Source organism: Myxocyprinus asiaticus, chromosome 15 (genome assembly GCF_019703515.2).
Source record: "Myxocyprinus asiaticus isolate MX2 ecotype Aquarium Trade chromosome 15, UBuf_Myxa_2, whole genome shotgun sequence".
NCBI classification, from domain to species: Eukaryota; Metazoa; Chordata; class Actinopteri; order Cypriniformes; family Catostomidae; genus Myxocyprinus; species Myxocyprinus asiaticus.
The window spans coordinates 33,312,864-33,601,221 of record NC_059358.1 but is presented as its reverse complement, the minus strand read 5'-3'; the positions used below and the strand labels follow the sequence as shown (position 1 = coordinate 33,601,221).

The following is a 288,358-nucleotide window of genomic DNA, read 5'->3' as shown; positions in this document are numbered from 1 at the left end:
TTGTGGAGCAAATAGCACTACATGAAAATTAGCTTGCTACTTGTAATAACTGTGCAGCTTTGTACCTTGAAATTGACTCGAAGTTCACAGGGAGGAGGTGAATTGTGTGGACCACTTTGCTCCATGCTTCCACACACCCCTTTCAACTCATAAACAAATGTCCCATATCTAAAGCATTCCCATAATTGTTATGCTAACCCTGGAGAAGGGAACCAAGCCATTAGCATTTGAAGGAGCTAAATATTAGCCAAGAGGGGCTTCTCTCTTTACAAAGGCACCATGAAGGAAATGTAACTCTCCTTCAAGAATCCAACCATCTGTGCCATCCTTGCTTTCCTTAAATGGAGGAGAATATTTCACCATAACTTAGAAAAAAAGGTTGGTCTGTTTTCATTTTTCAGTTTTGTATTTAATAAGCTAACATCTTCTTTTATGTTCCATGGATGAAAGTAAGCCGTACATGAGGGTATCAGATTCAGATTTTTCTTTTCTTTGGTGAACTATCCCTTTAACGTGTTATTCTTTAAAATATCTTGTTCAGTGTAATCCTACCAAGTATTTCTCAGATGTCAAACAGGCTAATTACACAAAAGGGATATGGAGAGCTGCCAATAAAATATATATATATATATATATGTGGAGCATTGCCACCAATTTTCAATTCAATTTCAACATTTGTTGAAGGTTTAGAATTAACTCTAATAAAATTTAATGGTGGTCTGAAAGTTATTTTGATGAAAAACAAAGGCAACTTGGCAACCAACAAAACAGCAAATATTGATTTAGGACATGGCCGTTTCTCAGCCCAAGGACAGGAGCAATCTCCGAACGACGAGAATAATTTGGATAAATGAAGGGATTAAAGAGAAAATCAGATGAAGGAGTGGGGATGAGGGTGAAAAGATGAGTTAATAAGGAGGGATCAGGCATTGGCCTCTCACACTCATTACAACCCTCACTACTAATCCTGCACCATTCCCACAAGTGCGCTGTATTGTTCTCTTAAAAACACATTCCTTCACATACTCAGAGAAACGGAGAGGGTGTCTAAATGTGTACATGTGTGTTTGTGTTTGGCAGGCTAAAAATGAGCTGAGGACATTTGAAGGGGACAATTCATGAGGGGAAAAGTTTGACTGAAGCTATGACTGGAATTTCTGAAAACAATGATATTCAACTAGCCATTTTCTTACACTTTTTTTGCTCTGTCCTGCTCTAAAGGGGTGATGTTCATATAGACATAATCTTCTCCCCCTCCCTCGATCCCTCTCTTAGAATTAGCCCAGCATTCCATTCTGCACGGCAGTGGTGTTAGGATCGCGATCAGAGCTGGGAAGAGGCTGACAGCAGCATTCGAAAGAAAAAAACAGCAGATGGTGGCCTTTTGTGAGGGCCCTGCTCTTTTAGGACACAGGACGCACAGCGGCAATATGAGAAAGGGCTCTCTTTAACTAATGCCCATTTTCGCTCTCTGTAACCAGTGTGAAGGTGTGAACCTTTGCTAGCAGATGGTAAGATCACTGAGAGCTATTAATTCTTTGAGAGGGTAACATGCTCTCTTAGGAGACTGGTACCTCTAAAGACCCTGTGGAATAGCCAACCCGATCTCATGAAAATTCATACATAATTTATGAGTTGGCTATTTCGTATGGTCTCACACGATGTTGTTCGCATAAACCCGTACGACTTCATCACGTGCAAATTCCCGGATGTGTAATGCGGAAGTAAGCACGAGTTCCGAGCACGAGGCGTTTAGGACATACTTATTAATATTACGCCCTTACCCAAACCCCTTATCTAAACTTAACCAGTCAGTAGAATGTGTAAACATGACAGGAAGCTGTTGAAATCGTAGGAATTCAAATGAGTGCAGACGCACGATATCATACGAATTAGCCGAATTTAGAAAAGTCGTACGAATCCTGACGATTTCGCTGTGAGAGTGTGTTGGGAATACCTTTGCAGAAAAAAATTGTGTGTTTCAGAGAGAAAGGGATTACATGGAATGGAAAGGAGAGTTTGTTTGTTGAGAAATAAAAACTGCTTTAAATTACAGTTAAAGACAAAAAAGTCTAACTGTGCCCAGTGATTGTCAGCTGGTTTTGCCTGAGGACCCAGATTTTACATTGGCGACCCAACGCAGTATCAAAATTGTTTATCATACAAAAGTAAACAAAAATGTTCTTAAAATCAAACATTGAAATATATTATTATTGAAGGCCCAACAATATTCTAAAATTATTAACATGACATTGGTGATTTACTTATTTGAATATTTGATTCCTAAATGTATCTTGAATTTCAAAGGTTTCATGCTCTCGGCAGTCAATAATTGCATGAAACACATTGTGGTTGACGTGTATTCTCGTTGCAAGTTAGGTCATATTTTCTTTAATTTTGCATAGTTTTGATAATACAGTAGTTTCCAAGGATGTCACACAACCTGCCCATGTTGGCATACGCCGAGTTTAGCAAGCTTCTACCATGTGACATCAAGTTTGTGCCATAATACCTTAGAGTTTGAATGATTACATGGCCAATCTGGTCTCATAACAAGACGTAAAAATAGTACGAGACGGCGAAGTCACAAAAAATCATACTTGTTGGCTCGTACAAAAACATTTATTCCCTAAAAGAAAAAAATAAACAAATCAACTAGCAATGGTATTACGATTTTTCCTAAGTTTAACCCCAAACCGAAAACCATGATTTTTTGTTAGGGAAATAACTTCTGTGTACCACAAAAGAAAAAAAAACATCAGGTTTGGAATGAGACGACAGAAGCGTATTAATGGTTATTGACACACGTCCTTCATTTGTATTTCATTGATATTTCCTTTTTCTTAAAATAAAGTGTTGAAAGGGAGGCTAGCTAAAATGTTATGCCAGTATTGTGTTCATTTAAAACTTTTTTGTTGATTGGTTGGTATCAAAAGGGATTAAAGGTGTACCTTTTCATATAAGCCAAGTTGTTCAATATTTTAGATATCATACAGTATGATCTCATATACGTTTTTACAAGTTGTTATGAGACTGTGTTGGCATGCTCTTTCATGTCAATAACAAAACATATTGGTTTTCACCTCCCTTTTTAAAGTTGATAAGCCTATTTATTTTGTTATACTATATGGTCAGTTACATTTTATTATTCACATTTAGTATTTATTTATTTTTTCCTACAGTCCAGAACCCAACAGGACAGACCTGTGACTCACTTTTGGGATGCAACCCACCAGTTTAGAGCCACTGATCTGAAGGACCAGTCTCCCATACACTTTTTTCTACATTAAAATTTCAGAACATTTCAGAACTTTTCAAGAACTTTTTCAATGGTCTATCTCAACATTGACAGTGCAGAGTACTGTAGGCCTGAACTAAGCCTGATCTTCATATCTCATCTTACAATATTCTCACTTATACATAAAAGGCCAAGAAGATTTTCTCATGTACTCTGCAGTTTCCTGAAAAGTGCAAAGAGGTTAATCAATATTAGGAACAGGGACTGACCAATTCCTGATAACAGCCATGGGAACAGCCAGTGAATGTGGAAGTAAGCATTTACTTACACAAAAGACTAATATGTGTTCAGCACCATAAAACTAAAACAGATGGAAAATTTACCAGAGCAAAAACATCAAGCTGTGAACATAATTTATCATGAGCTGGAGGGAAAGAGGACTGCACAAAATAAACAAATGGGTCTTGATATGCTGCTGTTCTCCGCTTGTCTTCTGGAAAGAGAGACAACTTGAATGTATAGGTAAATAACCTAGATGGGCAGTAGTTTTAGAGAGTTAAAGGGACAGTTCACCCCAAAATGAAAACTCTGTGATCTCACCTTCATGTTGTTACAAACCCTTATGACTTTCTGTGGAACACAACAGTGGATGTAGCTAAGGCAGAATGATAGACTGAAGGCCGTTTTATAATTCTGCATCGAACCTACGCCACACGCTACGCATAGCTACGGCATTCATGGCCAAATATTTAACCATGCGTTGCGTCAACACAGACCACAACAACTGTGATTGGTCTGCTTTGTAATCAGAGACCATCCCCCAGGATGATAAAAAAATATCTGAGGTAGCATTGCATTTTCACGAAGATTATTTTAAGATATATGCATCGTATCACATTGTATTTGGGCTAATTTTAATCAGGAGCATCAGCTGTTTTTTTCTCTGTTTATGTTTCATGAAGTTACAAGCAAAAATGTGACATATCTGTTTCTAAACTCTGTTCATTTTTTCGAAGGCTTTTACTTGAAATTTATTTGGTTTGTGAGTGAAACAATATTTGTTGGATTCTACTCAAGACCTTTCTGATATGTATGATGTTTTGACCATATGTTTGACAGGATGGTGTACAGTAAATAATCATATTATAATGTAACACTTCTAATTTGTCATCAAATTAAAAAGCACCTGTTCCAAGTTGGTTATATTGTCTTTCTGCGTTGTAACGTCTGCGTTTTCAGCTTTACAACGACACCCATTTTGTGTTGGTTAAAGGAATAGTTCACATAAATATGAAAATTAATTTCTTTTCATTTGCCCACTCTCATGCCATCCCAGATGTGTTTGACTTTCTTTCATCTGCTTGAACACAAACAATGATTTTTCAGAAAAAATAATATCTCAGCTCTGTTGGTCCATACAATGTAAGTGAATGGTGGCCATAACTCTGAAGCTCCAAAAAGCACAAAAGGCAGCATAAAAGTAATCCATACATGGACTCCAGTGGTTAAATCCATGTCTTCAGAAAAAATATGATAGGTGTGGGAGAGAAACAGATCAATATTAAAGTCCTTTTTTACTACAAATATCCACTTTCACTTTCACATTCTTCTTTTGTATTAGGCAATTCAAATTATTCTTACATATCCCCATCTACAGGGCAGGCAGAAACATTTATAGTAAAAAAGGTTTAAATATTGGTATGTCTTTTACCCACATCTATCATATCGTTTCTGACGATACAGATTTAACCACTGGAGTCTTATGAATCACTTTCATGTTGCATTTATGTGCTTTTTGGAGCTTCAAAGTTCTGGTCACCATTCACTGGCATTGAATGGACCAACAGAGCTGAGATATTCTTCTAAAAATCTTTGTATTTAGCAGAAGAAAGTCTGGGATGGCATGAGGAGAAAATGATGAAAGAATTTTCACTTTTGTGTGAACAATTTCTCTAAGAGAGTAGTTATTAATTAATTTGATGATTTAGTTTTTTAGCATGGAGCGTCAAAAGTATGCCAAAATATTTATTTATAATAATTTAAGTGACTCAAGAGCAAGTACACAGTACATGCCTGATTTATTTTCTCAATGCAAGCAGACAACATGTGTATTAAATAATATGACCCTGAATCTCAACATGTTGACTTTCTCACATACTTTAAATGATTTTTAATGCTCCAATAATTTAATAAATACTTCTGAATCCATGAATTGCTATTGCTATTGCTTTTGTTTTGTTTTGTTTTGTTTTGTTTTGTTTTTTTTGTTTGTTTGTTTGTTTGTTTGTTTGTTTGTTTGTTTGTTTGTTTTTTAATGAAATGTACTGGACAATTATTTCAATTATTTGGCCACTAGGTAGAGCCTACGATGTAGGTTCAATGCTGAAGTATAAAACTGACCTTGAACCTGTAATGGGCTTGCATTATGTGCCATTACTGTAAAGGCATGGCAGGAAACCTAAACTGTAAAAGTGGGTGGAGGGCATGTGAGAGTGTTACAATAACTGATTGCACAGGTCTCTCTGTAAATACAGTAGCACCTGTGTAAAAGAGATCTGGTGTCTGGCAAAAGAGTAAGAGAGAGCAGACCCACTAAATAAACTCTATCACCAATGATGACAGTCAAAAAAACACATCAACCACATATCACAATGACAACAGTTTGCATCACTAATCAAACTGAACTGAAGCACATACAAAATTCACAAGATAAACTGTGCGCTAAAGCATATATTGAACATTATGAGAGTTAGTTTAGTCTGGCTATTGAGTTTAGCAGTAACACAACAGCAAGGTACTATGGCACACTATGATCCACTGATCATACAGACTATAAGCAATTAACATTGTTATGCCTGCATCCTCCCAGACATCTGGAATAGGGAAGTTAAAGCAAAACGGTTTACAGAAGTGAACGCAGCATTAACATGTCAAAGCACTGAGATAAAATAATAATAAAAATAATAATAATAATAATAATAAAACAAGTCATATGCCCTCTGCATGAGATATTTGTGAAGACATTAATAGCATGGTCATTGTACGGTTTTATCTCTCTGTGGCCACAATAGGCTTTTTTTTTTTTTCATTTAATTTAAATGCAATTCTGTTTCATTACTGTTTTCAGATAAATACTGTGTATTCCTGTAAAATTATCTTTTACACTGTACATATCAAGTTTTGATCCTTGTATTGCATTGCTGATCTTTCACAAAAAGCAGTAAATCAATATGCATACGTACAAAAATTGTTCTAGCTCATTGAAATAAAGAAGCTGCCAACATGACGTATTCATTACAAGAGGTTGGTTTTCCCCGTAATAAAATTGACATTCATCCATTCTTTAAGGGCACAGTTTACAAAGAAGCTGTTAATCTTTGTTAAGGATGAAAAGAAACATTTGATAAGTTTTGTAACAGTGCATGCAAACATCAGACGTTACAGTGTATCCTGCTGCCAGAGGGCCGAAATAAAGAAAGAGAGAGACGTGGAGGAATTCTGAGAAAGGTTACCATCAAAGATTCATACACTCATCTCTTTTGAAGAGCTGTCTTTGAAAGAGATAGTGAGATAGTGTGTTCTGTTCATCTCAGTGGACACAACCCCCCCAGGGACACGATCAGGAGCCATAACTAGCAATACACAAAACATGAATGTGTATCTTGAATAAATGTGTTTCTAGACTAAAAAAAGCCAATCAAAAGATATGTAAAATGAGTCATATTACAGTGAGGAGGTACAAACGGCAGTACAAACAGCTTGTTGAATAAAACTGATCCATTCAAACCCTCTCATAATTGAGTTAGGTGTGTGATATGGTAAACATTCCTCTAGTGGCCTTGCACGGTGCCTTTTAAATAAAGTGTTAGCAACTAAAGCAAGTTCTTCTGACTAAACAAGAATGCAATGCTGTGGATTTTTGTTGTGATGTGCTAATTGCTGGGCTTTATGCATCGTAAGAGGTTTTGTTTTCAAAGGAGGATGCCAGCGCTACGTTTTGAGGAACCCTTTTCAGAATATGATGGATAGCACTATTTGCAAAGTCTTTGCACCTGCTAAGCTGGAAAGTGTTTGGCCAACCCACCTGCAGAAGGCAAGGAGAATTTTTCATGACAAAGAGTCATGATTAGCGAATACATATCAGACACACACACACACACACACACACACACAAATTCTACCCAGGCAGAACTGTACATGATGCCATGTATCAAAGTGCTTGGGAAGAGGAGAGGAAAGCAAAGCGGATTTTAACTTGTTGCGCCAGAGGGGAGCTGAAAGCCAGGCATTTCATCGCCTTGGCAACTTGCCACGGATGAAAGGCTATTCGAAGGTGGATGAATAAGTGGCATCACGGGACTGGCGCCAGTCCGTCTGAGAATCTACTGTGAGGATAGAAAAGATCTGGACCATGGGAACATGCTCTGCTCTATAGCAAAGGTGGTACATTAAAATGAATGAAATGGGTCAGGCTAAATTGCGACTCGTTAAGGCGAGTTTTTGCACTCATATGTCACACTGGTAATTTCTCAAGTAATTTCATAGGCTACTCAATAATCTATTCTGGAGAATGTTTGAAATAAAAGCATCTACAGAAGCATGACTTTTAAACAGAGCTGTTTAATACAGCTTATCAGTCAGTACATTCTTTAAGTGAGACTTTGAGTAGTTTTTGCATGGTGATACATTTGAATAACATGCATTAATAAGATATAAACAAACAATGCTTAGATCAGTGCTTCATGTTCAGTTACAAATAGCCTATTGGGGAAACCGGGCTAGTTGTCACATAGGAAAGTTGTCACACTGTGTTTTGAGTTAAAGGTCCAATTACTCAGATGGTTATTTTTTCTAACAGTAGTATTATATACTGGTTCAACACTGTTTTAAAATAATTCGATTTTTATTTTCTTTCTTTGTGATTTATGTGGCCAAAACTAAAATTCCAGGCCAACCGTACAAAGATAATAAAAAAAAAAAAAAAATTATAAACATACAAATTTAATATAAGGATAAATAGATTAAACAAAATTGAGTTTAAAAAGATATGTCTTCAAATGCTTTTTAAAAATGTAAATGATTGGTGCTTGTCTAATTTTAATTTGTAAAGCATTCCAGATTTTTGGCACATAATGGCTAAAAGCAGCTTCACTAGAATAAGATTTAATTCTTAAGATTTACATTACAGTATGTAAAAAAAAAAAAAAAAAAAAAAAAAATCTGCATTGGAAGACCTCAAACTGCGAGTTGGAACATAATTTGATAAACAGTCAGAAATGTATGATGGTGCTAAAGCATTAAGTGCTTTAAAAACCATTAAAAGAACCTTAAAATCAATCCTGTATTTAATGGTTAACCAATGCAAATCAGCTAAAACTGGTGTAATGTGGTTTCTCCTCCTGGATCTAGTAAGCACTCTGGCTGCAGCATTCTGCACCAGTTGCAGTCTGTCTGTTCAGCTCTAAGGTAAGCCAGTATAAAGTGCATTACAATAATCGATGCGAGAAAAAATAAAAGCATGAATACATTTTTTCGCATCATCAAGTGAAACAAAGGGTTGAATTTGTACAATATTTCTAAGATGATAAAAACAGGTCTTAGTAACATCATTTATATGAGATTTATAATTCAGATCACAATCTAGAATGACACCAATGTTCTTCACCTCTTTATTTGACTGCAAGGCCAGAGTACCTAGTGCAGTTTCAATTCTTTCCCTCTCATGTTTTGAGCCAACAATAAGTATCTCAGTTTTATGCTCATTTAAATGCAAAAAGTTTGTGTTAATCCATAGTAGGATGATGGGCAAACATTCAGACAATCTCTTTAATGCTTGTGTGTCATTTGGCTCTACAGAGATATATATATAATTGAGTGTCATCGGCATAAAATGGTAGTTTACCTCATGTTCATGAATTATGTTACCCAACGGCAGCATATACAATGAAAATAAATGTGGTCCAAGAACTGACCCTTGTGGAACACCATGTAGTATGTCATGTTTCGTAGAGATACAGTCACCTAATTTAAAAAAATTATAAATGCCTTCCAGTAATGTATGATCTGATCCAATTTAAGACAGTGCCTAAGAGGCCAATGAGGTTCTGTGATCTACAGTGTCGAAGGCTGCACTTTGGCTGATGCATTCCTCTTATCAGTATTCAATCTAAAATCATTCACCACTTTTAACAATGCCGTTTCAGTGCAATGACTGTTTCTGAAACCCAACTGATACTTCTCATGCAAATTGTGTTCATCTACAAATTTAATGAGCTGTTTAAAAATGTTTTTTTCTAAAATCTTACTTAAAAACTGTAAATATAATATATACTGTATATATATATATATATATATATATATATATATATATATATATATATATATATGCTTTTTATTGTTTAACTAATTGCATTTGACCAAAAGTGACATAAAGGGCATGTGTGGAGTTGAAAGGCAGATGTGGGGCATGTTGTCACAAAAGGCCAACATTTGCTATATTAACTCTATCTTGTTTTCTTGTGCAATAATCATGGTATTTTTTTTTTTATTTTTTTTTTTGGTTTGTTTTTTTTTTGCATTAGCAGCAGCAGCAAAGACTTTGATGTCTAAGGCTATACAGAAATTGATTTGTAGAAAATAAACATACATTAAGAAATATTTACTGGAGTAAATAGTGTGACTAATAGTGACTACTCTCTCACATATGAAAATGTAGACTAAATACAAACGTTTAGATATTAAAACTTTTGAATGTACAGTAATTAATGACCTGTTATTTAACAGTGAAATAATATTTGTTAATGCAAATCATTTTTAAAAAGTATTATCTTTGTATATCTGATTTGGAAACTCACACACATAAAAACAGAGACGTTTCAGCCCTTTATTTTTGCTCGAGACCCTCCGCAGTTACACGGGAGCTCGTGACTGACCGGTGGTGTTTCGCGCAGGACTGTCAATGCTCGGGCGGGTGGCGCCTCCCCTTTTCCTCTATATAGGACCAGCCTCAACTCGTCCGCTGTTTTACACTGTGCGTTTAGAGTCAGAGAGGAGATGTGCTCTGGATAGAACTGCGCTCCTTTTCCTCGTACACTCAACTGCATTTTGCGCATCGAAACATCGCATTTTAAAACGAACCTTCTTGTTGCATCTCTTGCGCGTTTGTTTTGTTTCCACATTTAGCTGTGCGTATTTATTTATTTATTTAAAAGATGAAGGCCAGCGCACCGGTTCGCCCTCACAAGGTTTCTTCAAGCTGCAGTGAGCTCTCCTTGCGTTATTTGTCGGAGCGCAGCCGATGCAAAATGGAAGAGGAGGATCTTTTCTGCCTGCAGTACGACATGAACGACTGCTACAGCCGACTCAAGCGCCTGGTGCCCACTATTCCGCAGGATAAGAAAGTCAGTAAAGTGGAGATCCTTCAACATGTCATTGACTACATCCTAGACCTGCAGCTGGCGTTGGAGACGCACCCGACTCTTCTGAAACAAACGAGCCCACCCGCCTCCACACGGACCCCTCTCACACAAATCAACACAGAGCAGGTGAGCAGGACCTGAAAGATTCAGTTCATGGCCATTAAAAGGACTGTAGTTATCTTGGCTGTGCACAGCAGCCTCATTACGCATGGATTTCAATGAACTGCTGTTGATGCACCAGACCAAACGAGATGCAGTGTAGACTGCTGGCGGCCTGTTTCCTTGTTCTTTCCTAAAATGTTGAACCATTTTATTTCTTCTCAAAGTCCAGTTTAGCTAATATTTCGGATATTTTATAGATAATTATATAGAAATAGCCAACATAGGTATTAGGCTACATTTAATCTTATACTGTATGTGAGCATATGTATAGCAAATACATTCATATATATGGATATATGCATTTATATTTCTTGTATATTATCTTAATGCATGATCATTCTTATTTTGTAGTAGCTGGCACCATTGGCATATATTGATGGTTATTGTAGCCCGTACTGTATGTGACCTCTCCTGATCCACATCCGCAGTAAGAATGAATGCACCTTTTTACTTTGCTTTCAGAGGACGACGGGTGTCAATAAGCAGGAAGACTCAATTTTGTGTCGCTGAGATGTTGCACACTGGTGAGTACAACAAATATCATATATAAATATATTCATAAACGGACTCTTTCCACTCTGTAACCTGCAATTGTTACCTTAAGGGGCTATTTCTACTTGATCTAAGCCTTAAAATGATGTAGTCAGGTTGATTAAGGGGTCTGATGAAAATAACTTCTATATATTGTTCTCACATGTTAGGCTTTTTGTAAAGAAGAGCAATTATTATATTCTTCATTATGATACAGTTATTTCCCATCACAGCCGTACAGCATCCCGCATGATTTTAGTCTGAAAGCATGACAAAACAAATAGAAATAAACTAAATTATCAGCCCTTTTAAACAAACAACAACTTTAATTTCCATTTTATGATTTAGTCTTTAAAATATTCTCAGATTTTTTTGCAATTCCACTCTAAATTAAATAATTGTACTGACACTTTCTTTTGTCACAATAATGCAGTGGTGGCTTGTGCATCTTAAACACACCAAGCAGACTTGTTTTAATGACATACTAATCACAGCAGCCTGCATTAAGACTATTAAAAAAGCTTGAACATAACACAAGGGAACACAGCAGTGGGGAAAGCAACACTAAAACAGTTACATAGTTTCAGTCATTCCCAACTAAAGAACAGGGCTGGACTGTCTGGATAATTAGGTAACAGGCTTCTAATAGAGCTGGCAGTATACATACATGCAGCTGCAATGGCTATTATTAATAGAGTCGTGACAGTAAAAACCGCATAGATTGAAGTTATTACCATAATATTCCTGTTAGTATGAATGCTGTCTTCTTGTGCTTTCCCCTCTGGCTGGACTGTAACTCTGGCTTCTGAACACTGGCAACCGCTCGGACCCAGCTGTACATTGCGCAATAACAGTCCAGTGTATAGCAAATATTCTTACTAATCGGGGTTAGGCAGTAGCTCCAGGGTGAAGTGTCCAGGCTGGTTGGCTTGCAGCTGTGATAGAGCTTGTGTGTGAAGGCCCGCGTAGCACTGCACTTGTTGTTCGACCTGGTTTGTTTTGGGTTGTTGATCAAGCATGCTCTCTGTTTTGTTGGCGGCGCCAGTCAGTCTGGAGCAGACAGTTCACACACCCCTTCTATTCATTCCTCTCTCACAGGTGTGCACTGAACCCATCCAAAGCCAAGCCCAACTTCACCAGGGAATCCAACACACATCAGGCCCAATCACAAGGGAGGGGACTGCAAAGCAGCACTGAAACTAATAGCTACTAAATCGTAATATGTAAACAATTTAATGTCAGCTGTCAAACATGTGGTGAAGCCAGCCAAGATTTCTCCCGTGCCCATTTTGTTCTCTCTCAATGGAGGAAATGCTGAATTCGGACAGAGAATTCAAATCCCCCCTATTGGCTCTCTTGCCCCTTTTCTTGCCTCTCCACAGGGAGTTTGATTTGAACGCTATTTAAAGGCATCCCAGGAAAAACTTGCATCTAATTTAACTAAAAAAATAAGACTGTAAAGCTTTATGAATAAAGTTTTAACATGTAAACATGGAACATCTATTGTTTCAAATAGGTGATTTGTGTTGAACAGGGATTTCCCTGCAATTACGCTGTTTAATATTGTAAAAAAAAAACAAAAAAAAAAACAATAAGTGTTGAGGAATAATACTGTACATATGAAGGAGGATGTTCTATAAATGTATGTGCAAGAGAATATCTATATGTTCAACAAGCTGATTGTAATTATTCTAAAATATTTTTTATGGAAAGGTGTTTTGTTCTGTAAATATTGTGTTTTCACATAAGTGTAGTGAATGATTACATGATGTTCTGCTAATAAAGGTCTCACATTATAAACCAATTTATTTAGTGCTCAGTTTTCTGTCCATTAAATTAGTGCCACATGCAGAATATTGTGTGTGCACTGTTGCTTAACAATTACTTTTCTGTTATTGTTCTAAACATACTGTAGTCTCGCACCACTTCTTTGTTAAAGGTGTGGAATATCACGCTGTTATCCATTGAATAAATTATCTGAAATGAATAAATGAGTGCATTCTTCACTGAACAATCGTTCAAGGACGAGAGAGAGGAAAGTGTTTGTTTGTGCAGAACCTCTGCATCATCCAAACAAATGACAGTCCTGTCCTGAATGCATTAGACTGCTTTAAAGCTTTCCTCCAGTCAATATCAGTCAAACGTATGACAGAAAGAACAGTTTCAATATTTTCGAAATTCACCATGTGTTCTCAAAATCCTTCTTCAGAAGTTGATGCTGATTTTGTTTTTGAATGTTCAATGTAAGGGGGAAGATTGAAGGGGAAGTTCATAACATAATATGCTTAGTTACGCTGTGCTATTAATAAATGCTTCGGAATATTATATTTCCATTAGATAAACATCTCAAATCTTTGTGTGATCTTGGAGACTATTTGATTTTCAAATCAAAATTTTCATGTGCATTTGTGGACTTTTCCCCTACAGCAATCCAGAATTCACAACCTTGAGAGATTTCAATAGATCTAACATATAATTGCAAAGATGTTGATATTTTTGGATTCAGGAGGGTACAAAAGGGCTACAGTCCCCCCGGGGTAAAAGGCACTTTTGATTTGATCTTCTCCCAAAACACTAAACAGCAACAAAATGTACCACAGCACTTTCCAAAACACTTGTTTTTCACTGTGCACTGTGAAATATTCATGATCCATGAGGTCATCACGGGCAAATGTCTAAAGGTTGATTTTGAGGTATTTGACCTCATAATTAATTATTTTTAATATGTTGCTTATTTATGTACAGTAGCTTATGAGAATGCCTGAAATTATAGTAATTCTAATATTATTATAAATAATAATAATATTAAAAAATATTTATTTTGAATAAAAATACTTATTTGTTATTTTCAGTTTTGTTCAAGGTGATTCAATTTGAAATATTTATCTTAACCCATCATTTTATCTGTTTGCTTTGAAGGTAAAGTGACCTTCAGTTCTGTTAGAATTGACACTCACATCAAACTAGTATCACTATGATATGCTGTTCTGTGATAACTGTTATGTCTGATATTACTGCTCATATAGGCTACTGTATTTGTTACTGTTTTTGGCAACTAAAGTGAATAAAACCATCTTCATTTAAATACAATACCGCTTCATAATGTTAACTTGAATATTCCAAAATTGGTAAACAATTTTGAAACTGAACTAGCTTTGATACCAGAATTTTCTTCGTTGATAATTGTTTACCTGTCTGTGTATTCCCTTTGCGGTCTCTTCTCTGCTTGTGCCCCCTAATGGACTGAAAACAATAAGACAATTGAACCAAATATGCAGATTCTGCAGATTATTCTATATTTTATTATCTCTAGTAACATTGTTTGAATAGGAAAAAACAAGTGCAATAAATGAAAACACAAAGCCTTTTTGCACAGTTAGCAACTCTTCTGTCTCTCCCCCATTTCTTTCAAGGTTAAAAACTAGGAAGCCAGGACAGTAGATTTCTGTGTGATACTGTAGATGCCACCTGCAGATTTGCAGTGTCTTCCAGCAATGCTATGAGGGCATAATGTCATGCTCTCAGATTCTCACGTTTAGAGCTTCTCAACTATTTTCAGCCTCACTCAAATGCGAAATTCCGAATGGGCAGGGACATATTCTGAAGAAAACACGTCATCCACAGCCACCGTGCTTATTAACTTACTAACGTGCTTACTTACTAAGAGTCCCTCATCCCCAACAGTACAAAATGCACATTTGTGTTTTTACTACAGACAAAGACAACATGTCATCTACTGCTTATGTCAGTGGCGAATTCTCAGGGCCAGCAAAGCCTTCTCTGCTGCCTAACATGCCAAATAAATACATATTGTTCATCCTTTCATTCTCATTCACCTTTTTGCCTATGTATTTTTAATTGCTTTCCACTCTTAATTAATCTACAAACAAATAGAGATAAACTAAAAGTTTATCCAGTCAGAATTTATTCCTTGATGCTTACAAGCGAAGCGTGATAGATTCATCAGCCAATCAGATTGATTTATTTGTTCTTGGTGGGTGTGAGCTTTAGGATATGTCCCGGTCGAGGCCTTCCAGCTGGCCTTGAGTGACGCAATCTACATTGAGAAAGAGATCCTTATGTATTTAAAAACCTGAGACGTTCTGCATGACAGTGTGATTGCTTAATTTATTAAACAAGAAAAGAGGACTGATTTTCACTTCAAGCAAATTGGTAAGTGCTTTTTGCATTGTTATAGCAACATGTGGAGTTTTCTAAGTGTAAATTAGGCTGCTTGAGCATTCAGTGTCGGATCAAGTTTTGAAAAGTAGCGCTGCGTTCCATTCAACTCGGAAAGTCGGATTTTACAACTTCCTACTAGGAAAAGTGCAATGGAATGCATCTTGAAGTCAGAATTATAACTTGTAGGCTCGTGCAGAAATTCTCAACTCCGATTTTGTCACACAAACATGTCCACACTCAGGGAGCTATACAAAGTAAGTGATAAACATTCACTTTATTAAGTAATATCGATAAATGAGTTCGTTTCCACATTACATGATATTAAAGATTGTTTAACAAACGCCTGCAGAAACAGGTGTATAAAACAATATAATCTCTTTTGATAATCGTACACCTGAAGCTCAAATGCTAGCGCTGCAGCATTGTTTATCAGTTGGGTTGCTAGGAGACATCTCTAATGAGAGTCAAACCCCTGCTTAGCTAACGGGAGGGTTGCAGTTCCGAATATCAGGGAATGGAATGCATTTATGTTCGGAGATATCAAGTAGGAATATCCCACATCCAACTTGAATGGAACGCAGCATAACCGTGTACCCTGACGAAACAAATTTATTACAAGCAACATTTAAATCGGAAATATTATAAGATGTCTGTTTGGGAGATGTTCATTTCACAAAACAGTCATGCTGCAGTTAAAATTAAGCTTGCTTGAGCATTAAATGTGACTAAAGTTCTGGCTTTTGTGCGTGGACGTGTTTTTAAAATGTAAATTGGTATTATTAGTTAGCTGCGGCATAATGTATGATGCCCAAAGGCAGAGGGTGTCTTATTCATTGTGAAACTGTGTTTTCTAAATGGCATGAATCACACTGAAGGCCTAGACTGTAAATGCATGGCCTGCCACTGGCTTATGTCATTCAGGTGTAGAACAAACATACACAATAGAAACAGCCACACCTCCTCCAGTTGTCAGTCATGTGATGGTGATTGATCAGCTACTGGATTTAACTGGACCCTTGTTTTGGGGGGTATTTACTGAATCTTGAGTTCATTTAATTGCAACTGGAATTCAATAAGCAAGAATGCTCCTGTAAACATCCTTAAATATACATTTACTTGAGAAGCAAAATAACAGACGGTATTAAGTCAAGACTTTCCTCAAGAAAAATAAAATAAACTTTAGGTGAAAGTTTAGTTTTTTTGTACCCCATTTGCCCCTCATTCTTACCCCAAACTTTTTTTTTTTCTACTAAGCATAAACCTACACCTACTGGAACATTTCTCTGAAAGTCAGAAAGACTTAATATCTTACAGAATTGTGCATTTCAACCAGGGCTTGCAATCGATTATAATTTTTTATCAAGTTAATTACTTGGCATGCCAATTAATTAATCAAATTAATTACATGTATCAGTATTTGCTGAAAAAGGCCTCTAAATTTTGTGGTAAAGTGTTGATTTGACAATAAAAAATTGGTTTTAAAATATATATTAAATATCAATATATTGGTATTTTTATTCCCATATAATTTAATATAAGCCTATCACTGGTCTACAGTCCACAGCAATCCATTTTGCAACTGAATTTTCAATCTTGCGCTTTTGGTGAGTCTCAATGTAGTTGCGTCGCACTTGCATCATATTGATTTTTAGCATGACGCGCCAAAACACTGCATTTTTAGGATGTTCTGTCAAGTGAAATGTAGTTTAAAAAAAAAAAAAAAAAAATGCATCTCGAGATCCCTGCACTCTGCTCTATCCAGCTGTTTTTGAACAGCGGTCAGTTGGTTGCCTGTACAGTTGTGTATTGCCTGTACAGCCAGAGTTGTGCTGACTGCCCTCTGCTTACTGCGAGTCACAAAAACATGAAGGTGGTAGGCTCTTTCAAGCTTGAATTGTTCCAAGGGTAGAAAAAAATTCCCTAATGTGGAATCTACGTATGGTCAGAGTGCATATTTAATTGTGTATTTTTTATTAATTGCACTGAAACACGTTAAATTGACAACCTTAGTTCCCCTTCTGTCACTCACTCGACGTTGTGTCGATGTAGTGACACTAGGTGTCACTCTTGAGAGCTCCGAACACCTCAGATTTTTGAGAAAAGGCCAATGAGAATTGGCGAGTGGAATTTGCATGCCACTCCCCTGGACATACGGGTATAAAATGAGCTGGCTTGCAACCACTCATTCAGATTTTTTCTTCAGAGCTGAGCGGTTGTACTATCAGCGAGCTGAATACTACTGCTGTTCCATTCACCTCTTAAGAAGCGTATGCTGTTGGATATACGGTGCATTTCCAGAGGCTTTCTCTCCTTCTGCACAACGAGTGCAGATTTCGCCTCTGGGCGCTTCGACAGTGCTAAAAGAGTGTATCTTCCTGCTAAAGAGTATATTTTCTCTATTAGAGCAAACACATTGACGTTGAACGTCTTTTTAAAGACGCATCTTTATAAAGATGACTTTCCGTCTTTGTGTGATTCCTGGATGCGGTCGCTATCTCTCCGCTTCCGACGGCCTCGGGCGCTGCCTTACATGTCTGGGCAGCGATCACACTGAGGCAGCATTCGTGGATAGTTCATGTTCTCATTGCGAGAATATGACCATGGCAACATTGCGGTCACGGCTTTCCTTCTTCCGGGGGAAGCCACTCTAGCCGACCCCCGTGCCTCACCTTTTACCTCCGGGTACGAGGCCGGCCCGGCTGGTGCTGGAGGCATTTTGGGGGCTTCAATGGGTGCGGCTCCGTCGGGTAAATCCCCGCGGACCTCCCATTCCCCAGCACGCCCCCTGCGAGTTCCGAGAGGAGACCAGCTCACCCCAGGGTCAGCTTAGTGTCCCTTTCGGAGCTCCAGAGCGGGATGAGTGCTCAATCGCTGCATCAGAGAGCATACTGGCGATGTCAGATGCCGAGGACTCGACTGGGCTGCCACCTTCGGGTCGGCCCGCCCAGTCTGAGGCTGATGGCGAGATGACCGCCATGCTTGCCCGGGCTGCCGCGTGTGTCGGGTTGGAGTGGAACCTTCCACCCTCCCCTGAACCCTCACGGCTAGATGACTGGTCCCTGGTCCCGTTCTTCCCAGTAGAGCACGACAAGCTGACAAGGTCATGGAGGGAACCTTTTTCTGCCCGAAACTGACCTCCCAGCTCGTCCGCTCTCACTACCCTCGATGGCGGGGTGGCCCACGGGTATACGGAGGTCCCTCAGATGGATAAGGCGGTTGCGGTGCACCTGTGCCCGCAAAGCGCAGCCACCTGGCGGGATCGCCCGGCACTCCCTTCCAAGGCCTGTAGGACAACATCGTCTTTGATGGACAAAGCCTACAGCATTCAGGCCACCTCTGCCCTGCATGCTATGGCCCTCCTGCAATACACCAGGCCAAGGCACTAAAGGAACTGCACGTGGGTAGTCCTGATCCCGATGTGATGCAGGAGCTGCTCTCGGCGACCGACCTCGCCCTCCAGGCGATGAAGGTCACAGCGCGAGCACTCGGGCAGGCGATGTCCACCCTCGTGGTCCAGGAACGCCACCTGTGGCTGAATCTGATCAAGATGAGGGACGCGGACACAGTTCGCTTTCTCAACGCGCCCATCTCCCAGATCAGCCTATTCGGCGACACCGTCGAGGACTTCGCCCAGCAGTTCTCAGCGGTGAGGAAGTAGACGGAGGCTATACAACACATCTTGCCCCGGTGTGGCTCAAGATCCCATATCCCGTCTGCTCGCCAAGGGCGTCCCCCTGCGGCGGCGAAAGCCCAGGCGGCTCCGCCTCAGCCCGAGTCCAGTTCTCGGCCTAAGCATAGAGCCCCCCGCAGGAAGCTGAACCTGCAAGCACTGCCCCAGGAGGAGGCAGACCCAGCCCTGTCATTGCTATGTCCGGTGCGTACTTTGCACATCTACTTGGATCGCACACAGAGCTTTAGACGCTATTAAAAAAATGACATTTTTTGGGGCATTAGAGAAAGCTACGTGCAGACCGGTGCACCTGCTACTACACACGTAGCAGACTGGCGCGGCCTGCTCCCATACTAGATACGTCTCTTTCCCCCCCTACGGATGTGGGGATCTATACGACGTTTTTTGGGGTGTTGGGGGAGGCTACATGCAGACCGGTGCACCTGCTACTATGCACACAGCAGCTTGCTTGCACCTGCACCAGCAGTCCACGTAACACGGTTCAGCTAGTTGTGGCGTTTCGTACAGGGACCCTTAGTGTCACTACATCGACACAACATCGAGTGAGTGACAGAAGGGGAATGTCTCGGATACTGTCATAACCTCCGTTCCCTGATGGAGGGAACGAGACATTGTGTCCCCCCTGCCACAATGCTGTACTACCCGCTGAAATGGCCGGGACCCTGTCTCGGCTCCTCAGCACAAAACCTGAATGAGTGGTTGTGAGAACCCCGAACACCTCAGATTTTTGAGAAAAGGCCAATGAGAATTGCCGAGTGGAATTTGCATGCCACTCGGCAATTCTCATTGGCCTTTTCTCAAAAATCTGAGGTGTTCGGGGCTCTCAAGAGCAACCCCTAGTGTCACTACATCGACACAACGTCTCGTTCCCTCCATCAGGGAATGGAGGTTACGACAGTAACCGAGACATTTCAACTAAATGTCCTGGAGAATTAGACAAAATACTCATTAAGAAAAGGATGAATTTTTTTCATTGTAGCTCAACTGACTCATAAGATCATGGGTTTGATTCCCAGGAACAACATATAGGCTTCTTATAAAATGTACTGTATACCTTGAATGCATTACAAGTTGCTTAGGATATAATGTCTACCATATGCATACAAATGTAAAATTAATTATGAGAAAAGAATCACAAGAATACTCACAGCTACATCCACCCTACTTATTTCTTTTCCAGTTAAACAATAAACATAATTGATTTGATTGTCATAGACATGGATGCTACTCTCCATATTAATTTTCCATAAATAAGTCAGGCAGTACTGTAGAGTTTGTCTGCATTATACTCTTTGTTTGAGATTGAATACCCTGCTGCTTGTCTCTGGTGGCGCCTTGTCTGGCTGTAAGCAGCAGAGAGGGCGACTGTGGGAAATAATCACATCCTGCTTGATAAGAATAGGCCTCCGTGTAGCATTGGTCAAACTCAGCAGAGCAGCAGTCAAACAAGGATCAGTGGTCTGGAAATATTTTCGGCCAACACAGTTATCAAAACAAGCAGATTTGACTGCTGCTGTAAAGTCAGGATTGTTTGAACAGGTGTGAGACAGTATGACAGGGACAGCGTGTGCGTGCGGTTGAGTAAAAGTGTGCATCTGTTCTGTATTCAGTAATAATACCGATCAGTCTCATTGCCTTTCTGGTTCAAACAGCTCTTAAAGCTGAAGTGTAATTTTTTCTTTATTAAAATACTTTCTCTTATCCCAGCTTAAAATACAGAGACAATTATAAGTAAGCCATTCGTAGGTTTATATTTGTAGGTTTATTTCCTTTTTCCACAGAAAGCGTAAGCGCTGTGGCTCTGTGGCACTGCACTGCTCTATAAGTGTGTCCTGGTTCAACCAATGGCATTATCTTTTTGACCGGAAACAATTATTGTTTTTGCAGTTCTGTTTGTTGATGCTAGTTGTTCAGATATGACATGCTTCAGCTTTAATTTGGATTGTTTGAGCTATAGTAAAATAAGATCAATATTTTAAAGCTTTTTTATTCAATTATAAATAAACTGTTATATGCAGGCACCGATGACTCTCATTTAGGGGATCAAAAGGTAAAATCTGAACAGTTGTGTTGTGCCATAAATATGCAAAGCAGCCATTTAAACAGTTAGCACCCCCTTTGCATTAAAACTAACTCATAAGGCTAAAGACACAATCCAGTTCTATACAGTCTGTCTCTCAACCAACATTCAGTCTTCATTTTATGGTCATCAAGAGCTTCATTCCCCTTCCTCCTGCCTCCTTAACCTCCCGCAGAGAAATGGACTGGGCGAGATGGAACGAGTGAGAGACCAGAACACATTGGGTCCTGAACAGCACCTGATTACAGGGTAATAGCCTCACAGTGATTGAACATCTCAGGCTTCTGGCTAATTGGTGCTATTTAAAGTAGCTATTAGCACACAATGGCAGTCACTCACTCATAAACAAAGACAAGATCTGGCCTCTAAAAACATGATGGAAAGATTTAGATGGAAAGATTTAGATTTTTATGCTGATTTACCGATCAAGAATAATAGGCAATCATAGGGACTTCAGTCAAAGGGGCTTCATTAAACATTTACTATACTACATAATTTTATTATTAGCCTTTTATTATTATCATTATTATTAAGGAACAATATTTGTCCACCGGATTTGTTTTACCATCATGAGGGCATATTTGTTAAACATTTATATAAAAAAACAGCGGATCATCCATTTATTTGAAATGCTGAGAAATTATGATTGTTAACTATTAAATCAAATCAACATCAAATACAAATGTAGCTTTAAATAATGTCGATTTAAATAGCATATCACATACAGTAAACACTCTGCTAGAATACATTTTAAATAATTGTCCGGTCCTTGTTTTAGATTATAGGCTACACCTCCACTGTAAAAAGATGTAACATGCAATTGTTACCTTATATATTTTATTAAATATATTACATTTTAGACATCTGAGGAATTCATTTCAGGGGTATTTTTCCGCTCTCATTTTAAATCTGGATATTGTTTTGTCACTTTGGTAGCATTTTTGTCCCGAGCCATTTCTGGCCCTGCTATACTAAATTTTTATTTATATATTTACAGTTTATGAAGTTTAAATGAATTGTAAAGAATGAAGTTTATTTTAAAATAAAGAAATATTAGAGGTTCAATGGGGCTAAAAGCACCCCTTAAGGAAATTTAGCTTTTTTCTGGTCACAAAATTAATCAAGGTCAATTTTTTTTATTGATTATTATTATTATTATTATTATTATTATTATTATTGATGGAGAAACATAATTTGTGTGAAAAGAAATAATAATGGAAGGTTTTTTCAGTTAAAATTCAGTTTTAGGTGGTGAGGCAGCCTTTTACCCCACACTTGGGGTAAAAGGCCCCTAGGGGGTTTAAAGTAATTTCGTGTAGATACAGGGGCAATAGTTATAGGGCACAATTTGACAACTAATGCAAATAATTTTGAGACAGCATGATGCTTTTTTGAGTGACAATTTAAGATGATGTTTACTCAAAATAACTACTTCAGGAAAAAGTCAACCATTTCCTGTTAATTTCAAACACATTTGGCATTTTATTATTTTCTGAAGTATTCCATAAACAAACTAATCTCTATTATGACTGGATGAGTCAATGTGAGCCCACTTTGAACATTTTTCATAACAAATTTTATGAAGATTCGCCCCACTTAAGAAAAACAGTGTGTTTAATAGGGGTCTTTAGCCCCTGCAACAGGGGGGCTTTTTACCCCAAAAACTATCCTTACACTTACTGGACAGTTATTGACATTTTTTGATTTAATGACCTTAAACAAAACTGAAAATGATAAATAAGTATTTCATCACAAAAGAAGTGTATTAATTTCAGAGATTTTCACTAGCTATATAAATTTGCAACATTTAAAAAAGTAATAAAAATAAGATCAAATTGCCTCCAAATCAAACTTTAGACTTTAATCGCAAAGATCACATGGAACAGGAAAATTTTGCAGTGTATAGTGACATACAGGTGTTTAGGAAAGAGCTGTCGTAGTTTTGGGAGAAAATAAAATCAATGGAGCCTTTTACCCTGCGGAGCCTTTACAATTCCTACCCTGTACCCTAACAATTCATGTTAACAAGAGCAAACCTTGCATTGATTTTTAGTAATAATCTACATACAATCTTCATGGACATTACAAAGGCTTACTATTCATTGCTTAATTTTTTCCATTAGAGTAGAAATGAGTTTCTGGACTGGGATATGAGTCAGTGTGTATAAGTATATAAACAGTCTGTGAGGTTGAGAGATGTGTTGTGTTCTGTAATGCTTTGTTTGAGGGGTGGTGCACAAGAGCCTCTTGACTCATTCATTGCAAATATGAGTTTTATAAATAATACAAATTGCTTCAGTAAAGATATACTGTAGACATTCAATATATGCAGTTATGCAGAAGCATATGGAAGCACCATGATTTTCTGTGTGTAAAATGGGTCTATGCTGTTTTCCGCCTCCAAAACACTTCATTCACTCCAAATGAATGTTTCTTATTTTGCCTCGCAGTAGAATAATCATACAGGAGGGAAAAGAAAATGAAAAGAGAAAATAGTAGGACAAATGATTAGGAGAAAGAGTGAGGAGTGTTATATAAAAGGGAATTGTAATGAAAGAAAGAGAAAAAGCCCTGGTAGATTTATTGCCAACTTTCAGGTCTTGAGAGATGGAGAATGAATTACAGAAATGAGCCTTGCATCCATGCCAAGACTTTGCCTCTCATTCCAATGACTCCTCCCACCATTCACCCTTCTATCCCCGGAGAACGAGTGATTAGAGAGGAGGGATCGGGATCGGGATCACAGGCTGTCGGAAAGGGATGCCAGCCGTGCAAGAAGAACACGGCCCTGAGGTGGAATGATCACACGGGCAATATGTCACAGCAAATGCCGGTGCAGGGTGCCAAGGCCACATCCACAGGTTTCCTGGCACACACACTTGGCACCATGATCATATGCTGGCTGGTTATGCTTGATGTCGAAGGGCAGAACCACTTGTGGTGGTTTGAGGATTGTTCGACGCTATTCCACATATAGTCTTGTGTTGTTATATGCATAAGGGTCTAAACATCATAAACCACTAGTGAAAATGCTCTAGTTTGCATTTTTCTATTTTTTGCATTTTGTTCTGCAAAACAATTTGAGTGAAAGAGTTGAATTTCAGGATTTGTTTCATGTGTATTTGGTCTGTGAAGCAAGAAAATCTGACCTTTTGTACAGAGTTAACATAGCCAATGTCACAAATTTGTTTACTGCTGAATCTTTAATATTTATTATTTATTTTTACTGTATGCCACAACGCTGCTTTGTGTTACATTTTTCAAAATCCTAAAATTTGTGGACACAGATTTTTTAACCCCACTGCACCAGCATATTTTACTGTATGTGTGGTTGCATATTTGAACAGAAAGTCATACATATATTCTGTATTATATACTTATATGTATTCTGCTCTTTTCTAATATAATAATACCTCCTGGTGGAAATAGCTCATTTCAGGCTAAGCTAATGTGTAACTGAAATTATGTTAAGAAAAGTGTACTCAGTGTGAATGTGGAACTGGCCCGAGGGGATTCGTGTCAGAGAAACGGCATGCGGCGGCCCAGAATGATAAATTAAACCTTCTGTTCATGAATCAAATGTAATAAGTTAGAAGAAGTATTCTGTCCAATAACAGTGTTCTTCAATTCTTCACATCCTCAAATGAAACAATATCAGCAAGCAAGGCTCAAATTTCTTTTTTCGTTATTAAAGTATAGTCCAACATATGCTTTTATCGGATGGATCTTGTCTCTGTGAGGAAACAAAACTTCTAAATATGATTACTTGATTTATTTGTAATTTAAAAATTCAAGTAAAAACAAAAATGAAAAGTCATTAATGATACTGACCCCTTCTTTGTTTTATCTTTCCATATTTCAGTGATAGCTATGGTATGGATAGCAATGACTGCATTGATCTATAACATTATTCATTTGTGCCATTCTATGAATTGCCTGGGCTGCTTGATTTGGCACCTAATTCACATGTTAATTTGTTCCAGTTGAGAGGTCACTTTAAAAAGTTTTTTTTTTCTCAGGATTATTGGCCAGATGGGCAGCCCATAACAACATGGTTGTTTGTGTATTTGGGATTCCTGTGATAGCAGTGGCAAAAATAACAACATTCCTCACTGTGGTAACAGAGGTTGTCATGGACGGAGATTTCGGTGAGGTTCTTTTTTCCCATCTGCATTGTTCAAATCAGCGGGTGTCATTTTGACAAACTATTGAGGAAAAAGAAAAAATTCTAAACAACAACAATTATAACAAAAATTGTTAGAAAAAAGTTCTAAGAATCAAGTTTTGCAACTGTAGATTGCACAAACACAACAGGAATGCTAATATAAAATTTTATTTGTGACAGTGAACCAGACATTTATCATATTCAGTGGAGTTTTTTTTTTCTTAAGTTGAACATCTGAAGTAAATGATTTCTCTCTGCACCCCACCATTTTTGTAAACTTGAAAAATTCTCTCTTTCAGTATTGCAAATTCAGTCATTTCAGACTGAATTCATTAGCACATTTACAAGTTAGTAAAATAATTATATACATATACTACTGCATATAAATAATAAAGTAACAGTTAGGCTCCTATTACATTTTGCTACTTAATTTAGATAGACACATTCTGAATTATGTAAATTTGTACTGGACTTGGTAATATTTGTGGGAGAATAGCAATCATGCAATCATGCCATTTTTATATTAAACCTGAATGCAAACACTTGACTTCATGCCTCCACTGTTATTAATTTACCATCCTCTCACAAACAAGAACAAATTCCAAACAGAAGGGAGCCATTTTTATCCATATTTACAGTTTAATCATCTTTGCTAAAAATGTAATTATGAATTTCTGTATAATACACACAACACCCTAATATTTCCAGTTTAAGAAATGATATGCATAAGAGACGGATGGCAAAACATCTGAAACAGAACCAAAAACTGAAGGAAAAAAATAGTCTGGTCACACTTTACAATGAGGTTCTATTTGTTAACATTATTTAATGCTATCTATAAAGAGCATTATAAATAGCATAATGCTTTCTATAAAAAGCATGTGGCTCATGTTACTTCTTATTTTATTGCATTAAATAATGTGAACTTATACACCTTTTAATATTAAACATACATTAATATCTGTAGATATTAACATTAACCAAAATTAATAAATGCTGTAAAAGTATTGTTTATGGTTATTTCATGTGTTAGCTAATGTTAAAGGAATACTTCGAGTTCAATACAAGTTCAGCTCAACAGACTACATTTGTGGCATAAGTACCACAAAAATTAATTTTGACTCGTCCCTCCTTTTCTTTAAAAAAAAGAAGCAAAAATCTGGGTTACAGTGAAGCACTTACAATGGAAGTGAATGAGGCCAATCTGAAAACGTTAAAATACTTTGTTACCAGTACGACTTAACACAGCAAACCCTAAAATGACTATAAAAACAACAATTTAAACAACTTTACAGCTCAAATAATACACAGTAAAAAAAAAAAAAAAAATGTAAGTGCTTTTATAAAATTATAAGTTTCACATTTTTGCCTTTAAACCCTTGAAAAATTAGCTCCATTTACTTCCATTGTAAGTGCCTCACTGTAACCTGGATTTGTATTTTTTATAAATTTTTTTAAAGAAAAGGAGGGACGAGTCGACATTATATTTAGTGGTAATCAACATTATACCACAAATGCTGTTGACTGAGCTTAACTTGTATTGAACCCGGAATATTCCTTTAACAAATGAAACCTTTTTCGAAAGTATTTCGAAAAAACTCATGTGCAATCAATCTAATAACTACAAAACAGTCTATTTCTCTCTATTTACAAGGCATACAGGTGCCAATCAACCGAATTTGTAATATTACTACCCTGCAAATAAAGTGATCATTTTGTTGCTCAAAGGGCAAACAGACAGAGTGCAGGATAGCTCTGTGTATCCCATAATCCTTTGTTTATTAGAGCAGGAAAGGATGTATTAGAGGTGCCAGCTGTGCTGCTCTCAGCGCCGGGTGGCGTGGCTTGGCTTGGTAGGGTGGCATGGTGACAGTCTCGACTGCACGCCAGTGTTATCAGAGCCCATATCTGCAGGCTGGCGGACACTGGAAATCTCCAAGGCTCCTATCACCCTCCTTATTATCTGCATTGGAGTGAGGCTAAATGGGCTGCCATAGAAGTCATCACCTTTCTCTTTCTCTATATGTCTGTCTGTCTCTCTCATTCACTTCCTCCATTTCTCTCTCTCCCTCCATCCTTAGCTCATTAGCGTTGAGGAAATGAAAGATCCCTAAAGCTGGAGGCAGCTGTAATGAAAAATGAGGCCCACTCAGTCACCAATCTCTCATTGAGCAGATTAATATGCTCATACAGTTGTGAAGAAAATGCAAAGCTTAAGATTCTCACAGAAGCTCTGTTTCCTAATTTGCCTGTATAGTATATTCTAGTTTCCTAAAAACTGAATTGTTGACCAAAAGATTCTATAATTGTTTATAACAGCTTTTAGTTATGTTCTAATAACAAGATTTTCTCAGAGTAGGTCCCTTTAAAATAAAACCATTTAATGCCATACATACACTGCCAAAAAAAAAGTACTGTGAAGGTACATAATTGAACTTAGGGTACAGTTATGTACCCAAAACGAGTTATAAACATTCTTCATAAACAAATTTTAAATGAGTTGGATGTTTTTTTGTTTCAACAATCATGCCACGGTCCAAATCACAGAGATCAAATTTTTTCACCATTCTGATGGTTGATGTGAACATTAACTGAAGCTCCTGACCCATATCTGCATGATTTTATGCACTGCGCTGCTGCCACACGATTGGCTGATTAGATAATCGCATGGATGATTGTTGGTGCCAGACAGGCTGGTTTGAGTATTTCTGTAACTGCTGATCTCCTGGGATTTTCACGCACAACAGTCTCTAGAATTTATCCAAAATGGTGCCAAAAACAAAAAACATCCAGTGAGGGGCAGTTCTGCAGATGGAAACGCCTCGTTGATGAGAGAGGTCAACAGAGAATGGCCAGACCGGTTCAAACTGACAAAGTCTATAGTAACTCAGATAACTGCTCTGTACAATTGTGGTGAGAACAATATCATCTCAGAATTCTATTCTGAAATGCGGGATGGCCCTGTTTTGGCGGCACAAGGGGGACCTACACAATATTAGGCAGGTGGTTTTAATGTTGTGGCTGATTGGTGTATGTAATTTTCTATGAATTGCCTTTCCTAAATAGCACACTATACATTGTTGTTCTCATTTCTGCATATAATTTTAATGTTTAATAAAATATATTTCTTCCCCATGACTGTAAATAAAAATAATTAAGTGTCTTTCATTGAACTCGTATGGCCATATCATGCGTTTCATCTCTTAAATATTGGATATATGTAGTACAATACAAACATTAATGTGTGGTCTATGTAACACTTAAATATGTAAATAAGAGTGTTGCTTATCTTCCTCAAAGCAAGTGATTTCTCAGTTATAATGTTTAATCAAATAACAGTATCAAAGTGAAAATAGCATGTCATGATTCCTGCTCTGCAGGTGAACATCTCTGAGTGATCACAGGCAAAGTCCAGGCAACCTAAAACCATGAGATTCATCCATGCAATAACCAATGCCGGAACACAACTGATGCTAAATGTTCCTCCGCAAGCTATTTGCTATTTTAGATTCAACCACAAATGTCGCTAGAGAGCCCAAATATCTGTAGTGCAGCTTCCCCTCCACCAACAAAAAAACAAAAAAACATTCTGAATGATGTCTGTATATTACTGTAAGCAGATTAGGCTGATTTATGAAACTGCAGAAGCTTAATACTTTAGAAGAAACCATAACTGCAATGTTTGAGGAATATCAGTGCAGCACTGTAATCATCATGTTTACAGAAAGAGTGTCACTCTTTGGTGTTTTTGCAAATGTACAAAACAGCACTGTCCATTCATATGAGTGGAAAGAGCCGGTGCTTTATCATTCGCAAGTTTGAAGTGTTGACAGAAAATCAGACCGCGTTCAATTGTCAGCCAAGCTCTTCAGTGTCCGGCGCCAAGTCCAGACATACAGAGACACTGCTGGACCAGGCTTGTTCGACATAACACAGCTGTGCGTCTGAAAAGCTGACAGCTGTGTGTGTGTGTTTGTGTGTGTGTGTGTGTGGGCAGGTTTAAGTGGTTTACGAGGACTTTTTTTAGGTTACAAACTGGTAATTACAAGGGTATTATGCTATAAATTATGTTTTTTTTGAAAATGTAAAAATGCAGAAAGTTTTTTGTGAGGGTTAGATTTAGGGGTAGGTGTAGGGTTAGGGGATAGAATCTATAGTTTGTACAGTATAAAAATCATTATGTCTATGGAGAGTCCTCATAATGATAGCTGCACCAACATGTGTGTGTGTGTGTAAACCGAAAACACTGATTATCCTTCATCAAACAGGGAACATAATTTGTCAAGAGACATTTTTTGCCATGGTGTTTTTCTCAATTTAAAATTCAGCTTTATTTTTCCCTCATCTCCAGTTTATGCACCCTTCCCTCCCGATATTTGTAAAATCACATATTTTATAAGAAGGTAAATGCTTTCTGCTTGTATTATCTGACCAAATAAGAAGATACTGTAATGAATAATCTGAGTTGTAGCTCTAAATGTCTAGTTTATGCCTATGGAAACACGTGCAGTATGGACCAACTAAGCAAGATCAGAATAACTGGCCAAACTGCATACCTGCATTCTGCCAGTTTTTAATGGACCCAAGAGTTGTCATGGATTCCTCTGGGCCTACACCCAGCAACCACATTTGGATCACTAATGCAGCTGTGGCATATTAGCAAGGTGCCATCAATGCAAATGTATGCTGAATCAACTTAAAGCCCCTATGCCACAGTACCCTGTGCTTTAGAACCCAAAAGAAAAAAAAGAAAAATAAATCTATAATCCTGATTTTTAAACCTCATATACTTTCTCTGTTTAAGACAAACAAATGCTTTCTAAAACCCTTTGTTAAAGGGATAGTTCATAAAAATGAAAATATTTTATTTATTTACTCACACTGATTGTGTTCCAACCCCGTATGACTTTCTTTCTTCTGTGGAACACAATAGGAGATAATGTGCAAAATATTAGCCTCAGTAACCATTCAGTTTCATTGTATGGAAAAAAGTTGCAATGAAAGTGAAATGTGGCTGGCTAAAATTCTGTCTAACATCTCCTTTTGTGTTCCACAGAAGCAAGAGACTCATAACAGTTTGGAGTATTTTTTGGTGAACTATCCCTTTAATGTTTTCTTTTTCTTCATTTAGGGAGTGGCTGTTCGTACACTTCCATGTTTGCCTGCTCTCCACGCTCACAGCCAGTCATGCATGCAAGCGTAAGCACAACATTCTGACTTATTTATTTATTTCACAGTGCAGATATTTATTAATTTGTTTTCATTTGCACTCTGGTTAGATTAAGTCTAATACAGCCCGCTCAGTAAGGCACTGCTCTATTTGCCCCATGTTAATCTCATCAGCTATTCAGGCCCATCCCTAATATGCTTAGACAGCTGAGATACATGTATTATTCATAAGTCTGGAATTTTTTCATATAGCCGTGGTGCCGCTCCCCAGGATGAGGTAGCGTTATGGCAATATCCAATGTTCATCCATATTCTGGAAATAATGAGATGGCTTGTATGGTTTATGAAATGTGATCCATCATAATTACCAAAACATCAAATCTTCCTCCATTACATGTATTATTCAATTTTGCTGATGTTTAAATTTCATCTTGTAGAATGTCAGGTATAGTGAATGATACTGCTTGAACGGTGTCGCTTTTGACACAGCAATACTGTGCCTGAATTTTTTTGGCTATTTAGCTTTGCATCATCTGTCTAAATTAGCACTTATGGAGAGTGCTAAACATGTAAACATGAACTGGCTGACAGCCAAAAAAGAAATCCTACAAACTAGACTGCTTTTGCAATGGTCTAATAATAGCCCACAGTATTAGACAATTGAGTTAGTTCGTGCCAATTCAACCGAAGGTTTCAAAAATGTTTTTTTATGTTTTTTATTTTATTTTATTTTTTTCTGGGGGAAAAATACATAAATGACAATGGAAACCAAATATGAAATGCCTTGGATCAATATTCACTGAGTAATCAATTATTTTACTTTTGAAATGTATTCCACTACAGATTACAGAGTACATGCTGTAAAATGTAATCTGTAATGTATTCTGGTAGATTACTCAAGGTCAGTAATGTATTCTAAATACTTTGGATTACTTCTTCAGCACTGGTAGATTTTTTCACTTGTTTTGACTATAAAAACTCTGTCAGTACAGTAAGACAAAATACACATGTTAAAAATACATTCTCTGAAAAACCTAAATATCTTATGCAGTGTTGTTTCTAAAACAAAATAAATCTAATTGATCTTGTTTTAAGGATTTGTAGATATTTTTACAGGAAAACAATACAAAAATTATTATCAAGAATATGATTTTTGCCCTAATATCAAATGTCTCACTAGAGAAAAAGAAATTATGATCCAACGTGAATTTTCTTGATAAAAAATATCATCGTGTCTGGTAACGTGCATGTAAAATGGCTTGAAATAGCATTTTATCTTAGTGTAAAGCTAACAATTTACACAAGGTTTATTTCTATTTCTTCTGCTCTAAACTTACTTCAAACTTACTTCTCTGTCTGCTTGTATGAATGTAACACATCATAAGAAAGTGTTTCACTGCTGTTCAAATGCACTTTGGATCGCATCATTTATATGTATAAATGTTTTCCATCTGAAAGGACTAAATATTAAATGAAACAAATGACAATAAAATGCAAAGTAATCTCTTCAGTAATCAAAATACCTTTTGAATGTAACTGTATTCTAATTACCGATTATTTAAATTGTAACTGTAGTGGAATACAGTTACTTATATTTTGTATTTTAAATACGTATTCCTGTTACATGTATTCTGTTACTCCCCAACCCTACATACATGTGACCCACAATTGGTTTTTAACCACTGAACATGTGTAAAATTTTACAATTTACATATGGAGCCAAACTGAAATCCCCATATCTCTGGGATTTATCCATATAGTGTCTTAAATATGAAGAAAATTTTATAAACATATCTTTTACATTTCTGGAGTTATTGGCATTCCATCTTTGGAAAAATAACACAAAAAGTTTTTTTTTTTACCTGAAGTCTTGTTCCAAATGATAGAGGAAAATGGTCATTTCCATGTAACATTTCATGTACAGTACACTGCGCTGGTACATATGTAAAGTAAATTGTTCTGGCTATGTAAGCTTAATTTCATGCATTGTTGCATTCCTTTATGTGTCAGTCCCCAATTCATAATGCAACGCAAGTTGCAACTTAGCACAACTGCAGTGTAGACATTAGTGTAAACTGTTTTCTTCTATGGCCATTTTTCTCTTTTAGGTGATCAACTGTCATGGCGGAGTTTAAAAAAAGTATCTTTCTGAGCAAAATCATTTTAAAGTCAGCATGTTTATAGCTATCTACCTAAATAAAAACACATGCTGTTTAATGGTTACAACAACAAAGCAAGTGCATACATTTAATATGTTCAACGGGACTGCACTCGAGCAATGCTTAGCTCAAGCACTGTGTGCGTCTTTGTGTATGCAAGAACGTTTCTGGCCTAAAGCAGCTCTGCTTCTGGAAAATCTCAGTGCAACACTGGGCAATGTGAACCCGAAAGTATGATCAGTGTTGTAATCAAGACCAGCTCATCCGAGGCCAAGACCAGAGTAGGTCGAGTTCGAGTCAAGACTGAGACCAGTAGTGGCAGAGTCTGAGACAAGACTGTTTATGAATGTATTGCTTAAACAACTAGTGACTCTAGGATCATATATCAAATATACCTCATTTATTATTTGGATAAGCTTATGTTGTTTAAACAATATTACCAGTCGAGAATAAAAATGCCACATCCTAGGTTAAGTAAACACAATTGTATTACAATAATGATATATCAGTGTTAACAATGTCAGTGACAAACAAACTCAAATTAAAGATGCAAAGTGCCTATGTGGCTTTGCATGGCAATACAAACTACCAGTTCTGTATACTATTATATTCCATTCCATTATTGTATTCCAAGTCAAGTCCAAATTTCTGTTATGCAAAATACAGTATTACTGTACTATAACTAAAATGGGCCTAAAAACCAGTGACGGGCCATGCATTAAAAGTCTAGGCCTTCAGTGTTATACATGCCATTAAGAAAACACAGTTTCACAATGAAAAGACACCCTCTGCATTTGGTCATCATACATTATGTCGCAGCTAACTAATAATACCAATTGACATTTTAAAAACACATCCACGCAGGAAAGCCAGAACTTGAAACGACACTTAATGCTCAAGCAAGCCTAATTTTAACTGCAGCATGACTGTTTTGTGAAATGACCGTCTCCCAAACAGACATTCAAAAATCATAATTTTTCATATGAATCTACCAAGGAGGCTATAATACCTGGAAAAATCTATCTAATAATATTTGCGATTTAAATGTTGCTTGCAATAAATTTCATTTCATCAGGGTACATAGTTATGCTGCGTTCCATTCAAGTTGGATGTGGGATATTCCTACTTGATATCTCCGAACATAAATGCATTACATTCCCTGATATTCGGAAGATGACTTTAAGGAAACAAAACTGCAATGCTCACGTTAGCTTAGCAGGGGTTTGACTCTCATTAGAGATGTCTCCTAGCAACCCAACTGATAAACAATGCTGCAGCGCTAGCATTTGTGCTTCAGGTGTACGATTATCAAAAGAGATTATATTGTTTTATACACCTGTTTCTGCAGGCGTTTGTTAAAGAAGCTTTAAAATCATGTAATGTGGAAACGAACTCATTTATTGATATTACTTAATAAAGTGAATGTTTATCACTTACTTTGTATATCTCCCTGAGTGTCGACATGTTTGTGTGACATCATGCCCCTGCATCTCGGCGAAATCGGAGTTGAGAATATCTAAATATCCACGAGCCTACAAGTTGTAATTCTGACTTCAAGATTAATTCCATTGCACTTTTCCTAGTAGGAAGTTGTAAAATCCGACTTTCCGAGTTGAATGGAACGCAGCACTACTTTTCAAAACTTGATCCGACACTGAATGCTCAAGCAGCCTAATTTACACTTAGAAAACTCCTGATGTTGCTATAACAATGCAAAAAGCACTTACCAATTTGCTTGAAGTGAAAATCAGTCCTCCTTTCCTGTTTAATAAATTAAGCAATCACACCGTCATGCAGAACGTCTCAGGTTTTTAAATCCATAAGGATCTCTTTCTCAATGGTGATAGTGGCAGTAATGACAACCGACTCGTCAGCAAGATCTCGCGCTCTTCGCTTTCAAATTACGTCACTTAAAGTGTGATTGCGCCACTCAAGGCCAGCTGGAAGGCCTCGACCGGGACATATCCTAAAGCTCACACCCACCAAGAACAAATAAATCAATCTGATTGGCTGATGAATCTGACAGTCTGACTTTATTTGCCCATTAATTTGCACTGTTGAGGGATTCTGAAAAATTCTGAAGGCCTGACGGGGTGGAGCTCAGACTCATGCGCTGCTTTGGGCATGCGATTTGTGAACGCTTCGATTTGTCACGCTTCGCTTGTAAGCATAAAGGAATCAATTCTGACTGGATAAACTTTTCGTTTTTCTCTATTTGTTTGTAGATTAATTAAGAGTGGAAAGTGATTAAAAATACATAGGCAAAAAGGTGATTGAGAATGAAAGGATGAAAAATATGTATTTATTTGGCATGTTAGGCAGCAGAGAAGGCTTTGCTGGCCCTGAGAATTCGCCACTGCTAAAAACTTAACAATAATGTATTTAATATATGACAATATTTACACAGAAGTGAATCTAGACCTTTACATACAATTTGTTTACATGTTCCATTCATTGTAAGTCAAGTAAGCATTCCTGCTTACCTCTGCCTGCATGATTTCATCTCGGGGTATGGAATTGCAGGACTGGAAGGAGGACCCAAGCGTAGGAATGTAAAAATATAATTTTTAATTAAGCAAAAGTTAAAAACCAGAACAGAAAGCTCTTACTGGGGTGAAAAAAGTAACAAAACAGAGAAACATAAATTGAACCGGGAAAAACAACAAGGACTGATAGAAGGAAGAAAACTGGACTGGTAACAGAACATAAACTCTGACACAGCCATGTGCTCATACACAACACAAACACACACAGACAAAAACAGACAAAGACCTGAGGGCAGACAGGGCCGGATCATGACAGAAACAATTTTTTTTTTGTTTTTTTGCACAAACAACACCAAACTATTCAATTCTGATGATTTTTACAGTTTCTTCAGTATGTGTAGCATTCATGTAACCAATGGCTTAAGCATTTCTAAAAGACTTGGTGGTTGTTCAGACCAATGCAGTGCAACGAATAGAGTAGAACAGAACACAAGTGTCTCAAGACATGTTTATAACAGTTGATGTTCTTTTTAACTTGACAAAAGTACGTAAATAAATTGTGGCACTCCAAAAATAGAGTGATCAAAGACATCCATTTAACACGTTTACATAGAAAAGCAACTGAAAAACAGCATGGATTGATGCAACAATGTGTTTGTTGTGAACTGCCCCTTATTGACATGACACAGCACCAGTGGAAGTTTCTCAAAGTTACCTCTCAAAAAAGTAGTCTTTTGTTTCAAATGACTGTAGGTAAATATCCACTTCATCCAACAAATAATTTGTTCTCCTTTTCTGAAATATCCAGATGCTGTTTTACTGAGTGAGATAATGCTGAAAATTATTGAGTAAGACAGCAGTCTGAATGAATCAGACTGAATAGTGAATTGATTCAGACCTTTTGCTAACCCGTTTGGCTAATTCACTGGAAAAAAAACGACTCAATAGAATGATTTATTCGTGAATTGGGCATCACTAGGGGTGCTTCTCAATCGGAAGACTGCAGCCTAGTTAGGCTGTGTCCTTCCTAGACCAGTCTGAGGCTGTATAGGATAGGCTACTTTTAGCATTCAGTGCTAGAATGAAACAGTCTAGTAAGTGCGCATGGCTACGTCATAAAGGTTTCCGCCTCCGCGGTCACGCCGCAAAAACTTTGAAGAGAGAACAAGCGGCATTGAAGATGACAGATGTGGAAATTGAGCTGATCCTCTACAAGTTCTTTGTAGATATGGAGGAAGAAACCAGGACAGTGCACAGTCATGTAATAGCACGCAGAAGGACTCATTTTCTGCTACTTTTTAAATAAATTGGGACATGAGCAAGGGATTGTGGGTGATTGAAGGCCGCAAAGGATGCACTTGATGTATCCTCCAAAGTATGGCAAAGGAAGGCTGCAAAACAAGGCTGCCTTCCAAGGGTCTTCACAGTTAAGATGGCCTTTGACAGTGCTTGATGATATGGCAGCCGAGATATCCAGCCTACCTAGGCAGCAGCCTTCCAATTAAAAAGCACCGTAGTTCTACGTAGCCGACTGAAATACGGGACAGACGTCATAATCGCTGATATTGCCATTCAGAGAAATATTTGTCAGGCACGTCAAAGCTTTTACGGTATTTTATTTTTTATTTTTTAAAGGACTCGACAGGACTCGGGAATAAGTCTGAGTCCATACTTGTTCGAGTCCGAGTCAAGGCCAAGTCCAAATGCTCAAGAGTCCATGAAAAGACCAAGGTCTCGAGTACTAAAGACTCGAGTACTAAAACACTGAGTATGATGGAGTTCTTTATTATTGTTATTTATTTATTTATTGTAGGTAGAATTTTTGTTGGTTTCTGTGGATTTTTGTTCTGTAGGTTACAGGGTTCTATGTTCTGTAGTGCAGTATTTTTAAGGCTAATGCTCTTTGATTTGCTGAAGTTGTCAGGTTTCATCATCTGAATGGATTTTTGGGAGGAGGAAGCCTGGCAGTCAGAGATGAATCTCCACGGATGAGTGGAATGCATTCATCTCAGGCAGTGCACTAATTGTTTGATTATACAGGGCTTCTCTTTAATGAAGCTCCTCTCTGGCATTTGGGAACATGGAGCGCCATCGAATTACCCACGCGACACTCATGCTGGGAAAGTTGATCACTCATTAGAAGTGACTGAGAGGTAAACAAGCTGAGAGAACAGTAGCACATGCACACATACACACACACACACACACATACACACACACGCGTGCACGTACGCATGCACACGCGCAGACATACTGTTTATTACTGAGACTCCCTGATCAAATCTGAATTCAACACCCAAAACACCCAGAGATTATAATTCAGAATTCACTTGTCTAAGAGTATAATCAGAAAAGATGCTGATATGCAAGCCATAGAGATTTGCTTCTCTTCGAATCCACTTCCCAGACGAGCAGACATATCTGACCATTTATATTACTGTCAATGAAATATTACAGTTTTTCTCGATTGCTTAGACACTCTTATCAATTCCATGAGCCAAATACCCAAAACCATAACGTTTTCCAAAAGAAAGACTAATTTCTCAAAACTATAAACATTATTCTTTTGTTCCTGTGAATTTATGATAAGAGGTTTGAAGAAAAAAAAAGTTTAACAGATTTGCAACTTAATCTTAAACTTAAACCTTTTTTTTCTTCAAACCTCTTATCATAAATTCAGCATTTTACACCATGTGAGCATGTAGAAAGCAATAGCATTCAGAAACCCTCACAATGCCATCACAACCTTAACTCAATTATCACTTAATTCTCACCAGGTGAACAACACTAGCAAGCAAAATTGTCCACACACAAATTAGAATGTTGTCCCAAGATGTATAAAAAGGGTAGTATATTGTATACTGAGTATACTGGCTTCTAGAGCTTGAAAGATGTGGAAACTATGAACTGTGGATGTACAGTATGGAAAAGAGCTGTTTGAAGATTCTTCAAAAATTTTCCATTTGTTTTCCACAGAAAAAATAACAGCATTCGGTTTTGGAACAACATATAGGTGAGGTAATGATTGATCACTTCATCCAATCTATTCCAGGAACCCCAGTATGCATCGTCATCCCAAGAGACACTAGTCATTGGCCACAGCCTAGACTCTATAAACTACAGAAAAATTTGCAGCGTTCCTGAATAGCAGCACAAAATGCGCTAAACCGATGCATATTGGAGGTTCTTTGTTCGGCTTCCTCCCTTAGCTGACAACACCTTGTGAGATCTGTCAGAGCCCTCGTTGGCCCCTGAGTTCATCTCACTCAGGAACTGAGGTTCTAACTGAAAGCTATTGATGGGGAATTGGTGTGGTGGTGGCGTAGTGTGCTAAAGCACATAACTGATAATCAAAAGGTTGCTGGTTTGATCCCCATAGCCATTATGTCCTTGAGCGAGGCACTTAACTCCAGGTTGCTCCAGGGGTATTGTCCCTGTAATAAGTACACTGCAAGTTGCTTTGGATAAAAGTGTCTGCCAAATGCATAAATGGAATTGGCCCCTGTCATGGGGATTTGCCCCACTGGTCATCATCCCAGGAGAAAGACCCAGCTTCTTCTAAGGTGTAGGTGTATGGTTCCCTCCTTTCCCTGCTTTTCAAGGAGCCGCCACTAGAAGAGTGTCTCTTCAGTAGGACAGAAAGCCTGGGAACACAGGCACTTTATCCAAAAACACCAGCATCCATCTTAAGTATATTACAGTTTTTCTGAATTGCTAAAACACATTTCTTTAAACCTTCACCCATTTTCTCACAACTTTAAACACAAAACCAAATCTTCAAACTACATTCACAAAACCCCTGGCTCTTCTGGCAAAACCAAACAATCGCCTCAAAACCATTTCATCTGTGCTCAAACTCAAACAATGTTTTCAGATCATACACACAGCAAGTCAGTATATAAAAACTACAGAGCATTCATTAGACACTACATCAGAAAATGGAGAACACAGCATCCAGGGCATGTAGTTACAGTAAAAAGTTTATTGTATACAGTAAGCGCATTTAGCAATTACTGTAAAAAAAAAAAAAAAAAGTATAGTAATCACAACTTACATTAGTACAGTGAATATATTGTATACTGTAAGTACTGCAAGTACAGTTTTTCCCAATAGTTTACACACTAAAATTGGAACTTGAAACTCAATCACCAAAACCTGAAACTCATGTACCAAATCCCTAAACCAATTCCTGCTTTACACTCAGTTTTCAATTCTCACACTTTTTGCAAAACACTACTCACAGTTCTCTACATTAGGCGCAACATTAAAAATTAAAATCTCTTTAGTCCCTTTGGAAAACAACGCCAATCACAATGCCATGCTCTATACACCAACTGGCAACATCCACTCCTCAAAGGTGTAAACATTAGTTGCTGAATTGTTCACTTAGAAATCAGAGCTTTAGCACTATAAAATGCCACAGATGAGCTCTCCTCTTCTGGAGGAAAATGGAAGTCAATGGTGAAGCAAGAGCTAGAGGTGAAGGAGTGAGAGGAAGAGGAGGAAGAGGAGGACGAGGAAGGACAAGGAAGGACAGTTGTCTCAGATGAGATCAGGGCCACATTGGTTGACCATATGCATGGATTGAGTATGAGGGAGGCTGGGCAGAGAGTTCAGCCCAACCTGAGCTGCTACACGGTTGCATCTATCATCCGTACATTCAGAAATGAGAACCGGTAAGTTACCTACCATCTACACTATGCTCTATGTATGTATACTGTAGTATACTGCAGTCCGACATATCAGTAGGACTATGTTACTCAGTGATTGTTGGCCAATGTTCCAGTAATGTAATTTCATATGGAAAGAAAAGAGAATATTTTAGCTTACTGTAACCAATCATATTTGTGGATCTTTTGCTGAACTGAAAGACGGCCAGGCCATGGTGGAAGACACCGGCTGTTCACACCAGAACAGGAGACCACTATTGTGAACATGGTGGTGGCAAACAAAACCATTAGACTATGAGAAATCCAGAACCACATAACTGCAGACAACACAATATTACGAGGCCAGCCCGGCTGGTGCTGGAGGCGAACTTAGTGTCCCTTTCGGAGCTTCAGAGCGGGATGAGTGCTCAATCGCTGCATCGGAGAGTGTACTGGCGATATCAGACACCAAGGACTTGACTGGGCTGCCACCTTTGGATTGGCCCACCCAGTCTGAGGCTGACGACCAGATGACCGCCATGCTTGCCTGGGCCGCCGCGTGTGACAGGTTGGAGTGGAACCTTCAACCCTCCCCTGAGCCCCCCGAAACCGACCTCCCAGCTCGTCCGCTCTCACTACCCTTGATGGCGGGGTGGCCCACGGGTATACGGAGGTCCCTCAGGTGGATAAGGCGGTTGTGGTGCACCTGTGCCCGCATAGCGCAGCCACCTGGTGGGATCGCCCGGCACACCCATCCAAAGGCCTGTAGGATGAAGTCGTCTCTGATGGCCAAAGCCTACAGCACTGCTGGTCAGGCCGCCTCTGCCCTGCATGCCATGGCCCTCTTGCAAGTACACCAGGCTAAGGCACTAAAGGAACTGCACGTGGGTAGTCCTGATCCTGATGTGATGCAGTAGCTGCGCTCGGCGAACAACCTCGCCCTCCGGGCGACGAAGGTCACGGCTTTCTCGCTTTCTCAACGCCCCCATCTCCCAGATTGGCCTATTCGGCGACACCGTCGAGGACTTCACCCAGCAGTTCTTGGCAGTGAGGAAGCAGACGGAGGCTATACAACACATCTTGCCCCGGCGCGGCACAAGATCCCGTATCCCGTTAGATCGCCGAGGGTGCCCCCCTGCGGCGGCAAAAGCTCCGCCTCAGCCCGAGCCCAGTTCTCGGCCCCAGCTAAGAGCCCCCTGCAGGAAAGTGACGCCCTCCTCCTCATGGGCCGGCATGAGGACCCGGAAGGCTCCTAAGCGCCCCTGAGATGGACCCCAATGCCGGGTACATGGAGCAAGGTAAGTGCTTCGAGGGACCACTCAGCGCAGCCACAAGTTCGAGACAAAGCGAGGCTCCTAGACATGGCATCCCCTGCTCCCTCCCGCCGCGAGGCCACACCCGTTACGTTAAACGTGATTGTCCCCTTAGTGCCCCTCGCCCGGGGCTTGGACGTGTGGCTAGTGCTTTCCAACCTGTCACAGTTGTTGGCCGGGAAAATCCGACTCGGCTACGTGATTCAGTTCACCAGGCGCCTGCCCCGGTTCAGCGGCATCCTCTTCACTTCGGTGAAGGGAGAGAATGCCGCCACCTTGCATGCAGAGATTGTTGACCCTTCTGAGCAAGGGCGTTGCTGTGCACACACAGGGACCTCGTGCTCAGGCACCTCAGCCGGCTAGGGCTTCGGGTCAACTGAGAGCATCTCTTTTCTTGGCATGGAGTTAGACTCAGTCTCGATGATAGCACACCTCACGAGCGAGCGTGCGTGGTCGTTGCTGAATTGCCTGAAGTCATTCAAGCAGAGAACAGCGGTTCCACTGAAACACTTTCAGAGGTTCCTGGGGCATATGGCATCCTCAGCACAGGTCACGCCACTAGGGTTGATGCATATGAGACCACTTCAGCACTGGCTTCAGACTTGAGTCCCGAGATGGGCATGGTGCCACGGCACACATCACGTGGCCATCATGCCGATCTGCCACCACTTGTTCAGCCCTTGGACAGACCTTGCATTTCTATGGGCAGGAGTTCCCCTTAGCAAGTGTCCAGGCATGTTGTCATTACTACAGATGCCTCCAAGCGAGGCTGGGGCACCATGTGCAATGGGCATGCAGCTGCTGACTCCTGGACAGGACCGCGACTGTGTTGGCACATCAACTGCCTCGAGTTGCTGGCAGTAATGCTCACCCTGTGGAGGCTTTTGCTGTTTTTGCATTCCCTCCAGTGAGCCTACTTGCACAGATCCTGTGCAAGGTCAGGGAGGACGAGGAGCAGGTCACCCTCATGCCCCCGTATTGGCCCACCCAGACTTGATTCTCAGACCTCACGCTCCTCGCGATAGCCCCTCCCTGGCGAATTCCCCTGAGGAAGGACCTTCTTTCTCCGGGATGGGGCACCATCTGGCACTCACGCCCAGACCTCTGGAACCTCCACGTCTGGCCCTTGGACGGGACGCGGAAGACCTAAGTGGCCTACCACCAGCAGTGGTAGACACGATCACTCAGGCAAGAGCTCCCTCCACGAGGCAGCTTTATACCCTGAAGTGGCGTCGGTTCACGAATTGGTGTTCTTCCCGAGCTGAAGACCCTCAGAGATGTGCAGTCAGGTCAGTGCTTTCCTTCCTGCAGGAGAGGCTGGAGGAATAGCTGTCCTGCTCCACCTTGAAGGTGTATGTGGCCGCCATAGCGGCACACCACGATACAGTGGACGGTAAGTCCTTAGGGAAGCACAACCTGATCATCAGGTTCCTGAGAGGTGCCTGGAGGCTGAATCCTCCTAGGCCATGCCTGTTCCCCTTATAGGATCTCTCCGTGGTCCTCCTGGGCCTTCGCAGAGCCCTCTTTTAGCCTCTAGAGTCAGTCGAGTTGAAAGCCCTCTCCTTGAAGATGGCCCTCCTGATTGCGCTCACCTCCATCATGAGGGTCGGGGACCTGCAAGCGTTCTCTGTCAGCGATACCTGCCTGGAGTTCAGTCCAGGTGACTCTCACGTAATCCTGAGACCCCGGCCGGGCTATGTGCCCAAGGTTCCCACAACCCCCTTCAGGAATCAGGTGGTGAACCTGCAAGCGCTGCCTGAGGAAGAGGTAGACCCAACCCTGTCGTTGCTGTGTCCAGTGCATACTTTGCACATCTACTTGGATCACATGCAGAGCTTTAGACACTCTGAGCAGCACTTTGTCTGCTTTGGCGGACAGCAGAAAGGGAACCCTGTCTCCAAACAGAGGCTTGCCCACTGGATTGTAGATGCCATTGCTATGGCATACCAGGCCCAGGCCGTGCCCGCCACTCCGGGAATACGAGCACACTACACAAGGAGTCTGGCATCCTCATGGACACTGGCCCATGGCACCTCTCTAGCAGACATCTGCAGGGCAGCGGGCTGGGCGACACCCAATACCTTCGCGAGATTTTACAATCTCCGGTTTGAGCTGGTTTCGTCCCGTGTTCTGTCAGGTACGAACAGGTAAGTTCAGGAATACGGATAGCTGGCCGGGTGTATCACTTGTGTATAGCGCCTTTCCCTTCCAAAGAGGCAAATATGTGCGCTTCTTCTCCCATGCGAGTTCACAAACCCGTGAACCCTGGATGTCCTTCCTCCCTAGCCCTGTAGCCCTCTGGCTGTGAATTCAGCGGATAAATTCGCAGCCGGAACAGTACGCTTTGGGTTGGCCCGCCCAGTCTGAGGCTGACGGTGAGATGACCGCCATGCTTGCCTGGGCCGCCGCGTGTGTCGGGTTGGAGTGGAAACTTCCACCCTCCCCTGAGCCCTCGCGGCTAGAGGATTGGTTCCTGGGTTTGGGACGCCGCTCACAGCCACACCCCCCGGTCCCTTTCTTCCCGGAAGTGCACAACAAGCTGACGAGGTCATGGAGGGCACCTTTTTCTGCCAGTGTGCTAATATGCCCTTACTGAGGTAGGTGCTCCACAGGTGCCGGTTACTCCGGTAACCCCCTGTGATGTATTTTCCGCAGTACGGTCTCCCTGTCGGCAGACCTGCGTCTCCCTTTGACAGAGCCCTCTCTGTTCCGGTCGCCGTGTTTGTAGAGCTCCTCCCCTTTCAGGCAGGACCTACCACCGCGCCTCTTCCATGTGCGGCTCTGAGCCCACATGACTTGCTTGCCACATGTTACCTCCCCTCTGGGCAAGATGTGCTCTCCGCAGGGTCTTTTCCCCCTGAAAGAATAGAATAGGAAAAGAACACCTTCCCCGGTGCATATATTGAGCGTTAAAATGGCCCCAGCCGAATAAATGAATACTCTGTGGAGAGAAAACATAGGCCTGACTCCCATACACGACTGGCGCGGCCTGCTCCCATACTAGATACGTCTCTTTCCCCCCCTACGGATGTGGGGATCTATACAGCATTTTTTGGGGTGTTAGGGGAGGCTACATGCAGACCGGTGCACCTGCTACTACGCACACAGCAGCTTGCTTGCACCTGCACCAGCAGTCCACGTAACATGGTTCAGCTAGTTGTGGCGTTTCGCATAGGGACCCCTAGTGTCACTACATCGACACAATGTCGAGTGAGTGACAGAAGGGGAATGTCTCGGTTACTGTCATAATCTCCGTTCCCTGATGGAGGGAACGAGACGTTGTGTCCCCCTTGCCACAATGCTGTACTAGCCGCTGAAATGGCCGTGACCCTGTCTCGGCTCCTCAGCACAAAACCTGAATGAGTGGTTGCGAGCCAGCTCCTTTTATACCCATATGTCCGGGGGAGTGGCATGCAAATTCCACTCGCCAATTCTCATTGGCCTTTTCTCAAAGATCTGAGGTGTTTGGGGCTCCCAAGGGTGACCCCTAGTGTCACTACATCGATACAATGTCTCGTTCCCTCCATCAGGAACGGAGGTTACGACAGTAACTGAGACGTTTTGTGTTTAGAGTTTTGGGACAATGGGCCAAAGATTCAGCAAACGTGTGTAAACAATTGGGAAAAACCATAATACAGCATTGAATGTCTGTATATTCAGCACTTGTATACTGTAAAAATACAGTAGTCCAACTGCAAAACCCCAAAGAACACTCTAAATGACATTACAGTACACTCACTCAAATGTGTGCAACTGCAAAATCAAAGTCAATGGGAGATTCATTCTGCTCAGCATCATGTTTTCACATCATTAGAAACAAGTGTGAACAATTTTGAGTTGTTGTGTGTAAACGATGACAACTGTGTTGCAGTTGGATTTAACTTTTGCTGCCTGTGTTTGCCCTTTTGCAACAAGTGCTCACAGTGCGAAATGTGTTTTAGTGAGAGAAAATGTGTTTAGAGTTTTGCCAAAAGAGTGATTGATTTGACAAATGGGTTTAGGCCACTGAGAATTTGGTTCAGAGAATGGGGTTTAGTGTTTTAGCAATTCAGAAAAACTGTAAAGCCCACTATAGCACCCCTTGTGGCAATGCTAACAATACAATGAGTACTTGCATTGTGTTTTGAATTGTGCTCTAACAGATTTCATAACACAATGTGTGAAATCAAGCTTGCATAGCTAGTGATGTTTGCAGTCTCATAGTTGCATAGAATATGTTTTGTGTAGAGAAAGAAAGACATTAATATAAATAAACTAATGGAGAAGAACAAGAAAATACTGACAAATACTGTTTATCCATAGGCTGCTAAAGTGTTCTGAGTTGTTTTTTTTGTTGTTTGTTTTTTTTTTTTTTTGTGCATTTCAATGCATTTGCCAAGGTGCTCTGGGTGGATGCTTATTGGTCCATGTCGAAAAAGCCCACTGCCTATAGTCTCTATCATATTCTGGTTCTTAAATACTGTATGTCTTGGGTTCCTCATTCAGTGTAATTCTATGGAATTTTTGGCCCTATTTTATTGTCCACCAGTGAAAATCAGCAAGCGCCTCTAATAACAGTGTGCGGAATGTAGAGCATATACTATTATGCACATATGGCAGCCCTAGGTCTAATTAGTGAATTCTTTTGTAAAACACACCATGATATCCTGGAGCATCTACTGTCATGTGGCTTACGAACCCACCTTCCCAACTGTGTAGCACAGTGTTCTATCATAGCTATTGAACATAGTCACATTGGTGATGACAGTTCAGGGTCATAATTAATCATAGTGGGCAGACATATGGCTGTAGTTTTGCTCTCCCACATTTCATTCTTGTGAAGAAAGAAGAGTGAATTTATTAGTGGTGCTTGTGCTAAGGCAAGCATCTCTATTATAATTACTATTTAAATTTGGCACGTAGCTCGTCCAGTACTATTTGTGCTACTGACATGAATGATACCTCTAATCAAGCGGCATGTTGTAAAGAAGTGTGCTAATAGTGTTCTAAGTGATTTGATTTATGATTTTTGTCTGGAGGATGTCTAAACAGGTAATAAAACCCCATAGACCCTATTTACACCTGATATTAGGATCTGTTTTGGGTGATCCAACCACAAGTGGTCAGCGTTAAATACCGGTGTAAATGGGGTGCAAAACATTTTGTGATCACATCATAAAAAAATCACATACTGTATGGAGGTAGTCAAAAAATGCAAGTGATCGCATTGCTTTTGTGCTTAGATTAAATTTCAACTGCATCTGGGTGAAACAGCGCGCTAATTTTATTTATTTTTGTCAAGAAATCAGAGACCTTCCCCTCGAAATCTGAATATAAGTGGTCACAGGAGATGCATGTAAGTGACCAGTTGAAAACAGTGGTGTGTCTTGCCTGACCACATGTGATCGGATCACTGAGATATCTAAAAAACAGGTGTAAATGGGATCATAGACTTACATTTAAGGAGAGGCCAAAGCCATATCTGGGTACCAAAACATCACAGAGACTTAGGGGTTTGCTTTTTTGACTTGTCCAGTAAGCAACCACCAAAAACATTCTAGAAACCACCTAAATACCTTAGCAAATTCATAACAACATGCTAAAAACCACTCTGAAACACTCTAGGAACCAATGAGCAATTCCCTAGCATTGTGGTGGTGAGTTTTGCATGGACAAGCACCACTAATATTTTCTTCAGAAAGAGTAAAATCTAGTTTTCTTTATTGTGATTTGACATTAAACTTAGGGCAGGGCAAGACTATCGGTAAACTATGAAACTGTGTCCTTTTTGGAGGTTTTTGGATGGCTTAGGTCACTATGAACTGTCATTGTATGGCAGACTTAAGGATAGTCTTAAGGCGCCAACATACTTCTAGCAAAATCAAAGAAAGAAAGGGTGTGACATACCTTTTACTGCCATTGGTCCACTCCATCGGTGGGTGCTCCACGTACTTTTACACCAATATCTTTTTCCAGTTAATTTTGAGTCAAGATCAGTCAACATGAACACACTGGAGTGCAGAGTTGCCACCCTTTTATACACCCATCTTTGCATTAGCATCCATGTCTTATCAATGTCCAAATTGTTTCTTTAAAAATAAATAAATATATAAAATCATTTTCATGATCGTGGATTCTTTTCACAAAAGTTGTCATGATATACAATAGCAGGTGGTAACAGGTGCATATTATGAACGGATATAGCATGTTAGCATAAGCATATACGGCATGAATACAGAATGTAAACATGACAAATTACACATTATCTTCTGCATACATATTACTTTAAATCATCATTGAGTGGTTAAAACAGCTCCTTTTACTTATCCCATGTGAATTATGTTCATAGAATGAGGTATGCAGTCATTGATAACATATTTTACATTGGTTTAACATGTAGTCTGTTGTCAGGACAGCATGCTTTCATTTAAATGCTCCTCTTAACATCGGGCCCAGCAGCGTGGGCGGTATACCGCAACAGTATACTGTTGCTGTATCTAGCTCTGAGAGAAGTCTATCGGGGCCTTAAAGGTCTAGTAAAATTATCTCATCATTTACTCACCCTCATGCCACCCCAGGTGTGTATGACTTTCTTACTTCAGCAGAACACAAACGACGATTTTTAAAATAATATTTCTGCTCTGTTGGTTCTCACAATGCAAGTGAATGGTGACCAGAACTTTGCAGATCCAAAGTAGATGTAAAGGCAGCATAAAAGTAATCCATAAAATTCCAGTGGTTAAATCCATATCTTCTGAAGCGATATAATAGGTGTGGGTGAGAAAAAGATGTAAATCCTTTTTTACTGAAAATCTACAATTCCACTATGTGGAATGTGGAAGTGACTTTCACATTCAGCCACCTACTGGCCAGGTCTGGTCAAAGGTGGAGATTGATAGTAAAATAGGACTTAAATATTGATCTGTTTCTCACCCACACCTATCATATTACTACTGAACAAGGATTGACATTAACTTTTTGGCTTACCGGCCACTGTGGCTAGTGGAATTACAAAGTGACTAGCCACTCAGTATTTTTACTAGCCAAAATTTCCCACGCCACAAAAAGTAATATAACGGGAAACTTTAACTGCATGCATTAATTTCGACATTTTATTTGAACAAGAATAAAATGAGTTCATTAGGAAATGGTTTAAGTAATTTCCAAAAATCTGAACGGAAACATGACCAGTTAGAACAGAGGTAGAATAAATCAGGAGGAAAACTTTGTCAACTATTTGTCCATTGAAATCCAGATTTTAATCCCTTTAAACATTCTTACTTGCCTTCATGAACATTTACCATTGTTCTTCCATTTTTTAACAGTGGCATTTGTAATAATAACGCCATACCATTACTGTGGTTAGGCTAATGTAGATAGTCTTTCTAAAAAATAAACTAGTATTTGCCATGAAAAAAAATAATAGCCTAAACACATTTAGAAACCCTTAACTACAACTTTCACAGTTAGTAATTCCATGCAGTACATTAACCTCAGTCACCATTCACTTTCATTGAACCCTTTCCCATTAATGAAAATATATAAATATATAGAACTATGTACTGTACTGTATATATACACACAAAGTCCTACAGGTTTGGATCAAGATAAAGGTGAGTGAATGATAACAGAATAATAAATAATAATAATAATAAAAACTAGAGAAGTGAAATTCATCAGGACAAACTTTAGGCTGGCTTGAAAAAGCCTAGTCTGGAAGTTTATTGAAAGATAAAATGCTTAGCTAGGCATTGCTAACATGTTTTAGCATGTTGCTAGCATGTTTTAACATGTTGCTTTGCTAGGCTAGACTTTTGCATTTGGTTTCTAGGCAGTGACCAGTGTGATACTAACAAGGCTCCTTGCAAGCCTGAGTCAAATGACCCAACCCGGAAGTCTTTACGATGTTCTGGTGCAGAGATATGTTTTTGCTACTCAGTTGCTAGAGTAACCCTATCTTGTTGCTAGGCAGTTACCAGGGTGATACTCAAAAGGTTCTTTGCTACCCTGAGTCAAATGACCCAACCTGGAAGTCTCTGTGATGTTCTGGTGATGAGATATGTGTTTTGCTACTCAGTTGCTAGGGTGACCCCATCTGGTTGCTAGGAAGTTGCTAGGGTGATACTACCAAGGCTCCTTGATAGCCTGAGTCAAATGACCAAACCCAGAAGTCTCCACGATGTTCTGGTGCAGAGATATGTGTTTTGCAACTTGGTTGCTAGGGTGAGCTCATTATGTTTCTAGGCAGTTACCAAGGTAATACTCAAAAAGCTCCTTGCTAACCTGAGTGAAATAAACTAAACCGGAAGTCTCTACGATGTTCTGGTGCAGAAATATGTGATTTGTTACTTGGTTGCTAGGGTAACCCCATCGAATTGCTAGGCAGTTACCAAGGTGATACTCAAAAGGCTCCTTGCTACCCTGAGTCAAATGAACGAAACTGGAAGTCTCTATGATGTTCTGGTGCAGAGATATGTTTTGTTACTTGGTTGCTACGGTAACCCCATCTTGTCGCTAGGTAGTTACCAAAGTGATACTCAAAAGGCTCCTTGCTACCCTGAGTCAAATGAATGAAACTGGATGTCTCTATGATGTTCTGGTGGAGAGATATGTGATTTGTTACTTGGTTGCTAGGGTAACCCCATCTGGTTGCTAGGTAGGTACCAAAGTAATACTGAAAAGGCTCCTTGCTACCCTGAGTCAAATGAACGAAACCGGAAGTCTGTATGATGTTCTGGTGGAGAGATATTTGATTTGTTACTTGGTTGCTAGGGTAACCCCATCTGGTTGCTAGGCAGTTACCAAGGTGATACTCAAAAGGCTCTTTGCTACCCTGAGTCAAATGACCCAACCCGGAAGTCTCTATGATGTTCTACTGCAGATATATGTGATTTGTTACTTGGCTGCTAAGGTGCATTAATTGGTTGCTAGGGTTTGGCTAAGAATTTCCAGCATGATATTTAAAGGCTACTCTTTCAAGCCAACCTAATTATAGATTCGCCCTAATCGATTTAATGTGCATCTTTACCAGTTAGTGTTACTGCAGTATAAACATTTTAGTTTGGATGATGATGTTTAGGCAGTTTTAACCATGTAATCAATGTTTATGCATGTCACACTGTTGTCTCTTTACCGTGCTGTTTATAATATCAAGGCTGTCAAGCAGTTTGAGAGGTTCGACTTCCTCCATATAGCACTTTAACTAGAACGTTCTCAGTAGAATTCTAAAGTATTGTGGTCTCCACCGGCCGGCGCAATATCGAGTGAAGCCCGACTGAATCACGCAAGTTTCGGTCTGTGCTGCTGAGCCAGAGCTCTGGTGATCTTATCTCAGGAGCACGCTGATGTGCGCTGCGGCGGTCCACGCGAAAGCACGCTTCATTTGGCCCATACAGATGCATGTGTCAGATATAAGAAGCATGCTTAAAAATAGCTGAACTCAAGATGAATACAATTACATTTCTCCTTTTGTGTTCTATGAAAAAAAATAACACCATATGGGTTTGGAACAACATGAGAGTAAATTATGACAGAATTTTCATTTTTGGGTGAGCAATTCCTTTAACAAAGACTTAAATCCCCTCACTGGCTCGTGTGACCAGCTGTCTTTGTGAAAATAAACAGCGAGGATTCTTTAGTTAATGTCCTTACCCTGCCTCATCTCTCTCTCTCTCTCTCTCTCCTTTCATCCATCTGTGTTTGGTCCAGTTGTAGTGCCCTGGGTCTGCAGGGTGTCATCACACAGTTAATGCTCATTTTGGACCTCCTGGTGTCTGGATTAGCCCAGTGTATACGTCCCATTGGTGTCAGGTGTGAGGTCATTATACCTCCACACATGAATGGGACAGGTGTCTGAGAGGTTGTACACACTGCAGTTAGGTAGCAATAATGAGCCCTATTTGCCCTTTACCAAAGCTTCCTTTATGTGTGTGTGTGTGTGTGTGTGTGTGTGTGTGTGTGTGTGTGTGTGTGTGTGCGCGAGACTGTATGATGTGAGCCCATGTAGAGAACTCCAGCTGGGCCCCACAATCACACATGCACACACACCAGCATGGAGAGAGCACACAGACACCTGACAGATGCATGCTGGGAGCTTCATTACCCCTCAAACAAAAAACATGAGACAATTATAGGAGCAAGGATGCATTCAGTTCAGGAGAACAGTCCTGATGGTGGTAAAAGATGTGCGGCTAAAGAAGGAATTATGCAAATAAACTGAGCAAGGGAAATATTGCAAGTGCTATTAGCTTTCTTTCTTTTTTTTTTTTTTTTTGCTCCTGATGAAGATACATAATATTGCGAGTTAAGGCTGTTTATCAGGGTTTGGTTTGTCCTAATGGCGAGAGTTAAAGGGATGGTTCACCCAAAAATTAAAATTCTGTCATCATTTACTCACCCTAATGTAAACAAAAGTTGGCCTCTGTCACAAAATGTTAGCCTCAGTCCCCATTCATTGTCAACTTATAGACAAAAGTATGCAATGAAAATGAATGGTGACTGACGCTAACATATTGCCTAAAATCTGCTTTTGTGAAAGAAAGTAATGGATTTGGAAGAACATAAGGTGCTGATAGAGTTTAAATTTTTGGGTGAACCACCCCATTAATATGTCCTAGTTCTCAATCACCTACAAAACATAGTCATTTATTTAATACCTTTCAAAATAAATTGAAGTGTGGCCTAGATGTCATCATCAGGTTTAATGTGTCCCACATTTTAGACATGAAATATGAACAAAACAGGATACCAGCAGGGGCGTAGGAGCGATCTGAAAAGTGGGGAAGACACATTCTAAATCTCATCAGCCTCTCTTCACAGTACGACAATAAACAATACGAATATATACAATAGCTTTTTTCAAAGTAAAGGTTATGTGAGTCAGGTGACGCTATGCAAGTGTTGGCTGCTTAGAGGTGAGCTCCACTTCACTTTGCTACAATTATCCTTTTAATTAATATTAACTGGTGAGAACTGAAATAGTTTCGATTAGTGCCTGACCGATATATTGGTCGGCCGATATTAGCCTTTCACCGATATATCAGTATCGGCGTATATTTTACCGATATGCACCGATATGAAACTTTTTTCAGAACATATAATGCAGAAAACATTGCTTTAGAATTGGTGTCATTACGTAGTTTGTCCAGCAGAGCGCACTCCAACTGACGGTGGCTCTGCAGACAGGGCAGAGTTCAGCGGTGTCATCAAGGTAAGTTGTTAAATAGTTTGTGAAATACATACTGGAAACTTAATAAACAATGACCCCATCATTTTCCCTTTTCAATATAACTAATATAACGTTAACCTTGTCCCTGACAACCATGTCACTCATGTTTATCACATCTGTTTGCTATGTTAGCCAGCTATAGTTTGTCAGTGCAGTCAGTAAAGTAGCAGATTGAAAGGTAAACAGAGCATCTTTTTGCAGCTCAGCAGACAACGGTGCAGTGGTGGATTGTGTCTGTTGAGTGTTGATTTCACGCTATGTTATTACCTAGTTGGCGAGACACAATGCTGGAAAGTAAAATAAACAACATCTGTTTTTTACTCTCCATGACAACGAGCTTATAGCTAACTAGCTAATCATGTAGCTACTTTCATTGTTGTCAGCTGAGTGGAAGCTAATGAGTAAACATGTATTCCCCAAACTCTTTTGTTTAGGATTCACAGTTTTGTACCCCCTTCAACCGAACAATTTCAGTCATGTCATTTATAAAATGTAATATTTAAAATTCTGGTTTTCCATCGTTGAAAGTTTCCGCTGAACTTGCATTGCAGAATAAGGTGTAACACCGCTGCTTATCTGTTTATCTTGACTCGGCAGTATTAATATAGTCAGCATTTCACTGATACTAAACAGTAATACTGATGTTTATTTAGCTATTTATTTTTATTTGTTCTTTATTTAAATGGTCAGCATTTGACTGATACTAAACAGTAATGCTGATGTTTATTTAGCTATTTATTTTATTTTTATTTATTCTTTATTTTAATGGTCAGTATTTGACTGATACTAAACAGTAATACTGATGTTTATTTAGCTATTTATTTTATTTTTATTTATTCTTTATTTTAATGGTCAGCATTTGACTGATACTAAACAGTACTGATGTTTATTTAACTATTTGTTTTATTTTTATTATTCTTTATTTTAATGGTCAGCATTTGACTGATACTAACATACAGTACTGATGTTTATTTAGCTATTTATTTTATTTGAATTTATTCTTTATTTTAATGGTCAGCAATTGACATACTAAACAGTACTGATGTTTATTTAGCTATTTATTGTATTTTTATTTATTCTTTATTTTAATTGTCAGCAATTGACTTATACTAAACATACAGAACTGATGTTTATAAAGCTATTTATTGTATTTTTATTTATTCTTTATTTTCTCATTTCTAGAATTTGTTGACTATGTATGATAATAATGTCAAATATTCTTTGATAAAAATATTTGTTTAAGAAAGCAGCCTTCTGAGTACATTTGCATAGTCATATCGGTGCAAAATCAGTGAAAAATGATTTTCATTCCAGCTCAAAAATTTAATATATCGGCCACCATATCGGTAATCAGTGAATTTTCCCTCTCTAAAATCGGTATCGGTATCAGTCTCAAAAATCCCATATCGGTCAGGCTCTAGTTTTGATTGTTAACTGTGCTGAGAGGGCAGGATGTCGGAAAATGTTAAATCGTCAGCCTGTGGGGACATTAAAAAGCATTTACGTTCGCACACATCTGACACCTCGCAGGATCAAGATGGCAGGGGTCCAGTTGATAATGACATCGTGCCTCATGATGTAGGTAAAGATATTGCGAACATTTATGCAGCACTAACGAAAATCTTGACCGACATTGAGGGCCTCACAGAGATACGTCAAGCGACCACTTATGTGGAGGCGAAAATTTCAACCCTGATTACAAGAATAGACGATGTTGAAAAGCGAGTCAAGTTTCTGGAGTCAGCCGGGAAAGAGTAACAGGCTAATTCACCTGCCACCAAGGCTGATATGGACCAGGTGTGGGAAAAATAGAAGATATGGAAAATCGGAGCAGACATAATAATGTTTGTTTTGTTGGAATCCACTAGGGAAAAGAAGGTCAATATATGGTCAAGTTTTTGAAGGGGCTCATACCGAATTTGATCAACACAGTGGGCCACCGGCTCAAGATAGAGCATGTACACAGAGCTCTTGGTCAACTTCCAAAAACAGGCGACAGACCCCGATCCATCCTGGCAAGATTCTTGCGGTTGGCAGACAGAGATTTTGTTCTACAAGCACGAGGTATATTTGTGCTGGGAGGACTGCAACATTATGGTTTTTCCGGACTTTGCCAAAGCTACACAAGCAAAGCGGGATAGTTTAAAAAAGTATAAGAGATTTCTGCATGAACAGAAGGTGAGCTTCAATTTGCTTTACCCTGCTAAGCTGAGAATTGACACCAAGGATGGATGCAAGACTTTTACATGCCCATGACAAGCTATGGCTATCAATAAATCAATGGTCTGAGTGGGTAAATTTGCCTGCACTTAATCAGTAATATAGACTACACATCGTACATTTTGCTGATGCAGTCTGAGAGGGTTTGTTATTATGTTGGCTGCCCACTGACTCTTTTCTCTCTTTCTCCATTTATTGACTTATTGTTGAGTTCATTTATTCATTTTGTAGGTTTGATGTTCTTATTTATTGGGGCCTATTTTATTGAATACATTTATGTGCAATTTAATGGCACGGTTTATGTAAAAATAAATAAACAACAGCAAAAAAAAAAAAAAAAAACACCGGACTTCAGCAATCTGGTAGCAATAGTGTTGCGGAAAACCTCGTGAACATGCATGGACCGTTGGATTTCCGGGGGATGAACGCCAGTTGGGACTGCTGTGCATGGGGTTGAAGCCCATCTTTTTTCTGTTCTGTGTGTTAATAAGGATTTTATGGTTACATCAATATTAAATAGTGGTCTATGTAATTTGGACTTGGGTACACAATTTTTCTTTACATGTCAACATGTCACACTTTAATATTCTGTAGGTAATATGTTTCTCTCCATGTGAAATTTTAATGGGTTGGAGCACCCTATAAAAAGAAGGTTGTATCTTTTCTTAAGCATAAAAAAAATTATTTAGTGTTCCTTCAACAAATGTGCCTTTCTTCACAGGAAGCTGAAAAACTTGGTAGGGCATGGGGTGGACATGTGTTTTGCAGTGCTGGTTTGAGTAAGATCAGGGGAGTCATCACACTGATAAGTAAGCCTTTACAATTTAATTGTCTCAAACAGATTAAAGATAATTTAGGAAGAGTCATTATTGTTTTGGCTGAAATACAGGGGCAAAATTGACTAAAATGTATGCACCCAACATTGATTATCAGAACTTTTTTATAGATCTTGAGGGAAAGTTACAAGCAGCTGGGATCCTCCATGATATGGTTTTGGGTGGAGAATTCAATCTTTTAATCGATCCGATCCTTCATCATATTGATGCAAAAGTGTGTAGACCCTTTAGAGCAGGGGTATTTCATTAAAGTTCCAAGAGGTCCGATCTCTCCATTTCCTTCCCAGCAAAGGTCCAGATAATAATAAATTAATCAGTGTCAGTAGTCAGTATGGCTATGAAACATATATATGTATATATGTTATATATGGGGGGGGGGGTCATCAGTCGAGGGCAATTGGAAATGAATATTAAAAGATAAGATCAACAGTTCACTTTTAAGCTGAATGACAACAGTCTAGTTTTTTGTATCTGAATATATTTCTTACATTCAGAATACGTACCTATGTATGGGACATAGGAGGCCTTTTGGTAGATCAAAAAACTGTATGGAGGTTCAGGGGTGTCCCCTGAAAGAAAATTGTAGGTCTCGGTCTCGTCACAGAATCGACCACATTTTTACTCGGTCTTGTCTCGGTCTCAGACAAAGAGGACTCTGGATTTTATTTCAAGACCGGTCAAGACCACAGCTGCAGGGATATCATTAAACTGCCAGTGCATTGTCTGATTTATTTGTTAATATCATTACTGTGATTGGATGTAAAACTTCCTGCTTCAAATGTAAGCAATAACTTGACACATTTCTAATTTTACATTTTTGTTACTGTTAACGGCTGTCACCCCTCCCCGCCCCCCTTCACACGGACTCCAAGAAAGTGAATGCGGGAGACAGGAGAAGAAACTGTGGCTATCTGAGAGATGTCAGCAAAATCTTCTGTAATACAATTTGGCTACCTAAACCAGTGTTTCCCAACCACTGTGCCCACTAGTGTGCCATGAAAGATTGTCAGAAGTGCCATGGAAAATTATCAAATTCCTCAAAATAAACACTTGTAGTAAAAAAATTCAGTCAGTGAACTGAATGAATGAATAGAATACAACAGGTGTATTGTTTTACTCAAAGACTAAAAGCTGTTTATTTGCGCACAACATAGAGTTACAGATGTTTTTAACAGATATGGCTTACTTGTCGCATTTCTCTCATGAAACATAAAAAGAATATGAGAAACTGTTACATACGATTACTAAAAGCAAATTCTCCTGTTTTGAACAAGTCCAAAAACACTTTGACCGAGCGTGTTTGACATCTGAACCGGTGAATGGAGGCCGGGCAGCTGCTGCCTGGTCATAGTGCCTGCCGGATCCAACCTCTGTCAGTGCGACTTATGTGTTGTTTCTCTCACTCTATCAACCACGCAATTTTGACCCGGTGCGACTTATAGTCAGGTGCAAATTTATTTCTGTACAGTAAATAAATAAAATAAAATAAATTATTTGCTGTGCTGTTGCAAGGATTAATTTGCAAGAACAAATCTACAAATTGGAAAAGACACAAATTTGTTGGTTTTTCATTATCCAATTAGCGCTCTTGGAATCTGTGACGTCATTATACAGCTTACCTATGTTACTTGCGTTTTTTTGCATAGCCGAATTTCAAACACGAGTTCACGCTACTAAGACAGACAGAAAACATGGACAAGTTCTTGAAAAGGAAAACTATTAACGATGAGTATGTGGGATAGTGGTGTGCCATGGGATTTTTTAATCGTAAAAAGTGTTCCGTGGCAGAAAAAAGGTTGGGAAACACTGACCTGAACCACAAAGAGTTCATCTGCAAAAAAGCATCCAAAAGAAAACACACAGCAGTATGTAAATTCTGCAATACAATGCTTACCGAGATGGCTGGACCACGTCAAACATTTATCGGCACTTAGAAATAAAGCGTAAAGAAAGATAAGCTAAGTGTAAGTGATGCTAGCAAAGCTAGCTAGCTAACGTTAGCAATCTGCCTCTTGCTGCATTCCATTCAACTTGGAAAGTTACTATATTGTTTAGAAAATACAGAGAAAAGTGAATACTTATGTACTGAATAATTGTTTGATATATTCTGTACTTAATGATGGTTTCAAGGGGATGAGTCATCCAGAAAAACTGATGCAATGCTTGTACAAACATTTTATTGTTTTAGGTGGACAGTAAAACTTGGAAAAGGAGTGTTGAATAAAGATGGTTAAGTTGATTTCAGTTCCTTAGTGTTTGTTTGTATTTGTTTGCTCATAGAAACATTCACACACATACAATTCACCTCTACATTGCCTTTTGATTATTTTATCAAGACATTTCTCATGGTACACCGATACACACACACACACATATATGGCAATAAAGAGGTGAACTGTTTTCTATGGGTGTTTTTATGGGAATGTGGATCTTTCAGATCAATTTGAGGAGTGCCTATGGTTTGCATGTTCCATATTTTATTGTAAGTGTGTCATGCAGTGTGGGACTTGCACTGATCTGGTCTTGGTTTTGACTCGGTCATGCCCTGCCTTGGTCTTGATCTTGACTTGGTCTCAACCCCTCAAAGTCTTGGTCTTGTCTCTGTCTCAATACACTCTGGTCTTGGTCTTGACTTGGTCTCAGTATAGGTGGTCTTGACTACAACACTGGCTGTAGGTATAAATAGGCTGACTATGAAATAATGGAAACGTTCTCAACAGCAGAGAACTCTACTAGGACAACTAATAATTTCAACGTATTTGGTTGTCTTTATATGCCATTCATGCCAGAGATGATGACATCTTTGAATAATTTTAACAAAATTAGAACAATTTTTTTTATTATTATGTTTATTATGTTTGTTTATTATGAAAGCCTCATAACATGCTGATTAATGAAGGGGGGGGGTAGTCATATATCAGACAGATGAAGATAGTTTCACTTTGCTTCATTCTTGTCTTCTGCAATGTGTTTAGGCGAAAGATGCTAGTATCCATCTATATTGCTGCTCATTGTGTCTCTGCTACTGTTGTTAAAGTAACCAATCCGGCAACTCTACTTATCAGGGTTTATGTGGCACCTTATGTCTATAGCAGGGAGAGAGAGACAACGTGTGCGGAACGTGGAGCGGGGATGAAGCGTGTTCTGCGGTAGAGAAAAATATTAATTAGTGTGGTGTGTTCAGCTCCGTAGTTTTGACACGTTGCTCACTTAAACCGTAGAAACCGTAAGATGGGGCAACCGTTGTCATGATGCCTTGCAGTCCAGATGAAAGCAAAGGTCTGCTAATTGGTGACCGCTGTTTAGAGCAACGTTGACACTACAGAGGATGTGTAAAATTCTTGGTCTTACAGACATTTGGAGACTTCTGAATCCATCTGGGAGGGACTACACCTTTTTTACATCTGTTCATAAGATTTACTCTAGAATAGATTTTTTTATATATATATAGCCAAGTCACTTTTTCCATTTGCCACTGATTGCTCAATTGGGAACATTTTAGTTTCAGATCATGCTTTGGTGTGTTTAGAGATGTTGCTGCATATAGAGAAAAGAAAATAATATAGATGGCGCTTTAATACATCCCTTCTAAAGGACCAGCATTTCAACAAATGTTAAAGACAGAAGTTAATGTAGAAACCAATTGGTCCTCAGTGTCCTCTGTGGGCATGGCATGGGAGGCACTTAAGATAGTACTTAGGGAGTGGATCATACAATATGCCTCATTCATTAAAAAGATCAAAGATCAAAAGATCAAATACTTCAGTGAAGTATTCTGGAGGCAATATATTTACCTCTGCCACGGATATTAATACAGCCTTTATAGAATTCTATTTTGATCTTTATAGTTCCACATCTTTGTGTACCAATAAGGATATTAGCTACTTTGTAGAGCCATTAGAACTTCCTAAATTGATGAATGATCAAAAATACTTTCTTGACTCGGATATTACTTTGGAGGAGCTTGTTGAGGTAATTAAATCCTTGCCAACATGTAAGGCACCAGGGTCAGATGGTTTTGCCACAGAATGGCTCCACTTACACTATATTGCCAAAAGTATTTGCTCATCTGCCTTTAGACGCATATGAACTTAAGTGACATCCCATTCTTAATCCATAGGGTTTAATATGACGTCGGCCCACCCTTTGCGGCTATAACAGCTTCAACTCTTCTGGGAAGGCTTTCCACAAGGTTTAGGAGTGTGTTTATGGGAATTTTTGACCATTCTTCCAGAAGCGCATTTGTGAGGTCAGACACTGATGTTGGACGAGAAGGCCTGGCTTGCAATCTTCGCTCTAATTCATCCCAAAGGTGCTCTGTCGGGTTGAGGTCAGGACTCTGTGCAGGCCAGTCAAGTTCTTCCACACCAAACTCGCTCATCCATGTCTTTATGGACCTTGCTTTGTGCACTGGTGTGCATTCATGTTGGAACAGGAAGGGGCCATCCCCAAACTGTTCCCACAAAGTTGGGAGCACGGAATTGTCCAAAATCTCTTGGTATGCTGAAGCATTCAGAGTTCCTTTCACTGGAACTAAGGGGCCAAGCCCAGCTCCTGAAAAACAACCCCACACCATAATCCCCCCTCCACCAAACTTCACAGTTGGCACAATGCCTTCAGACAAGTACCGTTCTCCTGGCAACCGCCAAACCCAGACTCGTCCATCAGATTGCCAGATGGAGAAGCGTGATTCATCACTCTAGAGAACGCATCTCCACTGCTCTAGAGTCCAGTGGCGGCGTGCTTTACACCACTGCATCCAACGCTTTGCATTGCACTTGGTGATGTATGGCTTGGATGCAGCTGCTCGGCCATGGAAACCCATTCCATGAAGCTCTCTGCGCACTGTTCTTGAGCTAATCTGAAGGCCACATGAACTTTGGAGGTCTGTAGCGATTGACTCTACAGAAAGTTGGCGACCTCTGCGCACTATGCGCCTCAGCATCCGCTGACCCCGCTCTGTCATTTTACGTGGCCTACCACTTCGTGGCTGAGTTGCTGTCATTCCCAATCGCTTCCACTTTGTTATAATACCACTGACAGTTGACTGTAGAATATTTAGTAGCGAGGAAATTTCACGACTGGACTTGTTGCACAGGTGGCATCCTATCACAGTACCACGCTGGAATTCACTGAGCTCCTGAGAGCGGCCCATTCTTTCACAAATGTTTGTAGAAGCAGTCTGCATGCCTAGGTGCTTCATTTTATACACCTGTGGCCATGGAAATGATTGGAACACCTGAATTCAATTATTTGGATGGGTGAGCGAATACTTTTGGCAATATAGTGTATGTCAGAAGTTTACACAGAGTCATTAAAGAAGGTGAACTACCGCCAGCCATGGCAAAAGCCCTGATCAGTCTCATTCTTAAAAAAGATAAAGACACAAATGAATGTAAAAGTTATCGTCCAATTTCCCTGATCCAGTTAGATTTAAAAATATTATCAAAATTCTGGCTAATCGATTAAGCAGAGTAATTACATCTCATATACAGTACATATAGATCAAGTGAGGTTTATTCGTGGTCGTAGTTCTTCTGATTATATTAGACGTTTTATAAATATTATGTGGTCAGTAGCGAATGATCAGACCCGATTGCTGCCATCTTACTTAACACTGAGAAGGTGTTTGATAGGGTTGAATGGGACTATCTTTTTAAGATTTTGGAAATGTACGGGAACACTTTTATTGGGTGGATTAAGTTACTCTAGAAACATCCGTCAGCGGCAGTGTAAACTAATGGATTAATTTCAGATTATTTTTGTCTTGTTAGGGGAACCCGGCAAGGCTGTCCTCTCTCCCCTTTGCTGTTATGTCTTGCCCTGGAAACATTAGCAGCTGCAATAAGAAAAGAGGATGATTTTCCTGGTATTGTAGCAGAAGATGTGGTGCATAAACTTTTACTCTACACAGATGATATATTATTATTTGTCTCCGACCATAAAAGATCTATGACTAGCCTCTAAAGAAATATTAATTCTTTCTATAAATTTTCAGGATACAGGGTGACTTGTTCTAAATTGAAAGCTCTTGCTCTGACAGCATATTGCCCTACTACAGCTTTCCAACCTGGCACTTTTCAATGGCCCAAGCAAGGCATTAGGTATTTAGGCATTTTATTTCCAGCAAATTTAAGAGATATAGTTAGACCTAATTTTGACCCATTAATGTAAAGGTTCTTGTGTGATGACACTTCCTGTTTCTGTTGCTGATGGCATGCCGCACAAGTGTTTGTAGCTTGCTAGCCTACTTAGCATTGCTTATTCATATACGTTCATCATTTTATCCTTCGCCAATGACACATTGAAAATGACACATTGGGATTAGCATTTATTGATATTCTCAACTCTCTTGGAGTCAGACAAAATGTGACAGGACCAACTCATTGCCATAATCATACGCTAGATTTAATTCTGTCATATGGATGTTGATACTATAGAAATTCTACCGCAGAGCAATGACATCTCAGATCATTACCTCGTCTCTTGTTTGTTGCGATCAGCTAATGTCACTCAATATGCACCACACTATTGTTCAGGTAGAACAATTCTTTCAACAACTAAAGATAGCTTCACTAATAATCTTCCAGAAATGTCTCACATACTCAGTAAGCCAAAAAGTCTAGAAGAACTTGATGAAATAACAGAAAATGTAAATACAGTCTTTTCTAGTACTCTTGATAGTGTCGCCCCCCTTCGATAAAAGAAAATTAAAGAAAAAATCCTCACACCGTGGTACAATGATCACACTCATGCTCTCGGGAGAGCAGCTCGGAAAATGGAGTGCAAGTGGAAGAATTCAAAATAACAAGTATTTTGCGGTGCATGGAAGGATAGTGTCTGTAGCTACAGACAGGCACTAAAAGCTGCCAGGTCAGCATATTTTAGCAAACTCATAGAAAATAACCACAACAATCCTAGGTGTTTATTCAGTACTGTGGCTAAATTGGTTAGGAATAAAGCCTCGACTGAACCAGATATTCCATCGCAGCACAATAGTAATGACTTCATGAATTTCTTTACTGATAAAATTGAAATAATCAGAAATAAAATTGGAACTATGCGATCAACTGTCACAGCACCTCAGAAAACAGTGTCTCATAATTTTGCTCATGAGCAACTTCAATCCTTCACTGGCATAGGTCATGAAGATCTACAAAAACTAATCAAAAAATCAAAAGCCACAACATATATGTTAGATCAAATACCAACTAAGCTCTTAAAAGAGGGATTCCCAGTAATCTCAGAACCTCTTCTTAATATTATTAACTCCTCGCAGTGTTCAGGATGCAGACAAACTCACTCAGTTTAAGTCTAGACTAAAGACTCATCTATTTAGCCAGGCATACACCTAATTGCACCAACTCACAATTAGGCTGCTTTAGTTAGGTCTGCCAGAACCAGAAATATCCATCATGATCTATAACTCTGCATAAAACTGAATGGCATCTATGCTAATATTATTCTATTTGTTTCCATGTCTCACCAGAGCCTGCCAGATCCAGCTCCATTCCTGCTTGCTGTCGGACTCCACTGCTACATGTCGCTGAGAGATGATGACAAACTACAGCCGGTGCTAGCCAGACATCACTTCAATTTTTTTACTTCAGAGGATGAACTGATGCCAATTCCAAATGTAAGACATCGGATACTTCATATGCCATTGCCTGAACCTTGGACTTAGAATGAACCCCACCGAACCTCACCGAAATGACCTCAAACCTCATCATTTATCTCTGCTTGCATCGCCTTTGTCTATCCAGGAAAGACTTCAAAGACATTAGTCATTAATCTTAAAGTTCATTAAAAAAAATATTTTATTTTTAAAATATTAAAATATTTATATTAAAATACATAAAACACTGGACCTTAGCACTTACTTAATTTACAAATTTAAAACCATGACTTGCACTGCACACAAATAACTAATATTGGCATTATATTCATGTTGTTTAGCCAGAGAGGAGCTGGTCCCCACAGTGAGCCTGGTTATTCCCAAGGTTATTTTTTCTCCATTAACCAACATCTTATGGAGTTTTGTGTTCCTTGCCACAGTTGCCTTCAGCTTGCTTACAGGGGTTCTAAATACAATTATTATTTAATTATTTAATTTCTATACACATTTTACAATCATATTTAATCAAACTACACAATGATCACAGTAAGACATTTTAGTATTTTCTTTAATGCATGATTTCCTGTAAAGCAGCTTTGAAACGATGTGTGTTGTGAAAAGCGCTATACAAATAAAAATGACTTGACTTGATGTGGCTTCACTACATTTGTCTATGGCTGGGAATTATATCCCCAAATTCAATTATTTACTACAGTCTCTCCCTCTAGAAGTCCTTCTTTCTTATTTTAAAGAATTTGATAGAATATCTAAGTCTTTTATTTGACTGGCCAATTATTATTGGAATGGTAAATGACCTAGGTTACATTTCAGTAAGTTACGTAGACCAATAAAGGAGGTTTAGGCCTTGATTCAAAATTCTGTTTTATTACTATGCTGTTAATCTTAGACACCTGACCCATTGGTCCCTTCCACCAGAGAGAGCCCCTCCCTGGTACAACACTGAACAAGTGGTCTTTGCCCCAATTTCACCATTGCAAAGTCTTTCTGTTAAATTGCCTAGAGAAGTGAAAATGCATCCTGTTGTTTCACACTTACACTCAGTATGGACAAAGGTTTCCTGTATGTTCAGTTTTGATACTTACCTAAATGTTTCCTCAAGTACACTGGCAGCCAAAAGTCTGGAATAATGTACAGATGTTGCTGTTTCGGAAGGAAATTGGTACTTTAATTCACCAAAGTGGCTTTCAACTGATCACAAAGTACAATCAGGACATTACTGATATAAAAAAACAGCACCATCACTATTGGAAAAAGGTCAATATTAGGTCAAAAATGGCAAAAAAGAAACAGCTTTCTCTAGAAACTCGTCAGTCAATCATTATTTTGAGGAATGAAGGCTATACAATGCTTGAAATTGCCGAAAAACTGAAGATTTCATACAAAGGTGTACACTACAGCTGGCTCTAACAAGGACAGAAAGAGATGTGGAAGTCCAGATGTACAACTAAACAAGAGGATAAGTACATCAGAGTCTCTAGTTTGAGAAATAGATGCCTCACATGTCCTCAGCTGACAGCTTCATTGAATTCTACCTGCTCAACTCCAGTTTCATGTACAACAGTAAAGAGAAGACTTATGGGAATTTCCAAAGAAAAAGCCACTTTTGAAACAGAAAACAAAAAGAAAAGGTTAGAGTGCGCAAAGAAACAGACATTGGACAACAGATAATTGGAAAAGAGTGTTATGGATCTTAACCCCATTGAGCTTTTGTGGGATCAGCTAGACTGTAAGGTGCATGAGAAGTGCCTGACAAGACAGCCACATCTATGGCAAATGCTACAGGAAGTGTGAGGTGAAATGTCACCTGAGTATCTGGACAAACTGACAGCTAGAATGCCAAAGATCTGCAAAGCTGCCATTGCTGCATGTGGAGGATTTTTTGATGAGAATTCTGAAGTAGTTTAAGAAGTTCTGAATTTAAAAAAAAAAAAACTGTAATAGTAATTTTTCATGTAATTAATGTCCTGACTACATTGTGATCAGTTGAATACCACTTTGGTGAATAAAAGTACCGATTTCTTTCCAAAAGAGCAAAATCTGTACATTATTCCAAACTTTTGGCCACCAGTGTATGTTTTTTTTTTTTCAGGGATTTACAGTTGTGCCATTTACTTTTTACTATTTTTGGTAGTAGTACACAGCCCCCTAAAGCTGCAGACACTCTTTGAATGGTGCTCACAACCTTTGGAAAGGATCATGAAGCATCAGTGTATTACTCCTTTGTTGATTCAGAGTCTGGGTGATGATGTTGCGGTCTCAGTGAATCCACCCATTTGTTCTATTTGTGTTGACGTTCTCTCCCTCATGTGTTTCAGGTGCCGCCGGCACTCGGAATCAGTGTTTCCATGGGAACCCTGATTGTTTCCATGGGAATGCTGATCATGACGTCAACTGTCTCTTGTTTGTTTCCTGCTTACTTAAACCCCACTCTGTTTTGTGTTCATTGCTAGATTGTTGTTGTGTGTGTTGTTTAACTCACTTCGCTCTCTCTGCCTTAGCCGGTCCTGTTACGTGTATTCTGTGTTGGTTGCCAGTCTTCGCCTTAGTGCCCAGACTGCAGTTACCATCCTGTCTGCCTTTCGCTCACCTTGACGCTTCACATGAGGATTACTCACTGGTTTTCCCTCTACACTGCCAAGACGCACACACGCCTACGAACACACTCTCCATCTCCACACTGCAGTCGGTGCCGTGTTCCTCTCTGCCCATCAGCCCTGTTTGAGTCTTCCTTGCCCATCAGCCTCATTTGAGTTTGCTGTAATAAATTCTGTTGACCGTGCCTCTGCACCTGGATCTCTAGTCTCATTTGTGACAGATGGGGCCTTAACAGCTCTTAAGAGGTTATGGGAAGGAGATTTGAACTTGGTATTGGAGGAAATAATTTTTTTAAAAAAATGTAAAACTATGTCTAGGGATGCAAGTGTATGCCTTATTCAGTTTAAGATTTTGCATAATTTCTACTGGACTCCCTCTAGATTGTTTAGGCTTGATTTAAAAGACACACCTACCTGCTGGCAATGTCAATTGAAGGATGGAGACATAGCCCATGCTCTGTGGTTCTGCACTAAGATTCAAGAATACTGGGTAAGAGTCCAAAATTGTATCTGTGAGGTTTTAGATACTCAAATGTCATTCTGCCCTTGTATATTGGGTGATGGAGCGGTTACTGAAGTAGGTGACAAATATACAAAAAGCTGGGTCCAAACTAGTGTAACGATTGGCAGACAGATAATTCTTAGAGGATGGAAGTCAATTGGCACAATCTCATTTCAAGAATGGTTCACCAAATTCAGCAGGGTGGCGGCATTTGAAAAGATGTCATATAAACAACTTGGCAGATTAGATGCATATGGTAAGAAATAGGACAAATATTGTATCTTTCTGGAAGGCTCTCGGTGAGGACCATGTGGAGAGAAACTTTTTTTTCCCTTTATGTTTATATGTGTATACTCAGGTTTGGAACAAGGGAATGCTTTTGGGGGGTTGGGGACTGGGAGGGGGATAGGAAATTAATGGGGGTTAAAGGGGGATAATGGTTGACTCTGTGCATGTATACTTTGCTTTGTTCTGCATTGTGTTTGAGAATCAACCAATAAAAATGTTTAATTTTATGAATATATACAATTACAATATGTGATATCATTTGAAAGAAAACAAATCAACTAAAACTGAAATAAGAAACAATTGAATGACTGTGTCAAACATTTTAAACATTAGTCCAGTCAGCCAGAACCAAATATGATCTGGCCTGAACAATTTCAGAAGTGTGTGTCATCTCTCTGTCTACACTTGTGACTTGGTCACTGAATTGTATTTTATTTTTTCTAAAATATTTATGCCACAAACATCACCATTACCAGTAATCTAAATGCAATATAATGGCCAAACAAAAAACTTGGAAAACTCTAAGAACAATATTATTGTTTAGATGTATACTATGACATAAGATTATTGTTGTGACACACATTAAAGAAATCCTGTATGTCTGTCCTCTTTCAGTTTTTTGGCTGGTTGAATGCATATTGTCAACAGCTCAGTGTCTGTCACACCAATAATGGCTGGCAGGCTGTTGGGCTCATTATTATTAATCATGTTGTCCGTACTGATTTGCTGAATCATACCACAGACAGTGACATGTGAGCGCTAGCCAATGGGATTACCCTTTTTGAGTTAGTTCCATCCACTGTCGAAACAACCAGCTTGCAGAGGCTTCTGCTGGGCCTTTAAAGGTGCTGTAAGCGATTTTAGCGTTCTGAAGCTTTCACGTGACTGAAATTTAGTTATATCTAAAAGTGACAGGGACATGTCCCTGTATTATTTATGTATAATCCATTTAAAAGATTAATTCATATGTATGTCTGTTTGCGTATCTGTGACAGCTAAGGGGTGTGTGTCCATGTAAACAAGAAGGAAATATTTAGAATTTATTGAGTGGAAATAGTATATATTATGCACACAAATAGTAGTGTGATTTCATTTCAATTACGTAATCAGTAAAGTAACCTGATTCAGAAACAGTTTCAGAGAAGTATTTGGTAATTGCATTTTTTGAGTAACTTATCCAACACTGGGTAAGCATCACTTTTGCAACTGCTTATACTTAGGCTTTCAGATGTGAACAAGTAATAAACACTGGCATGGGACTTGTCCAATGCCATTTGTGCTATGGATATGAATGATACCTCAAATTGTGTGGCTTGTTGAGGAGAGGTATGCTGTTACTTTGTGATCAGACTTATGATTTTCACATAACAGATGGAAAACGGGCAAAAAAACAAAAAAACATAGTCTTACATTGACAGCGTGTTCAAACGCTGAAGCCAGCCATATCTAGGCATCAGCAAACATCCATAAAGCTAGCAACTACCCATGATACCCTAGCAACCACCTAGCATTACCCTTGCAACCACCCAGAACACCTTTGCAACAGCATAGCAGCATAGCTAAAAAAAAAAAAAGAAAAAAAAAGAAAACTCATAATACCTTAGCACCATGGCAATCATCCCCCAAAAAACTGACTACAAAGAATCCTATATTGGGTATCCAGGTTGATTTAAAAAAAAAAAAATGGAATACAGAGGAAAAAAAAGATAACCGTTACACCTTTATAAATACTTAACACATTGCCATAGTCTTAAGGACTTGTGACAAGTGACACCTGGCACAAGACACCAACCTTGGCAAAACACTTCTTTCTGTCCTTATCGGCACAATGAATCATTGCTTCTAACGTGATCTGCATGATGTCCAGCTGTAGCATTGTATCTAACTTTGCGTATAACAGAGATGTATTTATGTGTTTTCCCGATTAGGTGAATTCATTTCCTAGGACCACTTCCCATGAAGTGATCTGAAATTCTTTAGCTCAGAATGAGAGAGTACTCCTGCATGCATTGGTTTGTTAGTCTGAGTATGAGCTATTGTCACTGTTATAAACACTTCTTAGAATGCCACTCCGCCAGAGTGCACAGAGCCTCACAGACTGTTTGTGTGTGTGTGTGTGTGTGTGTGTGTGTGTGTGTGTGTGTGTGTGTTTATTTTCACATCTCTCAACAGTCTCACCACCCTCCTCCGCTCTGCCTCTAATGCAACACAACATTAGCATAGTGTTTGATGTCGAGTTAGAAGACGTTTAGGCACTCCGTGTTTAACAACTGTGTCAAGTGTTTGCACCGTCTACATGCTTCAACAATGACATCAAACAATACACAGACACCGCAATGCTCCCTGCACAGGAGCTGAAAGCTTTGTCTCCTACATCTACGCCCTTTGAGGAAGAAATGGCATCGGAGCACGATGAATAATAAAGGACGAATCTCTTCGCCAACAGGGACCTCCATTACAGGGCAAAAAGAAGTTGGCACACTTGGAGTGGTCCACTGCAGGGAGATGCATTCATCAGATTCTAGCTTCCCCATTTTATTTGTGTATCTGCTCTTTCCCTCCTCAGTCAGATAAAGAGAGACATCCGGCGGACAGGCCAAGTCTGATGAATATAGAAGTTAAGGAGGTGGGAGGGAGATTAGAGGTCTGAAGAGAGAGAGAGAGAGAGAGAGAGAGAGAGAGAGAGAGAGAGAGAGAGAGCGCTTCCTGGAAGAGGAAAGATAAGAGGAAAAAGGTGAACAGGAACACTTGTCACTGCAGATGCTAGCCTTGATTTCGCAAAGAGAGAGGGAAGACAGTGCGAGTGAGGCTGGACATAATGCAGTGGCCAAATGTCTATGGTAAAGGTCCACTGTTTTTCAAAGAACATTGTGACAGTACACTTTTCAAAGAACTGGAGTAACATGTTCATAAAGCCAGCTAACCAACGTCAGTTCTTCTGTCAGACATTTATAATAGCACCTATAGATGTCATTTATGGTGGGTAATTTTTGCATTTTGTCTCCACCACTCTATGAAAGCCTTTGTTTTTTCTTTCTTTCTTTTCTTTATTTATTTTTTGGGGCAAAAATAAATAAAATAGCTTTCGGTAGGGATGGATCTAATATAGAGTAATTGTCGAGCAGGTGTTAGTGTTTGTTATAATGAGTGGCAATGCCAGTGCTTCTTAAGTTTTAAATGTTTTGCTGCATGCTGGCTGCTGTTGTCGGTATTGAGCAGACGCAATGTTGTTTTTAGCACAGTATAGCAAGCACTTCACTGTGTAAAAATTACTTTTTTGTGTGTAGAAACTAGTAATTCAATCTGTTATTAAAATTGTCATAATTTTGTATATTCTGTTTTTAATTGTAATTTTATTAATTAATTTTTGACATAACAGTTTTGACTTGGAAATAAGCAAATGCTCTACCAAAACTAATCTCCAGAACAATACATCACATAAACTATTTATTAAAGCAGCAAACTGTCCCCAAAACTGCCCCCCAGGGGAGTAAGTGCCCCCTCACATTTATGAGTGTGAAAAATTATTTTATTCCAAAACAAATTAAAATATATAATTCATAATCAATTATTGCATGATTATTGAAGGATAAAAGTGTTTGTCTAAAATACCGTGGCAGAAATCATTCAATCACATTGTGCAATGGAGTCAAACCTCCCACAGATAGGTTTGAACAAAAAATAAATTCTGTAAACTACCCACCCTCATGTGACTCGAAACTCATAAGACTTAAATTTTCCGTGAAAAAAAAAAAAAAAAAGACTTATTATCAAAATGTCAAAGTTGATCTTTTCCATTTAACGAAAATGTAACATAATCACCGGTTGTCAAGTTCAGTTGCAATTGTGTTTTTTATTGTTTGAACCAGGGTCTCCTTGTGTGCTAAACAAAAACTACACCACTCGACTAACACGTCTTGCATTTATTTAAAGAACTACTAAGTTTTTTGGCCATGTCTTATCTTGCCTTGAACACTAAGACTGCCCCTGGTACCCCCTCAAAAAAAAAAAAAAAAAAAATATATATATATATATATATATATATATATATATAAAATTATTATTATTATTATTATTATTATTATTGCTGTGATTTTTTATATGGACAGCATATATATATATATATAAAAAAGCCATACTGCTCGTTCTGTGCGTGATTTCCTGCAAGACAGGAATGTCAGTGTTCATGGCCAGATCTCAATCTCACTGAGCACGTCTGGGACATGTTGGATCGGAGGGTGAGGGCTAGGGCCATTCCCCCCAGAAATGTCCAGGAACTTGCAAGTGCCTTGGTGGAAGAGTGGGGTAACATCTCACAGCAAGAACTGGCAAATCTGGTGCGTCCATGAGGAGGAGATGCACTGCAGTACTTAATGCAGCTGGTGGCCACACCAGATACTGACTGTTACTTTTGATTTTGACCCCCCCCCCCCCCCCCCCCCCTTTGTTCAAGGACACATTATTCCATTTCTGTTAGTCACATGTCTGTGAAACTTGTTCAGTTTATGTCTTAGTTGTTGAATCTTTTTATGTTCCTATAAATATTTACACATGTTAAGTTTTCTGAAAATAAAAGTATATATATATATATATATGCTGTCCATATCAAAAATCACAGCAATATGATGAACAGATCATAGGTGGGTGCTCTCCACTGACCTAAAAGATTGAAAATGACCTCCTGGTAGCTTTAATATAATTAATATATACAGCTGAGGTGCTTGCTTACCACTTAAGTCATCAGTATGTTTAGTTATTACAGTATGACTAATTTCAGGACTCATTTGCCCACTTAGATTGCAGATCTTGAATGAGTGAATGAGAATAAAAATACATTATAAGATCATTGACTCTGATTGCAGATGCATTCCAGCACAATAAATATATATTTAGACTTCATATCTGTGTGTGTGTGTGTGTGTGTGTGTGTGTGTGTGTGTTCACGTCCCCTCTTTCACATTGACATGCCCTCACTGTGGCAAAAGGGGATGGCAGTGCCCTTTATGATATGAAGAGCAGAGAAAAGGTTATTTGCTAGAGGTTGATATGTGTCAATCACCCTTCGGAGACTGTTTGCTGTCACTGTCTCTTTCTTTGCACGACACATACAGATAAATACCCACCCTGTGATAATGCTCCAAATATCAGGTGAGAGGAGAGAGTGCTGGCAGAAAAGAGATTGCCTGACCTTATTGTTTGCCTTCGTCTCCTCTTTGTTCTTCACAAATAAAGGTTTTTTAATAAACTGAAAAGGTCCTCCGCCACAGCCTGAGGAACCAATGAAAGGGAGCACTGAGGTATGGCACAATGTGGCGGCACAGAAAGAAGCAGCTCATCAGAAAATAACAAAGGTGCAAGTTAAAGATAAGGCTGCTGTCAGAGATTAATCCCACCAGCCTTGATTGTTTTCTTTAATACCGGCCCTGCCACGGCAAGCGTTAAGTTTGCTGAGTAATTTAGTTTTTTTCCCTATTTTTTCTTCTTTCTTTTTTTTTAGGTGGAATAGGAGGCAGCAGAGAAGGAAAGGACAGGAAATAATATTCAGGTGTACCCTGTAATTGATTTTCTCTTTTCCTCCCAACTGACCCCCCCCCCCCCCCCCATAACATAATAACATGAAAGCCAAAAGTGCTTTCGTTCCACTTTCTTTCTGTCATTTTTCCGCCCCTCACGTTCTTTTTGCAGATTAATAAACTCACTTTATTCAAGTCAAAATGGTGCCTTGCAAGGCATTTTTCAGGATGATTGTTTTTTAAGCAAATCTCAAATTGAAAACAGACCTTCATCAGACAATGTGACATGCTGGAAGTGATTTTGAGTAAAGAAAAAAATAATATCTATTTGTGATGAAGCTGGATGGTGTTAATTTGTTATAATACTGTTGAAGAAAGAAGAAATTGGCTGAGTTAAAACATTTAACCTTATTTCTGATTGAATAACTCTTAAAAAAACAAAAGATCAGATCTACATGAATGAAACATTAAGTCCTCTAATCTTGTCCATCTGGACAAGTAGCTTTCCAAGCGTGTTTGTATTGCCCACAGTGTCCACAGAGTGGGGCCAAATGTGAGCATTTTTTGTTGCAAATTCATTAAAACAATGAACAGGAATGCATATCTTATTAACTAAATGCCATAACCCAAGACCCAAACCTAAATCTAACTGTCAGTGGAGTAAAATTTTTATTTTAGAGTGAAAATACCTCCGAATCGCACTCACCATTGGTTATGCGACTGCAGTTATTTTCTGGTTCCCATCAGTGACACTAAAGGGAGAGGTATTCTTCCTCGAATTGTTGCAAAATGGGGTTGAATGGTTTTGATTTCAGGGTTTATGAACTTTCAAAAGTGTGATCATGTTGCTGCGACACACACAGCACTTGATCCTGCTTTGGTTTAGTTTGAAACTGTTTTTCAGCTTTACAGTGACACCCATTTTGCATTGGTTAAAGGGATATTTCACCCAAAAAAGAAAATTCCTTATCAATTATTCACCCTCATGCCATCCCAGATGTATATGACTTTTTTATTCTGCTGAACACAAATGAATATTTTTAGAAGAATATCTCAGCTCTGTTGGTTCTAACAATGCAAGTGAATGGTGGCCAGAAATCTGAAGGTCCAAATGTGACATAAAGGCATCATAAAAGTAATCCATACAACTCCAGTGGTTAAACCCCCATCTTCTGAAGTGATCCAATCAGTTTTAGGTGAGAACAAAACAAAATATAACTCCTTTTTCACTGTACACCTTGCCATTGAAGTTTCTAGGCACGATCATGATTTCAAGCTTGATTACTCTTTCTAGTGCTTGACGCATGGGCAGAGTGCTAGATGGCGCTAGGGAGTCTAATCAAGCTTTAGTGAAATAGTGAAAAAGTGATTTCATTTATAGTGAAAAAGCAATTACACCGTTTGGACCGCTTCAGAAGACATTGATTAAACCACTAGAGTTGTATGGATTATTTGAAGCCTATATGTGATATTTGGACCTTGAGAGATCTGGCCACCATTCACTTGCATTGGATGGACAGTGGAGATATTCTGAGGTATTCTTCTAAAAATCTTCATTTGTGTTCTGCAAAAGAAACAAAGTCAAGAATTTTCATTTTTGGATGAACTTTCCCTTTAATGGAGAAAAAAATAGTCAAAATATATAGCCATATTGTGTCTAAAATGTAAGTTACTCCAAATTAACATCTTGTTTATAGAACTGTTGTATTTTAGCAATACCACACTCGCAATCATGTTGTTATACTGAATATCAGCACAACAGTGATTACCTGCTGCCGAATCACAGCAGTGCTGATATTCAGTACAATAGTATAGTACGCATAGTACTCTTGCTCATGTGATATTGCTTAAATCTAAAATCTTTCCTCTTACATGATGGTGTCTTTAATGCGGATGATTTCATCCTGAGTCTGGAGTTCTTGAATTGTGAGCACATAAAAATAACTGACAATAGTAAAACTCAAGCTGAGCTGTGTCTGTGATAGTTCAGTGTAGTGGAGTGATGGTCTTGCTAATGGACATCCGTCTAAGTGACGACTGCCATCCAAATGAGCACTGCCAGTTCTTGACATGTGTTGACATAATCAGCCGTGGGGTGAAGTGAACTCTGGGAAACAGACAGGCACAGGACCCATATCCACCAGAGAATGCATCCATTTCTCATGTTATCTATTTAGTGACACATTCTTTCTTATAAATCTGTGCTCTCTTCTCAGTGCACTACCAAATCTGTGCATTACTTTTCCCTTTTCCCTTGCCTGTCCTACTTTACCCCCTTTTATTTAGTCCCTATATTGTCACTCTATCTCTGTATCTCTCTCTCTGCTCTTTACCCTCTATCTCAGAGGCTCTTTTGTTTTTCCAATTCTAGAGTTTTCTCTGCAATGAAGGTCATCACAATTAGAGCAACATTTTAGCTTCACCCAGTCAAAAGCATAGAATAGTGGTTGCGACGCTATGTCGTAAGACATAATTGGATTGTCATTGTAGCCCACTCAAGTGGCCCTTTTACGACTGCAGGCTAATGCATTAAGAAACCTGAAGATTAGCTGTGGGCGAGCTGAAAAGACATCTTGGAGAGAGAAAAAGCTCTCAAAATCAATATTAGCCAGCATCTATTATGCACTCAGCAGTGGGTTTGTATAGTCCTACATGGCCAGTGGTGAGGAAAAGCAGAATTAGCTTTACAGACTCTGCTGTATATGGCATTTCTCCATTATAAACTCTAAATGAAAGTAATCATGGTGATAACAGTAACATACTGCCATGCATGGAAATGGGAAACAAGTTGGGAGGAGGCTGATTTGGATTGTTCACCACACCCTTAGTACACCTTTTTTTTTGTAGACTAATGCATTCAGGTTGATTAAGTGATGTTAAATAATATATTTGACTTAAAGAATATTTTTGTTCCCTTATCATGTGTTTTTATGCCTTGCAGACTTTTGGTTTGATTTGGCTTTTTCTGTAATGTGCTTAAAGATATCACTAAATTAATATTATCTAGCAGGCCAGTATAGATGAGGTTTTGTCGAAAACAAATAATTAGCCTAATGTTTTGCATCGTATGCTATCTTTTTCTTGCCAAAGTGTGTGAATTTATATCTGTATCATTTCGAGCTATATGCCAAAGTAGAAACCTACCAAATTATTTGTTGTAAATAGCTGTAATAATAAAAAAAAAAAAAAGGGCCAGTGAAAAAGCTGGCAAGGAAATTTAAAATCAGCCCACAGAAAAAAAACAAAAAAAAAAAACAATCCTTATTTTTGAGCCATGTACAAATACAGAGAAAAAGCATTATAAAAAATATCTCTTTGCATTGATTTTCAACTGTGGACCATTTAAGTTAATCAAACCATGTGCAGTTTTCATTCATATATGGGTCATTGACAATTATGGTTGTCCGAGGTAAAAAGAAATTAGAAATAAAAAAAAAATAAATCTGGTTTAAAACAGATGTGTCAAATTCGAAGACATGTAATCTTTGAGTTTATGTTGTTTTTACAACATAAAAAACATTTCATGTTTTGAAAAACATTTATAGCATTTTGTACACATATATATATATACAGTTGTGCTCAAAAGTTTGCATACCCTGGCAGAAATTATGAAATTTTGGCATTGATTTTGAAAATATGACTGATCATGCAAAACTCTTTTAAGGATAGTGATCATATGAAGCCATTTATTATCATATAATTGTTTGGCTCCTTTTTAAATCATAATGATAACAGAAATCACCCAAATGGCCCTGATCAATAGTTTACATACCCTTGAATGTTTGGCCTTGATACAGACACACAAGGTGACACACACAGGTTTAAATGGCAATTAAAGGTTAATTTCCCACACCTGTGGCTTTTTAAATTGCAATTAGTGCCTGTGTATAAATAGTCAAAGAGTTTGTTAGCTCTCACGTGGATGCACTGAGCAGGCTAGATACTGAACCATGGGGAGCAGAAAAGAACTGTCAAAAGACCTGTGTAATACGGTAATGGAACTTTATAAAGTTGGAAAAGGATATAAAAAGATATCCAAAGCCTTGAAAATGCCAGTCAGTACTCTTCAATCACTTATTAAGAAGTGAAAATTCAGGGATCTCTTGATACCAAGCCAAGGTCAGGTAGACCAAGAAAGATTTCAGCCACAACTGCCAGAAGAATTGTTCAGGATACAAAGAAAAACCCACAGGTAACCTCAGGAGAAATACAGGCTGCTCTGGAAAAAGACGTTGTGGTTGTTTCAAGGAGCACAATACGACGATAGTTGAACAAAAATGAGCTGCATGGTCCAGTTGCCAGAAAGAAGCCTTTACTGCGCCAATGCCACAAAAAAGCCTAGTTACAATATGCCCGACAACACCTTGACACGCCTCACAGCTTCTGGCACACTGTAATTTGGAGTGACGAGACCAAAATAGAGCTTTATGGTCACAACCATAAGCGCTATGTTTGGACAGGGGTCAACAAGGCCTATAGTGAAAAGAATACCATCCCCACTGTGAAGCATGGTGGTGGCTCACTGATGTTTTGGGGGTGTGTGAGCTCTAAAGGCACGGGGAATCTTGTGAAAATTGATGGCAAGATGAATGCAGCATGTTATCAGAAAATACTGGCAGACAATTTGCATTCTTCTGCATGAAAGCTGTGCATGGGACAAACTTGGACTTTCCAGCATGACAGTGACCCTAAGCACAAGGCCAAGTTAACCCTCCAGTGGTTACAGCAGAAAAAGGTGAAGGTTCTGGAGTGGCCATCACAGTCTCCTGACCTTAATATCATCGAGCCACTCTGGGGAGATCTCAAACGTGCGGTTCATGCAAGACAACCAAAGACTTTGCATGACCTGGAGGCATTTTCCCAAGACGAATGGGCAGCTATACCACCTGCAAGAATTTGGGGCCTCATAGACAACTATTATAAAAGACTGCACGCTGTCATTGATGCTAAAGGGGGCAATACACAGTATTAAGAACTAAGGGTATGCAGAATTTTGAACAGGGGTCATTTAATTTTTTTTCTTTGTTGCCATGTTTTGTTTTATGATTGTGCCATTCTGTTATAACCTACAGTTGAATATGAATCCCATAAGAAATAAAAGAAATGTGTTTTGCCTGCTCACTCATGTTTTCTTTAAAAATGGTATATATATTACCAATTCTCCAAGGGTACGAAAAATTTTGAGCACAACTGTATATATATATATTTAAGGACTTTAAAAATGTCATGTGGTGCAACCATCAAGTAAAAGTATTAAAATAATTTCTCACATCTTGAATACATGAGTGTACACAACTTAATCATCCATTTAAAGAAATAACATGTTTCAAGGTGAAAAGTATTTTTTTCAAATATCATGAATTTTTAAGTCAAGAATATCAAGAAGTTTTCTCATGGTTGCACTAAATGACCTGAACCAAATGTGTCTTTTTTTCATTAAAACGTCAAAATATTGATATTTAATGATATGACAAAATTATGATTTGTTTTTAAATCTTCAAACACAGTACTGTGGGTCTAAAGAGATATCTGTTTTATGATTTTTGTCACATGACAACAAAATTACTATCTACAAGTTGGTTGCGCCACATGACTTAGATTTGGTGGACAAAAGTTTTTGAAATATTAAATATATTTGAAAATAAAAATGTTTTACTGCATTTTTTAAAAATAATAATTATTATTCAGCACAATTCATGCCAACATTTCTTTTTTCAAGAATTACTTATCTCCGGACTGTTACACCACATTTTATGTTAAGCCCCAGAAAAATATCAAAATGACTGAACTCATTAACTGAAATCATATTCATCATAGAATTTAATAACTTCTTATTAAAGTTATTGTGTGAATTTCATTTGTAGTGTATTTTTTAATAATCTATTAGATGCGGACAAAAAATGAGCGTCACAGCATTGACCCATATGCTAATGTTCTATAAATCTTGCCTTGAGAACCATTGTATTCCTCTCTCTGTCTCTCTCTCTCTCTCTCCCACTCTCTCTCCCTCCCTCTCTCTCTCCCTTTGTGTGTGTGTGTGTGTGTGTGTGTGTGTGTGTGTGTGTGTGTGTGTGTGTGTGTGTGAATGAACTCTGTGTACAGTGTTTGCATTTATCTTTATTTACATAACTATGTTACAGAGAAAATGAAAAAATAAAAAATCACTGATCCTCATATCCTTATTTCCTGTATCATATTTACCCAGCTTCTCTGATGTGTGTTTGGAGCAGATGGTGAGGGACTAAAGCTCCATGGTGGAGTGAAGGCGTCTAATTGCTTTAAGTAAATCGATACGGGACTGCAGCTAGCAGCAATCCCTCACTCTCCATCAGCCTCGGTAACCTGCAATTACCACATTGATTGGCCACTGCTAATTGAAGGCCTCATTATTTCAGCTTTATGCAGCCGTGGTGACAGGGTTCAGACCTTAATCAAAATTTGTTCATTTGTTCTTCTCGAGATATATATATTTTTCTTTCTTTCTTTTTTTTTTTTTTTTTTTTTTTTATATATTTCAAATCAGAATATGCTGATATTTGATATTAATGATAGACCGGGCTATTAATTTTCAAGGTGTATTGATATCATTTTGTTTTATTACAAAGGTGTCCAGGTTTTATTATTTCAAAGTTAATTGTGAACAAAACTACAAGACAGAAAGCAACATTTGATATTAGTGAGATATTAGCTTGGTGAGATTCTATAAGACTAAGAAAAAAAAAGCACCTGAATGATTTAGATATTTTTTTATAATGACAAAATGTAATTATACACAATTAAATTCTACTGCAATTATATTTACACTTAACTCTAAAAATATTATTACTCATTTTGCATAATCAAATCTCTTCAACATGATGGCAAATGTCAAAACACATCCTAGGACAAAAAAAAAAAAAAAAAAGCATCCTCACATCATCCAAACAAATGCTTTTAACATTTTCTAAGAAACTGCATAAGATTCAGTGCTGTGCAATCATTGGATTACAATGTTTATTGTGTGGAGCTTCAAACAACAGCCATTAAAAACGTGTTCAAAATTAACGGAATTGCAATAGTGGTTTATTTTCAACAGGTGAGGAGAGAGGAGCTTGCGGTCAAACTCACCACCCCATGACCCTTCTCTGTTGGCTCTCTTCATTTCCCATGAGCCCTGGTTAAAAATGACCTTCTATGTCTCTCCTCTCCGCTCCAAACCCCCTCGAAGAATAATAAGGGCACCAGACACATTAATTAGATGCTCTATTTAGATAAATGTCTGCGAGTGAACGTGAGGTACTTATTAATATTTCATATTCAAATAATTAAATTCAATTTTTCATTTGGGCAAAATAGAACATCTACATTAGTGTGCATTGCTTTCTCTTCTTACCCCCTTCCTTGTGTGTGCATTTATTATTAAAGCCATTTTTTCTTTTGTACAGATTTTTCTGATATTGTACTTGCTCTGTTCCCTCCACCACACAGATTGGGTCAAAGTGTCACATGGAGAGAAGGTAGAGGAAATTACTGTTAATTAAAGGGCTGACAGCTCGCATGTAGCTTGCTCTGTGTGAGACGTTGTGAATGTGTGTGTGACTGAACGAAAGACGTGGATTATCTTTGATCAAATAGGTAACCACATTGTTCAAAAGAAAATTTTGCCCGAGCAGTTTTCTCAATTGTCTCAAAATTTTAATTCAGCCTTATTTCTCCTGCATCTTTAGTTTATGCCCCCTTTCCAACCCTGATGCCCCTCATCTTTTCCCATCCTGTAGATTCTCATCTCATCTGCAGCACTATCACATTGCAGAGCACTTCTGCACCCCTGATCTCTTAAAGGTTCAATTCCAACAGCAAAAATCTTAAATGCTTCCATTGTCTCCTGTGTAGGAGGTCAGTTCTCTGTTACACCTGACCAGAAAAGGGCTAAATGGTTGCCAGGGAGACTGCAGATCATTTATGAGTACGTGTGTGTGCACTTGTGTGTGTGTTCTTATGTGTGTAGTGTTTCCAATGCTTCTATCAGCCTTTAGTCATGCTGGTGTTATTTGGAGCAATAGTACCAAGCCTAACAGTTTCTCTCTCCCCATCCAAGGCTCAATAGCATAAAAGACACCTCTGACCTTTAAAGAGAGGACTAATAGATGAATGAAAGGGTAGCAGAAAGTATGAGGAGTAAGGGAAGCCTCCTGTGGGAACAAAAAGCCATGCCAACACAGAAAGTACAATAGATGTAGAACTGCAGCTATTACAGAGATGTCACAAAGCCTTACACAGTGTAGCACATACTGTACAACAAATCAATTAAAGCTGCTACAAATGGAGCAGAACACCTCCAAGAACCAAGACAGCAGGCACTCACGTCAACTATGAAGGAACATATATATTGCTACTGTGCTTTGAATACATATACAGTAATAGGTTTTCTTTTCAAATAAAAGACGATTAAAAGCAAGATTTATTTAGTCATAGCTGTCAGGCACAGGATGACATAGAGGAGTGGAGAGAACCCAATCGCTGGGAGGTTTATTCAAAACAATGGAGAACAGTGGCACAAACAAAAGGTAAGTAATACACAGACAATGGAACTTAACAGTGTTGAAGATAAATGTTTTCAAAGGAAGAAAGTCACTACTATGGACAGCAGTGCGGCCTATCAAGTCTGAGATGAGACTAGACAATGAGTCTAGTCTCAGCAGAGTATATATAGGGATAATAATCAGGGTGGATTGAGAACAGGTGTATGATTAGGGAGAAGTGGAATGGAGGATGGATTGTGTTGAAGAGACCGATGGGAGCATGACAGTACCCCCCTCCATGGACCGCTCCAGAGGCATGGAACCCCCAACACCAATCCACGGGGAGCAGGGCGATCCGGATGTTCACGCTGTAAGGTGGTGAGAAGAGAGGGATCGCTCCTCCGGACCATACCCCTCCCAGTCAATGAGTTACTCTAGCCTCCCCCTCCGACGGTGGGAGTTCATGATGGTCCACAAGGAGTACACCAGACCGTCCTCCAGGAGAATCGGCAGAGGTGGGACATGGTCCCCATTGGACTCTGGAAAAGAGGGAGAAAGAGAGGGCAAGTGAGGCTTCAGGAGAGAGACATGGAAAGTGGGTGAAATATGATAATGTGAAGGTAATTGTAATTTATATGTGACTTCATTGATCTGCTGTAGTATGCTGAATGGACCTACTGTATATAACAGGGACTTAGCTTTTTACTGGGGAGCCGAAGTCTGATGTCCCTGGTGGAGAGCCAAACCTTCTGCCAGGGCTGAAACTGGAGGGTGTCTGATCGCCGGGCATCAGAATGGAATTTTTGGTTTCTTATGACTCACTGGAGGTGGACCTGAGCGGAGTTCCAGAACCTCTCACTTGTGGTTGACTGAAAGCTCTCCAGACCAGGAAAACAGTGGAGGTTGGAATCCAATAGGGCTGAAACTATTAGTCGACGTTATCGACAACTTCGACAATAAAAAATTGTTGACAAAAATGTCATTGTCGAATAGTCGTTTGATCTTAACGTAACATAAGATCATATGAAACTCTAATGATTGCACATAAGAGCAGCACTACAGCTCGCGCCTGACTGAGGAGAGGAAGAAAACACATCTCACAGTCCAGACGCACTCTAAACTTTCTAAACAGCTTCAGGTGATGTAGATCGCAAAGTATGAGGGAATTATAATGCAAAAATACAAAATAAGTAAATACAGAAGCACTCTTGTTGTGGAATAAGCAGAGCTGGAGCTGACGCTCAGCTTAAGCAAAACTTGCGTGTCGAGTGTCTTTAAAGGAAACACACCGGCGTTACATCTTTAATGCAGTTCTATTTGATGCGTTATAGCTTTATTAAAGTTAAAATAATAAGGAAACTGCCATTTCTCTGTGCGGTCAGCTCCTTCTATGAGTTGGGTGAAGTGTCCCGATCTACGGGGGAGAGATTGAAACTGCACCCGGCTCATTCCTCGAGTGCGTGCGCTTAATGCAGCTAGATTATAATGCGATGGCAACTTATTGAATCATAATATATGTCACTGTGCATTTCTTATCGCAGCTTTATTAATAAGAGAGAGCTTATTTTTTTGTGAGTTAAAGATGGATTGAAGTGAACAAAAAGGTGAGAGAGGTAGTCTTCGCCCCATTATACACTGCAAAAAAAATACATTTTTTATTTGTTTTTGTTTTGGCTTGTTTTCCAATATAAATATCTAAAACTCCTTTAAAACAACGTACATTTACTTTAGCAGCTATACGGCAGAATAATTTTTTTTGAGAATGTTGAATATATTAAAAATACAAATATTTTAAAATATCTAAAAATCCTTTAAAAAAAGAAATACACTTATATTTAAGATACATTCTCTTAAAGCAAGTCTAAATATCTTATATGTTACTTCTCAAGTAATTGAATCTTGTTTTAAGGATTTTTAGACTATTTTAAATGGAAGAAAAGACAAATACACTTGATAACAATAGGATTTTTTTTGTAGTGAAATTTTTTACTGAATTAAACATAATTTTCCCTTTAATTCAATGAATGTCATTTAGAGGTATTTTTAAAAGATGATTTTGTCCTCTTTATTGTTAGCAAGCATGTTTAATACAACCTTTTAAGTCGGGGCAAAACTGAATAGTCGTTTAGAGCTAATGATTAATCATTGCAATAATCGCCTGAATAGTCGAATAATCGTTCTAATAAACGTTAGACTAGTCGATTATCAAAATAATCATTAGTTGCAGCCCTAGAATCCAAGGACACATTGAAAGGGAGTGAGACCGGTGGAAGGGTGACAGAGAGAGTTCTGGGCATACTCTGCCCATGGAAGATAGCGACTCCAATCTTGTTGATTATCGTGGCAGTATGTTCGGAGGAATCGTCCAACCTCCTGGATCTTACTCTCTGTCTGGCTGTTGGTTTGCAGATGGTACCCTGAGGAGAGGCTAATGGTAACACCCAGGAGGTTGAAAAAGGCCTTCCACACTCTGGTGGTGAACTGAGGACCGTGGTCGGACACTATGTCTTCCGGTTGGCCATAATTCCGGAAGACATGATGGAACAGAACTTCTGCGGTCTCTAGAGTAGTGGGCAGTCCTTTCAGGGCCACCAAGCGACAGGCTTTAGAGAAATGGTCCACTGCTACTAGCATGCATGTTTGTCCTCCAGAGGGGGAAAGGTCCATGATAAAGTCAAAAATGATGTGGGACCATGGGCGTTGTGGCAATGGTAGAGGTAGGAGATTGCCTACAGGTAGGCGATGGGGCATTTTAGCCATAGCGCAGTATGGACAGACATGGATGATGTTGTGGACATCATGGGAGAGTTGAGGCCACCAGTATCGTTTTTTATGAGTGTGAGACTGTGGGAAGCACCAGGGTGTCAAGAAGTTGGTTTCGGAGAGGGGCTGGAACAAAGGTGCATCCAGGAGGGCATTCCACTGGAACAGGGTCATTAGCGGCGGCCTGAGCGATCTGCTCGCCAATCTCCCACTATATCGGACTAACAAGAATGGACGGAGGAAGGATGGTTTCAGGCTCCAAGGTGGAAGGCTCTGGAGAGTGAAGACGGGAGAGAGCATCGGCCTTCATGTTCTTGGAACCGGGAGGGTAAGTGACTGTGAAGGAGAACCAGTTGAAGAATATTGACCACCAGGCCTGACGTGGGTTCAGCCTCTTTGCAGTGCGGAAATACTGTAGATTACGGTGGTCTGTGATCATCTGAAAAGGATGTTGTGCTCCTTCAAGCCAGTGGCGCTATTCCTCAAGGGCTAACTTAATGGCCAGGAACTCCCTGTTCCCTATGTTGTAGTTACGCTCTGCCGCAGACAATTTCCTTGAGTAAAAGGCACATGGATGAAGCTTGGGTGGAGGTGTCAACTTCCAAAACGAAGGGTAGGTTTGGGTCTGGATGCCCAAGGATAGGTGCAGAAGTGAATGCTTTCTTGTGCTGCTGGAAGGCTTCTGTGGCTTCAGGTGTCCAAGGGAGGTTCTTGGGCTTGCCTTTGAGGAGAGAGGTGACAGGAGCAATGACTGTACTGAAGTTGTGAATGAACCAGCGGTTAACGTTGGCGAATCCCAGAAAGTGCTGCAACTCTTTAAGTGTGGAACTTTGAGGCCAGGAGCAGATGGCCTGTATTATTGCCGTGACCATTTGTACCCCCTTTGGGCCAATGACATACCCCAGGAAGTGCATGGTGGTCAGATGGAATTGACATTTTTCTGCTTTGAGGTATAAATGGTGTTCAAGGAGGCACTGCAGCACTAGCTTTACCTGCCGGATGTGATCATTCCGGTTGGAGGAGTAGATGAGAATGTTGTCAATGTAGACAACAATGAAACGATTTAGGTACTCATGAAGTATCGCATTCATATAAGCTTGCAAGACAGAAGGGGGCGTTGGCCAGCCCATACAGCATCACCCAAAATTCATAGTGGCCTGGGGTGATGAAAGTGGTTTTCCACTCATCTCCCTTGTGAATATGAATGAGATTATAGGCACTTCGCAGGTCAAGTTTGGTGAATACAGCAACTCACTTCAAGAGTTCAAGAGCAGCAGGGACCAGAGATAGGGGATACCTGAACTTCACAGTGATGTCTTTGAGGGCCTGGTAATCAATACATGGTCGTAGGTCTCCGTATTTCTTAGCCACAAAGAAGCTGAATGCAGCAGGAGAGGTGGATGGACGGATGTACCCCTGGCTGACAGCTTCATCAATATATTCTTCCATCGCTTTCTGTTCCGGGAGTGACAGAGGATATACTTGACCACAGGGAAGAGGAGCACCGGGAAGCAGATCAATGGCACAGTCCCACGGACGATGAGGTGGTAACTGAGAGGCATTTTGGGGACTAAAGATGTCACTAAACTCTTCGTACTCCAATGGTATGTGAACTTGATGATGGATTGTTGGGCTTTCGATGGAAGTAGTGTTGACTGGAAGAATTGGTGGTGCAGGCGATTGATGAGCATCGGGTTGGAGATGATGAGGTAGGGAAAGGCATAGTTTAAAACACTGCTCACCCCAAGAGCAAATCTCGCCGTAGGTCCATGTGATGGTTGGGTTGTGTTGCGCTAACCAGGGACGACCAAGAACTAAGTCGGTGGTGGAATCCTCAAGTACAAGGAAGGAGATTAGTTCAGAGTGAAGAGCACTAATTTGTAGAATGAAAGATTCCGATTGGTGGTAAATGAAGCCTGAGCCCAAAGGTTTCACCACAACGAAGCAGATGGGGTGCAGAACATTTCACTTCTTGGAGATGGAGTTGCTGGCTGAACGCCCAGGAGATGAAATTCCCTGCTGATCCTGAGTCAAGGAGAGCACTTACGTTGAGAGAAACGTCAGAGAAGGAGAGATAAACATTGGTGCATAGAGTATGGCTGATGGAAGGCCTTTGAATGGAGCTCACCAGCAGGCGTGGAGGACAAATGGGACAAACTGGTAGAAGATGGTCTGGATCGCCACAATATGCAAACAAATTATTCTCTTGTCTCCTTCTGCGCTCCACTGGTGTCAACTTAGTGAAGCCGTTATCCATGGGCTCTTCTGTGAGCATGATGGAAGGATGGGAAGGCAGCAAAGGACTCATGGCTTCAGAGTGAGGGTATCGCAACTGGTCGCTTCTGCATGCCTGCATACGATGATCCACCCGGATGGAAAATTGAAAGAAGCATTCAAGTCCTACGGAATCATCCATGCCAGCAAGTTGTAACCATAGGCTAGGAGTCAATCCTTGATGATATGTGATAATGAGGGCCACCTCATTCCAATGGCTGGCAGCAGCAAGAGTGTGGAAGCGAAGTGCTTATTCAGAGGTGGACTGGTTTCCCTGTTGTAGATGAGCAAATTGTTTGCTTGCTTGGGAACTCCAGCTGGATGGGAAAACACCTCTCTGAAATGAGTGACAAAAATGTTGACAGACTGGGTAATCTCACCTCCTTGCTCCCAGATGGTTGAAGCCCATTGTAAAGTGAGCCCCATCAGAGGGGATAGAATATAAGCAATCTTGGCTCACTCAGTGGGAAACGGTTGTGGATGCATTTCCTGGGCTAGCGAGCATTGTAACAAGAAGCCATCGCATTTCTCCGCCGAACTGGCATAGCTGATTGTTGTGGTCAGCGGCCCGGATGAATACACCGTGGAAGATGGGAGTGGAGAGGAAGCATGAGCGGTATGTTCCCCAGGAACTCCTGTAGAGGAACAAGTTGAGGGGGACGGAGCAGCGGCCGGACCCAGAAGATCGACGGCCAGGGATGGTTACGATGATGGAGCGCTTGCAGTAGAGCAGTCATGGTATAATAAAGCTGTCGAAGCAGGTCCACCATAGAGAGCACTGGTGATGACTGGTTTGATCTGCCTGACAGAAGACTAGACCTCGAAATGAACCCAGCAGATGACACAGAGGAGTGGAGTGAACCCAGTTGCTGGGAGGTTTATTCAAAACAACGAAGAACAGTGGAACAAACAAAAAGTAAGTAATACACAGACGATGGAACTTAACAGCATTGAAGATAAATGCTTCCAAAGGAAGAAAGTCACTGCTATGGACAGCAGTGTGGTTTAACAAGTCAGAGATGAGACTAGACAATGAGTCTAGTCTCAGCAGAGTATATATAGGGATGATAATCAGGGTGGACTGAGAACAGGTGTATGATTAGAAGGCTGGAGGAGTGGAGCAGAGGTTGGATTGTGTTGAAGAGTCCGATGGGACCTGACAATAGATTTATACAATTATCATTGTATATTGCAAAAACCTGCAGACTGCAAAGGCACATCAACATATAATGTTTTGGTTTGTCAGTCTCCATAGTAATATGTGCATTTGTTGATGAGTATGAGTAAGCAGTTTCTCTGCACTAAAAGGCTGGCTGATGATGATTAGGGAGAAATGGGGAGTATTTAGCATGTTATTCTCCCCCTGCTCTCTTTTGGACTCTTCCTTGGCTCTGTGCCTAGTGAGTGTAATTTGGATGAGTACTGCTCGCTTGCCTTTGGGCTCATTAACAACAATATAAACAGTAATTACAGTGATCGCCTAATTAATTCATTGAAAAATTGGCAAAAAAAGGAAAACACTGAATGGTTAAGAAGCAAGCGCAAATCATTGGCCAAGATAACAATTTTATGGCAATATAGTTGACTTAATTAGCAATTTCACATGGCACAATACAACTTCAACAATTACAACAATTTAATTTTTTCTATTATTCCTTTATGTGGATTCTCCTCTTATTGTTCATCGTTTTCACATCAAGTCTTTTCCAGCTGGGCAGCTTTGATGAAATGATAAAGTTGTTTACTTCTACCAATCTACTTCTTTTGTTCAAGAGCCATTAATGCATTTGTTCCATCTAGACTATGATGGTTTTGCACTGTGGCTAGTCTGTGGAGAGAGAAAAAGATGTTCACGTGACTCTCAGCTCTTCATTACTGGTCTTAATTAAGCTTAATTAGTGTAATTACTTAATTGTGGTTAGTTAAAAAATGATAAATACCTATCGGTAAAAGACAAATCACTAGTAAGAGAAATTAATTAGCTATTTCATTAATATAATTTTGACTAATATTTTCCTTTTGAAATTTAATTCCTTTTTTTTTTATTAAATAGTCTTGCCTTATACTGTGTGTTAGTTTATTGTGAGCACAAAATACAATTGATCTAATCTAACTATCTGTATGTATTTATGTTCATTTGTATTTAAATATTTGAGAACTTTTGCCCTCTGCTTTCTAATATTTCTTATTTGATGTGTGTCCAAAGCAACTGCCAAGTCAAATTTGTTGTACAAGCAATGTTACCTGACAAATATACATGTATTGTGATTCTAATTACTGTAATATTAGCTTCTGACTGTGTGGTAAAAACCTGCAAATCTATTACAGACCAGCAAATGTAGATTATGTTAAAACTGTCAGATTCCTTTTCCAGTCTATTAAAAGGGCAACAGTTAATATGAATGGGCTTTCAAATGCTTCACACTTGCAGTTTGACAATAGGCTTCTCAGCTGTTGTTCTGAGACTGTTTTAATGCGCTGACAATGTGACAGCAAGAGTAAGGATTTCAGTGTAAGACATTGGTCATTGATCAGCTGTGAAAGCAGACAGGCAGAAACCATGAATGAGCTACTGGGCCACATTGAAACCAAGCTGAAGTGGTGCCAGCTGACTGGTCGCCAGCAATGGAAACTTCCCACAATTAACACAAATTACTGACAGTCTGCCAGCTATCAGCACCTGGCATCAGTCTTGGGCCTGGCAGCCAGGCAGAAAGTGGAGGTGGGATCATATGCAACAATGATGTGTGTGTGTGTGTATGTTCATAAACACCATTAACACCAGTGTCACTGCCAATATGTGTCTGTATGTCATTTCTAAGTGGCACATGAGTGGTGTGTGTGTGTGTGTGTGTGTGTGTGTGTGTGTGTGTGTGTGTGTGTGTGTGTGGACAGGTTTAAGTGGTTTACTAGGACTTTTTTTTAGGTTACAAACTGGTAATTACAAGGATATTATGCTATAAATGTGGTTTATGAGGACATTTCTAGTGTCCCCATAATTCAAATCGCTCAAAAATCATACTAAATGATGTTTTATTGAAAATGTAAAAATGCTGAAAGGTTTCTGTGAGGATTAGGTTTAGGGGTAGGTGTAGGGTTAGGGTTAGGGGATAGAATCTATAGTTTGTATAGTATAAAAATCATTATGTCTATGGAGAGTCCTCATAATGATAGCTACACCAACATGTGTGTGTGTGTGTGTGTGTGTGTGTGTGTGTGTGTGTGTGTGTGTGTGTGTGTGTGTGTGTGTGTGTGTGTGTAACTGATAATAAATAACTAACAATAAATCTGTTGTTTAGTGTTTATAATTCACTATCATTTGCTATTTAAAAAGTTGTACATATAAATACATAAATAGCAGCATAAAGTCTCATATCAGAAACCCAATAAATGCTGTTTAATTTTACACGGAGTGGGTCGCACTCTCTTGGGCGCTGCACATGTCAACCTGTGTCATGCAATTGACTGATTTACCACCACTAATAATGTCAATAATATGTTTACTTTAATAGTGCTTTCAGCCAACACTCAAACATAAAATTACATGTAAACAAAACAAGCAAACCCAATATTCTTACAGACAACAACAGAGCTCAAGTCAAAAGTAAAACGGTATAGTCCAGAATGACGCAGGCGTGTGATCCACCAGACAGTCCGAACAGAATGAGCGCAAGTTAAAACCCGCTACTACCTGCAGCTCTCACGGCGCGAATCACGAATAAGCGGCGCAACACTGAATGCCAAACGCGTGCACAAGGTGGTGTTCAGCCGGTCACAGTCTAAAGTGATAGTGAATGGTGACTGAGCTTGACAGTTCCTGACGTTCTGCCAGAAATCTCCTTTTGAGTTCCAAGAAAGTTATAAGGGTTTGGAGGCAGCAACACAACGGTGAGCAAATGTTGACGCAAATTTCATTTTTGGGTGAACCATACCTTTAGTAATTATTCATATTGTCCACATCCATCCAGTCTGCAAGAGGGATGCAAGAATCTGTCTGTCTGTCTGTCATTTATCTACAGTACATGTACAGGACAGTTGCAAGTTTCAAAAAGTTTGCAAAATTCAACTGTTGGTTTATAGCTCCATCTACTGGTTTTAAGAAAGTGTAAAATCTTTGACATTTCTAGCAGTTGTGTTCGGATCAAAGGATTTTGAAGAAAAAATATTACTTTCATTGGGAGTTTCTTTCCATCCAATACCTTACATGCAATAAAACATTAAAGAAAATAAATTTAATAAATCCAGAAAATGACAAATTAGATCCGCATTTGTACTTTTTTATTTATTTTATTTTTATTATTATTATTATTATTTTTTACACATTTTTAATAGGAAAGGGGCCTTGAGCAATATACAGTCAGGGGACCCAGAATACCTTGTTACGGCGCTGTTTAGCAGGTATTGTTAGGAACACTGTCTGAGTTAGGGTTGGGTAACACTAACCCTAACACAATTTTATTTATTTTTTTCTACCTTTTCTCATTTAATAGTAAACAATCTAGATTACAAAATCAAATTATGTTAGCCAATAAACATGATATAATTGCTATAATTATTTTTCAAAATGGATTAAAATGCATTCATTTGCAAAACTATACAGAAATAAGTAGTTAATAAATGTTCCTGTACCACTAAGAAACCACTAGATGTCAGTAACTGCATAGATTTCAGAGATCACATATAACCCATTACATCGGTCATGTACATGTACGTACTATATATACTGTCAAATCAGACACATTTATCGTACACACTACATATTTAATCCTTTAAACTTCATTAAAGGGATTGTTCACCCAAAAATAAAAATTCTCTCATCATTTACCTTCATGTCATCCCAGATGTGTATGACTTTCTACCTTCTGCAGAACACACACGCAAAGATTTTTATAAGAATATGTCAACTCTGTTGGACCATACAATGCATGTGATTGGTGATCAGACATTTAAAGCTCCAAAAAGCACATAAAGGCAGTATAAAAGTAATCCAAACGACTCCAGTGGTTAAATACACATCTTCAGAAGTGATATGATAGATCTGAGTGAGAAACAGATCCAAATTTAAGTCCTTTTTTACTATAAATTCTCCTCCCTGCCCAGTAGGTGGCGATATGCACAAAGAATGTGAATGACAAAAAACAAAAGAGGAAGTGATGTGAAAGTGAAAGTAGAGATTGATAGTAAAAAAGATTGATCTGTTTGATTTTCTGTTGATTATTGATCTGTTTCTCACCCACACTTATCATATCACTTCTGAAGACATGGATTACTTTTATGCTGCCTTTATGTGCTTTTGGAGCTCCAAATTTTTGGTACCCATTCACTTGCATTATGAGGACCTACAGAGCTCAAATATTCTTTTAAAAATCGTTTGTGTCCAGCAGAAGACAGAAATTCATACACATCTGGGATGGCATGAGGGTCAGTAAATGATGAGAGAATTTTAGATTTTTGGGTGAACTGTCCTTTTATTATTACAAGTAAAATTCAACAAATAAGATTTGATGACTAATATAACTAAGACTGCAATGAAAATCTTTAAACATTGTTTCTCTGAAATTCAACACACACACACACACACACACACACACACAAATACTATATTAATAATGAAGAAGAATAATGTCCATTGGCTTGTCGATACGCCAGTGAACTGCAGCCATGAGGAAGGCGTGTCGCTCTGCCAGCGCGTGAGGTGACGTCATCAGACATTTCTCGTGCCACAATTGATTCTCCAAACTGCGTGAGGGCAGAGGACAGTTCTCGTTTCATTCTGTGTTTTTGCGCTGGATCTCACAAGTATTTCTGTTTCTCGGCTTCCTCCAGCCGTCTGCAAAAAGTTGGGCACCGTAAGTCTCTTTCTTCTTTTTTCCCCCTAAACTTCTCTCAAACTTTGTCGTTGTTTCGCCGTTCTCTCAGCTCGGTGTGTTTGGTTTTGTCGTTCAGCTCATGAATGTGTTTCACGCCTCAGGAAATCTCTGCAAAACGAGCTCCTCAAAAGAGTTTCTTGTCATTAATAAATGATAACGTCGTGTGGTTCTTCACACAGCCTGTTTCGTTTTGCCTGACATAGATAGCGGGTTTTTTTAGCCAGTTAGCCTGATAAAAGGAAGTCTCCCTAAGTCTGAACTAGCCTATTTAGTCATATTGAACCCTAAACTGTCAGTCCTTACAAGGGAACTCGTTATAGTAAGATTGACAAAAAGCTTTGGACCGGCTCCTGGGTATTTCTGTACTACCTTGTCATGTTTTATCGTTAGTTACTATTGAGAACACACGATCACGAAAAGTTCTGTCTTCTCCACCACAATCTAGTATGAGCTCAGTAATGTTTACACACAGATTCATATGAGACATCCACAGTCCCCTGTATAATAAATTAGCTGCCTTCGAGAGATGTTGGTGTTTAATTCTTTACTCCAATCTGGCCATACATGTTGACATGCAGACGATCTCTTATTGTTGTTTACTTTGATTTGCACTGCACTATTATTGATGACTTGCAGATCTCTGATGGATTTCATGCAATATGGTGCCACCCTTATGAACAGGCCTAGTTTTTCTTAAGCACCTGTTGAAATATCTCTAAAACATCATGAGCCAAAATAAATGACCATGCCTAACTACCTCCTGCCTGCAGCTGTTTGGGTCTGATTATGAAATTAAAACTAGAAGATGTGTTTTTTAATCTTTGATTCATTATTCGGGCATTGAAGAAATATCTCTAAATTAAATGGTTTGTATATTGCCTTGGTATAACCTAAATGTTTATATATTTACCCACCCTTGTCATCTCAAACACGTTCTCCATGGAACACAAAGAAAGATATTTTAATGGAGATATGATGTCTATTTGGCCATACAATGAAGGTGAATTCAAGCTTCTAAAAATACATAGGCGTAAAGGGAGTATAAAAGTAATCCATATGACTCTCTTCTAAAGTGATCCAATCGGTTTTGGGTGAAAACAGACCCATTTTCTCATTTTTGAGACTCATTTTTACTGAACGTCTTGCCATTGCAGTCTCTAGGCACCATCATGATTTCAAGCTTGATTACACTTCCTAGTGTTTGACACATGGGCAGAGCGCTAGATAGTGCTAGGAAGTGTAATCAAGCATGAAATCATGATCGCCAAGGACACTGCACATGTCAATATTTATAGTGAAAAATAAGTTCTGTTTTGGTCTATTCTCACCCAAAAGCAACTGGCTTGCTTCAGAAGACATGGATTAAACCACTGGAGTCTTATGGGTTACCTTTATGCTGCCTTTATGTGCTTTTTTGAGCTTAAATTTGGTCACCATTCACTTTAACTGTATGGACAAACAGACATCATATCTCCATTAAAATAGCTTTGTATGTGTTCTAAAGAATGTCATACAAGTTTAAGGCAACATAAGGGTAAGGAAATGATGAGAGAATTATAACTGTATAGGTAATTTAGAGTTAATTTAGAGGCAAAGCTTATTAAACTAGTTAAAATATTTAGTAGTAAACATGTTGCTTCATTGTTAACCAGACTCTCTAGTTTTCAAAGGCCTCACCCTACATGTCTAAGAGATTATCTATACCCATTTTACAGTTCCCAAAAAAGACCAGGTGCTTTCATGACTGCGGTTGAGGAACACCGTGCTGCCGCCTCCCTCATTCTCCCACTAATGCAGACCAGATGGAAATTAGAGCCACTGATGCAAGCCTAGTGATAACACTCACAACCATGTGTTCCCATGCCAGAAACCTCCCAAAACACGCACACGTCTGTTCTATCTGTTGGCCAAATTCACTAATGCATATAATTTGCTGTGAAAGAGGGAGTTGGCTCACAGAAGCCAAGCCTGCTGGTCATCCTGCTGTCACAAACTGTGAGGAAGAGCCACTTGCATAACATGATGTGGAGGTGTGGCAGCCTCTCAGGTTGGCACTTGGGGTCATGACACTACATGTTCAGGCTGCCATTTTCATTCATAATCCTCCTGATGATGTAACTGTGTGGCCTCATAAAAATTTCAGTAATGTCCCTATTTTAATATCAGATCAGCCATTGATACTGTATATTGTATTTCCGAGCCTGTCTAATTCAGGTGTTTTTTGAAACAGGTTCAGTAAACATCAAAGGGTTGATCAAGAATTGACAGCAGATGTACACACAAAAGCAGCCTCAGAGACACACATTCAGTTGTTTTATTTTGTAGCTGTTGAACAATGAGGGGTTGAGTCGAGGTTTCTGTTGCTTAGAAACAAGAGCACCCACCCAGAATAGCTCTATCTCCATTTTTATCCAGATTAACCCATCCTTTTAATACAGTTGAAGTCAGAAATTTACATACACCTTATCCAAATACATTTAAACTCAATTTTTCACAATTCCTGACATTTAATTATAGAAAATGTTCCCTGTCTTAGGTCAGTTAGGATCACTACTTTATTTTAAGAATGTGAAATGTCAGAATAATAATAGAGAGAATGATTTATTTCAGCTTTTATTTCTTTCATCACATTCCCAGTGGGTCAAAAGTTTACATACACTTTGTTAGTATTTGGTAGCATTGCCTTTACATTTTTTAACTTGGGTCAAACATTTTGGGTAGCCTTCCACAAGCTTCTCACAATAAGTTGCTGGATTTTTGGCCCATTCCTCCAGACAGAACTGGTGTAACTGAGTCAGGTTTGTAGGCCTCGTTGCTTGCACACGCTTTTTCAGTTCTGCCCACAAATTTTCTATTGGATTAAGATCAGGGCTTTGTAATGGCCACTCCAATACCTTGACTTTGTTGTCCTTAACCCATTTTGCCACAACTTTGTAGGTATGCTTGGGGTCATTGTCCATTTGGAAGACCCATTTGCGACCGAGCTTTAACTTCCTGGCTGATGTCTTGAGATGTTTTTTCAAAATATCCACATAATTTTCCTTTCTCATGATGCCATCTATTTTGTGAAGTGCACCAGTCCCTCCTGCAGCAAAGCACCCCCACAACATGATGCTGCCACCCCCATGTTTCACGGTTGGGATGGTGTTCTTCGGCTTGCTAGCCTCACCCTTTTTCCTCCAAGCATAATGATGGTTATTATGGCCAAACAGTTCAATTTGTGTTTCATCAGACCAGATGACATTTCTCCAAAAAGTAAGATCTTTGCCCCCATGTGCACTTGCAAACTGTAGTCTGGTTTATTTATGGGAGTTTTGGAGCATTGGCTTCATCCTTGCTGAGCAGCCTTTTAGGTTATGTCGATATAGGACTCGTTTTACTGTGGATATAGATACTTCTCTACCTGTTTCCTCCAGCATCTTCACAAGGTCCTTTGCTGTTGTTCTGGGATTGATTTTCACTTTTCGCACCAAACTACGTTCATCTCTAGGAGACAGAAAGTGTCTCCTTCCTGAGCAGTATGATGGCTGCGTGGTCCTGTGGTGTTTATACTTGCGTACTATTGTTTGTACAGATGAACGTGGTACCTTCAGGCATTTGGAAATTGCTCCCAAGGATGAACCAGACTTGTGGAGGTCAACAATTGTTTGTCTGAGGTCTTGGCTGTTTTCTTTTGATTTTCCCATGATGTCATGCAAAGAGGCACTGAGTTTGACGGTAGGCCTTAAAATACATCCACAGGTACACCTCCAATTCAGTACACCTCCTATCAGAAGATAATCGTCTATAGGCTTGACATAATTTTCTGGAATTTTCCAAGCTGCTTAAAGACACAGTTAACTTAGTGTATGTAAACTTCTGACCCACTGGAATTGTGATATATTCAATTAAAAGTGAAACAATCTGTCAGTAAACAGTTGTTGGAAAAATTACTTGTCATGCACAAAGTAGATGTCATAAAAGACTTAGTTTGCGAATATGAAATCTGTGGAGTGGGAAAAAATGAGTTTTAATGACTGTTTGTAAACTTCTGACTTCAATTGTAAATAGTTTGTACTCAGCCCTTATTTCTTTAATTGAAACCTTTTGTTTTTGAAAGCCCCAGTTGTGATTTCAAGTATAAAAGAAATGTCCTCTCTAATGGGAGTTTATCTGCTGTTTTTCAGGTCAAGAGTTCTTCAAAATTTTAGTCTTCTTTTTTTTTTCTTCACGACAACAGCAAGACAAGGCGGTCTGGTCACCTCAAGCCTGTGGATTTCTTCTGCCTCTTGGTGAGGATCTTCTAGGTGAGGAATTTCCACAAGAAATCTATCTTTAAATCTATTACAGATCATTTGGTGGTTTTTAACAAGCAAAGGCCACCCATACACTTACAGTCTGTGGTGATTGTCAAAAAGGAAGGAAGTGACCTTGATGTATGTGTTGCTGAATTGCTTAATCGGTTGCATTTGTTTTAAACTGGTAATGGATTCTTTCAAGAAAATAACTTTGAACTTTCAGTGAGCTGCTGTTGCCTAGTAACAATGTGGAAATAAAAGCCCATCTGACTGGGGGACTGGGTAGCTCAGGGCTGGCTAACACCCCTGGAGTTCGCTAGTTCGAATCCCAGGGCTTGCTGAGTGACTCCAGCCAGGTCTCCTAAGCAACCAAATTGGCCCGGTTGCTAGGGAGAGTAGAGTCACATGGGGTAACCTCCTCGTGATCGCTATAATGTGGTTCGTTCTCGGTGGGGCGCGCGGTGAGTTGGGCGTGGATGCCGCGGTGGATGGCGTGAAGCTTCCACACGCGCTATGTCTCCGTGGCAACGCGCTCAACAAGCCACGTGATAAGATGCGCTGGTTGACAATCTCAGACGCAGAGGCAACTAGGATTCGTCCTCCACCACCCGGACTGAGGCGAATCACTACGCGACCACGAGGACTTAAAAAAGCACGTTAGGAATTGGGCATTCCAAACTGGGAGAAAAAGGGGGAAAATCAACCACCCCCACCCCCAACCCCAAAAATAACATTTGCTAATCCATGCCTACGATTTTGCAATCAGTATTCTCAGTTTATAATGCATACTCACAGATTCTTAAATTGTTCCCTCTGTTTAACAAATCGTGCCCATGGATTAATAAATCAGTACTCTCAGATTTGTAAACCATATCTTTAATTTTTGCAGTCTGTACCCACAAATTCGTAAATCCCCACCCTCATTTTAGATATCTGTGCCAACTGTTTCGACCAGGCATTGACTGCTTTTGCAGTCGGGTTACATTTCATTGTGTGTGTTAAGTTTTTTTCCAAAATGGAGAATAGGATGACGTGACTTTGTCAACTTTTTGAGAGGAGAAGGTGAAAACCAATACAATACGAATAATGTACAGGTTATGTCTTCATTCCTTTGCTCTCTGGCTGAATGTTATTTTATGTAGTTATTTAATAATAATAACATATCAACCAAAGAAGCCTGTTACATGCACTATAAAAGTAGCATCCTTCAACTGTCAGGTAGCTATTTCTACTCACCTAACCCTGAAATGTTTTTGGTGTGACCTAATGTAGTCAGCTTGTTTAAGACATGTAAAGTAATATTTCTGACTTGAATAAAATCAATTAAGATGTTACAACATGAAGCACATTTAGTTTTCCACTTTCATTGAGGAAACATACAGTATGTAATATATTTCTTAAAGCCATTTGATTAAAGATCATCTAAGTACATAAGACAGTTCAGCATCACATAGTAAAAACTTAAGAAAAATGTTTTAGTGGCAGAAAATACGATTTCAAAATTGATGATAATATCCATAAGGAAGCTTGGAAATCAGGAATCAAAGCGAAATTGATCTGTTGGTCATAAAATTAAAAAAATAAAATAAAAGGCAATTTAATGAAATAAAGCTTTTGCAGGCAGATTATCTTGGAACATTTACCACAGGTTAACTTTAACCTCTTCTAGATTGACTGCTATGCAGTCAATAGTATGTCAGATGAACAACTACTGACATATTTCCCCAAATTTGGAGACCGGATAGCAATAAGGCAGTATAGCAGAAGAGAAGTAGCTGCATTAGAAGGAAATACAAGTACAGTGTCTAAAGCCATGGAAAACCTCATGTCAAAATTGCAAGAAAAGCGGGCCTGCTATAGGAAGCATAGTGATAATCTTTTAGGGTTAGGGGAAAATATTCAAGCCAAAAGTCCACACACACTTTTCTAAGAACACCCCACCAGCTTTCAATTCTTTGGTTGACCGTACTTTTGCCATAGATGAAGCTTCTTTCTCCAGCAAGTGGACAAGCATCACCACGTCGCAAGTACCGCTGCATATCCCTAATGGTGCTGTTTTCTGTTCCCATATCTGCTCTCAGGATTCGAGGAGAGCCACCAAGACTTACTGTCTCAATGAAGTAACCCCCTATGACTTTAGGGTCACTGCTTGTGCAGTATGCATTCAACCATAGTATTCTTCTTGAGAATACATCAGTTGCCCCATTGATACAAATGCCAAATGACTTCAGTTTGTCATGAGAGTCAACATGCCATACAGATTTGGTGCCTTTTGAAAAGTACACTCTTCTGTGCAATCTTTTTCTTCAGTAGATCAGGAGTGGACAGAATGAGGCAGATATCTTCCTTGCATTTACTGTACATCCATCTATATCCATGCAATGCTCCTGAGCCTTGGAGCTCCTCCCTAACAAACGAAATAACAAAATAAGTTGTCAAAAAATGTTCTGCAAAATAGTCCATTTCTATTTAGGATTTTGTTTTAAGTGTCTTCATGCTGATAATAATCCTGTGTTTAACACCTAAAATATGAAGGAGTTCTTCATATTTTAGAGCCAAGTCAAAGTAATGTCGAATTAGACCAAATCTATCCATCCTATAGGGTGAGGAAGAAATGTTCAGAGCTCAAGGTGGATGGAAGCAAAGGGAGTTTTGCTAACACCTAAAGGTCGACAAGAGAGTGAGAGAGTCATTGGGCAGTATTCTGTACAATGAATTTAAACCCTAGTACACTGAATGGTCTCATTTACATATACCTTTTAAAGTCCACTTTTGGGGGAAAAGTTCAGTAAAATAGAATCACCAAAACAACACTACATGTAAAGAATGTAACTGAATAGTAGAGACACACATTTCCAAAACTGTAAGTAAAAGGTTATTTAAAATTAAAGCATTCATGAATTATTTTATGATAAAGATGTTATTAAGTCTTAAGTGAACTGATTTATACTTATAAAGTAAAATAATAATAATGTATTAAAATGTAAAAGCCCATCTACATACCACATAACTTATCCTATGGTGTTAAAGAATGAATGGAGGCTTATGTTCCTAGGCCGGTTACTGAAGGACTCGGTCTTCATGGAAATGCTAAATGTATTTTGTATTGACATTTGCCATTAGAAAGTACATGTACTCCTGGCTATAAAAACTCAAAGGAGAGTATTAGAATATCACAAATAAATGGATGAACAACATTATGACGCACATCATCCTTATCAAATAGTATTCTATGCCACCCCGTCCCCTTTCCAAATGATAGAGAATCAATTTAAGCATGCAGTTAACACAATTTGATGTATTCAACTTAATAGTAATACACAATAAAACAATATACAATAAGATTCGTTAACCACGTTCTTGGGAGCTTGTTCTGTTCTTGTGTGTATAGTCGGTAGCCTGCAGATTTCTAAAATGAGGGAGGGGCCACAAATCCGTGAGTACAGTTTGAAAAAACGTGGGTACGGCTTGTGAAATCGTGCGTACGATTTTTTTAATCTGTGGGTACGGATTGCAAAATTGAGGGGTCAGTTTACAAATCTGAGAGTTCGGATAAGTAAATTGAGAGCACGTTTTATAAAACCGAGTGCACGATTTGTTAAAATGAGGGAATGGTTTACCAATCTGAGAGTACGGATTATAAACTGAGGGGACAAATTGCAAAAACGAGGGCACGGATTTGCAGTTAATGTTTATTTTTCTTCTATCTTTCTACCCTGTGGGGCTCTGTATATCAGTATGATTCTAGTCAGTTGAAGCAAAACAAGTGCCTATAGAGGATACTGAAATAGGAGATTGAAATCCTGATATACCAGAAATATCTCAATATCAGCAACACAGGTTTATGCTTAAAAACATGGTATAACTGAGGTAAATGTAGGCTTAAGTCTTGAAATTGGGGGAAATTGCTAAGCACCAATCACTGACTGTGTCTTATGTGTTTTTAAAACCAGAGCAGGTCGACTGACTTCTGTTTTCACAAGAATTTTCTTCTGAAAACCACTGTAGTGTCACTGCCCAGTGAAATCACGGTGTTATGCCTGAATGATTACCATCAACTAGCTCTCATATCCGTGATCATGAATTGCCTGGAGAGCTTGAAATGACATTTCTTTTGTATTTTCCCTGGCTCCAAGGCTGTACTCTGGTTGACATACTATATATGCGGATCTGTAGATTGTTAAATGTCTTACTTAAAACTCTGCCTTAGATTCCCTGAACGTCTTGTGTGGATTAACTCTGCCAGACTATTAACATAAAGTGTGGCATGAGTAAATAAGCTCTCAAAAAAGGTCTTGAAAATCTCCTGTAAATATCTGTACTATTTTACACAGTTACAGTCCTACGGCCAGTAACGTATCTGTTTGTCATTTTACCTCGGGACAGATTTATTCAAAACTTGACTTAACAGTGTCGTTGATCGTATTCAACACAGTGGTCATGTTATTGCATGACTGATTTAGCCCACAAAACACCATCTCTTCCCTATGGGCTAGTTCAAAAGGTGATTTGGCTAAGGCAATGACGCATTTATCTGTCCTTGTTTAGAAAACCTGGACTTAGAGTCCTCAGGTTATTTCAGACTGATAAAGCAACACCTTTTGTTGCTGCAGGTACTTTTAATGTCTGATAGTCCTCTATTGTCTGCTGTTGGTTGAATCCAACACAACAAGAGTGCTTCTGTATTTACTTATTTTGTATTTTTGAATTATAATTCTCTTATACTTTGCGATCTACATCACCTGAAGCTGTGAAAGTTCACAGAGTGCATCTGGACTGTGAGCTGTGTAATTTTCCTCTCCTCAGTAAGGCATGAACTGCAGTGCTGCTCTCGTGCATCATCATTACAGTTTAATGTGATCTCGTGTTACGTTAAATGAGATCAAACGACTATTCGACAATGAACATTTTTGTCGACAATTTTTTATTGTCGACTAATCGTTTCAGCCCTAAGTGGGACAACAAAATCTGTTCAGCAGAAGGCAGTGGTAACATCAGAATAGAAATATTAATAATTCTGCCCAGCTGAAAAATACATAAGTATGTTAGATACATATGCCTGAATACTGTCACTGATTACATACATTAAGTATTTTAATATTATAGGTTTTTAATATAGAATCGTCACTGATTTTATGTTTCTAATTGTTCTTTTCAAAAATATGTGTTTGTTTATCCAGTAAAATAATGTTTGCCATGGTATAATTTCACTGGTTGAATCAGACATTACATTTAGCATTATCAGGATGATTAAATATCAGGACCCTTAGCATTATTATACATTATATTCAGCATTATGTACAGTTTAATATAATACAATCATCTGAAAACCCTGTACAGATTCACTCTCACGCTGAAAAGTCTCATCCAGGTGCTCATTGTGTTACATGCGTTTACATGATGAGAAACGATCTAAAACACTTAAAACCGCACACTTTGACCATCAGCGTGACATCAATGAAAGCGGCACGATTGATTCCATTGAAACTGTAATCGCAGTATGATGTTGCATGAGTTTAATCAAAGTGATTGTGTTCCATTGTGATCGGTTTGATTGACGTGGATGCACACACGCACTCGCTTGCTCAGTGAAGTTTAACAAACAGTTTTGCGAAATACGTGCCTGATTTTGAATTCATAATGTATACCTTGTAAAACAGAAAATAGCAGTAAAATGTAAGTCATGTGCTGGAGAGAAACAATTCTTAAGCGCATCAAACAGCACAATCACTCATTGCACCTGATGCAGCAGCAGTCGCTCCACATGAAACTTGTCTCCATCGTTTTTCAAACAAGTTTCGTCATGCAACACATTTTTCACGGGCTGCAAAGTGACGTCATTGACGGAGCTTCTCCGTACTCACGGCAACAGATAATGAAATTTGTTGTCGATGATTTCCATTATCGATAATTATCGTTCTTATTGATTAGTTGTTTCTGCCCTGCTGAACACCTGTCCTTTTGCATGTGGGTCAGGTTTAATTGTCAGGCAGGCATGATCATAACTTGCGGTAATGTGGTGTTTTGTTTGTGGCAATATTTGCAAAAGACGTTTTTGCACGTTACTTTGAAAGATTTATTTTTGAGTCCTATGCCTGTGTTTTTGGTCATAGCAAATATAGTCTGTTTTTTTGTGTGTGTATGACCAGATGTATTCACCAAAGCATATGCTTACATGATCATTGATACTGTGGGTGAGTAAAAATGATCTTGATATCGATTCTTAAATCACGAGATTTATTTTTTTAGTCTGTGTAACCCTTTAACTACAATGAGAGGAAATCATATGCATTTGCAAACAAATTTCGTGCTATGCGACTAAATGTTTATATTTGGCAACAAGGGTTGGACTGATTACTTTAAGTATTCTGGGCTGTGTACAGAACACTCTCTTAAATGTATTCAGTAAAGTATTTTGAATACATCAAATAAAAAGTAACATATTCAGAATACTTTTAGAATACATATTTATTAATAGGGTTGCACCCATACCACTTTGTCTCTTCCGATTCCGATACCAGAAATCTCAGTATCGGCCGATACCGATCCCGGTCCGATACCAGTGTTGTTTTTTTGCATAATCAGTTTAGAATATCTTTACATTATTGTGTGGAACTAATTGGGAGTACTCTTTAATATGTAAAGAAACACAAACCTCTAACTACACATTATTTCAATATAAACGTATAGCTTATTAAGAAACACTTTATTATTAACTAGAATACTGGATAATGCAGCAGCAAAATTAACAGTAATTCCAGTATAAGTCATCAGTAGAAAAGTGTTTGTTTTTTTTTGTTTTTCTTTTGTTTTTTTTTTTTTGTTTTTTTTTTTTTTGCAAATATTTTTCAACTTGTATCTGAACTTTAAAGGATTCAGATCTCTTGTTTAATTTAGTTGTAAGACATCAGTCCACTTTTCACACAGTTATTGTTAGGAACCCATTCAACTTAAATATTGTTATAAATTGTAAACAAATACTAATGATGACAATAATAATAAATTGTTATTAATATTATTGACTTAATTTTAAATACAACAGTAGTATATTTAAATCGTGCACTTTTTAAACACGCTTTTATTTTGACATTCTAAACTCTCCAGGAAGTCCTGTATGTGTCTGTTTGTAGGAAAGTTCACAATAGTTTAATTTGCTTCTTATTCAAATTCTGGTAAAATGCCCCTCCGGTGCCGTTCTAAATGCATATAAGTGAACCAAACTATTGAGCATCTACATCTGAGATGTTGTTCTTGAGCAGCGCTCAAATATTGCACACTGCTGTGAAGGCTAACGATAGCCGCAAGTGCATCACCATCCTGTGCGTGAGTTTCTGTCAACAGAGCAGCGCCATTCACTAATGCGCTGCGCATACTATATATTTACTGATTAAACACAGCCATTTGTGATTCACAGAGCTATCGCATGTCTTCAAGTGGCTTTGAATAAAATGCAACAGTCATATGAACTGCTTTAATGGTGTTTTAATGGTTCTTTTATATCATTTTTGGAGCTTGACAGTAACAAACATGACTAACACACAGTATCGGTGCATCCCTATTTATTAAGGCAAGGCACTATTGAAAGAATTACGTGTAATATGGCATTATTATCTTATCTGAAGTGCTACACCTCCACTTTTAACTAATCTGAGTGAATCTGAATAGCTTGTTTCTTAAAATTAGATATGGAGTTGGACACTAATGTTTTTCTTTATGAAAGGAAGATAAACAGAAGGCAGTTTGTGGTCAACTACAATATTTTAATATTTTAATCTTTTTCTTAACCCATTATTTGATTGGACTGACAAAGAATAATACATTTTGACACAAAATTAGATAAAAAATGCAAATAAACCGTATTTATCTTTATTCTGGATGCCATAAAGTTATGAAGTCATGTGACAACAATGTAGTATATTAATGATTTTAACTAGGCTTGCTTGCATATTTCCATAATTATGCCGATTTATTCATTTCGTTTTCTATCTCTTTTAATACCAACACTTATTTTGTGTGTTTTTGATTCTTTTACTCATCCTTTGTTTTGTTTTTATTTGTTGTTTTATATATTTTTTTTGTGCATCACATTTGTATGAGGTGCTTTTTAAAAAGTGAGAAATGCTATTAAATTGCCTGTATGTTACAGTATGTGTCACACTGAACTAGCCTCGCATACGTCTATAAACCACACATTTTTCTGTAGTTATTTACAGGAGCCGACTGTATTGATTCTGCTGCACAGCTGACAGTGCTTTAAGATGTGCCGGTGCAGTTGCCAGATATTAAATCCAATAATCATTATACATGAATAAGACATTGCATTTCTATTCTTTAGTGCCTACCATCAGATAAAAAATTAGAAAGAAAAAAATAAAGAAACCTAATGTATTGTTCTTAACATGACGTGCACACAGAATTAAAGATAATAATAAAAAAAAAAAAAAAAAAAAAAATGCCTTACCTATCCTAAAATAGTCATTTTCTAGGCTACTTAGTGCATTCATTTTTGAGCAGCACAATTAACATGTCAACATATTCAGGTGAAAGGCGGGACCTGACGCACCTGAGGCGATTATCCTGCACTTAGTATTACTATTCCAGCTCATGCCATCCCAGATGTGTATGACTTTCTTCTGCTAAACTCAAATGAAGATTTTTAGAAGAATTTTTCAGCTGTTTTGGTCCATACAATGCAAGTGACTGGTTGCCAAAATTTGGAAGCTCCAAAAACCAGCATAAATGTAATCCATAAAACTCAATGTCTCCAAAAGTGATATGATAGGTGTGGCTGAGAAGCAGATCAATATTTATGTCCTTATACAATAATTATACAATAAATTCTCCTCCCTGCTTAATCAATCTCCACTTCAAATTCACATTCCTCTTGTTTTTATTTTTTTGTTGTTGTTTTTTTTATTTTATTTTTTATTACATTCTTCATGCATATCGCCCCCTACTGGACAGGGAGAAGAATTTCTTGCAAAACATGTTGCAAAAAAAATCTGTTTCTCACTCACATCTATCATGTCACTTCTGAACACATGGATTTAACCACTGGAGTTGCACATATTACTTTTATGCTGCCTTTATGTACTTTTTGGAGCGTCAAAATTTTGGCACCCATTTACTTGGATTGTATGGGCCTACAGAGCTGAAATATTCTTCTAAAAATCTTCATTTGTGTTCTGCAGAAGAAAGAAAGTCATACACATCTGGGATGGCATGAGTGTGAGTAAATGATGAGAGAATTTTCATTTTTGGGTGAACTATCCCTTTAATGAGGTACATCTGTGGAGGTTTTGGGGACTGTTAGTGGGTGTTATTCATTAACATTTAAAAGTAATTTGGGGTTATAGTTATGTTTCAAGTTCCGTTTAATGTTAATTGTGGTGTTTTGTTATGACATGGGTTTATTTTGTAGTTATTCAGGGTGAGATTAGTGTTCCTTTGAGGTATGTTTGATTTAGTTGAACTCTGATGTATTGATTGCCAATGCAAGCCTTCAGTGTGATCATTATTGTCTATCAACAGCAGGAAAGTAATTACTCATTGGGGCTAGTCATTTCTATCCAGTCAATTTCCACGCTGTACTGCTTTTTAATGCGTGCACCAGAAGTGTGCATATTTTCATGTCAGCCGAAGTTCAGTTGAGGTGTGGGCTAAAAGTGCGCCCATTCTGGCCCCCCTGCATCAAAGGTTTTTTTCTAATAATTTTTATAAACTCCTCTCAAAACACCTGTTTCTTTCGTTGTCTGTTACACTATTAAACATGATTTCAGGTTGTTTTTCATCAACAAAAGTTTACGTTTTTTCCCTTTTGCTCTGGTGTGAATATTTGCATACAATAAATAGACAAGGTCAATGCCATTTAATTTTAAATCATTTAAAAACCAAAGTACCCCAAAGAGGCTTTGCTGCCTCATGGAAATATGAACTTGTCCGGGCAGAGCACGCATACAGAAAGAGACAGTTTTTTTTTTTTTTTTTTACTTTTTACTTTAATGCAAGATTTTATAATTTGAATATCTCTGTATTGTGCTATTTAGGCTCATAGCTCACTGTGCATTTATTTGCTGCTATTTTGTGTAGTGTTAATATTCTTTCATTGAGAGCGACATCCCCTAATCGCGACCACGAGGAGGTTACCCCATGTGACTCTCCCTAGCAACCGGGCCAATTTGGTTGCTTAGGAGACCTGGCTGGAGTCACTCAGCACGCCCTGGATTCGAACTCGCGACTACAGAGGTGGTAGTCAGCATCAATACTCGCTGAGCTACCCAGGTCCCCTTGTACAATATTTGTAAATATATTCATATTTAATTAGTTATATGTGCGATTCATTAGAGACCTATGCGACATTGTTCTTTAGTGCTCGTCCTCATAGCTCTACACTCACAGATGCACGCTGCACTTTTCTGTTGCCCTTCACGGGATCACACCCGCTCTCAGTCCAAAACTCTCATTTAAACTTTCTGAACAGCTTTCAGACACCTTGTGTTGGATTTCTGCTCAGGATGGCCACTGATGGTCACATGAGCAATTGACAGTTTGTGCTCTTGTCTCGAGTGAAACACACTCAAAGCAGTGTACAACTGCCAACTCATTGGCTGCGTCCAAAAACTGGAAAACGCTGTTTATGGAGGTAGGATGAAAATAAGGTGCTTTTCAAACTGTTCTAAGACCAGTTTCTTTAAGAGTTCAATTGATTCAAAAGCGCTTTTGGTTAAGCCATTAGCTGATTAGGCAGCAAATGTTTTACTGATATCATTGTTTAGTTGGGGACTTGGCGTGCATAATACTGTACATTTAAGTTCAGAGTCCGAAATTAACACCTGCCAAGTCCCAAATGCGGCTAAATTTCTTAATTGGCTAGTGAATTTCGCAGTGTCACATGCCACTTTGGTGGGTGCTTTATCCTTTCTATCAGTATGTGTCAGCTTGTAAAAGTATTTTAACACGTTAAAGTTTTTTCCTTAAGGCGGCTCTATAGGAGTCAGTAAGTTCGCAGGTGTTTACGTAGAACGGCTCTAAGCTAGTTTCCCGCTGCTAATCGATGTTCTCAGTTAGCAGTAAATCTAGAAGTAAGTTGAAGCAATGTTCATGAGTGGTCATGCCATCAGGAAGAAGGGAAGACCATTCTTGGATTTCCAGTGGATGAGTAAGTTTTAATTACCCACAATCTTCAAATCCTCTGGTAATGATTGTGTTATTATAATACAGAAACCGAATGATTTTCATGATGTTCGGTTTCGTTATCGGTTTTTAAGCATGCATTTTTCTGGCGGTGCGGACTGAAATCCAGACTAAAATGTGTTTCCTGCACTAGGATTCAGCTGTGCAGCAACACTCACTGCTACTGAATCTACAGCATGAGTCAAAAGCACTACCAGTTTTGTTAGCAGTTCTTGAGCATGCATTCTTGCGGTGATACGGACAGAAATGCAGACTAAAATGTGTCTCCTGCACTAGGATTCAGCTGTGCAGCATCTTTCAGTGCTACTGAATCTGCAGCGTGAGACAAAAGCACTACCAGTGTAGTCTGATTCCCAAACAAATTACTCTGAGCCGGTTCTTTTGAATCTACAGCGCAAGATATAACACATAACTTTTAAACATGTTTATTTGTCTCATGTTTGTTTTGGTGTAATTAAGTATTTTGTCCTTTTTCATGCTTAAGACACATTAGGAAGAGTATTTAATGAATCCTATAAATGCATTTTAAAAATGCAGAATATAATCATGATTTGAATCGAATTTCATTGTGAATCGAATTCCATTGTTCTGAATTAGCAAAAAGTTTTAAATAGAATTGAAAACCTATGAATCGTAATGCCATGAGTGTTACTATGGCAGACAGATAGGAGGTTTAGTAAATAAACAAAAGAATAGAGGCACAACAATGAATCACAGGTGTGAATGGTTTCAGGGTTCACACGCGCCCTGGAAAACCTTGAAGTTTGCAATGCAGTTTCCCAGTCATGGAAAATTATAAAAATACCGTAATGTCCTGGAAAATAATGAAAGGTCCTGAAATTTGTTTTTAGTATAATAAAACGTTTGTGTTGTTGACAAGGTTTTTCTTACATGTACAAGTTTTGATATAGTGCAACATTTTTTCATTCCAACACTGCTGTAATGTTAACCACAAAAACATTTGAGTTGTAAACTTAAGACAACAATGACGGTCAGACCACAGATTATTATTTTTTTTATTTTTTATGAATTCACACCCCGATGAGGTAGTATGGTGATGCAGCCTTTACATCTTGGTATTTAAATAAATTAGAGATGCACCGTTCCGATACCTGGATTGGTATTGTCTCCGATACTGACGTTTTAAGACGGATCGTGTATCTTTCCGACAAGCCCGATCAAAATCCGATACTGTGTGTTAGTCATGTTCGTTACTGTCAAGCTCCAAAAATGATATAAAAGAACCATTAAAACACCATTAAGTAGTTCATATGACTCTTGTATTTTTATTCAAAGCCACTGGAAGACATGCAATAGCTCTGTGAATCACAAAATGCTATGTTTAATAAGTAATTATTTAGTATGCATGCGCAGCACGTTGGAGAATGGTGCTGCTCTGACACATACATAGCAAGCGCAGACTGGTGAGGCGGTTGCAGCTATTTTCAACCCTCGGAGCTCGCAACTACTTTCATATGTGAGTGCTACTCAGGAACAACATCTCAGATGTAGATGCTCAATAGTTCAGTTCACTTATAATATGCATTTAGAACAGCACTGGAGGAGCATTTTGCCAGAATTTGAATAAGAAGCGAATTAAACTACTGTGAACTAGCCTACATACCGACACTTACAGGACTTCCTGAAGTGTTCCGATTGTCAAAATAAAAGTCAGAGGGTTTTAAAGTTAAAGGTGCATAACTGAAATATATTAATGTTATATTTTAAAATTCTAAGTCAATAATAAATAATAATAATTATTATTATCATCATTATTTGTTTACAAATGATAACAATATTTAATTTTATTGGGTTCCAAAAAATAACTGTGTGAATGAAAAGTGGACTGATATCTTACAACTAAATTAAAAAAAAAAGAGAGATCAGAATCCTTAAGTCAAGATACAGGTTAAAAAACTTTTACAAAGAAAACTGGCTTCTTCTGAAGACTTGGACTAGAATTACTGTTAATTATGTACTGTTACTGCTACATTATCCAGTAGACTCGTTAACAGTACACTTTTTCTTAATAAGCTATACATTTATATTGAAATAATGTGTAGTTAGAGGTTTGTGTTTCTTTACATATTAAAGAGTACTCCCAATTAGTTCCACACAATAATGTAAAGATATTCTAAACGGATTATGCCAAAAAAACAACTGGTATCTGATTGGGATCAGATATCAGAATTGGATCGGAAAAGAAAAAGTGGTATTGGTGTATCCCTAAAATACATTTTCAATAATTCAATGATTAGAGTCCACTTATAGCAGCCTTACCACATAGGGCCCTACGATTTCCGCAGTGTGGAAAACATGGAAGGAATCACTGAATCCAATTATAAAAATTGCATTATCTAAAAAATTTGGAATGTTAAGGAATTTGACATATTTGGGATGAAAATGAATGTTTGAATGCACAATCAAATTAAATTCTCAAAATGTCTAAGTGTGATTATTAAACGGCAGAAGTTTGCAATTTAATTAAATAAATATATAAACTGCATGTGCTGTGTGCTTCAAAATGAATGTTTTCAGGGCTTGTACGCTGAATACACCTCATCATGATCATCACCTACTCTGTGTGTAGTAGATGACAGTGAGCAGAGTGCTCTGAAGTGCAAAGCACATGCAGACTATACATTATTTTTAATGAAAAAATAGCTTTTTGGGGTTTAATAATCACACTGGGCCATGTTGCGAGCTGCTTATCCGGAGGTGAGAAACTGCTGTTAAAAACACACAGAAACACCAAAATAAAAGCTTTTTGTTTATTTATAATTGTTCTGGTCTCTCTCCAATGTGCATTCATGAGAGGACTGTTGTGTTTGCTTCCAGTCGAGTCGTGTTGTTCCTGTTTTGTTCCAGATGTTCTCAGCCAGCTTGTTTCTATTCTATTTTGTCTTGTTGTTTTGTTTTCTCCCTTGTGAGAGTTTTCGTTTGTATTTGTTTTATATTTGCAGAGTTCACACTGCCTCTCGTGTGACGTAACACCATTGGCATGTTCACTGGCATTGTATGGACCTACAGAGCTGAGATATTCTTCCAAAAACCTTTGTTTTTGTTCAGTAAATGAAAGTCCAACACATCTGGGATGGCATGAGTGTAATTGATGAGAAAAATAACTTTATTAGGTGATCTAATGCTGATCTCCTGGGATTTTCACACACAACAGTCTCTAGAGTTTACTCTGAATGGTGCCAAAAACATCCAGTGAGCAGCAGTCCTCTGGATGGAAATTCCTTGTTGATGAGAGAGGGCAACAGACTGTCAATCAATTTAAAAGTTTAATTAAATTAACTACATGACATGCTGTTTAATTAATTAAATTAATCACAAACAATTAATCACATATATCATTATTTGCTGTGTAAGTCTATTGAATGAATTACCCTAAATAAAAATAATTAATTGTTAATAATAAATAATAATTCAAATTATTATAAATATAATATGTAGAGCCTATAATATATAGGCTTGTAATAATTCAGATATTCAGATTGTAATACCTGTATATTGCATTATTGTGGCAGACAAGTAAAGCATTGATTAGACAATACAAAAAATGTCTTTAGATAATAGAATATATTGTTTGTTTTATTTCCATATCAATGGATAAGACTTCATTCGACAGCAATCAATTTTTCAGTCTGTCTTGCTCTTACATGATGCTTTCTTGCATTCCGTCTGTGCTAGACACTTTTGGAGTGTCGAACAAACAGATACTTCTGCTCCAAACACACACCATTGTTTGAGGCAATGTTGCCGTGTCAGACTGATTGGGATGCTCTGATAGTGCCAGCATTTACATTTTTTAAGAGAACTCAATTTATGTATGACTTGCTTAGTTGTTTCTAGATATTAAGTTAAGATACGAGAAAGTATTTTAACATTGAAGAAATTTTAAAATCAGCTTTACCTATAAAGACCATTTTTTTTAAGTAAGCAAATTAGCCAGGAGAGTTTTAAAATAACCACATTAACAACTAGTATTCAAAATTGCTTATAGTATATCACATTTTGATACATCCAGTGCTTCTCTGCTTCCATTCCTGCCTGTCTGTATAAAAATGGGAGGTTTCACTTTGAGAGTGGGCTTTGAGTCGTGACAGTCGTCTCTGCCGTGAGGAAGAACTGAAGCACCCGTAGGAGTGCAGCTACCCACACACATTCATATAAACCTGCATGCATCCACAACTGCACAAATTGCACACCTCTACAGGCACCCACATCTCCATAGCAGGTGTCCAAGGAGATTGTTCGTATGTTATGTAGCTGTATCAATGACAAAATTATGAAATTTGCTCTCTAAGATTATGCAAATGGAGCCAGCTCATATAGTTGGCAAATTATTCATTTATACCATTTAGACTTTGTGTAACAAGTAGTGGCTTCTTTGTTGTTCTTGAACCTCCTATTTGGCTTGTTGTTTGGTGGCATAACTACTGCCAGTGTAGGGCCCACTGAATGGGGGGCATGACAGTGGCACCTGCTTAATATAATTCCTTACAATAACTCCAAAACCTCCACACACACACACACACACACACACACACACACACAAGCGTCTGTGATGCCTACAGTTTTTGTTCTATATTTCTTTGAATATTCTTTGTATTGATAATGGTCTCATATGCTTCAGAAGATACCTTAGCTTCTATATCCAAATATATCTTTCTCAAAAGTACTAAAATAATCATTAATGGACCCGTTAAGAAACTGGAATCATTAAGAGGAGTTTGAACCAAAATTGTTCCCATCCCCATAGATAAACAGTGCTTTCATTAGAAGTGCTTCCAGTATGCAGTTGAAGACTACTTCCAGAATGTAATTTATTTTAATTTTTTTCTTGAAGGCTATTTTAACACTTTTCTTTATCAAATGTAGGGGTGAGGGCGGGAGGGGGGGGGAGGCCCACAAGATTGGTAGGCGTTTCAGAAAAGTGTCGTTTTGGACAGTGGATTATCATATGAAACTACAAGTAAACAATGCTGATAAAATTAAGCTTTTAAACCGCTCTGAATTCCTATGATGGAGAATGAATGTCAGCTTGAAGTCCGTATTGAAAAACGCTGAGGAAATTATGTTGTCATTGGCCGGTTCCCAGAATTCTTAACAAATGAGGCATGGTTAACAGGCATGGTTAACAAATGAGGTCTTGTGCTCGCTCAGCTTTTTGAATATGATATATTTTAGACTACTATTTTAGAATACTCTACAAATCATTTAAGATTTTATAACAAGGAATATCAGAGTCTCTTCAGAGTTTATAGTTTTGTCTGTTTATACAACCTTTCGAGCACAAGCACTTGGAGTGTGTCATTTAATTGGGCTGTTGGCACTGGTCTAATTCCTCTAGGACAATATCGGTGCAGATCATTTTAAACACAGATCGACAGTGTTTAGAGTGGCTGAGTTATGCTTTGCTATGGTCTGTCTTGTAACTAAGAGGGACTTATATAATGGCCTATATCCATTCATGTTCATCACACTAGTGTTTAATTGACATGTTTGCTGTTAATAGACATTGATATGGGTTACCCAAAACACATAATTCTCTAATACTGGTCATCATGTCAGCGTGTAGTCTGTCTGAATAAGCGATAAGGATTCAGTAATGTTTTGCAGGCAGCCATAAGACTTCGATGTATCTCGTTTTTCCATTGCAGTGATAGATTTTCAAGGTTATTTCAGTCAAGAGCATTTGCATGGAAATTTCAGTGCCAGTGCATGGAATATACAAGAAAAATCTCAAGTAACTGCTCCAGTGTATTTCTGTGGAAAACTAGATTATGGATGTAGTTATTGCTGAATGAAAGTTGTACTGTGTTAAGACCAGTAGAGCCAGCTTACCAAAAGGGCATGCGATTAGCATTCCTGCATGAATTGCTTTCTCCTGCAGCACTACATCTTGATTTGCCATCGTTTTCTTTGTAACACTATTGTTACGACCCGTGGCTCAAAAGGACACAATAAAAGAGAGGAACACGTGAGTTTTGCCAAAAAATAAACTCAAGGATTTATTTACAAATGATAAAGTACAAAAACATTTGAATGTAATTGTCAGTGATGTAATGCAATATGAATACAGGGAAATGTAATGTGCTGTAGTGATGTTGTGAGTGTACAAAAATAAACTTGCAAATGTAAAAGTCCAAACTAAATATGCAGCCCCTTCTCTGTCTCTCCTGTGGACCAGTCCATGGCTTCTTTAAAAGAAGTACTGGTGCCCAACACAGGTGTGTGCAATCAGACAATTTGGGCAGAGCAGTCAATCTAGCCTGCGCTGGAAACCACGTCCCAAACAAGACACAGGGCCGTCATACTATGTATTCAGTGTTTGTTCATTTTTGGATGTTTAAAAATTCAGTTTAAGTTTTTGTTAGTAATTACATGGAGATATGTGTTTAGATCCTCATTTTCATGGATGTTTTGTATTCATTTCCTCTCATGCAGCTGGAAAGTCAATTCATTCTGCATGTCTTCACAATATATTGTATAAAAGAAAGTGGTCATGTTTATTGTTTAATGATTAAATCATTATCAGACTGGTTGTGCTCAAGATAATTTACTGTATCTTGCACAGTTGCAGTGTGAGAACATTCCTGTGCCACTTCTGGTTCCCAGGGTTCACTGGAAATCCTGAGATGGTGTGAGGGGAGATGTTCTCATGTTCTCAAAAGTGGTGTTTTCTCACATTCACATGGCTGAGAGCTCTCCACCCAATAATCTGCTCCATGCATGTGTGCTCTGCTCAGCCGCTCATGGCCCAAGTGAAAGCTCAACTCAAGTACTGCTCACACTCAATGGTGTAAAAAAATAAAATAAAAAAAGGTTTCCAGGCACGTACACAGTGGCTTCAGTGGCCCGAGCAAATGAGGTGCCCCTCTGGCTGAAATATAGGCTATAGGCCGACATTTATTAAATTATCAAATGTTTAGTAACGTACACATGTGAAATTATGTGATTGTATTGTTTTAGTCTATAAAATCGGCCTTGTCGGAAAATCTGTTGAAACAACCACACCGTCTTTTTCCAGAGCAGCCTGTATTTCTCCTGAGGTTACCTGTGGGTTTTTCTTTGTATCCTGAACAATTCTTCTGGCAGTTGTGGCTGAAATCTTTCTTGGTCTACCTGACCTTGGCTTGGTATCAAGAGATCCCTGAATTTTCCACTTCTTAATAAGTGATTGAACAGTACTGACTGGCATTTTCAAGGCTTTGGATATCTTTTTATATCCTTTTCCATCTTTATAAAGTTCCATTACCTTGTTACACAGGTCTTTTGACAGTTCTTTTCTGCTCCCCATGGCTCAGTATCTAGCCTGCTCAGTGCATCCACGTGAGCGCTAACAAACTCTTTGACTATTTATACACAGACACTAATTGCAATTTAAAAAGCCACAGGTGTGGGAAATTAACCTTTAATTGCCATTTAAACCTGTGTGTGTCACCTTGTGTGTCTGTAACAAGGCCAAACATTCAAGGGTATGTAAACTTTTGATCAGGGCCATTTGGGTGATTTCTGTTACCATTATAATTTAAAAAGGAGCCAAACAACTATGTGATAATAAATGGCTTCATATGATCACTATCCTTAAATAAAGACAGTTTTTTTGCATGATCAGTCATATTTTCAAAATCAATGCCAAAATTTTACAATTTCTGCCAGGTTATGCAAACTTGAGCACAACTGTGTGTGTGTGTATATGAAATCATGTTTAATGATCCCAGAACAAATACAAATTATTTCATAGAATTACACTGCCCTATTATTTATTTATTTTTTTATTTTTTTATTTATTTATTTATTTATTTTTTTATGTACAGTTTACATTTATAGTTTTTTTTTTTTTTTTTCTCTCTGCACATGAATGCAGCAAGCAGTGTTGGAAGATGTTATCCACAACCACTAATCTAGAGTCAGTTTTTTTTACATTTCACTAACCAGCAGTTATGTGACCAGCAGTTATGTGCCACTTTATCTGGGAGCAGAAATCGAAAGCAACAGGCGATCGATTAAGTGAGATAATTCTGCTATGAAATTCTCTATGCAAGAGTGGAAATATTTAGCAATCAAATGCTCAGTTGTACAATGGAGGCATGAAAGCAGAATGCTGCGCCTGCAAATTAGGACACTGATCTGCAAGATCATACATGTTTATTAGTTTTGATGCAGAGATTCTGTGTGTGTGTGTGTGTGTGTGTGTGTGTGTGTGTTCGTGGAAATTTAAGGAAATATGTATTGCCAAATATTAAGCTTTCATATCCAATTATGGGTGCTCTAACATCCGCACCCCCACAGAACCGGGTCTGCATCTAGCTGGCAGCTGCACTGACATGATTTCAAAATAACATGTTACCTTACTATCTGCTTATCTACCAATTTATTATAGATTGGTAGTGTAGCCTACTAGCTCACCTTTTGCTGCACTACCATGTTCGCATAGCACATCCTTGTGCTTTCTCTTAATGTGACGCTTAAAGGGGTAGTTCACCCAGAAATGAAAATTCTCTCATAATTTACTCACCCTCATGCTGTCCCAGATATGTATGACCTTCCTTTTTCTGCAGAACACAAATTATGATTTTTAGAAAAATATTTCAGCTCTCTAGGTCCATAGAAGTGAATGGGTGCAAACATTTTATGTTCAAAGGCATGACAAAAGTAATCCATAAGACTCCAGTGTTTTAATCCATATTTTGAGAAGTAATATGATAGGTATGGGTGAGAAAAAGATCAATATTTGAACTTTTTTGCTTGAAATTATTCTCCCTGCCCAACAGGGGGTGATATGCATTAATGTAAATAACCAAAAACACAAGAAGTAGTATGTGAAAGTGATCTGTTTCTCACCCACACTTATATTGCTTCTGAAGATATTGATTTAAACAGTGAAGTCTTAGGGATTACTTTAATGCTGACTTTTTTATTTTTGGAGCTCCAAAATTTTGGCACCCATTCACTTGCATTGTATGGAAAAAAAGAGCTGAGCAATTCTTCTAAAAATCTTCATTTACGTTCAGCAGATGAAAGAAAGTCATACACTTCTGGGATGGCACAAGGGTGAGTAAATGAGAGAACTTTCATTTTTGGGTGAACTAAAAGGAATCTTTGCTAACTCAGTCTCTCCACACTCCATTTCAATTGTTTTTTTTTCCTTCCTCATTCTTAACTTTGATTTTTATTTTGCATTTACAGTTGTGGCCAAAAATATTGGCACCCTTGGTAAATGAGCAAAGAAGACAAATATGTCTATATGAAAAATATCTTTACTGATTTATCCTTTTGATCTTTCATTCAAAATATTCACAAAAATCTATCCTCTAATGGATATCAAACAATTGCAAACACAACACAAGTTTTAGCAAAAAATTAATGTTTTTGTCAAATATATGTGTGGCACAATTATTGGCACCATTTTATTCAATACTTTGTGCAACCTCCCTTTGCCAAGATAACATCTCTGAGACTTCTCCTATAATGCCTAATGAGGTTGGAGAACACATGGCAAGGGATCTGAGACCATTCCTCCATACAGAATCTCTCCAGATCCTTCAAATTCAGAGGTCCATGCTGGTGGACTCTCCTCTTCAGGTCACCCCACAGGTTTTCTATGTGGTTCAGGTTAGGGGACTGGGATGGCCATGGCAGAATCTTGTTTTTGTGTCAGTGAACCATTTTTGTGTTGATTTTGATGTTTGTTTTGGATCATTGTCCTGCTGGAAGATCCAACCATGGCCCATTTTAAGCTTTCTGGCTGAGGCAGTCAGGTTTAGATTTGATTTTTTTTTATCTGTTGGTATTTGATAGAGTCCATAATGCCATTTCCAAGTCCTCTGGCATAAAAACAGCCCGACAACGTTAAAGATCCACCACCATATTTAACTGTGGGCATGAGGTACTATTCCATATGGCTACCTCTCTGTGTGCGCCAAACTGATTTCTGGTGTTTGCTGCCAGAAAGCTCTATTTTTGTTTCATCTGACCATAGAACCTGGTCCCATTTGAAGTTCAAGTAGTGTCTGGCAAACTGAAGACACTTGAGTTTGTAGTTAAATGAGAGCGGAGGCTTTTTTTCTTGAAAACCCTCCCAAACAACTTGTGGTGACGTCTGATTGTAGTTTTGGAGACTTTCTTACCCCAAGACCCAACTAATTTCTGCAATTCTCCAGCTGTGATCCTTGGAGAATTTTGGCCATTCGAACCATCCTCCTCACCATGTGTGGAGACAATATAGACACGCATCCTTTTCCAGGCCAATTCTAAACATCTCCGTTGGACAAATTGGACATTGATTGGAGCCTCTTAATTATTGCCCTGATGGTGGAAATGGGCATTTGCAATGCTTTAGCTATTTTCTTATAACCATTTTCCATTATGTGAAGCTCAACAACCCTTTGCCACACATTATAACTTTATTCTTTGGTCTTACCCATTGTGATAGATGATTAAAGGAATTTGGCCTGTGTGTTACTTCATATTTATACCCCTGTGAAACAGGAAGTCATGGCTGAACAATTTCATGTTCCATGTCACCCAGGTGTAATAAAAAAGAAAAAGAAAAATATGAATGGGAATATACTTATAAGAATTTCTAGGGGTGCCAATAATTGTGGCAAACGTGTTTTGGAGAAACCAAAACCTCCCTTTCATTCAATTTACTTCAATTAAAGGTTAGATTTTTGTGAATATTTTGAATGAATAATCAAGTATAAACAATAAAGACATATTTTTCACATCCTTCTTTGATCATATTTACCAAGGGTGGCAATATTTTTGGCCACAACTGTATGTATAATGTTTGCAACTTCACTAAAAAAAGTTTTAACTCGACCTCAGGCCTATTGCTTATTTCGCAGATTCCCAAACCAGCATATCACAAAGCGCATTCTGGGTTGAGCGAGCGGCCTGAGTGAGCGGAGTGGAATCTTCAAAAAGGCACACTCAACTCCGGTGGAATTATCACTGTTCTGCTCTTGCTCCACTCACATGCTCTGCTCTCTACTGTGCATGCATAGTACAGAGAGAGAGTGAAGCTGCATAGTTATCTATAGGGGTGCAAATCATGAGGTAACTGGCGATATGATGCGATTATTTATTGTTGGTGTTTTGCCATTCAAAACTGCAAAATATTGCAATATTTTACTCGTTGTTTCTCATTCTTCATAGGGCTTCAGGGAAGTCACCAAATGCATTGTTAAATTGATACAAAAGTTCCTGAAATAATTTGAATGTGAACCATTTATTTGTGAACATAAAAAAATGGCCCTCAAATAAGTCTTATTCCTTTTTTCTTTTTTTTCACTTTGTTCATAGACCTGGAATGTGGAATGGATTCACATTACTCATTCAATTTAAATATTGTGATTTGTAAAATAATAAAACACTTAGTTGAAACCCTCTGGCTTTTATTTTTGAGGGAAACTGCAGAAGATATTTCTGTCTGTTGGCTAGTTCACAGTAGTTTTAATATGCTTCTCAATAGGTGAAATGCTCCTCCGGTGGCATTCTCAATAGACCTTATTCATGCTAACACCAACTTTGATTTTTAATGGGAATGACAACGAGGCTGTGAGGGATAGACTTACAGTCTCTTCAATGGGCTGTACTGCAGTTTAAAGTGTATTTGGATCGTTCCGTGGACAAAACATTGAAAAACATCTTTCCAAGAACATTTAGGTATACAAAGAACTCCAGACAACATGAGTTGTGTAAAATCAGATGTGATCTAGGAGCTTTATACCATTCGTGCCATTGAACAGATGGTAAGTCTATCCCTCACAGCCTCATTGTCATTCCCATTAAAAATCAATGATGGCCGCTAGCGTGAATAAGGTCTTGCATGCTTTAAGCAAACTGAACTATCAAGCATATTCAATGCCTGAAAAACCCTATCCATGTCTCTTCAATTTTATTATTAATCGAGATACATTTGAAAACTGCATTTTTCGTTTTCAAAACGCTCTCCATCCACACTGCCGTTTTCAAGCGTTTTCCAAAAGTTGCTCGTCCACACAAACATATGAAAACACTTAAATCCCCTTATTGCGCATGCCACAAATCGCCTTTGCATGTACTTTCTGAAACGCAGTTGTCCTCGTGTTCCATCGCTGGACACCAATTCCGAGTAAACTTCCCATTGACTTTGAAGGAATGCTATGTAAATTTGAAGCCCATCAATGTGAAGCCTTGCCCACTGATAGATACACACATGCCACACCCATGGAAATTTACATAAAGATACACACGATACATATCGACACTTTATATGGTATCCACGATATATATCATCATACCTCCCAGCCCTAATGACAATTGTGAGTGTGCCGTCCATGTGGGCTAGATGAATCCTCCGAGTTTACTCAGACTGCACTACTTCTCAGCTCTTACTGACTCGAGACATCATTGTTTCTCTTTGAAGGAGGAGGCCCTGTTAATTAACTAAGTAGTTTTTGAGTCATTAAGGAAGCAGTGTTGTTTTGCCCCTAAGTAACAACATGCCTTTGTTAGGGGCTGTCTAGCTTGGACTGGATGCTCAGATCTCTTGTTGTACAGTCTCCTTATGCTGCCTCTAATGTTTTTTTTAAAGATCATTCTCTTGCAGCACACACTCCTAAAGTGCTTGTGTAAACCTGTACTTGAGGTATGTACATACTGCAGACAAGTATGCCAGTTCCTGGAAATCAAAGTTTGTGTATGACAGGGCTTTAGAAAATTCTCTAGATTGCTTTGCTTTTAAGAACATTTGAAAAGGGCGAAATAGATGGTAAAGCTAAACGATTGCATTAAGACTTGCCATACTCTCATTGTATCAGTTGTTACTTTGCTCTCTCGGATTTCTCAGTATCTCAGCCTCTCCTTAATCTAAACTCTCACTGTAATCTTACATAATTCAAAGCATTATTTAGTGCTGGAGTGTGTGGTGTGCAGTAGTTCTGCTCTTTAATTCTGTTAGTGTCGCTGTATCTTTGCGGCTGCCTTATCCTTGACATTACAGCTGCAATTCAGACTCACATTCTTGGGTTATCTTGACAAGCAAATGTAAGAGTCATCTACATCCTTAATTTTTAGTGTGATTCAGGATTGAAAGTCCAGTCAAAGAATGTATTATAACCAAATGTATTGGGTTTGAATGTTTTTCTTCTTCCTAAAATCTAGTTCAAATGAGCTGCATGCTGCATGCTACAGAATGTACAAAACGTGCCACTCTGCTCTGTCATCTGCTTCACACACACACACACACACACACACACACACACACACACAAACTCAACACACACTTAATTTTCATGCAGTGTGTTAAGAGTATAAAAGGCTGTTAACACTTAAATGAACTCCTCCAGTGCAGCTCGGAGATTTCAGCTCGAGAGTCCTGACGGGAGTATCCCAGCATTAATGGGAAGCTTGATATAACTAACCCGTAAAAACAGGAAGAACTCAAAGGTTTGTCAAAATAAAAGTCCCACTAAAATAAAAGCTTTATTCAACTGGATGCGTGAAATTAAAGACAGAAAAATATAACTACTGTATAAAAATTTTATATTCAAAAAGTAGCAATAATACTCATAATAACAATTATATAATATTAAATTGTTGTTTTATTATTATTATTTGTAAGCAATAGCACAAATGCAAGTGTTTTATCAGCATGTTGTGATTCAACCATAGCAGCCTTGTGCCACAGGTAATCAGATTTTGGTTTTTAATTAATGTTTTCATTAATACTGTGCAGCTCTGTTGTGCAGCATTTTATTTTACAAAAAATAAAACTGACATTTTCTTGAAAAAGTTTAAAGCTTACTTATAGATTTGATTAAACACCAGTTGATCATAACATTTAATTATAAAATTTAACATGGAATCCAGAAAAGTAAAAAGGGAAAACACATCATTTGTGTCTGTGAGGTTTATGCAGTTCTTTTAATCAAGTCATTTTCTGTGTAATTTCATCAAAAATATGAGGCTTTTTATTCGTTGATTATAGTATTGATTTAGTGTCAATACTGCGGTACCAGGGCTGGTATCGTACCGAAGCCAAAATGTAGGTATCGGAGCAACCCTGCTAGGGATGTTTTTAAAATGTGAATTTTAATTTTGGAGTTAAAATATTAAAGGTGCTGTAAGTGGCTTTTTTTTATTTTTTATTTTTTTTTTTTTTATTTAAGCGTCCTGAAGCTTTCACGTGACTGAGCTGTTGAATTAGCCACACCCCCTCAGTCCAAAACCCGCCCTCCAAAGATAATTTTGAGAGATTTTGTTCCTGTGGCTGTCAAATTAAACAGAGGCACAATAGTGTCCTCAACTGACAAACATTGAATGACATGAATCATAGCCTCAGTGATCCGCTTCAAATGAGAACGGACAAAATGATTGACAGGTCAAAAGCGTCAGTGTCTGCGGTCACATTTTTGTTTGCTGTTTACAAAGTCTACAGCTGTCACAGAGACTGGTGGGATATCTCAGGACATTTATTAATATCTTTTTGGGAGTAAGAAAAATTTTTGCATTCTTTTCCATGAAAAAATAGCTTGCATCACCTTTAAGAGAGCCTTAGAAAACAGTCAAAAAACACTGTGTTTATGCCACCCATTTAAAATACTTAATCTATTCCAACAGCCAAATCTGACACTATATTCTGATGAAAGGGGGTATTTATCTGTGACATGCTTGCCTTGCATTATGATCATTGTACATTAAACAACCCCCTTTTGTGAGTTAATCACTCGCAAATGCAACTAAATTTCACGCTATGTGACTTAAATATGTCAGTTATTAGAATTATCAGAATATAATGTGTATGTTTTTAATCGCCTAAAGGCATCATATATTTTATTGGTTACAATATGAAAAAGTAACTCCTACTGAAAAATCTACCTATTTGCTTACCTGACTGTCCAAGAGAATTGGCAATATCTCTCCAACTCTTCTTTTTCTCCACCCGGTTGTGGTACTGTTCAGAGGAAACATCAAATAGGCACTGGTGCTCCTGCCAATGTTCCACTAATTTTTCCTCCATTTCTTCAGTCCAATGAGACTTTCTTGATACTGCAGCCATGCTAGTTGATGTTCTGTTGCAGGTTCATCAGGACTCCTCCTACTGAAACTTCCCGTGCCCCGTTTCTTGCTCTCTCATTGGCTGTAGGTCAACGCTGCAGTTGTATTCAGTAAAAACACATTTCACATTGCGCGATTTGGAATCGCAGACAGGTCCAGATATTTAATATTCTAGATATCTCGCTGACATCGTCGACGCGTCAGCGATTCTCTCAGAATATCAGATAATTCATACATTGCGTTCGTCGCTCACGGGAGCGAGCTCCGATTTGCCTATGATTTCAGGCTTTTGTCGGCGATCTCCACAAAATTGTCAGCAAGTGAAAATCGGGCCTAAAATCGTGTAGTGTAAACTCTGCATAAAGCATCTGTTGGACGTCTGTTAGAAGGTAAATGTGTTGCAAAACTCGAGAGCGTGAAGATTTCAGTTCGAGTTAAAGTCAGTATTTATTATGCTAGTCAAAGTTTTCTTTTGCTTTGTTCCATGTATTGTGTGTCCAAAGACGAGAGCCACACACTCCATTTTAATTTCATGTGTCTTTTAATATCCCTTCAGTTATTTGCAGTCATTTGGTGATCAAAAAGGTAAATAGAAAATTTAATTCTAATAACACATTTCTCAGATGAGGTTAAAAGAACTGCTTCTCTCTCATTAATGTGCGCTGCGTTCATTCAGTAGTAAACACTTGCTCGGAACTGCTGCCGGTTAAAGAGATTAATATTATTTTAACTTCAGAAGAGACTATAAATATTAAAGAATTTAACAAATATGGTCTTGTAACATTTATGCAGCTGTACTTTTTTTTTTTTTTTTTTTTGCATAATAGTTTTGATATACTAGCACCTAAATTATTTATTTTTTAAATATAATTATTAAATAATTGTTGTGTAATTCTATGATCATTATTTGGTTTCAACCTACTAAATATTTTGTCAATAAATGTATGAAATTTCCAATAGTGACAACAGCTTGTATCATTATTAAAAATGCAATTTCAAGGCATATGAAGTGGTAGAATGTGAAATTTGTCATTTCTAAAAGAAAGTTGCATCAAAAAGTGCATTTTTCTCAGAGAGCACCCTCTCACTCATGAGAAAAGACAGAAAAGAGAAGCTTTCTCTGACAGATTTTAAGTATAAATTTACACTCACTGTCAGATAGTCCACCCCACTCAAAACAAGTTCCTTTTATTTTGCTCACACCAAGCAGTTGAGCCCTGTCCTCATTCATTTAGCAAATCATTTGTTCTTGTACGGTCTTCAACAAACATCCATCTTTCTCTCAAGCATTCTCTCCCCCCTACTCTTAACCATAAACACTTTGGGGAATGCTCTCCTTCTCTCTGTGTGACAAAGCTCGCCCCCTGTGGTGCTCTTGTTTCCTGACCTTGCCCTTTCTCTGTTGTCATCCCTTCTTGCCTCATTTTAGAGGCAAGCTCTTCAACTAGCTACCAGATGGTATTCAAATTAGAGCCCATGCATGGAAGCAGATTTTTTCCATGCTTTTGGGCTGAAGAGTGGGCGCGTTCAATCTGAAATGGTGACCCAGAGACCCCAGTGCTTCTCTTTCCACTGTCCGTGAAGGAATCCTGAGACCAGGGCTCGCCCCATGGGCTCCCTGGTCAGTGCAGCTTTCAGAACCTTGGTTTTGGAGACAAAAATAGACAAATATGGGGCCTATATTTTAATAAGGTAATTTTGAAAGTGTAACTAAACAACTGCTAACAACCTATTTGCAACGCTGAAACTTAATTGGGTTTCACCCCAGAACGATGAAAGGAGGGAAAAAAGTATAGAGCGCAACAGTGCCGTTCCACTTTTTTAGCTGTCTTGGTTCTGGATTTTTCCAAAGGGATTTCAGAAAACCCTTCAAAAGAGTTCTAACCCATGAACCAAACAAACCAGATCTGAGGTGAATCACAATATCATAAACTTTGATTTGAAGCATAAAAAGACTGCATACTTAACATCTTTAATGAGGAATGAACTACAATCCCATGAAGCATTGTGAATGATGTAATAAAATTAAAAACAAATGGAAAAATACAAAACAATTGATTTTAAAGCTGTTGATTATAGGTATAAAAACAATACATTTTAATTATATTGCAAAAGATTTAGATACAAATATACACTCAGTGAGTACTTTATTAGGTACACCTGTACACCTACTTATTCATGTGATTTATCTAATCAGCCGATAATGTGGCAACAGTGTAATGCATAAGAAGCTTCAGTTAATGTTAACATCAACCATCAGAATGGGTTAAAAAATGTGATTGCACTGATGACCGTGGCATGATTGTTGGTGCCAGATGGGCTTGTTTGAGTATTTCTGTAACTGCTGATCTCTTGGGATTTTCACACACAACAGTCTCTAGAATTGACTCAGAATGGTGCCAAAAAACAAAAAATATCCAGAGGGGCAGTTCTGTGGACAGAAACACCTTGTTGATGAGAGAGGTCAACAGAGAATGGCCAGACTGGTTCGAACTGACAAAGGCTATGGTAACTCAGATAACCGCTCTGTACAATTGTAGTGAGAAGAAAATCATCTCGGAATGCACAACATGTCGAACCTTGAGGTGAATGGGCTACAACAGCAGAAGAATAGGGCTGGGCAATATATCAAATATTCACGATATGTTCGCGATAATTTGGCTGATGATATAAAATTAAACAATATCATGAATATCCCAGTGATTTTAATGTGCTTTTTATTTGGCCATTAAGTTTCACAAAAAGCGCATCAGTAGACTAATTTTACTATCCTTCTGGGCAGCATAAATAATCAAAATAACACCAAAATGGCAATATGATAATTAAAAATTGCAATGGGCTGCAATAAAAGACAGAAAAACATGGTCTGTGTGCGCTTCAGAATGGATGACAGGCTGTTCTGTGCACTTGCGGGACTCATGCAGGTTTTTACCACTTTTAGAGTAGATCACATGAAATTTGAGCCATTTCAGAGCAAATACATAATTATCAAGATATATATTGAATATCGTCAATAGGCTGAAAAATATCGAGATACAGTTTTTGAAGCCATATCGCCCAGCCTTAGAGAAGCCCACGCCAGGTTCCACTTCTGTCAGCCAAGAACAGAAAGCTGAGGCTGTAGTGAGCCTTCATCTGTGTACCTCAGCAGAAATCGGGATTCATCAAACCAGGCTATGTTTTTACAGTCTTTAACTGTCTCAGCTTTCTGTTCTTGGCTGACAGAAGTGGAACCCGACATGGTCTTCTGCTGGTCTTCTATTAAGTGTGCAGCTCATGCAGACCATATTTGTTTATTTAAATCTCAGCCTTTTGTGGTTTGATCATAACACTAGGAGATATGACAATTTAAATTGGATTAATTGTGCATTTATACATTAATTTTATCCCAAATATGTAAAATTTCGTAAAATTGCATGTTTTATAGTTAATTCTGATTTTATGACTGGATTCTGCGATTCCGTTCGCGTTTTCCACACCGAGGAAACCATAAGGCCCTATGGGACAGCTATAAGTAATGCATTCCAGTGCAATTCTGCTTTGTGCTTCTGAAAGTGAGAAAAATTACACCGCACCTTTAACGGATATCCTGGACTTTAAAGTGTGCTATTATGTTTAATATTTTATACAGATTTTGAGCTGGATGGTAATCATAAATAGCTTGCTTTCAGTTAAGACATTTGATAACATACCAAGTGGCATGGCATCACACAAGAGCAAAATGTTTTAGTTCTCAGGCAATTTGATAACACTGTGGGAGTTTGAGTGTAATGTTGACATCATAATGCTGGGCGCTGTTTATGTTCTGCCTTCCTCTGTAGTTCTGATTACCAAAGAATGTTTATAATCTGGGGCTGAAGTCTCATGGGAACCATTGACTCAGCACCATGCTGCCTCTGTTCCTGTCATTATTTAGAGAAGACTGTCTGATACAGGTGAAAGCTTAACCACAGCACTCCTATTCATACCTCAGATTAAACACTTCTCTATACAGCGCATTACACTAATCTGCTGGTTTGTATGCATTCGCTTTTTGCATTATCTTGACAGTTTCTTTTCACTGCGCACACAGTTTCCTTTCTACAGTGAAGCTTTTCATCTCTCTCTCACTCATTTTGGCAGAAGATTAGAGCATGGTTTGGTAAAGAGTCTCTTTCAGTGCATCCTCTGACAGATGACCTATTGAAATCACTACAGAACTGTCTGCCTGTTGCCAGGGAAACACTAGCTCGTTTCTGCTTTTTATGCAGTCACGTGACTGGCTGTTGACGTCACCAGGGGAGAGATGCTGCTAGAGTTTGGTCCACTCTTGGCTGCTTAGAGCTTCGAAGAATCTTGAGGACTTGTTGAGTTAACACGGCTGGTCTTAGTCTCTGCTCGCTGTCTGTTACCACTGTTATTAGCATCGGGTAAAAAGAGCCAGGTTATGGACTATTGAAGGAAGCAGTTTGCAGGGGAAATAAAATAAACAAGAAAGAGGTAAGTCTTATTCCTTTTTTGATGGAATGAGGATTTTTGACTGTGCATCTGGGGCTCTTCAATTTATATACAAGTGTGTATATGATGGAAGAATTGGCTTGGCCAGAAGAGAAATGTCAGTGTGATTATTAGTGCACAGCTGTTGCAAGCTCTATCTCTTTCTTGCTCCCCCATTCTGCTGTTAGAGAGTGGCGAACCTAAAATAGGAGAGAGGATGCAGTTAATTGTGTTCCCTTTGGATCTTTCACTTGATTTACTCCCCTACTTTACTGAATAAGAAGCTGGCGATTAAGAAGATGGAATCAGCCTCTGCTATTTTCAGATATTTGCCATCTCCAAATAGATTTGTTTTTGCAGTTTGAATGTGATTAAATTGGAGGGAGATAGTCCACTATGCCTACACATAAATTATGCATCATATTGTCAAAGTGGAAACAGCCCCATCCTCATGGGAATGAAGGGGAGATGAGGGAACTTGTGGCTTAATCTCTTCACATTTTTACTCTCCTCTTTCTCCAACTTTTCATTTACACCTTCCCCCACATGTTCACTCCTTACTTAACTCCTGCATGTGGGAAAGCATGTGTGTGTGTGTGTGTGTGTGTGTGTGTGTGTGTATTAAGAATGCTGTCTCAGAGGAGATGCACTTTCACTGAATACCAGCAGGGCCGCATTAACGCACAGGCTTACCTGGGCTGAAGCCCCGAGGCCCCCAACTCTCGGAGGGGAGTTGACTCCCGTCAGCGTTCGCAGTCAGAGAGCTGGTAGGGCCTAGTGGATGGGTAAGCCCCAGGGCCTTACGGTACCTTAATGCGGAACACCAAAATAGCCCCAAATCCCCCTACCCCCCGTATATCTGGTGATTTATTGCTAAAGTCCCTTTAAGGCAAGCCAGATCATTTGGCAGCCATGTTTGTAAAGGCACAGTCACATTTAACTTTGCATGGCGAAATTCAGCACGTGGAAGTTTTTCGTGTGTGAAACCAGCAAAAAACTATTTGCCAAGCAGCCTCTTTTTAGTGCTACACTTTATGCTGAGAATGAAGTTAAAAAGAAACTCACCACTAAAATGATATCCTTGTCCATTGAGAATATTGTAGCTGTGTATGAAGCACCACTCACATAGAGGTCTTTGCCAAACCAAGCAACTTCCTTTTGGTTAACATGGTGAAGTCGCCTGTCAAAGTCCTCCAAACTTGAAATCCGCGAGGGCAAATTCTTCACCACTGAAAGTCCATCGCGTGGATTCCCATCGACTGTATTTGACCATACGAAGTTAAATGTGAATGCGTCTTCCCAACTCCAGGCTATTTTCTATGAATAAAAGTACAGCTCCTATCTTGGATGGGAAAAGACCAAAATCTTTGTCAAAATTACAAGCAACAGCAACAGTATCAAATTGTGTTGCTTTAGTTCAGATCACACTAAAAAACACTGTTTTTCACACACTTTTTAATACACTGACAAGCGATCGTTTAACTGACATATTCAGTGTTATGATTTCTCCCATGCATAAGTATACCAGTGACCCATCTCAATAGCTAATTTAACCTTCAGAAATCAAATTATATTTTTAGTCTTTTAGATATTTTTCATGAAACATGAGCAGAACAAATTTGCTTGTAAAGGGTCTTGCACACCAGACATGTCTAGAGGAAGACACCCAGCATCCTAAAATACAAATGCATTGTTTTCTATGAACATATACACACAGTTGGCAGCACCCAGCTAACACATTTTTCAATTACAGGTAAATTAAATTACATTAAATTTGACCTTAAGCATTATCAAGGGACATACATTATTGAGGTTAGCTTAGGCTAGAAGTTACTTTTTTCTCTCTCTCTTAATACACCAACCTGCAGATTCATCAACTTCACTTTTGTTCATTCTTGTAGAACTGCTTAAACATTTGTGTGTAACTTTTATCTGTATGGTGATTCAGTTTACTGTTTTGAAATGTTCTGCGCTTCTTGACCAGTGTGTGTTCATGAATTCATTCTTGCATAAATTGTCCCATTGAATTCATGGTTTTACAATGATTCACCTTCATGAATAAGGCTCAATGTGTGGCAACTATAAAGGACTATCTGAGGGACAGACCTGAAGTTACATGATGACAGGCTGGACTCCTGCTGCGAGACATTTTATTTGTTAGATGTTAGTAGGTCCCTGTAGCGCTATGGCAGTAATTCCTATATTCACTCATGCACACGCATGCTCACAGGGCTTACTGGTATTTCAGAAACGCATAGTACCAAAGACAAACACACTACTGCATTGGAGGCCTGCTGGCAGTGTGGATGAGAGACACTGCTGGCAGCTTGTTCTGCATGGCCCACGTGTGTGGGAGGAGATTATCCTCGTCACAACCAATGCTATTGTGTGTTATCAGGCTTGTCTGTTATTACAGCGTCTGTCTGCATGTGGGTTATGCCAGTGTGTAGGTGGTGCTTGTGTGTTGTGTATATCTATTAAACCGCTTAAAGACATAGAGTTCCAAATGAACATGATTTTGTCCATTATCAGTCCCTTAAGCATTTTTACATAATTTTCTTAACCATTATAACCAGCCTGATAAGCTCGTATTGATATAATATTTGTATTATTTCTTACTTTGAGTGTCCACAGCATTTATGTGAAGTGCTCAAAACTATGGCTGCACAATTATGATATAAAAAGAAAAATTATAATTGTCTGTTATTTACCCTGATATTGTTACCCCAATAATTTATTTTGATTACTAGAATTACATTTAAAATACACATTTTGCATAGGAAACATGGTATATTATTTATGAACAAAATTCATATATTCATTTATTGCTGCTCTATGCATTTATGTTTTACATCAGTAAATCAACATGGTCAGCTTCACATTAGTCCTCCTAGCGGCATGAAAAACAAAACTGTTATTACAATTTTCTATAAGTGACATGCAAAGTAACCTGACAGTACTAGAATGCTCCCATCCCATTTTATCTCTGTGCATTAGACTGCTTAAAACTCGCTCATTGGGACTGCTTGTTAGGGCTATAGACTAACTCTGTCGCCATTGCATACACGCGCACAATGGACATACAGTTGTGCTCAAAAGTTTGCATACCCTTGGAGAATTGGTAATATATGTAGCATTTTAAGGAAAACATGAGTGAGCAGGCAAAACACATTTCTTTTATTTCTTATGGGATTCATATTCAACTGTAGGTTATAACAGAATGGCACAATCATAAAACAAAACATGGCAACAAAGAAAAAAATGAAATGACCCCTGTTCAAAAGTCTGCATACCCTTAGTTCTTAATACTGTGTATTGCCCCCTTTAGCATCAATGACAGCGTGCAGTCCTTTATAATAGTTGGCTATGAGGCCCCAAATTCTTGCAGGTGGTATAGCTGCCCATTCTTCTTGGCAAAATGCCTCCAGGTCATGCAAAGTCTTTTGTCGTCTTGCATGAACCGCATGTGTGAGATCTTCCCAGAGTGGCTCGATGATATTAAGGTCAAGAGACTGTGATGGCCACTCCAGAACCTTCACCTTTTTCTGCTGTAACCACTGGAGGGTCAACTTGGCCTTGTGCTTAGGGTCATTGTCGTGCTGGAAAGCAGAAGAATGTCTTCTTGCAGAAGAATGCAAATTGTTTGCCAGTATTTTCTGATAACATGCTGCATTCATCTTGCCATCAATTTTCACAAGATTCCCCGTGCCTTTAGAGCTCAACCACCCCCCCCCCCCCATGCTTCACAGTGGGGATGGTATTCTTTTCACTATAGGCCTTGTTGACCCCTCTCCAAACATAGCACATATGGTTGTGACCATAAAGCTCTATTTTGGTCTCATCACTCCAAATTACAGTATGCCAGAAGCTGTGAGGCGTGTCAAGGTTTTGTCAGGCATATTGTAACCAGGCTTTTTTGTGGCATTGGCGCAGTAAAGGCTTCTTTCTGGCAACTCGACCACGCAGCTCATTTTTGTTCAAGTATCGTCATATTGTGCTCCTTGAAACAACCACACCATCTTTTTCCAGAGCAGCCTGTATTTCTCCTGAGGTTACCTGTGGGTTTTTCTTTGTATCCCGAACAATTCTTCTGGCAGTTGTGGCTGAAATCTTTCTTGGTCTACCTGACCTTGGCTTGGTATCAAGAGATCCCCGAATTTTCCATTTTTTAATAAGTGATTAAACAGTACTGACTGGCATTTTCAAGGCTTTGGATATCTTTTTATATCCTTTTCCATCTTTATAAAGTTCCATTACCGTATTACACAGGTCTTTTGACAGTTTTTTTCTGCTCCCCATGGTTCAGTATCTAGCCTGCTCAGTGCATCCACGTGAGAGCTAACAAACTCATTGACTCACTTTTAATTGCCATTGAAACCTGTGTGTGTCACCTTGTGTGTCTGTAACAAGGCCAAACATTCAAGGGTATGTAAACTTTTGATCAGGGCCATTTGTGTGATTTCTGTTACCATTATGATTTAAAAAGGAGCCAAACAACTATGTGATGATAAATGGTTTCATATTATCACTATCCTTAAATAAAAGACACACTTTTATTTTATTTTTTTAATTATTTTTTTATGATCAGTCATATTTTCAAAATCAATGCCAAAATTTCACAATTTCTGCCAGGGTATGCAAACTTTTTAGCACAAATATATCTGTGAATGCAACCACTGTGGAAAATAAATCCCTACATAAATAGACAGTTTTCACATAATTGGAGTATACCTAAATGGAACGCTGTAATTAACAGTTCTCACAATTATTGTAGTTGTGACAGCTGTAATTTTTATCTCAATTTACTTTTTCAATTAATTCTGCAGCCTTACTCAAAACCAAATAGCTACTTGCTATTCAGCAGGTGTTTTTCATCCAAAGTGCTTGCAGTGAGAGGTCTGCTTGGGCATTTAGCCTGAATTCAGCCCATAAACAAGACCCTGTGACCAAGAATTGAATATGGATTGGGCCAATAGAGCCACTGCCTCAGAGGCTTCTGACTGCTCACTATGGCTTGACACCCAAAAAACAAGCCACTGCAGATACAACACTGATATAGATATAATAGTGCTTGAATTTGTGCCAATAATGAGCCCTCCTCAGCACTAACAGTGGCTCTTGAACACCTTATTGCTGCTTTGATGTATTCTAGTCATGGTACATGGTTTCCTTACAAAGTGACATGTTATTTTCATTATAAGAAATTTATTTTTGTGTTTGAGAATTTATATCATGCAATTATGACTTTTTCTCATATTTGCTAAATTATTTCTTTTAGACATTAGTCTACATATGTGCATAAAGAGATGAATGTTACATTAAAATTAAGACTCGAGTATGTGGAATTAATTTTTAATTTATTACAAACCCAAACCCGACTCGAACAGTTACACATGAACAACTGAATCGGATCTGGCCTGAAACCCAACATGGCTTGGGTCAGGTAGCACCTATCTATTTGCTACGCACTTTAAAAGCGCTTATCCGAAAAAAGAAAGGGGAAGCACTGTGATGAGCTTTGTCATCAACATGTACTGATGAAGAATTTCTACTGTTTTAAATATGGCCAATTTTGTCCTTTGCTTACACATTGTGAAATAATATTCTTATGCAACTCTTACTACTCAAAAGTTGCTGCTTATTCAACTGAAATTAAAATGAGGGCAGTTAAAGACTCTTTAAAAAAAACTAGTTACAAGCTCATAGTTCATTCTTAAAATGTGAAATGATAGGAAAGGCATTGATGCCTACATCTGTAGGTGGCATGATGTTCAGTGCAACACCAGTGTGGATAAAGGCTTTTATCTGTGCTTTAAATTATTAGTTTGCATAACGAAGTACCTACATATGAGGGGGTTCTTTCTTGCGTTAAACCATGTAGCTAAATCAAAACATGAAAAACCAGCGTTACGTTTGCCGTTTTAATTACTTGATCAAAAGTTTTTGGTTATTTATCTTTACTTTTAGCCACTTACTGTAAAAATGTAAAGTTTCTCAGATAAATGAAAGGGTGTCTGGTGGATCTTCAGAGGGTTCTGCCCATGTGGCAGCTGAGGAACCCCAAATGGTGCCTCAAATATATTTTCATTTTTTCAGTGCCAAAACAATTGCTTTGAGTCAGATTACATTTTTAAAGGTGGAGTGTAATATAGTATGAAGTAAAAGAACTGCATGGGTATCATGAACTCTTTTGACTGTTCACCATTACTTTGACTGTGTGTGCAGCTCCATCCTTTTCATTATAGACTCTGGGCTGAAGTGAATATCAGATGAAAAAACAGAGCTGTGTGAATCACACTTGAATTTGGTCTCAGTTTGAAACAAATAAGAGTCAGTTTTTGCCCTGTTTCTGTCAGGCCCATTCTCCGCAGGGCACCTCATGTCAGAAAATATCCACCATGCTGAGAGCTGGACACAGCTGTTATGCTTTTGTTATGCTTTTGTGCATTGTACACTGCTTTTTACTTCTCATAATTTGTGTGCGTTTTTTGCAGGGATGTTTGAATGTAAAAATTGCGCAGAACTTTTAAGCCTGTGACTAGATATCTATATTTACTCTTTGAATTGTAAGATGGTATAAACTACAGAAAAACTAGGGCCGGTTGCATAAAACATTTTAGACTATAGGCTTACTAGTTAGTTGTCTTATCTTTTTCAGTCAGTTGCATAAAAACTTAAGACTTAATTTAAAGGGGACCTATTATGCAAAATTCACTTTTACATGGTGTTTGAACATAAATGTGAGTCAGCAGTGTGTGTACACAACCACCCTACAATGTTAAAAGTCCACCCACTCCTCTTTCTTATATTTCTTTTAATCTAAAACAGTGTCTCAAAATGACTGGTTTTCATATCCGCTCTAAAGTGACGGCACTTTAGAGCAGGCCACGCCCACGACTGGTGACAGACTCCACCCTATTATCATAGATCCTCCCCTGAGTGATCGACACACAGTCCGCCATTTTTTTCCCACGCTGAAGCAGCTACATTGGGAAGAATAATGTCTCAACTTCGTAAGCGTCATAAGTGTTCTGTTGTGAACATAAGAGTCTTCATGTACTCCCGGCATCAGAGCCACTGAAGACGCAGAGGCAAGTTTTGTTTTTGAAGCAAATGTGCCCCAAAACTTACCAAAAATCACGTATGTTTGTGCAGATCATTTTACACCGGACTGCTTTGTGAATATTCTGAAGATGTAAGTATTGCACTTTATATTTTATGAATGTTTGCAAATTGCCTTTCCGAATGTGCTTGTTAGCTGATTCCACGGCTAATGCAGCTAAAGTTACCATTGTCTCTGATTGTATTCACGGAGACCAGAGCTATGTCTTTATAACTTGTTTGCCTCTTCCGGAAAGGGGGCGGGGAGCAGCAGCTCATTTGCATTTAAAGAGACACACACGAAAACAGCATGTTTTTGATTCCACCCAAAAAGAGGCATTTACAACATGGTATAATAAATGATGCGTGGGGTATTTTGAGCTGAAACTTCACAGACACATTCTGGGGACACCTGAGACTTATATTACATCTTGTAAAAAGGGGCATAATAGGTCTCCTTTAAGACCAAAATGTAAGACAGCACACCCCTAAGCTAACTTTTGTTTACATTCTGTGTTGCCATGGAAAATAAAAACTGTCTGCTGAGCCAGTGGGGGCTTCAGATGAGTGCTGAAAGGGGCCCAAGTTGAGACTTTCTAGAAGACTTTGACTTCTACGATGGAAACATTTTTTTTTTTATTATTATTATTATTATTTGGGTTAAAATCACTAAATTTGTTCATTAGAATCAAATATTTTCAGCGAATTAAAACTGTATTGAGCCTCCAGTCAGCCATTTGTTTTAAGCTGTTCAGTGTCTGTCTTTTCCCACAATCCAATAGGAATTAAGCCCTATTCGGACGGCAATTGTTTCTTAGGGTGGCATCTGTAAAAGTACATTTTCATGGCTCCTCTGTGATACAAACTCATGCATTCAGATGACAATTAAATCACAGGGGACGAGCAAGACTTTGTGCTTGTTATATGGAAAAATCATCAATGAACAAACTGTGTCCTCTGTATTTGCGTTTTAAATATGTTTGGAATTACGCTAAAGTGAAAATATATTTTTTTTAAAGCATGAGGAAACCACGCTGCAAAGCACTGCGGACATTTACAGTGTACATTTTCACATACGGTGCAAGCCAAAATACTTGTGGAGAGCAATTAAACGAATCAAGAAACTGTAGGGACAATGTTTCGTCACCCGCATCACCTCAGGTGCGCCGTTTGCACGCTCACTCCTAAGCGCATGCAAGGATATATAGAAGCCACATATATCAAGGACAGTAAAGATTTGAGGAGCTATGGTAAAAATATGTTTTATCTATCAAAATGACGGACATCATTTGGAATTATCTCTCAGAGTTTAGAAAGCGGTGGTGGAAATTAAACTTAAATAAGATAAGCAACTTTCCTGGGACTACTCGACCCGTATAAACGAGTAGTCATGCAAGCCCTATGTATAAATGCCTTTAGTAATCGTTTCTACATTTAAAATGTGATATATTACAATTTTATTACATTGCTGCCATTATAATGGACCATTTCCAAAGTTTACGTGATCTGGCTTTCGTTTTTCTTTCTCTTCTACTAAAGAGTTCGCACTCACTGGGGTGGAGTGGCGAAGTAATTTTCTTATTGTGAATTATTTCAAAAATTTCTGTTACACAATCCTCCAACTTTCACAACTGTCCATTACCGCCAGAGCTGTTACCACACGCAGTGCAAAGGTACGGCACTTAGCAGTGGTCAAAAAGGATTTCCACAACATCTTTTGGATTATAAACTCAGAGATGTGGATTCAGATGGTAATTAAATTACCACACGACCTTGGTGTTTGTCAAAAACAATAGGTAATTTGGCTGGGAATTTTCTCACGGGAGGTGGGAGGAAAAACACAGACATTTCGGATTTGGATGGCAATAAAATCACTGACTACTTCCTGTAAATGCTGGAATTACCTCATGTCCCCATGTAAAATAATTGCCATCTGAATAGGGTTCAATTAAACTGTCTTACTAAAAACAACTGAGTTTGTGTTATTCAACCGCCTTTCTGTGGCATCTTTAGCTAGTCAGACTAATTGTTAGATGAAGTCTAAAGTTAATGGCTATGTTTATGCAACCAACCTTTAATTTCTATGATAAAATTGTAGCTTTTTAATGGTGTATCTCTGGTACTTCTCACATCAAATGCATCGCTGTTCTTAAAAATATCACTCTCAGAAAACTTGGAAAGGACAGTGTTGCTGTTCCTTCAGAGTTTGTGTTTATTGGAAGTGTTAATAGTCATTCTGTTGTTTCCTTGGCTCTCCTCTCTCTGTTTTTTTTTCTGTGCTATTGTTTATTTGCTGGCACAACAACACAACAGTCTGTTATTCTATTTGTCATTCTTGAGGCCAGTTCATTGGCTTCAGTTCCCTCCTTTCAAATTGTGGTCCCTCAATCTTTTTTTTTTCTTTTTTCTTCAAACTCAAAAACTGGCCTTGATCAATTATATAAATATCCATGGAAGGAAATGTAGCCAGTAGTGTTGTCAAAAGTACCGGTACTTCAGTACCAAGTCGATACTAAAACAAAAAAGATGGAGCAGTACCGGTAGTACCAAACACCAACTTAATTTGTCTGATTAACAGATGGCTGCTTACAAATGCTCACACGTTTATTTGAGCACGTGTTCTGTGACTCCTTTTGGACTAAAATGGACAATTAATCAAATTAAAAATGTCCTAGTGTGATTATTAAACTGCAAATGAATGCAATTTAAGTAAACACGTATACAGTCTACATGTACTACGCACTGCAAAGTGAATGTGTGATTGAAAACAACCCTATTTTATAAGCATCACAAGCTGTGCTTATTGTAGTAGATGACAGAATACATACTGTGATGTGAGCAGCGCCTACAAACAATACATTTATATAATTAAATCGCAGCATTTTGCACTTCAGTAATCACACTGGGTCATGCAACCAACTTATCCGGAAGTGTGAAAACTACCATCACAAACACAGAACCGGGAAAAACCTTTGTGTCAAAATAAAAAGTTTGACGCTTGAAATTTAAGAAATTGCGACAGTAATATAGTACTAGTGTTTAGTAAAATATATTTTATTATGTTTAACCTATATCTCAAAAGCAAGAGTGCTGTTGTACTGAATATACATTTTCATCAATGTTTTAATTTATAATGTGATATTCTGTTGTGGGGCACTTTATTTGACAAAAATAAGACCAATGTCATGTTTTAGATTATGTTGTGAGGATCTTTACTAAAGCACTTTTGCTTGAATGTTGAAAAGTAATTGTTCTATTTTCATTTGATTTAGGTTTGGATCCATTTGATTAAACACAATTTTAATGATGAAATTGAATTAAACTAAAACATGGAATTCAGGAAAAAACATTTAACTTGGATTTTGGGAGAAAATCAAATAGAATATTGAAAAAACAACTTTCACTATTTCATTGGATCCCACTTAAACTTGAAGCAATATTTTCTTAATTGAGAAACACGAAGGAAACGTTAAAAAAAAATGTTTTTAAGTAATTATTTCCTTTGAAATTTAAAATTGTAATAGGCTAAAGGAATGTGTTAAATTGTATATTACCTATTTTCTTTCTGTGGTATTGAAATTGGTGTCGAGAAATTTTACTGGTATCGGTACAGACTGAAATTTTGGTATTGTGACAACCTTACTGCACACAGCCGGTTTTAACAAGGAGCCTGGCTGCTAGTGTTGTCACAGTACCAACATTTCAGAAGTATGTACCAATACCAGTACTATTTCCCAACCGATACCACATTTGCAACTGAATACACTCCTTTAGATTATTTAAAAAGTTAGATAAAATCTGAGATACCAGTGTAGTTACTGGTGAATGTATCTAGGACACTCACCTACCTGTATGTCATAGTAAACATCTCTTGTTCAGAGGTTACAACTGTTTTCATGGCTTTGATTTGGTCTGATCTGGTCACAGCATTACAAAACATCTATGATGATCCCATCTGTATACCTGTATGAGCTGCTTTTAACTCATTAAGAATACATAGAAAGCAACTGGAGCATATTAATGTACAGTATATGACTAATATGTTTACATTCTAGTCTGGAGGTGTGAATAAAGTCTATGCTTCATAATCTTATGAAGTGTTGTTTATTGACTTGTTTTTTTGTTGTTTATTTGTATATAAACTTCAGATATTTAGGACTGTACCAGTACATTGACATTATAGTGCTTTTTATTTATTGAAATGTGTTACAGTTATGACATACCTTATACAGTCTGTTTGTTATGATTTAACATCATCCTATGTGCATTTACAGTTTAATTGTGTCCGACTCGATAACGTTATAAGAATAATCGACACGTGTACAGATAACTGACATGTCTGAGTAAATAAGCAAAAACCAACAAGTTTTTATTTATTTTTATTTCTCCCCAATTTGGAATGCCCAATTCCCTGTGCACTCTAGGTCCTCGTGGTGGCGTAGTGACTCGCCTCAATGCGGGTGGCTGAGGACAAATCTCAGTTGCCTCGACGTCCGAGAGCGTCAATCCATGCATCTTATCACATGGCTTGAGCGTGTTACTGCGGAGACCTAGCGCGTGTGGAGGCTTTACGCTATTCTCCATGGCATCCACGCACAACTCACCACATGCCGCCCCACTGAGAGCGAAAACCACATTATAGCGACCACGAAGAGGTTAACCCAACGTGACTCTACCCACCCTAGCAACCAGGCCAATTGGTTGCTTAGGAAACCTGACTGGAGTCACTCAGTATGCCCTGGATTCGAACTTGCGACTCCAGGTGTGGTAGTTAGCGTCTTTACTCGCTGAGCTACCAAGGCCCCCAACCAACAAGTGTTTTATCCCTGCTCTCCCTTTTAATCACTGCTTGACTTTGGCGAAATGAGGCGTTGTCACTTGAAAAATATAACTGTAAGCCGGCGCCACACTAGCAGACTCAAAGCATCTCTATTTTGGCCGAAGGTGTCACACATGCAGGCTGTTTTGCTGAGATCTCGCTCTCTTCAGTCAGTGGTATGACACACTTGCTTATTAAGAATGGTGGAGTGGTGACAAACCAACTCACCTCTGCTCGCTCTCTCTCTCTCTCTCTCTCTCTCTCTCTCTGATTCCCTGTCACGTGGAGCTCGCCGAAATTACAACAGGAGTACGTCGTAAGCATAAACAATTGTAAAAGAGTGATTTAAGAAGCAAATCTTGGAGTAACTTTACCTTGTAAAAGTATGTGTTTGTGCATGTATCCCCTCGAGGCTTGCTGTAGAACGCAAGTCTCTTGTCCATATGCAGCTTTCAGTGAGTAAAGAAGATACGTTCAATAAAAACAGAATGTTGTTCCTCCACTTTCTGATTTCATCTGTCATTTTAGTGTAGAAAAACACTTGGTGACAGAATCACTATGATTTACAATCAGCGTTTGTGTTGATATGCTGCTGAGTGCGATCGCAAATGAAAACATTCAGATCAGCTTGATGTCTTGTAAGGTAATTAGTAAAAAAGTTCCTTGGTCACTTGAAGAGAACACAAGAACCACACAACAGAACAGTTTATTTCTGTCATGTTGGTTTCTTTTTTCCCGTTGTTGGAACCATTAACTCAGCAGGGAGTCCCGACGATCAAGTGATTAATGACCTCCCGCTGGTAGACACTAATGCCCTCTCCATCTCTCACCTACTGGCTGGCGATTGTTACTGAAGTTCACACCTGAAAATTACTGGAAAATTCAGCTAGTGTGGCTACAGCTCATGTAAACAGCGGTATTACTTTTTCAAGATTTAGAAATAGAAAAAATGTCATCCCACAGCACAGCTGAATATACAGTAATGTGCAAAACTCTTATAGGCGCATTATATTTTTCACAAAAACATTTGCCTTAAATCTGTTATTTTATATATTCTGCTTTTATTGTATCAGTAGGAAATATCAGTTTTAGATTTCAACATTCCCAAAGAGAATTGAATAGAACAAGGAGCCCTACAACAGATGTAATGGCCCCCACAGAGCCTGGATCTCAACATCATTGAGTTAGTCTGGGATTGCAAGAAGCATCAGAAGCAATATTAGATGTTTATTGTATTACAGTTCAAATCATCTTACAGGACGGCGAAAGACGCTTTTGATAGGTCCCGGTTTCCATTTCTCTCCGTCTGTGAAACACATAGCTGAATGTCAAACCATACTTTACTTACAAGCCCTTTGGGTGTGTTAAAGTAGTTTAAACAGAGGCATAAAACTCTCAAAATGTAATTACGGAGGACAGCTGAGCAGGTGCATTTATATAGAATGGTGATCAAAACCGACTGGAACTACTTGTGCATCAAGAACGAGTCAAACCAAACTCTCAACATACAGTAAATGGATTTCGGTGCTCGGTGCCACTATACTACTCAATCACTGGTAAGTGAAATCTGAAAATTTACAAGCCAGTGACAAATTACAGACATTTTTAGTCTCAGCAGAAATCTGGTTGCCTGCAGCACATAGTAAAAGATTTATCTTGGAATTTTAAGAACGATATCGTGATCATTCAAATGAAGATCGTGATTAATCGGAAAATCTATATTCCAGAAGGTTGGAAAAGGGGATTATTTGCAAGTTCTCCATAGTTTAAAATTGCACTTTTGGTGTAAGTTTCCATAAGGAACAGTGCGACATGGCAAAAGAGTAAAGCAACAGCAGTGTGGCCATCAGAGATCAAGCTCTTTATTAGACGCTGTTCAACAAGAGCTTAATCAGATTCATTTATACACCATTAACAAATTACCACACAGAGCAAGGGCCTTATGGTTTTGAAGCTCTGCTTTCAAGTTGACGATTATGAATGATTGTGGCCATGAAACACTGCTTCAAGGGAGGAATAAAAGACATCATATCCACCCTACTTGACTACTTGCCTGTTTTTGTCTACCCCAACCATACAAATCCTAACTCAATCTTTATTTTTGGCTAACACAATGACATTTATATAGCAACTAAGATTTTACAGTTCTGCTTTGCTGTAAAAGTGGTGGGTTGAGGTTTAACATTGGCTTAGCAAGGATTTTGGAGAGCCAATTGAAATGGTGTTCGCTTATTTTTCTGTAAGAGGCAACTATGGGTAGTTAAAGCAAGAAATTCAGTAGAGGTGGAAAAACAAACTCAAACTGCAATTCTTGAGAAACTATTTTTAAGTTGTCTTTACTATTTTAAAATATAAAATCCATTTTTAATTTGATTAAAAAAAAAATTACATGTTTATCTTAATATGCTAATATAAAGATAGATATAGGAAGCTAAATTTGTGCTAAGTTCCAGACAAACCGGTTTTCTCTTTGAGAAGTTTCATTTTGTCCTTGAGTGCACCACTGCTGCAGCCATTAAAATGCTGATTGTGTTCAAATTCAACACATTTTTGTATTGTAACAGGTTGTAGTTATTTAGCCAATTTGTTTTTTTGAATATCTATTATTTACCCTTTTTATATTTATATTTACCCTGTTAACAAATGTCATGTCAGGCATTGTTCTTCTAATTGTTGTTCAATTAAAATTTCTTTATTGGAAATATAAAAGGGGTTAACTCTAGGGCTGAACGTTTAATGGAAATAAAATCTAAGTTGTGATATGACGAAATGTGATTGGCAAACCTAATCTACGATTTTAATAAAGATAGTCTGTATGTGCTGCTTGCTGCGCTTTACTGAATGTGTGCAGCTCTGTTCTCTGTAGTCTATTGCACGTGTGAGGCTAAGGTTAAATTTACAACGCTCTAGATTCACTAATTGCACATTTGTGTAATTAAAAATATGCATGGCCTCTAAAAGTTACTGTCCAAATTTAAAGTTACCTAATGACACTGGGTTTTTGTGGACAATTGTGGATTAGAGCATTATTCTGCATTAAAAGGCCATTGTCAACTCTACTACTTTCATTAGTGTACTGCCTAAATAAAAATATTGAATAGGGAGGTCTGTGGCAATTCCCAGCCCTAAAACTCAGTAGTTTTCATTTGAAGCACTACTTTGCACACTATCATTGCATATAAGTCGCATCTCTCCGCATGGCTGTAATCTAGATTGGATAAGGAAACCCATTTGGAGCACCAATTTTCCATCTAGAGATGCAAACATCTGTAGTCTCATTGATTTATTGTTTTCTCTCTGCTAATGAATGCTGCATGGAGTGTCTGTTTCCATAGCAACATGGCAAGAGGTCACAGATATTCATTATTGTACATGAAGACAGCATTGCTTACTGCATTGTAATTAAGCCCCAGTCGATCCTCTGTGTTTAAATTGAGGATCAATTTAATTAGGAGGGTTAATGTTGGATACGTAAAACATGCCTGTCAGTCATGACACCTCTTAGCCCAAAACCATTTCTCAGTACATGGTAGTAAATATAAAAAGAACTAATAAGTGGGGCTGGAAAACCTCATCTTGTGCTTTCCTTCTGTTTTTTTTCACTGAGTGTTTCAGTCTTCGTCCTCGATCAGATGGGAGAGTTTAGATGAGAACATTGAGACCAAACAAGAAGCCCTGGAGTTGTTGTTCTGTGTTTAGCACTAATGGCTTCTATCATTAGACTGAATGGCCAGGTTCCTGAGCAGACACACATTGATTAAATGGGGAATTTGGGTCTTGTCTGCTGTTATATATAGTTAAAGAACAAATTGGTTATTCCGAGTCCATACTCCTTTGAGTCCAGTCCACTTTTATCTCTTTTAATCTTTTGTTCTTGCACATTGTTCAATGTTTAAATGGCATAAAGTACAAAGATTATGAGTCAAACAAATGCCCGAGTTTTCCCAAGGGGGTTAATTCTGTATTTTCCAAAGCTAATATAAAAGAACATCCTTTTTTTTCCTGAGAATAAAATAACCTAAATCCTAAATAAAGCCTAAATAAAATTCTGATTATTTTGAGGTACATTTGCTGAATAATAAGGTCATTTCAGATTTCTACATAGCAGGTACAGTATAACAAATAAGTAACAAATTCTTGTAAAAGGCATGAAAAGAGGCAGAAATGCAATCTTATTTTTTTCTATCTAGTAAAAAGAAACCATTTATAGTTAATTATTCTATCTATAAACATCTTTATTTTATCTGTAAACAAACACAATATGGAATAACATATTTAATTCATTGATTTATTCTTTTATAAAATTCCATCGATTACAACAAATCTCAAGTGTAACATTTACTACACATTCTTATTAACAACCAGTCAGTCTGACTGAAATCTCACAAGCCTTAAATACAACATTACTTAACACAGTAACAGTGCTTATTTCATTCTGAGTTGGACATTACAAAAGTCATTACTTGCTCATCAGTAGGCTTAATACAGTAACCATTTTGATTGATTTATAAGTGTTTTTTGATTCACTAAAAAGAGACTGCTCAAAAGGGTCATTTGTAGTCGGTAATTGGACCACACTGGTCATGCTGTATGTTGTTGATTCACTAAAACAGAACTGGCTCATAAGAGTCATTTGTAGTCAGTAGTAATGTAGATTCAAAAGAACCATCTCATAAAAGTCTATCGTTCTTAAATCAAATTGTTTAGTGCTGTAGATTTAGTAGCCAGCCAGTGCTGCCTCTGAATTTTGCTGCAGGAAAAGCTGTCAGAGTGTTTTAATGCTATGTTCCATCCTCGTCAACAGAAAATTGCATGTTTGGATTAGTGGTCGATCGATATATCGTCGAGGCCGATAAATCGGCTGATATTCTGACTTTTTAATTATCGACGTTCACTGATAAATTTTCCAGTTTGGCCGATTTGTTTGTTTAGGTCACAGAATATCGCCTGCTTGCACGTGAAGCGACTGAGACATGTAAACAACCAGTCACGGTTCATTTTGTTGTTTGGTGTCATCATGTTACTACAATAATAGACTAGTGTCCAACACATTCTCATTTAAATGGTCCGCATATCAGAGCCGTGGCAGATGCGTTTGAGCTCATAATGTTAAATTGCTCGCCTGTTTCATTCTCCCTCTCTCTCCTCAACAGTTGAACTTGTAACTTTTAACTGTCTTCTCTATAAATAATATCATATACCATCTGCAAAAATATGCACATCTCATTTAAACAAATGTAATAAACAAACCTCACACAACTTCAGCAGATCCAGCATCCTGTGGAATGCTCATTTATTTACCTCTGAAGCATGTATTCTAATAGCCTCTCCTCAGCAGTTCCCTGTCACTTTCTTTTCTAATGAATACAACTTCTGTTATATTCTGTTTGCAAATATGCAGATATCTCATTCACAAACCTCACGAAAATCCAGTGTTTTCATCCGTCAATTGCTCATCTAATATATTCCTCTGAGGAGTGTATTCTATCAGCCAGAATCAAAACTTCAGGATCAAAAGTTCTTCATGACAGTCAGTGTGTGACAATCCAAGCAGGCGATCCAGGCCGTTTAGAAGACTGCTGCTCGCACCGAATCCGCAACTTCAAAGTAAAAGCACTTCGCATGTGCTATAAGTAAATGTCTTATTCACTATGTACTGTATGTAAAATTGGTTTGATTCTGTGTTTTTTGAGCAAATGCGATCGCTAACGTGGACATTCCCTCCATGGTTGCTGGACTACTGTGTGTACTGTTATTTCCTCCTCCTAATATATTAACAATTTCTTCATGGGCAAATAAATTACTAAAATATGATGACTAAACAGAAATCAGAAGAAACTGCTATATACCATTAAAATACAATATTTTTTAGATTCTTTTTTACAATGATAAAGTTTTGTGTGAAATTGAGTAAATATAGAGCTAAATAAGAGTTTAGAAATTTTTTTGAAATTTTATGTTTATGTTATTTACTATTTTAATTTGTATGATATATCGGCATTGAATGAGCATATCAGCCACCCTGATCTCTGGATATCGGCATCGGGCATTTAAAAAAAGACATATCGGTCGTAGGGTTGCTCCGATACCAAAAGTTTGCCTTCGGTACGATACCAGCCCAATACTAAAATCAACAAATAAAAAGCCTAAGATTTTTGATTAACACAGAAAATGATTTGATTAAAAGAACTGCATAAATCTCAGATACAAATTGTGCATTTTCCTTTATAAAAATTTCTGGATTACATGTTAAATGTTTTAATTAAATGTTATGATCAAATGGTGTTTAATGAAATCGATACATGCAGTTTTAATCAAATAAAAATATAATATTTTATTTTTGGTCAAAATGCTGCACAACAAAGCTGCACAGTATTAATGAAAACAATAATAAAAAAAATTGTCTTATTTGATTACCTGTTGCACAAGGCTGCTTGCATTTGTGATATTGCTTACAGATAATAATAATAATAATACAACCATTTAGTACTATATAATTGTTACTATCATTTTTATTACTACTTTTTGAATATTACCTTTTTATACAGTAGTTATATTTTTCTGTCTTCAATTTCACGCATCCAGTTGAATAGAGCTTTTATTTTGACAAACCTTTTGAGTTCTTCCTGTTTTTACGGGTTAGTTATATCAAGCTTCCCATTAATGCTGGGATACTCCCGTCACGACTCTCGAGCTGAAATCTCCGAGCTGCACCGGAGGAGTTCATTTAAGTGTTAACAGCCTTTTTATACTCAACACACTGCATGAAAATTAAGCACCAGCAGTGTGTGTTGCATTTTTGTGAGTGTGTACGCATGTGTGCGTGTATGTGTGTGCATGGGAATCATATGACAGAGCAGGGCTGCGATCCATTTCAAATTTTTTTATCCCCTTCCCTTGCAAACTCCGTCTCATGGACTCGGATGTACGTCGCTGCTTTGTGTGAGTGTCCACTACTGGCGGAAGACGTGCAGTGGGTTTAATGGAACACCCTTGATCACTTGGAGCATGTTGAAGGCTGATGTCAATTTGTGGAATTATTTAGTGATTTTTGCACAAGAAAACAATGTTTTCTGAGATTGATTTCAGAGGCTTATTAAATCTTGTATGTTTAATTATTATTTTTTTTTTTTTTTGTCATTTGAATGAATTGTTAGAAATGATTAATCAAGATTTACACAAACGAAAATGTTAACAATGAACAGGCTATAACTGTGTGATAAACAGTTTAAGGTAGCTACAAGTATTATGATGTTAAATCTCAATATAACTATTCTAAACTGCTTAATTGACCTATCTTCACTTCCATTATACATTAGAGTTGTGTGGGGTTTATGAAGTGCGATCTGCTTTCACATCACAATCGTGTTGCATTGTGGGAAATGGAGCTACCTGAAGCATACATCAGAGTAGGCTCGCTCCCTCGGTCAAAATCGAGGGTTTCAGGTTCTGTCAACAGAAACTTACCTCGCTCACTTAACGAAGTGGAACGGACTTCCAAAATGGCGGCGTGGAAGTGGAACCTCTTGTTCATTCTGTAGCGTGAAGCGCATGTGACTGTATATTATTTAATTAAATTACATCCTTCTGCTGTTTAATGATCACACTTGGCTATATCCAGAGGTTTTTTTAATTTTATTTTTTTAATTTTTTTTAAATCAATTGTCATTGATTTCATCTCAAATTTGTCACATCTCATATCATTTTGCTAATAACAGCGTACTGTAATATGGTACCGAAATTAGCAACAAGATGATATCGTACCGTTTACATTTTTTGGTATCCGATACTTCAGTAGTACCGGTAAACCGCGCAACCCTAATCGGTCGACCTCTAGTTTGGACATAATAGAACCGGAAGTCATGAAAATCAAATGGTTCTGATATTTTTGGTCAAAAATTATACCGGTTCTGAAAGCTGGTTCTCGGTTTCCAACCCTAGTAGATGCCAACAAAGAGAGTCTTGATTGGCATCTGCTCGCTCTTGAAAACCTTAAACAAAACAATGCAAGATTAAAAATAAATATGACCATGATTACAGTATATTAAATAGATATTGTGTTGGGTTCCCTCTTGATGTCCAGTGTTAGGCTAAATATGCAAAGCCAGTTAAGAACTTCTGTTCTAGAAGTCAGAACACAGCCAAGAACAGGCTGCTTGAACATTTAACTCATATTTAAATGGTTGGATCAGTATTCTCAGTTGTGAACAGTCTAAAGTCACACAACCTCTCCATACTGTAATGCAAGTGACTCAGACCTAGTTGCAGTGAGATGTTTCCATTTATTTATTTTTTTTTTTAATTTTTTTTTTTATGCATTCTGTATGGCTGTAATATCTTCAGAATTGTTTATTGAATAATTCATTTGCCTGACATTACAACAGCTACACACAAAACTGATAGATGGGTGTTCCAGATGTAACAGTGGTGGCAGTTCAAATATGCCAGTAGCCAAATATCTCTATGTAAACATGGAACTATTATTTTTACCTTACCTTGCACCTGGTGTGTGATCGTGTATTGTAATTTTATTTTGCTGCACTGCACCTGTTGCAAGTTAAAATTTTTATGATCTTTATGTGTGTATTTTTAGTGTTCTGTTTTTTTTCGCTCTCATTTTTATTAAAGCGCTACAACAGCAGTGTTTTCCACATGAAACCAAGTAGTTAGGACAGGATGTAGTGTACATGTGTGGTTAATTCAGAAAAGCACTTTCCAATCTTCAAGTGTCCTTAACTTTGAAGAGCCTCACTCCAATCCTAATCAAACAGTGAGCACTATCTCCTCTATTGCCCTAACCTTTACCCCCAAGCTCCAGCACACACGATACATACAGTTCATTTGAAAGTTTTTACATTTTTAACGTTGTATATTTTATATTGTTTATGTACAGTATGTGTCATCTGATTAGTCCAAAAATGCATGACCTGACAGCGAAACGAATTTACTTCCTGCAGATCAGATGTCACATAACAGCTGATGCTCTCCAGACCTTCCGGCCTGAGTGGATGGTCTACAGCTGGGGACTGTGTTTTGCTGGTTTTATTAGTGGTCGACCGATATGGGTTTTTTTAATGGTCGATGCCGATATCCAGAGAGCAGGTTGGCCGATAGGCCGATACAATGCCGATATATCACACAATTTAATATAGTAAATAACATAAATATAAAATTGCTAAACAAAACAAACAAACTCATATTTAGCACTATATTTTCTCAATTTCACACAAAACTTTAACTTTGTAAAAAATAATAAAAATAAAAATATTGTATTTTAAATGGTAGGTAGCAGTTTCTTCTGATTCTTTTGATCATCATAAAAATGTTTACATTTATTTGCACAAAGAAATTGTTAATATATTAGGAAGATGGAAATAACAGTACACACAGTAGTCCAGCAACTATGGAGGGCATGTCCACATTAGCAATCACGTGTACTCAAATAAATACTGAATCAAACCAATTGTACATACAGTGCATAGGGAATAAGACCTTTACTCATAGCACACGTGAAGCGCTTTTTCTTTAAAGTTGCACCAGAGACTATTTAGCAGAGAGCCAGTCACCTTTTAGATACAGACATCGCCTGTCAATCAACTCAAGAAAGCGCATGCGCATTAGCTATAAAGATGGGAAAATTGCAGGGTTTTTTTTTTGTTTTGTTTTTTGTAATCTGGGGTAAAGAAGCACCGTTTATGATACCAGTGTTGTCAGATTTTACTGCTGATTTGAAATCTGTTCTTTGATCGTAATCTTAACCAACCGTTTTGGAGATTTTGGTCTTTCCCCATTCCAAGTAGACTGGACTGGAAATAGCCTCCCGAGAGCATTCCAAACATGTTCAACAGTGGACTGACTTGCTAGAAAGACTTTGGTTGCACTCACACGCTCATGCACATCCAGCGCAAGCCTCAATCTCCTGACAGTTTAACTGGCCTGGATCGCCTGCTTAGATTGTCGTCATGATTTCTGAATCGGAGGAAATTTTGATCCTGAAGTTTTTGATTCTGGCTGACAGAATACGTGCTATAGAGCAAGATATTAGATGAGCACTTGACGGGAAGAAAACGCTGGATTTTCGTGAGGTTCGTGAATTGCATCTGTTTAAACGAGATATCTGCATATTTGCAAATGGTATATAATAGAAGTTTTATTGATATTTGCCTTTTATCATTGGAAAAGTTACAGGGAACTGCTGAGGAGAGACTGTTAGAATACGTGCTTCAGAGGAAGATTTATGAGCGCTCCCTAGGATGCTGGATCTGCTCAAGTTGTGTGAATTTGATTATTACACCTGAGATGTGCACATATTTGCAGATGGTATATGACATTTGTTTTATTGACATTTGCCTTTTTATCATTAGACAAGACAGTTAAAAGTGACAGGGAACTGCTGAGGAGAGACTGTTAGAATACGTGATATAGAGGTAAATAAATGAGCGCTCCACAAGATGCTGGATCTGCTCAAGTTGTGTGAGGTTGGTTTATTATTAATTAGTTTTATTGATATTTGCCTTTTTATCATTAGACAAGACAAGAAAATTACAGGGAACTGTTAAGGAGAAAGAGGGAGAATGAAACCGGCGAGCACATTAACATCATGAGCTCAAACACGTCTGTCGCGGCTCTGACATGCAGACCGTATAAATGAGACTGTTGCACACCGGTCTATTATTGTAGTAACACGATGGCACGTAACAACAAAACAAACTGTGACTGGTCGTTTACAAGTCTCAGTCACGTCACATGCAAGCAGGCTATTTTCAGCAAGAAAATCACAAGAAAAAAATCGTCCAAACTGTAAAATTTATCGGTCGATAATTTTTCGGTCGGTCGACCACTAGTTTTTATCTATTAAAGGGTGTGTTCACCCAAAAATGAAAATTCTATCATCATTTACTCACCCTCATGATATCCCAGGTGTGTATGGCTTTTCTTCAGCAGAACACATTTGAAGAAAAATAGCAAGTGGATGGTGTTCAGACTTTTGAAGCTCCAAAAATCACAGACAGTCAGCATAAACGTCATCCATACGTCTCCAGCAGTTAAATGAATGTCTTCTAACGGTGACACTTTTGGTTCGAAAATGATCAATATTTAAGCACTTTTTAACAATAAACCATCACTTCCGGTCAGCAGCGGTACTGATGCACGGTCAACACACCCGAAAGACCAGCGCTGTTTACAACTGAGTAGGAGGAAAGGACTGAAGCTTTGTTGGTTTTGGTTTAGATCTGGGTTTTTATCTGTCTCTTTACTCACAATGGTGCGTTTGTGTGCTTATCCTGGATGTCTCAACCGAGAGAAGAATGTGAGATTACATCCGTAACATGCAAACGTGAATTCATCACACGAGAGACCATGTGAACTGAGTGCTCTTGTGAATGCATATACAACTGCTGATAAGAAGCGATGGTTTATAGGTAAAAAGTACTTAAATGTTGATCTTTTTCACACCAAAAGTGATCGTGTCACTTTAGAAGACATTAACCGCTGGAGTCATATGGATGACGTTTATGCTGACTGTGTTTTGTTTTTTTTTGTAACCTACTGAGATAAGATATTTTTCTTCAAATGTGTTCTGCTGAAGAAAGAAAGTCATACACACCTGGAATTTCAAGAGGGTGAGTAAATGATGAGAGAATTTTCATTTTTGGGTGAACTTTCCATTTAATAGTAGGAATGTCATAAAATATTGATGCATCGATTATTGATCAGCACATTATTTTTTCGATAGGTTTTTGAGACATCGATATATTAACGTTAGCCGATATTTAAATTAAGCCTAATTTGTGTGTTTTCCAATTCACTGTAATTTGAAATTCCATTTAATATGGACTGGAGTAATAGCTTTGGGAGACCACAATGTGGTGATAAAACATTTACTGAAGCCAGTCACACAACGGATGAGATGTGCCATGTCATGGGTAGGACAAGGCATTCAGGACACATCGATGTGGTCCAAGTGGCAGTCAAAAGATGTGAATCTAGTCACCATACACTCAACTATTCAAACTTAGGAAGGTTTTTGTACTTCAAGAATGAACAAAGTGCCGTTGATGAGTTTACAGGTTAGTGTATGAAACTGTTGTAACTAGCTTTTCTCCATATAAGAACATTTAAAGCCAGTGGTCTTCATGACATGAATGGGTAAACTAAGCCTCATTTAAGATTTTTTCCTCTACCTAATTTGGATTATTGCAAGCTGTGCCATTGTATAAAACTCCACGGATGGAAATAGCACAAAGACCATCTTCATGGATTAGGCTAAGTTTAGGGTATTGTATGTTCAAAATTGAAATGGAGATAATGGCCCTTTTTTTCTTGAAAATTAGGACTTGTTATTGTGTTCTTGTCTGTACCAAGAGTTATAGTGAATTGAGATTATTGACATTGTACATTCAGGAAAATGACGGCATGTATCCTCAAGTATCCTCAACCAGAGTCTCTCAATACAATGGACATTTTTCAAGCTCATTACAATTTGCCATATCTAGATACAAAAGAAAATCTATATGGCAAAAAGTATATGAACAACCCCTTCTATTTAACAGGTTTGGCTATTCCAGTAATTTCTTAGAGGACAAATCTTAATGCTACAGTATACATGATATTCTAGAGATTTGTGTGCTTTCAACATGGTTGCAACAGTTTGAGGCCACTTGTCTGTTCCAGCAAGACAATGCCCCATGCACAATGAGAGGTCCATATAGAAATGGTTTGGTGTCTCTGGAGTGGAAAAACTTCAAATTCAACCCTAGTGTTCAATAGGGGTTCAATGCTGGCCTTTTTGCAGGCCAGTAAAGTTCTTCCACACCAGACTTAGTAAAACAATTCTTTATCAGCTTTGTTCACAGGATCATTGTCATGCTGGAATAGAAAAGGCCCTCCCCAAACTGTTCCAAAAATGTTAGATGCACACAGTTCTCTAGAATATCATTGAATGGTGCAGCATAAGATTTGTTTTCACCGGAACTACAGGAAAAGCCAAATATTTTAATAAAAAACCTGTTCACATACATTTCACCCTATTGAGTGAATTTGCTTCCTGGAGTAAAGCAAATTTGATATTCCAAATCTGAAGTCTAGTTCTTAACCCTGTACCTCCTACCACTTTCCTTATGCTAACCAACACTCAACCAATTTCCCTTCAAAGTAGTTTTCTCACAAAAATTATTGAATCACCAGAGCTATTTATTCACACTGAATCTTTTTTCCCCTTCTTTTACCAGTGCTGTCTTGTGAAACGAAAACATGGGGAAGCAGAACAGTAAGCTCCGCCCTGAGGTGATGCAGAACCTGTTGGAGAGCACTGACTTCACGGAGCACGAGATCCAGGAATGGTACAAGGGGTTTCTACGTGACTGTCCCAGTGGCAACCTCTCCATGGAGGAGTTTAAGAAAATCTATGGAAACTTCTTCCCTTATGGTGATGCCTCGAAATTTGCAGAGCACGTGTTCCGTACTTTTGACGCGAACGGCGACGGCACGATAGACTTTAGGGAGTTTATAATTGCACTGAGTGTCACATCACGAGGGAAGCTGGAACAGAAGCTTAAGTGGGCATTTAGCATGTATGATTTGGATGGAAACGGATACATCAGCAAGTCAGAGATGCTTGAGATCGTGCAGGTATGTCAATCTACCGAAACCTTAAAAGAATTAGCAGAAATGTTGGCACTCCATTTTAAATCCTCTTGCCTTAATGTTGAAGTCTTTGGCCAGAAACATACTCAATGCAAATGTTGCAAGCTTCTAGCTATGCCAGTATGTTTTCATGCATTTTTGGGTTCCGACCACAATTAATAATGCAAGTACGTGTTGAACACTCAACTTCGTTGCAAAGGGTGCTATAGCAGGTATTAGCGTAAACCGTCTGCTTCTATGGTCAGTTTTTTTTTTTTTTTTTTTTCTTTCAGGACAACTTGTTGCCGAGCAACAGTTTGAAGAGAATTTTGAACTTACCTGAATTTTAACACACCTGGTTTAATGGCAAAGACATTTGAAGTTGACACTATCATCCCCTTGAGTACTGAGGTTTGTTACTACCAAACCAACAAGCACATGTTAAGAGTGTTTCTGCAGGCCCTGCATTGGCGAAGTGCTCGCATTTGTGTACAGTACTTCCATTAAGTATGGCTACGTTCACACAGTCAGTGTTTGAGATTGTCAACCATATTTACTTACAGGTGTGAGTCTTGTCTCAATGTCCCATTCATACAACAGCTTTCAGAAGCAGCTTAAATACTGTATGAACGAACAACCGAAGACACAACCATATTCCAACAGCTGTAACTGTAGTGACCGTGACTTAAAGGTTCTCTCATTATTCACTTACCCTGATGCCATCCCAGATGTGTATGACTATCTTTCTTCAGCAGAACACAAATTAAGATTTTTCGAAGAAGATAGAGCTCTGTCAGTTCCTTATACAAGTAAACGGGTGCCAGCAATTTGACGGTACAAAAGTCGCATTTAGGCAGCATAAAAGTAGTCCATGCGACTCCAGTCGATCAATGAATGTCTTCTGAAGCGTATTAGTAATTGTGCAGCTCTAATTGACGCCGCGTTTTTAAATGAATGTCCAATCAAGGCGTGAGTTCATCCATCAGATCATAATTAACCAACAGCAGCTTTGAATGCTTTTTAACTGCATGCAGAGCACAGCTTTTGTGTCGCGCGGCTCGTGCCTGTAAGCAGCCAGTGGAAGGCAGCGGCAGAATCTTCAGATGACAAGCAGCTAATATATCTGTCTCCGTGAGTTAACAAAACCCCACATGAAACACATTAGACACACGCATGCACAGTGCACCTTGGCTCTCTCACATTATATGACATGACTAACAACTAACTGTCCAGTACAGGTCCATTCACACAGCACAGGTTTGCAGAAAATGTGGTTGTGAGTCCTGAAAATTTGCAGGTGTCAGTTCAGTTATAGAATATGGCTGTCACTCCCGTAAATAACTGACCTGTGTAAACGTAACCATAAATATTAACAGATCACAGTACAGGAGACACAAAAGAGAGCCCAATCCAGTCCTGCTACCCAATTCTCACATCAAATATGTTATTTCTCACTTGCAGAGTCTAGTGTTAGCAGCAAGGATAGCTATGGTGTTAGACTGTCAGGAAGCTCCTTGCTGTAAAGAGAGAGCCCAAGTCGTATTTCTGTTTCTGATGAACAGGCTTTCATCAAAAGCACTCCTTCACATAGTTATTTATACTTGCTCTGTGTAATTGGCCTGGTTTACTTTGCAGCTTTCTTGCCTCAGTTTTAGAGTTATTTTAGCAACAAGTGATTGTTCACATCTTGAAGCCCTGTCCAAACCAAGTTTGTGGTCTGCAGAGCTTTTGAAGCTTAACTGTAATTTTAGCTGCAACATACAAGAGTGAAAATGTTTATAGGGGAAAACCAGCAAATGCTATTAACAAACATTTATGATGAGCACGATAAAGGTTTTAAATTGAGTTTTTGTGTGTTTACATGCACTTTCTTAAACCAGTTATGCTTAATGAGCAAACAACTTGTGTGGTCATGTAAACACCTTAAACAGGGTTTTTATTAGTGGAAAGTCATAAACGGTTTAAGCAAAAACCAATCGGCACATGTACAAAGAGAGACCGGTAATCGGTTTGACCGTTTGTTGTTGGGTTTTTATTTTTTTTATTTTACACTTTTCCACCTAATAGGTTAAGGGGCTTTGAACAAGTGTATATTGTAACTAAAACTAATCAAATTAATTATCTGTAAACTGTGCATAATATTAGTTTTGTAAAGCAGTTCACCAGAGATTAGTGATAAATGATTGAGTTGTAAAATGTGCCTAAAAGCAGAAATAAAACAAGAATTAAAATCGGTTATCAACAAAAATATAGTGTATCCTATCGTGTTTGTCATTAAAAACCTATATCGGTCAATCTCTACATGCGTACCCTACCTTTATCAGCAACAGCTTATTTAATGTGTGCAAGTGTTGTGAGCATCACTATTTATGATGTCAAAAGCAGAGTATAACCCGATGATTTTAAGTTTTATGTAAATGCAGTTTTCTTGCATTGTCAGATCTTGAAGAGGATTTTTTGAATAAGAGGATTTTCAATGCGTTATCAGCGTATTGGTGTGCATGTAAACACTCATTTCATACACCACATATTATGCCCACCAAAAAGTCAATGTAATTATGGCATTTTTGTTCTTAAATGTGCACTCAGTAATATTTGTGTTTGTTTTATTATCTAGGGGTGGGTAAAAATATTGTATTTTCTGATGCATCACAATTTTCATTTGAATGATATCGATATCGATTCTTAAATCTCAAGATCAATCTTTTTTAGGGGCCTGGGTAGCTCAGCGAGTATTGATGCTGACTACCACCCCTGGAGTCACGAGTTCGAATCCAGGGTGTGTTGAGTGACTCCATCCAGGTCTCCTAAGCAAGCAAATTGGCCCGGTTGCACATGGGGTAACCTCCTTGTGGTCGCGATTAGTGGTTCTCGCTCTCAATGGGGCGCGTGGAAAGTTGTGCATGGATCGCGGAGAGTAGCATGAGCCTCCACATACGGAGTCTCCATGGTGTCATGCACAATGAGCCACGTGATAAGATGCGCGGATTGACAGTCTCAGAAGCGGAGGCAACTGAGACTTGTCCTCCGCCACCTTGATTAAGGTGAGTATCTGCGCCACCACGAGGACCTACTAAGTAGTTGGGCATTCCAAATTGGGAGAAAAGGGGATAAAAAAAATAAAAATAGATCTTTTTACTCAATGCGCAACCCTCGACTACAATGGGAGGGTTATAAAATGTTATTTATTGATTGAATACTTGGATTTGTTTGTTTTTGAAAGCGAAAATGATAAAAAAAAACTAAAAATATAAATAGCTAAATTAATGTTTTCGTAATGTACCTAGTTAGGTCCCCTGTATAATTAACAGCATTAGCTGGGAGATAATTTCATTCATATGTAAGCAAAAGGGACATTGTAACTGAAATATACCCAAATGAATCGATATTGAATCAAATCTAAATGGACTCAGAGAAACCTTAATCAGTACCCAACCCTAGTGTTAACACCTAGTGGCTTAAATGCAGCCTCACACAAAAACGGAAGACTTGCAATAATTGAGGGAAACATGAATTCTGCTCTCTACCAGAAAATCCTAAAGGAGAACGTCCGGTCATCAGTTCTTGAGTTGAAGCTCAAGAGCAACTGGATTATGCAGCAAGATAATGATCCAAAGCAGAGGAGTAAGTCCACCTCTGAATGGCTCAAAATTAGCTAAATTAAAGTTTTGGAGTGGCCTAGTCAAAGTCCTGACTTGAACCCAATTGAGATGCTGTGGCAGGAACGGGCAGTTCATGCTCGAAAACCCTCCAATGTGGCTGAACTAAAGCAGTTCTGCAAAGAAGAGTGGGCCAAAATTCCACCACAGCGTTGTGAAAGACTGATCTCCAGTTATGGGAAGCATTTGGTTGCAGTTGTTGCTGCTAAATGTGGCATGACCAGCTATTAAGTTTAAGGGGAACAATTAGTTTTTCACATGGGTGATTTATAGGTGTTGGATAGCTTTTTGCTTCAATTAAAAAAAAGATATATATATTTATTTGAAAACTGTATTTTGTTTACTCAGGTTCCCTTTGTTTTATGTTATCTTGTTTGAAGATCTAAAACAATTTAGTATGAAAAATACACAAAAATAGCAGAAATCAGGGAGAGGGCAAATACTTTTTCACAGCACTGAATGCTTAATGTTTTTCATCATTCAGTGATCAAAACATGAGCATGAGGTGCTGTTTCTGTTTATCTGTCTTTAGCTGTGCTCATGGTGGACTGTACGTGTGATGTTAATGCCTGTCTAAGGCATGATGGTAATGCACAGAAGCAGTGCATCAAATTGTATTCCCCAAACGACTGCGTAATCAGTAAAATTACCAAAAGAGATGAAAAGAATTGCAATGCATTGGAGTCCCAGTTCTTATGTGTGCATCAGCATGGAAACATTGTTTTTAACATTTATTTGCATGAAATGTGCAGTTAGTAGATAATCTTACCTGTTGACTTTTTGTCAGCAGAGTTGAAGATAATTATGTGGATTCTGTGTTTACTCCATTCACTCGTGTGCTGGGACTTTCTGCCTTTTCTCTAGGAGCGTTTTGTCATTACTGTTTATTTCGCACTCTCATACTGGCACCAACGCCTGTGCATTACTGACTCAAAAAGGACCCATTTGAGGCACAAATGTAATTAGAGGGGAGTATCCAACATCTGTTAAGGGTTTACACCTTGTTAACATGGTTCTACTGGATTCATTGTGGAGTTTGGTTCAGTGCAAATCATTGATATGTGTGTGGAGCTTCACTGCAACACATTTTACACACATGATGATGGTGATGTATAGTGTTAGAGTAGAATTTAGATACCTGATCACTCTGTGTTAATTAACATATCATTATCATCTTAAATGGAGTGAATCTCTTTTGTACTGTGTCTATCCCAGGCGATTTATAAGATGGTGTCATCAGTGATGAAGATGCCAGAGGATGAATCCACGCCTGAGAAGAGAACAGAGAAGATCTTCAGACAAATGGACACCAACCGAGATGGTAAACTCTTCTTTGTTAGATGCTCTAAATTTGAAAGCTGAAATTTAATTTCTCGGCCACTAGCGTCACCAAACGGTATTGCAAAAATAATCACTGTGTTCAAGCACATTCCAGAAAACTCACCCCTTGTATTGGTTGTACAAACGGATAGTCCTGTCCCAAACTCACACCACTGGTCATGCCAGTGTTGTTAGGTTGGGCTTGATGGGATGCTCAAACCGGAATGTTTTGAAGGTGCCACAGTGTTACACTTGAATTGATATCAACCTACAAATGGCTTACTTCTAGTTAACTGCATATTAAACTGGGGATGAGAGAGAATTTTCACATCGAAAGGATTACACTCTTCATCTTCAAATGAACTTGGTTGTATTAGTGCTTTCTTTTGTAAAGGATGTTTCTGTTTGTTTGTTTACTCTAACAGAAAAATGTTTAAATGCCTCATTACTTTAAAAGGTCTAGGATTAATGAATGGGTTGCAGAGCCCCATTAGTCAATGCCGTTTTTGTATGACCATCCACTTCAGGCGTGAATGAAAGGGGGGCGTGAATGAAAGATGATCAAAGGCGTGAATGAAGGGCGTGAATGAAAGATGATCAAAAACTAAAACAATGGATTAAATATAAAAAAATTACTGATTCCATGGTCTGCTGAACTTTTGCCTTGTGATCAGTCACATGGGATGGAATGTGTGTGCATGCACTTGTCTGCAGCATAAGCATATTTCACTGTGGGGATATTGATGTGCAACAAATACCACACATACACTGGATCCACTTAAACTAAATTGAGAATTAAAGGAATATTCCAAGTTCAAGACAGGTTCAGCTCAATCGACGGCATTTGTGGCATCAAAAAAATTTGACACATATCTCTCCTTTTCTTAAAAAAACAAACAAAAAAAACAGCAAAAATCGAGGTGACAGTGAGGCACTTAAAATGGAAGTAAATGGGGACCATTTTTGGAGGGTGTAAAGGCCGAAATGTCATAGCTCATAATTTTATAAAAGCACTTAAATTTTTTTCTTCTGTTAATACTCTTGTATTATTTAAGCTGTACGGTCGTTTAAATCATCGTTTAACGGGATAACTGGAAAATGTTATCACATTGAAGATCGAGAGGAACAGTCCTTGTAAGGTGTCATCACACCTCACTGAGGTATCAGTGTCTGTTCTGTACCAAATATCAAACTTCCTTTTGATTCTTGATATCTCTTTGCCTCCCCTTTGATTTCCAGGAGACTAAAGAAACAGCAGTGCCACCTGCAGACTGATACAGTACATAACAATTTTGAACATGTGAAAACTCAAGCTTAATCATTTGATTCTCTTTGTCCAATGAGAATCCTGTTGTCCGCAAGTTTTAGGAGATAAAGTTTATAATTTCGCTAATTATTTTACCTTACATATATATATATATATATATATATATATATATATATATATATATATATATATATATAGATGGATGGATGACACAATATTCAATGAATCTAGATTCTAGCTGATAAGATTTAGAACGTTCTGCCCAGAACAGAATTAGACATTTACTTTATGTATAGAGCTCTAAATCTATTAAAATGTTTAATCAAATTAATTACATGACATGCCAACAAATTAAGAGAATTAGCTGCATATAAAAACATTTGCTGAGAAAGCCTCTCTAGAACTCAAAAACGCTTGTAAGGACACATCAATGTACACATGCATCAGATGGATGCTTTTGGAGCATCTTTACTATGGTTGTGTCACGTAATAATCTGTGTTTTTTGGTCACTTTTTTAGAAATATAAACATTTTAACATATTTTTTATATAATTAATCACGCTGAATTAATAAATCGACAGCCCGCTTTATAATATAAGGTGTATTTCACACTGTGGATACATAAGAACTGGCTCAGTAGAGTAATTCGTTCTAGACTCCGTTAAAGGGTTACTTCACCCAACAATGAAAATTCTCTGATGATTTACTTAGCTTTAAGCCATCCCAGATGTGTATGACTTTCCTTCTTCAGCAGAACTGAAGTGAAGATTTTTATAAGCAGATTTCAGATCAGTTTGTCCATATAATGCATGTAAACGGGTGCCACCAGGCTGCTGGCTGTTTGACAATCCAAAAGACATATTTAGGCAGCATAAAAGTAATCCACACGACTCCAGTCGATCAATTAATGTCTTCTGAAGCAAATCGATAGGTTGGTGTAAGAAACAAATTGATAAACGTTTTTTAACTTTAAATCGTTGCTTCCGCCCAGCGCTGTATTGCTGTTTGAAATGAACTAAATCTCACGTGATGTTCGTTCCTCTGTTGTATACAAAGACTGCGCTTCCGACTTCTCGCGTGAATGTGCCATTACGCTTATGTCACTGATGTCTCTACTGCTGGCAGGCAGAGATTTTTAAAAGTTAATATTATTTTATTTTTATTTTTATTTTTAATTTTATTTTTTACACAAACATATCGATTCGGTTCAGAAGACAATAATTGATTACTGGAATTGATTACTTTTATGCTGCCTAAATATGCCTTTTGGACCGCCAAACAGCCGGAAGCCTAATGGCACCCATTTACATGCATTGTATGGACAACCTGAGCTGAAATGGGTTTATAAAATTCTTCATTTCAACTCTGCTGAAGAAGGAAAGTCATACACATGTGGGATGGCTTAAAGGTAAGTAAATCATGAGAATGATGAATTTTGAGTTTGGGGTGGACTAACCCTTAAAGTACACTGCTAAGAATATTTTTAGTACGGCGCTAGTGGAAAATGCATGTTCAAGAATCGTTTATGGAGCTGAAAGTCATAAAAATCAGAGTTGTTTTTCTTTGTCTTTTGTTTTTTGTGTGTTGTTTTTTGTTTTTTTGGAACCAGTTTTTACAGAGATTACCAGAAGAAGTGTTTGTATTATAGCCTTGAGGTAACACACAATGGCAATTTATCTAGATTCTAGCTGAAAAGAGTTAGACCTTACCTAAAAGAAATAATGTAAAGTTAACTACACTGTCTTTTCACATGCTTTGTTGTTTTGTTTATATTTACCAGAAGACTTGAAGGCTTATCAGATTTAACAGAAAGGCTGAAATCACTTGATACTTTTTTGCTCTGCTCACATTTTCACGATAAGCCAGAAATCTGAAAACTTGCCATAATTTTTCTTGTGTAAATAATCAGATTTTTCTAAGAGTCCGTGTCCTCCTCTGTTTTATCATAGGGAAACTGTCCCTGGAGGAGTTCATCAAAGGGGCAAAGAGTGACCCATCCATCGTGCGTCTGCTACAGTGTGACCCCAGCAGTGCGGGACAGTTCTGAGATCTTTGTCACATGCTTCATTTTATTTATTTATGGGTTTTAATTTAGTTTTTGATATAGTCACTCCTTCCACTCGGAAGGAAATTATGGAGGATCCATTTTTTTCTAGAGTCGGGCATCTGGGTCCCATCACACTGAGCTTGGCCAGATATAGTTACACACACACGCACACACCAAGGAGCTCCGTGCACTCACACACACACACACACACACACACACACACACACACACACACACACACCGTCATTGGCTGTGTTATCTCTATAGGGAGCTGCACCAGGTCTGCAGGCCTGTGATGGGTGAATTATGGTAAATAGAGCATCTATCACTTCCTGATTAGTAAACCAGTTTCATATTATGTTAAATACATAGTCAAGAATTATTTCTGATATTATTAGAGTTCTATATTCTTTGTTGTATGTGGGACTTTTTTTTTATTTTATTTTTTTAAGTTTGGTCAAGAAAGGAACATTTAGTAGTGGTTTAAAAGGGGAAAGATGTTTCATTTGTTGTTTTTTTTTTCTTAAATCTGATGCCTGAATCATTGTTCAAGAGAGAAAAATCACGTCCAACAGTAACTCAAACAGGTAACAGTAGTGGCATCACTCTAGTATTTATATTGGTCACACCTCCATTTGATTTGAATATTTGGGGTACTCAATACAGCACTTTGAAGTCCTAGTCTCAGCCAACTTTATTGTTGGAACATCACAGTATTATTAGCCCACAGGACCAATCAGTCAGGCATACAGATCTTTGTTATTGTACACCGATGATTCCCCACATTTTGCTTATGATATCAAGAGCCTTATTACCTAGTGCTGGAAGCGCACATCAGTTTAGTGTGGATTCGTTTGATTTTAGTACAAAGTCTACTGTTTCTCTTTTTCCAGTTTTCTAATGTTTGCACTCTAGTAACTTGTAGGCTTGTATATTAATCTGAAACATGAAATGTCAGACACGCATGCAAAACTGTTCTCAGAGTTCCAGAGGATGCAGCAATCAGTTTTGTTGATGTTTTTAGCAAAAAGCATGTAACACCAATTTTCTGCATTTGTGGATAGGAGGGTATTTGTGTAATTTGTATGCATGTAGTGTGTGTACGTGTGTGGTTAAGATCAGTTGCAGCCAGTTCGCTCACCCTGGTTATAGATGTTGTGATGCATTGTTTGAATTACTGCAGAAAGTGGGCTAATAACTCTGTTATTGAAGAACTAAAGTTTTTTTTTTATTATTCAGAGCTAGCATGATTTTAGAATCACTTTTATTTGCTATACAAAACTCTGGATTGTACACGAGCATCATCAAATTACTGAACTGCCTTACACGCTCAAATGTTTCTGTGGCTGAGTGATTTTTATATGGCTTTGTTCATTTTTGTAATTAAGCTTCAATTGCAGTAAATTAGCTTGCATCTGAAATGACAACCTGCAAGAGAGTTTAGTTTTATGCTCTTCCAGTTCACCCATTAGCAGATTAAAAAAAGGCATGTAATTGTGTTGACTGCCTATTATTTAATATATTAATCTACCATACTGAATTATTTGATACTTATTTAAAATCAACATGGACTATAATTAGGAATAGAACCCATTTCTCTTCAAATACTCCTGTGCATCTGTTTGATTTGGAACACTTATAGATTATTAAAGTCATAATAGTTCTCAAATCACCTTCTGTCCTGCTTTTAGTAAGCATGCTGAAGTCACAGAGTTCCACAATTCTTCTGCTGAAGTTCAATGTTCTTGAATGTCTCTGCAAATGTCTAATACCTCACCACCATGCATTCAGTTCTGCTCTACTGTTTAATGAACTTTTTGAATGTTTTTTTCCTTTTTTGTTTTACTCCTTGAACACCTGCTGTTTTGTAAAAAATGAAAAAAGTTGAAATGGCAGATCAAAACTGCAATGTTTTTTTTTTTTTTTTTTTTTCATGTTTTATGCATATTTTATGCAGTTTTAGTTTGTTTTTGTTTTTACATCTGACGTAACATTTCTCTGTCACAATTGTACCATGTGGTCAGGTGCCAAAAATATGAAAGCAGTATTGTATAAATTTATACTGTACAATTGTTATTTGTAAAACAAATTGTTTGTAATTGTTGCATTTTGTAGATTTTATATGGTAATCTGTATTTTGTGACTGTAGATTTGAGACATAGAAATTTGTTTTGGTTAGCATATTAAGCAGAAATTAAATCTGGAGCGAACAGAAAACATGCTGCATATCATCATTGTTTTTCTTCAACCCAAGTCAATTGCAGCTGCTAAAATAAACTTGTCATCAAAATGGGTTTGAAAAATAGTAGTACCAATGCTAGCCACAAGATGTCAGCAGAATATTTCTAATGAATTTAAGAGAGGAGGGAAAAAACTGCCTTTACAAGGCTTCACAAGTAACACACAGTATGCAAATAACAATCTATTACTAAAGAACACAAGTCATTTCATTTCCCTGTCAGTTCTGTTCCTATAAATGTTACCTTTCCTAAAATAATGTTCACTCGGTACTGACAACAATGAACTTTTTTGCATACACCTGTAGAATTCCCGTCACTTTTGAGGAGTATTGTTCTGTAATTTCTGGAGGTCCTGCCCAGCCCAGGGGCTTGAGTGAGGAAATCTTACACATGTCTGACTCTCTCTTTGGCAACTCTAGATCTTCTGTCTTTGTGGCTTTGTAAGATTAGATGGAGGAGAAGGTGCAAAAACAAAGAGGAGCTTTCCTCAAAAGTGTTTAAAAGTTAAAAGTGTAAACATTAAAGATATAAGGTGAAAAGGAAAGGCTCTGAAATTATGTTCAATATTGGAATTTTTATATTGTTTTGTGTTTTAGAAAATTAGGTCTGCAACTCTTGTTGAAATGTAATACTCTTTGCGTCTCTTTTTTTCATTGCCACTTTAACACCTCTTTAAAAATAGTTTTTAGGGCTTGATACTGTTTTAGACTTTCTCAGGAAGCAGAAGTCTGCTGTGCAGTTGCAGTCTGAATTCTGCAACAGTACATGTAGTTTGGGGTTTGGCCTTTTTCTCACACTCAAAACATGACATCATATGAGTCAGCTGGATTAGTCCTTTCCCATGAAATTGAATTCAATACATTATACACTATGCAAGAGACGGTGAGCACTCATTATCGTAAAATAGTTTTAAAAGGTGGTGCATTGGAAACACCTTTGTCTGTAGTACCCAACAATTAACACTCACACACTCAAGGACCTTCTGCATGTGAAATTAGAAGAGTGCACGTTTGAGCCTTTATTGGACATGCATGACTGGTGAAAGTGTGTGTGTTGTATAAACTACTTTCGTATTTTGCTAACAATTCAGAATCGTTACCTGTCAGACTGGTAGAAGCTGAAGCTCTTCTCCAGGTCTAAACAGGTCATTTTTCTTTGAGGACTCGGGCATGCCACACCTTTTGTGAAATGTCCCATGAAGTGCGATAAGGATGCAGATGAGACATAGTATGTACTTCGTGCGAGAACAAGACGTGCAATTACAACTCTAATTTTTTTCTTATTATTCTAACATTATTCTTTTTTATTTCTGTGTATATGACAAATAAAAGATGCTCTCTAAAGGCCTGTACATTGATATGATGAAAAAGAAATCAAAGAATTCAACTATAAATAACTGGGGCTAGTGAGCTGAATCTGTTCCTGGAGCAAGTTATGAAATTGTCAGGTAGCCTATCAGTTTCAGTTCCCATGAACGACTGCAATTCATTAGTATGTTTTCTCGCGTGATCATGATAGCTTCCTCTTTTTTTTTTCTTCTTTTTTATTTTTATTATTATTTTTTTCTTTGTACAATGCCATGTTTTTGTCGTCTTCTAGTCTGCTCATAAAGTGCAGCAAGAACTGATGCCAGATCAACTAAATCCCAGATCTGAGCAAAGAGAGAGAACATTTGAAGCCTTTAAAATTGAGCCACACCTGTTAGTCTAACAGACACTTTTATCTGCAACCCTAACAAACAAATGGCAGTCTGCTGGTCAATAATAGATGTATTTGGATAAGCTCAGACAGAGGGCTCAAAGTGAGCAAACATTTCCTTTCTTAACAAGAAAAACTCAAACTTCTGAACTCTATAGAAACAATTGAATGAAAAGTCACATTTAATTGTACCCTTGGTTAAATATAGACAGACTAAATGGACAAACTGCTCTTCTGCCAGCTGTCAGAGTTTTTTTGCAGATCTAAAACAGTGTAAACAGGTCTGAACTCAAGCTAAAGTTGCGAGAATACTACAGGTTCACCATTTCTGTTGATGTTTTACCAAATTAAATAATAAGGTCATTTTTTCTGCTATTTGAAGGTTAACCAGCATATAAAATAGCAACAAAACAAAAAAATGCCATAAAAGCACAGCCTCATCTAGAGTAATATTTCATTGCGTAATCAATGTCAAACTCCCACAAGTAGACTGTGTTTCTCTATTTCGGGTGCATTAGTGTTTTAATAACAGTAGGCATACAGGTAGCGGTCACGCCTTCTGCCTGGTTTTGGGCCAATCAGCATCTTCGAATCACAGCGGCGGCGCAGCGATTGGCTGTGTCGTCCCCGCCTCCAGGTAACGAGAGCGCACCTTTACCTGCTCATAATAACAGTCACCTTAAGAGTTCCCAGAATTAACACACTTTTCCGCTTGATCCTGAATGTTTGGCTGCTCCCCTTTGTGTGGAACAGACGGAGGATGCTGTAATGAGAGTCGGATGCGAGAAGTGGTTTGACCTGTAGTCCGAGTTTTCTTCCAACCGTTCCCTGCGACTCACCTGCCGCATCCTCACCGACCTGAAAGTCCAGTTTCGCGGCGAGAGCCCAACAGTGCGCATGGCTCATGAGGAAAAGTAAGTCGCGAATGAAAACATTAATACCATTTATAAGACATTTCAATGGTAAGTTAGTCGTATGGCACTACGTTTGTAAGCTGTCAGCTTTTTCCATTTCATTAGGTGTTGTGTATTGTATGTGATGTCATATTGTTTAGTTTGAGTATATTTAATTTAACAATGAATGGATTCCATTACCTAAAGGTAACATAAACTGTAATATGTATGAGAGTTATCTTACTCATGATACAATGTTATGTAATGTATATTATTAGTTGATGATAAAGCATTAAAAAAAGGGTAACACAAACGATGAAAATAGTAGAGGTCCTAGAATAGAACCCTGTGGCACTCCACAATTGTTTTGTTTTTTATTGTTTGTATTATTATTCTACTTTATTATTATTTGTTGCTATTCTTTTATTTATATATTTTTATTATTAATTTGTTTCTATTTATCTATATTATATTTTTCTATTTTTATTTATTTTTTTATTGTCATTTATTTCTTTATTTGGGTGAATGGATTACCAGTGTAAGGGTTACATCACCACAGATATTGCAATATCGAAGAACAAAGAATGAGTGAGAAACATTGATCAGATTATTTTGCCTTTTGCTCTTGTCTTCTTTTTTGTGTTTGTTTGCTGTTCTACAACTGAATGTAACGGTGGGCCTGGGCAGGTGGCTTATATTAGCCAACATCCTTGTACAGCTCCTCCTATGCAGTCCTTCCTCACTGTAGTATCCATATCTTGCAGGATATAGTCCATTGTCCAACCGAAAAAGCAATTGTGTGGAAAATGTAAAAGGATAGTGCTGGGAATTTCAGGTGTATGCTGCAACTCTTTGCATACTTCACAAACCCTGAGGTACAGAGAGAGGTGCTGTTATTGGGCTCAGGCCTGTTGTCCACATTTTGATAAGTATTATTTTTATTTCTGTGAAGGCATTTCTAGTTCATGCATCAGAATGTTTGATGGGTTTAGTTTTGGCTTAGTATTTGATTCTGAATGTTTGTCTATTATATTGATAGACCAATATACTGTATTAACTAGGTTGATCAATTGGCTGATATTGGACCATTTTGAGATTATCAGCATCAGCCGATAACCTTGTCCACTTGGTCAATTAACATTTACACAAACTCAGATCTCAATGGATTATAAACTATTTCTGATTTCAGTTTTTACAGTGCATTTTAGTGAATACTGTGTAAAATAAATGTTTTATTTCATTTCAGCAATTTTGTGCACATCTCATTTGTTGTCATTATATTATGTGTTGGCATGATTGTGGCCATTGGCCACCCTGCTCTCTAGATATTGATATTGGTCATTGAAAAACACATTGGTAGACCACTAATCTTTAAAACAACTCACATTTCTTCAGAAATCTGGACTTTCTTGAATCTGTTTCCTAATTACTGTAGCTTTGATTAATAATTGCTGTAACCATTGTTTATAGATATAGGTATATATGTATGTAATATGTACCCCTTTTAAATAAGCTTCTCTGTATGTTACAGTAAACGTATGGTGGTGGTGGTCCCTAATGAGATGTCTCTCCCATCACGCCGTCCCTTCACCAGTGAAGATGAGGCTTGGAAGTCTTACCTGGAGAACCCACTGACTGCTGCCACCAAGGCCATGATGAGCATCAATGGAGATGAGGACAGTGTGGCTGCCTTGGGACTGCTTTATGATTACTATAAGGTCAGAGGTCATCTTATAACTCTCCAGTCATAAATGACTAGTCAAACGTTTGGACACACTTGACTGAATTCATGATTCTTATGATCTTAGAAAACTTTTGATATAAAGACTCATGCTTAAACGCTTGAAAATAGTTTCATAGACAAATATATATTGTGCCTGTATATTAATTTCCTTACAAAACTAAAATTTTGTGTTTGAAATGGACCAAATAGTAAAGAATAAGCAGCCAGCAAGTGTCCAGCATACACAGGAACTCAATACTTTTACTGTTTTAAAAGCATCCCAGATGTATATATCCTCTGAAGTTGGATGAGACGATGCTGAAAGTGTGAAGAACTGTAATTTAGGCCAAGGGTGGCTTCTTTGAAGAAGCTAAAATATAAGATGGTTTTGATTTGTTTAATTTTGATTTTTTTTTGGTCAGTACACCATTCCCATTCTTCCATCTGAGTTATTTCATTGTTTTGATGACTTCATGGTCATCATGATTAAAATAAGAAGGACTAGGTTTTGACATAGTGTTAATGCCCTAAGAAAGCTAATGTGTCTTTTAGAGGCATACATTTTTAAAGATCTTGGCGTCCCAAAGTTAATATTCCCACTCTTTCCTTAGGTTCCTAAAGAAAAGAGGCTCCTACCAGTCCCCAAACTCCCAGAAGAACACGAAAAGAGGTCAGTTCAACACACTTGCTCAGCTGGAACTTCAATATCCAGGAATTCTTTAAACTAACACTTTCTTTCCTTCAATAGGATCGGTCAAGATGACATTGAGTCCACAGACAGTTGTATTCAAGTCCTGAAGTCAGTTCCTGTCAACCTGTCTTTGAACACTGACGCACACAGTGCAGAGAGTAAGCAAGATCTCTTCAGTACAGTGGATGTTGAGGGGGGTGTTATGGCTACTGTGAAGGCTGAGGTTTATGCTCAGGCATTCTCCAGCCATCACCAACAGCACGGGCTTCAGTATCAACGCATGCCCTACCACCAGCCTTTGCAGGAGCCGGCGAGTGTCAGTCATGATGGATACATGAAGGACGGACAGTGCAGTACACCAGATAGCACCTTTGAGGACTCTTACCCTGAAGAAACGATGGTGAGGTTTCTGAAACTGCTTTGATATATAAACTGTATGGAAATGCAAAGAATTGGCAAAATGCTATTCGAAATCATTTTAGATGGAATATAGCATGTCTGCTTTCCAAAAAAAAATTTATGTCAGCTACCCAAAAACATGTCACGGTCACTGGTAATGGGAGCTACTAGTAATTGTAAAATTCAAGAATAGAAATGTAATGCAGTTCAGTCTAATGTGTTTTATGGTTCAACACCAAGAATCTCAAGTTCAGAACCAGTTCCAGATTTAAAAAAAATACTGGAACTGAATGATTTACATAATGATATTCAGATCCATTATGATTCTTGAGCGTCTGCATTCAGACTCGAGAGCAAATTATTCTTAAAAGTCAGTTCTTTTTAATGAATCAATAAAAAAAGACTCATTAAAAAAAGTTATCACCAACCCATCACTGTCTATATTGATTTGAATCTGTCAAAAGACTTGCTCACTGTATCATTCAGAACAGTCCTTGACACTGAAACGCAAGTCATTACTTTCTTCATATCCAACTTAATATGAATCGAGAACATTTATTGTGTTATGTGTTCTTAAGGCTTGTGACGCTTACTGTTGATAAGTGTAAATACTGACTGGTTGTTCATTTTACCATGTCTAGTTAATGCTACACATTCAGAAAAGATCTGAATGTGTTGTAATAAATGGTACTTCAATTAAAAAAGAAAAGAAAAACTCTGTTACCAAAAAGAAGTGTTGTTTTTGTTCCGTATATTTGTTAAGTATATAGTTAGGACCAGTTGTTCTGCACATGAATGGGATGGTTTAAGAACCGTAACCGTTAAGTGGAAATTGAATCAGAACATGATTCCCATCTCTTATGCTTTTTCTCAGTAGGCTCACACCTCTCTGTCATACTGTTTTTCAGAAGTATAGGGTACCCACCACACTAGGGGCCCATGATTTCACCCAGGGCCATCCAGGGGTGTAAGTATTTATATTCAATATTTATATTCAAACTAACAAAATCTAGACTTAAACTGTCCAGTTTTGAAATTCTCAGCAATGAAATATACATTTGAATTGGAAGGGTCTGGAAATTCTGCCAAGCTGAGTCTATATAAAATGCTCTGAATCCCTCAAAATCTGAGCAGAGAGTTCAAAAACGTCATGATTTTAGCATAAATAGTCTGTAGGAGAGTAGATCTACCACATTCTTACGAGTAGTAAATAGCAGTGCACATAACATTTATATTCAGGAACTGTTCCTCCGTAGAAAATGTAACTCCCATCTCTGTTCACAGTAATCTTCTTATCATGTAAACATCATTAGAAGTAGCTCTCATGTCTGAGCAAAAATAAAGCCTTAGTCATTACTGGGGAAAATATTGTATTTGATTGTATTAATGCATTTACGAGAGACTTGCATTGCTACATCATTTTTTTCATTTTGCACATCAAAAATTTGATCTTAAAAACCCTATATGCTGTAGGTTTTTCTTCACTATAACTTTTATCTTGTTTTTCACCATGAAAACAGCCATGGAAGCAAACATGGTGTGAATTCACTAACAAATATTTACACAACAGTATTCCTCCATCTCTCAGAGAAATGTTCCAGTACAACATAGAGGCGAGTCGCTCAGCCCGCGAGAAGGCCGATGAGGGGCCGATGATCTATCTGAACAAGGGCCAGTTCTACGGCATCACCCTCAGTGAGTCTGGAGCCAAAAAGGGCCTTCGGCATCCCATCAGTAAAGTGCGGGTGAGGTCTGGTGTTGCTATGGCAACTACTCAAAGCTGTTGTTTTCAGAGCTTGAGTATATTTGATATCAAGGACCAGTATCAAGTACATCACTGTAATGCTTCCTGTCTCTCTTTCAGAGTGTGGTGATGGTGGTGTTTGAACAGGAGAAGTGTCGAGATGAACAGCTAAAGCACTGGAACTACTGGCACACCCGCCAGCACACAGCCAAGCAGAGAGTCCTTGATATAGGTGAGATACTGCGAAAGATTCAAATTATTCCTATAGAGATTTGTGATCATCAGTTATGTTATCAGTTAGGATTTCGTGTTTTACCATTTTTCATCAGAAATAGTTTAAATCACATTAATGCATGTCAACAGTCCAGCAGCTTTTGGTGTACTATGTATTCTCCTTTCTCAAAGTTTCTGTTTTGCCACAATGACAACATGATGCACTGCACCAATCAGATTAACACCTGCCTTTCAGTCATGTTAATTTGCTCTCACAGTCTGAAATGTCTATATAAAATGGCATGATAAATCTCTTTGCAGGAACAATTTGGTCCATTTCCATCAACACTACCCTTTATTTTGCGCATGTTGGAGACACGCATCTAAATTGCATATTCATTTAGGGAAACGCAAAAATTGCCAAGACGTGTTCTGAAAGATGCAGTCCTCAGAAGTCTTTTTCAATAGACCAGTTTGGACATCTGCCATCAAAGATTTTGGCATGATAACGACTCCTAAACTGTATATTTGACCTTTGTCCTCGGCAACTAATCTCCTACCCTGTACTAGTTTCATGTGTCGTAGCACTCCGCTGTTTCTCTCTTCTTATATAATAAATTAAGTTTAACTGAAATCGATATTTCATGTCCATTTATTTATGTGTTTAGTAAGTAGCCATGTAAAAAAGCAGGATAATGTAGAGTCAGTCAGTCATTATTTCTAAATAAACCCCTTCAGGGGTCGGGGACCAGATCAAACTGTCTGGGTTTATTTTGCAATAATGCCTGTACATTGTCTGTCTGGAATACTGAATAACTGGAGTTCCCTCCTTTATCTATATATTTCTTTCTCTTCACAACCCCCTCATTCACATTTTTTGGAAGTGTATCCCAGGAAAGTGGTCTGCAACTTTAGCACAATGCTTAGGGCAAAGTACTCCATCATAGCTCCCTGTGAGGAAGCATTAGGACAATGGGGGTCAGGTTAAAGAAAGGGGGGTTTTGAATCCTGTGGACCACTGTGATGGTCTCCTTCATGGCAGCTGGCATGCTGATACGGTTCGGGCATGATTTCGGAGGATAGAAACCTGATCTGCTTATCCTGATGTTGTCCTGATTTGAATAACAGTATCCAGGGATTTTTCATAGTGCCTGAGGCTGAAGATCAGGATTTGAATAGGAGCGTTAACCGTTGGGAGGGAAGCTGAATCCTCAGACAAACGGGGGCTTGGGAAAGGGTCCTACTCTTTTGTAAATGGAAGGCTTGAGTAACATCTGCCATACATTGAAGGGGTTTTGTATTTACACAGCAGGCAGGTACCATGTCATAGACTTGAAGCGTGTAATACAACGCCTCCATAAAGAGACAAATCTCTTTCCCACATATAGCAAGTCTTCATGCTTAAAAAAATACTTTTAATGGCTTTCAAAGAGAGTTATAATTAATGCAGAAACTTATTTACAGTAGTACTGATATTGTGTTTCCCCAATGCCCCCCTTCACCCCTCCATCCCCATCCAGCTGACTATAAAGAGAGCTTCAACACCATTGGTAATATCGAGGAAATCGCCTACAATGCTGTGTCCTTCACCTGGGATGTCAATGAAGAAGCAAAGGTGAGAGTTTTTGTTTTTTTTTTACCTTGACAGATTAGAGGTTCTGTACTTCAAATGCTTTGGCTACTTATTTGACTCTCTTATAAAGTTTTTGACACTTACCATCTTATTGTCAGCCCTGGATGCTGTGTGCAGCAAGGCTCAAGCTATTTAATAACAGTCGCTCAACCGGAGGAAGGCTTTGGAGGAGATTACAACTCCTCCTCTTCCCAGAAGCATCCTATTCACTGTCAGGAGGATTTTTCCTCCTTAGTTCCAGTGCTTAACAAGCTTTCTTTAAGTGCACACTGAAGGGCGGAGGTCCATCTAGTGCTCATGGTCAATATTTGTTGTTTTTTTAAATGGTTACCTGAAAGGGTTGAAGCTTTTGAAGTAGTCTGATGTGTCATTGGAACAGTCTGTGTAGATTTAATAGCAGGCCTTACCTTCTGGAAATCAACAACTGGTTTCTCTATGGTGTGAGGTAGTGTCAGAAATTAACTTTTATATTTATTACCTTTTATAAGAGCATTTTTTTTTTATCTCAGCATTCAAAACAAAAGATGTGTCTCATCTGTTTAGGTTAGACGCTTCAATTTTAGCGATTCATTAAAACAAATTCTCAAGATTGAGAACGATGACCTCTAAGAATTAAATCAACAGTTATTCATATTTTATGCAATAATACGTAGAACTAGGACTATAATAGAATATTAAGAACTGTTTCAAATGTTACATTACGAGGCAATTTTTTGCACCCACATTTTGGATTTCGTGGGCATTTTAGCCCTGAGCCCCACCTTAATTTCTGACCTTGAAATGTGGCTGTGAGGCCCTTTAGTAGATGTAGTTATAAAATATAAGGTATATGATACACCACCAGAAGCTATTTGTTTTAATTAACTTCAAATATTGGTAACACTTTACAATAAGATTTAATTTGTTAAGGTAACATTTGTTTACATGATAAACAACAAATAATTCTTTTGTAAATACATTTGTAAATCTTTGTTCATTTCAACATTTACTAATACATTTTTTAAATTCAAAGTTGTATTGTATATATTAACATTAGATAGTGCGACAATTTTGTTTTTATTTATTAACCTTAACCAAGATTAATAAATGCTGTTATTTTAATATTCTTCTTTGTTGATTCACGAGACCTCATGCATTAACTAATGTAAAAAAACAGAACTTTATTCCAGTGTCACCCAAATATCTTCACTGCAAAACATAATTTCTTAATCAGTATTTTTTTTTGTATTGTTTTCCAGTAAAAATACCTAAACATCCTTAAAATCAATTTACTTGTGAAGCAAAATTGTGTAAGATAATAAGACTTGTTTCAAAGAATATATCTTAAATTGTTTATGTTTCTTGTATTAAACATAAATATAAGAAACATTTAGTTAAACTGAAGTGTATACTTAAAAGTAGAAAAGGAATTCCCCAGTGTACTGTAAGAGAAATAAACTTAATTAATATATTCTTTGGAGTCTTATTATCTTAAACAATTGTGCTTCTCATGTACATTTTCTAAGGATGCTTAGATATTTTCACAAAAAAAAAAAAAAAAGACAAAAATAACGAAATGTTAGGCTGTTTGTTATGGTACAAGATGTGGCGTTTTCCACTTCATTTAACATTTTTAGTTTTGTGGTTGCCAGGCAACCATCATCATATGATGGAGGGGGTAAATTTATCATTTTCAGTTCATTTCCTTTAATTAACACATGCATGTTAAAGTGGGAAAAATATGCTAATGTTCTGCTCTGCTGCCTCTCATGCATTTTTTTCCATGACTTAATGTAAAATGCAGAAAAGACTCAGCAGAGAATACAAACCTTCCAACGTAGGGTTCATCTGATTATAATATGATTGATAATAAAGGAGGATGTTATAAGAGTTCAGCATTGATTGTTTTGTATTTGTTAAATGATCATTTGCACTCACACACTCACTGTCATACAGAAAGACAGAGCTCACACTAGAAAGATTTGTTTTGACCTTTATGTGGTTCCTAACTGATTCCTGTCAAAATTGATCACGTGGCCCTGAGAAAGCTAGTGGTTCTCATAACACTGAACAGCAAGCTCATGTATGAAACAACAGCTACAGGCACGGACATGAAAGAACGGGAGACCATCAGTGGGAAAGTATTTTCACCTTGGGCTGAAAGATTCACTATCTTTCATCTTTCAACAGTCGTTTTTCCAGTGTCTCTTGATATATTGGCATAAGACAGGTTACAGTTTGGAATATTTCAAATCAATTTGGTTTGGCTCATTATTTGAATAAACCACAGATGTGTAGATAATGAACGAGTGATTATGTGGTTTTTGTTTAGAATCGGCATCAACAGTTTTTATTTTAAGATTGTTAACATATTCAGGAGTGGTAGGAGGATTAAGAAGATTGGCCATTCATTATTAAAAGGTCATGATTGATGTAGGTGACATTTTGCGTGCATAGAAAGTGCATATACGTTTTTTGAGTCCTGATAAACCCTAGTCTATAAAAAAAAAAAAAAAGAGATTTTCAATGGAAAACTGACATGAACTACAGTGTTTGTTTTTATGATTGTGTATACATGGCCGTGTAGTCTATATTTAATTTGTTATTGTGGCGAGCAGGGCGTGGCTGAGCGATAAGTGTGGACTGCTGTGGTAGAATTATCGCAATCAGCCGGGAGATTGATAAAGAGGAGCCAGAGCCACAGTTCGAGAGAGAGAGACGCACAAAGCTGCGTGTGCATGCTTGTGCATGCGCGCGTGTGTGCGTATGTGCTGAAAAGCAGTGCGTGTATTTTATGTGGTGCTGAAAAGTACCCCTTTATGTGTGACTGAAAAGTGTGTGTAAAATAAATGTCTTACGTTTGGATGTTTACCCGGCTCCCGCTTCCAGAGCAAGAGATCTGCCACAGTTATATTTAGTCATGGTTATTGTTTTGGATCTGTCTTTGAAAAGCAAAATAAAATGCATGTGTTGTATTAATTGAACATTTAGCTAATTTCATGCTTCTCATAATTGATTTGCCTACCTGTTTTGTATTTATGTGCAACTGTGAGGTGAACTGCAGCAATTTGAAGGCAGTCATCTTAAAGTTGAGCTCCTTCAGTGAAAAAATTGCCCCTTTGGCTGTCCTGTCATGAGATAATAAGACAAGATTGCCTGGCCACACCTGACCATTTGTTCCTGGCTCTGAAATGCATATTTGTCAAGCTGACTTGTGTGTAATTTCTTTTTCTTTTTTTTTTTTTACAGGTTTTCGTTACGGTTAACTGTCTAAGCACAGATTTCTCCTCGCAGAAGGGAGTGAAAGGTCTTCCACTCATGATCCAGATTGACACCTACAGTTATAATAACAGGAGTAACAGACCCATCCATAGAGCATACTCCCAGATCAAAGTCTTTTGTGACAAGGTTGGTGCAGTGCAAAGGTGTATGTGAATGAAATGTATTGGTTGGGTAATCCATTAGAGATTATTGTGTATTATTGCTAACTGTCAACAGACCTGTATTACAGGTGCTAATGGCAGATTGTCATTATTTAATTTTGACTCGAAATGTTTATAGTGGCAATTTCCTGTGTTTGCCATTGTTATTTCCTGTAGTGGCTGTAACTGATGTGACCTTCATGTATAGTAGCTCCAAATAGTATTTGGACACTTTTGCCACACTTAAAAATATATGAATGACATTGCATTAGATGCAAGGCGAGTTTATTTATATTAAACATTTCATGCACAGTTGTTTTTCAAAGTGCTTTATATATATATATATATATATTTATATATATACTATATATTATTTATAATTACTATTATTATATATATATATATATATATTTTTTTTTTTTTAAGGACAAGAAATTGAGAATATAAAGTAATAAAATCTATTTAGAAATTATTAAAATGAATTTAAAAAAGGAAAGGAACACAGAGATAAAATATAAGATATCATGACAAACTAACAAAATATCAAACCAAGTGGCAACCAGCACACTCTTCAAGCAAAACACTTTCTGTTTATCAATTGTAATGGAACTTGTCCATAGTCTATGTAATGAACCACACCTGTGGTTACTTTTACTCTAAGGTCTCGCAGAATTTGTTTGCAGGTGCCACTTGGTTTGAAATTATTATTATTATTATTATTATTATTATTTAAAAGCAATGAATATAAGTGTAGCTTAAATGACAAAATACTTTTTGGTGCCTCTGTATAGTGTAATGGTATTTGGATTCCAATTAATTGGATGAAGCCAAGAAATGAACCATCAAACCATATGCCTGATTAATTAAATACTACTCAATGAAGCATAATAAATGTCATTTTTATTAGTTTATTTTATCATTTTCTTTTTGTTCCTTATAAAGTATGTGTGCTTGTCCCACAGCACTTTAAAAACCAGACAGTATTATCACACCCAAGCACACAATCATCTCTTTTGTTCCACAGGGGGCTGAACGAAAAATTCGCGATGAGGAGAAAAAGCAGCTCCGGAAGAAGGTTAAAGGTCAAACTGTGGGTGGTCCGGGTCATGATAGTGAGCTCTCATCCAGTCAACCATACATTTCATCATATGCTATATCTTTGAATCATACAGGCATTGCCTATGTGCATTCTCTTCTTGAGAATAATTTTCCACTACAGGTTTTGACCAAATAAGTGTTGTCAGGTTGTTATGACTTTGACCTTATTTGGCTCCGGTGTCCATTGAAAATGTGTGTTTCTCTGTGAAAAGCCTGCTGATTTTGAGTTGAGTCATTGATGTTCTTTCACCCTGTTAGGAAAGAGAGGAGGTTTCACTACCTCACTGCAGAAGAAGTCAGATATTACGTTTTTCAAAACTATGACAGACCTGGAGTCCCAGCCTGTCCTCTTCATCCCTGATGTCCATTTAAGCAACCTCCAGAGAGCCGGTCAGGTGAGAAGCAGGGTAAATACAGTTTCCAAAGTGATACTCAACACAACAGTTGTATCAGTTCTGAACAGTTCCTTCAGTTGGCCCGGAACACTCTAACACAGGCCCCGATCCATCCTTATTGTTGAGCACTGGATGTGCAATGCTCAGTACTGAGTATCGGGGTGTGGCCTCTTAGTAATGGTCAGGTCATAATGTATTGTTAAAATTAAGGCTGTCAATTTAAAACATGAATTAGATCAAATATAACATGTATATGCTTGTTCTTATACTGTGTGATGACCTGTGATGCACAACCAATGGCCAACATCCAACAAAAAGAGGCCTAGTAGCATTCACTGTCATGAGTGTTGTGGAGCATGTGCAGTTTGCTGTCTTTTTAACTTTGTGTACTCTATTTGTGTACAGGTGATCAGTTTTGGCATTGAAGAAACAGAGAGTGATGGGTCAGTTTTTTATTCATTCATTCATTCATTCATTCATTCATTCACATTACAAAAGTGCAAAAAATGATGAATTTGTTGTTCTGTTTGTCATGAAGGGTGGCCTTGAAAAGGGGGTTCAGGTCTTCTGAGGATGATGTTTGTTCTCCAACCGCCAAATACGGCAGAGACGAGAGGAGGGGTCTGTATATATTTGAGCTTGGGTGTGTGTTTTACATATAACCAGAATGTTTTTGTCCCATTCTTCTGTATAAATACTTCCTGTCATACATGATGTTTCTGCAGTTCTGCTGTATGTAAGGAGAGAATCTGATGAGGTTTTTGATGCACTGATGCTGAAGTCTCCAACACTGACTAGTTTGCTTGAGGCAGTAAGTATAATATCATGCAGTACATTCGAGCAGCATATGGGAATTACATCTTTATTCGTAACAGGCAAAAGTATTGAGGTACTAGGGGCAGGCAGTTAAGACCGAATGCTTTCTTGACACAAGCGTAACAAATGGAACTGAATGCAGCTGTCTCGAGATGTTTTTAAAAGTAATTTTAACTTGACTTGGAGTCTTAAAAATGCAGCGCTCATGTGCGAGACATGGTGCAACGGTCAAAGATGAGTATAATACGCAAAGTGCGTATTTACATTACAGCGCAGATGGAGGCAAAAACATGTTTGGTGTGAACGGCCCTTACACAGAATTTTGTAGCAGGATCAGGTCAGATTATAATTATAATTTACAGCGTAAACTAGAGTCATAAATACACTTGTATTTTACAGAAGGTTGTCAAAAGAGTTTCTTTGAATTTAAGGCATAATATGCATCAACATTTGTATTTTTTTCCAAGATATCAGGCAAATATTCTGTTCCTGTGGAGAAGATGACTAAAATATACAAGAAAAGCAAGAAAGGGTGAGTAAAACATTTATACAAAATTCATTATCTCAGATTCTTTATTCCTATTCTTCATACATTTATTAGTGCTAAAAAGTAAAGTTATTTCCTTTCATAGTTTGATCTTTGTATTCAATCTGCACTATCGTTGGTCTTATATTTCTGTAGTTATAGGATGTAATATTTGGCATTGAATTTGAGAAAGAAAAAAAACGTTCCCAATGCTCAGTTTTCTTCCGATGTCTCTCTTATCCAACCACTAGTATTCTGGTTAACATGGACGACAACATCATTGAGCACTACTGCAATGAGGACACGTTTATTCTGGCCATTGACAGTCAGGCTGACTGTTTCCGGGTCACTCTCACCGAAATTTAAAGTTGGTGCACTAACTACATGGATCTGTTTGGAGGACATGGGACCTTGAAACAGCAAAGTCATTCTGTGCTGGTCTATTTGGCCCATATAACCTCTGTTTTAGCAGAGAAATTGCCTCCAGAATTTATTCACTTGGGAATGCACATCAACAGTCCTGCTTTTTCAGTTGAACTTGCTTGAATGAACTTTATGATGGGCAATTTGAACTACAGGTGAAAGGTTACCCCAAAGCTCAAAGTTAATTTTTACATCTTTCCTCTGTTATATGCTGTCTCCCCCTTGTGACCAACAGGGTGAAACATGTACACACAGGTCATGGTTTTCTTACACAACATTCCTTTATAAATAGTGCCCGCAGATCAAATGTGACTGTTAAGGGATTATAAATGTCTCACTATTTCTTTCTCATCTATGGCAAAGTAAAATTGTGTTGTACATCAAATATCATGAAAACTGGCCCAGATGTTACTGCTGTGAATACACACTACACTTTACCTTATGTGTTATGTGGAATGCATGTCAATTTTACATATATTCCTTATTGTGTTGTACGTTGATGTTTTGATGTCTTTTTAAAAATGTATTTTGTACATATTTTTATGCACTATTTTATCAGTTGGATAAACTCACAATTCCAGAGAATCTTCACTCACATTTACTTGTTTGATAAATCGTTATCTGGTCACTTCTAACACCTGCAAAAACAGTCTATCAGCTTTCACTCAAACTTCCGTATTTGTGTACGAACAATGCAATGTTTTAAAATGTATTGAAAGATGGCTCTCATCTATTCACTTGCTGCATTTGACAAAAACAAAAATGATGAGTTTTGTAACACTTGAAACATGCAGGTCATATTGCAGAGCTTGAGAAGTATTATGAAGAGGAGAATTCAGTAAAACAGCAACCAAACTGCCTCGTTTTGAGTCTTGGCGACTGTGCCTGGTTTATTTTTCTTACTGATCATTAATCTAAGCAGGATGCTTATCCTCCAATCAGCTTTTTTGCCCTTAATAAGGCAGGGTTATTAATAGCACTATCAATCAAATCAACTATTTACAAAAAAAAATAAAAAAATGGAAATGGGAACTATAAACATGGAGAGACATTTGGCAGTGTGGTATCTTTGGTAATTTTGGCAAATATGGGGAATCTCAACAATTCATAAGACAATAAGTGGAAGCTAAAGATGAGATCTGACTGTCTTGAAAATGTATATTGAATGCATTACATGAGAATGTGATGTTAGATTATTTGAACAAAAATAAAGAAAGCTTTAAATAGCGTGCAGTGGAATATAGTATACCTGTACAAAAATGTTCATGTAACAAACAGATGTACAGTATTAGATCAGGCATATTTAATCATGGACACTTTAGTTGTGCCTTTGCACATTTATTTGAGTCTTTTGTAATGGGAATAGGGCCTACCAATAACAACAAAACAAAAACAACAGCATCATTTACATTATGACTGAAATTAATTCACTCTTATTTTGAATGTGCCAAAGAGGAAGAAGTGTGTTTAATCAAAAGCGAAAGTGTTTCGTCTATTGAATGGAAATACATCGTCGCAGGTTTCGATAGTAGCCTATCTTTGTGCTGCTTGATGTCTTTGAGTAAAATACGTTTGCACAATTAATCTATACATTGTCAAATAGTAATTGACATCAAGGCAAAGTGGTATTGGTGCTGCTCGGTGATGTTAACGATACTCGTCCTCCTTTCGTTGGCTTACGGTGAGTTGCCGATGTTCCTAAATGATGTTTTTCAGTCAACTCGCTTGCACGTAAATGTACAGACATGTTTATATGAATAAATCGTGTTAATATAACGTTTTACGACTTTAAAATCAAATAATAATGCGTCAGTTGTTGTTTTGGTTTCGTTTTTTCTTTCAATAACGTGAAAGAGATTTGGCGGCCCCTGCTGTTGGAGTGCGTGTACTGTTCTTGTACACGGGTGATTTGGCGACCCCTGCTGTTGAATGAACGTGTTGTCCTAACTGTTCAATCATTACAGGGCTGGACGGAGCTGATGTGGTTCTGTCCTGCTCTCTGATCGAGGAGGGGGGAGGGATGGGGATGGGGGGCATGATGGGAGGCTCTACGTTCAAGCGTACTCCATCTACTCTGGTCTTCAGGGATCTTGTTGGGAATGATGATCTGTCACCAGAGCTGGTGACCCCATATAACCCCCCTGAGACACCTAATGCTGATGATCTGATCTTTGAGTTGATGTGTAAGTGCTGTTAGTATTTAGGGGTGATTTTTCAATTTTGGGATCTTTTCAATCCCCTAAAATTATTTCAAAGGCAAAATGCTTTAAAGGATGGATTAGAAGTTTTTAGTTTAAACTTTCCATATACATATTTTAAAGTCTCTGCCTCTTTCTCCCTCTCTTTTTGTTTCTCACTCCACAGTACCATCTATTCAGATTCCTAATGCAGACTCACTTCTTCATGCTGATTGTAATGAACAGCAAGTGTTTTGTGAGATCAGCAGTTACGTTCCTCGTGGCGCTGATCCGGATTCTGCACCTGCTCATTTCATTGGCTCAGTTCAGCTGGTGGGAGGCGGCCTGAGCCTCACTCTGGTGCTACAAACCCTGTCCAGCGAGACAGCAGAATCAGACACACCACCGCTTATGCAGAGTAAACTAAAACTGCCACTCAGCCAATCAGGAACGTTGATGATAGAGGGTAATTTTGTTTAACACATGATTTTTTTTCTTTTTTGATTTTCTCCCCAATTTTGGCATCCCCAGTTCCCAATGCGCTCTAAGTCCTCGTGGTGGCGTAGTGACTCGCCTCAAGCCAGGTGGCGGAGAACGAATCTCAGTTGCCTCCGCGTCTGAGACCGTCTTATCACGTGGCTTGTTGAGCGCGTTACCGCGGAGACCTAGAGCGTGTGAAGGCTCACGCTATTCTCCGCGGCATCCACGCACAACTCACCACGCGCCCCACCGAGAGCAAGAGCCACATTATAGCGACCACGAGGAGGTTAACCCATCATTACTCTACCCACCCTTTCAGCCGGGCCAATTGGTTGCTTAGGAAGCCTGACTGGAGTCACTCAGCACGAACTTATCATTTGAACTTGCTCAAGCTATCTTTCTGTTCACACCTATATGCTGTCCTATGCATTGATATGTTTTCCTTAATGGTTCCAGAAAGGGAAAGACTGCCCCCTTTTTGATGAGTCATAAGAACTATGCTTTGTATCATAAAGTAACGGATTACTGTTATCCTGTATCTCTCATAGACTTTTCTTTATCAAAGCCATTTATATGTGCATTTCTATGTTGATTTATTTATGTAGCTATTTTAATTTAATTTAAATGAATGTCTTAATTCTAACGGTTTCTTCTGTTAATCTCTTTCTCTTTCCCTCACTGTTCTCTACGACTGTGTTTTACCCAGTTGTGTTTGTGGTATTCTCGCGTGTACCGTCCATGATGGCTCCAATAGGGAGTGATGCTGTTTTAGACTGTGGCTTTAGACAGAAGGACTCAATCCATGGAGAGGATGTGGCACTTGAGTGGCGTCTACAATACAGAGGAAATGGCCATAAAATTCTCGAAATGAAAGCGAGGGCGACAGAGACAGAAGTGGGATCAGATGGTAAGTTACAAGTATTCAAATAATAATAGATTTATGTTGCCCATGACAGAGTCACTCTCTGTGTCTCTGTTAAGATATGGATTTTGTTGGGGTAAACCAATATTAAATATGCATGCAGGCATTTCCTAATCATAATTTACATTTATGCTGATCTCAGCAGAAGAGTATTATTCAATAACTGCCAAAGCTTGAAAATATCTAAGCATCTTTTGGCATACTTTCACAAATACACATTGTCATACCGACAGAACCATTAATCATGCCATATAAACTTAGATGAGATAAAATCTGTGACACATTTTCGAGAGAAGAACTTTATAGACACAGAACATAATACATTTGGGACATGCAGGATCGGATTGGCCATCAGGACCCCAGTGCAAATAGTGGCAGATATTATTTGCACCCCAACCCTGGTGCAAATAATGGTAGATACTAATTGCATCCTGGTGCAAATAGTGTCAGTTACTATTTGCACCCATATTTAAATATTAACATACTGTATGGGCATCACTGCAGCATGTTTATTGTGTTAATTTACAGTCCCACACACACACTACATTAACCCCTACCCTAAAACCTAACCCTAACCTTACCTTAGAATAAATAACCTTGGTTTTACTACAGTAACCATGAAATTGCCTGTAAAATGTTGTCTCCCAACAGTCCAACCCTGGGGACATGACATCATATTTTAAGATGCAGCCTTCTCGAAAATGACTGCTGCTGCTGGTGCAATTTCTGCTAAAAAAAATTACAGTAAATAATGTATGTGTGATGCATGGCATACTACTTTTATCCATTGCAGTACTAGTGAAGCGGGAAGGCACAAGTGCAGAAGCAGATCTGCTGGTGAGAGATGGTAATGCATCTCTTACTCTGAGGAGGTTAAAGGTCACAGATGAGGGCACATACATCTGCACTGTCGGCTCTGGAGAGTTCCAGACTCAACAGGTTGTCCAGCTGCACATTACATGTGAGTCTCTCATTGAGCCCTACTCACACTCGATAACATTTGTTCACATCCATAAGTCATATGAGGACTGTATTTGAAGTAGAGTTGTCAATTTAACGTGTTAATTGAGTTCATGATATAAAAAATTTGTAAAAAAAAATGTAACAACTGAACGGCCAAATATGTCCTATGTGAACGGTCCCTAATTCTACCTTGGAAGGTTCATGACTGATTGCAAAATGGATCTTTGTGGACTGTAGGATAGTGACAGGCTTCTGATCAATGATGTGGAAATAAAACAAAGAATATATTCACTTCTAAATCCATTTTTTAAAATGTTTTTTCAGTGCTTTCATCTGCCACAATAATGCAATGTCTTTATATTAATTTAGAAGCTTTTCTCCAAAATTCTTGATAAATATGATTAATTAATCACCATATGTCATTCATTTAAAAAATGTGGCAATTTCTGACAAGATTGCATCTGTGCATAGCTCTAGAGTTTTGAAAATTATAGTATGTGTTTGTTGCATGTTTAAAGCAATCTTATGATGTTTGATACTACCAATTTTGTCTTTTCACCTTTCCTGTCTCTTCATCTCTTTCTCATCCCTTTACCCTTACTCCCAGAACCTCCTCGTGTCACTCTCTCTGAGGAAAAACTGATATTTGAGGACAAGACACCCCATAAACTGAGCTGTCACTGTCATCGTTACTACCCTCTGGATGTACAGGTCACCTTACTTTCATTACAGCACTAAAGGATTACTACAGGATTATTCAAGAAAATGTCCGATCAGCCTAATAAGCACAGAACCAGTATTTGATACCCAAAAGTCATACTTAAGTAAAAGTTAAGATACCTGTATGGAAACTGAATCAAGTAAAAGCAAAAGTAGCCTGTGAGAAAAACATTCATCCAAAAGTATTTAAGTAACTAATATTAAAGGTGCACTCAGCGATTCCTGAGAAACACTGTTGATATTCCAACTCAACTGCCAAATCAAACACACCCCTCCCTTCAGTGCTCTTTTGGAAGCTCTGACCTCGATTTATCACAATCCTTCTTTTTTTATTTATATTCGTCTGAACTTTACTCTTGGTCTGTTTCTCAGCCATTTGTCCTTCTTGGAGTTTAGAAAGTTCACATCAGCCAGATTTGCCATCACTCTTCTAATGAATTTCCCTCTTGCTCTGCCCCCACCCCCCATCCTGTGCACGCACAAGAACCACCCCCCGTTGCTGATTGGCTGGGGTAGTGTTGTGTGGATTGGTCCGATCCACTTTGTTTTTGTCCCATTTCCAGAGCCAGGGCTATGTTCAAATACTAGATTTTTTTTTCAGCCCACCCACAGAACAGACAGCTAGCAGACTGTGGGGAGATATTTGCAGAATTTGACAAAAAAAGTGTATTGGATTAGAATTACGGAGTGCACCTTTAAATGTACTTAAGTATCAAAAGTGCAATTGAAGAGTACTCATACTATTTTCTGAATGAGTTTGACTAAAGGTTTTGACCAATTTAAAAAAAAGAATCAACTCTAAAGAACAATTTGCTTGCGAATTGGACGTAACCATGGGCGGCGCTGAATATTTTTAGTAAAGCCCTGAATGTCAAAAGTACAGATACTTCAGAATTAAGTCAATACTAAAATAGAAATCTGTTATAATATTAAGAAATATATATAAGTAGTAATACTGGTCATTCTACAGGATCAGTAGTAATACCAAATACCTACTCCGTCGGTACCCACATGCTGTCTTACTGTAAGCTGCTTACTTGCAATAAGACCACTTGTGGCTGTGTGTGAACGGTCAAAATGCCTGTCTTGGTGAGTTATGGGAAACTGTCCAGATGCAATAAATGTTTCATCAAACATTTAGATTTACTGTATAATGCTAAGAAAACGAAGACTAATATACAGATGTGCTCAAGGAATTTGCAAGCTTTAAGATACGAGACAGACACTAGGTTTTGCAAAACCCTAAGACCTGATGTCATGAACTTTGCAAACTTTTTGGTTAACTATCTCTGAGCATCTATGCAGCTTATATTTGCAGCTATTATGTTTTCAGTTTGTAGTCACAAAAACAGGGGTCTGAAGAAAAGTATACTGAAAATAAAATTTTATGATGATCAAAAAACAATGTGTCTGGTTTAGTTGTGTTTTGCTGTATCCTGACTGACCTGTGCACCTCTAGGTGGAGTGGTTATCCCAGCTGCCCTCTGCGGAAGAGCCTGTGTCTTTCTCAAAAGAATCCTCCCTCTCCAGTCATCGGCAGCACAGTGATGGGACATATTCTCTCTCGTCTCACCTCATCTTACGGCCCGACGAACACCCACCAGGAACTGTTGTCACCTGTAGGGTCTCTCACACTGCACTAGAAACACACAGCGATGCCAGCCTGACTGTGGACAAACTTGAGCCAAGAGACTCTTACAGTTAAGTTACACATGAATATAAACAGTAAACTGTGCTTAATCTTAAATTGAGCTCAACAAGTATTTTAAAACCATGACTTAATACCAAGTAGAATAATTTATCTCTCTGATGAGCAAATTTAATATGCATATTAATTAAGCTATGATTGTAAATCTTGGCTTAATTTAGATATTCGTAATTTGTTTAAACAAAGTCTGTTTCAAACAAAGTCTTTTTCTCTTTGTGAATTCAATAGAAACAGCCTTCTGGACAGTTGTTTTAATGTTGATGATATCTTTGGTATTTGTGTATCAAGCATTCAAAGGTGCAGGTGAGTTTTGCTTTTTAGAACTTCAATAAGTCTGAAACATGTTTTTTTTATAACAACATATTACTGTATATTTAACTAGTTGACACCCATCTTTAAACTATATAAAGGGGAGTTAAATATTAATATTATCTGTTTGTATTAAAAAATGTTTAATAAAAAAAAAAACTATTTATTTCTTTTAAGACAGCTAAGGGCCAGTCATCTGCGGGCATGTGAGGAAAAATCGTGGAAGGAACTTGGAGCTATTTTTATTTTGTACTTTAAAGGTCACCAGTTATCTTCTAATGGGTGTTTTAAATCAGTCACTGCACTGTAAACTGTGTTTATTTAATGGGATTTTAATATCAGCAAAAAAGTCTTTTATGTAACTTATTCTAGAAATGTAAAATAATTTAATTTGTTTTATTTTATGTTTTTGATTTGTTGATACATTTCCATTTTTTATTAAATAAAAACTGAAACGGGTAGAGTATGTTGATGGTTTTATTGGCAGCAGGCTCTATATTCCTTTTAAAGTAGAGATAGGATTACCCTTTAGTTATGGTATATTATTTGCCATTTATACATATATATCATTATCACAATTTGAGTTTACAGGAGAAAAATTGACCTCTACAGTCTTCAACAACAGAACAAAATATAAAAGTCTGTGCTGACTAAGGAACATGATAACCAACAGCAGAAAAGAAAGTTAAAACCAACTGTTGTATATTGCATGGCAGTATAATTTATATTCTTTATGCTCATTCAGCATTGATTATCTTAACACATTTCAGAGTAGATTTTTGTACGTTTCAGTACATTTAGGCAGGCTCACGGCAATCATCTTGTTCCCAGATCAAGCTTTTCCACAGAACAGGAAAATTAGGTTTCTTCTGTACATCAGGCAGTTAACAGTAGTTTTAAAGAATACAAGAAATAGGAAATAAAATAAACACACCAAAAAGAGTCTTTATAGTTGGATGAATCTGCCATGCAAGGCAAAAGACAGGAATAAACCTCCAACACCTTTAAGGGATACATATTTCATTTCTGCCATAATTAAATTACTTTCATGTTGTTTTAAACCCTCAACTTTCTCTTGTGGAACACAAAATCAAATGTTAAGCAGAATGTTAGCCTCAGTCACTATTCACTTTCATTGTATGGAAAAAAGATGCAATAAAAGTGAATGGTGACTTAACCCAACATCTCATTTATATATTCCACCGAAGACAGTACATGTTCTCACTTTTTCTGATTTTACATGGTTTTAGAACTCTATTTTTTCTGTTTATTTAAGAAATAAATCAATAAAATCTTACATATTGTTAAAGGGATAGTTCACCCAAAAATGAAAATTCCCTCATTATTTACTCACCCTCATGATATCCAAGGTGTGTATGACTTTCTTTCTACGCCAGAACACATTTGAAGGAAAAATATCTTAGCTCAGTAGGTCCTTAAAATGCAAGTGAATGGAGATTTCTCTTTAGAAGCTCCAAAAATCCCAGACAGTCAGCATAAAGGTCTTCCATGCAACACCAGCTGTTAAATTAATGCCTTTAAAGCATGGAGTGGTGGTGGTATAGCTGGTAATCAGAAGGTTCGATCCCCACAGCCACCACCATTGTGTCCTTGAGCAAGGCACTTAACTCCAGGTTGCTCCGGGGGTATTGTCCCTGTAATAAGTAGGTCTGTAAGTTGCTTTGGATAAAAGCATCTGCCAAATGCATAAATGTAAATGTAAAGTGACACGATCGCTTTTGGTGTGAAAAAGATCAATATTTAAGTACTTCTTAAACTCTAAATCATGCTTTCAGTTAGGAGTGGTACGCGCGTGTGACGTAATCGCATTGGCATTTGAAACAAGTGAGAACTTAGGCACGTGTGTCACAGCCGGATGAGCAGTGCTGTATACAAGTGAGAATGAGGAACGCTGTACAGTACCTTGGTTGGTTTTGGTTTAGATCTGCATTTATCTGTTTCTTTACTCACAATGGTGTGTTTGTATGCTTATCCTGGATGTCTCAACCGAGTGGAGAACATGAGATTACGTCTGTATCATGGCAACGCGAATATGTCACACGAGAGACCGCTTGAACTCCATCCTCTTGTGAAGCTTATCCTCACATTGGATTATAGCTAAAAAGTACTTAAATATTGATCTTTTTTCGCACCAAAAGTGATCATATCGCTTTAGAAGACATTAATTTAAGAGCTGGAGTTGTATCGATGACAATTATGCTGACTGTCTGAGATTTTTGGAGCTTCAAAAGAGAAATCTCCATTCACTTGCATTTTAAGGATGTACTGAGTGAAGATATTTTTCTATTTTTCTTCAAATGTGTTCTGGTGAGGAAAGTAAGTCATACACACCTGGGATAACATGAGGGTGAGTAAATAATGAGATAATTTTCATTTTTGGGTGAACTATCCCTTTAATAATCCTTCTGTCTGTGCTGGTTTGTCTGGATTAAAAGCTACTTGCCACACTAATCTGGATCATAAATACAAGTACATAAAAAATAAATGGACAGATGATCATGAATCATGTAATAATAAATAGATGTAATGGCAAAAGCAGTAGTGATAAGCAATAGGATGAGGTCATCTACAGGGACTGGTGTCAGTATATATTTCTTTTTTTTTTTTCTTTACAAATGCTCTTCAAAAGGTCAGATGAGAAAGTGTTGGCATTACAGGGAAAGAAAGGATGTTTACCTGGCTATTTCACACACACACACACACACACACACACACACACACACACACGTCTCCTCCCATGATGACTACTATTTCCTTTTACATCCATCCACCTTGTCTTCACAAGTGTCACCCACTCTCCCACTCTTTGTTTTCTTCTACTCTCTCTCTCTGTGTGTGTGTGTGTGCATTCATGTATAAATGTTTGCAGAGTGTTTGAATAATGCAGGAGATTCAGAGAGAGAGGAAGAGAGAAACTGAAAGAAAAAGCATGTTAAATGAACTCCTCCAGGGAGGAGAATGAAGAGCAAATATCTGCATGCTACCATCACACCAAGGTGCAAGATGGCTCAACGAAGAGCTCAGGATTGAAGAGAGAAGGATCAGCCAAAGAAGTGGAGCTCATAATTGTGTTGTTTATGCTTTCTTTGACATCATTCATTCATTTTCTCATTCATTGCAGGAGGATTGGCTCAAGAGAAAAAATACACTAGAAGAGAAGAACAGAGATGAAGATGAAAGAGAAAGAGTGTGAAGTATGGAGAAAAGATGGTAAAGAGAGAAATATGATCAGGGTTTTGGCTTAAATTATAATTTAATAAATTTAAATGATAGGTCATACACCTACTCCACTGCAAACTGTGCCTATCACAGGTTCAGTTGCTATATTATACTCCATTGCTATGCTCTGCCCTTAATGAATAATTAACAAAAGTGAGTGTAATTAATAATTGAGCTTGTGTGGAGTTTGTCCAGCTGAGTTCTAAATACACAAATCCTTAAATCACATCCGTAGGTTGATCTGAGCACTGCACCAGCACTGACTCTATTAAACCTAACCAGAGACCTAAACATCACGGGACCTGTCCCAGAATGCTCGTTCCACAAGATGAGCATTCATTTATGTGTATGGTAATAACAGAATGTGCCTGCACGCTCAACTACAGGTGCAACTTCAAATAAAATAATGCTAATTGGAAAATGATGTATAAATGATAGTAAAGAATATTAAATCAGTCCTTGAAAGCAATTAAACACATTACAGTCATAGCTTTAAAATCTCTAATAAATGGACATGTTAATTGAAATACACTTTCAAATAAATCTTGAATGGTTCAGTAGGGTTAATTAGAGGTAATTGTACTGATTTAATTATGTAATAGATTAACCTACACACCCTTTTCATATTTCTGGCTTTTGGAACATGGAAGTAAACTACTGCAGTGTAAACTTCAATAGTGATTCATGGGAAACCACAGCAAATATTATTTTTGCTTATCTATTTGCTCCAACAGCAAAAGAAAGAATAAATCCATCATTACGTTTCCACGACTTTCCAGAAGAGGAAAAAATTGAGAGTAAATAACTTTAACAAATCATTTAAAAATAATAAATAATAAAAAATAATAATAAATAAATTGGAAATATAAAAGCTTGCTATATTTACGCTGTTAAATAAGGTGAAAAGGGACTGTAACCATAATAAATTAATGAGCTTCAAGTGTGATAAGACGTAATAGGAGATAATGTTAAAGGTGTCGGATGATAATGTGCTCTGAATGAAACAACACATGCTTCAAATGAGCTGTTCAAACTATTCGAAAACTCACAGAAAATAATTCCAATGAAGATCACTCCAATGACACCCATTATAATCATCATCTGAGGGAAAAAATAGAGGAGAAAAGTTGTTACAATTACCCCTTTATCCAACAGGAAGGAAAATGGCAACACATAAATACAACCATCCCACAATTTTTTAAAAATAAAAATAAAACAAAATCTGACATCTGACAGCAATTGCTTACAAAACCTCACAATTTATGTGAAGAAAGACACTATTCACTCTTTTAGGACACTATTAAAAAAAAAATACTAGACTAAAATGTGAGTGGTAGCCACTGATATACACCGATCAGCCACAACTGATCTGTCGCTCACTGGATGTTTTTTGTTTTTGGCACCATTCGGAGTAAATTCTAGAGACTGTTGTGCGTGATAATCCCAGGAGATCAGCAGTTACAGAAATACTCAAACTAGCCCGTCTGGCACCATGAAAGGCCTTGTTGATGAGAGAGGTCAACAGAGAATGGCCAAACTGGTTTGAACTGACAAAGTCTACAATAACTCAGATAACCGCTCTTTGTACGATTGTGGTGAGAGACCAACCCAGAATGCTATTCTGAGATGCGGGTTGGCGCTGTTTTGGCGGCACGAGGTAGACCTACACAATATTAGGCGGGTGGTTTTAATGTTGTGGCTGATCGGTGTATATATATATATATATATATATATATATATATATATATATATATATATATATATATATATATATATATATATATATATATATATATCAATCAGTGGTGGTAGCTTACTTTCTTCAGCAAAGTGCAGCACAATGATTTGTTGTGGGTGGCTCCCTGGGCGTTGTTATGCAATTGCAAAGCATATCGCTATCTAGGTGCTAGGGTGTTCTGAGTGGTTGCTAGGTGGTTGATTGGGTATTCTGGATGGTTGCTTACTGGCCCAAGTCAAAACAGCCCATCTCCAAATCTCTATGAAATTCAGCCCCTATATGCAGTGGGTCCCTCATTCAATACAAGTCTAAGGGATTTTTATTTATTTTTTGGCAAGTTTTTCAGGCAAAGTCCTATTGCTTAAAAAAAGTAATAGCACACCTCTCCTCAACAAGTTGCTTTATTTAAGGTATTATTTATTTCCATAACACAAACAATGTGGGATGGCTTATGAGCCCAAGTTTAACACTTAGGGTTATGGTTTGATCAAATCCCTAAACCTAAATATGAGAAAGAGCAATAGTGATGTTTGCCTGAACAAGTATCACTATTGAAAATTCAGAAACATTACCAATTTCAGTATGAACATCAGCTAGACAGCTTTTTACAGCTTTGTTAACCCCATTGTGAAAATATCAACTTGAGAAAACCTTGAATAGAAATCTTAAAAACAACCCTGACAGTAACTTCACTAAACATAATCGTCTATATTCAGGTCGTAGGGCTGTATGTAACTAGTGACAAGGATACTAGTTTTCTTATACAGTGCACAGGATTCAAAGATCTGTACTGATTTATCCTGTGTTTCACTCCATGCTTGCACAACCACTGTAGGTCCTTAGCAAAACCCAGGGGCTTCATTCAACACAAATTAACACTAGCGGCTGTATAGTGCAAATCCGCTGAGCACAGCATAAGCAAGAAGCAGCACTGACCTATTTTCTCTTGCATGAATTTCATTCTTCTCGATCTTTCACGCTTCATCTCACTTCACCATCTCAACCCCACACCATACTGTACTTTACAGCAAACCTCTCCTTACTGTCTTCGTTGAGGCAAATATCAATTAATTATTAACTGAGTAATATCCTGTATGACGACTGAGCTTGGCCTCTTCTCTCATGCTTTCAGGACGTCTCACCTTGCAGTTCTTCCACCAGTATTTGTTCTTCAGTTTTGCAGCACAGCTTTCGAACTGTGAAGCCCCGGCCTGCAGAGCATCAGCCCTGTCATCCAGCTCTGAAAGCTTCTGGTCTCTCTCCAGAACCTTATCTACATTCACACGCATGATATCCACCACCTGCAGACCAGAACCACAGAAAGACATGTGACAAGAAAGAATGAGCCCTAGACACTGGATACTCATGTTGTAATACAGCCACACTGGAAAAAGAAATAAATGAAAAACTCAGGTTGTCCGATTTACTAAATCATATTATTTGTGATCTACACAACAAAATTGTGTTTATCTTCTAAACTTGTTTTATTTGCTTCCGATTAATGTAATTCTCTAAAATGTACAGTCTACTATATTAAATTATGCAGGGTGAATTTGAACCAATCAAGTAGAGTATGTTCAACAACATGGGCAAAGGGGATTTGGGCAGGGAATTTTTTAGTTCCCAGCCTTTTGGGATTTAGAACCGATTCTGTTACGCTGGGTGACAATTGTGGTGAAGTGTGAAAGTGCTTTTGCTTTGGTTGAGGACGGGACAAGCTGTATATGTTGCTTTACTCAAGGAACAATTACTGCTTAGCATTTAACATGCTAATGTATGCTATTGTTAGCTCAAATTTAGCTAACAAGCATAACCTTATAACATAAATCAGTAATGTGACAGAAAAATATTATGAAAAACTGAAGAAATCAATCATGTTAGGTGCACATATAAAATTACGTTGAGGCTACTTAATTGTCGTTTAAAAATAACTTAATTCCAAATGTTGAAATGACATAAACAAATTATGTTTTCTGAGAACATAATTGAGCTAAACTATGAGGAAAAATCTGTTGATGTAACTTAATTCATGTGGAACTGATGCACTGTACATGATTTAATCATGTAAATTCAAAGTATTTTTTTTTCAGTGCATTTTATTAGTAACTTGTAATGATTATGCATTATTTGAGATAATTAAACAACTGGAAATTAGACTACAATAGTATGGTAAATATGATATTTAGAGATTTGCTACAAATTTGTTTACATATCTACTTTCTTTTTCCATGATTACTGGGATAGAATGTTAGTTTGAATAGTTGTGACATAAATTAGTTTGATCCTGAGAGCTAAGGTGTTCCATGTGGTGTGACTGAGAATTAGGAAAATTTCGACAACAGCAAGACAAGGCAAGTTTATTTATATAGCAATTTCATACACAATGGCAATTCAACGCGCTTTACATAAAAATGATAAAGAAAAGATATATATAACAATAATAATTTTAAAACCAATTAAGAACAAGAAATAAGCATAAAAAATAATAGAATAATTAAAAAAGTAAAAATGTATATATAAAAAAAAGGAATACAGAAATTTAGAAATAGAACTGCAAGGCATTTTCTGCTATACGGCTATATGCAGCGTCCATACCAGGCATACACCCTCCCCAGAGAACTTTCTTTCAAGTTCCCCTTTACCGATACCTATATAAAACTATAGCAAATATCGATAGCAGTGGTGCACACCCTTTCCCAACAACAACAACAGCAAAAATATATTACTTTTAAATGTATTTTGTATATGCTAATATTATTCTATTTGTTTCCCTGTCTCAACCTCGGGACTCCTATCCTGAGGTCACCAGAACCGGCTGGATCCAGCTCCATTCCTGCCTCATGTCGGACTCCACTGCTACATGTCTCTGAGTGATGATGACTAAATGCAGCCGGTGCCAGCCAACCATCACTTCAGTCTATTATGATGGACTTCAGAGGATGAACTGATGCTAACTCCAGCCATAAGACATGGGATACTTCATATGCCACTGCCTGAACCTTGGACTTAGGCTAGACCTCATCGAAATTACCGGCCGGTTGAACTGCGATGCACCTCACTGATCTCTGCCTGCATCACCTTGGTCTAATGATGGACGACACTCTTATAATAGAATACACAGACTATCAATTAATTGCCAACAAAACCCTTCAACAGCCAACTAACAAAATACAATGAATCAATGTGAACTTCAAAGACATTAGTCACTAATCTTACATTTCTTACAAAATCTTTGTATAAACACTGGCCTTTAACACTTAGTTTACTAATCTTAAACCATGACCTGCACTGCACATAAATAACTAATATTGGCATTATATTCATGCTGGTTAGCCAGAGGGGAACTGGCCCCCACAGTGAGCCTGGTTTACAGGTTATTTCTCTCCATTAACCAACATCTTATGGAGTTTTGTGTTCCTTGTCACAGTCACCTTTGGCTTGCTCACAGGGGTTCTAAATACAATTATTATTTATTGTTGTCTTATGGCAACTCTGTACCACAATGGAAAATGGTCAATTGAATGATCAATTTCTCTGAAACATTCACGGACTTACCTCTTCTACTTGTGCTTGTGTCTGCTGTAGTCGGCGGTTGCTCGTGGTGTTTGGTGGAGCAGCAGGTGGACCGGGCGGAGTCCCCTCTCCTCCAGGGCCACCCGGGGCTGCGGGAGCCCCTGCTAAATTGGCATTATCTGACCTGAACATCCAAAGAAAATCATGATGCTACAAGATAATTGAGCTGACAAGACATTCTTTCCTTTTAAATGGTTTTAGATGGGCTTCAGACACTGGGTTGTTGAAACAATCTGAGTTCGTTTACTGGTGCACAAGTTCTGGTTTACTGTTCCAGTTCTTGGCAGGGTTGGGGAGTAACGGAATACATGTAACGGGATTACGGATTTAAAATACAAAATATAAGTAACTGTATTCCACTACAGTTACAATTTAAATTATTGGTAATTAGAATACAGTTACATTCAGAAAGTATTTTGATTACTGAAGAGATTACTTTGCATTTTATTGTCATTTGTTTCATTTAATATTTAGTCCTTTCAGATGGAAAACATTTATACACATAAATGATGCGATCCAAAGTGCATTTGAACAGCAGTGAAACACTTTCTTATGATGTGTTACATTCATATGAGCAGACAGAGAAGTAAGTTTGAAGTAAGTTTGGAGCAGAAGAAATAGAAATAAACTTTGTGTAAATTGTCAGCTTTACGCTAAGATAAAATGCTATTTCAAGCCATTTTACATGCATGTTACCAGGCATGATCATATTTTTTTATCAAGAAAATTCACGTTGGATCATAATTTCTTTTTCTCTAGTAAGACCTTTGATATTAGGGCAAAAATCATATTCTTGATAATAATTTTTGTATTGTTTTCCTGTAAAAATATCTAAAAATCCTTAAAACAAGATCAGTTTGCTTTATTTTGTTTTAGAAACAACACTGCATAAGATATTTAGGTTTTTCAGAGAATGTATTTTTAACATGTGTATTTTGTCTTACTGTACTGACAGAGTTTTTATAGTCAAAACAAGTGAAAAAATCTACCAGTGCTGAAGAAGTAATCCAAAGTATTTAGAATATGTTACTGACCTTGAGTAATCTAACGGAATACGTTACAAATTACATTTTACAGCATGTATTCTGTAATCTGTAGTGGAATACATTTCAAAAGTAACTCTCCCAACCCTGAACAAAGGGTATGCTTCCTGAAAATATTTAGCTATTACAATAATACACAGTATAGGTGACTGTAGTAACTGACCTATTTTATTACATTGAGGCAGACCTCACAGCAGAAATATGATCTTTTTAGATGGACTCATGAATCTGGAGCATCTCCAACAAATCAATACAAATGCAAGACTCACACTCCTGGTAAATTAAGCTTGGAAATTGTTAGCAAAGTTACTGTATGTGAATATAAACAAACGTGGTAGTAGATAAAGTCTGCTTAAATACTTACATTCTCTATGCAGCAGTTACCGACTGCCTCGCTGAAGGAAAAATAATGTTAACAAACAAAAAAATAATAATTTAAAACTGCGAATAAATGTATAAAACAGTCAATTGCCCAAGGAGTGAGAAACGGAGATTGCAATGTTGAGGATGACAAGCCTTCTGCTGCAGAATCTCCCTGCGCGAGTCATCAGTGACAGTGCCGCATTATCAAAGCACGCGCTGGACAGTGAGAGCAATCGCGTGCTCGGACTCACAAGCGCATAAATAAGACAGTCTGCTACCCTGGAAATTCCAGTTACGAATTACTCTTGGAGTTGGTTTGTAGGTACAGTACATCCACTGCAATAAAACAGATCCCTGCTGTGGCTCATATAACCTCATAACGATACTGCGCTGCACGTTTCTTTACCCCCACTCTCTCTCGCACATACTGCAGTACATGAGTTCAGAATGTCCAGTCGGCTGGTTTGTCCCCTGTTCTCTCTTAATAGACTTTTCTTCTTTTATGTCTTGTAAGTCTACCAAGATATGATTCATACTCTCTCCATGCATTAACCCAATTTAGACTTTCTGAGATGTTTTAGGTATGCATGTGTTATGTACAGTATACATAGGTGCACCAAGCAATGCACACGCACAAAAGCTTTGTGCTGTTATACTAAATATCAGCACTTTTGGAATAGCGCACGTGTCCAATGGAATTCAACAGCACTCTTTGCTTGTGTAATATTAAGGTACACTTTCATTGGTTAATGTTGGGAACTCATTGGTTAGTAGAAATTGTAAGGGTTATTAGGATATTTATTACATTTAGGACCAAAGGTTATTAGAATTAGCTATTACCCATATTTAGGATTTTCAGTTGTGAATCACTATTAAAATTTAGTTTAACAAGTCTGGATCTACATCTGACAATCAAGCCACTGATCCAAAGAGTGCATGGAAAAACAATTAGTGGGTCTGTCTCACAGACAAGTGATTGTCACACTTAAAAAAAAACAAACACACCTTTCCTTACATTTCCTTAACCAAAGCCCTTTATTTAAAAAGGAAATGAGGACAGTGATACAAAATTGTCAAAGGAAAAATGTACAAAGAGTTATTTAAATGCCACGTGGAAAATTATAGTTGGGTGACAAAGCAAGCTACCAAGCAAATAAGCAAGGCTGAAGTGAACACTACTAATTAAAGTAGGTTTTTCCACTCAAATATGTTACATATCAGATGTTAGTTATAATGATGCATAAAAGAAAAACAAAGACGATTCTCATTCACTGATATAGGTTTTCTTAGGATTTTTTTTCTCCTTTCAGTAGAGATGGTTATTGGTCTGTTCTGTTGTATCTGTTTCAATGTCATTATTTGTTAAGAAAACTCATTAAAGGGATAGTTCACTCAAATTAATCTCATAATTTACTCACACTCATGCCATCCCAAATGTGTATGACTTTCTTCTTTCAGAGTTGAAATATTCAGAAGAAAGTCATATACATCTGGGATGGCATGAGGTTGAGTAAATGATGAATTTAAATTTTGCCTTTCCCTTTATATCAATAACAACTTATTTTTCATCTATAATGTGCATCCTGTGATTGTGTCCGTCTTTACACATAGTCCAGTTTCAAACCCTTCTTCCACATTATTTGTCCTTGATGCCCATTGTCAGTCCAGACCTCCATCAGGCTTCCTCTATTTCTTCTCATCATCTTTCTTGCCCTCAGGTGGTTTGTCTTTGTTCTGGGATGCCAGAGAGCCCATTGCATTACGGATGGCTTCATTGTTGGGATCGACTCCTGGAAGGTTCTCCAGCACACTCTGCAAAAACTCTGGATCCTGCATCACATCATAATCCTCCTCATCCTACGCACACACACACACACACACACGTTGATACTCCTATCATTACGAGGACTCTCCATAGACATAATTATATTTATACTGTACAAACTATATATTCTCCTAACCCTAAACCTAAGAGAAACCTTTTGCCATTTTTACATTTTCAAAAAAACAGTGTTTAGTATGTTTAAGCCATTTGAATTACAGGGACACTAGGGTTGTCCTCATAAACCACATTAATAGCATAATATCCTCGTAATTACTAGTTTGTAACCTAAAAAAAAACTGTGATTTTTTTTTAACATCTGAATCTGAATTTTTTTAGCATACTGAATTGAGATTGGTCTTTTTTGTGCATCTATTTAACCATTTATGGGTAACTTCACAGAGCTGATGGTGATGGATTGTGTGGATTCAAACTCACAGCCAACAAACAGCAAGACATATGCACAAGCCTTTAATTTACGTACTGTAGGACCAAAGTCTAAAAAGTTGCCTAAAAATTTTACACCATTACTTTCTGTCTTTTGGATGAGTTAAACTGAGGTCCTTACTCTCTTTGGTCATTAAAAATCCCAGGGAATTTCTCGAAAGAGAGCAGTGATGTAACCCCGGGGTCCTGGCCTCTGTCCATCATGTCTTCCTAATAATCCCCTATATACACTAAATGACATTAGGAACACCTGTACACCTACTTACTCATACGGTTATCTAATCAGCCAATTGTGTGGCAGCAGTGTATTGCATAAAATCATGCAGATACGGGTCATGAGCTTCAGTTAATGTTCACATCAAACAGAATGGTGGAAAAATTTGATCTCAGTGATTTTGACCATGGCGCTGGTTTGAGTATTTCTGTAACTGCTGATCTGGGATTTTCATGCAAAACTTCTGTCAGGCAAGAACAGGAAACTGAGGCTGCAGTGGGCACAGGCTCACCAAAACTGGACTGTAGACAGTTGGAAAAACATCACCTGGTCTGAAAAATCTGGATTTCTGCTGAGGTACACAGATGGTAGGCCCACTGCAGCCTCGGTTTTCTGTCATTGGCTGACAGAAGTAGAACTTGACATGGTCTTCTGCTGTTGTAGCTCATCCGCCTCAAGGTTCAACATGTTGTGCATTCTGAGAAGATATTCTGCTCACTACAATTGTACAGAGGGGTTATCTGAGTTACCGTAGCCTTTCTGTCAGCTCGAACCAGTCTGGCCATTCTCCTCTGACCTCTGTCATCAACAACACATTTCCAACCGCAGAAATGCTGCTCACTGGATGTTTCTGGCACCATTCTGAGTAAACTCTAGAGACTGTTGTGCATGAAAATCTCAGGAGATCAGCAGTTACAGAAATACTCAAACCAGCCCGTCTGGCACCAACAATCATGCCACAGTTGAAATCACTGAGATCACATTTTTTCCCCAATCTGATGGTTGATGTGAACATTAACTGAAGCTCCTGACCCGTATCTGCATGATTTTATGCACTGCAGCCAAATGATTGACTGGGAAGAGGGCGTTCTGGTGCACTATGTCTGCCGTCGCATCATCCAGGTGGATGCTGCACACTGGTGGTGGTTGAGGACATTCCCCAGATACTATGTAAAGCACTTTGAGTGCCTAGAAAAGTGCTATATACTGTAAATGTAAGGAATTATTATTATTATTTTTATCCTGCATTGCAAGCACTGACATTTCCTTCACGAAATGCAAATCTAGCTAAATGTAATAGTGCTTCTGTTTTGTGTGGTTTTGGCCAGGTGTCCGATCATGTTTCGTATGATGGGAATGAAAAATATGTAGTTGCTTTTGATTTGCCTATTCCAAAAGCTAATCTGAAATTATGATCTCCACACTAAAAGCAAAGCATATCTGGTTGGAGGGACAGAACTGTTGTGTGGACACAGATCACATCAAACATACCTTAACAGCCTCGGTGTCTGCTGCGGCACCTGCGTCCACATCCATGGCCTCTGAACCCCCAAACTCTGTGCACAAAGAGGTGGACATTTGCGTGTATGGAAGAAATAAGTCAAAAGGGAAGAAAAATAAATAAGAAAAGCAAGAATCTGAATTTGTAAAGTGTAGTGAGACTGACCCTCTCCTTGCATGGACATCTGTAGAGCATATGCGATCTGTTCATCCTCAGTCATGCGGCTGAAATCAGGCAGGGCAGGAGCCGTCGACATCTTCAGCAGGGCATTTTCAGACTCTTCACACAAGCACAGGAGAGATCAGGTCACATTAAACAAGGACTTCTCTTGAAATAAATAAACTCAGTACCATTAAATACGCAGAGTTTAACTGTACAGAGTAAACATACAATTCCATTGCACAGGCCTACTTCCTAGTATTAACATTCAAAATATTTAGTAACAATGTATAATATCTCTAACAAAGATTACATTATGCTAAACTAGTGTTAGTATAGCATTTGAAGTAACTACCTTTACATCTGATGCCATTTCATGGTTTCATCTTGCCACAGTATTGCCCAAATAAGAGATTTACATTTGTTTGCTGATGGTTTGACACTCTACAGTGGTGATCAAAATCTCTCGATCATAAATTTAAATGTACATTTATGGTCATCAAAATACATATGATATTTTTTTAAATATATCTTTTAAGACATGTTCTTCTCTCCATTACTCCTCTACAGCTGACCTTCTCTCTGTCTCACCATCTACAGTGGGTGAAGAGACTCCAGCTTCTGAAGCTGAGGCCACAGTTGCTCTGTGAGCTTCCTCCTCCTGCCTCTGTCTCTGCTCCTCCATTGAGACACGTAAAGCCTGGGACAGAGACACTGATAATGTGAAAAAAGCCCTTCCTTAATATCTTTAGCTGAAATTAGTTTGCACAATGCAATGCAAAGCAACGCTACATGCTACTTACCAGAGCGAGCTCAGGGTCTGCGCTGGGGTCCACTCCAAACTCAAAGTCACTGGGACCCAGGCCCATAATGGTGCCACCCTCACCAGCCATGATGGGAGAGGACAGAAGAGCATCTGCCAGGCTCGGGCCAGGGGGCACCGTCACCAGGTGTGAGCCAGCACCCTCCTTCCCATTTAGGGTATTCACAAACACAGTCAGCTTATCAGTGTTCAGCACCTACAGTGAGTGGCAAAGAAACAAAAGGGGGGAAAAAAAGACAAGAATATAAGAGAGACAGTTCTTATAAAATGAAACAAAACAAACCCTAACGTGATAAACTACATTCCCCTAGAAAAACAAAAATCCCTCACCTCTTCTCCAAAGTTAATGATATCAGCATTGACCTTCTCCTTCTTCAAACGCTTTGCCATCTTCACCAACTAAGATAGTTGGAGACAAATCAGAGGACAGGTGGACAACATGTTTTATTGACTCTTATATTGTATCTCCAGAGACAGTATTAAAATTAAGGAGAAATCGTAATGCTTATTATGGTTGCTGTAGCAATAGAAGTCACCAATCGTCTTTTTGATAGAGGCATTGCCTGTTTGTTTATTCTACAACATGGATGCCTATTCGCTAAAGCAGTCTAAAGAATCTTTTTTTATCTGTGATTTTTTTTTTTAAATCGAAAAAAACAGAGGGGGCCTGGGTAGCTCAGCGAGTACTGGAGCTGACTACCACCCCTGGAGTCGTGAGTTCGAATCCAGGGTGTGCTGAGTGACTCCAGCCAAATTGGCCCGGTGGCTAGGGAGGGTAGAGTCACATGGGGTAACCTCCTCGTGGTCGTGATCAGTGGTTCTTGCTTTCAATGGGACACGTGGTAAGTTGTGCGTGGATCGCGGAGAGCAGCATGAGTCTCCACGGTGTCATGCACAATGAGCCACATGATAAGATGGATTGACGGTCTCAGAAGCGGAGGCAACTGAGACTTGTCCCCCGCCACCCGGATTGAGGTGAGTAACCACGCCACCACAAGGACCTACTAATTAGTTGGAATTGGGCATTCCAAATTGGGAGAAAAGGGGATAAAAAAAAATATCGAAAAACAACAATCTGAACTAAAACAAACAAACAAAAAGAACAATACTATTGTTGTCCCGATTTTATTGTTGATTTGACATTCATACGTTATTGAAACTAGGGCTGTAACCTACGATTATTTTGATAATCGATTAAACTAACAGCCCTCTAAATCTTAATAGCTGGTTGTACCATCTTTAGCAGCAACAACTGCAACCAAACGTTTCCAATAACTGAAGATCAGTCTTTTACAACGCTGTGGTGGAATTTTGGCCCACTCTTCTTCGCAGAACTGCTTTAGTTCAGCCACATTGGAGGGTTTTCGAGCATGAACTGCCCGTTTAAGTTCCTGCCACAGCATCTCAATCGGGTTCAAGTCAGGACTTTGACTAGGCCACTCCAAAACTTTAATTTAGTTAATTTTGAGCCATTCAGAGGTGGACTTACTCCTCTGCTTTGGATCATTATCTTGCTGCATAATCCAGTTGCTCATGAGCTTCAACTCAAGGACTGATAACCGGACGTTCTCCTTTAGGATTTTCTGGTAGAGAGCAGAATTCATGTTTCCCTCAATTATTGCAAGTTGCCCTCACCCTGAAGCAGCAAAGCATCCCCACACCATCAGTCTACTGTACCACCACCATGCTTGACCGTAGGTATGATGTTCTTTTTGTGGAATTCTGTGTTTGATTTATGCCAGATGTAACGGGACCCCTGTCTTCCAAACAGTTCCACTTTTGATTCATCAGTCCACAGAACATTCTCTCAAAAGGTTTGAAGATCATCAAGGTGTGTTTTGGCAAAATTCAGACAAGCCTTAATGTTCTTCTGGGTTAGCAGTGGTTTTTGCCTCACAACTCTTCCATGGGTGGCAGTTTTGGCCAGTGTCTTTCTGATGGTGGAGTCATAAACAGTGACCTTTATTGATGTGAGAGAGGCCTGCAGTTCCTTGGATGTTGTCCTTGGCTTTTTTTTGTGTATTCCTAGATGAGTTGTCGCTGTGCTCTTGGAGGAATTTTGGAAGGTCGGCCACTTCTGGGAAGTTTCACTGCTGTGCCAAGTTTTCTCCATTTGAAATAGCTTTGTAACTCTTCCCAGACTGATGTATTTAAATTACCTTTTTCCTCATCATTTCTGGAATTTCTTTCAACCTTGGCATAGTGTGCTGCTGGGTGAGACCTTTTAGCCAACTTCATGCTGCTGAAAAAGTTCTGTTTAGGCATTGATTTGACTGAACAGGGCTGGCATTAATCAGGGCTGGGTGTGTCTAGTCCAGCTGAACCACATTATGAATGCAGTTTCATAGATTTGGGGATTTAGTAACTAAGGGGGCAAATGCTTTTTTGGTATTGGATAACTTTTTTGCTTCAATAAATAACATTATCATTTAAATACTGTATTTTGTGTTTATTTAGATTGCCTTTGTTTTATGTTAGATTGTGTTTGAATTTTTGAAACAATTTTGTATGCGATGTACACAAAAACAGAAGAAATCAGGATTGAGGGCAAATACTTTTTCACAGCACTGTATCCGATATTTTGACATACTCCTGACTTGTTGCGCCTGTTTGCATTCACGTAAGACTGTAAGTGACTGTTTATGTTAATCACTTGCAGGACGGGCATTGGCCATGAAGCACATTTAACCATTTCCACATTCACCAACAGCGCTCGCACCCCATGATAAATGTGGTTAAGTGTATGTGTTGTTCACAACTCAACAAAGTGTATTTCTACCTCGTTTACACACAAGATTTCTGGAAAAACTGAACATTCATATGGACTCCAGTTGAAACACTGAGCATGCATTTAGCTCTGATTCAGGAAAATCTCTAGGTTTTCCCACACACTTGAGTTCACCATTTGCATTGATGTTTTTTCCATCTGCATGGAAGCAACATCAGAAGTGCACGCAGCTTGGAGGGAATCAGTAGTGTTTTTCCACTTTAATTTGTCTCCATTTTTCAAATGAGTAGTAAAGTGATGAATGAGGTGATGAACTGATGAAGTTTCTTGAAGCACGCCACACATATCCGACTAATCAATAATTAAATCTGTTGCTGATTATTTTCATCATTGATTTTTATCGATTAGTTGTTGCAGCACTAATTGAAGCGTAATCTTAGCAAACAGTTTTGGAGATTTTGGTGTTTCCCCAATCAAGAAGATATGGACTCTACTTGTGTACTTATTTCCAACAGAAAATAGCTGAAAATGGTCACCGAGTGAGTGGACTGGCCTATAAAGGACTATGCCATTGCTCATAGCCTAGAAACAAAGACTCAAAAGAAAAAGAGACAAATTAACTCACATCTTTCTCCTGGTCCTCCACAGGGCTTCCCACAAAGACAATGATCCTCATCTTATGGTTTTTTCCCTGTCTGTGTTTCAATGCTAGCTGTGAAGCACAAAGAATGTAGGAAGACACAAATGGAAGATTAAAAAAATTTTTTTTTGTAAAAACTATGTAAACATACTTGACTTTCAGAACCCAAAACTTCCTCCTCTGTCCAAAAAGACTGCAAAACAGCATATTAACGCCTACATTTACACATCATCAACACCAGTTCAGTGTTCAGCAACTTAGCCTGCCCAGTTATGGTGGAGTAACGGGGAAGTACCATAGATACTATTCCTAAACACAATAAGACAATGCTAATGCTCCAGTGCGTATCTAAATATCGAGGCCTTCTGACACTTCTACCTTAGTAACTTGCTGTGTGTAGCACCTACAACTCCGCACAGCCTTCGGAAGGATCCCAACATTTGAAATGAGCAGCTGAAATTTATTTATAATACGGTCTCTAAAAAGTATAATTTTAGGATGTAGCAACAGCAACTATATTATATAGCGTCAACCAAAAACAACTCGGAAGAAAGCATTGTTACACATTTGACAAATGCAAAAAGGTTTGGCAATAATAATTGAAATGGTAATTCTAAGGGTCACAGTGGCATTATTCTGAACATGAACCTCTATATCTGTACTGGAGAAGGTATGAGAGGCACTCACATGTGCTACTCTGATGCCTGTGCAGAAGCTGATGACTCCTCTGGGCTGGACAGCATGAAGCTTTGACAGAATCCTCCCAGTGTCAGGGGTAAGAGTGGTCAGGACCTCACAGTTACTGAAATAAACATACGCAATGTATTTCTTCTAATGATTTTGTTGTACAAGATTCCTAAATAGTAGCTTTGTTGTCAAAAAATTATTAAATAAAAAATGAACATAAATACATAAATTATGAATAAATCAATATTCATCCTACTTGGCCATAGTGATGAGTCCCACATTGTTTTCTGGGTTACTCCGAGTTTTTGAATGACAGATGATGTTGACCGCGTCTTGCTGGGCCTGAAGTCTGGTAGGTAAGAAGTCTCCATTGCGCATATATTCACTGTTGTCCACACTAGTAATAATAAGAAACAGATACTGTGATTTCCACTGAAACATTCCTGCCAAATACCAAATGATTGTAAAGGGAGCATTAACCAAAAAAATGCACAAGGGGATGTTAGGCAGATGGTAACCTCAGTCACCGTTCACACTGTATAAAAAAAGATGTAATGAAAGTGAACTAGTGATAAAATTCTGACAAGCATCTCATTTTCTGTTCCACAGAAGAAAGCTAAACGGGTTTGAAACGACATGAGGGTGAGTAATGACAAAATTTTAAATTTTGAGTGAACTATCCCTTTAAGAAGCCTCTAGTCTCTGTTTAATAGTTAAATATCAGATCCTGTCAGTGAAGAGTTGAGAAAGCAATCCAAGCAAAAGCATTTTTGGTATGATGGCACATAACAGGTACACAGAAATCCTATAGAATGCAAAAGCTGTTCATATATGAAATCCTAGTTTCTAACAAGTGAACAACACAACCCATTTAAGATCAAAAGCGAAATGAACGAAATAACATAAGGAATAAGAAAAAAAGGAGGTCTGACATGTGCAACGCTTCCTCTCATATGTAAACACAAAGAAACTGACTGACAGGCTGAATGTCATCATGACTAGGGGAAACAACATTTCTGTCCTTCTGCTGTTCATTACAATATCTCTCTCAACTCGAACACGGAATATTTAACTTAGTATTTGTGTAATATTTCAAACATAACAGGTTTATAAAGCTGATGGTGAGGTTAAAATGTAATATAAAGTAGAATATCTTACCAGACAATAGTACTTTCAAGGACCATCTTGAATTTTTCTGTCGCTTTAGGTGACGTCAGCACGTAAGCGAATGCCCATTGGTTAATAAAATGTGCCCTTCAAGTGGACTCGGAAATATTGTGATGACGCGTTTCCGCCTAATCTATCAACGTAAATCTCGCAATTTTTTTATATGATTATTTTTTAAATATTGAGTGTAAATTTATAACATTATGTTTTGTGTTATATTACCCTGGAATTAGTTTAAAAAAATGAATTACCACAGCTGCGAGCGGCTTTCCATTACAGCTGCTGAGAGAGACAGTTTTTGTATTTGTATTATTGGACTTAGGTTAATAACATGGTCAGATACAGAGCACAAAATAATCAATTACATTGTTCAACAGTTCAGAGAGTGTGAAATACAAGAACAAAAATAACAATAACAATACAAAACACATAAATACAAATTAATGTTTGGGCAGTTACATGAATTTGAAAAGCTTTAGAATTTGTATTGTTTTAATAAATTCCTGGTTTTGTGTTTTCATGTTTGAAAGGGTTTCAAAATACATCTTAAGATCAGTGTTACAGAAGGTAATATATGAGGGGTTTTTCTGAGTTACTCTTGTCTTGTGAATGTAAAACTTTGCTAAAATAATTAAAAGATTGATGATGTAATTTTGTTTTTCAGAAAATTTTGGGTTTTGTATATTAAGTAAAATATCATATGGTTTTAAGTTTAAAGATTTGTTACATTTTATTGTCATGTCTATTTTAAAGTCAATCCAAGAGTGACAGTTAATTTGGCATCTTCTCCCATCTGACTGTCTTAACCCACCACTCTCTATTTTTTTCCTCTTCTGGAAAGTCATTCAAACGTATTACACTGTAAACACTAATAGTAATCTCAAGTTATAGAAAATAGTTTACTCAACTAATCTTAAATTTGTATTTTTCTTACTAGTTTAAATTAAGTTACAGTTACTCTAAATCCTGAAGTTGTCCTTAATAAAAATATTTAAGTGGTCCTAATTAAACAGTACTTGAAATGTCACATTTTGCAATCATAACTCAAATACATAAGTTCTTTAAATGTTGGCTTCGAGTACTACTAACTTAAAATTACCAAGTACAAAATTGCGGTGTGGAATACCCATAAACCCTTGTGCTTGAATAAATTATGTTTGTTCAAAAAAAGGTAACTTATGTAGTGAAATAATAGTTTATTATTTAAAAATGTATTTAGTTTTAATTCTTAAGACTATTGTTGTTGTTTTATTGTAGCTGGTTGATAATTGAGATTTTTGTTAAGTCACCATGAGGGAGATAAGTGTTACCTCTGGTGAAATTGGATCCTGTTTAGTTTAAGCCATTCTTCTTTACTCAACTGTACTTTACAAAGGGCAGATTTATGTGCATTATGAAGTACTGAGTAGAGTTCAGTGTGCCATATGGCTATCTTAAGAGTCTAGTCATAATTTCCCTTATCCCTCATCTCTTTCTGTATAAAACATGTTATAACCCAATTTAAATAATGAAATTAAAGCAACAATACTTTAATCATAGATGAGTTAAGCTTACTTGTAACTAGTTAACGTTACTTAAAAAATTACATTCAGTTTACTTGAGCCAAATAAGTATGTTTACTTAGAAAAAGCATGCTAACCGATTGCCTTGAAAAATCTAAGTAAGATCAACTAATTAGAATTTACAGTGTAGTGGATTTTGTCATTTGTTCTTGGAGCAAATGGGTAAGTGAAAATAATATTTGCTGTGATCTCCCATTCACCGCTGTTGAAGTTTACCCTGCAAACTTTTACTTCCATGTTCCAAACCTCAGCGTGTGAAAAAGATCTATTGCGAGTTCTGAGCACAGGAATGAAACAGCAAAGTCGGAAGTTCAAGTGGGAAACACGGAATTCTAGATGATACCGAGTTGCCGAGATGGGAGGAGTCCTAAACTTTCAACGTGGCAGAGGAGAGTACAGTTTCTGTAGTGAATGACAGGTTTTGTTAATTTTTCTAAATACAGCTAATTTTTAGCACTTGCTGTTTTGGTCATATTCATCCTTCGGATGAGATGTTAAACCGAGGTCCTGACTCTCTGTGGTCATTAAAAATCCCAGGGCACTTCTCATAAAGAGTAGGGGTATAAGCCCGGTGTCCTAGCTAAATTCCTCCCATTGGACCTTATTGGCAACATCACTCTACTCTCCTCTCCACCAATAGCTAGTGTGTGGTGGGTGTTCTGGTGCATTATTGCTGCCGTCGCAACATCCAGGTGGATGCTGCACACTGGTGGTGGTTGCAGAGATTCCCCCTATACTATATAAAGCGTTTTGAGTGCCTAGAAAATGCTATATAAATGTAACGAATTATTATTATTATTTATGTTTTTTCAGCAAACTTTATATGCATGTTGTAAATTTTTACATTGTGAAAATAGCTTGTATTTGACCAAAATTCCATTATCGTCAGCAAGCTGAGTAATATGTATTATGGTGTCAAAATAAAAGTTCCTCAAGAAATATGTATGAATGAACTTGGCGTCATCCATGTTTCCTGTTCTTTCTGACAACAAAGCATGTGAACGCAATATACTCGTAATTACTTCAGAGTGGGACGTAGGATCATTCCAATAGCACATGAATGCAGCATAACACTGAGCGATAGGAATGATGGGAAATGTAGTTCATGATGTTTAACTATAATTTTCCACACAGTCTCTAGTGCTCTTTCAACAAATTTTATCAAATGTTTATTTCAAAGGTTTTCATTTCAATTTTATTTGCAAGGTATGTTTAGTAGCAGTTCATTTGATTCTGAATAGGGAGAAAAAACATCACAATTCAACAAAAGTTTGGAAAATATTTTTGTGTTTTTTTATTTTTTATCAGAAAGATGATGTGAAAAAAAACACCACCACCACATTACTGAAAGATGGTAGAGGAAACATACTGCAAACACCACACGAGAAAAAGGCATTTCCGCGACTTGCTTATATACAAACAGTGTTGGGGTAACGCGATAAAAGTTACGTGCGTTACGTAAATAGATTACTTTTCCGAGTAACAAGTAATGCAATATTCTTATATTGGACCATAATATCGGAGTTATTTTTTTAAATAAGTAACGCATTGCTTTTGTACACCTCTCCTTTCCCCGTACTGTGATAAATCAGGAGTAAAAGTGTGCAAACTTCGAGTAGGGGCATGATGAGCATTGTAGTTCTAGAGAGTGGGAGGCTTACTAGAGATGTTCAATGAAGTTGTAGTATGTGTGTGCATGATGGGTATTGTAGTTCTAGACAGTGGGAGGTTTACTAGAGATGTTCAATGAAGTTTGTAGTATGTGTGTGCATGATGGGCATCTTAGTTCTAGAGAGTATGAGCAATGCTTATCAGTGATGGGCAGAGCACAACAAGTCTTCTTTTAGTCCACCCTGAGATTTATGTTTAAAAAATGGCAAAATATTGCTGGTAAAGGAATGTAAATCTGAAGGCTTCAGTGGAATCCAGTTGTACTCATAATTTGCAGCGGTGGATTTTTTTGTGCACTGGAGCTTAAATGAGCAGCCGTCATAAACTTTGCCATTGTCGTGACAATCACAGCAAAAGTTAAGAAATGTGTTCTCATAAGGCAATATTTTGTCAAAAATGTAACATTCGGGTAAGTGATACTTTGATTCTCGTGACTGATTCATGTAGGCTGCATTTAAAAGTGTGTAAACACATTTTCCTGGTATAATATAGCACAGGCATAAGCCGGATAAGTCTTCCCATGGCCACGGCATGATTATACAGATACATACAATGTGGAATGATCGCTGACTGTTTATGCATCCGAATTGCTTTGTTTTAAAGCTGCCCGTAACTACTTCTCCAGGATCAGTTTGCATCAGAACTGCTCTGTGTTAAAGCATTTAACATTCAACATTCGGTTGAGTAAAACATGATTGATTCATGTGTAAATACACGCTGCATTAAAGAAAATCAGTAAACGTGTTTAGGCAAGACAAGTCTTCTACTGGCCACGGAATGATACACAGGGTGAAATATTTGCTCAATTCACTGACTTAAGCAGCCGAACTGCTCCGTGTTAGAGCTCCCTGTGACTGGGAGAATGGGGTGAGAAAAGCTGACTCTGGATCAGTGGCTGCAAGCAACGTTCTACATCGATTGTGTATGCAGAGAAAATGTCTTCATTTCTTGAAATATTCAACATTTTTGTTCTGTAATAAACAAGTAATTTGATTCCTGAAACAAAGTTTTGAAGACATTTTGGTAGCATTAAAAACGTTTCCATTCATGTTGCATCAACATGCACGTTAAATTAATTTAGTTATTTTTTAAGGAGCAACGCAACATTCTAACGAGTTACATTTAAAAGTAGCGTTACCCAACACTGTATACAAATTATATGTTTTATAAAGACCAGGTAAAAATATAGTCATCAGTCATTGTTCCTGAAGAGCTTTCACAGATTGATGGTGAATATGAATATTTACCATGAACACACCGTAAACACATAAAAAACAAACATTTTTATACTGTCAAGAGCTTCCCTTCCATCCAAAATAAAATGCATACTACTTAGATTACAGAAATTACTTTCTGACAGATTATACAATACAATCATCTACATATACATAGAGAATTTAAAAATTCATTCAGGCCCACAAGGTAAAAAAAGAAGAAAAACAAGACATTTCTTAATAAATACAATCACGTATGTGAATTAAATATGTTGTCAGAATAATTTCTATTGCAATAAGTTGGTTGTCTGTTTAGTGTCTGGGTTGTCAGCATTTGATCCTGTGTGCACAGTGCACAACTGATGTATCTGTAGTGCAAGTATCGGTTTCACTGTAGTTACTTTACACAAATCTGCTCAATAAAGTTTCAAAACACTGGACAAAGCCCTACAGGGACTAAAGCGTATGAAGAATGTTGGTCTAAGATCAACAGCATCACTTTTGGGATTATTGTTTAAGACAACATACTGTGTGAGTAAAGACGTTTAGTGCGGTTTAACAGGAGTAGAATCCCAGCAAGACCTATAATAATTTGTAACTCATAAAAACAGACACTGATTTGTGTTTTGGTCACAGGGCAGCGAACAGATACCACACAAAAAGGAATGAGAGTGAGACCTGAATTGTGAAGGATGAAAAAAAACAAAAAAAAAAAACACCAATTGACTACACCGGTGTGCTTGGATTTCCACCCCTCCAAAAAATTACCCCACAAGTCAACTTAGCCAGCTGAGAGATGACAAAGGTAACTGTGTGTTTCTTAAGAAAATAACAATCAAATCAATTTCATTTAAAAAAAAAGGTCTTAATAAGCATTAAAACAGGTGTTTTACCAAGCACATAAAAGACACCACAAAATGTCACTTGGTTTAAGAGAATTACAATTGTGCATTTTTAGGCCATTTTTATAAAAGTGATGTTTTCATCACTACAGAACATTCAACAAAGAGGGGAAACTCTACTGTAATCTTGCAATTCAAACAAATTATATTGTAATGTTAAGTTGTTAATTTGGGTACTGTTAATAAAAAAAAAAAAAAAACATTTTATTAAATATCTGACAATGCAGAAACTTCACACAAAAGTCTACAGAGTTAAATGTGAATATGCAATCTCTGACAGTAACTAATGATCATCCATTACTTAATGAGTTCAGGTTTAGTGACAGTGTAGAAAAAAAAAAAGGCAGAAGAGTTAAAGGAATCTTCTGGGTTCAATAAAAGTTAAGCTCAACTGACAGCATTTGTGGCACAATGTTCATCACCACACACAAAAAATTAAAAATAATCTGAGTTACCGTAGACTTTATCAGTTTGAACCAGTCTGGCCATTCTCTGTTGACCTCTCTCATCAACAAGGCGTTTCCATCCACAGAACTGCCCCTCACTGGATGTTTTTTGTTTTTGGCACCATTCGGAGTAAATTCTAGAGACCGTCTGGCACCAACAATCATGCCACAGTTCAAATCACTGAGATCAAATTATTTCCCCATTCTGATGGTTGATGTGAACATTAACTGAAGCTGCTGACCCATATCTGCATGATTTTATGCACTGCTGCCACATGATTGTCTGATTAGATAATTGCATGGATGATTGTTGGTGCCAGACGGGCTGGTTTGAGTATTTCTGTAACTGCTGATCTCCTGGGATTTTCACGCACAACAGTCTCTAGAATTTACTCTGAATGGTGCCAAAAACAAAAAACATCCAGTGAGTGGCAGTTCTGCAGATGGAAAAGCCTCGTTGATGAGAGAGGTCAGCAGAGAATGGCCAGACTGGTTCGAACTTACAGTAACTCTGATAACTGATCTGTACAATTGTGGTGAGAAGAATATCATCTCAGAATGTATATACATCCATCCTTTTCATTAAAAAAAGCACAAATCTAGGTTACATTGATGCACTTACAACGGAATTTAATGAGGCCAATTGTGAAGTGTTTAAAAGGCAGAATTGTGAAGCTTATAATTTTATAAAACCACTTACATTAATTCTTCTGTTAAAACTTGTGCATTATTTAAGCTGTAAAGTTGTTTAAATCAACATTTTAGGTATTCTGGGTTTATGGTGTTGCGTTGTCGTAGCAACAAAGTTCTAAAATTGGATGCACAGAAAAGGTTAGCAAGTGATTTTATCACACTAAAATCATGTTAACAAGCATATTGTTTATGTCTTGTGGCTATACTTTTGAAACTGTGAATATTTTCAAGTTTACAAATTGGCCCCCATTCACTTTCATTGTAAGTGCCTCAGAAACCCATTTTTTGCTTTCTTTAAAGAAAAGGAGGGGCGAGTCTAAATTAATTTTAATTAAATTTTAACGTATTGAACCAGAAAATATTCCTTTACCTGCATTTATTTCTGTTTGTAAGATCATTGGCTAAATAAATATTGAAACAAATCCTTTAATGTATAATTGCAGAGGAAAACTAGGAGTTCTGTTATAGTATTTAGTAAACAAAACTGGCTGTGGGCTAGACAAGTTTTGCTATTATCACCAGCCATATTAAGTTTTGTGCAGCATTAAGGAGAATTAACAAAATGTTCTGTACAACATTTAATGTGAGACATATGACAAAACTTGAATTACAAAATGAGAAAACAAAATACATTGAAATGATCCAAACCTAAAGAGCAAAGCAAATAATAAATACATTTTCCCCAATCGACAAACAAAACCCAATATTTGCCGTTACTTCAGCATAAAACTGATTGACTTCTGTCTGTAACTTCAACAATCTGATTTCTTACATATATATATATATATATAAAAACATCTTGAATGTGCATAACTACTGCATCCAACTACTGCATCCACTGTGAAGATAGAAGGTTATTCTGTACTGTCTTCAATACCAGTCCTGGGAAAGACTGTCAATGTACTTCAGGTGCATATTCAATTTGCATGAAAACTTCTCTTCAGGTCACCCAAAGGCAAATCCTTGGCAAAAGATCACTTCAGTCCCACACTAATGCTTTTGTGAGAATGCAATTAACCAACTGTTTTCAATAGGGACAACACAGAAGTATTGTTCAAGACTCAGTCCAATACAGTCAGCACTTCTTCTAAATACTTCAAGACTGCACAGTCACAGATCTGTGTGGCAGAGGCATCCGGGCCTCTGAACGTCTGAAATCAGCTCATACAATTGAGTAACAGCCAAGGACAAACGCATGGTAGGGCACTTAAAGTGAAAGTAATGTCAAATGATGGGCCCCATTTAAAACTACTTCCTCTGATCTAAGTGATGAGAGACAGAAACTGTATTGTTTAGATAATGGGAAGGCCGATTTATCAGAAAGCTTACACTGTGCCAAAGGCTCCTTGGGTTCCTTTCCAGCTCCTCTGTTAACTAAAATTTTCACATGTGCCCTTATAGTGTCCATTGTCTACCCTTTTTTCTTTATTCAGTTTGTTTAAATGATTAGTTTATTCTCAGGGTTAAACTGTACCTAGGAAAGGTTCTGTAGATACAAATCATGTTGTGTGCTTTTGGGAGTCAGTTGTAGATTTCTCATGTACAGAGAATACAACTCATTAATATGTAATTTCAGCTCACATTCCTTAAATTCAAATTGCTGGAAGGCTTGTCAGTCTTCTTTACATATTATATGATTGTGTAATACCAGACAAAAGGTTTAGTATGAAAATAGGTTAGTATGAAAGCACAAGTAACTAGGAAAAATGCATGCATTGCGGATCAAAATCATCTGTAGCATGTACATCTGAAGTGACCTTATGCAGATCCATGTTGGTCCGTGTGTTTGGAGGCCATGTAATTTCTGTATCCAGCAGAAATGAGTGTTTTCATACCAAAGCACTGCTTTCAAGAGCTGCATTAAGGCAGATGATTGGAAGATGTCATGGCACATCAATTAGTCAGTCAACTCATTAAGGAGTTAGTTAAAAATAGCTGCTGTGCACATTATTAGCATTTTATGACACGTACAAGAATACAGAAGGAATATTTACAGAACTATATACACAATACAGTACATGGAAATTCCAGGGAGCCCTGGCATGGCAGCAGAATATGCATTAAAAAGATCAGAGTATGACGTGCAAGCATGTCCGTCCATTTCTCTACTTTGACAGTTAATTGGTCTAAATATGGAGGGGCAACTTGCCGTTGGCAGAGAGAGAGAAAATAACTCAAAAGACAGATGCATAGAGATGCAAAGGCAAATTCAGGCATCAAAAATGAAGAGGAAAAACTTAACGCAGAAGAACTAAATCAACTGAGTGGCACCTTAAATACAGAAGGCAATCATGGAAGAAACATTGGCACCCACCATGAAATACTAGGCATCTATGCAGGACCTTATAGAAGATACTCTATTATAAATGCTTATCTATAACATTCAAATGCATTTCTAACAAAGTGGGAATCATATTTGGTCAGTTTTTGTCTATTCAAGGGCACATGCTGTCTCAATGCAGAAAGAGCTGAAAATCCCACCAATGAGATGCTCTCATCAGTTTAACTCAAAAAATGAAAAAGTCATCATTAGCCTTCTCAAGTATATATAGGCATGACTGAAGAAAAATAAGCAAAAAAATTATCTTTCTACACACACAACATCACAGCATAAAGCAAAAGTTGTGTTCTGAGATCAATACACTAGACCGCTAGCAGCCATTAATCCAAGACACACCAGTTCAGAGAGAATCTACAGGTTTAAAGACCTATATAAATAAAGAGCTACACTAATAAAGATTTATGCAACAGATATCCTGAATAAAGCCTCCAAATCCAGAATAATATAAAGTGGTGCTGACTAACTGCATGTTTTATATGTGTGTCTTCTCCCAGCACTAGGCTAAGAAAATTAGTTTGTGCATTTCTGCATGCTCTGTTTTGAGAGCAAGTGTGGTAAATGTGAGACTGAGAACTAACATCATTTCTCATGATTTTGTTTAAAGTTTGTGGTTAAAAAGATCTTTAGCAGCATCACCTGTGCGGTTAGAGAAAGAGAGAGGAAAGCCATCAAACCAATTTCATCTGTGGCTTTCTTGTTATTCCCTCTCTTTCTCTCTTCTATAAAATATATCTCATTATCTCTTGTGCTGAGCACCCGTAGTTCTTTCCAAAGCTCCCATTCAGAGAAAAAACCCCTTCATACCAGCGCTCAGAGGCACCCATCATCTTCCTTGAGTTTCTGTGCACTCATCTCTTCTGTTCAAATTCGCCTCTGTAATAAGTCTGCTCTGCTTTTACTGAAAAAAAGGAAAATATTTTGGACTTTCATTTAACAGTAAAGGATTCTTTTTATCAGAATGAATGCATTTTTGGTACATAGGTAAACTGACTCAAATGACACTTACAAAACAAATGTCAGTTTCTGGGATGATGACTTTAAGTGAAATGGCGTCTTCATTGTTTAACTGCCCATCAAAGCATTCAGCTCCAGTGCTGTAAAAAAGAGAGAGAAAGAGATGAATGGCAAGTTCATCAGAAAAGAGACAATTCTGTCACTATTAACTCACAAAACTTGTAAACTGCTATTCTTTCTGTGGATCACAAAAGGAGAATTTGGAAGCATCTCCATTTCATACAACAGTTCATACAACATCTGTGAAGCTCCATAAAGGACAAAAAAGCACCATAAATGAAGTCCATATGACTTGTGAGCTATATTTCAAATCTCCTGGAACCATACAATAGCTTTGTGTGATAAACGAAAGAAATTCATGTGTCATTCATATGAATATTCTTTATTCACATTATTCAAGTGCATGAGGTTTGACGTCAAAGACATTTGCTCATGAGACACTCGAGAACCACTGACGTTTGGTGTCATTGATGTCCAACCTGGGCCAACAGCATGACGATAAATTACGAATTAATTTCGGTCTGTTTTTCCATCAGAGCTGTATGAAGATAATTCAAAGATTCTCCTTTTTTGTTCCACAGAAAAAATGACAGCAGACAAGTTTGGAACGACATGGGGATGAGTAAATATTGACCTCCACAGTTTATCCATTAGGGTTGTTGACATGAAAACTTGGTGTGTGTTTAGTTTTACCTGAAGGGGGCGTTGTTGTCAGGCTCTGTGGTAGCAGATTTATGCACCTCCACTCCTACTGACCTGTAAGTGAGCAGCCGTAATTAAACAAGGGAGAGTGAAACCGCGTGGAATAGATTTATAATGAGAGAGGTGAAAAAAAAAAAAAAGAAAATCAGATAGAAAAAAGGAGACAACTACAATACATGAAAGTAACCACATAGGTTAAAGGTACACTCAATATTTTATTTCTTCATTTAAAAAATTTTTCTTCTAAAGAAATTAATAGTAATTTTGAAACATATGTATAAAATCATGACACTCGTGAGATGTAGAGTTCAGTCATATCAGTTACCTTATAAAAGCTCTTTTAATCTACATGGGGCTAGGGATGCCGCGGTGTGAGTTTATGACGGTGAGATTACCATCTGAGAAAAAAAATCACGGTTAACCGGTTTTACTATTATTTGCAATTTTTCTTATTATACAACAGCACTGATGCCAAAAAATGCATATCATATCACAACTGAACATCTTAGTGGACGTATTTCTGGGGGATATGTGGACGCTAAGGGCATCCCACCAAAAATAAATAGGAGGTATTTAATAAGAGACGCTCCATTCTAGGGCGCGACACCTGAGCTCAGTGATGTGCTTCAGTGTAACCAGAGTGCTTCAAAAGTGTGTAAATTTAAGACTACTGTGGGTGCGCAATGTGTAGCCTAATTCAAGGCATCCAACAGTTTTTGTCTGTCAGACACCCGAACATAAAGAATCGGCAACAGACTCTATAAAAATATGTCCACAACACCTTACAAATAAACCTGTGGACTGTGCATAATAATGGGAACATTGCTCACAGCAGACAATTTAAAGTCTGATCATGACTAAAATTGACATTTATTATTGAACGCGATGAATTTGCACAGAAACAACGCTTTAAATAATGAGGATAAAAAGACGCAACTTTTCAAAGTTACTCGCCAATAGTAACTGCAAGCAATGCACCGGACGCTGTTAGCATGCTTAAACATTACAAAAAGTAGCATCTTTTAATTCATCACTTTAAAAGCACCACAGCTAAAAATATTAAACTTACTAGTTTGTTGTTGGATGACTAGTGGAGCATCCAGTCCCATTTGTAGAATGTGTTTCTTTTTATGACTTCTGTCTGCTTGTTTACATCCGTCGTCTACAGTCACTCATTTAAATGCTCCCAAACAGCCAATTTAAGATGCTTTTTTTGGTGGATACGAGTCTGGTAGATCGAATTCTTCTGTTATATTTTGGAGTTTGTGTGTAGTTGCACGTGAACTCTGAATTGAAAGTGCACATTCAGTCCGCGACTCCTGGCTAAGCACCACCGTCCGTAACAATAGCAACAGCTCCAGTACCCACACAGGCACAAGAGTTTTCACATTTAGGCTTACAAAAGCTTATAAATAACTCTTTTATATTATATATTTATACATTATGTATATTATTTTTGCCACTTCTAAATAAAGCATTTCATGGTTTTAACCGTGGATTCTAAATTCTTGTGGTTAAATTAACCGTGACATTTTTAATCGCAGTTAACTGTGAAACCGTATAATCGCGGCATCCCTACATGGGGCAGGGGCACCTCATGGCGGGAGCCATGTTAGCATCACATGACCAGCTGAATACTAATCTCAGTAACTACCCTGTTATTGGACACTTTTATTCATGGATAAAATTAATCCTGGTTTACTGTGCAAAGTGAATTTCTACAATGGCGTTTTTAACTGAAACCTACTGTGTTTGAATTATGCAGCATCCAGGCCACTAGGTGTCAGTGTAAGCCATACTTAAACATTAGGGGTGTAACGGTACACAGAAGTTACAGTTCGGTACGTACCTTGGTTTTGGGGTCACGGTTCGATACGAGTTCGGTACAACAGGAAAAAGCACCAAATCCCAAATGCTAGGTTTCTTTTCATTTATTTTGAACAGACAGTAGTGCAAATTACAGTTTGTTCCACCTAGCGGCATTTAGTCCCCGAGGTAGTTGGTAAAGAACAGCCTCCTATAGTGTATTAAGCACTAAGCAGTAAACAGAATGCACTCTTGCATAGGCCATATTTTTTTGTAGGGTTGATATAAAACAAAAGGTATTTGGTCACAATCAGCTACAAAACTGAAAATCATCTCTTGTGTTATAAAAGTACAAAATTAATAAAATTATGAAAAATAAAACTTGTGCATTAGGAGAAGCCATTATTGTTTTGGGTTGGTGCGTAGATGGTCTCTTCTTCTTCTGCTCTTTTTCCTGTTGTGGTGGTTAGCAACAGCGTTGCATTACCGTGCGCACCCCCTTCTGGTTTGGAGTGAATCGCCTGTGACTGACTCAGATGTTGACTATTCTTTGTCTGACTACATGTGTGACGTCAGTACCGTGAGGGTTCGGGACGAATACATGTACCGTAACACCCCTATTAGACATACTTCATAAAATTACTAAGTGCACCTTTAAAAGTAAAAGAGACCCTCCGTTTACACCTGGTATTAAGATGCGTCTCGAGTGATTTGATCACATGATTTGGTTAGGTGAGACACATCACCATTTACACCTGGTTGATTAAATGCATTTCCTGTGATCAATTATTTTTGGATTTCGAGGGAAGGGTCTTTGATTTCACGACGACATATAACAATCACTATTTCAGTGTGTTACTGCATAATAATAAACCGCAAAACAGTCAGAAAAGACAAAGAAAGTTCTGTGTGCTTCTCATAAGTGTCCCTGCATGTTGATATCAGACACACTGAAGAAGATCTGTGAAGTTCTTGTGCTTGTGAATGTATCCACTTTTTAAAATTTTCCGATCGAATGGTTATTTCCTATTAAAGCTTCATGTAACGGACAAAGTTTAAACTCCTGTTTTAACGCAGCAGTTGGTTGACAGATAAGAGGTGTTGCTTAACTGCTGTCCAGGACACATCAGAACAGATAGCGTTTACTCCTCAAATGTGTGTTTTTGACCTCCGTATGTGGTTTTTGTGATCCGATCACAAAATGTTTTAGACCCCATTTGGATCTGAATCAGATCAATCAAAACGCATCTTAATACCAGGTGTAAATGGGGTCATGATATGTTGTGTGGAGGTACCTTTGAGGAGGCGATGATGATGATGTCCTTCCTGTGCTGCCCGGTAAGGAGTTGGACAGATTTGTCACTGCAAACTCACTGGAGCTTCCAGCCAAAGGATCCATCTGTGGGAGCAGGTCAGGTCTGCCTGGCTGCATATCTGAGATTAACAAACATTTAGTGATTTCATTTGATTTAACACCCAAGTATAATATAAAGCCCAACTCACAGCAAGTCTAAATTTTTGGCATGAAAAAACATGCACAACAACATTTTAAAATGCAACAACCCAGTTTTTCTACAGAAATGGTCCCCAAATATTTCATACATTTAATTAAGTCACACTCACTGCTCTCTCCTTCTGTATCAGCCTGGTTAAGATGAGTACGGTACACGAGTCTGGCGTCAGCGACCGTCTGTCCACTGGGGGCAGGAGCACCGATACCCACAGGAAGTCGTCTCACAACACTGGAACAACCTCCTCGACTCTTCTTTGACGGGGATGACTTTACTGGGGACAGAGAGTGCAGGATGATGACATCATGAAGAGACTGCAGGCTCAATGACCAAGATCAAGACATGATTTAGAGACGTACGTGTTTTCTTAAAAACTGTGTTGCACATGAAACGTTGGAATCGCTCAGCATAGAATCCTGGCCGATGCACAGAGACTGTGTCCTACAACACAAATATTCACAACGCTATTTATCTTACATAGTGGCAAACTTCTTATTGCAAAAAAAGTCTTAATATCAGTTGTAAAGTAACATACAGGGACTTAAGACTTACCCCATCATGGACCAAAGCCTTCCAGGAGTGCTCTATTTTTTTAATAAATCTGTAAGAAAAAATTTAATAAAGGAGAGATTAATGATGTTCGCATACATGTGAAGATGTAGACAAAAATATAGTTAGTCCAGTGGTCACCTGTACGACTGCAGGATGTCGATGATCCCAATATAAACCAGAATCCTCTCTCCTCTGCTGTTGCGTGCTGGGATTCCTCCACATCTACAGGCAAAAATAGGAAAGTCACGTGACAACCGTATATTACAGCCACAAAACATGCAATGAAGAATCCATACAAAGTGTTAGAGGGTGGGATACAGATAACAATTCAAAAATTAAAAGAGGACAGAACAGGAAGACACATTGGAATTTCTGTGCTTGGAGTAGTTTCACAGACGTCTGACTGTTTTTTAGAGAGCATTTCTACAGTAAGTCAAACAGGTATGATCCTGTCTTCCTGCGATCATTTTTTATTTATTTTTTGGCAGGTTAGGAGTGAATGAGAGGTTACAAAACATATAAACCATGCCATATTTGGTTTGGGCACTGTATACAGTAATTATTTAACCTGATTTGAAAGTGAATAACGACTTAAATTTCGGTCTGTTCCATTCAAAGTGATCGACTGCCTTCAGAATACACATTTGGGTGCTTTATTAAGCTTTAAAGTGGGTCACTTTCCACTGCTATTGTGTGAAAATCAGCGATCATAACATTCTTTAAAATATCTCTTTTTCTGCTCTGTAGAAGAAAATCTTTTGTATGAGCACTAATTTTAAGTAGAGGTCAACCGATATATCGGTTTTGCCGATTAATCGGCACCAATAACAGATTTCTGGAACTATTGGTTTTTGGCAAAAATCCACACCGATAGTTTTTCCCCATTGCGTCCAGTGCTGGAGTGGCTGGGAAGGGTCCACTGTCATTATTCAGTATGATAGCAGCCAATAGAGGCGAAAAAAAAAAAATTTGTTTGTTTTGACACGTGAGACTTCACTCTGCATGGAGTGGAACACTTCAGATGCGGATTTAAAACATCAACAACGAAAAGGTATGTATACAGTACACTACAGTAAACATTGTCATATCATTATAAAGTAATTAATTTGTTGACTAGATGCTGCATTATTAGAGAACAGCAGTATGTTTGCCGACAAGGCTGAGAGGACGCTAACATTAAAGCTAACCTCAAGAGGTTAGAACAATGTGACAAAAATACACGCAAGTCCTACCCAAATGTTTAAATGTCACAATTGTAATCATCTATTTGCATTCGTTTATATCCAGCTGGTCACGTTTATGCATTCGTTAGCCAGCTAAGTTGCATATTTAAAGCTAGTGACATGAGAAAGGAAATCTTCATGCAGCCAAGAGAAATGTATAAACAAATCAGAAACACTGATTTCAATTCAATTTTTTTATCCTCACTGTAATATAACTTCAGATCAATCACATTCTTGTGCTAAAAAAAGTCTAGACACAGTGCAGCAAATACAGTTTTTCAGAACGCAGGTGTCTCAATATGCTTTTAAAGTTCTTTTTATTAGACACATCATCTAAAAAAACAGCACTCCAGCTCGAGATGCTGAATAAACAAAGACAAAGGGAAACAAAGATGTTCGTCTAGCACACGTTAACATAGAAAAAAAATGGATGGTTGCAAAAGCGTTTGGTGTGAACAGCCCCTTACAGTTGGTGGAGGTCTTTGGCCATTGCGTCTTGCTCTCTTATAAGCGTTTCTCAGATTAAGCAATGAGTTGTTTAAATGCTTTGTCAGGAAAGATGTTCAACTTGGAAATGTGTGTCTCGAGATCCTTGCGTTCGGTTCCAGTCTGTTGTGTTCCATCTGTTTGAACAGCCCCTGGCCTGTGCTTATAGACTGATCCTCTTCACAATCGAGTTCAGCCGAATACCATTGCTATCTGTGAATATTGCTACTCTACATACAACTGTACTGAATAAAAAACAATGTGGTATTTCGCTGTTATTATGAAGCTTGTGTCTGGAGTAGTAGGAATCAGTGCAAGTGTAACACCATGCAAACTGTCTATTGAAGCGTTTACCCCCTCATTTTACTTTGACTTAATTGAGAATATGGGCCGACTAAAACTTTTTATTTATTTTATGCACATTAGTTGAAAATGAAATGCTCTTTTTTAACAGCCAGGATAGGAATGTTCTGTGCAACAAAATAACAGTGCTGAATGGTTTATGTATTTATTGCACCCTCTTGTGGACTAAGGAAACAACATCAATTTAAAAATCATCTGACTTTAAAATTTGAATATTAGTTCACATATATTAATATTTATATATTTATTTCATTTAAAAAGTACAATACATTTTCATGGTTCAGTCAGTACTGTTTATTTTTTTAATAAAGTTCAGCACTATTTTACTTGGAGCGTTATTTTTTCATTCAGTATAAATTTTAAAAACTATCGGTTGATTTATCGGTTATCGGCAGGTACTGCCCAACTTAATTATCGGTCTCTGTAAAATCCACTATTGGTCGACCTCTATTTGTCAGTGCAAATTTCATGCCAGCGAAAAGGGTAGGAGTGTTTGTGATATCTGTGGGTGTATGTGTGCAAACTGTGGCCGTTTTTTGTTAATGAAGTGGTGGAGAGCGCAATTTGCTATTTGCTACAGTAATAGGTCACTGCGCTGATGTTTCAAAAGCAGGTCAGTTTTCAGCGCAAAGTCCAAACTCAGTTCCTGCATTTGCAGTTTGGAGATTCCACCAGCAGGTTGTAATAAAGTTCATGTCCAAACTCTGAAAATATAGTGCAACATCAAATTATGTCTATGACAATCACCATTTTATGACACAAAAGAGATTTGTGTTAAACTATCTATATGTCATGGTTTATTTTCCATTATTATTATTATCATTGTTATTATTATTATTTACAGTAATATTTATGGTCTAATTTGTATTGGTAGTTTTCCACCTGTTGTCATAGAGTGATTTTTAAGTTACTGCAAAAGGAGCCGGTGGAAGTTGGAGAGAGTAAAATGTTTGGATTTGGTATAATTTTTTTGACCACTTCGTTAATTTGATTATATTTTCATTTCGTTTGAAGTGTAATTTGAATTTAGAAATATTTTTGGATTAATTTTTTCGTATTTCAATAAATTAATTTTTCTAAATCAAAACCACCAGTAGAAGTGAAGTGTGTGCTGAGGCAATGTGGAACCTCAATGGCTAATCATGTCATATTTTTTGGGCCTGTCCGAAAATACAACCTTTTTGGCAAGAAGTAGCGGGTAAAATTGAAAAGATAGTAGGAGAGGAGCTTGAATATTCATTCATGACATTATATCTAGGGAAAATACCAGAAACTGTTTTAGAGAAGGAAAAATACTTATTAAAGATACTTCTAGCAAGCAGTAGGAAAGTCATAACTCATAAACGATTGCATTCTGACCCTCCAACAAGGGACCAATGGCTAGGAATTGTAAATGAAATATATTGTATGGAGAGACTCACATTTTATTTTCAATAAAAAAAAAGAAGTAAAAAAGAAAAAAAAAGTGTGTGCCGATACAGTCACTGTTAATACTAGCCATGATTTGTGTATCAGTAGATGTAAATTATTAATAATACTTACATTCTCTGTAATTTAACAGAACGTACATTTACATCCAAATCCTGATGAGAATAATTTTTTTTTTTATAAAAGGAGTGTGTCACTGTCAGAGAAACATTTCTATTCTTCTAATTCATTGCATACAGTAAATTTACACGACCAAATTCTTATGAATGTGCTATGAGGGATTGGACAATATAATAGGATGCAGACGGTGCAATAAACGGAGAAGAACCTTATAGTTAAATTGCACTTGACCCAGCCCATTAGCTAGTTTCACACGAAATTTCGCCAAACCCATTTGCACCTAGACTTAGCACATGCTTGCACAAAAATACCAAAACACCATGGCCATGCCAACTGACATTGCCCTAATAACTTAAAGCATAGTGCTACGCTTAGCCCTAGCGCTCTTAAAATAGGGTCCGAGGAGTAAATGATGACAGAAGTTTCATTTAGAAGAAATAGTAGATAATGTAATGTAAAATAAATCATCAGCCCCACTGTACTCTACTTGAAAATGATAACATCACAAAAATACAGGTATAATTATTGGCGAGTACCAAAGTATTGGTATTCTAAAAATGATATTAGTGCATCCCTAATGGAGAGAAAATCAGACAGAAAGAAGGTGGAAGAGTGGAATAATATGATGGTGACTGACTGGTCCTCTGTTTCCAGGGTTCCTTTCCCTTTGGCCTCTCCCTGTATGGACTCCATGGCTGTGCTGTATAGAGCTTTCTGAGCCTGCGGTCTCCTGTGGTCCGGTGTCACGGCTCCCTCTGTCACCCCGCCCTCCACCACACCCATTCTCTCACGAGATGCCTGATCCGCGTTATGGATCCCCACCAGCAGACTGTAGTCCATAATCTTAAAACTCTGCAGAAGCTGACAAATAAAGATATGGATCAACATTAGACCGTGAAATGTTTCTAAAAATATATTTTGCATTTTTGTTTTATCTTTGTTATAATTTTCAATATATTTCTTGATATTTATGAATTTGCTCTGAAATGGGTTAAAATAATTTTTGTTTTTTCAACTAAGCAGCTATAGAGCTGTTCAGGTTGTGGTCCAAAAACCTGGAAAAGAATTAGCATTTTCGAGCCATAGGTTGCCGTGGGATTTTCCTATTCATTTTTATAATTGCAGTTTTGGATTCTTAAGTTAAATAAGGTCTGTGATAAACATAACTTTTAAGACACTTGAACGTTTTTTTCGACAACATAAATTACACACAGTCATACCCCAAACAGGAATTTTGAAGCCGCCGTGTTTTTTTTAAAATGTTGCTAGTTGCTAGATAAGAACTACACTACTGTCCGTTCGTCAGGCACGTACACTCACATGCTTGTCAGCAACATTCTTTTTTTAAAACATGGCGGCTTCCAAATTCACTTTTGAGGTATGGCTGTGTGTAATTTATGTTGTATAGCAAAACATCCAAGTAAATTTACCTACCTGTATTTATTACTAAAACATTTCAGTACATGAAAGTGCCACATGGGGACTTTAGTGAGCATTTGTAGTTATGACGCAAACAAATTGTTTAGTCTCAGTTCTGATTCATTGAAGCAAATTAATTCAATTGATCCATCTCAAAATTCAACTTCATATTGGCCGACTTTTCCTCCCATTTTCAGCCAATAGCTTCATTTACAGTATCAACATCTTTTATTCAGTCTATTACAATTGTTATGTTAATTTGGTACTCCTGTTGTTATTTCAGTGAGCTCCAAGTGACAAGAAATCGGTGAGAAAGTCAGAGGGAGTTGGTATTATCGGTCACCCCTCTTCTGAATTGGTGAGTGTAACAGACCTCTGACTGGAAGTGAGAGTTCACCAAAACAGTCAGTAGTTGTGACAACCTTGTCTGAAATTGAGTTGTTTAGAGTCAGGTTATGAGACACCAGCTTAAGAAAACGTAATGGACACATCGCATTAATGAACAAAGCACATAAAATGAATTGTGATATGCATGATGCTGCTTCATTTGAAATTGCCAGAACAATCATTGCAAATACATTATGAATACTCAATATATATATTGCCCATCCCTAATAAACATAATCCTAATTAATATGCAATAATACCCAAACACAGATGTGCAAGCTCACCAGGCAGTCTCGCTGGATGGTTTTGCAGAGGGCGTTGTAGTTGTCTGGTTCTAGTTGGATGCCCTCGGGCATGTCCTGGATGAAGTCCAGGTCTTTGTAAGTAGGGACGGTCTTCTCTCTCTCTTTAGGGGAGGCACGTCGCTTGTATGTGGAACCCTTAAGGTCATATTTGAGGTGCATAGGCACACTGCGCGGCAAGAGGTTATTCATTACCACGATACGGATATTCTTTCCACCCGCCTGCACGCAATACAAGCCGTAAAACTTTGGAAGCAACGTCCGCTTGTTCTGATTCAAATTCTGAGGAGAAAAATTTGAAAACAATATAGAATATTGTGGACATCCCAGTTCAGGCATGATTGTAAGATCAACAACAGGTGGTGTCATGGCCCAAAATGTACTTTTTGCAACGCCTTCCAATGATGGGTGAATTAAGAACATTTACTGGCCATAAACATGTCTTACTGGCCATGAAACTGTAATTGCATTGAAAATGTGATAATTTAGCTGTTTTCCCTTGGTGAAGCTGCACCCGTCATACAACGTGAACATCTATACTGATTTTTTCCCCTCAATTTGGTTGCTTAATGTGTGGAAAAATTCCACATGGAGATCTTACTGTTATATTTACTCTCATTTGGTACTTTGCCAGTGTTCATTTTTGGCCATGGGTGGTGTTTAACTGTCTTAAAATGATATTTTATTATTTAAGTAGTAGTACTAATTCCATTAGTTATCAATAACATTATATAAAGCACATACATAAGCACTAAATTGATTAATGCTTACCATGAAGTATCCGGGCAGCAGTTTCTGCAGGAATTCTGCTTCCTTGTGCTGCACTGTTTTAATGATGAACTCATCATCGCTAGTGACATAAAATATTGATCCACTCGCTCCAGGGTTGGAGAGTTCGATTAAGGGATCGTTACACAGAGAGTACTGTAGAAAGAGAGAAACCGCACAAACACATCAAGCATGTCTCTAAGGAGAATGAACAAATCCATAATGACGAGTGTTAAATGGATCAAAGAATAATGAAAGAAAATAGCATTATTTGGATCTTCTGAGAACAGAAATTAAACTCTTGGTGCTATGATACTAGTTAAGAAACTGACTATGTAAGGAAATTCTGTGAGTGAGCGTGTGTTTCAGCTAACCAGATAGTCGTCAGGTCGAATGCCAAAGAGTTCTCTGAAGTAGCGGAAGGCGATTGGAGCGTAGGTCTTAAACCTGAAGTCACCGTGGTGATGTGCTGGAGTCAAATTACTTCCTTCACTGTGGGCAAGACAGACAGAGACCTTGTTTACATCTGGTATTAAGATGAGTCTCAGGTGATTTGATCACATGAAGTCAGATGAGACACATCACCATTTACACCTGGTCGATTAAATGAGTTTCCTGTGACCACTAGTGATCGGATTTCGAGGGGAGGTTCTCTGATTTCATGATGACATGAACAATGATACAACAATGACTATGTCAGTGTGTCACTGCATGATAATAAACTGCAAAAAAGTTAGAAAAGACAAAGAAAGCACAAAGAAAACCGGCACAAGCTTCTCCCAGACGCACATGAATTGCAACCTAAGCACAAACACAACATTTCTTATTGTCTAAATTGTCAGTTATTTTAGTAGAGCACCTGTATTAGCTGAGCTTAAAATGTGTGTGGTTTGTGTCAATGCATGTTGATATCAGACAAACTGAAGAAAATCTTTGAAGTTCTTGTGCTTGTGTATGTATTCGCTTTTTAAAATTTTCCAATCGGACTGTTATTTCCTTTTAAACCGCTCGTAACCGGCAAAGTTTAAACTCTTGTTTTAATACAGCGGCTGACTGACAGGTGAGCAGTGGTGCTTCACTGCTGTCAGGAACACATACAGGACAGATAGCATTTACACCTCAAATGTGATGTGGTCGCACCTCAAATGTGATGTGGTCGCACATGTTTTTAACCTATCCCCATATGTGTTTTTTATTTGATCACAAAACATTTTGCACCCTGTTTACAACTGTATTTAATGCAGACCACATGTGATCTGATCACCCGAAACGCATCTTAATACCAGGTGCAAATGGGGTCAAAGTGATGCGTTTATTTATGGAAAATTAGATAAAAGAATAGAAAAAGTCCCAAGAACTGTCATAGCTTGCAAGTCTTTATTAGCAACATTTTGGTCAAAGACCTTCTAAAGAAACTGCTGCTAAAGATTTGCAAGCTCCGACAGTGTGCAGAATTTCTCCAATGCATTGTAGACATCTTGCCACAGCTATTCAAATACTATGATACAACATGGATAAATAGCTCTGGGAAACACACATAAGTACACAGGTGCCAACACAAACAAGATTTGGGGAGGGTGCCAACACAAACCATGATCTCTTATGTAATAATAACACATCTTATCAGACACACACCTGGGGAAGAAGATGCTCTCCACTACATAAAAGTCCTGCATGAGGACGTCTCTCTCGGCTTTCTGACTGAGGCTGCCCACCGTGTGCGTGATGCCCAACTGGATGGCACCTTTAAGGGCGGAGGAGGGCGTCTAAAGACAGACAAAAAAAGGTGTGTGTGAGTGAGAATGTCTGAGAAAGACAAACAGAGAGGATAGGCAGTAAAATAATGTGATTATTTTAAACCACGTACAATTGAGTTGTGGTTCAGGCAGTGTGGGAACAATGCATTTCATGATTACAGAATACAGTATGTGTCATATCAACATCCCTTTCCTTTGCAACTCCTCCCTTTGCTCTATTCCTCTTTTCTAGACCAAATTCTCTCTTTTGCCCTTCCTCTGTTTTCAGGGGACACATCTGACCCAGGGTCACAGATTAACCAGGGCTCTGGGCAAATATGTCAACAAAAGTGACAAAAATGGCCCCAATATTTAAAATAAGGGGGCAAAAAGTTAAGGGGCCAGTAATGAATATATGTTTTTACCATGTATAACTTTATGTATAACATTATTTTGCTTTACTGCACTTTAACGAGAAGTAAAGGTTGATTCCTGAACTTTTGCGAGGAGGACACAAGCATGCATTTAGGAAAACAGATGGTAATGCTTTGTGGAGCTATGAGGTTTTCAATACAAATATGTTGGAATTGGGTTCATTATTCAAGGTATATCTACATGCTATTAGATGACTGCTATCTAATAGTAAATAATATAAAGCACACCTACAGAGCCACTTTGTCTAATTGCAGCAGATTTAAGCAGTTTAACATCTGCTTTAAGTGCTTTGACAAAGTTATTTGATTATAAAGCAATTTAAGGTGCTGTAAGCAATTTCAGCATTCTGAAGCTTTCACATGAATGAGCCGTTGAATTAGCCACGCCCCCTCATTCCAAAACCCTGCCCTCCAATTATCATTTTGAGACCAAAACCGAGCAAAAGAACAGCATTGTTTGTTCCTGTGGCTGTCAAATTCAACAGTGGCACAATAGTGTCCTCAACTGACAAACATTATGAATCATACCCTCAATGATCCGCTTCAAATACAGCACTATGAGAACGAGCAAATTTATTGACAGGTGAAAAGCATCAATGTCCGCGGACACATTTTTGTTTGCTGTTTACAAAGTCTACAGCTGTCACAGAGACCACTAAAATATCTCAGGACACTTATTTCATTAATATCTTTAAGGGAATAGGACCATTTTCTGCATACTTTTCCATGAAAAACTAAATCGCTTACAGGACCTTTAAAGCTATTATGTTGTTGTTCTGTATTGTTTGTTTAAAGGAAAGCTCAATCGACAGCATTTGTGGCATAATATTGATAACCATAAAAATTAGTTTTGACTCGTCCCTCCTTTTCTTTAAAGAAAGCAAAAATCGAGGTTACACTGAGGCACTTAATGGAAGTGAATTGAAAATGAGTCAATTTTTGGAGGGTTTAAAGGCAGAAATGTGAAGCTTATAGTTTTATAAAAGAACTTGCATTCAACTCATGTATTATTTGAGCTGTAAAGTTGTTAAAATCGTTGTTTTTACAGTCATGTTAGGGTTTGTTGACATTAATCGTCATGGCAACGAAGTTGTAAAATTGCTATAACTGTACTCAGAAAAGGTTAGTAAGTGATTTTATCCACTAAAATCATGTTTATATGCATATTGTTTATGTCTTGTGGCTATACTTTTGAAAAAGTAATTTTTTAAACATTAAAAAAATTGGCCCCCATTCACTTCCATTGTAAGTGCCTAACTTTAACCCAGATTTTTGATTTTTTTTTTTTTTTTTAAGAAAAGGAGTCTGTGTGAATGAGGGCATGGCTGAGCGTTCGTCTGGGGAGAGAGGAAGCGGTAAGGTTTTCACCTGAGATGAACTGCTGCTAATTGTGATTTCTATGTTCACAGTGAGAGGCGGGGAGATAAAAGGCCGCCCAAAACCCTAGAGAGAGAGAGACTAACCCAGCTGACAAGCTGTGTGTGTGTTGGCCGCTGTCAGCTGTTATAAAGCTTTACAGTCACGCTTGAGGCGGATGTGTTTGATTTATAAATAAAAGTGACGTACCTGAGTTGGAATCGCTGTTCCCCGCTTCCTCATTTCATTGGACCTTTACAGAGTGTCAAAATAAATTTTTGTGGTAATCAACATTATGCCACAAATGGTGTCGATTGAGCTTAACTTGTAATGAACCCAGAATATTAATTTAAGTGCTTAGTACTTAATAAATTATATATAAAGTAAATAGGCTGTATAAATGTATCTATCTAGTAATGTAATAAGTGCTTCTGTGGACAATGTAGTGACCCACAGCTGACGGATATCCACATTCTCAGAGGTAAGTTTGTTGAATGTGAAGCTAATATAAAGAGATGTGGAAAACAAACCTCAGATCAGCTGTAAAATATAAATATACCCTCATAAAAGGTAAAAAACTACCCCCAATATAATCCAGAGGGTAACTTTTGCCCCTTAATGTCATTCATTTCTGACCCTGCTTTGACCTCATGCTGACCTTTTTGTAAGTCGTTTCCCCTGTGGGATCAACTCCCCGGTGACCAATGGTCTTCTTCATACTCTGAGATGATCCTGGACCCTAGTTAGAGAGAGAGAGACAGCAGAGTGACAGAGACAGAAAAGGAACAGAAAAAGCATGGATAATTCCTCTGGTTTCATGTCAATAGACGAGATTCTAATGGTCTCAACTCTGTCCAGGTTTGCCTTCCTGTTTGACAGGTGCTTCCTCCAGTCCAACACATCCCTATGTGTCTGTGCATCCTCTCACTTGATACATGTGAATCTTCAAATGACAATGAGAGCAGTGTGCATGTGTGTAACTATATTTGGCCATTTCGAGATCCTTCTCACATGGCTTGATCAACACACAGAAACAGGAAAGTCAGCTTTAGTTAGTCAGCAGGGCTCATGTTTTCACATACCTCTATCAATGTCCAGCAACTAAAATAACGCTCAGTCTTGTATGAAACTGAGGATACTGATCTAAATACTTTGCTGACAGACAATTCTGTGTAAAACTGAAATGAGAAAACATCTGAGGGTGAAAATATTTGCAAGAAGCATTGAAGCAGACACCATTATGCCAGTATTTGACTGATCTATAAACCAAACAATGCCTATCCCATCCTGCACTGGGAAGATTTGTTATTAAGTGTAGGTTATGAACTCATTCCTTTTTGTGCTGGGTGTGTGCTATCTACACTTCCTGTTTAACTGAGACTAATGTGACAAAGATTTCAGTGACTCAAGAAAGAATTCATCCTCACTTTGATTCTATTTACACAAAAACTTGTTTTGCATTATGGATTTACAAAACTATCCATTTTAAAAATTGGTTATCTGAACGACTAGTCAGTCTTATGGAAGCCCTGTATAATTATCTTCCAGCAGACATGATCAGATGCATTTGTTAACAATATGTATGGAGTGTAGTGGGTAGGGTATCACACAGATATTCAACATAGCGATTTGATGTCTGACAGTCCTTGTCTTTGAAATGTATTGTTGCCGGCAGTGAATTTGTTGTGCGGTGCGCTGTCAGCACACTCAAACCCTCTCCAAGAAAGTACACCCCGTTAATTCATCCTCTTTAAAGCAGTGCAGCTAAATATAGCCAGTTCTAGTCAAGACTTTTTGACTATTGTGTCCCATTCCTACTTTACATCAAAATAAAGGACATATGAGAAATATACTAAAGAGGAGTCAATGATAAACAAACATGCACAGTCGTCACAAATTAAAACTAGATGAGAGGATTTAAAGAATAAAAATATTTCTGCGTATGGCTAACAAAAAATGTCGTAATCCGACATGAAACAGATCAATACTTCAGTCACAATATCTTTTAAATGTATAGTAAGTAATAAGCACTTCAAAAGTGTAAATGAAGGTCTTACCTCTGTTGCAGTCATCTTTCGAACTCCGCTGGACCCTGTAATGTTGGAAGGGGAGAGAAAGCGTGAGAAGAACATTAATATATGCCAGAGGGGAAGGTGGAATAAGATGATCTTTAGTTCACACCACTTCTCAAGTAAGAGCAGTACTGTTGCTTTAGGAAACAGATCTGCTGTTTCTTTCCTAGAGGAACAAAAAAGTTAAAACATGTCTGTTTAGCACAATGCCAACCTATAGCAGAATGCCTCAGTACTGATGAATAAACCAATGCACAGAGACTTTTGTTTAGCTATCCTGACAACTCACATTAATATGCACAATATAAATAGAGTCACACTGTAAAAACACCTCTGGCAAACAAACACACACAATTAGGAGGAATGTGCACTGAATAACAGCTCAAAGGAGAGGCGTGCCATTAGACTACTTTTCTACGTGATCGAACTTGCATTTTTGCCTTGGCCATATGCTGACAGTCCACGCAGACTGTGCGCCACTTGTATACTATTCCGATCAGCAATGAAGACAACTGAAGTATACTCTGGCCTTAAGTGACCACTCTAGGGTGATTCTCACAAAACCTGTCAAGAAAATGGCCTGAAGACTTAATGAGCACCTATTATGGTTTTTCAAATATTACCTTTCATGTAGCGTGTTATACAGCTGTTTGTGAATGTAAAAAAGTCTGCAAAGTTTCAAAAATCAAAGTGCATGAAAAATGGAGTTATTGACTCCAAAAAGAAAGAACTGATTCTGAACACCTGAAACGAGTCGTTAGTAATTCCAGACTTACTTCCTGTACTAACCTAGTAATTTGGTAACAAAAAACCCACCTCTGGTCTGTTTACATGTACAGCCAGTGCAGGCTGTTAGCCTGTTAGCGTCTGCTAACCGGCTAACTCACGTTACTGTCAAACTACATATAAACTTACCACAGAGAAACGTCCTGTTCGGGTTGATCTTCCGATGTATCACTATCGGACTCGGGCTCAAATTGGTAAGGTAAAACAGACATTTTTTCAGATGGAGCTGAAAATCGGATATGGTAGTGGGCATTTCCTTTCCGACACACACTGTAAGCAGTAGACCAATCACAATGGACTGGGACATCTGACCAATCAGAGCAGAGTAGGCTCTCTGAAAGGAGGAGTTTAGAATGAATCCTTTAGAACGGATCATTGAACGAGTCGTTTTTGACACTGGGAAAAAAAGGTAATGCTGCAATTTAAATTATGAGCAAATTAAAGTGTTTTTTAACCTTGGATGCATGTAAATCTATTGTATGAGACCTTTAAAACAAAATTAGGCACGTTTAAAAATCATAATAGGTGCACTTTAAATTATTTTCATGACAGTTTTGCACATATTAACCCCAATTCTCTTCAGCGCAACATGAAAAAAGATGGTCATTCAATTATATATTATTTAAATTGTCAAGTGTTTATACACCATAGCAGTACTCACTTTTATTTTAAGATATTTTTATTTTTGATAAATCATTGTGCAATAGGGCTGGGTATCGATATGGATTTCCCAATAGATTCCAATTCGATTCCGATTTCAATTCAATATCAGTTCATATGGGTATGCTTCAGTTCTAATGTCCCTTTTGCTTACATATAAAATAAATTCTCTCCCAGCTAATGCTGTTAATTATACCGGGGACATTCTCCCTAGGTACATTACGAAAATGTTTTTTTCTAATTATAATTTATTAGTTTTTTATCATTTAGGTCACATTTTGGCTTTTTAAAAATGAACAAATCCAAGTGTTCAATAAATAAATAACATTATATTTCATATTGTATTTTTATTACATTTTTATTGTTTAATTGCATAATTTGTACCATTTACAAGTAATAATAATAATACGTTTTATTTAAACGTGCCTTTCCACAAGCTCAAGGTCACTTTACACCATATACATTTAACAGGACAAAGCACATAAATATACATTTCAACAGAAGTTACAATCTCAATTATTGTAATTATTGATTAAAGGGGAAAGAAAACATCAATCAGTAACAGACAGATAATGCGCTGAGAAAAGATGTGTTTTAAGCTGAGATTTAAAGATAGAAATAGAGGAGGCTCTGAGGCAGAGAGTTCAACATTTTAGGTGCAATTACACTTGACATTAATGCTTGTCCACTTGTCCTGGACAAGTGGATTTTTGAAGGGGCAAGTGAAAAAGAATTTTACTTGCCCAACCGGACTAGTAGACTGATTAAAATGTCAATAACAAAAAAAAAAATAACCGGCTATATTTGTGAAAGCCTTGGCCTGTTTCACTTTTTAGAAAGTGAATTTTCTTATTCTGCTGTTGAAAGTAATCCAGAGCACATAATTTTATAATTCACTAGTGATCTAGTAACAGCTGCGCCCTGTTTGATTGACAGGCGGTGTATGTGTGTGTATTAAACATGCGTGTGTGTGTGTGAAAATGCTCACGCTAATGTGCACCTGAACGGTCAAATACATTCCGCCAAAATGTCCAGGTACCTTGGTGAGGTATTTATGTAAACACAGAGAGTGATGTCTAAAGTGAACGTAAACAGCGGAGAAAAAGCAGATTTGTATTAAAATGTCGGCCTTGTAAGTATAAATGTAAGCTAACAGACCTGCTGCCGTCTAGTGTGTCATTATAATAATCAAACAACCAGAACAAGAAAACACTCACTGCTCTTGACTGAATAACTTAAGTAGCTTTAAAAAGTATTAATGTATTATAATCATACAGTAAAGACCAGTAGTTGTTTTATGTTGTATTTCATTATGAATGTTTACATGAATGCTTGATAGCCTACTGCTATTTTACAAATTTTCTTAATTTGTATTTTTTTGTTCTATTATTTTTATCTATTTCTTTTTTTCTTTTCTCCCCTTTTTCTCCCCAATTTGGAATGCCCAATTCCCAACGCGCTCCCCGTGGTGGCGTAGTGACTTGAATCTCAGTTGCCTCCGCGTCTGAGACCGTCAATCCGCGCATCTTATCACGTGGCTTGTTGAGCGTGTTACCGCGGAGACATAGCGCGTGTGGAGGCTTCACGCTATTCTCCGCGGCATCCACACACAACTCCCCACGCGCCCCACCGAGAGCGAGAACCACATTATAGCGACCACGAGGAGGTTAACCCATGTGACTCTACCCTCCCTAGCAACCAGGCCAATTTGGTTGCTTAGGAGACCAGGCTGGAGTCACTCAGCACGCCCTAGATTCGAACTCGGAACTCCAGGGGTGGTTATCAGTGTCTTTACTCGCTGAGCTACCCAGGTCCTCATTTTGTATCTATTTCTATTCATTGCGGGGTTTTTTTATTGTTATTTTATTACTGACTGTTTACTAGTCTTGAATAATTACTTAAGAACTTGAAACCATTCTTCCATAATTAACAAATTAGTTAAGTGTTATTATTTGTTGTGATTTTGTAGCTGGTATTGAGAATCTTCAAATTTCACTACAGACTCCTGAAATTTTGGTATTGTGATAATGTATAGCCTTTATTGTACATGGTAGATGTTGCTGCAATAACATGATGAAAAAGTAGATCTCATTCCATAGAACTATGAGCATCCCTGCAGTTAATGATGGCGATGGAGGCTTTCCTTTATTTGACTACCGTACGTGACATAAAATAATTATATGACAATAGCCTCCTCTCCTACCCAGTGCACTTTACATTTCTGTCACAGTGAATTGAGTTGATTGCATAGGTACACTATTAGGTTGGGCATCGGTCATAATTTTAGAAAAATATACAACACAAACTTTGACATGTTACTTGAGCATGTAACTTATATGTCATTTTTTCTCTCCAGATAAGTAACTTTTTTACTTGGACAAGTGAATGACAGGTTTACTTGTCCAGAGGACAAGCACATGACAATGCTTCATGTCGAGCCCTGCAACCAATGTGTTTATGATTAAATTACTACTAGAGCAAAAAAATTGTTTACAAGAGCACAATGTTCTTCATAGATCTAGCCTCTTAATTTTGCTCTCAAAGTGCACCAGATTGATGCGTTTAACTTTAAAATGTAAAAAATGTTCCCCCCAAGAGGGTCCGAGGTCAATCCACCACAGTCTCACAAAATACTGTGGGAAATACTGCTCCAGTTTCACATTAAACAATAAGTGTAATGGCAAATGTTCCCTCTACATTGCAAGTAAATCACTCGCATATGCAAGTAAATTTTGAGCTATGCGACTAAAATATGTCCGTTATCAGCCACTGGCGATTAAACATTAACATTTCACTCGCCAGTGATTAAAGTGTTGTGTAGTGTCGAAGCACAGAGTTCCTTTTACTAAATAAAAAGCAGCCAATTACTAAACTGCATTCAGCCTCATCTTTTCCTGCATGCAGTGTCTCAGGAGTGCACAGGAAAACACGTTTAGTTGAAGTTCGAGCGTCTCATGGAACCGCATCGCGGACATCACACAGAGAAGCTCACTTGAGAGCACGTGAAGGTGAAAACGTAAAACGGACCAAGACTAAAGGTTTGTTCCTTAACCTAGTGAGCGTCCTCCGGAGGCAGCATTGTAAGACATCACAGGCACACTCCCAACGTGAAGGCTGTTCCAAAAGGTAGATATCTTAATTATGCTGCCTCTTAATATATCTCGTTTTGGTTCAATTCTAAGGTAAGTTTCGGATGTATTCTTCCCCGGGTAGGTGATCCCAGAATGCACCGTAATGAGCTCGGTGGAAAAATAAATCCAAGATGGCGGACGAAACGAGAGAAATTTAGATTATAAATACACTTATTATCCATTCAATACTGAAAAGTATCGATAAATAAATGTTTAATATGATACAAAACCGACTATTTTACCCAAAATGTTTATGTGCCATGCATATCATGGCTCATTAGAAGACAGCATCATTTCTCTAGCGACACTTGTATTGAAATCAATTGAGAGTCGAGTCTCGTGCACTGCGCAAGAGGAGCGCTATTTGAATGATGCGTGGAGTTGCTGCATATGTACAGCATTCCAAATCGCTCTCTGCCATAGATGACAGCTGCCTATGTAGGCTGGAGACAGCGAGGCAACTCACTAAGTTTTGGAACAGACCCTAAATCTGACAAAAAAGATATTGCCTATTTTAGTTATTTAGAAATATTTTGATACTTAAAATATTAATTATTATAAAATGTATACTTTTATATTTTATATCTGATTGTCATTCATACATTTTTGAAGCCTGAAAAGGAAATCACATACCCATATTTTATTATATGTCCCACGCTAAATTTGTATAAATTTGTGTGCACGTAGCACACAGTGACAATTAATCGTCATGTTCTTGAAAGACCTAAAACAGGCAATTAATCGTCATAATCGCAATTATTTGTTTGATAATTAATCGTCAGCCAAATTTCATAATCGTGACAGACCTAATTTTCATTATTAGGTCCCAAACGTGTCAATTATTTATTAAAAAATGTGTATGAAATTTCAAACAGTGACAACAGCTTGTATCATTATTAAAAATGCAATTTCATGAAATCATATAAATTGATAGAATATGAACTTTGTACATTTTTAAAAAGCTAAAATGTGATAAAAATGACAAGGTGAAATATAAAATAAAATGTACAATATTGCATACTTTATTGCATGGTCATATGAAGAGGCCCCCTTTCTTGGTTTGCTTAATATCTTTTTCAGTTGCATTATGCTTAAATGTAATCAAAAGTCTGGCAAGTAAAAACAAAAATCAAGTTGGCCAAAAGGAGAAACATATTTAAAGTATTTAGAAATATTTTGATATTTAAAACATTATTTTTCAAGTCATTCATAGATTTTAAAGCCTTAAAAGGAAATCATATTTCCCTTTTTTATAATATGATTTATATATTTGAAGTTAAATGTAAATCCACCAAAGACTGAATAAGGAAGAGAAAAATTATTCACAGCTCGTCTTAATGCTGCTCCCGATCTGATCAGCTGCACGTGTGTGCACTCTCCAAATGAACGTGACAGGTGAACAACACGGAGACTGATGAGAAAGACAGCGGTAATATTCCCAGTGTGATTGTACACAGTGTGATTGTAGCTCAACTTCGTCCATCATGCAGGTGTACACCGGCTTAAGACCATAACTGGCCTCGGCGTGTGCATGTTGATGAACGGTCTCCTTTCTTTTCACCCATAATAAAGCGTTAGTTCCGTGACTTCATTTCAAACCATGGGGAGGCTTCAGGCTATATCTGGGAGAATCAAACATCTGCCGATCCTTTTGCCATGATGATCGCATCTCTATCGGCAGGGGTTTATGAATATACACAAATTGGTTGATATACAATGAGTCCTTTCTAGATAAACTTGACAATTTCTAGATATTGATTTCTAGATAACTTTCTAGATAGACTTGGTTTAGATTTAATTAATACCTACACTGGCTAAGAATTATTTTGCAGTTTTCTTATTCTATTATTTCTGAACATCGGGGTTTATAAGATTTAAATGTATTTTATATTTACACTGACAACTTTCCCTCTGTGGTGTATTTGTACATTTTTCTTGCACACCTTTGTTACCTATAATGAAAAGAACTTCGATTTCTCTAACCAGGTTGCCTTGCATTCTAATAAAGAACAGACAATTTTAATCAAGTTGGAGTACATTTTAAATTTGAAAAAATAGAACTGTGAATTGTCCATTAGTTTGCCATATCGCCCAGCCCTACATACAGTGCTGTGAAAAAGTATTTGCCTGATTTCTTCTGTTTTTGTGTATGTCTCATTCTAAATTGTTTCAAAAATTCAAACACAATCTAACGTAAAACAAAGGCAATCTGAGCAAACACAAAATACAGTTTTTAATGATAATGTTATTTATTGAAGCAAAAACATTATCCAATACCAACTGGACCTGTATGAAAAAGTATTTGCTAAAATTAGTTACTAAATCCCCAAATCTATGAAACTGCATTCATAATGTGGTTCAGCTGGACTAGACACACCCAGGCCCGATTACTTCCAGCCCTGTTCAATCAAATCAATGCCTAAACAGAACTTTTTCAGCAGCATGAAGTTGGCTAAAAGGTCTCACCCAGCAGCACACTATGCCAAGGTTGAAAGAAATTCCAGAAATGATGAGGAAAAAGGTAATTTAAATACATCAGTCTGGGAAGAGTTACAAAGCTATTTCAAATGGAGAAAACTTGGCACAGCAGTGAAACTTCCCAGAAGTGGCCGACCTTCCAAAATTCCTCCAAGAGCACAGCGGCAACTCTTCTAGGAAGACACAAAAAAAAGCCAAGGACAACATCCAAGGATCTGCAGGCCTCTCTCACATCAATAAAGGTCACTGTTCATGACTCCACCATCAGAAAGACACTGGCCAAAACTGCCACCCATGGAAGAGTTGTGAGGCAAAAACCACTGCTAACCCAGAAGAACATTAAGGCACGTCTGAATTTTGCCAAAACACACCCTGATGATCTTCAAACCTTTTGAGAGAATGTTCTGTGGACTGATGAATCAAAAGTGGAACTGTTTGGAAGACAGGGGTCCCGTTACATCTGGCATAAATCAAACACAGAATTCCACAAAAAGAACATCATACCTACGGTCAAGCATGGTGGTGGTACAGTAGACTGATGGTGTGGGGATGCTTTGCTGCTTCAGGGCGAGGGCAACTTGCAATAATTGAGGGAAACATGAATTCTACTCTCTACCAGAAAATCCTAAAAGAGAACGGCCGGTCATCAGTCCATGATTTGAAGCTCAAGAGCAACTGGATTATGCAGCAAGATAATGATCCAAAGTAGAGGAGTAAGTCCACCTCCGAATGGCTCAAAATTAGCTAAATTAAAGTTTTGGATTGGCCTAGTCAAAGTCCTGACTTGAACCCGATTGAGATGCTGTGGCAGGACCTTAAATGGGCAGTTCATGCTCGAAAACTGTCCAATGTGGCTAAACTAAAGCAGTTCTGCAAAGAAGAGTGGGCCAAAATTCCACCATAGTGTTGTGAAAGACTGATCTCCAGTTATTGGAAGCATTTGGTTGCAGTTGTTGCTGCTAAAGGTGGCACAACCAGCTATTAAGTTTAAGTGGGCAGTTAGTTTTTCACATGGGTGATATAGGTGTTGGATAACTTTTTTGCTTCAATAAAAAATCTATATTTGAAAACTGTATTTTTTTGTTTGTTTACTCAGGTTGCCTTTGTTTCGTGTTTTATCTTATTTGAAGATCTAAAACAATTTAGTATGAAAAATACACAAAAATAGAAGAAATCTTTTTCACAGCACTGTATCTCAGTGGCCAGCAGATCCAGGTATGTGAGAGGATACTAGGGGTTGTCAAAGTTAGTCTGAGGACAACACATTATGACATCAAACATGAATGAATCACAGGGAGATTGAGCAGTAGGAGAGATGTATGAAAAGGGTAGCATACAATGGCTCACCCTGTAATTTCAGAACGCCGGCCCACATGCACGCACATACAACTGCATGCTTACTTGGCTGCCTGAATAAAGACATAGCCTATACACTTCTAATGTTTCAACATGATCACACAGGAAGTCGGCATGTTGTTTTCAAGAGTTCCAGTACCCTAGGATTGGCCACAATATGCCGACTCTATCAGACATCTTTGCATCGGCTCCAGTGTGTTTACCTTCCCCTGTGGCGCGACTGAATCAGTAGCATAGGAGACCCAGGTTCGGATCCCAAGTTGAAATCAGGAAGTAATCCCGTCAGCATAATCAATGACGAGTGCAATCCGAAGGTTGCATTTTCCCCTCTGATATTAAATTTTGACTCCATTAATGGTTAGGCTTAGTTTTGGTGTTTGGGTTGGGGGGTACAACTTATACAATATTCATTCCTCCTCACTGTATTACTGCCTACACCCAACAACAGTTACTGCTTTGGTCACTTGAGGCAGTATTCGGTAGTATACTTTCGGAGTTTCAGTAAGCACAGACCAATTTTAGCTAAAGAAAAGTCAACCTACTGTTTAGAAACTTTTTAGAATTTACTATATTTATCAATTGTTTATCCATTTGAAGATGTCCCTAACAGCAGGTTTTGTCATATTTAGGGATGTCCCAATACCGATACTGGTACTGGGTCCGATACCACACTTATATACTTGTACTCGTGCTCGTAAAATCCTGATATCAAAATCCAATACCATCTGACAAACGAATGTCATTCCGTAAACATGTTATGTCCTGGTGTGATTATTAAACCGCAAAGGCTACGATTTAATGAGGTAAACATATACAGTAGTTTGCAGGTGCTGCGCGCTTCAAATGCGTGTGCTTGTGAATGTGTTGCGCCAGTGTTTTGCTGACATAAAGACACAAAGTTCTCATACCTTTTGAGCTTCTTGGCTCATATACACGGAAAACACCATCATGAGCACTGCTTACAGTTTGTAGCAGATGACAGCGAGCAGAGTACTGATTCACATTGTAGCACGAGTCATATACAGACAACATATCTATTTAATTTAATAGCAACCTTTTGCAGTTTAATAATCACTTTGAGTCACGTAGCGGCTGGCTTTTCCAGAGTGAGAAGCTACCATCATAACAACACAGAAACACTTTAAATGCTCAGCCAAAATAAAAGCTCTTCAAAAAGGAAAAAGATCACTACTGTATAATTATGTAATATTCACTGTAATACTACTTCTAATAATAAATCAATAGTAAATGTATTATATTTAAGCAATATCTCACATTTGTGATTCTGCACTTTATTAAACAAAAATAACTCCAATGCTGTATTTTGAATTGTGCTGATGTTCTGTATAAAATCTCTTGATCTGATAATAATAAAAGCATTTTGTTGAAAATGAATTGTTATATTTCTGTTTGATTAAAGATTTAATGAATTCATTTATTTAAACACCATTTTGATGATTTAATTTAAATAAACTGTTGATATGGTATCCAGAAAAAAAGAAGAAGAAAAAAAAAAACAGGCATTGGACTCAGTATCGGCGAATACCAAAAAAGAAGAATCAGTACTCGTACTGATTCTCAAAAAAATGCTATCAGGACAGCCCTAGTCATACTTCAGGCTAACTTCTGGGGACAAATTTGTCCCTAATGTATAGTTAAGTAAACCCTCACATACTTTTAGCTACAATATGTCAAGCATGATCCAGTGGCACAACATCCAGGAATTATGATACACATTTACAAGTTGGTTCTGCCAACCACAGAGGCACTAGTTATGTTCCCAAAGATTACTGGACACTTTCATCATCAGTCTGAAATATCAATTCATGTTCCCATCTGCTTCAATCACACTCATTTTTTAACCACTCCACAGATTTAATATTAGCAAAATATAGTTTTGACAAGTTATTTAGGACATCTACTTTGTACATGACATAAGTAATTTTTTCAACAATTGTTTACAGACAGATTGTTTCACTTTTAATTGACTATATCACAATTCCAGTGTGTCAGAAGTTTACATACACTAAGTTAACTGTGCATTTAAGCAGCTTGGAAAATTCCAGAAAATGATGTCAAGCCTTTAGACAATTAGCCTATTAGCTTCTGATAGGAGGTGTACTGAACTGGAGGAGTACCAGTGGATGTATTTTAAGGCCTACCTTCAAACTCAGTGCCTCTTTGCTTGACATCATGGGAAAATCAAAAGAAATCAGCCAAGACCTCAGAAAAAAAAATGTGGACCTCCAAAAGTCTGGTTCATCCTTGGGAGCAATTTCCCAATGCCTGAAGGTACCACATTCATCTGTACAAACAATAGTACACAAGTATAAACACCATGGGACCACACAGCCATCATACCACTCAGGAAGGAGATGCATTCTGTCTCATAGAGATGAACATAGTTTAATGCGAAAAGTGCAAATCAATCCCAGAACAACAGCAAAGGACCTTGTGAAGATGCTGGAGGAAACAGGTAGAAAAGTATCTATATCCACAGTAAAACGAGAACTATATCGACATAACCTGAAAGGCTGCTCAGCAAGAAAGAAGCCAATGCTCCAAAATCACCATAAAAAAGCCAGACTACAGTTTGCAAGTGCACATGGGGACAAAGATCTTACATTCTGGAGAAATTTCTCTCTGGTCTGATGAAACAAAAATTTAACTTTTTGGCCATAAATTTTGACCATCATTATGTTTGGAGAAAAAGGGGTGAGGTTTGCAAGCCAAAGAACACCATCCCAACCATGAAGCATGGGGGTGACAGCATCATGTTGTGGGGATGATTTGCTGCATGAGGGACTGGTGCACTTCACAAAATAGATGGCATCATGAGGAAGGAAAATTATGTGGATATATTGAAGCAACATCTCAAGACATCAGCCATGAAGTTAAAGCTCAGTCACAAATGGGTCTTCCAAATGGACAATGACACCAAGCATACCTCCAAAGTTGTGGCGGAATGGCTTAAGAACAACAAAGTCAAGGTACTGGAGTGGCCATCACAAAGCCCTGACCTTAATCCAATAGAAAATTTGTGGGCATAACTGAAAAAGCGTGTGCGAGCAAGGAGGCCTACAAACCTGACTCAGTTACACCAGTTCTGTCTGGAGGAATGGGACAAAATTACAGCAACTTATTGTGAGAAGCTTGTGGAAGGCTACCCAAAACATTTGACCAAAGTTTAAACAATTTAAAGGCAATGCTACTAAACATTATCAAAGTATACAAATAAATGAAAATTCTCATGATATAGATAATACATCTAAACTGATGAATGCTGCTATATAAAGTACTTACAACACTAGAGATCTGTAGGCAAAGCTATTTGTGTCCATTTTACAACTTTTCTCTTTTAAAATGAGTTTTAAAGAGTTTATAAATCCGTCATTTCCATAAAGAAATGTACATCAAGTCAGAAAATGAGCGTGTGCTGATGTTCAAATTCGACAGCGTGAGCTATGGAGAGAAAATGGCCAAGATGGCTCGTTCAAATAACCAAAACAACCCAGTTTAATGTAAATAACCAAAAAAAATAATACATATATAAATATATATATACATATATATATATATATATATATATATATATATATATATATATATATATATATATATGTATTATTTTTTTGGTTATTTACATTAAACTGGGTTGTTTTGGTTATTTGAATATATATATATATATATATATATATATATATATATATATATATATATATACACATACATACAATCTTAACTGACCTCAGTTTATTCATTTAAGTTATTTAATATCAGCTCTGTGAGATATTTTATATGATGAGCTAGTTAGCATATAGCATGCTAGCCCCAGTTCCACATCATCGATCGGGATTGGGGGGGGGGGGGGACATGCAAAACGTAAAACTAAACTCAAATAACCACACATGCACACATCTAATTAGTTACGGGTATGACATGTTTACCCACTAGCGACTTACATTGATTAAAATGTGTTTTGTTATTGTTGTTGAACAAAAGGCTTGACTAAAGCCAAAACCAGATCCATAGCAACAGACCAACATTGAAACACAACACACACACACACACACACGCGCGCGACTCTATCAGCCATTAACAGAACTGATCAGTATATAAATATAATGTTTTAATTTACCTGGAGGGGCAGAGAAGCCCGTGTCTGGTGGCCCGGCGGACGCCATTTGCATTCGGGTTAACTGGACTCGATCCCTGACCGGAGCCACAGACAGACCGAGGAGGGTGTCCGGTTCCGCTTGGACTGACTCTTGCATACTTTACTGACACCGACTATTATCTGTCTATAATAACCACTCAGATAATCACAAACACCGTCTCTGCCAACTATCTTCATACAGAAACTACATTATTACATGCATTACTTTACAATGACTCGTGGTCAAACGTTCAGTACTTTTTATACACAGTCAATGATCCCTATAAATCTATTAAACTCAATGACAGTTTGACCTAGAGACATAAAACCAACTGCAAAACACTCAGAAATTAATAAAATCGATATGGAAAAAAAAAAAAAAAAAAAACTTTTAAAATTCAGCTTTGTGCTAGGCAAAGAAAACCTATTCATGCATGTCCAAGTTAGTTTGGGTTGAAAATGTTATAGGCACGGAGAGTTTAATGGGTATTGTCGCTTATGTTAAACGAATGTCAAATATAAAACTAACTTTACCGCACTTAACAGGTTATATGTGATAGACTGATGAATACACAGTCTTGCCTTGTTGCTTCCCCATCCATGTCTGTGAAACCAACCCAGGCGCCAAGCCTTTATGTACACATTGCTAAAAATAACAAGACAGAACTGTTCACAGAATAGACAACATCTTGGGAAAGGCAGACTTTAAGCATGCGAGAGATTTAATGGTAGTTATTAAGTCAATAAGACTTCTTTGTGTGTGTGTGTGTGTGTGTGTGTGTGTGTGTGTGTGTGTGTGTGTGTGTGTGTGTGCCAGGTATTCCCTACACTGTGCGGACCAAATGTCCCCACAAGTATAGTAAAACCTGAAATTTTAGGTATTGTGGGGACAATCAGTCGGTCCCCATGAGGAAAACAGCTTATAAATCATCCTAAATTATGTTTTTTGAAAATGTAAAAATGCAGCAAGTTTTCTGTGAGGGTTAGGTTTAGAGGATAGAATATAAAGTTTGTACAGAATAAAAACCATTATGTCTATGGAAAGTCCTCATAAAACATGAAAACCCAACATGTGTGTGTGTGTGTGTGTTTGTGTACGCGCACTATCTATCCATCCATCCATCCATCCATCCATCCATATAAATACATACATACGTACATAGATACATATAGATGATTAAGATGTAGATTAAGTTAAATTATGATATAGACTGTAGATTATTTGTGCCTGTGCTCATGCTGGAAATTTAGATTTTGTTGTCATTTGGCTCTGAGAACAACATGCAGTCACAAATTTATTATTAATATGATTTTAACTAACAGAAGGTGTTTTGGCTCAAACAGGCCTTTATTACATATTTTATTTGTTATAATTAATGAATGGAAGTTAGTGGAAAAACAGCGTAAACAACATTTGAACAGTGTAAGCAGTTTTTTTTTGTTTTTTTAATTGGAAAATAAAAAAGAATAAACAAAAAAATCTCACTCTCTATCTTTCTCTCAAAAAAAAAACAAAAAAACATTAGAGCAAACAAAATGCTGATATTAAAAGAAATAAACATTAAGTGGAACTGACATAAGGGTCATTCGTACAATTTGGTGCCTTTTCGGGTTTGAAACTTCTAAAAAAAACGAAACATACTTTTATCTTTATGTCTTTATGTTAGGAACATGTCAAAGATTTTATAAGTCATACAGGTCAAGATAAATGACTTTGTCCATACTGTTAGGTGGAGAGAGTCAGGATGGACAGTAACAGCGTGGACATGCAGTGGGTAAAATTAGCCACTATGGTCAGTGAATGATATCTAGCAAACATATTTGTAATTTTATTTCTGTTAACATAAATATATTGGAATTTTAAAATTATATAAATTTTCCCTATACTTCCCATAAAAGAGTGGACAATAAGTCAAGGGACACCAAATAAAAAAATAAAAACGCTCCACTATCAGTTTCAAAATGACACATTTACCACAAATGAACACTTGTTAGTAAAAGAATGTAATACTAAACACATAGTTGAAGAAAAAAAAAAAAGAAAGAAAGAATCCAAAGTTTTAGGCCCACATCAATGTGTAACATTGTACATTGTCCTTATTCTTTTTAACAAGTCTAGCAAAATTGTTATTGGGTAAAATAAAACATAATTAAAACCATACTGGGGACTTAAAAGGCACTGAATTGTATTACTGAACCATAAAGTAGTTTAGTACAATTCAAGTGTAAGTGTCAGGGATTAAAAATGAAATGTTTTTCATTTCGGTACATTCTGAGCAAAAACAGTATTTTTTCATTCCGGTTCAGAAGTTCCGCAGCCTCCTTTCCAAACTGAAAACGATTAGAACGAAATAAAAGAATGGTTAATAACGATCTTTTTAAAATGACAGTACTCTAAGGGGTGGGTTAAATACCAATTGCAGTGTTGCCAGATCTCACAAGAGAAACAAGCAACCTGGTCAGGAAAAACAAGCCCAAAATATGCCACTTGCCTCACTAAAATAAAATAAAATAAAATAAGCCATTATTATTTTTATTTATTTTTTTCTTGTGTGTTTTTTTTAAAACAGACAATCAGGTAAAGAAGTGTGTGATGAAGCAGTTTCCTAGCACATGTTTCATTTTTTCGGGCAACATGAACAAAAATGTACTGTGATAAACCCTTTGGCTTTGGTTTCATGAAAAATTTTTCGGAACAATATTAACCGGTTATAACCGGTTACCAGCATTTAAAAATAACGTTTTCACTGCGGAACAATTGAAAATCACTTTGTTCTCATTTTCAGTTATGTTTTGCAAAACAGTTTGTTCGTTTTCATTCCTTGAACCGTTTTTAGTCCCTAGTTAGTATATTAAAATGTGTGTGCTCTATATAAACTGGTCCACATTCGTAGTATCAGGATTCTGCCTGGATTACAACACAAATGAACTCTAGACAACAGAAGTTAGGAGGAGAGGGGGCATTTCTTCCTCCTGCTGTCTTTGATTTTATTTGCCTTTGCCATGGAGCGCAGCAGCAGTTTTGTGGCACATTTGGCACGGTTTTTGATTTTTGGTTCACAACAATGAGGCTTCACCAGCTCCTTCACTTTACACAAATCATTCAGGTGGCTGTCAAGCTGCAGGAGAAGAATATTGTTGAATGTTATTCATCACAGTTTGGATTGATCTGGGCTGGGATGTTTAAAGAGACAGCAGTAGGCTAAGAAAAAGTAGCATTTTCACCAATTACTGTATTGAATCTTTTATGCATTCCCTTAAAGTGTGAGCATGCACAGATGAGAAAATAACTAACAAAGCTTGCTTACCTCTGCATCTATGCATGCAGGTCTCTCCTGCAACACTAGAGAGCAGCACCGTTCAACCATTTGATCCAATGAGAAACGGAAACTAGTCCTGTGGGTTGCAAATTAAATTTGAGTGACTAATACTTGAAATATTTTAGGCATATCCTTCTTTTCCAGAAACCACTGTTTCCTGCTTATTGGTAAAGCCAAAAATAAGTGGTCTTCAAATTAAATCGAAAAACTCATATCCAGAAATTGGATACAGGAATGTTTTTGGATATTTTCATTGTCCTTGTACCAGTGTTGTGCTATGCAGAAGATAAACCTCATAACCAGTCACTCAAATAATCTATTTTTCAAATATCCTTGGTTTGACCAGCACACATTGTCCCTGATGTCTGAAAGGAAACAGTGCTAAACATAGATAATAAAACTTTGACACTTACAGCAGTGGTTCTAAACCTTTTTATCTCCAAGGCTTCCTAACTTTCGATTAACAGAGGCTAGGAGTGTCAATGTATTTAAATAATAAATCACAATAAAATGTTGTGATCCCAGAAGATTAAGAACTGTATGTTTCTCAATATAAACAACAGCTGTTGAAGGGGGTTACTGAATTAAAATAAGAAATACGATGTCAGCGTGCATGTTGCACAATGATTTTTTTTTATTTATTTGTTTTATTTTTTATTTTTTTTATATAATTTCAAGTCATCTTGCGGCGGCCCCCTTGGAAGTTCAGGCCTCCTAGTGGGACCTGGCTGTATTACAATAAAGGCAATTTCAAAGCTGTTTGAATAGCTCATGACTCCAGAGTTTATGTGTTAAACAAACATGCAATTAGGAATAAAGAGTTTCTTACATGTTCTGGATGGTTGTGGACATATCACAGAATGCATTGATGGTGGGAGGGGCAGCAAGAGGAGTGAATACTCCATCAATAAAGCTGTACCCTGGATCTGGAGCAGCAGATGCAAAACAGGCATACTGCTCTTCTCCTTTCTTCTTTTCACAACACTCGAACTGCTTTCCTTTGGTTTTCTTCTCCACTTTACAAAATATGTCCACAATCCTCTTCCACTAAAACATAAAAGTTCCATAATAAATCTATTTTCAGTTAGATATCTCAGTGGGCATGGTGGTTGTACTTGGTTAGGCCTATATTTACTTAGTTGGTGGTAAATTCATTTTTAAACTGAGCAGTAAGATCTCTTTGTGAGAGAAAAGTTTCCTGTTGTAATGGGTGTGTTGGAAGTGAATCAGCTCACACACACCTACTCACACAATGACACTGGAACACAATGAGCACTTTCAAAGCGCATAATTATGACAACCAAATTAGAGTCAGAAATTACAATGTTTCTGTGAGAACTGTATTCAAGAGAGGTGAATATCTATTAACTTACTGTTTTTTACTCCTAAAAGAATCAAATCTCTGGAAGTGTATTCATGAATTATCTCTGTGTTAGGTATTGGAACTGCTGTTTGGGAGGAATCATTTGTCATTATTTGTTGTTCTTCACCTTTCTTTCAGCACAGCGTTGTACACCATTTTTCTCTTTACAGCAGTGGTTAAATTCTTTCTCAAGGACATTGATGGCCTTTGATTGACGGGCCAGCCAGCCATAGCCAGTACGAGGAAGACACTTGGGGGTGTAGCGGGGCCGGATCTTGCGATGAGCACAGATCAGTGCAATGTTGGAGGAATCAGGACGGCCGAGTGGAAAGTTGATGTCTGGAACTCCAGTCATCTTCTTAAATGCTCTTGGAGAAGCCAATAATGAGCTGGATGATGAAAGGCTGTGGAAATTGAGCATATGTGGAAGTATTAATTCTTTCTCGACGTCTCATTTGCAAGAATGTCCCAATTTTCATGGTAAAATGTGTGACTATTTGTAACATCATTGACTAAAACTAGAAATGAGCCATTGTTGAGGATGACTAATGTCTTTTTTTTTTAAGAGCTGATGAGGTGACATACTTTTTCTGTCCAACTGCATTTTCTGCCATTGAAAAAAGACCCACAGCTTTAAATCTAAAGCCGTTCCCATATATGTACTCACTAAAGTTTTTATTTATAAAATTCTTCAACAGTTTTTATTTAAAATGTTGTTAATATTTATGATTCTTATACAAACAAGAATTATGCCTATAGTTTCACTCATTTAAAACAAAATCGTATTTACGGTCAAAATAAAATTTGAAGCAATCGTCCATTTATGACTTGAAAATGAATGTAAATATTTTCACATTTTATCTGGAGTAATTTCAAAAGTGTCCCAGGTAAACTTGCAGAGCATATGGATTCAAATGTTTATATCTTAATATATTAATGATTTTAAAATAAATAAATGAAATTAATAATAATAATAAAATACCAGAAGTAACATTATGCAAGACATTGTCAAAGTCCTTTGACATTTGGGGTTGGGGTTACAACTTTTGTGTATTGAGTTTGTATGTCATGTGGTATCACCTCATAAAACAACGAAACTGTATATGCAAATATATATATATATATATATATATATATATATGTGTGTGTGTGTGTGTGTTGTTAATAAATTTGCTAGTAAACTTTGGTGGAGAAAATGCAAAAGACAAATTTTGTGGCTGAAAATTGTAAAACTTAAAAAGCTAAATTGGACCGCATTGTCCATAATAGATGCATCTCTTTCTTAATGAGAAATAAATGAAAAAACAATCGATAGCATGAACTTTCAAATAGGCAATTGTGTATTTATTAACAATCTTGAGAAATTAATTCATTTGTTGCTGCTCAAATGCAAACAAAAATGAAATGTGTTAAATCTGACCTGCAAGAGCTATTATCTTGCTAGAAGAAAGGAAAAGTATGTTAAAGTGTGCTAAAAAGAGGACAATAAGTTGCTTCTATTTAATTATCCTTGGTAACATGTTGTACTTTCTGTTGTATTAGTCCAGAAAAAATGACTGTGTACCATCTTAAATTGTATATTATTATAGTCTGAGAGCAGAGAAAGAATACTACTACAGTAGTTAAATAAACAAGTTTATTCTGTTTGTTGAATGGAATTTATTGTGTATCGAATAGATAGTTAAGCATATCATTTGGTGTGACCATTTACCACGTGGTATAAACAATAATGGGATTAAATGAAAATGGGATTAAAACCATATCAAATTCGCAAAATATTTATTGAGTCAAAAAATCCTTGGGCTAAAACATTGCTCCTAAATATTATATTCTTGTGAATACAATTATTATACAAGTTATAAGGGTTAAGAGGAGAAATAGATCTGTAAACTACATAAAGAGGAAGACAATGTCTTGAGAACATAGTTATGAGATCATGACTTATAGAAATTCAAAATAAACACCAGCATTGTTTTCTAAACATCTTACTGTGCCAGTGAAATAGTAGAAATTGTTTAGCATGTCTAAAACTAGAAAATACATAATGTCTAATCAGTTTCATCAAACTCTTGATTCACTCAATGTTTCTCTACACAATTCAATGTGACATTCAAAATGTTTGAACGATTACCAAACATAAATTCATTTAGTTTTTAAATGGCCTCTTCTAAATTCGTATCTGTCTTTTAAAGGTGCACTCAGTAATTTTTTTCTTCTAAGTGTAAGACTTGGATTTACACTGACATCTAAGGCCATTGATGCAGCATCATTAAAAGAGCTTTTATAATGCTACTGATATGATTGGAGTCTTCATCTCATCTGGGTAAACATGAGTTAGTACATCTGTTTCAAATTACAATTCATTTCTTTAGGAGTAAAACTGTATTAATGAGAAAACAATTACAGAATGCACCTTTAAAACAAAACACACTGTTGATACTCCAGGAGAAACCTACCCTTTGCAAGCATTGGGGTTATATTTGAAGCCTTTGACCTTTTGTGGAGTGTTGGCATTTGAGATCTCAGAAGAGATATGAAGGTTGTATGAAGAATCTGAAGCCTCTTTATCAAAACAGGTCCATCGGGCCTGCCCTCTCTTGTGGCAGCAGGAATAGTGACTGGTTTTAATAGAGAATTCCTCACTGCAGAAGTCAGAAAGGGTTTTCCTCCACTAAATGATGAAGAAAGAAAAAAAAAGACAATTGTCAGAGATCAGGAGAAAGAGGCATGACAGAAAAAGACAAGTAAATGTAACAGTGAGCAGCCTATCAGTAAAAGCACAAGAGTTATATTTCACTCAAGATTGAGTGAGATGATGGAGAGAAAAGTCATGTATGTGTTCTGACAACATTCACGGCTGTTTATTACTTTGGTCACGGTCATTCAGATTCACACTATCAGTGTTTTGGATACTTTCTCACCAAAGAACAAAAAGTGAAAGGAAAACAAAGAAAGAGTTCAACTAAAGAAATGGAGCACAACAGATCACAGATATTCCCCTGACTGTGCATTATGTCCATACAGTATAAACACTTACTACACAACATTACAAACTGAGCAATTTTAAAACAAGGAAAGTCAGTGTAAATGCAGTAAGTTATTATGATAAATGTATAACATTATTATTACATATTATTATGCAAATGCTGTAGTCAAGCGGAGGGGAAAGAAGGGGAAACTAAACAAATATTTAATTGTTTTTGCTTTTGATTTAGCAATACATTTAACTTCTGTAGAAATATTAAGTCGGTTTATGGAGATCTATAGTGAATTTGGGTCTGTTCCACACCCAGAGCTATCGTATCATTTCAGAAGACATGGATTAAACCACTCGAGTTGTATGGATTAATTTTATTCTGTCTTTTCGTCCTTTTTGAACTTAAAACTTTTGGACACCATTGACTAACATTGTATGGACAAAAACAAATCATACGAGTTTGGGATGGCTAAAAAAGGACCCAAACACTCTGTAGTGTGTTCTTGAGTGCTATCTGAGAAGGTAAATCACAGTGGCATTGTAAAGTGTTAAAAACAGCATTTTCATTTTGGGTGAACTATTACTTTAAACCCATCAACATAAACCATGAATGTTTCTTTATAAACAAGGTATGATTTCGGTATTCTCACCGCTTGTTTAGCACAACAGATTTGCTCTTCCGGTGTTTGATTAAGGCCACAGCACACACCATACCACGGTTGAAGTCGATTAACAGCATCACCTCTCCGATGTTCACTACCAAAGCCACTCGTAGGAAATAGGCCTTTAGGATATCGGACCGGACCTTTACTAAATGTACAGATATCTTTGAGGTTGCCGATAGTTGGGAAGGCTGGTGGGAAAAGAATCTGCGGTCCCATTTTCAGTCTCATAGAGCGAGGACTAAAAACTCTGCGTTCTGAAGAAAAGAAGATGAAGAAAAAAAAGCTGAATGTGGAATTGTCATGGAGAAGGGAGGATGGAGAGCGATCACAGACTGTTGAAGCAAAACTTATAAGCAGGCCCAAACCTGCTCATACACATCTGTGGAATTCCATGAAATAGATTTAAACAGTACAAGGTGCATGCTACACTCTTATTATTAGCTAAAATCATAATCAAATTAGCCAAAATATTAAATAAATGCTAACACTTTATATTAATCTTCCCTTTGTTAAAGGTTAATAAAGGAATGAATTAATGATTAATAAGTCATTTACAAATGCATTATAAATTGTTGATATGCAGTTATAACAAAATTAATAAAATGAGGACATTTATGCAATACTTACCAAATACTGAGCATTTAAACATATATGTTATAAATTCTTAATACATTTATTTATACTCATATTAATCAGAAATGTGTGATTTACCGTATGTCACTATGCAGCAAAAATATACTATTATAGTGAAAGTAAAAGTAGGCATTATGCTATTTTACAACACATTATAATTCTGCATTCAACAACTGTACCTCTTGTGACATCCTCAAGGTGAAAATTTGTGTCTTCTCTTGGGTTCATATCTGCCTCTGAAGAGGCTGAACGTAAATGCACACAAAGAAACACAAGAAAGGATGTGAAAAGCCTTCAAACTTATGCATCAATTCAAATGTATTTATTTTCCCCTAGAAAACAGGGAAACAGATAGTGAGTGTCCACCTAGCAATTTCATCATCTCGGAAATGTCAGGGATTATTGGTCTCTGCAAAAATTGCCTCTCTGAAAGAAGAAGAGAAAACATACTCTCTTGCTATACATATTTAAATAAAAATGTGTTAATATGAATTTCATTTTTCATATATTTTGTGGTAAGGATTAACAGCCAAAGATGCATTTAAAAAATGACTCTTACCCTCTGGTGAAAATGCCTGAAGCATCTCTAAGAATAAAAGAAAAAAACATCAAGTCAGGCTGCTATCAGTCAACCTTCCCACTTTCTCTGTATACCTTCAACCAGACTCAACACATACAGTATGTTTTGGTCAAATCAAGGATGCAAAAACTCAAAAATATTTCAAAGTCCAAGGGCATGTTATTGTTCTCTAATCAGTTTTAATGATTAAAGTCCAAATTTGGCATTTGTGATGTCAGATGACGACTGTCTGTTCGTGACTTTTTCATCATTTATCAAGATCAGTGAATCTAAAATTGATTACAATAAAGTTATATGTGTGTGTTGGGTCTAAAACCGAAAATAACACACAAACAAACCTTCATCCAGCAAGTGTGTAACAGGTCTTTGCTCCATATCTAGAAAAGAAGCACACATCTGTATTATCCATTACAAAATGGAAAACAGATAACACTTGCGCAAGATCGAAAACATCTGCGTCTGTTTGTTTACATAACTGTGCTATATATCGATTGAAAAGTTCTATTTTTCACCAGCAAATACTGTCAATGCCGTTGACAAAACAAAATATTAGATCATCGTAGACACCCCATACATATACATTCTCTCTCACAAATACTGACTATATAACAATAAATATAACTATAACATACAAGATTCCTCTGAAGTTAAAACTTTATATTTACGTGGAGACGACATGAAAACTCTGGCGTGATGTAGGCATAAAAAAGTCGCATTTACCTCCCGATGCATCGCACACAAGAACGAGTGAAAGTATCAAAAAAAGTCCCACGCTGGGAGACGAGCCCATGGTTTGATATGTGCCGTCTGTTAGATACTTTTCGACTGAAGTTGAGCGCTGAGTGCGTGCTGTCGGTTCCGCCTTTGCGCTTTTAAAGCCAAGTTGAGCCAAGGGCGCTTAAAGGGATAGTTCACCCAAAATGAAAATTCTCTCATCATTTACTCACCCTCATGCCATCCCAGATGTGTACGACTTTCTTTCTTCTGCTGAACACAAATTGAGATTTTAAGAATAATATTATCTCAGCTCTGAAGATCCATACAATGCAAGTGAATGGGTACCAGAATTTTGAAGATCCAAAAGCACATAAAGGCAGCATAAAAGTAATCCATAAAACTACAGTGGTTTAATCCATGTCTTCAGATGTGATATGATAGGTGTGGGTGAGAAACAGATCAATATTTAAGTCCTTTTTTACTGTAAATTCTCCTTCCTGCCCAGTAGGTGGCGATATGCACAAAGAATGTGAATGGCAAAAAACAAATGATGAATTATGTGAAAGTGAAAGTGGAGGGCCTGGTCGACCGCGTTGCCTTTGTGAGTATACTCTTCTGACCGCGAGCGATTACGAATGCATTTAACGCATGCCCACTACAACTTCTTTGAGATACTCTTTTAGTAGAGTCAATGGCCAGCACATGCGGCGACAATGCGCGCAGCCACAGACGATGACCAAGTATACTTTGGCCTTTGTAGTTCGAAGGGTCTTAAATACATAATTTTTGGGCTACGTAACCGGCCGGTCAAACACAATAAAACACATATGCTTACAAATAGATGAAAACAACAGTCATAGAGATGGTAGTAGCATTTTAAGTAGTCTATTCAGAGTATTAATCCTTTACAAAATATTTTATGCAACCAGTTGATTTATTCTGTGCATCATAGACCGCTGTCAAATGCAACTCCTCATTGACCATAAAATGACATTTCATCTCACTCGTAGTGAAAACATTCAGTCAGTGAACAGGATAGTGCATACTGTAGCAAAGAGGACTGCAAATATAGACAGATAGACAGTCGCTAATGTTAAAGGTGCTATATGTAAGATTGACAACAAGCATTTGAAATGGGCACTGCAGTCCAAATTCAAAATATTGGAGAGTTGTCTGCCCTGCCCAAGACTCGAAGCTCATGCAGGTTGCCAGAATGAGGACACGCAACAGGAATGAGTGAAACTGAAAATGTCTCCAATATTTATCCTTGTTTTACTATGCCTTTGGTCATGGTGGTTTTTAGACAGATGGTGAGGCTTTTTAGGTCGGGTGGAATCTGTTATCTCTGATCCAGTTCGTTTGTTGGCTTCCATGGTTGCAGCACACAGTGTTGTTTGCCTGCAAACTTGTTCAAATCTGGCAAGCCGGCAGTGTCGAAATACTGTTGGTGAGTGGGCAGTGGGTGGGATCACACAGGCCAAAACATAAACAGAAATTCCAACTCGGAATGAAAACTTCAAAGTAGAATATACTGGCTGTAGCATTGTTATTGGAAAAGCCAGTATTTCAACTTAGCATGTTTCCTAATTCTCTAATGACATATTATGGTAATTTTATGATTTAGTACATAAAAAATATAACATATAGCACCTCACAATAAATATAGTCACATAAACAGAATATGAAAAACTGTTATACACGATTACTTGGAGCAAATACCGCCGATTAAAACAAGCCCCTATACGCTGTGATGCAATGTGTAGATGCTGAGGCAATCTTGATCTTATTTATGGGGCACCTGACATGTGAGCGGCTGAAGCAGGAAGGTCGGGATTTCAGGAAAATACGGTAGTTCAAACAAACTTACGTAACTAGTGTTGTTTTATGTTGTAAAAACATGGTTCCCCCCAAAGGCTTTGACAGTACTCCTCCTTGGTGGTTTTTATACGCCGCAACTGCAGTGCTGTCCGTATGAGTCAGGACATTAACTTTTTAATGTGTTCGCCATGAACACAATCTCAGCGAGCACTGTTTCAGTGAGGCTCAGAACTGAATGGGCAGCCGCATAATATGGAGAAAAGGAGGCACGCAAGTCTTGAGACTGAGACAAACCCTGCATGCTCTTTGTCCATTTGACCCTGTTCTGAAGGCTCAAGTGAAAACCTAAAGCAAGATGCCATTTTGTCCAGTTTCCCACCCTTGGGAGGAAAAACGGTAAGTGCCTCATCCGAGCTATGGGTGTCGTGGATCCCTCAACCGTAATAGCAGCTCCCGTGAGAGCTCATTTCCAACGGTAACCATCACCATTTCTTCAGTGTTTCCGCCTATCCTTCATTCTATTCCTTCCCTACCTTCCATTGATCCTATCCTCTAGCTCTTCGGTTCCCTATCCCCAAGCAGACCCTAGCATGAGGCTGCCTCCACAAGTGGCAACTGCTTGTTCTATCATCTGTGGCATCTCTGCCCTTCTCACCCAACAATGCTCAGCATTAACTTGCAAACTATATAGTCTCACCCCTTAATTAATGTGTGTGTTTGTGTTCTGCATTGTGTCTGATATACTGATTTGTATTTGAAAAATAAAAAATACTGCTCTATGTTGTAGTCTCACATATTCATTTCCTATGGCAACAGTACAAACAGGGCAACCACTCATCAAATCTAGTCCAATTTGTGCGTGTGTGTGTGTGTGTGTGTGTGTTCAGGTGGCAAGTTTAGGAAAAGTCACCAAGACTTGTAGCGCTCAGATTAAGGAAACCAATTTATTAAATTTTTTTTAAATAATTATAATTTATAACAATAATAATTATTAAATAATAATAATGAATTATTTTGGTCAAAAATGACCCAAAAAGTGATTAAGGATTAATTATCCTCAGTAAATGTAAAATGTTTCTGTTGTATAAGTCCAGAAAAATGTGTACCATCTTAAATTGTGTATAATTATAGATTGAGACCAGAGAAAGAATACTACTTCAGTAGTTATTATACGAGCGTAAGGGATGCTCAGAGGGTTCAGTTAAGCACTAGTAGAAATGGTGGTGGGAGTTTCCGGTTAGAGAAACAGGAGCAAGAGAGAGTGTCCCAGCTGAAGGGTTTTATTTGGATTATTTCTACATGTATGAGGTATTAGAGGCATTTGCCCATCAGTGTGTGGTTTCTTAATCAATCACTCACAGGAACAACAAACCGATGCAACCTCTGTTTCCCTGATGGAGGGAACGAGACATTGTGTCAATGTAGTGACACTAGGGGTTCACTCTTGAGAGCCCCAATCATCTTTGCTTTATTAGGCCAATGAAAATTGGTGAGTAGAATTTGCATGCCACTCTCTGCCCTGGACATACGTGTATAAAAGGAGATGGTTCAGAGTTGTGCTGAGGAGCCGAGAGACAGTCCCGGCCATGTCAGAATCAGAAGAATCAGAATCAGAATCAGAATGAGCTTTATTGCCAAGTATGCTTACACATACAAGGAATTTGTCTTGGTGACAGGAGCTTCCAGTGTACAACCATACAAAAACAATAAAAAACAGCAGCAAGACAGATAATAATAAAAAATTCAAACTAATTATACACATACGTACAGACACACACATACATACATACACACATACACATGGATAGTGCAAATCTAATACAATCTATTATGTACAGTGTAAATACATATCTGTTATGTACAGTGCAAATGTTTTTTTTTTTTGTTTGTTTGTTTGTTTTTCCCCAAGGAATGAAATGGAAGAAGAGGTTGGATGTGTCAATGGGGCAATGTAACTGTTCATGAGATGGATAGCCTGAGAAAAAACTGTTCCTGTGCTGACAGTTCTGGTGCTCAGAGCTCTGAAGCGTCGGCCAGAAGGCAACAGTTCGAAAAGGTACTGGGCAGGGTGAGTGGTGTCCAGAGTGATTTTTCCAGCCTTTTTCCTCACTCTGGAAGTGTATAGTTCTTGAAGGGGGGGCAGGGGGCAACCAATAATCCTCTCAGCAGTCTGAACTGTCCTTTGTAGTCTTCTGATGTCTGATTTCGTAGCTGAACCAAACCAGACAGTTATTGAAGTGCAGAGGACAGACTCAATGACTGCTGAGTAGAACTGTATCAGCAGCACCTGTGGCAGGTTGAATTTCCTCAGCTGGCGAAGGAAATACAAACTCTGCTGGGCCTTTTTCACAATGGAGTCAATGTGGGTCTCCCACTTCAGGTCCTGTGAGATGATAGTGCCCAGGAATCCACTGCTGCCACAGTGCTGTTTAGAATGGTGAGGGGGGTCAGTGTTGGGGTGTTCCTCCTAAAGTCCACAATCATCTCCACCGTTTTGAGCGTGTTCAGCTCAAGGTTGTTTTGACTGCACCAGACAGCCAGCTGTTTAACCTCCCTTACGTATGCAGACTCATCGTCATCTCGGATGAGGCCGATGACAGTGGTGTCATCTGCAAACTTCAGGAGCTTGACAGAGGGGTCCTTGGTAATGCAGTCATTGGTGTAGAGGGAGAAGAGTAGTGAGGAGAGCACAGATCCCTGGGGAGCACCAGTGCTGATTGTACAGGTGCTGGAAGTGAGTTTCCCCTGTCTCACAAGCTGCTGCCTGTCCGTCAGAAAGCTGGTAATCCACTGACAGATAGACAAGGGAACAGAGAGTTGGTGTAATTCATTCTGGAATATAGCTGGAATGATGGTGTTGAAAGTCGAACTGAAGTCCACAAAAAGGATCCTTGCATATGTCCCTGGTCTGTCCAGATGTTGCAGGATATGATGCAATCCCATGTTGACTGCATCATCCACAGACCTGTTTGCTCGATAAGCAAATTGAAGGGGATCTAGAAAGGGTCCAGTGATGTTCTTCAGGTGGGCCAACACCAGTCTCTCAAATGATTTCATGACCACAGACATCAGAGCGACAGGTCTGTAGTCATTAAGTCCTGTGATTTTTGGTTTCTTTGGGATGGGGATGATAGTGGAATGTTTGAAGCAGCATGGGACTTCACACTGCTCCAGTGATCTATTGAAGATCTGAGTGAAGATGGGGACTAGCTGGTTAGCACAGGATCTAAGACATGCAGGTGAAATGCCATCTGGACCCTGTGCTTTCCTTATCCTTTGTTGTTGAAAGATGCGTCTCACATCATCTTCACAGATCTTAAGTACAGGTTGAGTAGCGGGGGGGGGGGTTGCAGGAGGTTTTGGTGTTTGTGTGAAGTGAAGGTCAGAGTGGGTGTGGGGTGTGAGATTGGGCCTTTCACATCTACAGTAGAACACATTCAAGTCGTCAGCCAGTTGTTGGTCCACCACAGGGTTGGGGGCAGGAGTCCTGTAATTCGTAAGTTGTTCCTTACCACTCCACACTGATGCAAGGTCGTTAGCTGAAAACTTGTTTTTCAGCTTCTCAGAGTATCTTCTTTTAGCCACTCTGATTCTTTTATCAGTGTGTTCCTGGCCTGATTGTACAAGACTTTATCCCCAACTCTGTAAGCATCCTCTTTGGCCTGACGAAGCTGCCTGAGTTCCGCTGTAAACCATGGTTTGTCATTGTTAAATGTTAAATAAGTCCTAGTAGGAATGCACATATCCTCACAAAAACTAATATATGATGTAACAGTATCTGTGAGCTCATACAGATTGGTGTCTGCAGCCTCAAAAACACTCCAATCAGTGCAGTCAAAGCAGGCTTGTAGTTCCTGCTCTGCTTCGTTGGTCCATCTCTTTAAAGTGGTCGGTTCAGTGCCATGGCAGGAGGGACACAACGTCTCATTCCCTCCATCAGGGAACAGAGGTTACATCAGTAACCAAGATGTTCCCTGTCTGTCACTCACTCAACGCTGTGTCAATGTAGTGACACTAGGGTTTCCTATATGAAACGCTGCAGGCACTGAACTGTGTCACGAGGTACGGAGGAGCGGACACAGGTAGGTTGCTGCGTGCCTCACAGCGAGCGCTCGACCACGTCGTGACCTTCCAGCGAGTTAGGTAAGGCATCTCCCAGGTCCCAATAAGGGTGGGAGGAGGCACTTACCCGAGGAAGCTAAAGGCGTTGGCCTTTCCTGATTTTTGTATTAAGCAATTTCCCGCTGAGCACCTGCTAGAATAGCGCTGGGGAAGTGCTCTTCCCTCTCCAGGAGGGAGAGCACTACGGAGACCACAACCTACCGGAGGGAGGTTAACATGTGGAGAATACCTCACATGGACTTACCGACGGGGAAATTCACATATGGAATGATGCCACTGGGGAGGACCCTATCTATGGAGAGGGTACACAGCAACAGTGGCCGAGGCAGAGCTCTGATGAGGGGAAACACAGGGTTCACCTGAGGGGAAACCGAACAGTGGAAACGCATCATACGGGATTACCGAGGAAGGAATCACCATGTATGGAGCACTGAGCACAAGTACATTGGCTCAACTGAAATGGGACATACCACGAGTACTGGGTCTGGTGGCGTTACTCCTCTGCCGAGATTGCCAACAAATAGTGCTTAAGGAATTAAAGAGGCGTCCAGTGTTCACCAGTTACGGGGAACTGTTGTGGGCAAGATAGCGCATATTATCACCTCAAAAGGGGAAAGGTGCAATGCTAGCGATACACCCAACCAGCCACCCGGCCTACCTGTTGTTACCCCATAACACTCAGCTCAAAACCGCTGGCGGAAGGCCTGCTAGGTCCTCTGCGTCCCGTCCAGGAGCCAGACGTGGAGATTCCAGAGGTCTGGCTGTGGGTGCCGAAGCGTGCCCTGCCCCTGAGTGAGAAGGTCCTGCCGGTTGGGCCAGTATGGTGCAACCATCAGGACTCGTTGCCCGTCCTCCCTGACTTTGCACAACATCTGTGCAATGAGGCTCACTGGGGAAATGCATACTTGCACAGCCCCTGAAGCCAGTTGTGCACCAAGGCATCCGTGCCGAGGGTAGCCTCGGACAGGGAGTAACAAAGGGGGCAGTGAGAGGACACTCGGGAGGCGAACAGGTCCACCTGCGCCTCTCCGAATCTCTCCCAAATCAGCTGACTGTGTGGGGGTTTAGTCTCCACTCTCCGCGGAGCGTTATCTGCCGTGAGAGCGCATCCACTGCACAGTTAAGGATGCCCGGGAGGTGAGTGGCTCACAGAGACTTCAACGTCTGCTGACTCCAAAGGAGATGGCGGCAGGTGAGTTGCAACATGCGACATGAGCGTACCCTGCCCTGGCAGTTTATGTACGCCACAGTTGCTGTGTTGTCCTTTCGGACCAACACGTGCTTGCCCTGAATTAACGGCCGAAGCTTCCGCAGAGCCCGGATACTGCCTGCCCGTTGCACACAGCACCCCAGCCTGAATTCGAGGCATCTGTCATGACCACGACGCACCTCGAGACCTGCTCTAAGGGAACCCCTGCCCGTAGAAATGCCAGGTCTGACTAAGGATTGAAAGTTTGACGGCACCGTGGCATGATAGTCACATGTTGGGTGCCATTGCACCATGCCCACCTTGGGACTTGAGTCTGTAGCCAGTGCTGGAGTGGTTTCATATGCATCAACCCAAGGGGGAGTATGGCCGCCGAGGATGCCATATGCCCCAGGAACCTCTGAAATTGTTTCACCGGGAGCACTACCTTCTGCCTGAAGGTTTTCAGGCAGGCCAGCACTGACTGTGCATGCTTGTTTATAAGGCATGCCATCAGGGTGACCGAGTCCAACTCCATACCGAGAAAAGAGATGCACTGCCCCGGGGAGAGCTCTTTTCCCAGTTGACCTGAAGCCCCAGTTGGTCGAGGTGCCGAAGCATAAGGTCCCTGTGTGCACACAATAGATCTCGCGAGTGAGCTAGGATCAGCCAGTCGTCGAGATAATTGAGAATGCGAATGCCCTTCTCCCTTAGCGGGGCCAGGGAGAACTCTGTGACTTTGGTAAAGATGCGAGGAGACATGGACAGACCAAAAGGGAGGACCCTGTACTGGTATGCTCATCCCTTGAAGGCAAACCGAAGAAAGGGTCTGTGTCGAGGAAGGATTGATACGTGAAAGTACGTGTTCTTCAGGTTGATGGCCACGAACCAATCCTGATGTCGTACAGACCCTTTCTGTGCTTCTGCGTCAACATCTTGAATGGAAGCTGTGTAAGGCTCTGTTCAAGGCACGCAGATCCAGGATTGGGTGCAACCCCCCCCCTCTCTTGGGCACGATAAAATAAAGGCTGTGAAAGCCATTGTGCGACTCTGCTAAGGGGATGGGTTCTATCGCTCCCTTCGCCTGAAGGACTGAGGCATCCTTGCCTCCCATTGTGGTGGAGAGGACACCACTGAACCTGAGCGGCCCTCTGGCAAACTGGATCGCATAGCCGGATTGTCCTGATGAGCCATCGCGACGGGCTGGAAAGCACTAACCAGGCTTCCTGCCTTCCGGCCTTTGTGCTAATGGCACCAGGGGGACGAATGGATTTATCACACCCGGGGTGGGTGGTTCGCGGCAAGACAGAGCAGACGCCCCACCGGGAGGATTGTCCAGGGGAGGCGTACTGCTCCGTGAGCCTGCAACGGTGACCGGTGGCTGGGGCAGGCGAGCGGCCCCAAGAACCACTGTACTTACCTGTTTGCCAGCTTTCTTTTGACAGAAAACAAGGGAACACGAGATACTCGCGTCCCGCTCGCTGACCGGAAAGACTTTCAGCACCTGGCCGTCGTGGGTTGAGCCACAGGTGCCACTCTTGGACCACAAAGGTGGACATCGTCTGGCCCAGGGCGCGTGCCGTGATTTTCGTCACCTGCAGAGCTAGGTCGGTCGTGGTACGCAGTTCCTGCATAAGCCCTGGGTCGGTCCTACCCTCGTGCAGATCTTTGAGTGCCTTGGCCTGGTGGACCTGCAGGATCAGAAGTGGCCTGACCCACGGTGTTGTAAGCCTTAGCCACGAGTGACGAATAAAACATATACGCCTTGGTCATTTCCTCCAGGTGGCTGTGCCCTGTGGGCATAAATGCACTGCGATGGCGCGCTCTACCAGGGGAAGCTCAGCATATCCCTTAGCCGCTCCACCATTGAGGGTAGTTAGAGTAGACGAGCCGGCGAAGCGTATACGGGCAGAGAAAGTTGCCTTTCAAGACTTTGTGAGCTCCTCGTGCACTTCCGGGAAGAAGGGCACTGGGGCGGGCGTGGCTGTGAATCGCTCTCCGAGCCTAGAAACCAATCATCTAGCCACGAATGCTCAGGGCAGGGGGGAGGGTTCCACTCAAGCCCAATGTTCACGGCCACCCGGGCAAGCACAGCTGCCAACTCAGCGTCCGCCTCATCCTGAGCTCTACTGCCTGAGAGTGGGAGCTCAGAAGATTCGTCCGCTTCCCAAAGCAGAAGCCCACCCTCCGATGCTGCAACCGATAACTCATCCTCGTCGTGAGCTCCAAACGAGATATTAAATCCACCTTGAGGTGGACCGCCTACCTCGCTCGTGAACTCTACCAGGCAGAACGAGCGTGCTGGGGGCTGGGAGGTCCGCGGGGATTGAGCCAACAGGAACACTCCCATATCCACATCCAGATTGCCCAGGACGGACCTGGTCGGAAGCAGTCGTGGTGGCTCTTTTTCATTTTTCATTGGCCTTTTCTGAATAAAGCAAATGTGAATGGGGCTCTCAAGAGCGAACCCCTAGTGTCACTACATCAACACAACGTCGAGTGAGTGACAGACAGGGAACAAGTCAGTCTCTCCACATATATATATATATACTGCTCCCCTGATACTTGTTCAGGCATGTCTTGACTTGTCTAGTCTTGTCCAAATGAATAAAGTTATATACATAAAGATACATCCAGGGGGCATAGTTGGGCTTTCGTACAGTTATAAAAAGTTTATTCTATATTTGGAACATATTGTGTATCGAATAGTTATTTAACCATATAATGCAGAGTGACCACTGAGTGACATGTGGTATAAGCCAGTGTTTCTCAACTGGAGGGTCGCGACCCAAAAGTGGGTCGCAGGTCTATTCGGACTGGGTAACGGACAGCAGAGAAAGAACAATGCCATGGTTCTCCCATTGAAGATTTTTCAGCGGCTGCCCAAGTGATAGCCTATTTAGGACTACCGAGGCAAATGTAATGATACTCTCTCACTCAGCTAAAGGCTTCTCATCTGCACTGTGATATTTTCGCGGTGCGAATAAAGCTTTCGCGTGAGTGTAACGGAACCAGCTCGCACTAATGATCTGCTCTGATCTCTGGCGCGCAACCGGGCCTCCCTCGATATTGTGGCACGCAGACCTCAAAACTGATGTGACTCATTTCAGTTCTAACCAGACTGTTCTAGTTTAAAGTGTTACGGAGGAAGTCAAGTCAAACCTCTCAAAAAGTAGGCAGACCCGACATGCCAAACAGCACAGAGGAGGAAAAGAGCAACACTGTGCTATGCACTAATTTCTTTTCATTACACATCATCATCTTTACAAAATTGTTTCCTGATTTTACATGAGTAAAAGTAATTGTTATATTTTCATATCAATTAATCTATCATTAGAATCTATTAGACCTCATATTTATATCAACAGTGGCAGTTGTAGTTAAAGTTTAAAATGTTTCAGCTAGTATTATATATATATATATATATATATATATATATATATATATATATATATATATATATATATATATATATAATTTATTATTATTACTATTATTTAAGACTAGTTACTTTAACCTAACCATATTAGCTTAATGAAGAGCCTTTTGTCCTGTGTAATATGGATGTTCTATTTGAATAATGTTTGAAATTAGAAACAAACGGGATAATAATGAGCTCATATCAATAAATATTCTCTTAAATTGTTAAAAGGGGGGAGAGAAAACCTCCTGTAACTTTTGTTGTTGATGTCAACAACAAAAATAATGTCACTTGATGCGTGGCCTCATACTTGAAAACCAAGAGAAAATTATGCAAGATAAAAGGAAATGCAACCAAGGGTACATTAAATACAGGTTAACTTTTTACTATGGTGGGTCGCCACTTGATTTCCAATGTAAAATCTGGGTCCGGAAGCAAAACCAGCTGAGAACCACTGGTATAAACAATAATGGGATTAAATAAAAATGGGATTAAAGCCATATCAAATTTACAACAAAATATTTATTGAGTCAAAAAATCCTTGGGCTAAATCATTGCTCCTAAATATGATATTTTTGTGAATACAATTATTATACGTTTAATTTTTTTTTTTTTTTTAATTTTTTTTTAAGTTTTAAGGGTTAAGAGGAGAAATAGATCTGTAAACTACATAAAGAAGAAGACAATGTCTTGAGAACATAGTTGTGAGATCATGACTTACAGAAATTCAAAATAAACACCAGCATTGTATTGAAACAGCATGAAATTGCCCATGAATAATCTGTTTGTGTCTTTTAAACCAAAACACTCTTTTGATACTCCAGGAGAAACCTACCCTTTGCAGGCATTGGGGTTATAAACTCAGCAAAAAAAGAAACGGCCCTTTTTCAGGACACTGTATTTTAAAGATAATTTTGTAAAAATCCAAATAACTTTACAGATCTTTATTGTAAAGTGTTTAAACAATGTTTTCCATGCTTGTTCAATAAACCATAAACAATTAATGAACATGCACCTGTGGAACGGTCATTAAGACACTAACAGCTTACAGACAGTAGGGAATTATGGCCACAGTTATAAAAACTTAGGACACTAAAGAGACCTTTCTACTGACTCTGAAAAACACCAAAAGAAAGATGCCCAGAGTCCCTGCTCATTTGCGTGAACGTGTCTTAGGCATGCTGCATGGAGGCATGAGGACTGCAGATGTGGCCAGGGCAATGTCCGTACTGTGAGACGCCTAAGACAGCGCTACAGGGAGACAGGAAGGATAGCTGATCGTCCTTGCAGTAGCAGACCAAGTGGAAAAACACCTGCACAGGATGGGTACATCCGAATATCACACCTGCGGGACAGATACAGGATGGCAACAACAACTGCCCGAGTTACACCAGGAACGCACAATCCCTCCATCAGTGCTCAGACTGTCCGCAGTAGGTTGAGAGAGGCTGGACTGAGGGCTTGTAGGCCTGTTGTAAAGAAGGTCCTTACCAGACATCACCGGCAACAACGTCACCTATGGGCACAAACCCACCTTCGCTGGACCAGACAGGACTGGCAAAAAGTGCTCTTCACTGACGAGTCGCGGTTTTGTCTCACCAGGGGTGATGGTCGGACTCGCGTTTATCGTCGAAGGAATGAGCATTACACCGAGGCCTGTACTCTGGAGCGGGATCGATTTGGAGGTGGAGGGTCCGTCATGGTCTGGGGCGATGTGTCACAGCATCATCGTACTGAGCTTGCTGTCATTGCAGGCAATCTCAACCATCCTCCTCCCTCATGTGTTACCCTTCCTGCAGGCTTATCCTGACATGACCCTCCAGCATGACAATGCCACCAGCCATACTGCTCGTTCTGTGCGTGATTTCCTGCAAGACAGGAATGTCAGTGTTCTGCCTTGGCCAGCGAAGAGCCCGGTTCTCAATCCCATTGAGCACGTCTGGTACCTGTTGGATCAGAGGGTGAGGGCTAGGGCCCTCAGAAATGTCCGGGAACTTGCAAGTACCTTTGTTCAGGGACACATTATTCCATTTCTGTTAGTCACATGTCCGTGAAACTAGTTCAGTTTATGTCTTAGTTGTTGAATCTTTTTATGTTCATACAAATATTTACACATGTTAAGTTTGCTGAAAATAAAAGCAGTGGAAAGTGAGAGGTCGTTTCTTTTTTTTTCTTATTTGAACCCTTTGACCTTTTGTGAAGTGTTGGCATTTGAGATCATATTAATTACTGTAATGTCTTGACTCACTTGTCACTTTCCTAGTCAGGTTCATGTCAAAAGAATGCTTTTACCATGGCAAGTATTCCATGAAAGTCTAAATTTTTATTCATATTGTTATAACAGCATATTAATATTTATAATGCATTTGTAAATAAGTTATTAGTAATTAACAAACCCCTTTATGAACTCTTAATGAAGGGAACATAAATATTAAGTGTTACCTAATAAACAAAATGTGCAACTATAACATACATGATTCTCTGACCTTTTCAACAGACAAAGTTTAAACTTTCTATTTCTGTGGAGATGACATGAAATGCAGTCTGTATTGTTTTAATTTAAAACATTTTATTGCCATACATGTCTTTTAAAATCTTAAAAACCTATACATCATTAGAAAGGTGCACTCCAGCTTCGATATTTCGCAACAGTTTTACTAAATAAATTTTACAGTGAGAGTAATTTTTTAATTTGTGTCAACACATCAAAACATCAAAATGACAGTTGTGAAAATAAAAATATAATAAAGATACGGCAATTCAATGGTGAAATTAATTTGTCTTTACTAGGCTTCACTGAAAAACATCCAGTCTAAATTGTATCCCAGAAGTGTGCACATTTAGAAATATATTGATGAACATTTCTTCAGAAAGAATTGTCATTCATTCCATTAGATGAAACAACCCTTTAATACTCTCATATTGTTCAAGTTGCATGCATCCAGTAGTGGGGAGGCCACTGTTATGTCTTCTAATGTCCATATGCCAAATATGGACATTAGATGTTATTACATCTGTCACATTGTCATTGTCTTCACTCCTGTCACTTTGTCTTCATCATCACCCCTCTGTTCAAAAGGACTCTTACTTTGATACCGTTATTGTCTTCTGTTGTTAGTTTGCCCCATACTACAATTCCCATGTTGCACTGCCCTCATCACAGCCATCTGTTCCCCATCTTCCTCAGCTGTTCCCTCTTCCCTCATCAGTCCTCTGTGTATATATATGCCCTCACTTCCATTCTCCATTGTCAGTTCTTGATTGTTGTCCTTTATGTATGAATATTACTATTTGGTTCTTTGAATTACTCCACGTTGTTTTGTATCACTATCATCTTCATTAAAAAGGCCTGCATTTAGATCCATTGTTGTCTCATCTCTACAACACGCAACAACATCGACATACCTCACAAGCCACATAACAGGGACTTCAGTGTACCTTGTGGTATTATCCTTGTAACTTCCACAAAGCATAAAAATATCGTATTGACTGATGGAACATGTAGTAAATAAATTATTACATCAATATATGGTGTCAATATTTTCAATATTTATTTTTTTTTAATAGAGAAAAGACAAAGATATCACCAAGGTTGGGAGGGTTACTTTTGAAATGTATTCCGCTACAGATTACAGAATACATGCTGTAAAATGTAATTTGTAATGTATTCCGTTAGATTACTCAAGGTCAGTAACGTATTCTAAATACTTTGGATTACTTCTTCAGCACTGGTAGATTTTTTCACTTGTTTTGACTATAAATGTCACGTTCTGTCTCCTTTATGTTTCCCTAGGACTCTTATTTTGAAGTTCTCCCGGACTACATCTCTCATAGTGCACTGCCCTCATCACTTCCAGCTGTTCCTCATCATCCTCACCTGTCTTTCATCCCCTCATTAGTTCCTTTGTGTATAAATACCCTCCAGTTTTGTTAACTGATTATCAGTTCTCGTCCATGTAGTACTTGTGTTAGTTTGTTGATTTTGTTTATGATACTCCATGTTGTTTTGTGTCTTCATTAAAACCTGCAAATAGATCCACTGACTCTCGCCTCTTCTTCATCATCACTACCAAAATTTGTGACAATAAAAACTCTGTCAGTACAGTAAGACAATACACATGTTAAAAATACATTCTCTGAAAAACCTAAATATCTTATGCAGTATTGTTTCTAAAACAAGATAAATCAAATTGATCTTGTTTTAAGGATTTTTAGATATGTTTACAGGAAAACGATACAAAAATTATCAAGAATATGATTTTTGCCCTGATATCAAAGGTCTTACTAGAAAAAATAAATTATGATCCAACGTGAATTTTCTTGATAAAATATGATTGTGCCTGTAATATGTGGTAATAAATTTACATAATATGTCAAATGGATAGAAATAGCATTTTAGCTTAGCGTAAAGCTGACAATTTACACAAGGTTTATTTCTATTTCTTCTGCTCCAAACGTACTTCAAACTTACTTCTCTGTCTGCTCGTATGAATGTAACACATCATAAGAAAGTGTTTCACCGCTGTTCAAATGCACTTTGGATCACATCATTTATATGTATAAATGTTTTCCATCTGAAAGGACTAAATATTAAATGAAACAAATGACAATAAAATGTAATCTCTTCAGTAATCAAAATACATTTTGAATGTAACTGTATTCTAAATACCAATGATTTAAATTGTAACTGTAGTGGAATACAGTTACTTATATTTTGTATTTTAAATACGTAATCCCATTACATATATTTCGTTACTCCCCAACACTGGATATCACTGCAGCTGTCATTTGGTCCACGTTGCATACAAAGAATCTGCTTTCTGCCTTATTCTATAAATAAAATCCACAAGAGATCAGTAAAAGAAGCCGTTGTATCCACTCGATGATAATTAAAAATATGTGAACTGTTTGTGTAAATATATGAATGTAGATTGTGTAATTTGTAATGTTTGCATTGAGCACCAATGATTCATGGTGTCAATGCTATACTTGGCCATAATATGCACATGTTCCCCTCTGTTATTGTATTTTAAATGGAAACTGACTTCATACATACTCTAAAAATCACCTTGTGTAGTTGATTAAAATTACTTGCAAAAATGGCAAAGAAAGGTGAAATAAGACTGTAAAAAGTGGTAAAATGCAAGCTATTTCTACCTGATCTAACCCTTGAAATTAATTTTGTTGGTGTAAGCTAATGTATTCAGGTTGATTCGGTGATGTTAATTTTTTACTTGAATCAAAGCAGGTAATTTTAGATATTACCACATAAAGCACATTTTTAGGTTGACATGTTTTTCAGTGTAGTTCTGAGAAAATGTATCTAGAATTATGTTTGCAGATGTCACTTGGCTTAATATGCTGTCATGTATGCAGTTAAATTCACATTTTCATGTATGACTAAAGTGTCAGTGTCCAAATGCTCTTTGGGTCCTCAGTACTTTGCCTGGGTTTCAAGACAGCCATCAGCAGGGTTGGATTTGGAGATCTTATACAGGTTCATGGGAGGTGTGGTAATGTGATGGTTTCAGTGTCTACCTGGCATTCCTGTTTGACAAGTTGCTAATGACAAGTGTAATTTGTATTACTGACTTTCTAAACATTATGTCATAATTAACTAAAACCATGTAAAATATTTTGTGATCACATGGTAGATAAGTTCAAAATTCTCACTCAACATCCTAAACCCTGTGTTTAATTAGACTTAAAGTGGACTCTGTCCACTTTTGTAAGTAAATTGTTTGCATTTTGTATATTGTGGGGGAATACAGCTTAAACCAGTAAAGAGACCAGTATGGACAATAATGGCCAAGTTGCAACTGAGAGTAAGAAGTCAGCAATACAGCAATAAGTTTGAGGATTGAACTAACTTCACATACAAGGTTATGGGATATGATAAATGAATTTACATAATCTCTATGGATTTAAAAAAAAATCTGATTTAAACATAAAAAGGTTTAAAAAAAAAAAAAAAAAAAAAAACCTCTCCACATTATATTTATGTCATATCTGCACCCAGTTCTGCTCCCCAGCACCAGAGGTCCTCCTCACCTGATTATTGACTCTCACTTCACACCTGTTCACTATCACGCTGATTACTCTCCCTGGCTATTTATACTCCACTCATGCTGTGTATGAAGTCTTGCCAATCTCTTAGCCGTTGTCATTTCTAAGTGTCTATCACCAGCCTGTATTCCTGTGAATTACCATTGCCTGTTTTATTGGATTATCCTCTGTTGCCTGTCAATTTGGATTTGTTTGAACTGTGTATTGCTTGTTCACTTGGTTATGATCCTTGCCTGACTCGACTACTCTTCTTATTAAAACTCTGCATATGGATCTTACCTCTGTGACGAATCAGGTTTAGACACAGAAGACTTCGCCAACCATAGATCTAACGGAGATTTCATCAATTTTAACTGATTCATGTGCTGTTTGCTTAAGCCAGTCTACTTGATGATCATCACAGACAACTTGATCAGCTTTCCACCGCCATGGAGGAGGTTTTAAGCTATCTGCGCTCCTCTGCTAGCTCGCAGAGGCAATCAGCAATTCCAGTTTTTCCCACTTTATCTCGCAACCGGAGACTTTGCAAAGCCACTCAAACGTCCGCTCTCCCAGAGAAGTTCAGCAGTGGTGTGTGTGTGTGTTACAATGCAAGATCTATGTGGCTCAGTTTCCTCCCATTTATCCCACTGAGGAGGCTATAGTAGCATTTATTACCTCATTGCTCACAGGCAGAGCTTTACAGTGGGCCACTGCCATTTGGAATTGTAACGAGGAAATTTGTAGCTCAGTTGAATTGTTTATCTCCCACTTTACAAGTGTTTTTCAGCATCCAGTTGACCGCAAAGATGTGGAGGATCACATTATCCATCCTGTGCAGGGAAAGTCTACGGCAGCAGACTATGCACTCACTTCTCAATTTGGCAACACAAACTGGATGGACTGAGTCACCGGTTACCAGCAGAGATGGCTAGTCGTGATGAGAACCTCTCACTAGAACACGTCATCTCTCTCTCTCTCTCTCCATAAGTTGGATAATTTGAGATGCTCTCGTTCTCCAGTTCCCCAGGTATTCAATACTCCTGTTAGTCTTGACTCTTTTTCTGAATCTATACAACTGGGTTATGCTAGACTGATGAAAGAAGAACGTCAATGACGCATTACCAACTGGCTTTGCCTGTACTGTGGGGAGAATGGTCACTTTCTGTCTTCCTGTCCTACTTGGCCACATAGATTGCTGCAGCGTGATTCAGTGAGTGATTCCTATTAAGAACCATCATAGGTTTGACTGTGACTCTTAGCACAGCTGCTTGTAATATCACTGAAGCTCTCATTGACTCTGGAGCAGCTGGGAATTTTATTGATGCTCACCTTAAGTTGTCCCAGACTGCCCCCTGTGTGCCCTCTCTTTCTGTTGTAGCTCTAGATGGGTGACCATTGCACTCTGGACCCATACAAGTCACAAGAACTCCCTTTACATGTGGGAGTCCTTCACCATGAAAATCTCCACTTTCTGATCACATAAGCACCCAACAACCCGGTGGTTCTTGGCTATCCATGGCTGGTCAAACACAACCCCAGGATTTCTTTGGACTGATGGTGAAATTATAAAATGGGACTGATGTGCTGTGCATAAAGTCAGTTAACCCAGTACCTCTGAATGTTCCAGTGGTCTCCCCAGCCTCTGTGGCCCTGGAGCCTTCCTTCATCGAGCCTCCCGCGGCTCCGCCTTCTGAGTCTCCCACAGCTGTGCTCGCAGCCGTCTGGAAGTGGAGGAGACTTCCCCGTCACTGTCTGTGCCCACGAAGGCCATTTTCCACAGACTGCCATAGTCCCTGACCAAGTTGACTCCGCCCTCAGTCTTCCATGGTGACTGCCTGCTTCGCCTCCATTCCCAGGCCTCCTGTATGCCTGAGGGAGGGGCTTAAAAAAGGGTTGGGGGGGGGGCTGTTATATCTGAACCCAATTCTGCTCTCCACCACCAGAGGTCCTTGCCTGATTATTGACTGACTCCACCTGTTCACTATCACGCTGATTACTCTACCTGGCTATTTATACTCCACTCATGCGGTGTATCTTTGGCAAGACTCCGCAATCTCTTAGCAGTTGTCATTTCTAAGCATCTGTCATTTCTAAGCATCTATCACCAGCCTGTTTTCCTGTGAATTATCACTGCCTATTTTATTGGATTATTCTCTGCTATTTTGGATTTGTTTGAACTGTGTATTGCCTGCTCACCTGGTTATGACCATTGCCTGACTTGACTAGTTTTAAAACTCTGTATATGGATCTTGCCTCTGTGTCTAAGCCTGATTTGTCACAATTTATCTAATCTGACTACCATATGTGACAGTGTTATATCTACTTCTATTACTGTCTTGTTCATGTTAATTTGTTTTCATATAAGACTAATTCTAGAACTCATATTGTATTTGTGGACATCATTCTAGATGTCTGAATGAGTACTCTATTGACAATGTGGACTGGCTATGAGGCACTCCATTCACCAAAACATAGTCACATGTCTCTAGAACTAGGAACATTTTATCTCCAAAGATGAATGGAGAGGGAAAAACAGGTAATATATCCTTCCTCAAGTGTCACTTAACCATCTGCAAGAAAACATATAAACAACAAAGAGAAAACACTACCTTAAAAGAGAATAGAATTTGGCTATATTTCCTACCAAATTTATTCAGATCTTGGAATAATGTGCAGATTTTGCTGTTTCAGAAGGAAATTGGTACTTTAAATCACCAAGGCAGCATTCAACTGATCACAAAGTATAGTCAGGACATTACTGATGTAAAAAAACCTAACTATTTGAAAAAAAAAAGTCATTATAAATCTAGAAAAAAGGCCCAGTTTCCAGCAGCCATCACTCCAACACCTTGTCCTTGAGTAATTGTGCTAATTTGGTACTAGAAAATCACTTGTCATTATATCAAGCACCGTTTAAAGCTATTTGGTTAGTTAAATGAAGCTTAACGTTGTCTTTTGTTTTTGAGTCGCCACAGTATGCAATAGACTGGTGTGTCTTAAGGTCAATATTAGGTCAAAAATGGCAAAAAAGAAACCGTTTTCTCTAGAAACTCATCAATAGTTGTTTTGAGGAATGAAGGCTATACAATGCTTGAAATTGCCAAAGAGGTGTGTGAGAAGTGCCCGACAAGACAGCCACATCTATGGCAAGTGCTACAGGAAGTGTGGGGTGAAATGTCACCTGAGTATCTGGACAAACTGACAGCTAGAATGCCAAGGATCTGCAAAGCTGTCATTGCTGCATGTGGAGAATTTTTTGATGAGAACACTTTGAAGTAGTTTAAGAAGTTCTGAACATGTTTTTCAAATTGTAATAGTAATTTTTCACGTTATTAATGTCCTGACTATACATTGTGATCAGTTGAATGCCACTTTGGTGAATAAAAGTACCAATTTCTTTCTATAAGGGCAAAATCTGTACATTATTCCAAACTTTTGGCTGCCAGTGTACATCACCCATATGAAAAAGTAATTGCCCCACCTAAACTTAATAGCTGGTTTTGCCACCTTTAGCAGCAACAGCTGCAACCAAATGCTTCCGATAACATAGAGATCAGTCTTTCACATGGCTATGGTGAAAGTTGACCCACTCTTCTTTGCAGAACAGCTTTAGTTCAGCCACATTGGAGGGTTATCGAGCATGAAGTGCCCATTTAAGGTCCTGCCACAGAATCTCAATGGGGTTCAATCAAGAATTTGACTAGGCCATTCCAAAACTTTTTTTTTTCTTTTGAGCCAATTAGAGGTGGACTTACCACTATGCTTTGGATCATTGCCTTGCTGCATAACCCAGTTGCACCTGAGCGTCAACTCGCAGACTGATGACCGGACAGATCTCCATCAGGATTATCTGGTAGAGAACAGAATTAATTCTTCCCTCAATTATGGCAAGTCGCCCTGGCCCTAAAGTGGCAAAGCATCCCCACACCATCACACTTCCACCACCATGTTTGACCGAAGGTATGATATTCTTTTTGTGGAATTCTGTGTTTGGTTTATGCCAGATGTTACAGGACCCCTGTCTTCCAAACAGTTCCACTTTCAACTCATCTGTGCACAGAACATTCTCCCAAAAGGTTTGAGGATTATCATGGTTTGTTTTGACAAAATTCAGATGAGCCTTATTGTTCTTCTGGGTTAGCAGTGGTTTTCACTAAGTTATCACTGTGCTCTTGTAAGAATTTTAGAAGGTCAGCCACTTCTGGGAAGGATCACTGCTGTGCCAGGTTTTCCTCATTTGGAGATTGTGCTATCACTGTGGTTCTTCTGCGCACATGACATCCTCCAGACTGCTGTATGCACAAACAGACTCTTAAAAAGGCTGGAAAAGCTTTTGCCATGAGCCAGGATGAAGATCTAGCCAGAAAAGTCATGTAGCCTTGCTATTTGTTAGGGAATTACAAGTGATCAGACATTGTTTGAGGTGGATGGTGAAAGAATCCTATTGCTGGCAGAGCAGCCCATTCGAAGTTTAGGGAGAGAATACACAGTAGATCTGTCAAATAAACACATGACAGGGTTGGTTCTGAAACAGCTGAAAGAGGGCTTAGCGAAGATAAACAAGTGTCATCTCCCAGGAAAATACAAGGTCTGGTGTTACCAATTTACCTTTTATCATCTGGCCAATAAAAATGTGCAGCAGTGGCAAGTATGGACACCAAGGCCAACAGTTACATCAAGAAGTGGCTGGGCTTGCCGCATTGTCTTTCAGACATAGCATTGTTTGGAAGAGATGCCTTCCAACTGCCACTGAAGTCCATTACCCTGGGTTGCAAACAGGAGAAGACCAGGATGTTTGTAAAACTAAAGGAATCAACAGACCAGTCTGTGAGGGCTTGTCAAGCCCAGGTCCGAACAGGCCGCACCTGGAATGCAGAGAAGGTTTTAAACAGGGTAGTTTCAAGACTGAAGCAACAAGAGATTGTTTGAAGAACCCAGTCAGGAAGAGCAGGCCTTGGATGGGGGATGGCTCAGAAACTGTGGTCAGCAGCCTCTGAAAAACAGAGGATAGTGATGGTAATGACATAATATCTAGGATGGAAGAGGAAGGGTATATGATCTGAGCAGTCAGCCAGCAGCAGCAAGGAGCGTATGGGAGGGTATATTTAATAGAGATTTAGGATCGGCTGACCTGTGGAAGATACCCCAGGCCAGGCTACATTTTCCAATAAGATCTACCTATGACACTTTTCCCAGCCCTGGAAATTTGTCTCTGAGGTATGTTAAAGAGGAGAGTTGTCCCCTCTTTGAGGCCCCAAGAGCAAATCTGCAGCACATGTTGGCTGGGTGCAAAACCACCTTGGCACAAGGATGCCTCAGGTGGCAGCATGATCAGGTTCTGTGAAAGCTGACAAAGATCCTAGAGGTGTGTAGAATAAAGGCCAACAAAGGCCATCATACTCCAGAGGAAGTACATTGAGGAGGAAAGGTCAATCCTGGCACATGGAAGTGATTGGTCAATGGTGGTCGACCTTGGCCAGCAACTAAAATTTCCTTCTGAGATCACCAATGGTCAGCATCATCTAGGAAAGTCATAATGATTGAACTTACTGTCCCATGGGAAGAGGGACTGGAGGCAGCCTATGAGAGGAAGAAGCTAAAATATGCTGATCTGGCCGTCGAGTGCAGGGAAAATGGATAGAGGGCTGCCACTTACCCCGTGGAGGTCAAGTTTTGAGGGTTTATGGGAACATCAATGCAGCACCTGTTGAAAGACATCGGTATCTTTGGATCAGAGTTGAAGTCTCTGAAGGAAATGGCAGAAGAAGCAGAAAAAGGGAACTTCTGGCTGTGGTAAAGAAGGAAAGATGAAAAGTGGGGTGTGCAGGAGTGAGAAATTAGGAATAGGGAACAATTGTGATATGTGGTGAGGTAGCATGTGGAAAAGGAAAAGGGGTGGGAAGGAATTATTTCCGCTGACCCACTCGAATCCCTCCGGTTTCTGGAGAGGGATTGAATGGGGGAGCGAAACCATGCCAAGCTAGGCATTGGAGTGGCAGCTGACACAATCTCGTGGCTTGCCTCTCACGTTGCTACTTAATGTTGGAGGATTAGTCTAAGGATAGGCACTGGACGGGTGGAAGGCAGAGATTGAAAGCTTTTGTTTTTTACAGAGAAGAGGCATTGGACATAGGGTAGGTCTGCTCATGGGGGGAGGGGGGGATTGAACCTTGGTTGCATGGTATGGCTAGACTGGAATGGAGGAATGTCTGGATGGGAAAGAATGCCTCTCGTTCTATCGAATAGATCCAATGTTTATCTTCAGGGGGTGGCAGGGACATGACCGCTGCCCCACCACCAGGAGATGTTCTGGGATTAATGGGACAAAACATCCACGATAGGTGGCTCCTGGCTGATGACCCTGTAGCTGGATGACTGAAGTCACTGGTGGAGGTGCAGCAGACAGTAATGCCCAGCAGGTTTAGATATCTACCTGTACATCTGATTAGAGTGAATATGTTGGTTAATGGAGCTAAAAAGATTGAGAACAATAATTGTTGGATTTCTCTTTGAATGAGTTCTTAGAGTCCCTGAACTTATGACCTTGGCCTGGCCTATGTCTTATGCTGCTTATGTTGTATATAATATTAATAATAATATTAACAATAATAGCAATAGGAATTAAATGTAATTACATTTAAAGAAGTTTTAAGGAAAGAAACACAACATTCAAACAACTTAGGAAAAACATGAATATGAATAATTTGTTGGTATACAAGAAAGCTAGGGCAAATGCAAGAAGAATTATAAAGAATGCTAAAAAAAAAAAAAAAAAAAAAAAAACAGGATGGAGGAATGTTTGCTCAACAAAAGGAAAAGATACACCTATGGACAAAATTTGGAATATGGTACGGAGTGGAAAAGGTAAAAAGGTATTTCAAATACCAGTTTTAGTTGAAAATTATTTAGTTGCACTGTCATATATAGATAAAGCAAACATATTAGGAAAGGTGTTAGAACGCTTTCATTGTATAAAATTGGGAGAAGAATATGAACTAAGTAGAAGAATTATTTTAGGAAATAATCCAGATATTATGAAGAAGAAAAATGATAGTAATTGTTGTTTTGATATGGAATTTACAGTTACAGAACTAAGAGATTCATTACAAAACTGTGCCAATACTGTCCCAGACAGGATAGACTGGAATAATCCCAAAGGAATAATCCCAAAGACATGGAAACAGGCAGTAGTAATTCTAATTGTAAAACCAGGGAAAGATCAAGCTAAACCTCAAAGCTATCATCCAATAGCATTAACTTCAAACTTATATAAATTAATGGAAAAAATAATAGTACAAAGGTTATCTCATGATCTGGAAAGGAAGGATAAACATAGTAAATATCAATATGGGTTCAGAAGTGGAAGATCGATAAAGGATGCTTTAAGTAAGATAAGTAATGATATAGTATATATACACTGAACAAAAATATAAATGCAACATGCAACAATTTCAAAGATTTTACTGAGTTACAGTTCATTTAAGGAAATCAGTCAATTGAAATAAATTAAATATATATATGAAAGAAATCTTGGCTGTGGTATATTTTGATATTGAGAAGGCATATGATATGATATGGAGAGAAGGTTTATTAATTAAAGCCGCAAGAATAGGAACAGAATAGTGGTCTGTATGTAATCCAGCCAATGGTATACCACAAGGGACTGTTATTAGTCCATTGCTTTTGAATATTATGGTTAATGATATACTTGCAAACTTAGGTCCTGGTCTAGGATGTGCATTATATGTGGATGATGGTGGAAGAGAGGTCAAAACATTTTACAGGTGATCTCATGCAGGCAGGCAGGCAGCCATCAAAAACCTGGAAGAAACATTTAGATGAAATAGATAACAAATGTAGAAAGATCTTAAATGTGATGAGGGCAATGGGAAAGAGTAGGGAGCTGAAAGAACAGCATTGTTGACGATATATCAATCTATGATTAGATCTGTGTTTGACTATAGATGTATGATACTGTATATGGGGCTGCATCAATAATATTATTAAAACGATTACATAGAGCTCTTAGGATATGTTTAGGAGCAGTTAAAACAACACCGATTAATGCTCTACTGGTTGAGGTGAATGAAATACCATTGAATATGCGCAGAGTGAAATTGTCCCTGGTATATTGGACATCTATGAGGAGTCATATTGCTACTGATTTATTAAATAACTGTTGGGAATATGTAAATAAAAAAGAAAGGCGATTTGGATGGAGCATAAGCTCCTTAACAGAAAGGTATCAGATTGCAGATATTGAGTGTAACGTGTCACCTGTATGGGGAGATGAACCGTTTTACACTTTTCCTGATGTAGAAATTGATTTGGAGATATTAGAGAAGATAAGGGAATGGGAGGAAATGGGTAAATTTAAATATAATGTAAAGAAGCATATTCAGGGAAGATTTAATGCAAGTACACAAGTATATACAGATGGATCAAAACACGCAAATATAGTAATTACAGGAGTGGGAGTGTATATTCCAGATCTTGGTATAGCAATATCTAAAAGAGTAATGTCAGAGTTATCAATATATTCTGTAGAAATGGTTGCCATTATAGTATAATGACGGAGTAGTGATATATTCTGATTCAGCATCCGTGTTACCAACATTCTCTACCCGGGGGTCATCCAGAGAGGATTTGATGAATGAGATATTCACACTGTTGTATCATATACAAAGAACAGGAGTGGCAGTAGGTTTCTGTTGGGTACCAGCCCATAAAGGGATTTCTGGAAATGAAGTTGCTGATGAGCTAGCAAAGAATGCTTTAAAAAGGAATGAAGTGGAAGCCAGGGTGAGGGTGAATTAAAATCGATTATTAAGAAAAATATTAAGAAAGAATGGCAAGATATTTGGAATAAGAATATTAAGGGTAGACATTTGTACAAAATTTAAAAAATGGTAGATGTGAAAACAACTATTTGGCAGAAACAAGAAGAAAGAAGTTATAATGACCAGATTAAGGCTTGGTCATTCAGGATTGAATTCATCATTGGCTTTAATAGGAATTCATGAAAATGATTTATGCGAGTATTGTGTGGGGAAAAAAAACTGTAGAGCATGTCATATATGATTGTAGAAGGTACTGTATGTTGGGGAGAGAAGGGAATTAATGCAGTATCTAAATAAAAGTGGTCACAAAGATAAGGATTTGGAGTATTTATTAGGAGTGGAGTTTAATAGAGATTAGGCAGTATATAAGATTTTAATACAATATATACATATTACAGGTTTGAGTAGGAGAATTTAAATGTATTATAGAACAGATTTATGATGTACTACAATCTGGATCAAGACAGACTCTGTGTGGAAGTTGGAGGAGCTAAACACGGAGCGCCAGCTGAAGTCTGAGTCCTGATGGATCTTAGGGTGTGTTCACACTTGTTAGGTTTGGTTCGATTAAAACGAACTCTAGTGCGATTTTTCTGTTAGTGCGGTTCATTTGAACAAGTGTGAATGCTGCCATCTGAACCTTGGTACACACCAAACAAGTGGACCGAGGCTGCCTGAATAGTGGGTCTTAGTCCACTTCCAAACGAACTCTGGTGCGGTTCGATTGATATATGAATGAAACATGGACCAAAGGTGTCTAAATGGACCAATAACAGGAAGTCGTTTGCCTTTACTGACCTCAAGCATACCTGGCTCTTCTCATCATAGGAGCTATGTCGCCCATTACAGTTCGGTACAGGTGTCGGAACCGCCATCAGCCGTCCTTGCACCATATCTTCGTTTGTGTGTACAACAGAGGAATTCCTGGTGCTGTTTTTACTCCTTTACACATTTTATATATAAATCCAACGAGCGCATTTAGCCCAGCAGCCAGCATTGTTTTGGATGTTCGGCAAGTTCCATCGCAAAATATACGTCATAAAAGCTGTCCAATCAGGTTGTGACTTTTTCCTGATGCCTTTTGTTTCATATCTTTAGGTTCGGTGTTAAAAATGCCAGTGTAAACGCTAAGCGAACAAAGGACTAAATGATTTTTGAGGGAAAAAGAAACGGAAGGATAAAGGAAAGGAAATAATATAAAAGGATAAATATTGCACAAGCAGCCCAGTAGGTGGCGACATGCACATGGATCCGTCTTTCGGATGAGACGTTAAACTGAGGTCCTGACTCTCTATGGTCATTAAAAATCCCAGGGCACTTCTCGTAAAGAGTTGGGGTATAACCTGGCCAAATTCCCCTCATTGGCCCCTATCTGTTGTGGCCTCCTAATAATCTCCATCCTTGAATTGGCTACATCACTCTACTCTCCTCTCCACCAATAGCTAGTGTGTGGTGGGTGTTCTGGTGCACTATGGCTGCCATCGCATCATCCAGGTGGATGCTGCACACTGGTGGTGGTTGAGGAGGCTCCCCTTATACTATGTAAAGCGCTTTGAGTGCCTAGGAAAGCGCTATATAAATGTAAGGAATTGTTATTATTATTACTAATTATTATTAATTAATTATTATTATGCGAGACAGAAAAAAAAAGAAACCTAACGCAGGTGTTTCGAGATGTGTTTTTTAAAAAGAACATTATTTTTAACTTCACTCTGTGATCCCAGGATGGCATTTTATTGCCACATAAAAAAAGAAAAAGAAAAAAGATTTTTGATAATAAAGTCGTAATATTTTGCGAATAAAGTAAAAATTACGAGAATTAAGTTGAAGCATTATGAGATATGTCGTAATAGTTTGACGATAAAATTGTAGCATAATGATATTAAATTTCATATGAGAATAAAGTCAAAATTATTAAAATAAAGTCATAGCATTTTGAGATTATAGTCATAATATTTTGAGAATAAAGTAAAAATGATTAGAATAAAGTCATTGCATTGTGAGAATAAAGTAGTATATTAGAGGGAACAAAATCTCAATATTCGGCTAAACAGTGTCACAATCACGACGATAGAACGGGCACCGAGCCAGCAGCTTCATTATGGCAAGAGATGGATGTGGAGAATGTAGTTAAATCATAGGCCTACTTTAGTTTAGGATTTAACAATAATGATATCCTTGATCTTTTGGCTCATCAGCACAGAGTTATTAGTAGTTTCTGGACACTGCAGCGGTTATGTAGGACATTTAATTTATTCAGGGGAAAGAACCAGACAGATTCGCGCAGTCCCGATCGGCGTTTTGTTTTCCTCTATAAACAATACTGTAACTGAGGGGATGTTACCATATACAATGTCTTGAAATGGACCTACTGTATATAATTCACAGCAGTTTCAATTATTTTTCGCTTCACTTAAGTGTGAGCCTATATCTCGTGCCTCCCTTGACAGGCGCCCACATGTCGAAAACTCCTGTCCTAATGCACACCTCATTTATGAACAGACAGCTTGCAACAACTTCCCACAAATTCAGCTCGGTTGCATAGCCAAGCTATCTCCCTGGTTAATGGTGTTGTATGTAAAGATCCAGACACTCCATTTTGCTGTTGTCCACCACATCACATTCCTTTCGATTTATTCTCAAAATATTACAACTTTAATCTCAAACTGCTTCGAATTTCTTCTCTTAATTTTTACTTTATTCTCAAAATATTGTGATATATGACAATTGCTAATTTAAATTGTTAAATTACTTTTATTTAATTGTTAGCGTTAGTTTCTGCACAATGAACAAATGAGCCGACAAATTGTAATTTTCGCTTTGATCCGCAATTTAAATTAAAACGTGTTTGATCCATTTATTGTGCGCCCAGGCCCGGTTCCAGATCAAAATCACTGAGGGTGCTTCTGAAAATAGTGGGGGTGCTCTGTATAAAGTTCACATTTTTTATATATATTAAATCATGTTTAAATGTTACTAAAACAACATAAATAACAGTTTTTTTATGAACAAAACATTTATTGCTTCTTTTTTTTCGCAAAATGCTGCACCTGCAGATTAGGACATACTGATTTACACAGTCATACACGTTTTAATGCAGCAATTGTGTGTTCGCAAACTGCAGGGATTTTTGTGTGTTTGCTGGGATTCAAGGAAATCTGCTTGCCAATTTACAGTATTAGATTTACAGTATATTCAATTGAGCAGGGGTGTGCAGGGGCCACATCAGCCATTAAGTAGAACATGAGAGAGAGAAGATAAAAATGTCTGCATAGTTGTATATTTTAATCCCCGTAGTAGTGCACTCATGCACTCAATGAATGATGCACAATTTTCTGAAGTGTATTCTGATGGGACCATTCTGCGATCTACATCAGGAGTCTGGTTTAATATTAGAAAATTATAGATTCTAAAAGCTTATTTTAATGTTGGTCGCAAAGTGGACACATTTGTTTTATTCTCAGAACATTATCAACCTATTTACATGCTCATGGATCATGATGTGAGTCTCGTCAATGGTTTGTTTGGCATCCCATTCAGCACACAACTGAATAATACAGGCTGCATGACACTGATAAATGATTACTGCCAGAGTAATGATTTCCTGTAATTCATTCTCTACTCTGTTCGCCTTGGACACAAGTCAGTCCTCAGAAGTACTCACTACATAGAAAGCTTTAACTTTGAACTTTGTCTGCAGTCTGGTCTGCATCTACACTGTGGCATACATGCTGCCTGAGGACCTGGGAACTGTTTTGTTTGCTTTATATTTTCATTAACCTGCTGGAAAATCCAGTTTAAGCTGGTAGCTGTGTTTTGGAACATGGTAGCTGGTCTGGTCCAAGCTGGTCCTAAGCTGGTTCAAGCTGGTCATGAGCTAATCCAATTTGGTCACGAGCTAGTCCAAGCTGGTCCTTAGCTGGTCGACTAGCTACCATGTTCCAAAAATCAGCTTGACCACCTTGAGCTGGTATGACAAGCTGGTAGCTGGTCCAAGCTAGAAACCAGCTACCATGTTCCAAAACACAGCTACCAGCTAAAGCTGGGTTCTCCTTTAGGTTATATAAGGACAGACAGACAGACAGATAAATAATTACATAAGTAGAGATATTTGAAATTGTCAGAGGTGAAATGGCTTTACTTTATGTTCACCTAATCTTTCATAGCACCTTCTGAAGTCACTGTATGGAGAAAGTGACCTCATTTGACTTCTTCCACCCCTTTTTTGTGTGACAAAACCTTTCAAATCAGCTATGATTCAGTTAATCCTGGTGTTGAACAGTTTCATTGAGAAATGATGAGATATTGTGTCTGTGCTTTTTAGCTGTACTGGAGCATGCTAAATAATGATATTTTCATTCAACTGATAGACCAAAGAGCTGTATAAATTAAACCCCATCTGTGTCAGCAAGATGTGTCAATGAAAACTCAGAAAGGAACACATTTTTATAATGAAACTCACATTCTGGGTAGGCAAACTAGTCTATTTAAATTTTTTCCTGAATGCTGCCCCTTTGTATCAAGACTCAGAAAAAGAAAGACCTTCATGAAATGCTTTTCAGGGGTTTATTTGGGGCCTTTTCTGCAAAGCAGCACAATGATCGGTAGCAAACTGGAATTCAAACCAAAAAGAGTAATGGGGTTTCATGAACAAAATACAGTAACACTTTAAAAAAAGGTTCCTTTTGTTAACATTAGTTAACAACATTAGTTAACATAAACTAACAATGAACAAAACTTAAGCATTTTTTAAATCTTAGTTAATGTTAATTTCAGCATATACATTTTTCAAATCAAAAGTTGTATTTGTTAACATTAGTTAATGCACTATGAACTAACAATGAACAATGTATTTTTAGTAACTAACATTAATAAAGATTAATAAATGCCATAAAAATATATTATTCATTTTTGTTTATGATACTTAATGCATTAACTAATGTAAATGAATGAAACCTTATTGTAAAGTGTTACCCAAATTACAACAAGAAAAAACTTTGTCATAGCTCAATGGAAAAATAAAGCACAGGGTTTTATACAGTTAAGCTCAATCTACAGCATTTATGGCATAATGTTAATTACCAGAATAATGTATTTGACTCATCCATTCATTTCTTTAAAAAAAGCAGAAATCTGTTACAGTGAGGCTATTACAATGGAAGTGAATGGGGGCAATCAGTTAACGTTAAAACACTCACTGTTTCAAAAGTATAGCCACATCACACATAAGGACTTTTGGTAAATACTTATTTCAGATCAGTTCATATAATACTGTAGGCCTATACACATACAAAAATGTGTTAACCTGCTACTGTTACTTCAAGGATCTATTTCTACTTGATTTAACCCATAAAATGTACTTATGTTAATGTAACCTTATTTGTCAGGTAAAATCAATCAGATTAAATACATTTTTTAACTAAATAAAACCAGCTAATTTAGCTGTTACCACATCCTTTTTTTTATTTTTATTTATTTATTTTTGTGTTCCCTCACAAAACATTTTTTTACTTTATGGTACAATTTTAAAATACTAACTTGCTGGAACTACAAAAACTACTTTGTACTTTTAAATGTACTGTTAAGCACCATAGTATCACAGGTGATCTAACAGATCACAGGATGAAATGAGTTCATCAAGAGTGGCCATGCAAAAGCAATGACCATTAAATATAAACACTGCACAGTGTAACTAAAATAATGCAATATAAACATTCACTAAATAACATAAAGTTTAACATAAAACATCCCAATGTACATAACTAATGTAAAAATAATAATAATAAAAATAATAATAATAATAATAATAATAATTATATATATATATATAGTTTTTGTGGCATAATTTGATTACCTCAAAAAATAATTTTGACTCATCCCTCCTTTTCTTTCAAAAAATCGAGGTTGCAGTGATCCACTTACAAAAGTCGAAATACATTTTTGGGAAATCAACATAATGCCTAAAATGCTGTTGATTGAGTTTAATTTTACTGGACCCGGAATTGTCCTTTAACAATTTTTTATAAAGAATTTGTACATTATTTTCCCATTTAAATTATGAACAGTTTTACTTTGTAGGTTTCCACAAATTAGGCACTACACATTTGCCTGTGTCAAATTCAGGACTGAATAAATCAAGAAATTGTGATTATTCAACTAATTTTACTTTGTACTGAATCTCTCTGAAGAGAATGTTGAATTCAAGGACACTCCACACTCAAAGAACAATAGGTTCTTCTCAATTCAGGTGATGTTAAAGGGAAAGTTCACCCAAACATGAAAATTCTCTTTCACCCTCATGCCATTCCAGATGTGTCTGACTTTCATCTGCTGAACTCAAATTAAGATTTTTAGTATAATTTCTCAGCTGTTTTGGCTCATACAATGCAAGTGAATGAGTGCCAAGATTTTGAAGCTCTAAAAATCACATAAGTCAGCATAAAAGTAATCCAAAAGTCTCCAGTGGTTAAATCAATGTCTTTAGAAGTGATATGAAAGGTGTGGGTGAGAAACTGATCAATATTTAAGTCCTTTTTTACTATAAATTCCCCTCCACTTTAACTTTCACATTCTTCTTCTTGTGCTTTTGGCAATTCACATTCTTCATACATATCGCCCCCTGCTGGGCAGGGAGAAGAATTACATTTGATTAATTATCTATATTATTAGACAACTAATATTATTATCAGTCACCTTTGGCTTGTTCACTCTGTAAGCATCGTTTTTTCTGTAAAGCTGCTTTGGAGCAATACGTAGCCTATTATGAAAAGTACTAAACACAAATAAAACTTCCCATAATGTTTCAAAATAGATTCAGTGCTCGAGCACTCTGCTGATGACTACATTTGCGTCACGCATCCTGTATGCACACACCTAGGGTTATTGTCTGACCGAAGTGTACTTTGGGCTTAAAGGCTCAGGTACTGTATATTTAGTTTTTTGTGTGTTCCAGACCGGATCGTGCCCGGTAGACCGCTTTGCCTTTCAAAGTATACTCTTCTGACCACAAAAGAATACGAACGTTAAACGTATTAGTAAAGTCAATGGCATGCGAGAACTGTCCACGTCTCAAGAAAATCTGGCCCGCACGCGTACAGTCCAGACAGACTGTGCTGATGATGAAATTTGCATCACGCATACTGTACGCAGAGCGATCACCAACACGGTCAACCGAAGTATACTTTGGACTTTAGCTGTATTTAGAAGTGATGTTAGTGAAGTTATGTTTTGAACCCTTGGCACGAAACTATACCAGTGTTTGCATGTTGTATAGGTGCATTGTCATTTCATAATAAAGGTCTGAACTCCCATTGATTTAGATTTTTTGATGCATAGTCTTGTCACAAATGAATAAATTAGCCTACTTCCGCTATATAATTTCTCTAGCAAAACAATGATATACACTACCATTCAAAAGTTTAGGGTCACTTACTCATTCTTTATTTATTTTTTTCACACTTTAGAATAATAATAAAGTCATCACAGCTATGGAATAATAGAAATTAAAATATGGGAATTATGTTGTGACTAAAAAAATCCAAAATAAATCAAAACTGTGTTATATTTTAGCATCTTCAAAGTAGTCAACCTTTGCCTAGAATTTACAGACTCTTGACATTTTCTCAACCAACTTCTTGAGGTATCACCCTGGGATGCTTTTTAAACAGTATTGAAGAAGTTCGCATCTATGTTGGGCACTTATTGGCTGCTTTTCTTAATTATTCAGTCCAAGTCATCCATTTCAAAAACTTTTTTTTTGTTGTTTAATAAAATTTTAGTTTTATAATGAAATAAATTAATATGGTGGCACAATTATATTTTTGTCTACAAAACTAATTTCAAACATTTAAGCATACACCTTCAGATCAAAAGATTTTTAAGATCATGAGAAACTTTTCAGGCAAGTGACCCCAAACTTTTGAACGGTAGTGTATAGTATATGGTATATAGTTTTCAAGATTGTAATATAGTGCAGTACATTTAAAAACAACTAAACAGCCCACTGGTGTGCCAGTGAATGTTAACAGGTTCAAATTTATATAAATATGCTTAACTTTTCCAAGTATAAAGGAAGTTCAGTTAATGTCAAAGCAAATGCAGTTGCTTTGCCATTTACCACACTGTATTGTTCACAACATGAATTTTGCCTACTACATTTATAAAGTTATAAAGTGAACCCAGCATAATTTGCTGTTGTTTCTTTTACC

General features: G+C 38.1%; 8 protein-coding genes, 1 long non-coding RNA gene and 1 pseudogene across 15 annotated transcripts; 5 read left to right on the top strand and 5 right to left on the bottom strand.

Moving 5' to 3' along the window:
• Positions 1-10,254: 10,254 nt before the first annotated feature.
• LOC127453505 (DNA-binding protein inhibitor ID-4-like) lies at positions 10,255-13,153 on the top strand. Its single transcript, XM_051719922.1, has 3 exons — positions 10,255-10,782; positions 11,281-11,342; positions 12,448-13,153. Exons 1-2 carry the CDS (start codon positions 10,450-10,452, stop codon positions 11,326-11,328), a joined length of 381 nt encoding a protein of 126 aa, XP_051575882.1. The 5' UTR covers positions 10,255-10,449; the 3' UTR covers positions 11,329-11,342; positions 12,448-13,153.
• Positions 13,154-83,832: 70,679 nt separating this feature from the next.
• Positions 83,833-84,393, bottom strand: LOC127452685 (uncharacterized). The gene has a single exon (XM_051718307.1). The coding sequence runs from the start codon at positions 84,391-84,393 to the stop codon at positions 83,833-83,835; it is 561 nt and encodes a 186-aa protein (XP_051574267.1).
• A 6,888-nt stretch (positions 84,394-91,281) lies between these two features.
• On the top strand, positions 91,282-163,080 carry LOC127453034 (neurocalcin-delta A-like). 2 transcript variants are annotated; one of them, XM_051719028.1, is made up of 5 exons: positions 91,282-91,425; positions 95,613-95,732; positions 151,602-152,001; positions 156,870-156,975; positions 160,191-163,080. In XM_051719028.1, the coding sequence occupies exons 3-5, from the start codon at positions 151,624-151,626 to the stop codon at positions 160,286-160,288; spliced, it is 582 nt and encodes a 193-aa protein (XP_051574988.1). In that variant the 5' UTR covers positions 91,282-91,425; positions 95,613-95,732; positions 151,602-151,623; the 3' UTR covers positions 160,289-163,080. The 2 variants fall into 2 exon arrangements, with proteins under 2 accessions (XP_051574988.1, XP_051574989.1); XM_051719029.1 differs by lacking the exons at positions 91,282-91,425; positions 95,613-95,732 and adding an exon at positions 126,289-126,452.
• Positions 163,081-164,915: 1,835 nt separating this feature from the next.
• LOC127453421 (grainyhead-like protein 2 homolog) lies at positions 164,916-179,393 on the top strand. Of its 4 annotated transcripts, none has more exons than XM_051719736.1 (17): positions 164,916-165,140; positions 165,884-165,994; positions 166,651-166,837; positions 167,454-167,512; positions 167,591-167,933; positions 168,841-168,899; positions 169,521-169,677; positions 169,797-169,908; positions 171,410-171,504; positions 174,751-174,909; positions 175,948-176,035; positions 176,280-176,428; positions 176,822-176,859; positions 176,955-177,037; positions 177,142-177,227; positions 177,700-177,764; positions 178,010-179,393. In XM_051719736.1, the coding sequence occupies exons 3-17, from the start codon at positions 166,658-166,660 to the stop codon at positions 178,122-178,124; spliced, it is 1,788 nt and encodes a 595-aa protein (XP_051575696.1). In that variant the 5' UTR covers positions 164,916-165,140; positions 165,884-165,994; positions 166,651-166,657; the 3' UTR covers positions 178,125-179,393. The 4 variants fall into 4 exon arrangements, with proteins under 4 accessions (XP_051575696.1, XP_051575695.1, XP_051575694.1 ...); XM_051719737.1 differs by having other exon boundaries at positions 165,138-165,188; XM_051719735.1 differs by lacking the exon at positions 165,884-165,994 and having other exon boundaries at positions 176,280-176,416.
• Positions 179,394-179,669: 276 nt separating this feature from the next.
• Positions 179,670-185,919, top strand: LOC127453418 (tapasin-related protein-like; annotated as a pseudogene).
• A 2,574-nt stretch (positions 185,920-188,493) lies between these two features.
• Positions 188,494-195,198, bottom strand: LOC127453032 (vesicle-associated membrane protein 2-like). Its single transcript, XM_051719024.1, has 4 exons — positions 193,994-195,198; positions 191,581-191,739; positions 189,750-189,801; positions 188,494-188,629 (listed from the first exon to the last, which is right to left on the bottom strand). The coding sequence occupies exons 1-4, from the start codon at positions 194,141-194,143 to the stop codon at positions 188,613-188,615; spliced, it is 378 nt and encodes a 125-aa protein (XP_051574984.1). The 5' UTR covers positions 194,144-195,198; the 3' UTR covers positions 188,494-188,612.
• Positions 195,199-196,423: 1,225 nt separating this feature from the next.
• On the bottom strand, positions 196,424-205,440 carry LOC127453031 (26S proteasome non-ATPase regulatory subunit 4-like). Its single transcript, XM_051719023.1, has 10 exons — positions 205,378-205,440; positions 204,476-204,616; positions 204,220-204,334; positions 203,518-203,604; positions 200,495-200,563; positions 200,145-200,360; positions 199,933-200,041; positions 199,348-199,461; positions 199,173-199,237; positions 196,424-197,274 (listed from the first exon to the last, which is right to left on the bottom strand). The coding sequence occupies exons 1-10, from the start codon at positions 205,401-205,403 to the stop codon at positions 197,104-197,106; spliced, it is 1,113 nt and encodes a 370-aa protein (XP_051574983.1). The 5' UTR covers positions 205,404-205,440; the 3' UTR covers positions 196,424-197,103.
• Positions 205,441-208,194: 2,754 nt separating this feature from the next.
• LOC127452967 (uncharacterized) lies at positions 208,195-215,113 on the top strand. The gene is made up of 2 exons (XR_007899341.1): positions 208,195-208,626; positions 208,701-215,113. It is a non-coding gene; the product is annotated as an uncharacterized LOC127452967 (long non-coding RNA).
• Positions 209,884-245,052, bottom strand: LOC127452966 (phosphatidylinositol 4-phosphate 5-kinase type-1 alpha-like). 3 transcript variants are annotated; one of them, XM_051718899.1, is made up of 17 exons: positions 244,444-245,052; positions 231,880-231,914; positions 230,481-230,561; positions 230,033-230,075; positions 227,932-228,062; positions 226,671-226,788; positions 226,300-226,452; positions 225,511-225,810; positions 224,058-224,281; positions 219,939-220,022; positions 219,801-219,849; positions 219,608-219,689; positions 219,361-219,522; positions 219,033-219,171; positions 215,923-215,985; positions 215,222-215,309; positions 209,884-215,113 (listed from the first exon to the last, which is right to left on the bottom strand). In XM_051718899.1, exons 4-17 carry the CDS (start codon positions 230,063-230,065, stop codon positions 215,111-215,113), a joined length of 1,629 nt encoding a protein of 542 aa, XP_051574859.1. In that variant the 5' UTR covers positions 230,066-230,075; positions 230,481-230,561; positions 231,880-231,914; positions 244,444-245,052; the 3' UTR covers positions 209,884-215,110. The 3 variants fall into 3 exon arrangements, 2 of the variants coding, with proteins under 2 accessions (XP_051574859.1, XP_051574858.1); XM_051718898.1 differs by lacking the exon at positions 230,033-230,075 and having other exon boundaries at positions 244,444-244,606; positions 244,996-245,012; XR_007899340.1 differs by lacking the exons at positions 209,884-215,113; positions 230,033-230,075 and adding an exon at positions 216,257-216,329 and having other exon boundaries at positions 215,243-215,309.
• Positions 245,053-245,804: 752 nt separating this feature from the next.
• On the bottom strand, positions 245,805-254,862 carry LOC127452989 (extracellular matrix protein 1-like). The gene is made up of 11 exons (XM_051718937.1): positions 254,720-254,862; positions 254,338-254,376; positions 253,979-254,005; positions 253,786-253,845; positions 253,599-253,664; positions 252,772-253,040; positions 251,601-251,815; positions 249,272-249,548; positions 248,611-248,828; positions 247,770-247,857; positions 245,805-247,580 (listed from the first exon to the last, which is right to left on the bottom strand). Exons 1-11 carry the CDS (start codon positions 254,787-254,789, stop codon positions 247,407-247,409), a joined length of 1,503 nt encoding a protein of 500 aa, XP_051574897.1. The 5' UTR covers positions 254,790-254,862; the 3' UTR covers positions 245,805-247,406.
• Between the last annotated feature and the right edge of the window lie 33,496 nt (positions 254,863-288,358).

Coding starts and splice junctions, on each gene's coding strand:
- LOC127453034 (XM_051719028.1), top strand. CDS start 151,624: ATGGGGAAGCAGAACAGTAAGCTCCGCCCTGAGGTGATGCAGAACCTG. Junction 152,002..156,869: donor AGATGCTTGAGATCGTGCAG/GTATGTCAATCT, acceptor TGTCTATCCCAG/GCGATTTATAAGATGGTGTC. Junction 156,976..160,190: donor AATGGACACCAACCGAGATG/GTAAACTCTTCT, acceptor GTTTTATCATAG/GGAAACTGTCCCTGGAGGAG.
- LOC127452989 (XM_051718937.1), bottom strand. CDS start 254,789: ATGGGCTCGTCTCCCAGCGTGGGACTTTTTTTGATACTTTCACTCGTT. Junction 254,377..254,719: donor TGTGTGCGATGCATCGGGAG/GTAAATGCGACT, acceptor CTTCTTTTCTAG/ATATGGAGCAAAGACCTGTT. Junction 253,846..253,978: donor TCAGGCATTTTCACCAGAGG/GTAAGAGTCATT, acceptor TTCTTCTTTCAG/AGAGGCAATTTTTGCAGAGA.
- LOC127453031 (XM_051719023.1), bottom strand. CDS start 205,403: ATGGTCCTTGAAAGTACTATTGTCTG. Junction 203,605..204,219: donor CAGGCATCAGAGTAGCACAT/GTGAGTGCCTCT, acceptor TGTGCTTCACAG/CTAGCATTGAAACACAGACA. Junction 200,042..200,144: donor CAGACCCTGAGCTCGCTCTG/GTAAGTAGCATG, acceptor TCTCTGTCCCAG/GCTTTACGTGTCTCAATGGA.
- LOC127453505 (XM_051719922.1), top strand. CDS start 10,450: ATGAAGGCCAGCGCACCGGTTCGCCCTCACAAGGTTTCTTCAAGCTGC. Junction 10,783..11,280: donor CACAAATCAACACAGAGCAG/GTGAGCAGGACC, acceptor CTTTGCTTTCAG/AGGACGACGGGTGTCAATAA.
- LOC127452966 (XM_051718898.1), bottom strand. CDS start 244,579: ATGCAAGAGTCAGTCCAAGCGGAACCGGACACCCTCCTCGGTCTGTCT. Junction 219,690..219,800: donor AGGCTTTGGTCCATGATGGG/GTAAGTCTTAAG, acceptor TTTGTGTTGTAG/GACACAGTCTCTGTGCATCG. Junction 215,310..215,922: donor GACAACAACGCCCCCTTCAG/GTAAAACTAAAC, acceptor TCTTTTTTACAG/CACTGGAGCTGAATGCTTTG.
- LOC127453421 (XM_051719734.1), top strand. Junction 166,838..167,453: donor TGCTTTATGATTACTATAAG/GTCAGAGGTCAT, acceptor CTCTTTCCTTAG/GTTCCTAAAGAAAAGAGGCT. Junction 167,513..167,590: donor CCAGAAGAACACGAAAAGAG/GTCAGTTCAACA, acceptor TTCCTTCAATAG/GATCGGTCAAGATGACATTG.
- LOC127452685 (XM_051718307.1), bottom strand. CDS start 84,393: ATGAATGCGATACTTCATGAGTACCTAAATCGTTTCATTGTTGTCTAC.
- LOC127453032 (XM_051719024.1), bottom strand. CDS start 194,143: ATGTTCAGGTCAGATAATGCCAATTTAGCAGGGGCTCCCGCAGCCCCG. Junction 191,740..193,993: donor CACAAGCACAAGTAGAAGAG/GTAAGTCCGTGA, acceptor TCTGGTCTGCAG/GTGGTGGATATCATGCGTGT. Junction 189,802..191,580: donor ACTGGTGGAAGAACTGCAAG/GTGAGACGTCCT, acceptor TTTTTCCCTCAG/ATGATGATTATAATGGGTGT.